Source organism: Salminus brasiliensis, chromosome 3 (assembly GCF_030463535.1).
Source record: "Salminus brasiliensis chromosome 3, fSalBra1.hap2, whole genome shotgun sequence".
Classification (NCBI taxonomy): domain Eukaryota; kingdom Metazoa; phylum Chordata; class Actinopteri; order Characiformes; family Bryconidae; genus Salminus; species Salminus brasiliensis.
In genome coordinates, this window is record NC_132880.1 from 42,262,575 (window position 1) to 42,550,932 (window position 288,358).

At 42.1% G+C, this 288,358-nt stretch overlaps 1 protein-coding gene across 10 annotated transcripts; it reads right to left on the minus strand.

Annotated features, from left to right (window-relative positions):
* Positions 1-38,588: 38,588 nt before the first annotated feature.
* Positions 38,589-194,464, minus strand: trps1 (trichorhinophalangeal syndrome I). 10 transcript variants are annotated; one of them, XM_072676268.1, is made up of 9 exons: positions 193,735-193,757; positions 193,061-193,173; positions 187,803-188,148; positions 151,574-152,436; positions 144,327-144,914; positions 143,122-143,657; positions 128,340-128,949; positions 55,257-55,379; positions 38,589-42,577 (listed from the first exon to the last, which is right to left on the minus strand). In XM_072676268.1, the coding sequence occupies exons 3-9, from the start codon at positions 187,813-187,815 to the stop codon at positions 41,411-41,413; spliced, it is 3,900 nt and encodes a 1,299-aa protein (XP_072532369.1). In that variant the 5' UTR covers positions 187,816-188,148; positions 193,061-193,173; positions 193,735-193,757; the 3' UTR covers positions 38,589-41,410. The 10 variants fall into 10 exon arrangements, with proteins under 10 accessions (XP_072532369.1, XP_072532374.1, XP_072532375.1 ...); XM_072676273.1 differs by lacking the exons at positions 193,061-193,173; positions 193,735-193,757 and adding an exon at positions 194,154-194,464; XM_072676274.1 differs by lacking the exons at positions 193,061-193,173; positions 193,735-193,757 and adding an exon at positions 194,154-194,464 and having other exon boundaries at positions 187,803-188,152.
* Between the last annotated feature and the right edge of the window lie 93,894 nt (positions 194,465-288,358).

Sequence of the window (288,358 nt, forward strand, 5' to 3'; positions counted from 1 at the left end):
TCATGCCTTCTGACTGTGAGTCTGGCTGGAGAGCAGCCCAGCACACACACCACACACACACATATGCACACTCACACATGCACCACTTGTGGTTCCCATAATAAGAGAGGGGAATTAAGTCCAATGGAAACAGGGCATTCAGATCAAATAAGGCTGAATATCATAAAACAAACCATAACTGACCATTAAATATATGAATAAATGTAAAGATATGAACGTATTGTCAACACAGTTCATATTTCCTATCCATTGATCAGCCATTTCATTAATACCACCTCCTTGTTTCTACACTAATTGTGCATTTTATCAGCTTAACTGACTGCAGTTCATCTGTTTTTCTGCATACTGCATACCTCCTTTCACCCTGTTCTTCAACGGTCAGGACCCCACAGGACTGACCACCACAGAGCAGGTATTATTTAGATGGTGGGTCATTCTCAGCACTGCGGTGACACTGATATGGTGGTGGTGTGTTTTATATGGGTTTCGCTGGTACAAGTGCATCAGACACAGCAGTGCTGCTGGAGTGTTTAAACACCTCAGTGTCCCCCATAGCCACTGATGAAAAAAACAGATGATGGCCAACACAAACTGTGTGGACCAACTAGGTGTGTGTTTGTGTGTGTGGGGGGGGTCTAATAGACTGAACAGTGAGTGGACACAGTGTTTAAACACTCCAGCAGCACTGCTATGTCTGATCTACTTGTACCACCAGCGCAACACACACTAACACATCACACCATCATGTCAGTATCACTGCAGTGCTGAGAATGACCCACCACCCAAGTACTACCTAATCTGTGGTGGTCAGTCCTGTGGGATCCTGAGCATTGATGAAGAGGATGAAAGGAGGCTAACAGAGTATGCAGATGGACTACAATCTGTAATTATAGATCTGTGCAGTGCTCCTATATGGTGAGTAGAGCTGATATAATGGAGAGTGAGTGTAAAAACAAGGTGTAATGGCTGATCAGTGTGTATTGTCTCTTGTTTAACATGAATGTGTGATCATGGAACAAATGTTTAATTTCCAATGTAAAGCAGCTGCTATTTTAAAATAATCACATAAGAAAATAAAAACTGAAAAATCAATATTATATTGTGCTATATTGTGTTTCGCTCACTCTTGACATGCCGTAAACCTAAAACGTTATTTCTTTGCCTTCCAAAGAAAATCCAGCATGACCAAAACGGGGCTGGGAAAACGGCAAAACCCCAAGTCTGAAAATAGGACCTTCTGGAGCAGAGAAACATGAACCAATTGGCACCATGCCTAATGCCAGGTGTGGGCTAGAGGGGTAAAAAGAGCTGAGCTGTGGAGCAGTGGAACTGTATTCTCTGGAATGATGGTTGGTGCCCCATCTAATACTTTTAGGATGAGTTTGGGAGTTGGAGGTGAGGTGGGGTGGTGATCATTCAACATCTTTACCTTACTGACACTCTTGTCACTGAATGCAATCAAATCATGACAGCAATGCTCCTCCAAAATCTAGTAGAAAGCAGTTTCCCTGGACAGTAGAGACAGTTACTCCAACAACAGCAGGATAAACTCTTTTTTTTAATTACTTGATTTTGGAAGAAAACAATGAATGAGCAGTTGTCCCTACACTTTTGGCCATACAGTATAATTTTTTTTCTAAATAAAAGACTCTCAACCAAGTCTGCTCTCTAAAGGCCAGAGCGTCGGTGTGCTCTGACCTTGGCTAAAGTATTATATTATCATAGCTACCCCATGAGTCATGGGTGTAAAATTACCAATCTAAAGAGTTAAATAAAGTTGTCATGCTATGCCACCCGACCGCAGGCCTCCTTACGACTGCCCCTCCACGGTCATTAGTTATGCCTCTCTAGGTTTGTAGAACAGAAATTCAAAAAGCCTAAAACCCCAACCATTCATCATTCATATGCCAGCATCTGTTCTATTTGTTTTGTGAGTTTTAGCAGCTGACCGCAAAGCTTAAATATTACAGTGGAACATGTTCATGTCAGGTCCCAGGCACCTCCTTGGCTCTTCCGTGAGCTCTGCTCTCCTTGGGCCAGACCAGGTCGCCTGCAAGCGATGGCAGCACTGTAGAAAAAGGGCCGTCCTTTCCTGCAGCCCCTGCCCGCCTCCCCTCTGCATTCATAATTCAGAGCACCTCTGGGTCCAAGGCTCAAATAAGGCAATTCTTGGAGAAGGATGAGAGCAGGAGATGACTAAAGGCCACATATCTCTGCTGTGGATTAGAGGATTAGGAGAGGCTGCGACTCTCGTGGTGGATTGATGCGGAAGGAGCGCTCGGCAGGCATATTGATGAGCACATACAGGATCATAGCAGCCCTGCACAAGTGATGGCTAACCCTGATAAAGAACGAAGGCTTGTCATCTATTTACAGATGAATTTCGTCACAATCAGTCTTCGCAAGATGGAGCGATGGAAGGAGAGAGCAAAAGGGAGAGCAAGAGATTGAGAGAGAGAGAGAGAGAGAGGAATCGTCATTGTCATGTGTTATAAAAGCAACACTCTCCATGTCTTGTTTATGGTTCTTTAGATCTCTGTACACCTCCACGAGGGCCGGGCCGTTCATCACTCCCCATCAATGATGAACACATTAAGAAACTCAGCAGGGATCAGGGGCTCATTACCATACATTTACAGACATTGACCTGAGCTAAGCTGACAGTGCGTGCTGGGCATTTCATTCTAGCTCTGATCACACCCTCCCTGCAGACTGCAGCCAGCCAAAGGATGCGGTCCAAAGGCATTGGACCTTTAGCTACAGCATAGAGCGAGTCAATCATTTTTTAACAAGGCATTGTTAAGTTGGAGCCCTGCATAAAAGAAATGACATTGCTCCAGGTAAAACGTGACACGTTCAGCACTACCAACAGGAGAATTATCGCATGTTTATGGGGCAATTCTGAACTGGAGTGTACCACTGTGGGAAAGGTCATGACCTTGTGCACTGACTGGGCTACATGAGGACCTGGCGAGGTTCCAACCAAAGAAGTTTCAGTTAATAAAATGAACAGGTTTTGACGTTTTGTTCATTTTTGGAGCACACCAATCACTAATCACCTCCATTCGGCCTCGCTGCCATATTGTATCCTGGAGGACTGCTTCAGCTGGAGCTTGGCATTATCTTGCATGTGCAGTTCCATCCTTAGGCCTGGTAGACCTATTATGGCAGCCAAGACAGCCTTCTTTTACACCAGCTGGTGCTTCCCCCTCAATTCTCCTGTCCCGGATCCTGATCTGGCTGCCCTACACTGCCCCTAACCCAACATGCCCTGCTCATAAGAGCTTGCACAGTTTTGGATGCTAATTGTGAACCAACTGTTCTGTGGGAATTTCATAATGTGGAAGAACTTGACGCAAGTGGACTCATGGTGTTTACGGCAAGTCCACCCTCCACCAGCCCGTCACCTTCTTTTTACCCCATGGTCTACCATTCCTGGCTCCACCTATCAAAGCAGAAACCCCCCTTGCTTACAGTCTTCTCCCAAATCATCATAAGCTAAGGGTATGTTACAAACTTGGCATAAACATGATAGTGTGTGAGTAGGCCTATGATTGATTCATTTTTAATATAGCTCCTGTTTAGTCACAATGACAGTAGAGATAAGCAAGTAGAGTATACCCTTGAATTTTATTCATGTGATGCTTCAAGCAGGCTGATATTGGGTTTTCACCATTTTTATTGTTTTCTCTGCAGGAACTAATTGATAAAGCAGTCATTTGCATAAAAAAAGGCTTGAGCAATCCTGGCCTAAGCTGAGGTCATTTCCACACCAGGGTGATGTTGATAAGCTTTAGTTAAGTTTGTTCAAAGTCAGGTAAAAGTACTGTGCCGATGTACTAGGTTCTGCAGACAAGGAACAACTGGAAATTTAAGAAAGCATTCCATCCATCTCCTTATCCACTTTCTCCTGGTTACGCTTATGGTGGATCCAGAGTCGTTGGACTCCATCTGGTGTCCTCAAGGTGCCATAAACTGGCATTATTGCCCAGCCGGCAGCAGTGCGGATGTTCTCAGAAGGTAAATAAAGTGTATAAGAGTCTGCTGTGTGGAGCAATTTTACAGTGGAAAATGAAAACAGATCATGATATCTGACCCTTTATAAGACTCTCACTGAAACGCTCTGTTTTACCAGCGGGAGAACCGCTCAACTTTCTGTGTTTTTAAACCAGCACTAAATACACACATTCAGAACAGAGTGGAGACTAACGGTAATGCTAACATATGCAAATTTTGTGCAAATACACAAACACACACTGTAGAAACCAGTTATTTCACACCAGTAGACCAACCACAACAGATAACAGTCCAGAGTGTGTACCACTACACACACACACAGACAGGAATTGACCTGACTGCAGTGTTTTAAAGGAGCTGGGAGCTGATTGGTCAGAGAGGAGATTCAGACTAGATTATAAGATATTAAACACAGTACAAACCAGTCATTTTAAGAAAAGTATTTACTGAACTAAATAAATCAGTATATAATGTCTCATTATAGAAACTAATTCTAACATTTACTTCAATATTAATCAGCAGCTCATCTTATATAAACTGTGTGGCTGTATTATTTATACAAACACAAAGACTGGATCGGTATTGGCTGATATTCAGCATTAAGAGACTCGGATTGGATCATTTCCATCATTAGATCAAGTGTCTACTCTAATTTACATGCTGCAAAGTTACATGTATGAGACATTTGATGGGTAGAAAACTTCATGTAACAGGTTTTAATGGTCAGTATTATATACAGGAGGTAGGCCAAGACTCGTCATCTCCATTTGAGATGTAGAGAACAGAAGTAATGCAAATTCTATCCTGAGATATTCACCAACAATAAGTATTGAACTGATACAATCAGGAGTCATTTCAACATTTATTTTGACAAAAGGTTAGAACCCTCATATTTTTCAGACAAGAGGGAGTGCAGTTCCTGACATAACAGATTCAGACAGGAATAAAATCACAGAATTACTTAAGTGATAATTACATTACCATACCTCCCCATGTAGGACTGATCTCTGAATGGTGCTTTTGTCAATCTTGATTATTCAGATACTTAGTGTTAAAAATAAATAGATATTGCTGTCTTCACGCTAGCATTAGCCAAAGTGTTTGAGTCCTTAAAGGTTCATTTGTTACCAAGGATATGCCTAGGCATGCTTGTCATTTGCATTCTTGCATTCAGTGAAAGATGCTGCTTCTAGCCACTGGATAAAAACCCTTTATTCGTGTTGACATTGTCTTATTATCAGGTTGTCTGCATCTGCTCTGCTTTGCTATGTGCTGTAAATAAAGCTTATTAGTGTTTGTTATTAGTTTGTTTAGCTTAGTTTGTCTCAAACAACTGTTTATTCCAGGATGTGCCTTTTGCCCTACAGAGAAACCCAGCAGTATGGTATGAAACCAACATACAGGAACATTGGTCAATGTCTTGACATAGATGAGTAAGCTCATTTTGAATAAATTAACGCCATGATAATTCCTCATTGTTGTTGTTCAGTGTCGTCCCTGCTGCGGTGTTTGATTATCTATCTTGAGTTTAGACATCAAGGTCTATCGATCAAGATCTGCAAAATGATTCCTATGTAAATAGGCTCAAAAACAGCACTCAGAGATTAGAAAGATGGGATGAAGCAAAATTGATGTCTTATTATAACAATTGCATAAACTAGTCTACAGTATGATTATGAAATGTTGAATGTGTGAGGTGGGTAACTGGGCACAGGCCCATGTGAGATTTTAAAAAGCACAGTTATAAAACATTCATATTCTTCTTGTCTAATTCAACAATTTGACTAATTTAGTCACAGCTCGTGAAAACGTAATTCTCTTGTAGTTTTGTTTTTGCCTTTTCCTTCTTTTCTGATGTTCAGTTCCATAGAGTCTTTCCTTTTCTCTTGTGTATAAGAATATAAGAAAATGTACCCACCACAATAGAGTTCTGAGTGAAATTCATACCTCTCTCAGCAGCCCGCAGAGTCCTACATAAAAAACACACACAGAACAGAACAGAATGCTTTTCATTGCACAGGGGCTCAATCAGTCAGACTGCAGGCAAAGAAAGCAGCTTTGAAGAAAGAGGAAGGGTAAAATAAAGGCAAAAGAGCTACAAACTAGGAGTTCATTTAATGTGGTGCCTAATCACAGTGAAGGAAAATCAAGTCGGCAAGTGATGGCAGTGTTTCGTGATGAATGAACCAATAGAAAATCTCAGAAATGACTCAGACTAAAATCTTTTACATTGACTTCCACTGCATTTTAAGGTTTTATTCCACCATTTTTTTCTGTCATATACTGTATAACCAGTGCCGTCCATAATCCTTGGGTTTCACTCATCTGTGAAACATGGTGGTGGGAGTGTCATGGCTTGGGCATGCATAGCTGCCACAGGTACTGGCACACTTGTCTTCATTGATGGTGTAACTGTTGAAGGTAGTAGCACAGTGGATTCTGGGGTGTATAGAAACATCTAATCTGTTCCAGTAAATGCCTGCAAGCTTATTGGGAGGTGCTTCATCCTAGAGCATGAAAATGATCCCAAATGATGATCCCAAACATACCGCCAAGGCAACACAGGTGTTTTGTAAAGGAAAAACAAACAATGGAAAGTTGTTGCCAGGCGCTAGATTTGAACTGAATTGAACATGTGTTCCATAGACTGAAGAGAAAACGTGTGGGAAAACAAAGACCCCCAAACAGGCAAGAGCTGAAGATGGCTGCATTAGAGGCTTGGCAAAGCATCACCAGTGAAGATGCACAGTACTCTACATAACGCACTTGGTGATGTTTATGAATCAAAGCCTTCAAGCTGTCAGTAAGCTTCAGAAGTACTCCACACAACTGCTTTAACATACCTGCCATTGTCTCAAACATTACGCTGTCCTGAAATGAGGGGGACTGTCTAAAAAGAGGGTCGTAATTTCAACAAGGTGAAAGCAAAGTCTGGAAGTCTGGAATGTGTACTTTAATTACATCTGATTGGTGTGATTTGAAAATCTAAACTCAGAAGCATTCATTAATTATTATTAGTGATTATAATTATTAGTGATTGTGCACAGAAATATATGGTTTAAGAACATATAAAGAGTATAATCCATCAGTCAGTCATAACATTGGCACCACATGCCGAATCGACCTATCTGGCACCAAGATGTCAGCAGCAGATCCTATAAGTCCTGTAAGTTGCGAGGTGGGCTTTCCCTAAATCGCATCAATGAGCCTAAGGTTCACAGTTCACAGGCTTTCATTTCTTGGACCACTCTCTGAGTTAAGCCATGCCGTGCCCTCTTTTATGCCATAACCTTAGCACCACTTGCAAAATACTGAGTAGGCCCCTCTTGTGCTGCCACAACAGATCTGACCATTCGAGGCATGGAATCCACAAGACCTCTGAAGGTGTCCTGTGGTATCTGGCACCAAGACTTTTTTTAGCAGATTCTGCGAGGTGTGGCCTCCGTGGATAACAACAATAATGTAGGGGTCCATGACCCTGTTGCCGATTCTCAGGTTGTCCTTTCTTGGGTCACTTTTTGTAGACACAGACCACTGCATACCAGAGACCCATACCCATAAGACCTGCCAAATGTTTTGAAGACGTTCTGACCCAGTTGTCTAGCCATCACAATTTGCTTCTTGTCAAAGTGGCTTAGATTCTTACGCTTGTCAATTTGTCCTGCTTTTAACACCAACATCACCTTCAAGAACTGTCTGTTCACTTGCTGCCTTATATACCCACCCCTTGACAGATGCCACTGTAGATGAAGTTAATGAATGTTTTTCATGTCCTTTTTCGGTAGTGCTAATGTTATGGCTGATTGTGGTATCTTTTCTGTAACAAATGTAAATTGTAAGATCAACTTATGCAAACGTAAAAAACGGGCGTTTTGTTCAGACAAATGGAGAATTATGAAATCTTTGATGATATACCACCACACAAATACCAGCACTTTTCTGTTCCCTCTATACCACATACCGAAATGTGTTGAATTCAGTAAGTGATAAAGACATAATTAGCTCCAGTGTGTTTATCTGCTACTTTTGATTCCCTAAACCCATTATCATAATGTAATTGCTAAATCTGGATCAGAACTCTAGCGCCCACATCTCATTTGAATATAAACCAATGTTGTTCGCTAAAAATAAACTTCATGATTGTAGTTGTGAGCATTACTGATTCAGACTTGTTCAGGCTTCAGGGCATAAATATGACACTTGTGTGGTAATTTGACCTATCTCAACCCACAAATGCTTTCTTCTGCTGCTGTGAGGTTGGAAAACTGTTGAAATAGGCGGGATATTTTTTGTTGCTATTGAGGAAAATTAGTAAGCTAATGTTAATGTGATGTCAGATATTCTGGCATTTCTTCTAGTTTTGATTAACATAGCACCAATGCTCCTCAAACTGTAAAATCAATCTTATGTAAAAATATTAAGCTTGTGGGCCTAATATGGAAATCACCATTGATTATTCAGTTTTAGAAACACTCAGAGAAGTTCACAAGTTATGTAATGCAAGTCTGTGTGGCATGTCGAGTCACTTGGCTCCATGTCTTCAGTAGATTGTTTTTGTCATTACACTGTACAAAAGCAGTTGGATACAGGTTCAAATAATGAGATTCATTATTAAAACACATGCCCGGAGCGGTGGGCAGCCACCGCTGTGGTGCCTGGGGAGCAAGGAGGGTGAAGTGTCTTCAAAGGCCCAACAGTGGCAGCTTGCCAAGCCTAGGTTTTGAACCCACAACCCTGTCATCAATAGCCCGCTGATCTAACCAGCTCTATCAGCTAGCTATCCAATCAATAGACTAACCAAGCATTTCAAGTTGTTCTGTCTCTGTCTCTGTCTTCAAACACCAAATCGGCCTGTCCATTAGATTTACACCCATTATCTGTAACATTAGCACCACTGACAGATGATGGGGGGGCATTGATTATCTTCATCTACAGTAGAGTGGACAGGCAGGAAGAGAACAGTCATTTCTTGAAGGCAATGTGATAAAAGCAGGGAAAGTGGTGAAGTATAAAGATCTAAACCACTTGACAAGGGCCAGATTTTGATGGCTAGATGGCTGGGTCAGAACATCTCAGGAATGTCTTGTGGTGTATTTCTGGTAAGCAGTGGTCAGTACCTACAAAAAGTGGTCAAAGAAATGAAAGCCTGTGAAGTGGGGACAGCATCACAGGCACCTAATTTCATTCATGCTCCACAACTTACAGAACTTACAGGATCTGCTGCTTATATCTTGGTGCCAGATACCAAAGAACACCTTTGGAGGTTTCGTGGAGTCTGTCTCTTGTCAGGTCAGCAGTCCATGTATTTACTGAATACTATGCCTTACAATGTGTGTAATATGTCTTGGCTTATTTATATGATGAATTTAAGCACACATTCCCTTGGTCAGGTGGGAAATGCAGTACAATAATTCTGAACTCTAAAATCTCTTAAACCAGTGCACCAAGCTTCTGTATGGCTTTCTGGCTCTAGAGCTTTTCTCTAAGTCAAAGACTTGCATCAGACAAACTCTGCTGTTATGAGGGAATGGAGCCTCCATCAAAACTAACAGCCCCCAGTGGGAGAAATACTGGAGAGACCCCCACTGCACTGTCCCCTAAACGTTCATGGCATTTCACTTACACAGCAGTGGCAATACTCAAGGCCAGCGCAGTGACTTTGAAGCTTATGGTCTGACCTTGTCCACTATCAGAATCTGTCAGTGTGTCTCATGTTATATGTGCCAGCATCCTGGGTGGCTGATAGTAAAGCTGAAAGGTCAGAGTGGAGGGTTCGCTCTGTGTGAGAGAAGACGAATGTTCCCAGGCCAGTTACTTCAACACATCCCTGTATTTCCACCCCTTGGCAGCTTTAGGCTGATATAATTAATGTTTCAGCATCTGATGATCCAATTGCATCCTCAGCTATGTTTACAGACTCCCACGGAGCGAGCAAGCCCTAATTCACGCTTTCCAATTCTCATCAGGCCCGGCTTCTCTCTATGATCCCGTATCGAGGAGCGAGACCATCTCTGTGTGTGTATCCCACACATGTCAAAACAAAGAGCATATGTCGGAGCTGATGCTTACATTTGCGGTTGGAGAGGGAGAGCGTGCTGCACGGACGCGCAGGCCTAATTATGCCAGCCTGCTGAGAGGATGAGGACGAGGAATGAAGGCCAACACGGTGAGTGTGTAAAGGTGAGAGCCAGCATGTAGCTCACTGTAGGCACTCACCGCTTGAGCCAGTCAACATCTGACCCTAGAACTGACAGTAATTACAAGGATAATGCACTTATTAGACATTAAAACTCTCCCAAATCCCTCTCCTTTCCCAATCATGCCATTGAGTAATGGGGCAAGTGTATTTTAATAAGTTCATGAAATCCTTCATTTGCTGTTTAATTTGCATAGACATCCTCTAAAACTGACAAGTGTTGGCTGCTTTAGGTACTGTAAAACCTTGGTCACTAGTCATATCTGTAAGTTGTCTGGAAAAAAACTGGGTTTCCCAGCTGGCCATCAACACCGATGTTGTTATCTGGTTGAATGTGGGTGGTGACGTTGGGTGACCAAAATTCAGCTTACAGACAAATCCAGCATCCAGTGATGGCAGTAAATACTAAGAAGTTGTTGAGTTGTGATGTTAAGTAACCAAAATCCAACGTCTTCCAAACGTCACATGAACTCTGACATGCACACATTAATAAAAGCCCACTAAATATATCACTGCTACCGTTTTACACTACTGTTTACTTTTGTACTTGTACAAATAAACATGCACTTTACACATCCATACTCTTTTGTAAAAACAACAGTTTTTACAAAATAAAGAAACAAAATAAATGAATGGTCACACTTTTGTCCTGTTTGTGTCCTTTGTGTCACTTTGTTTTGTGTCCCCCTGTGTGCTCCTTAGCACACGGCTCCGTTTGTGTTTGTTCCTTGCCTCCGCCTTGTCATTAGTGTTCCCACCTGTGCCTCCTTTGTAGCCCCGCCCCCTTGTTAGTCTCAGGTCTCTCTTGTTTGTCTCTGTATATGAGTAGTCCCTTTGTTTAGTGTTCCTGGTCTGGTCTTGTATATGTTCATTCATGTTCAGGTTTTCATGACAGGTCATGGTTGTTAGCTTGGTTTGAGTTATCCTGTCTGTTTGTTTCTACTTTAGTTTGGTTCTGTGGTTATGTTTTTCTTTTTAATTGTGCATTCTGTTTTGCTCTGTTTTATTATTTTTATGATATTCCTGTTTTGATTTTTATTCTGATCCAGTGTTGACCTGAGGAGAAAGGGTTCCTCTTTTGAGTCTTGGTTCCTCTCAAGGTTTCTTCCTCTCGACCTGAGGGAGTTTTTCCTTGCCACTGTTGCCACTAGCTTGCTCAAAAGAGGCTTTGACCCAGATCTCTGTAAAGCTGCTTTATGACATTTGTTGTAAATTGTATGAATAAAATTTATTTGAAAATTAAAATCTTACTTGGATTTATGTCTGCCTCGGGCCTCCGCCTTGTGACTTCAAGAATATCAGCACAGTTAGAATGCTTTACTGCTTCATCAGATTGAGAGGTCTTTAATTAATAATGCCATTTATTTTGCTAGTTTGACCCCTCAAAACATCTGTAGTGCTCTCATACTGGTGTTGGATGCTGGTGTAAGATCAGTGTTGACTGGATGTCCCTGCTGCCTTCCCTCAATTATAAAACCCTTTGGCCGAGCCAGAAAATCTTAGCAGCAAGTTCTACTATCCCAGATAATAACATTAACATGGCCTTTACTAAAACCACTTTTACTAACATAATCATTCTGACTTCCTGCTTTTGCTGTTTTTTTTTTGTTGTTGTTGTTGTGCTATTCAGTGTTTACCAGAGGGTAGGGTAGGCTCCCTTTGGAGTCTTGGTTCCTCTCAAGATTTCCTCCTCTCGTTCTGAGGGAGTTTTTCTTTTTAAGCTGTCACCATTGGCTTGCTCACTTGATGCTCGGACTTGGATCTCTGTAAAGCTGCTTTATAATAATCCCTGTTGTTGAAAGAGCTGTATAAATAAACCTGAAGTCGAACTACTGCGTGTAGGTACTTGTGTAAGGCAGATGTGATGCGCTTCGAGGTGTTGAGTCGAAGTTGGTAAGGGCATGTTAAAAAAGCAGTACTGAAACAGGCAAGAGACTGTAGTTCTCTCATTCATATACAGCTTCCAAATAGCTACTGAGACTCCTTTGATTAAACCAAAGTTATTTCTAACTGCTGTCATGCTGTGAATCGTGCCGTGCCCACAGGAGACCTATGGATAAATCTACAAACAGTAAACTAACAAGAGCAGAAGGAAATTGAAGCCCCAGTTCCTCTTGAGAGCTTCCAAGAATCCATGAGATTACTTGTTCTAGAAGGTTACAATCATGGAGATGCTGGAACTACTATTGATTATATATATAGTTTATATATATATATATATATATATATATAGAGAGAGAGAGAGAGAGAGATGTCAACCCCTGGTTTGAAACTTGTCCCATTATATCATCACTTACCATATAGGAGTCATATTATAACCATATTATTTGGGTGGTGGCTCATTTTTAGCTCTGTCAAGGTAGTGACGAGTGTGTGGATTAGTGGATTAGAGTGAAGTTTTTAAACACCTCAGTGTCAGTGTTGGACTGAGAATAGTCCACCAACCACAAATATTCAGCCGAAAGCATCCTATGGGCAGCACCCTGAGACCACTGATGAAGATATGCTACTGTCTCTGACTTTACATCTACAAGGTGGATTAACTAAGAAGGAGTGTCTAATAGAGTGGGCAGTAAGTGGACACTGCAACACACACTTACATGCCACCACCATGTCAGTGTCACTGCAGTGCAGAGAATGACCCACCACCCAAATAATACCTGCTCTGTGGTGGTCAGTCCTGTGCAACAGTTACTTATGCTTCTTATGGTCTAGTTACTTTCAAATGTAATACAGTTAGAGACGATATGATCCGATCCAGTGGATTGTGATCAGGGCTACAATGGGTATCAGCTAGTTTACACACAATCCAGTTCCCAGTGCGCCATCTGGTGTCCTCAAGGTGCCATAAATGGACATTATTACCCAGCCAGCAGCAGTGTGGATGTTCTCAGAAGGTAAATAAAGGAGTGTAGAGTCTGCAGTGTGGACCTGCAGTGGATCATGAAATCAGCCCAGAATACCAGCACTGAAGAACCCATTCAGAACCAAGTGGAGGCTAATGCTAATGCTAATACATACATGCACGCTATAGAAACCCAAATCGCACACAGCACATTCACCCACTATAAATTAGTTATTACACAGGAAGTGACCTGACTGCAGTGTTTTAGAGGAGCTGGGAGCTGATTGGTCAGGGAGGAGAGTCAGACCACACAACCCTGTGATCAATTATCCAGCACCCTAACCACAGAGCCACCATAAATAACTGATTCAGTCCCATATTTACTGACAATTATTGTTTTCAATTATTTCTCGGATAGATCGGAGTCTGCTGTGTTGGAGAATGTCTAAGCAGTCCATTTCCAAAACAGAATTAGACTACATCTTCAAAAGGAAACTCATAGAATGAAAGAGAATGCGAGAATAACACTGCCAGCTTTGACGGACAGCAAAAGGCAGGTCTTGAAAGGCCAAGAAAAAGAAAGAGAATGAACAACAGCATCTAATGGCACTGAATCAGATCACTCATTTGATGAAAAATACAAATTACTCTCACTCATCTCTGCTCAAATTTTCCCCATTCTTTTCTCATTTTCTCCAGAGGAGAAGCTGATATGCAGTGGCTACACGTTAACTCATCTCTCTCTTTCTCTCTCTCTCGCTTGCGGATGTTGGTATTCCTCTGCTATTACTGAATCTTGATAAAACACTTGAAACACTCGGCAGAGGAGATGTTTGCATACGGTTTTGTAATATGTTGGCGCACGTACGGCAGTGCCGAACCAAAACTCCTGAGGACTGGATCAAATATTCTGCTCCTTCTTTTTCCTATCTGCTGGTGTTTGACAGCAGTGTGATTTATTTCAGGCTGCTGTCCCTGAGTTTCCTACTGAGAAGCAAAGTCTGATTATAACCATCCAGTCCTGTAATGTTGTTTCACCTGTGCTAAATCCTGTTGATGCAGTTACATGTCCGCGGATGGACCTTTAAAACAAAAGTGCCATACAGGGTCTTTGGAGCAATGGTGTGGTGTGGTGATAAGTGTGGATGGTCAGATTCCTGTACAGTTTGGCTGTTTAAGCACACCTGTTTCAACTCTTCAGCTAGTTGGCCAGTTTTGCTGGTGTTTATGTATCAGTAAACTGTGCAGAGAAACTCATCAGTGGCCTCCAGACCTCAGTTAACCAGCCCTTTTTGTAGTCACTTTAAGAACCTTTAAGTGCTTTCTTTAAAGAACTGTTTAAAGGCCTGGATGTGGATCCATACGTTACATGGTTACATAGTTTTAGTGAAGCATTTCCTGAACCAACATATTACTTGGTTACTTCAGTTGCACAGATTTATGGAATCGAATATCAGACATGCACTCACTATTGCACATTCTGCACTTTATACATCCAGGTTCATACTGTACCTTATCTATAATTCTGTATTTTATATATATATATATATATATGTGTGTGTGTGTGTGTGTGTGTGTGTGTGTGTAATGACTGAATCTTAAAAAAAAAGAAATGTCAAGGTACAAAGGGTTAGCAGACACATACACATTCTGTACCAGTGCATGTATGATTTACTGAACCCATGTATCCAACCCAAGAACCATTAAGGAACTTTTATTTTTTAAACATTCCAATTGTTCTCATTTTGAACAGCAAAATGATTTACACCATCTTTTAAATTCTCAATCTCTACCTGCAAATGTCTGTAGACAGTTCTCAATAAAACACAGAGTAATCATTTTAAAATGAGCCCTCCTCCTGATTTGTATTAATGGTGACAGGAGATATGAGGCTCTATCGATGTGTATGACTGAAAGACACCTTCAATCAAATCTCTGTTGGTGTTATCACAGAACATGCTGACCCTCTATTCTACCTGTAGGTCTGTAAAAAGCATTGTGCATGGGGGTTGTAAGAAAATATCTTAAAGATGTTCTGTTGAGGCTTTACTGACATTAAGTAGATGTACTGTTATGTTGCATGATTTCCCAGACATGTATTATATATAGCCTCTAGTCTTGGACTAGAGAGCATTCTGAATGGTGATTCTCCTTTGAAAGTAACATTTAGTCTAGGACTAGGCTTAAAACCAGCCCATAATGCTACTTCCATTAGGTAAAACGTAACTCAACCTTAACTAAAACCTGGCACTTACCCTGGTCCTAAACCTAACCTAAACAAAACCCAATCATAACTTTCACACTGGTCCTAAACCTAACCTAAGCAAAACCCAATCATAAATCTCACACTGGTCCTAATCCTAACCTTAACTTCAACCCAAAACCTAATCCTAACTGTCATCCTTGTTTTAATTCTAACCTAATCCTAACCTTCACTCTGGCCCCAATCCTAACCTTAACCTCAACCCAAAACCTCATCCTAACTGTCATCCTGGATCTAATTCTAACCTCAACCTAATCCTAACCATCATTCTGGCCCTAATCCTAACCTTAACCTCAATTTACTAACTAACCTCAATCTAACCCCAACCTCAACCAGAAACCTAATCCTAACTGTCATCCTGGCCCTAATCTTAACCTCAACTTTTCCTTGGGTCTTACCAATAAAAAAAATAGGCTGCACTGGTTGGTTCAGTTGAGGTAGTCCAGTTTGTTTGTTTGTTTCAGTTTAGTGAACATGGGAAAGAAAAAATAGTCAGATCTAGCATTGGCCTTTTTTAGCTTTTAGCCTAGTCCAGCTTTCAGTTCATTGCATGCCTTGTGTGAACTCCCCTTCTGGGGACACTGTCAAAAAAAAATCATGGTAACAAGGCCTGGTTCACATAGCAACACATATTTCCATAATTAGCTGAGTCTGGAGGTGATGCGATTTTGCCAGATCTGACAAGGGCTTTTGCAAGTGGGCTGGGCTTATATATGTTTTGGAGGCGTATTTGGTAAATTTCATGGTATGTCATGGTGTTACTTTCATTATTTAACTACGTCAAGGAAAATACAGTATGACAAGTTAGGGACCTTTTAAGGGTTTAAAAAGAACATGAACTATTATCGCATCAACCAATGAGACCAGTCTTTACATAATTCTGAGACGAGCACAACAGCAAAACCGAACAATGTGTAAGGAAGCAGCCATACAACATTTTATGCCTAATCAACTGGTTGTAAGGTTGTCAGTGTAGTGTAGTCATCTCACTGCGGCCTCTAGACCACACTTACTCATTTAGAGCAAAAGCTCAGATCAGGAGAGTAATTATCTTCAGCAGAAACAGAAACTTCCTTTTAGCAAGTCAAATTACACAGTCTCTCCGCACCAATTTATTTGTTGTGAAAATCCAATTCCTCTCCAGCTTTTTGCCTGCTTAACTTGCATGAGCACATTCTTATAAATGTTTAAAATGGTGTCTGCTATGGATATACAAAGCTGAAAAAAGCATGCTGGAATGGGACCTTGACAAGACAAATGAGTGAGTATCAAAGATGAACAAATTACTACCTGCAGCCCAAAAACTCTGCAGATTTGCAGCGTTCCTATTTCGCTGTGTTGATGGTCGTATTGATAGCTCAGCTTTGTTGGTAGCTGACAGTCTATTTGGTTTAAAACTGCCTTTTCATACAGATTTGAGGTTAGACTCCTGTATCCAGATTCTCTTCCTAAGATAAACTGCACCACTGGCTGAACTGGATCAGCGGAAAAGGGCAATTTTTCCAAATGTTCCTGGCAATCTCTCAGCGGGTGAGGAGGTGCTGTGGAGCACACAGGGCCCCGTGTAAAGTGTTTAATTAAGCTCCAGTCTGGTGACATCCTGCATTAGTCAGACTGCAGAGATGCCAGGGAGATAAATGAGGTGTGGATTTTTGAAACTTTGTCCATGATAACCTCTCATTAATACTCTGTGGGATTAATGCTGGCATTCAGCATACAGCAGCTACTAATTACACCGCTGCCTATTTACTCAGGCCTGGTGAAAAATGTTTAGGCATGGCAAACTGAGGAGTAAACTGCATCTTGCACTTTGTGATGAAGCTTGCATGATCATTTCTCATAACTCATGAATGCATGGTAAAGACTTGAGTAATGCACGAGTGCTCCTTATTCAACTAAAAGGGAAAAAGAATTATGTTCAAAAGCAGTGTGCAGAATTTTAAGATGATGCACAATATGGCCTATGGTACCATTTTTTTTTTTACCATTTTCTGTGGAAACCACCGTCAATCATTAAGACCAGGTATCTGGTTTTCATGATCAAGGTCTCATGATTCACAAAATGCACAATTAAGTTCAATACATTAGTGCTTGTAGCAAACCTTTATTGTAGGTTTTTATCGTGTCAAACCTGAAATTGGCTAGCATTTTACCCCTACAGCAGAGTCATAATTTTGTGGCAGCTGTTTACCTGTTGAACCCTAAGTTTATTATTCTGATATTAAGAATAATCCAAAAACTACTATGAATTACTTGGTAACAGTTTAGCATCAATTTTAGGGTCTATGAAACTGATGTTAATTATGGGAGTACTGCAGTTATGAAGCTGAAGAACTGAAGTGTGGGCCTACATACAGGGTTTACGTTAAATAAGGTTGTAGTTTCATGGAGTTACATCATCTGTATCTGCATTAAGGCTCAAAATATCTGTACCTTTGTTTGGTCCCAAACTGGGATGATTTCAACAAAAAGAGAATTGGATAGAAATTAAAAATATGTACACTATATGGACAAAGGTACTGGGACATATACACATTACACTTACAGGAGATTTTATGACATCCCATTTTAGATCCATAAGCATAAATATATAGTTATGCAGCTCTAATAGCAGGTTTGGATCTCTGCAGTTATTGAGTCAGCAGAGCGTTGGAGACTTTGGTGCACTATGCTCCTCAGCACTTGGCGTCTCTGCTTTGTACCTTTACGTTGTTTGCTACTTTGCTGTGGTTCCTCAATACGTCCACTATTCAGCATCTTCATTGCCCAGTGTTAACATGTAATCAATAATGTATATAATATATGTCCTAAACTTTTCAATTTCAGTACATCTGTCTGTTCAGCTAAAGCACCTTAATAAATACGATATGCGCTGGATATTCTGCCGAGCACAAGATTTAGAAATGAGAGAAAGAGGGAAACACTCTTTCTTAGCTTAAGCTTAAGCTAAATAAAACATTAAAGAATTAATGAAATATGAATGTTTCATTTATTCATTATGGTAGAATATTAATAACTTGATGTGGCCACTAAAAAGTCATTGTATGCGCAGAGATCTAGGACTGTGATTGATATTTTTGCAGAGACATTGTTAGCCCAGTAAAACATCTTCAATGGCGGGCCTGGGGAACATTTAAGCCATGATGCAGAGTCACTTGGGTGGTGAGCCTGGGAAAAATCACCCAAGCATTGTGGCTTGACTCGAAATCGTGGCTCTGATGTTTTTTCTTGGGCCTGCCACTGAAATGACTCCAAATCGTGGCTGTGGAGTTTTTCCTAGGCCTGCCGCCGGACTGACTCTGAAACATAGCTTGGACAATATTCCCAGACTCGCTGCCAAAGTGGCTCTGAAATGTGGTTTGGATGTTATTCCCAGACTCAACACTGGACTGGACTCTAAATCATGGTTCTGAAGTTTTCAGGTCTACCCCGCAATGACTCATCATTATAATATTTTTCCTTAACCTGCTGCTATAGTGACTTGCGGCTTGGGCGATTTTTCCCAGGCTTGCCACCCAAAGGCTTGAATGTTCCCCAGGTCCGCCATTGGAGATCCTGTGCTATCAATGTCTCTGCATCTGGGTTTGGTGTAAAGTGACTGTAGTACTTTGCAGCTCTATGGCCTCTTGGATTGAGCGGAACTTTCCCCCACTCATGAGAATGGTAGCTGTAATGTTACACCTTTGTCTGGTTTATTTGTTGGTAATGTATTGTAAGAAAAGTGCTATATACATTAAATGTATTATTATTATTAATATTATTGGAACAACTTCTTGAAACAGAGTGACAGGAGTACCTACAGAGCTAAGGAAGACTGAAGCCTATAAAAGATCCATTAAGTTGATGTGGGAACTGAATATGTAATGGATTTGAAGAGATCTGTAATTTTTAGGAGCTGTTTTTTGATATGCAACTTTATAATATCCACCTATTTAGTGTCCCTATTATCCTTTAAGCCATAAATTAGAATGTCCATCCACTTCAACCTGCGCCGTCCTCCCGCCATGTCCTTCTGAAACGATGCTGTTGACATGTCAGCTCCCTGTGAACGTATTCTAGCGCTAAAACTATGCTCTTAATTGGATCACGCAGAGCACAGCCTCTCTCCGGTGCCATCAGAGCTGTGTAATTATACCTGTTAACAAAGAAGCTTGTTTGCATGCACCCCAGTGGGCCATATGGCAGAGAACAGCTCCTGGAGTGGAGACTGCCACTTCTGCTATTGTTCCCTTAGAGCAAAAACACCACAGCCAGCTGTTGTGATGTGTGCTAGTCAGCGCCCGCACGGATGGGCCTGAATAATTGACCACTGGTTACCCAAGCTGCAGGTTTGCTCTGCTGTATGTCTTTCACGTACAGCAGCAGACGCAGGCTCAAAACCCACAGCAGAAGGATTTTCCGCACCATGTAAAGTTTACTGTCTTGAAAGAAGTTTCTTTTAAGTTAATTTAGGGGCATTTGAAATGAGATTTGTGATCTCTATCTGTCGGTTTTCATGCATTTCAAAATCAAGCAAGAGTATATTTTTTATTTATTTGGTCAGAAATGTTTTTTTGTAAATCTGATTGACTACTGAATTTTAAAATCCTTGTTCCATTGAACTTATTTCTTTTTTCAGAAAAATGTAAAAAGAAATGTACCACACAATTCAGATTTAATAATGGCGAATTAGGTGATTTCTTTTAATGGATTGTTTGCTTTCACACAGAAGAATTCCATACGAACAGCGCTTTTCTTCAGTCATGGCATTTCACTGTGCAGGAACACCTGCAAACGAGGAGCCGTTCTCGTATTAGAAGTTGAAGCAATTGCATAAAAAAATAATAACCAATTACACAATCCCACATGCAATGCGGGGAGTGGATAGCTTCCACACCTGCAGAGGACTGGACCACCAGAGTCCACTTGAAGTGAAACCCGTTTGAGTGAGACCACCGTTTTCAGGAGGACCAGAGATTGAATGGGATTCAAAGAAAAATTAAAAGTGTGTTAGAGTGTGTTTATACTTGTAGTTTGGCTCCTTTGGTTCGGACCAAGCAAGAAAATGATACCCGGTCACAAATTAGTCCTGGTTTGCTTTGTGTTCATTTGCAATCGAACAAAAAATGATGACGCAGATATGCCAGAAGGTGCATTCAAATAGTTGCCTTAAACTATTAAGTATAATAACTCACATTATTTCCGAACTTTACAGCAATTTACAGGTAAGTTGAATCAGGTGAAGCATAAAACTGAGCAGGAATCCAGCCAAATGCTGACGGCATAATTCTGCATTAGTGCATAAGAGGACACTATCCACTTTATGTTGGCATCTAGCCAACATAAAGTCATTCTCAGCAGCAGAGAAACTGGTAACTTGCTCTTACAGCCTTCACTGAGGCCAAGCAGCTGCACCACAACACAGTTCACATCTGACCTCATAGCGGAAGGTAATCTGAGGGAAAGGAACACACACTGATGGTGAGTGAGGAGAGGAAATACAGGCAAATAGATGGTTCCAGGAGTCAATGGGAGAGATGTGAGATTTACTCACCAAGGATGTACTACACAATCATGAGGCACACTCTAACAACAAACTATAGTTCCCATCACTTTTCTTCTCATCAAACTATTCATCGTCAGCAAAATACCTTCCTACATCATTACAGAGACTCTCACTGCAGGGGTCAAGCATTCAGGCCTGTTGTAGTCCCTTTGTGTACACCACACATGCTCTTGCCACTTGTGGAGAATCTGGTGACAATTGATTGATCTTTTCCACATTTCTGTGAACCAGTACCTGTGTTTCTGTAATGATGGGCTGCAGATATACTACAGTATCCCTCTCTATGTAGATGTGTTCTTGCAGACATTGCAAAGACGGGCATCATAAATCTAAATACACTTTAGTCCCTGATCCAAAATAAAGGCCATATATACCATAACAGAGGCAGAATATATGGTAATGTAAAACAGCTTGTGTGTAAGATAACTGCAGTACTAGGCAGGGGAAATGACATTTCACCAATATTATTCACTAAATACTCCTGATCATGTTTAATATTCAAGCTGAGGTACACTGCATTTTTGGTTGTTTTTTATGATTTACACTGTATTTGACACACCTCCCTCTATATTAGAACCAACACAGGCAAAACACTCTAGACAAAGCTCAAAAGCCAGTGAATGAATGTCCCATCAGTTTCTTTTGCAGCCAGAACTTCAGCATAGTCAGGCTGCAATTTATTGTCTCCCTGCTCACAAATGTCAAGTCCACACACTGCACGCAGCAGAGCTTCCCACTCATTTTTCACTAGCATCCTTATGGCCTCTGGAGTTGAAGATAAACAGGTGATCAACTCTCTATGCCTTGCCCCTTCATCTCTCAGGCCCAAGAACGTATTGCCACTCTGAGGGGACTGTAAATGACTGCTTCAATAAAGCTGGATTTCAATATCATTGTAATTACTTCTGAGGGGGGGCTCCAGACATGGAAAATATTCACATATCCCTGGACTATTGTTTCAGGCTCGAGACCGATGTGTGAGGTAGAAGTGCCTGGCAAGCATCACCCAGCAATCCCTGGGTGTGTGTTACGCTGGTTATTGCATATATTGTGAGGAGCTGGCCATTAATATTTTCTCAGCACTGACTGTAGAAAACATGGGCAGTGCAATGTCTCCCAGAGCTCCCTATATGTTTCAGTGACAAAACTTTAATTAAGTGAATTGACAGCCATGTTCTGGAACAGATCGTCTGTAGGACCTTTCTGTTCATTACATGGAGTAGTTAGTTGAGTTATAGACGAGCTGTCAGGCAACTAGCTAGTTAATCACACTGGTTTTATTATGTATTGTGCTGTTGGCCGCATTTACAGATGCTCTGTAGAAAGTTCTTAGCAGCTTGGATGTTGGTGTAAAATGGCCAATTTAGTTGTTAGCCAATCAGCTAACATTAGTATAGTAAGGCGTGCTGGGCTAGTATTTTTTCTCAGTCTTAGACAGGGCTATAACTAAATGTATTGTCTGCTCTGGACAGAGTATGATAATGTTTATTTCTTCTTCTTTTAATCAGCACCAGTGCATCCTGACTCTGGGCCGCAGCAACTTTTCATGATACTGAACTGCACTGCTGAAATATTCCACTTACTAGACAAACTGGGTATCTCAGTATTTTAAATCCTGTGTATCATGCATTTTACCACTGGACAAATCTAAATGAGCCATTTGAACCCAGACTACCTGGGGATTTCTGCACCATTATGCTACATGATTTTGACTACATTGATTTTAGCCTCGTTTGTCAGTCTGTGCTGGTTGGCTCCGGTCTGCAAATTTTTTTGTCAGTTTTTGTCAGGAGTCGACAGTTGGAAAGATAATCGAGTGGTGTGTGAGGGGCACAGACTCCAATTTCTGGCCTCTCGACAGCGTTTCAGCGACCAGTCAAAGTAAAAATATCAAATGTTTGATTTCTTTGACCCAACTCTGAGTGTAATCTAGTAATCTAGCTGGTCAGTGACTCAATCTTGAAGGTTTCCATATATAGCCAATGAAAATTGAGCACAAGTAGCGCAGTTTTCAGGCAGTTTCTTATATTAGTTTTACGTTCCACCTTAAATGATGCAGCAGCTACGTTCTGCTTTTAGTACATGTCTGGTACTGCAGCACCAGACAGCACCATAGGGTAGCCTCCGATATGTGCTGTGTTTCTTACCTCCAACTGTCTGTACAGACCATGCTGACCCAATCTTCCCACCCTCATCCTCACCTAAGCGTTTTTCACATTTTGTTCGTTTTGGGACAGCGCAGATAGTGGGCCAAATCTGCATCTCTTTTTAAGGTAACGTGAAGCACGTGTTCGGTTCGGTTCAGTTCAGTAACAGGTGGAAGTCATTTAGTGTGCGATCCCTAGTTGTTCAGTGAGTAATTTCTTCATTCGTCATAAAAATCTGCAAAACCTAATGGTGAAATGTGAGATACCCAGTCTTTTCATAATCTGCTGCAACTTCAAAAGTCATGCAGTGTTCCCAAGTCTTTAGGCACAAACCAAACATACTGTGTTGTTACAATGTTAGACTTAGTCTTCATAGACTTGTGGTCACCTTGTCCCTGCACCTGAAAATCTACTTTCCTGCAACCTGTAGCCCTACATCTAATGACTCCACATGCTCCATCCAATTAGTGCCTTCTTGATTAGCTGGATCAAGTGTAGTTTTGGGTTGGAGATAAGGGTGCACAATATGGTAAAAAAAAATATATGTCACAGTGTCGAAAGACATTTATACATTAGACATTTATATTCACATTAATTACAGGATACATGATTACACACAAAATGCATCAGTAGTCACAGATTCTCAAAAACTACTATTGAAATACTGTCCTGTCCTGAGTACAGTGATTTTCATTCAAAATGTGCTGCCTGTCAACCACTTAAACCAGTCTAATTACACTATTTGTAATGAAACATTTGAACAACTGATCAGTGTTTTGTCTGATGATATCCTCAATATGCTTAGAAAAGCTTATTGTGTATGATAAAATATCGCCATATTGCCCAGCTCTAGTTGGATTTGAAATCTGCAGAGAGGTAGATCTCCAGGAGAATGATTGTTGACCACTTTTCTGTTATAGACTAATGTCCAACCTTCCTCTTTTCCCACAGGTGTCTTCACTGGATGCTTTTATAATGGACTACTGAAGTGAATTCAAACATAGGACATCATAGAATGCCAACCTTTATTGCCTGTGTACTATTCCCTGTCTGTTTCCTTTATTGCTGGTTCTGGTGTTGCTGTTGTGTTGTTGTGCTGTTTGGCACCTGTTTTCTCCTCTAAGAAGTGTCTTGGCTGCCGTTCTAATGAGCTTTTTTGCTGAGAGCAGCTGTTTAACTGTACAGGACGAGTAATCTGATTGGCTGGGAAGATTCATGATTAACCTCAATACTTATATCTATGGCCTACAATGTTCACATTTAAGTTTTTGTGTACATGTGTGTGCCTTTTGCCTGTAGTGTGCATGTACATGGAAATTGTCAGCAGCTTTTGAGTGGGAAGCACATGCGATAGGTGCAGGTTAATGCCTTCAAAAAATAGGGTGCTTTATTTACTATGACATGACTAAATAAAGCATTAGGTAAAAATGAGTGCTCTGCTGTAGTAACAGCATGATGATCTAACCAATTCAGAGCAAATTGTTTCTGTTCAAATAATGCAATATGCATTTGAATATTACACTGAAAAAAAGTGATGCTCAGGAATGTTCATGGATAAATAAAAAGTCTATGTTGGCACAACATAAGCTGTGAAAATAGTCCCACTAACCTTTAAAAAAATAAATAAATGAATGAATAAATAAAATCTGTGTTTGCTGAGCAAAACATGTGGAATCTATTGAGCTCGGGCAAAAGAAGGAAGAGCTAAGCTTCAAAGCATTCATTGTGGTCTGGTTAGTTTCTGTTAATTAGCTGCTATTTCTTATCATATCTTAGCAATCTTTTAACCTTTTTATTTTAGCTCAGAATTCTCACTCTAAGGATAAGTCTGAACGCATATGGCATGTTTTGATATTGCAATCATGACCATATTTAATGTTCCAGGTTGCTGTGATTCACTCTTATTCACAGGGAGCTGCACCGGTTGCTGGAAACAGCATGCATTAAGTAGAAAATACAACTCACTGCCTTTAAAACCCCTGCAAAGTCTGGCCTCTGTATATCTTGGGGAGCTCCTCCACACCTACAGCATCTCCCCTCATGCCCTCAGGGCCTCAGACAATGGCCTAATCACTGTCCGCTACACCAGCAGTTCCCAACCTTGGTTCCGGAGGCTCTTAAACTCTACCTTCAACTCAGGAGGTGTTTGTTAAATAGCTGATTATCTGAACCAGGTGTGTTGGGAGAAGGGAAACATTAAAATATGTAACGCAGGGGTTAACACCACCTGACATTACACTCTCCTATATGGGTGGCAGATATTTCAGTGCTGCATCTCCTAAACTGTGGAATTTCCTACCCTTATTTCTCCAAGGCTGTACCTATGTATCTTCCTTCAAGTCAGTTCTGAAGGCTTTTTTTTTTTTGAAAAAACAATACTTCTGTCCTCCCTTTCTTCCCTCTCCCTCCCTGTCTGTGTTGTATTATTAACTGCATTTGTAAAGTGACCTTGGGATTGTGAGAGGAGCTATATAAATAAAACCTTTTCCATCATCGAGCAAAACCATTTGACCAGGCAAAAAGACCATTTAGGACCATTTAAACATGCAAATGGTTTGTTGAGTTGTAATAGTTCTGTATAGAAGCACTGTCTTTGCTGAAGAACTCTTGATGAGTATCCTATGCATGGAGTTCAAGCCATATGGCTCATTCTAAAGCTGCAGGTACATTTAAAGGAAAGATCTGACTTATCATAAACTCTGGTATTGCTAAGCCAGTTTCAGTTTTGTTCGTTTTGGGACAGCGTAAATAGTGGAGCAAATCTGCATCTCTTTTTAAGGTAACATGAAGCATGTGTGTTTTGGCATATGTTCGGTTCGGTTCAGTAACAGGGGGAAGTTGTTTAATGTGCGATCCCTAGTTGTTTAGTGGGTGATTTCTTCATTTGTCATAAAAATTAACACAACTTAATGGTGAAATGTGAGATACCCAGTCTTTTCATAATCTGCTGCGACTTCAAAAGTCGTGCAGTGTACCCAAGGCTTTAGGCACAAACCAAACATCATACTGTGTTGTTACAATGTTAGACTTAGTCTTCATAGACTTGTGGTCACCTTGTCCCTGCACCTGAAAATCTACTTTCCTGCAAACTGTAGCCCTACATCTACTGACTCCACAAGCTCCATCCAATTACTGTCTTCTTGATTAGCTGGATCAAGTGTAGTTTTGGGTTGGACTTAGGGGTGCACAATAAAAATAATTATGTCACAATATTCAAAGAGATTTATACATTAGACATTTTTATTCACAATATTAGTTAGTTCACATTTTCCACCATGTTGTGCCTTAACTCCTTATGCTAACCTCAAACGATATACTACACGGCATGTCCCAACACATTAACATTCCATATAAAATAATGAGATCAATGACATATCTTACTGGCTTTAGGTTTCCTGACAGAGGAAGTGACATCACTGGGTGCAGGTCACATGTTTTTGTTATTATTTAATAACATGTTTTTTAATAATAAAACACCCATCCAGTACCTTTTTATAAATAATGTAAAGTTTCATATTATATCAAACCTGTATTTAAACTGCTTTAAACCAGTTCAGTATTGTAAATAGAGAGGATGTATAATGTGTGTATGTATAGTATAAGCTAATGTGTAAATATTCAGTATTTCTATTTTGTAAATATGTGTTCTTCATATTGTACTACTGTGAGGGACGATGCACCCAAGTTTTTCACTCACCTCTACACCTGTGTAATGTGACGTGGCAATAAAAGTATTTGAAATTATACATTACTATAGATATTCTATGCAGTTGACTGCTAATATAGTTAGCACATTCAGGTAAAACATTCAAGTTGAATGTAAGCATCTGGAAGCAGGGCGGTCAATAATGTAACATATTTAGTTAATATTTGATTATTTATTATAATTCAAAACTAAATTAATAAAGTTACTAACCATTTACTGTGCATTCCTCACTATATGTACTATATTTCGTTTATTTACCTGGACATTATGTACTCTTCATATCACAGTCAACTTACCTAAAGCAGCCTTATTAGAAAATTGGTATTTCTTGCTTCTGTACTCCTTCTACAGTCTGGAAGTTGAATTTGAGCCCCCTTAAGGAGGACATGCTTACATGCATTTCTGGACAAGCTGAGAATTACACTGAGGTGGTACAGTAATATTACAGGATTTTACACAGATATGACTTGGGTGATGTAGTGTTTCGCAGTTCTCGCAAGCATAGTCCTGCCTGCTTCATCAGAGTTACATGCTGCAGTAATGCGACAGTTTTATTTAAGTTTTAATTAATCAACCATTATAGGGTTGTGATCATACCTACTCACTAAAGTTTAATTAAGGCAATTACATTTTTAAGTTGGTAAGGCTTGAATTCCTTCTTTGATTTTCTACAGTGTTTCTGGTACTGGAGGTTTCTAACCAGTTCTCAAGGGCATCCTGCCTGCTCCCAGTACAACTTAGCCGGGCAATTAAGTACTGATTTCATGGCTCAGGTGTGCTGGGAATTGAAATAGAACAAAACTGTGGACTGGCTCCAAGATCTCGGGGGTCGGTCTGGGAATCACAAGGATATGAAGGGCTGCTTTTTCAGTGGAGTAACCTCATTCCTCTGACCCACTGGCAATTCAGAGCCAAGATAGATTCTAGAAAACATCCAATAATCATTCAGGATTATAACAAACCAGTAACACACTAAAATTGTGTTCTCCAGGTTACTTCAGGAAGAGGGTTGAGAACCTGTGATTAGTGAATTACAGTATGCTACGCCATTGTTAACAACAAAGACAACTCGTCTGCTTCTCCTAAAACAACTGATGTGAAAGTAAAGGCCTGTAACAACCAGACTCGCCATCAGCAGTGTCTATCAGCTGGTTTGCAGGGACCAAGGCAAGTGGTGGTCATCCATAAATCATTAATGTAGTGGCTGTGAGGCTCTTTCACCATGTGGAACTGCTGCTGCCTCCAGGGACGGTGGGGGAGCCTGTGACTCAGGTCATCGGTCCAGGCTACAGCTTTGGATTCCTTTCTTCTGCCTGTATCACAGTCAGCCGTTAGGGCCAGGGCTGGCAGACACTGTGACCTGAGCGCAGCTACCTCACGTTAATGAGGTGCTAATTAGGAAAAAGAGGATGGAAGCCTTGGGCGGCTGAAAAAAGAGATTGTGCCACTGAGCCAGTACTGAAGGGTCAATTGCTGCTCAAAAGCACTCTTTGATAAGTTATCATGCTGTATAAAGAATAGCCTTATATGATTAGGAAATGTAGTGTTCATAAGGACAGGCACGGTTGCTCTGATGTAGAGCAAGCTAGTTATGCTCTGAATTATTTACACAGTTACCCTCTAATTGTATAATCAGCCAAGACATGTTGGACATCCAAAGTTTGTTTCTGTAGTAACAGAAGTAATCACCCAAACCCATTTTGTGCCTTAATTTAAAGTCCCTCGTGTTCCAGCTAAGTATGAGGCACAAGATCTAAATCACTTGGTAATTATTTTGGGCAATATGATGGTGGTGTCCCAGACATAATTACATTGAAATGGTCAACAGGTTCTAGGTATTAACTGGACAAGTGAATATGTTAAGTGTGTTGTGCTGCAGCCAAAGTATAAGAACATTTCATTAGTAATGTAGGGTAACCATACAGCCTCTTTTTCCATCTTATTTGGAACTAAAATGTATACAATGTGTGGACTTGTACACAGCCTGATTTACTGTCAAATAAATAAAATGTATCTGCTTAAAAATGAGAGATTACAGTGGATTTTAATGTTGATATAGCTCACCTTATAAGTCTAAATAATATCAAAGTATTATATATTTTAATTGTTTTGTGAATGTTTTTTCAAATGAATAGCTAGAATCTGCTGGGTAATGTAAAGTAATGTAGTTGTGTGGCTGTGTAGTTCTTCCTTTTTATACTAAGAGTATTTCTGGGTAACGCCCAATGACTCCAGACCCAACATGATCCTGCCCAGAAAGAAGCAGATAAGAAAACGGTGACTGTTATTTTTTTAGTCTAAATAATTTTACAGTACTTTGTAATCTGTACCTCACACTTACATGGTTAATAGCTGGAACCAAGGACTGAAGAAAACATGGACGCCGTGGTTCCATTCCCTTCCGTTCTATTGCAATTAACCACCATGTTGTCAAATTTGCAACCAGAGTCTGCACAGTAAAGACAAGAGGCGGAGCCAGATTCGCCTTCTCATTTGGTAGACCCGCCCCCTTCTCCCAGACAAAATGTCTCAGACCACCTTTATTAGGCTTACAGCGCAGATGCATAGCTTTCTCTTGGATATCCTGTTTGTTCGGTACATTAAATATTTCAACAGTTAAACAGCTACTTCATGAACAAAAAGGGCGCCGTGCAGGTCCTGCAAATGACCTCTGTCTCTTCCAGCCAAGTCTGTCAATCACTTAATTGACTCCATCTTTTTACAATATAGCAGAATAAGGTTTTAAAAACTGATTTAAAATAGATTGAAAATAAATATATGTAAATATTACTACAGGAAAAACTGTTAGAATTAGTCAGGTGGAAGATGGAAAGATTAGAGATGGAAAATAGGTTTTGGATTTTGAGGATGGGCAGAGCTACGCATCATACTGAAAGCAGCCAGCAGAGGCCCTAAGCCTGTGGTTGCCTCAGTTTTGTGAAACGTTGTGCTGTCTATGTTTTTACAGACACTGGCCAGAACTTAAGGGACTGTAACTGACTATACGTCTTGGCATATTACCTACATTTGTGGTAAGGGGTGTGAGTTTGAAGTGGACTGGCTGAATGCTCTCCAGTGCACAAATGACTAGCGATATCCAACTGCAACTGGTGATCTACAATAGGACAAAAATTACTGTCATACATAGTCTTAATTGAGTTTTCTGTAAACTGAAGGCCAAGGGCAGTGTACTTGAAACAGTACTCTAATTGGAGAAGCAGCTTGGGCCTCTTCATGGTGTGACAGGGACCTTCACCAATGTATTTGAAACTCTGTAATAATTGGTTCCTTTCATTTTCACGTTTTCACTCGTTTTCACTGCAGTTACCAAGTAAGGTTTTTTTTTTACTTTAATTTTAAAACAGGTTAAGAGTTTAACAAGGTTTTCCTTTTCATCCTCATCAGAAATCCCTTTGAAGCAAATGAACGAAGTTCTCTGCGATTCACTGTGGGAACAGCCCAGGTGAAATCAGTTTGTTCCTGGCGAATAATGAGATCGGACTGGTGAGGGGAAAAAAAGCTGCAATCTGAAGGGCATGGAACAAGGTGTTTTGTATATCAATGAGCGATGGTGCTTATCCTTCTTGCGCACTGGCCCAAAGGCCAGTTCTAGAACCAAGGAATAAAATCCTTGCTCATAGAGCGCACAATCACTCCGTGTGATAAAGACCATTGTCTGCAGATGTCCATTGTGTCTCTTTAATTATCAAGAGGCAGGAGATAACAATATTTACGCTTGCCCACAATGAAACCAGACAGTTGGGGCTTTGAAAGTTAGTTCTTCTTATCAGTGTGCAGGACAGTGTCCTGCTTGTCCTGCTAATTGACAGGTGACTTCAAAGGTGAAGATTTTTCATATGAAGAGCTGTCAGAAAACTTTAGAAAATCAATCTCAGTCTGAGAAAGCATGGATCTATACACATGGCACACTTTAACCTCTAGAGACTCTGCGCCCTCACATGGGGACATTACATTACATTGCTTCTCTCCACCATAATACTTCATTTTTTCAAACTTTGGCCTTCCTCCAGGACCACGATGCAACATAGGCTGTGCATACAAAACACAAGTTCAACACAAACAAGTGCGGACAGACAACACAACACAGTACAGACAGAGAATAATAAATAATTAGGGGTAGTGTGCAAATTATGTAGTGTGTAATAAATATTGAGTCCAGTGAGGTAGTAATGCTATTAATGCAAATGCTTGTGCAAAAAAATGCTTCCCATTTAACTGGGGTAAATGGTTGGAGAGAGAGAGAGAGAGTGTGCATGTAACAGAAAAGACATCAGTTCAGAAGTTGAGTTGTGTTGAGGAGTCTGATGGCTTGGGGGAAGAAGCTACTGCAGAGTCTGGTGTTGGACCGGATGCTGCGGTACCTTCTTCCTGATGGCAGGAGGGAAAACAGTCTGTGTGAGGGTGGGTGGAGTCATCCACAATGCTGGTTGCTTTGCGGATGCAGCGGGTGGTGTAAATGTCCATGACAGAGGGGAGAGAGACTCCGATGATCCTCTCAGCTGTCCTCACAATGCATTGGAGGGTCTTGCGGTCAGAGGCTGTGCAGGTCTCAAACCAGGCAGTGATGCAGCTGCTTAGGATGCTCTCTATGCTCCCTCTATAGAAGAGGGTGAGGATGGGTGGAGGGAGACGGGCCTTTCTCAGCTTCCGGAGGAAGTAGAGACGCTGCTGGGCTCTTACTAATACCAAATAGGAAAAATAAAGATGCAAACCAAGCAAATGTCCGGGTCCCAGAAGGTTTTAAAGGGCCCATATCCTACCTTCACCTTGTGTGACCTTTGTGTGGTCTTACAGAGGCATGTAAAAGTTTGGTTGTAATTTCTGTTACTGTGCAAAGCTAAGCGAATAACAGATGACCTGACTTCCTAAAGGCATGAAGTTAAAGATGATTTAAAAATTCTTTATTCTATTCTTTAAAAGTTTAAGTTTCAAAATGCTAAAAATGGAAACCATGCATTGTCAGTACTTAGTAACACCTGCTTCGGCAGTTTCACAGCTCGTAAATGCTTTTTATAGCCAGCTTCTTTCACTTCTTGTTTGGGGGATTGTATTTCCTTAGTGACTTAGTAGTAATCAGGACTCTAGGTTTGTGAGATTCTTTGGCTGTCTTGCTGCACTGGTCTTTCGAGGTCTATCTAGAGTTTTCGCAGGACTGTGAGGGCCATGGCACAATTCTTTGTTTGTGCCTCTTGAGGTAGTCCATTGTGGGTTTTTTAAGGTATGTTTAAGATCTTTGTCCTGCTGTAGGAGCCATCGATCTTCTGCTTTTTTTAGCAGATGATGTTATGTTTAATTCCAGAATTTGATTTGATTTTTTAGAATTTAACTGACATTTAATTACCAGTGAAATATTCTCCATGCCACTGGCTGCAACACAAGCCCAACGCTTGGTAGCATGACCTCCCAGCCTATTAGGAAAGCACCCCTTTTTCTCCGAACGTACACAACATGGACAAGAATGGACACCTGCCCATTCTTTGTTTCTTGTGAAGCCAAAGGTATTAAAAAGAGTTTATCCTAGTGTCTAAAGAAGGATTTCTACTAGATTAGCAACATAAGTGTTTGTAAGGCCAGAATGTAGGTTGATCACCATCCCACTTCATCTCGAACTCTGCAAGTCATCATAAAAGTGTTGGATGGAGCACCGACCATCATTCCAGGAAACTCAGCTCAAAGCTGGGGGCTTTATACCTCTCTAGCCCATGCCTGGCATTATGACATGGTACAGATAGGTTTATCTGCTCCAGAGAGTCCTAATATTTGTACAAGGACTAGACAAGCAGTGTGTGCATTTGCACATCTGTGTCAGCACTGGGTGCAACTGGGTGCAAGTTTCCAGTATTCTTCAGATCTGTTTAGACATTCAGTGAAAAATAAATAACCTTCAAAAAACGCCCAGAACTCCCGACCATATTCATAGATATCTGTTTTCCTACAGCCCTCTCATCACATACTGCAATCATATGTTGATGCTAATGCTTACAAAAGGACTGACATGCAAATTATCTCTGCTCTGATTGTCCGTTCTGATATTGTGCCTCATTCAGAAAGCAGACTAGACTGAAATGCTAAAATTACATTTAATATTTTGGTTTTTTTATTCTGTTTACCTCAAAGGGGTCTGTATTTGTTGCTCAATATGTATGGATGTATGGATGGTAAAATTAGTACCAATGCTAGCATGTTATGGCCTAGGCATCATGGTTTGATTTGAACCATGCCGCTTTGCCATCAGCCGACGGAGTCTGAGAGAGCACAATTGGCCATGCTATCTCCAGGTGGGTAGGTGGCGCTCTCTCTGCTCATCACTCTTTAAGTGATGTTGGCCGGTACAGTCATCTGTTAGCTGGTGCAGTGGAGCTGGGTCCTGGTGCTTTCCTCCAAGCATGACAACTGCCTGGCAATACTGTTTTGGTGGCAGGTAGGAAAGAGGCTGTGGGTGGGTTTGCATGTATTGTAGGTGATATGTTAAGCCCTTACCCTCCTAGTGTTGGCAGCATTGCTAGTGCTAGGGGAAGTTATGAAGTTAAAAAAGCTAGCATACTACATCAAACTTAAACTTCAAAAAGCCAGGAATCTGTCCATAATATTAGCCTTTAACTGAAGAGCCCCTTCCTCATCCTTAAACACTGACCTTGTGAATGTGGGTGAAGCTGGATAATTGGACACAAACAGAAATGTTTTTGCAGTCAGAGAGTCAAAGTGTTTTGCATGGCCTTTAGCCAACCAAGCATATCTCCCCACACAAATTAATAGTTTTTAACAACTTAAGAGAACTTCTTTATCTCACATGAAGCATATTTATTTTAGTAAATTTCACCCAAGCAGTACAGCTTTTACACTGTAGCAGTATGTCTATATCACTGCTGTCCAATGAAAAACCTGTATCTAGTTTTCTCTGCTCTGTTTTTAGTCATAGCTGCTCTGTACACTGTGTAAATGACCCTGAATGTATAGGCCAATAGAAATGCTCTAAATTACCTGGACTGAACTCTTATTTTACATTGATTCCATTCAAAGTTCACTCCATTCACTCTCCGCTTAACATCAATGGCTCCTCTGTGGAGATCGTTAAGAGCACCAAGTTCCTTGGTGTCCACCTAGCGGAGAACCTCACCTGGTCCCTGAACACCAGCTCTACAGCCAAGAAAGCCCAGCAGCGTCTCTACTTCCTCCGGAAGCTGAGAAAGGCCCGTCTCCCTCCACCCATCCTCACCCTCTTCTATAGGGGAACCATAGAGAGCATCCTAAGCAGCTGCATCACTGCCTGGTTTGGGACCTGCACAGCCTCTGACCGCAAGTCCCTCCAACGCATTGTGAGGACAGCTGAGAGGATCATCAGAGTCTCTCTCCCCTCCGTCATGGACATTTACACCACCCGCTGCATCCGCAAAGCAACCAGCATTGTGGATGACTCCACCCACCCTTCACACAGACTGTTCTCCCTCCTGCCATCAGGAAGAAGGTACCGCAGCATCCGGTTCAACACGACCAGACTCTGCAACAGCTTCTTCCCCCAAGCCATCAGACTCCTCAACACAACTCAACTTCTGAACTGATGTCTTTTCTGTTACATGCACACTCTCTCTCTCTCTCTCTCTCTCCCTCCCTCTCTCTCTCTCTCTCTATCTCTCCAACCATTTACCCCAGGAAAAAAGGGGAAGCATTTTTGCACAAAGCATTGCACTAATAACTTTACTACCTCACTGGACTCTATTTATTACACATTGCACAATTTGCACACTACCGTCATTATTTATTATTCTCTGGTCTGTACTGTGTTGTGTTGTCTGTCCGCACTTGTTTGTTTGTGTTGCACTTGTGTCTTGTATGCACTGTCTATGTTGCACCATGGTCCTGGAGGAACGTTGTTTCGTTTCACTGTGTACTCTGTATGTAGTTGAAATGACAATAAAACCCACTTGACGTGACTTGACTTGAAGTTCAGAACATTTTTGCCTTCTCCTGTAAAGTCACCATTTTGGAGATACCTGATTTTCATTGGACAGCGCTGATATACAGTTTAAACCTACATTAACTGGTATATTGAGGTCTGAGCACCTCTGCGGGTTCAAGTTGTCCTATGACTTTGATTTTATTTTAAAACAAATCATATCACCACCTTACATGATACCAAGGCTTTTGTATACCCCAGCTGGATATTTAATATTCACAAAGCCTCCTCTGGCTTTGGCAGAATATTGTTTACATGCAAAGCAACTCCCTTATGGCTGATAGATAATCGAACTGCTCATCAAGGGCACAACACTAATGAAAACCAAGCTAAGAACAACAACAAAAATCAACCTCAGCCTTGGGTGGCACCCTTTCAACTTCAGCCGATCGCCTTGTGTCCTGAACCACACAGAGCATAGAAATGAGGAAGGGGCTGTCCAATCAATGACAATGCGGGGAGTGGCAGAGAGGGTAGGGGGTCTCGTTGATCCCTCAGGAATCTCTTAAAGTGCAAAGTGAATAGGGTGTTGATTAATTTGATGGGTGGGATAGGGAGGGTACAGTGAGTGGCTGGGGTTCGCCAGCATACTGGATTGAAGCTGTTCACTGAAGTGCTGCTGGAGATGCTCTCATCTACAAAATTTGCTCTGATGTGGAGATGGAAATCTATGAAGGGCTGGCTGGAGTGATTGGTCCAGCACCTCCTGATTGGTCTTTACTGCCAAGAACACTGAAGGAACAAAAGAGGATTGATAACTGCACATATGTAGAACCTTTTGGATATTAGGATAACATGGGAAATAAATGGTAGGTCAATTTGGTTGCACCACAAGCTTATAGATTAAGTATGTCACAAGACATGGGTCTGTCAATAGGTTCAAATTATACCTTTCAAGATTAAGCATTATTATTATAAGCCATAACATTAGCACTGACATTGTGTAGCCCCTCTTGGGGCACCACATCAGATCTGATCATTGGAGGCATGTACTCCACAAGACCTTTGAAGGTGTTCTGTGGTATCTGGCACAGAGATGTTGGCAGCAGATCCTTCATTTGGGGCCTCCATGGACGAGCCTTAGGTGCCCATGATGCTGTTGCTGATTCATCGGTTGTCCTTTCCTGGGTCACTTTTGCTAGGTACTGACAAGACCTGCCTGATGTTTTGGTAATGTTCTGACACAGTCGCCTAGCTATCACTTTTTGCTTCTTGTCAAACTGGCTCAGATTCTTATGCTTGTCTATTTGTCCTGCTTTTCAACACCATCATCACCTTGAATAACTGACTGGCCACTTGCTGCCTAATATATCCCCCTCTTGACAGATGCCACTGATATGGCTGATATGGCTGAATATCCGTATAATGCTTTATAGTGCCACTTATGACCTAACCTGCAAGCTGTGTCAACACTGAACTGGCTTCAGCTTTACAGACCTTAACGTTCAACTCCAGATGATAGACATCCTTACCAGCCTCAAAAGGGCAACAGTTGTATAATCCAAGTCCCAACTGCCAAGCCCCCTCATCATTCAGGATGAGCTGGGACCCTGCAGAGTGTGGAGCCGCCCAGGTGTCAGTACAAGAGAGGAACCCCATGAGGAGTCTTCAAAGACACCCTGGAGAAAGTCCTTCTATCTCCACAGGATTCATCCTCTTCCCCTTAAGGCAGCTAGCAGAAGTCACAAAGGTCCAAAGCTTTACCTTCAGACTGCAGGACTGCACTTCTGAGAAAGTGAACAGAAATTCTTAAGACCCCCCAAAAAAAGAAAAAAAGGATAGAGCGAGGTGAAAAGAGGGCACCCATTAAAACCTCCATTTGTGGCCACCAGTAGAAGAGATTCTTTTCAGAAAAGGTTATGCTAGGTGTGGATATTATCCATCTTGGGCTTTTATCTCAAAGGCATGGTTTGAAATTGAATCTACTGGCACTGAACGGATCAAATCAAAAGAGAGAAGTCATCGCTTATGTTGGTTTGGCTTTTTCTGACTGCTGGTTGGTGTCATAAAACGTTCTCCGAAATCTCTCGGAAAATAGGAAAGAGATATTGGAACGGCCTCATTTTGCATCAGTAGATTGTGAGGAAATAAAGCTGAATAAAAAAGCAATCAGTCAAAATAAAGGAAATGCCAAAGGAAACGAGGTTCACATTTGGTAGAAACACTGTTAACAACAATCCATACAACTCTTGTTAATCTTAATACAAATCTCCAATATGCTTCAGCCTTGACTGACATTTCACATCTGGGATTTAACATGTGACTGTCTAAACAGAGGCATGCATGTAAATAGAAAATCGTAGAAAAGGTCAAATAATTGGTACCTAAATATCAGCTGTCTCGGATGCAGCAGTGCTGAAATTATAACAGTGCACACTGAGCAAGAAAAAACCTAGTGGACATCATATGCGAGTTTGCAGCAAGCTGTTGCTAACCAGGAGCAGAGTCTCTTTACCTTCTACGAGTAATTGGTCACCCAGCCCGACCTGCTGGAAGACTGCCCGCTGAGGTCCCCTCTACCTATGTCAGACCAGCTGCCAACTACCAGTCCGACCAGCAGCACCCTTGACTTAAGGGTTAAAGGTTCTATGTAGAACATCACCTCAAATAATTATTCTTCTCTATGATGGAGAACTACTTATATATGGTTAGATACAAGCATTCTTGTAGCTCAATGGATTGAAGTGCTCACAGCAATGCTCTGAAATAAGGTAAAATGTCTTCCTGGACAGTAGAGACAGTTACTCCAACAAAAGCAGGATCAACTCTCAAAAAAGAAATTGATATCAGAGAGTGCAAAAGCAGAAGCAAAACAATTGATACAGCAATCAATACATCTCTCACATAGCAGTGTGAGAGGTCACCTCTGAATTGCATCACATGACTGAAAAGACAGGGATACTCCAATCCTCTGAGTTTAGCTCATCAGTGACTCAAGCTCTGTTGTTGCAAGCTCTCCACACTGTATGGGAGTAATCAATAAAGCTGAGGGTATCTGGGCAGCACTGACCACTGACTGGGGCCAAGAGCTCTGCCCTGGTCTTTGTTGGTTTGTTCCAAGAAAAATGAATATAGGAAATGGTTGTGGTGGTCTTAAATGTTTGTTCATGGAATGGTCATATACCCACCTGTTCATAGCTCCCCCTAGCACTAGCAATGCTCCTGACACCAGGAGGGTAAAGACTTAACACGTGTCCTCCAATACATGCAAAGTCCACTCTATTAGACAGTCCTATCTAGTTGGTCCACCTTGTAGATGTAAAGCCAGAGACAGAAGCTCTGACAGTTTGTGTTGGTCATCCTCTAGTCCTTTATCAGTGCTCACAGGACGCTGTTCGCTGAATATTTCTGATTGGTGGACTATCCTCAGTATAGCAGTAATGCTGAGGTGTTTAAGAACTCCAGCACCACTGCTGTGTCTGATCCACTCGTACTAGTGCAACACACCAACACGCCACCATCATGTCAGTCGGTGTCACTGCAGTGCTGAGAATGACCCATTACCGAAATAATACTCCTGTCTTATGGGTTCCTGAGCATTGTAGAACAGGGTGAAAGGAGGCTAGGGGAGTATGCAGAGAAACAGAAGGACTACAGTGCGGAATTACAGAACTACAGAAGTTCTCCTATATGGTGAGTAGGGCTGATATAACGGGGTGGAGGTGGTCAATAGCACTGAATCATAATGTATGTCATGATGTCCTGGATCTTGGCCTGAGGAAATGTTCTCTAACTGGACCTTACGGAATTGAATTAAATACCATGTCCTATGGCATCCCTCAAAGAACCATTCGCAGCACCTTTCTGTTTAAGAGTGTAGGGATGGTAACCACTGCAGTGCACGGCAGGATTCGAATGAGACAAACGCAACAGCACGTGCAAAAGTTGCCGAAATGTTTTGTTATTACTTTATTAATTATTATTATCATTATTATTATCATCATCATCATCGTCATCATCATTATTCAAGTTTAGATGTAACAGACATCTTTGCCATCTTTGTTGAATCTTTTTGCATGTAAAAACCTACAACACAAAGAAACCGTTAAGGTGGCAGTTGAAGGAAAAAAAAACAAAATAAAGAAATTCTAAACCATCATCTATGCACTTTAAATGCTGTAAAGTGTAAAACAATAACATTCTAAAAATAATAGTTAAAACATTTACATAGTTTTGCCTTCTGCCTTGACCAGGGCGAGACTGGCTCCCAGGCACGAACAAATACTCCTTTGTGTTTCAATGTTGGTAAAGCCTTACAACACAAGGCCTTCGAGAGAGGAAAGAAAAAAGGCACAATCTTGTTCACTTATTACAATGCAGTACCTGTTCATAGTCATAGCATGCTAATAAAACAACTCATCTTTCTTCCTTGGCAATAAACAGAGTAACTGAAGTGCAAGCATTAACATAATTACAAATTAAACTGAAAGGTTTGCCAAAAAACCCAAAAAATAAAACAAAAACCAAAACAACAAATCCTTACGTTATGTAATACCCAACTGTATAAATGCTCTAATGAAAAGCGACAGTTTATAATTATTTCAGTTATTTTCCAAGAGGCTTTGCAGTTAAGCAGCATCGTAAGGCTATAAGTGAGGATCTGTGAAATGCAGAGATGTCCTTAAGACATCCAGAGCATCTTTCTCTCTCTCTTTCTCTCTCTCTCACCTCCTCAGTTCATATAAATAATGTCTGTGTGTAGCCAGGCAAAACCCAGCTGATTTGCTGATTCCATGACCAAGAAAGGAGAACTGTAGGTAGAAGAAACAGTGGAACAGAACAGAGGGTACAAACATCTTGAAGCTGCTAGCAAACAAAACAAAACAAACAAACAAAATAATAACACATGAGCTTTCGGGTAGACCTAGAGCTTCCATCAGTAAAAAGAAACCCATGGAAAACTGAACAGAAAAAGCGTATGCAAAAATGCGTGCAAGCCTGATAATCATGCCTAACACCATTGATCATGTAATATCATCATGTTTTGGTATTGGAGGTAATTCCCAAATGCATAATTGAGACATTTCAGGGCAAAAGTCATTCACTTCATCTGTAACAGACTATTACGTATTCAGTATAATACAAGAACAAAGAGTTGCAAAGTGAGAGTGAACCAAAGAGTAGCTCAGTACAGCTTTACAATGTTGTACTTCTCTAAGAAAAGCTTTATCAAAAGGCACCTAAAACACCTGCATTTACTAAGTATCGACAAAACTCTATGTCTGAACATAATGCAGAGTAATTGGCAGGTTAGTTTTCCTATAGGAAACCGCAAAAAAAGGTCTCTTCAGTACTCTGTACTTTCCTAAGACGTGGAATTCAATAGAATTCACGGTGGGTGAAATAGCTGGACAGGGGGGCTAAAGAGGTTTATTCAAAGCTCTAGCAAAAAAAAAAGAGCACATAAAGCTTTATCAGCTTCCCTTGAATTTGTTCAATGTCCGCAGACAAAAACAGGGAGATTGAAGACTTTAATACAATATGTTATTCAGCTATAAAGCACAAGTACATGAATAAGGTGGCAAAACAAAGTCATGATGAACAACGCCTGGAATGGATAGTGCCTTTGGTGGCCAAAGAAGAAAACATATATCTTTGCTTAAAATCCACCTTTGAAAAAAAGAAAAAGAAAAAAAGTGATCGTATCTCTCCCGTTTGTGTAAAAAACAAACAAACAAAAAAAGAATGAATAATATTAGCAGGTGTTTGCTTCATTACCTTGTTTGCTACATTTGCAAATGTAAACTTTTTCAGAGCCAAGCTCAAGGCCCTTATTCAGATGCAAGTTCAATGTTGCATATTAACATATCAGGTAGAAAATACTTTGTACATTATATCAGGCACTGATAATATGATTATTTCTATTAACAACTTAGAAAAAAATATCTTTTTTTTTCATTCCTTCCCAAATTTCTGGAGTGATAATTAGCTTTGCATCCCAGCAACTAAGGCAGCAGCTAATATGTCTTTATGAAATTCTGCAACAATAGTAACCCGACCCTACGCACCGGAGGGGGAAACAATACATCAACGAAAAGCAACACTAAACTCCAAGATATTTAGTACAATGTTAACCAGAGACAGAAAGGCCTATGCTAATGTGTCTTGCCTATTTCAGCCATATACATTCCCTGAGGATGTTTGTTTTGAGGACAAAAATCACGTATGCTGTTGCCATAGTGACAGAGGACTGGCACGTTTTTTGCGCACTCTTTGCCACGCATTCAGAGTCCCACATCCTCGATTTGTTCAAAACCAGGTAAGAGAACTTTCCAGAAGGCCACGTACAGCCCAAACTTAACGACAACAACAGAAATAGATGAACCCAGCTCGATAAACTACTTTGTCAAAGTGACATGTCTGGGTTAAAGTACGTTTATAAAAAAAACCTAAATTAATAAACTACTTGTACCATTTTCCTCAAAAGCAGTTCTGTAAAAAAGTGAAAACAGCCAAGAGCTCATTTCGTCTGAACTCTGATAGAAACGCTATGCTGACTGAAGCTCACTACATTGGCAGCAGAGGCACCAGGAACCATGTTGGCAAGTTTTGAGTGAAAAAACAAACAAACAAACAAAACAAAACAAAAGAAAATTATTCTACAGTCATTCGTACATTGTTTTTGTTATTTTTGTTGTTTTTTTTTTAATCGTGCAGAGTGTTTTAATGGGTTCCTAATATACTGTTCAATTTGTGCTAAGAGGTCTGGTCAGGCTTCACTCGTCCGTGGCCGTCGCACTGGCGTCTGGAGCAGGCCGGTGAAGGCCTCGCTGGATGTGGGTGGTGAAGTCGTACTTGTCGGTGCAAGCATGCAAGCAGATGCTGCACTGGAAAGGCCCGCCGTCACCATGGCAACTCATGTGCAGGGCATACATGACCTCGTCCAGGAAGACGATGCCGCAATGGGCGCACTTGCTGGACAGGTCGTCCTGGGTGCTCTGATCCATTCTCTCTGGTTTGGCGGGCTGTGGCAGGTCAGCGTCCTTCTCTTTGGCCTCTACTGGCCTGTCCGGCTCACTCTCCCTGTCTGCTAATGGCGAGGCCCGTTTCTCCAGCTGGGCCTTCTCCTTGACCATATTGGCGCCATTGGGCACAGGGCTGGATTTGGAATGCTTCATGGCCAGGTCGAGAGGGGTGTCGCTGTCTAGTCCAGAAGAAGAAGGGGGTGGCGGGGGGAAGTGAGGAGGCAGGCCGAAGGCGGGGTAAGGCACGAAGCTTTGGCATGGGTTGGGCAGGCTGGCCACGTGGCCAAGGTACTGGCCCGGGTTGCCTGGCACGGACATCTTGTACTTAGTCCAGAAGCGCAGCCAGTCGGCCTCACTCTGCAGGTCGCTGTGGATGAAAGGCAGGCTGAAGATGGGGTACTGGTACTTCTCGATGGGGCTTCCCGGGGGCGAGTAGCTGGCCTGCTTGGACGGGCGCATGTACTTCTCGATGGGGCTGCCCCGTTCGGAGCCACCCTTGCTGTCCGGACCACCCTGAGAGCCCCCGCTCAGCCCGTTGCCCTCAATTCCGCCATCTGCAGGGCTCTTGTGCATGTGCAGCGGTGGCATGCGCTTGTGGATCTCCAGCGTCTGGCTGAGCAGGAAGGCATGGGTGGAACGGGGGCTGGGATGGCCCTTCGGCCCAGAGGGGCCATAACCCTCGTACTTGGCAAGCTGGGCCTGGGCTGGGTCAGCGCGCGGCAGCTGCCCATCTGCGCCTGGCTCGTCTGGCCTGCGTTCCAGTGGACTGCCATTGAGTCGCTCCTCGCTGTTCACACGCTGCTGCTTGGAGCCCACCTGCTCAGATGGGAGGCTGTCTGGATTCAGGCGCTTCCGTGTGCGTCGCCGGATGATCTGCTCCCCGTTATTCTGCTTGATGATGTTTAGAGGCCGGGGAGTCTGAGAGAGATCAAGAAAGGGAGAGATAGGGAGAGAGAGAGGGAGAGAGAGAAAAAGTATTAAAGATGGACTCCTTTTTGATAGATTTAACAGCTATTAAACCTGTTACAACGCAGTGATTGCCAACTCTGATTCTGAAAAATCTGTCCTGCACATGTTTTTTCTTTCTTTTCTAACACAACTACACAGCTAATGAGCCAATTCACTAGACTGCTAGTCTATAATAAGAGTTGTGGAGCATAAATAACACAAAATTGTGCAGGACAGGGATAATCCAGTACCATGAGGAACACTGTATCTTCCAAGCCTTGTTCCTGACTGCTAGCTCCAACAACTGTTGAGAACAATTTTTTTTTTTTGTACATCTGTGGATACAGACGAGAAACACCATGTGCTACAATTGTGAAATGATGCCAAATGACCACAATGGTGCAGTTTGGAGCCACATAACAATATTCCGCAATAGATGAAGTTATGAAAACTAAAGCTTGGGAGAAGGACCATGCCTGAACTCCTCCTCTCTATTACTACACATCCTACAAAACTGCTTCTCTCCCCTCACCTTCTACTGATATAAACTCCTGCTCAGTCTTTGTTAAGAAAGAGGGTCTGGTTTCGCATCCCATCAGCTAAAGCCACCCAGAACTCCAGCCCAAGTTTCTCAGAGATTCCTTTTCTTGCCTCAGCCCACAATGAGTGTGATGCACACTTCACAAATAGGATTTCATGTTAATAAAGTTTATTTAGTTTTATTTATTTGCGTTGCTAAGCAATGTTATATTTTAAGCAAGAAATCAGATATCTGAGTCACTCATGTAGACCCCCAGTTTTTTTTCATTATCAGATTTAAAAAAAAAAAAATGCTTGTAAATTTGTTGAGTGGATTATTGCTGAAATCTGATTTGATTTTCGGCAGTTATCAGATTATTATGTGCATGTAAACACACTCATTGATTCAAATAGCAGATAGTAATAAACTAAGGAAGTAAGAAACCATACAAAATAAAGAAAACTCATCCATTACACTTGACACTGTAGTTTAACGGCATTCCTTGGAAGATCGGCATCAAAATCAGGCTTTATTGACCAAGTTTGTTGCATGTACAAGGAATTAATCAGCTCACAGTTACCATAACAGACTATAAACGTTTAACTTGGACAACTTGTGTTCAACCACTCACGCCCACACCTAACTGTAAACCTGCATACATGCATACTTTCGTAAATAAAAGCTATTTAACGGTGGTGCTGAGAGCAGCAGCAACGTAGCTGGTAGCAACACAATAGAACAGATAAATAAGGAGTATAAGACAATAACATCTATACAATAGCATATGAATGGTTAAGTATAGGAATGCTTATGTGCAGCAGTTGTTAATGAGTGTGATGCCTGAGGTATGAAACTTTTCTGCAGTCTGGCTGTTTAACCTTCATTTGTCTGAAGATCCTCCCTGAGGCCGAAGTAGCTGATGACCGGAGTGCTTTGGGTCATTGATAACTTTCACAATATGCTTCCTGGTTCTGGAGATGTGCAGTTTGAGCAGGGTGGGACTAAAACCTTCTCTGCTCTGATAATGTAAAAGTCCTGGGGCAGTCCGAAATTCTTCAGCTGGTACAGGAAGTACTAGTTTATCTTTATCTGGATGTTTATCTTTATTAGATGTTAATATCCCACTTCAGATCCCTGGTGTTCGCCGTCCCCAGGAACCTGAAGGACTCCACAGCCATCACAGTCTTGTCAAGCAGTGAGAAGGCTGTGGGGATGCCTGTGGTGACAGGGGTGGGCGGCTTATTCTGAAGTCCATCATCATCTCCTGTAAGCATTGTAAGCATGTTCAGCCCCAGGTTGTTGTGACTGCTCCAGAGGACCAGCTGTTCAAGCATCCATCTGAAAGCAGACCCGTCACCGTCTCAGATGAGACCAATAACTATGGTGCAAACTATGGTCGGCAAACTTCAGTTTTTTGTGCACAGCGAGAAGAGCAGTGGGAAGAGCATGCATCCTTGCAGGGCACCAGTACTGATTTCTCAAATATCTGAAGAGAGCTTTCCCAGACCCACCTTCTGCACGCTGCATGTAAGGAAGCTGGACGCTAAGCTGGTATAGTTTATTGTAGAGTAATTCTTGTGTGATAATGCTAACTGCTGAGCAGAAATCGAGGAAAATTATTCCGGCATATGTCCTTGACTGGTAGAGATGATAAGGGAAGGTGAAGTCCCATGTTCACCACATCATCCACAGAACTGCTGGCCCAGTATGCCAACTGCAGGGGGTCCAATAGAGGGTTTGTGGTGTGTTAAAAATTGTCTCTCCAAAGGATTCATAACCACAGAGGTCAGAGCTTTGGGTCTGTAGTGTTTAGTCCAGCAATTGTTGTTTTCTACGAATTAGGTAAGATTATGGAGTGCTTGAAGCAGAAAGGTACTTCGAACACCTCCAGTGGTTTGTTAAAGACCTGTGTGAAGACAAAGGTGTAAGGTGGTCAGCGCAGACCTTTAGACAGGAGGATGAAACACCATCAGGGCTTTCTGCTTCTTGAAGAGTTGACGCACATCCTGTTTACAGAACCTCAGGGCAGGCTGGATAGGGTAAGAGGAACTGATGTTTGTGCTGTGGTGTGAATGAGGTGTGCATCAGAGCCGGAGAGCTGTGTGATGCTGGGCTTTTTAAACTTGCAGGAGTAAGAATTTCAGCTTGACTGCCAGATGATCCTCCATTGTCCCTGGGGATGGCTTCTAGTAGCTGATGACGTCTTGCAGGCTTTTTCACACAGCTAATGGGTCGCTGGGTGACATCACACTACTCAGCTTTCTGGAGTACCTTTTTTTTCTTCTTTTCTTAGCGTGTTCCTTGTCTTGTTATACAGCATCATATCCCTACTTCTTTATGCCGCTTTAGACCAACACAGCTGTCTTAGTTTGGCATTGAACCAAGGCTTGTCATTGCCGTATTTTATTTGTGCTACATTTCCATTGACTTTCAGCACAATTCACAAGCGTGAAAATGAAAATCCATGAAAAACAAACGATTTCCGCTGCCCAGCTGCCAGTTATGTGATAGAAATGCTTTACATTATGAGGTCATTTCCTGTAAAAGGGCACAAGTCTTAGTGTAGCGTTAGTAATGAATGCCATACAAATTCCATACTGCTGGCTTCAATGACATCTCTGTAATCTAATGACCAGTGTGTTCTGTTCGTTTTGGTTTATTTTGTTGTTCGGCGAGAGATCCTGTCTCTCAGAGCTGCTTGAGAACTTTCTATTTAGGGAAGCTGCAGCCTTTTCTGGACATCTCTCTCTGTAAGAGCTGAGAAGTCACAGCATTCCTGTTAAAAACACTCTCGTCTCCTTCTTGCTCCAAGAAACCTCTCCATTCTGCTGGCTGTGTTTGTTTTCTGCACCCCAAGCTGAACACTTCTACACTCACAACACTAGCGAATGCACTTCTGGCAATTATTCGGCACTAATGAATGCATTCGGAACTTTAAGTTGCACCCATTGCTGACGCAGATGTGCAAATGCACACATACAGCTTGTCTAGTCCTTGTAGAAATGTTTTGCAAAAAGGACTCTCTGGAGTAGATAAACATGAAGCTATTGGCACCATGACTAATGCCAGGCGTTGGCTAGAGTGGTATAAAGCCCCCTGCATTGAGATGTGCGGCAGTGGAGCTGTGCTCTCTGGAATGAAGGCTGCTGCTCTATCCAATACTTTAGGGATGAGTTGGGGGCTTCCCTGAACAGTACAGACAGTTACTCCAACAAAAGCAGAATAAAAACTTTTTTAATACCTTAATTAAAAAATATATATATCAAAAAACAACAATAAAGGAGCTGGTGTCTCATTACTTTTGTCCATATAGCTTTTGTCCATATAGCTTGTTCATAAAGCTAGTGGTTGGTGTGGCCAATAAGACCAATAAGACACCTAACACTACACTGACCCGTCTCTGTAATACAAGTAACCTTGTAAGTCGCTCTGGATAAGACCGTCTGCTAAATGCCATAAATGTAAATGTAGAGTAGCTAAAAGTGACAGCATGTTCATCCAGGTCATTAACTACATGCTTAAACACAGTCTGGACAATCCTGTTAGTCTGCTCTTTGTCTTGTTTGTCCACTTCTTCACAGAGCTGACCACAGGTTTAGTACATTTCTAAGGCTTTTGCCTGTAGGTTGGGTAAAGATGAACTAGGAAGTGATCAGAGAGGCCTATGACTTGTTATTGTTCGTAACCTCCACAAAGCTTTGAGAATCCAGCCCTAAGGATAGCCTAAGTGAGGATAGAGTGGAGGATAAAAGCTGGACTTTACAGCATTCATGCTTTCACTGAAGCCCGAGATCTCACAGCTGGACATAGTGTACGGACAGGTTTAAGTGGACATCTAACCATCTATTACTGGCTGAGAGGGGTCAATGCCCTACTCAGCAGTACAGATCCCCCACCGGAATGCTTCATGCTTCAAACATTACTCAAATGTCAGGATAAACATATATTCTCAAAATGACCCTGAAATTACTATGATTTATCGCATGGTCATAATGCTACCTTTGCTCAGCTCCAAAGCATCAATGGCAGAGTTCAGAAAGTATGAGATTTTCTTAGCCTATGAATTTCCTACTGTAGTTCTGCTGTGAGGTTTCAGGACTTTCAGTGTGTCTATTTTCATAAAGCACTGATTCACCATGATGCTCAGGTGACACTACAGAACCCCAAGAACCCCTTATATGAAGAGTGCCTGAAGCTTGACTTGCATGTATCTGTACTGCAAATGGGCCCTGTACTAATGAGATTTCATCACAATGATTCATCTCTTCTGGGACTCCAAGGACACACTCCACTAATGAGGCTGGTTAGCGTAATAATCGGTCATCAAAAGACTATTAATTATTACTGCTTTGTTTCTGTTAGTTCTGCTAAGCTACGCAGGCTCTCTTACACAGACATCTGTAATACATCGTCTCTGCAAATAAACAAATGTTCATTTTAGGACTGAGTGCTCGGTTAGGTGACTTGTTAGGCATTGTCAGCATGAGAATGGACAGCTTGAAAAAGGATAAAGGATGTATGGTCCTTTGTATACAACTATTATTTTATGTGGAGGTCCTTTACAGCTCATAACGTGCCTTAATTATGCAGGGTAAGAGTGCTGGGTCACAGGGATGTGGACTTGAAACCCAGGTTTGCTGAGCTGCCACTGGTTGTACTTGAGCAAGTGCCCCACAATTCTGCACATTTAAATGACTTAAGAGTGTTATTTAAAGAACCTGGGACATTGAATGTCAGGATCACAGGGTTGTGGGTTCAATACTCTTCGAAACTTGAGCAAGTGCCCCAGGTTTTTTAAAGAACCATCTGCACATTAAAGTTACATAAGAGTGTAATCCTCACAGTAATGCTCCACAATCTACTAGAAAGCCTTCTTCCCTGGACAGCAGAGACAGTTACTCCAACAAAAGCAGGATAAACTCATTTAATACCTATGATTTCAGAAGGAACATTGAATGAGCAAGTGTCCCAATACTTTTGCCCATATAGCGTGAATCTCATTGCATGAAGAGTTCCCTTTCATCTTCGTCTATGCTGTGGCTGGGAAGATGTAAAGAAACCCGGATTTCTCTCAGGGACAGGAACGGCCTGTGCTTTCATTCATCACCATGGACACAATATCATGACTTGTCTGCAATCTGTTCGTCTGCTCTCGAATCCCATCATGCCTCTGGTTGACTCTGGCATGTGGGCAGCAAACTTCAGTCAGGTGACGTGGCTCATCTTCTGCTCTGCTCTGCCGTTAGACACACACTTCTACATCCTCCCTCTCCCTCTCTTCATAGAAATCTCATACAATCCACCGGGAGCCACAGCTAATTGGGAGGGCAGAGGCAGGAGAAGAAGGTGAAGCCATTTCTTCCTCCTTTTTATTTTTTTCTTCCCTCCTCTCGCTCTCACTGTGTCTCCGGGGCTGAGGAGAGCGAATTTGCCACTAGAAGCAAAGAGAATGCAAATAAAAGTGCTGTAATTTCCTCCTGCCTGGGCCGCTGGATGGCTGTGAGGAGCAAAAGCCGGCAGGGGACATTAAACTCACATGGCAGCTGGTTGCCTTTATTGCACCATGATCCGCCGACATGCTCCCGGGGCAAGCGCATGGACGAGAAAGGGGAGAGAGGGGGAGGAATGAAAAATAGAAAAAAAGGGGGGGAAAGGCTCAACATGTGAAGATGATAGAGAGGAAGAACATATTCTCTTGCCCCTCTTATTCCTCCTCACCACCCCTAAAAGTGCAGGAACTAGGATTTATGCAGCAACACACTTCCACCGGAGCCTTTTCCATGCAAGCCTCCATATTTGACTCTGAACCATATGGCAATGTCTGGTCACTGGGGAATAAAGTCGAATCAGTTATACAAATTTCATGCTGTTGCTTAAGTTAGCTCAACGCCAGGCGCTGGATGGTGTGAAAACGAAAGCTCCGGCTCTTTGGGAGCTGTCAGGCTGTCTGTCTGTAGAGAAGAGCTGCATGAGAAGTCAGAGAAAAAGAAAGAGTGCCCTCTACTGCCGGACCATTTCTGGTCCTCAGTGCACGTGTGCACGTCCACACACACATACACACACACACACACACACACACACACACACACACACACACACACACATACATACATACAAGCATGCACGTCACACTCTGCCTGCCTCTCTTTCTTCCCCTCTTACAGTCTCACAGTCTAGCTCAATCCAGGCTAAATTACATTTAGCTTTTCAATAATTTCCCACTATGAGATTTCTCTACAGCAAAATGAAGGGTTAGTTCATAGCGTTGTGATAAACTACAAATGTTGCTTTTATTGGAAATTGGATGTTAAGCAGAGCACCTCTCTCTTTGCACTTCACTACAATATTGGCTCTTAAAACTACAGTCTGAAAAGCATTTGGGTAAAATTAATTTTTAATATGTTAGAATTTGATGAGACCTAGATTTTCTGCCTGCAAGGCAAAACTCCTGCCTCAGATTTAAAGACACAGTCTAAAATGCCTCAAATAAAAAAAAAAAAGTTTATTATTATTTTTTTTTTTAACAATTTACTTGATTTAAATGGGTTTATTCTAAGGAAGCCAACAACAGAGTCATGCCACATATGAATCAGAATCGGACTTTATTGGCCAAGTGTGTGTGTAAGCATACTTGGCCAATAAAGTCTGATTCTGATACATATTTTAAAAGGATATATTTATTTTTCTTTAAAAATCCTTTATACTTCACTGTCAGCTCACAATCAATGATTTAAATAGTCATTAAATAATTACTGGTCCTACGTAATTTTTGCTCATATGTAAAGGTTATGACTTCTGGAGCTGGTTACACATTATTTTGAGGGGGCTTTACAGATTATCTACAGATCAAATTGTCAACAAACTATTAGTTGAATGTTACTCTGAGCAGGGCAGAGTTCAGGACTAGTGTTCAGTTACATTTACAGCATTTAGCCGATACTCTGCACCACAGCGATTTCTATTTGTATCATGTTACACAGGTAGGTGAATGTAGCCTTAGGAGTCTTAGCCAAGGACTCTAACTGGTGTAGTGTGGTGTGCTCACTCAGCTGGGGAATCGATTAAGATATTTAGATATTAATATTGATTATGTATGTAGCTCAATGTTTGTTCAGATACGCTAGTAAAGATAAGCACAGATGATCATGCCCAAAGAAGCTACCAGAAAATAAAAGTTCTGTGGTTTTCTAAAATGAATGTACATTATGGCATATAATATTAAATATTAAATGAGCCAAGAAATGATGAACCGTTAGAAAAATGGAATAGGTAAAGGTAATACACAGAAAACTATGACAAATAAAAGGGACAATTCACCTTCAGTGCCATCATTTTAAAGAGTTTCTGCTGTTTATTCAGTTTATGAAGTGTGATAAAAGAGAAACGATAAATAATTATAAGTACAACAATAAAATCTAAAATGTAAACATAGAATAATATTGACGGGTCTACTTTTTTTAATATCAAAAAGTGTATGTATATTATTCTGCAACTCTAAAAGGAAAAAAAAACGTAACTTTTTAATTTCCAAGTGATTTTAGATAATTTATATTGGCAAAAAACATTGGCCAGATTTACATTATGTCAAAAATTGTAAACTGGCAAAAATTGAGAAACAAGGTTTTTGCATGACAGCAACATTATATCTTTTCAGATTTGTCAGATACTGATACCGCAACCTTGTGTATCTGCCAATACCAATAGCAATCCGATACCATCTTTGTCCCTCTCTTAACCCTAAGACTCCTAGGCCAATTTTGCATGATTTGTTGATAGTTTGACATAACTTTATTTGTTTTACTTTCAGGAGATTCTAGACTACTTAAATACGTCTGACTGAGATGTAAATATTAACAGAATTTAGATATTTGTACAAATTTGATGAAGTTTTGATGATAAATTACAAGCCTAGAATACCGGCCTGTATGCTTGAACCATGTAATTACGTAATAGTTTATGGTGCTGGATGGAATTATCGGAGTATATATAGTATATATATATACACACACACACACACACACACACACACACATTCTATTTTTTCTTAGATTCTTATTCTCAAACGTTTTCATAGCTGTAAGCTTCCACTGGTCCTGCATGCCTTGAGGCGATGGACCACAGCGCCCAACTTTGCTGACAACAGATAAAACAAAGCCCACCTCAGCCTCATGTTTCTCCTTCCTCTACAACCTTGAGTACCTCACTGTGCTCCTCACGTCGTAATTCTTTTCAGCGCACCTCCTGCACGTGCTTGTTTTCTACATTTCAAAACCAGCCCTGTTTCCCTGCCTCGTGCAGTTTAAAGCCTCCTCACCGCTGCAGCGCAGCTCTGAAGGAGCTCGGGGAGGCTTTTACATACGCGGCTAAATGTGAAAGCGTGTGTGAGGTCACTTCTTTGAATGTGCGGTGCATGATAAAAGCAAACCAAGAAAACAGCTAACTGCTATTCCAGAATTATCAGCCTTTTACGTTTCAGCTTTCGAGGGGGTTTTCTTCCCCTCCCCTCCCCTACCCGTCCCCTTTCCCCTTTTTTTCAGAGGTTCACAGAGTTCAGGAGGAGAGCCGAAACTTTTCAAGCAATATTCTGCTGCTCAGGTCTGTGTCCCACATTATAAAAAGGCTGTGTCAATGAGTCCTGTGTGAAAAATGAGACACAGGCTTTTACACTGAGTTTTATATTGGGCAGTGACACAGCACAGCACTGTGCGCATGTTGAGTCCTATTATTAGAAGATAAAATCTGAAAGACATTTATTGTTGCAATGTGTTCTAGCACTAGGAGCCCAGACCTTCATTTAGAGCCCACTATGGCGCGGGTTTATGAGGTGCTATTATGAAATGATTTCTGTAAGGCGTATAAAAGTTTTTATTCAAAAGTATAAAAATACTACTGGAAGCCCGCTGCCAAGTCCGAGTGAAGGACAGAGGCTTCTAGTCCACACTAGTGTGCCGTCAATGAAACAGTCGAGCTGATTAATTAGCTGTCCAAGCACCTTGTGACGGGACGTGTTGTCAAAAAACCTCTGTCGTTTGCTTGCTCACCCTCCCTCGCTCTCTTTCTCTCAGCTCCAAAAGTAAACATGACTCAGCATCCACTGGCTGGCCGGGGGGGCACTGCTGAAAATGATCTACTATCAAGACACAAGACATGTCTTGGAACAATACGAGAATCAGTGCATTAGCTAAAGATCAGCCTACACCTTTTCCATTAATAAGGTCCCACCTCACAACTTACGGGACTTACAGGATCTGCTTCTACGGTATTGGTGCCAGAAACAACATTTACATTTACAGCATTTAGCAGATGCTCTTATCCAGAGTGACTTACACAAGTGCTTCACTGTTTACTCAAGAATAACCTCAGCTAGTTTGAATAGACAAAATATTCAAAGATATCTCTAAGTTTTGACACTACTAAACACCAGTCAATATGGAGACCATAGTACTCTACTATTTACTCTATAAGTATTCTCCGAAGAGGAGGGTCTTCAGTCTGGGTTTGAAGACAGCGAGCGTTTTTTGCTGCAGGACAGAAAAAAGCCTGGACGTTCGTCTTCCGTGAATTTTGAAGGATGGCGGGTCGAGCTGAGCCGTACTTGAAGCTCGCAGGGCTCTTGGTGCGGATCGGCTTTTGACCATTGCTTTCAAGTATGGAGGGGCTGGTCCGTTCTTGGCTTTGTAGGCCAGCTTCAGGGTTTTTGATGCGGGCAGCAGCTACAGAAAGCCAGTGAGGAGAACACAGCAGAGGAGTGACATGGCTGAACTTAGAAACGTCTTGTGGAATGTATGCCTTGAATGGTGAGATCTGTTGTGGTGGCACAAGGGGACCTACTCAATATTAGGAATATTTAGTGCTAATGTTATGGCATGATCGGTATATCAGATTTTACATTTCTATTTTTTCCCCACGTATGATGTTTATGTGGGTTCATGTACCAAAATAGTCATAATTCATTTTTTAATAGACCATTTTCTCCATCCTTAAAACAGGCTGCTTTTACTAGTGTACCTTTAAGGCTGTTATGTGTAGTATATGTATATATGACCCATGTTCTGATTGGCTGCGTATTGAATGGGACAGTGTTTATATTCTATATTAAAACCATCATACTACATTATCTTTTAAGTAAAGTGAAGAAAAGTAGTTTTTTGGGATATAGTCCTTTTAGGAAGACAGGCCAATATGGTGGGTTAGAGATAATCCGGGTTTTGCTGCTCTTTCTATAGATCTGGATGATAACAGTATTTTGTAATTGAATGAAAAATTGTTTATTGTTCAACATAGTTTAACAGAGTAGAGTTTAACATAACCTGATCATCAAAAATGTCCAGTTTAGGTAAATACTGTACTGTGCACAAGTCTTAGACGGTCACAAAAATGTCTCAATACAATTTCCTTAGTAATTTTGCAGGGTTTTGGCCTGTTAAACAAAATGTACCGTAAACACAAATACACGTCACTAAAGTAACATAAATGTCTTGTTTTCAGTAACGTTACTGATCTGAACACAGATTTAGATGCTGACTTCTCTGTGAAAAATGAGGTGCCAGCTCATTTGATTTACTTTAATGAAAGACTGATTAAATAAACTAGGTACTGGATGGTAACTGTAAATACTGGTCTTCCACAAGGGGAGCTTTGGAAGTGATTAAGCTAACACACACACAAACCTGAGGTGTACTTTGTTGGTAATTTTTTTAAATTTTTGAGTGTTTAACAAATAAAATTGCCCAAATAAGTAACTTCACACACATTCTCAGACGCCTACACTTTGCACAGCATGGCATAAAGGACAGAACTCTTAAGACACAGCAGACACACCACAAGGCATCTCATTTCTACATTGCATGTGGCAAGGCAAACCGTGAATATGGTATTTCCTAAACCTGGCCATGAAGCGATCATTGAGTGTAAGTGGTGCAGACAGACAGTCAGATTTGAGCGTCTGTGGTGGGCCGTTTCAACGGGCCCCGAGCCCATTTAAACCACCAGGTGGCACGGTCTTTGAAAGAACGCCTTGTGGCCCGGGCCATGCTGTGCCGTGCTGCTTCACCCTAGCCGACCACACTGATTCAGACAGACCCCTGTATCTCGGCCCCTGCCACCCAGGCTCTGGGGCTGATAGCCCAGGGCCAACTCGAAGAACTCGGAGAGCCTCCCAGATCAAATGCGTCTCATATTAAGAAAGAGGGGGGGAGTTGGGGGTCTGGCTCGACCCAGTTCCAAAAGCTAAAAATGTATGAATGTATAAGCAGAGTAAATTCTAGCAATGGGCTGTGGGCCCGCACACAATGCTCGCCCTGTGTCGGCTGTGTAATTCCTCACATGTTGACAAATTTGTTTACCCGCTGTGTTTATCCAGGCGCTGTTTCAAAGGACGCATGAGTACGTTTAAGATTCCAGGCAAGTATGAGTGGGGGGGGGTACTGTAAAAGCTATAAACTCAATCCAATTGTAAAGCCTTTCCATGATTGAGCCCAGATACAAGCTGTGTCCATACTGAGGGGGGACTTTCTGGAACTGCATGGGCTCCACAGTTTCTCATATAAACCAATAAGCGAAATAAAAAGAAGACGGCCCTGTGCGTCAACAAATGTGTATCAATTTGATTGGGGCCAAAATGAGGTTTTATCTATCCTTCAGAGTGTTGACATCAGAGCTGTGGCGTGATAAGGAATGCCATCATTTCTCTCAGTGAGCTAGAAAAACCTCATGGAGTGGAACCTCTTCGGGCGGAGGGAACGCGTGTGAGAGAGCGTCACGAGAGACGTGTGCAGGAGGTTAAGAGCATGCAGGTTTGTGTGTGTGAGAAGGTGTGAACCTGACATGCTTTCAGACAAGCAAAGGCTATTATACCTAGCCTAGGAGGGTCGAGGCTGAGGTTCTGGTTGGATGCAGGGTTCCTTCTAGAAGACCATTATCTACCCCACAGGCCAAAAGGCCAGCCGACAGGCCTCAGCCTAACATCACGGGAAAGCAGCGGTCAGTCAAGAGCCACCTCTCTGTTTGCTTTGGCTTCTCCACCCCCACCCACCCCCCTCCATAATTCGTAGGTGGGCTGGTGAGACATCCGGCCCTCCTCCCCACCCCTTCTCTCACTGGGCTGTTTTTCTAAGGTCCCCCTCTTACCGAGTGGAGCTTCTGATAGAGGCCACACGCGTTGCACACGTAGCCCCCGTTGGCATTCTTCCTCCACAGAGAGGTCTTGGTGGTCAGACAGTTGGCGCAGAAGACCCCTGATCCCCGCCGTCTCTGAAATCATGAAAAAAAAAAGAGAGAGAGAATTAGAGCGAGTGAGTAAGGCTGTGGGCTGCTAAAAAGGTTGAATAGAAGGATAAGGAAAAGGGGAAAAAAAGTCAAAGAGGGAGACTCTGTGATGGATAATCTGAGAGATAAATCGAGAAAGTGGAAGAGAGACCAAGAAAGGGAACGAGGTAGACAGATAGAGAGACAGAGACAGATCATGTGGTTTTTCCTAGCTAAGCATTCTAGTCTGATGGGGAGAGACATGCTCTGTCCAATCTGAAGGTCAAGCTGTAGCATGATTAGCAGAACCCAACTGTTTCTCACTCTAATTAACCTTCTGCTGATTTATGAGAACTGTAAGATACCACTGAGTTCCGAGCGACAATGCCGTCTTCCCCCAGTCACCGCAGCCTGGGTCAGCCGTGCTTGCACTGACTGACTCGCCTCAGGCGCCTCAAGAACCAAAACACTCTCATTCCCGCAGCGGGAGCCCGTCTTCAAAAACCGATCTACCACTTACCAACCCAAAGTCTCTCTCTCTCTCTCTCTCTCTCTCTCTCTCTCTGTCTCTTTCTCAGAGAGTGACAAATCTATAGCCTCTTCTGCAGAAGATCTAACGTGTTTAGATACTGTTTATCACGACGTTACTATATATGCCTTCACTATATATGCACTCTTCTTCTCCTACACAAAGCCCAACACAAGAAATCCACTGACCCATAAAAAGAAAAAGATGGGCACATGAATCATGTGCAGAGTTCTGGTTTTATCAGTGAGCGAATCCCACGAGACGGTGGGGGGGGTGGTGAGTCAGCCGGGGCAGCATGGGAGAATTATCCAGATTATGGCCCCTGTAAAACTCATTTGGCCTTATAGAATGTGTGCGATTTATTTAACTTCAGACGGCTTGTGTAGGGAGTACGGTCCCCCTGCCAGAAAAATACAATGCTCCTAATTGTGCTCTGATACATTTCGAATGGAAAGCTTTCTGCAGACATAATTTTGGCGCGGAGGCCGGAGAGCTTTCTTGGCAGGAAAAGGGCACTTGATTCATCGGGTGTTTCACAATGTATCAGTAAAAAGTTCTGGGGAGCAGCCAGTTCCCTATAGGGTAATTTTTCCATCCAGATGCGAGCGCTATCGGAGGGCCCCCGCGTCAGCTAAACTAATTATGATCTTGCATTCGCTGATGCCTGCTCACTCTAACACTCGACATCCGCCATTAATCACAGATACACGCAAAGTGAAAAGAAATGAAAGGGAATGAGGGATGGTAGCCCGCGTGGCCATAAAGCCTCCAAATGACGGCAATAATTTAATGGGATGGAGAAATGTTTTTGGTGGAGCTATCAGCAAGTGCAAAGCCGCCGCGACAATCGCCCTTTTCAAACGAGGCGCTGAAGTCTGGACGGTCATTCTTTGGGGCCGGAGGCTGTTCTAAACACCCTGCCTGCTCCGCGGGGGCTCGTCTCTGAAGTCTAAAAGCAGACGCACACATTCTGCTTTGCGGGATTTTTAGCTCGACGATTCTGAAAACGGAATAATCAGTGTATTTTTTGTTGTTAGTTTGATATTGAGGTCTAAAAGTAATGTCTGACATTAGAATGAAAGAATCTGTCTCCTGTAATAACCAAGAACAGAATGCACATGACCGTCTCATGGTGCAAGTGTCAACAGTCTAAAGTGTGACTTTCACTTGATGCATAGATTCTTTACCAATTCACACACTCATCCATATCCAAGTCAAAACACGGTCCTTTATGGAACCAGAAGTGTTTCTTCCATGGCATCCCTCAAAGATCCATCTGAAGCATCTTTATTTTTAGAGCAAATTTCTAAAAAGATAAATAATACAGATTAACCACAGAAAACAGTGCTCCAGTGTCCAATATGTCCAATGTCCAAGTGTTCACTCTCAAACCCACAAGACTCCACAAGCGAATTAGATTAAAATCAACTTACGGCTAATTTACGTCCACTCCCATGCTTTCGTACAACCCTAAAGCGAGAACGTATATATTTTCCCTTCTCTGTGGGGTTTTTAGAGGGCCACATGCTAGGCCTGACAGGCGTGCCATGATTGATTGATTTATTCTTTCCTATCCTGTTCTAGCATTACAAGGCAAACAGAGTGTCCGTCATCAGCTCAGCAGAGTTTTCTCTCTGGCCCTCTGGCCTGCCGAGCCAAATCACTCACATGTGTTTCCCTGTGCCCTGCCTCGCCTGCCTGCATTAGCACAGCTACTGAGAGTGCCGCTGATGCATTCGGCCGCATTTGTCTCGCCGCTCTCGCCTTTCATTTGTCAAGGCACCCTAAACCAGGCGCTGTTCAGCTGCTGCAGAAACCCAGGCCCAAAAGTGCCAAGGCAAACAAAATCAAAAACAAACTCGCCCCTCCTAAAGGAAATCCATACTCCGTGCCAAACAGTCACTGGACGCTGCGCATGGCTGCATTGTAATCGACCCGCGTTTCCTCACAAAGGTGTTTCCTTACTCTAGATATAGACCATGCACAGGTACATGCGAGATTTGTGCATCTGGTCAGCTCAGAGGAGGAACGGTATTCCAGTTAAAGACGGACTTGCATTCAAATGTTCGCATAGAAATACACTATAAGGACAAAAGTATTGGGACACCTGCTCAAAATCAAGGATATTCAAAAAAAACAAGTTTGAGAGAATGCGTTTGTTGGAGTAACTATCTCGACTGCCCAAAGGGGCTTTCTACTAGATTTTGGAGGAGAATTGCTGTGAGGATTTGACTGCATTCAGCAACAAGAGAACGTTAGTGAGGTCAGGATGTTGGAAGATCATCATCTCACCTCATCTCAAACTCCCCAACTCATCCCAAAGGTACTGGATGGAGTACCAACCATCATTCCAGAAAAGACAGCCCCTCAACTGCTTCACAGCTCAATGCTGAGGGGGCTTTATACCCCTCTAGCCTAGGCATTAGGTATGAGGCCAATAGTTTGACATTTATCTAATCCAGAGTCCCCTATTCTATTGGCAATAGTTCTCTACAGGGACTAGACAAGCTGTGAGTTTGTGTTCTTTCGCACATCTGTTTTAGCAATGGGTGCAACTTAAAGTAGCTTAAAGCATCATCACTCATTAGAAGGGTGTCCACAAACATTTGGACACATAGTGTATTACAGACAAGACAACAAGAGGGCAGCTGCACAGGAGTACAACACAATCCAACCTCCGTATTTATCCCATCCGTGGCAGTGAGAACACACACCCAGGAGAAAGCTCTGTTCCTTCGCTCCCCAACCCTAAATCCTGCTGGTCCAGGGGATCAAACCGGCAACCTTCCGGTGCCAAACCCACTCCTCTAACCTTTAGGGCTTTAAGACTGTGTACGTGTCATGCATTACCAAAGGACATAGAGAATAAGTGGTCAGAAGTTGCTGTACATTAGAAGTTGAAATGTATCACTTTGGAAGGGAATATGACCCATAACTTGTTTGATTGGACATTTAGCCGTTCAACTTATTTAGTCAATAACTTATAACTGACTTAGACACTGCTGAGCACTCCGGGAGCACGCTGGGAGAACCCCGAAGAGCAAATTAAGGCAGGCCCTGACATAGGTCATGACTGTTTTCTAAATATTAATACATGCTTACAAGTTTTATAACATGTTTTTGGCTGCAGAGCAGCAGACTACATCTGTTACTGCTGAGTAAGTACTGTGTACAACTACACATCAACTAGCTGCGTGCAGGTGTTAGTCAAATATATGCACACAGCAATAGTTTCCCAAAACAGACCTGATTAATATGCCTCTGCACTCCAGAGCTCTGTGCATGTGTATATGTGTACATGTGCGTGTGGGGGAGAGAAATCGGGACCTCAAGCAGTTAGAGGGCAGTACGAGCTGAGAACATGATGGGAGGTGTGTGTGTGTGTGTGTGTGTGTGTGTGTGTGTGTACGTGTGTACTGGGGAAAAGGTGTTGGGGAGGGGGAGGGGGGGGGGGGTGTTTGGACGGGGTTTTCAATCCAGCAAGTTCAAGTGTCAATTACACAGGAAAGCACAGAAATAGCCTCCCTCCTGTCCAATGGCTCATAATCCCAGACTTCCTTTTCAATTATCAACTAGTCTGCTCTGCCATCTGTAAAAACGAACGTGCGCTCGGCCTTGCCAGGTTTAACTCGCCGCTCTCCTGGCTAGCCACAGCTGCTCTCTGAAGGAAAAAGAGGGGAGGTGGAGAGAGAGAGAAAGCCCTGATTGTCTTTGTTTTCCCTAAGTGCTCGGCCATTTTTCTCGCCTGCCACGTCGGCCGCTCGGCGGGGTGATGTATTGTTTTTTCGCGCGGGGAGAGAGGGGGCCGCCGAGCGCCTGGGCCATGTTCCTTTCCTGACCTGCTGCACTTCATCACTGCATCTGCTCCCATGCTGCTGCTGCTGCCGCCGCCGCCGCGAGGGATCCGTCATGGGCTTCCCCCGGTGCCATGCATTATGCTGCATGCTATACACCCAGCGAGGCCCACACAGGGGTCTGTCTGTCCATACACATAAGGGATGGAAGTGTGCCTGACAGAAAATCGATCATAACTGATGATGATTGAATGAAGTGGGTGACTATTTTTTGGTCAACTTTAAATTGAGCATTTACTGATTATATTTAGCATGTGAATTTAGTTGGAGAAAAATGTCAGATCTCAGATGTCGTTTACCACCCTGTTATTTTCCTCCTAAATGAAGGTTATACACTGGTTATACTTTAACAGAGGGTTTAAAAAAAAACCTATATATATATATATATATATATATATATATATATATATATATATATATATGTTTTTTTTTTAAACCCTCTGTTAAAGTATAACCAGTGTCTTTCTGTTTTTCTTTCTTTTTTTATTGGCTGGTTTACAGCATCAGAACCCGTATATTATAGCATACTATTAACACTGTCCTCTCATTGTGTCCTCTCAGCGCAATATGTGGTTAAGAAGCTAGGGATTTTAGCCCTCGGTTTGGTTTTCTCGAGTCTTACTGGTAAAAATAAACACATAAATAAAAAGCTGGGGATTTCCTTTCTGATGTGTGTGATGTGCTTAAGTCCAGTTTGGTTAAGCAGATGTAGTCCAGTTTGTTTCTGAACGCTGTGGACATTGTTTGCTCCCCTCAGCTTTTGTCTTGTAACATGCTGAATTTGAGCTGGCGAAAGAAAAGCCAGGGCCTGGTTCCCGTCGCAACCCACATTCCCATCACTAGCAGCATCTAAAGGCGATGAGCTGCTCTCCAGTATCACCAGCTCTGACTACGGCTTTTGCTAATGGGCTGGGTGTATGTAAATGTGTGTCCTGTAAAATATATATATAATATTTTTATATAATAAAAATATTATAATTAAACTTGAGACTGTACCAAACTCTCATATTCAATTATGTATTTATTAAGATAAATACAGTGTTTGATTGTAGAGCACTGTTAAAGACTGAATAAATCATACCAAAACTCAAATCAAATCAAATCATCAACATCAAATCAAAGGGGGGTGACCTATGAAGTCCCATACTGGGTTAAATCATCAAATAAAGAATCGTAATCGAAGCGTTGAGAGGTGCGAGGTTTACCCCCCTAATACCAGCAGAAACCTTGAGCCACTCTTCTCCTGCTGCCTTTCATAAAGCATCCTGCCACCGCCAAGGCTGACTTGTGTGAAACTTGTGTGAAATGTTTGGGGGTGTAATTACAGGCCACATTCTGTATTTTCAGGGGCAATTTGCTTGTGCGCAGCGAGCACCAGGGCAGTGCACAGGTAGAGTGGGTGTTAAAGGCACTTATTCCAGGCAAATATCAAGCAGACTCCCTGTGTTTGCACCGCGACCCTTGATGAATGGCCTTGCTGCTTTTCTGGCACTTTCTGTGGGCGTAGCCCGGCGCATTCTGTTTGTACGTGATTGATTATTAATGCCTTGCTCCAGGTGCTCCAGGGAGCCTGGCTGATTTGGCCCACGTGAAAGGAATCTGGAGTAATTAGATCCAGGACCTAATTACATCTATTTATTTATCGAACATGTTCCCACGTTCCGGTGAAATCCCTTCACCACTCCCAGGTGAGAGAGGTGAAGGCTGCCATCACACCTCAGTCAAGACATTTGAGCACTTGTGAGACGAGCAAATAGAGGACCTTTATCTACTGGTGGAGGTGAAGCTGATAAATGCCCTCAGTGCTGCTGAACTGCATTAACGGTGCAGAGGAGAAGAGGAGGATGTGTGTGTTTTTAACTTTGAGGATGTTCTGTTCGTGGCACTGGACAACATCCTGACATTGATCTGGCAGGCTTTTCTCATGGTCAGCTGCAAAGGAACCGAACTGAATGATTGCATGTCTAAGTTAATGCACATTCTTAATGATAACAGGGAGCCAGGATTCGCCGCGAGGATGCTCTTGGGCCGACACTAATCAAGAATGGAGGATTTGAAAATAAATAAATCACAACCCTATCAACATGCTCTCCATGGATAGGAGTAATAGCAAGGTTTGTAAGGAGTGCTTCGTACACACAAAGCCACCAAAATTAAATTACATTTAATTCACTTAGGCAATCCGCAGGCCCTCTTACATTAAATAAACAATTATTTAATCAGCTGCAGGGAAATTAGGCGAACCCCTACTGACAATTTCAATCTCCGAAAATCAGCATCAACATTTTGTGGCTCAGGCAGCACTATCTCAATGCCGGTGGCGAACATCTGGTTACAATTCTAGACATATCGAACCATCAAGTCCTACTTCATGAGGAGGTTATCCTGGGTTTACACAAATCTGATGTCTCCCGCTAAATTGCAGAGCTAATTGTATAATTCAGGCAGAGTTTAATAAATAATTTTTAATTTATTCCTCAAGGATTTATTCCATCTAGAATCTTGGGAGGTCGTATCTCTGAGGAATAAGCGCCTGAATATTTCAAACCCACTTCCGCTGCTCTCCAATTTACTCCTGACACACTTCATGGCAGAACGAGCCTGCGCTATTAAAAAGGGAAGCAAGTAGAGCCGCTCTTCTGGTGAATTAGGTGGAACGACGTCAAAGTATTGATATCAAGAGCACGAGAGCAAACGCATTTAATCTTTAGAATAAAACCAGGCCATCCTTATCTAGGTCTTCTTATGGATTGAAGACTGTTTTATTGTATGTTTTATCGGTGTTCTGGAGTGGGTCTTTGGCACTGAGAATCCTAGTGACTCAACTGGTATTGAGCTTCAGTACTGATCCAAGGAAAGAAACACAAGGAGCTCTTTCCACTGTGATTTGGCCCAGCTGGCCATTTCTCTGGGCCACAGGTCGACCATCCTGACTGTGAATCTCAGAGGGAACAGACCTCCAGATGAGAGCATTTTTTACTGAGGTCATCTCTAACCTCTCCTACTCTGACATGAGAATATCAGTGAAATTTGAGGATTAGATCAGCAGAGATAAGCTGTATACCTTCATGCACGGAGAAGCATTCATAGATCAAGGCAAATTGAGAGTAAAAGAACAAGAAAAAAAAGACAGGGAGAGCCAGGCATGGCCATAATAAGTAAACCTACAGAATAAGTAGAGTCCTACAGGACTGACATTTTCCCAGTCAAAATTAAGTGGGTGAAGAAAATCCTTCTTCTCCTCTTGTTACCAATTACTATTCCCAGTCCAAAATGGGGAAATCAAGAACTGCTAAAAATATATATCAAAAGGTGTCTTTCTTTCTTCCCCCACTATTAGATAAAGACTTTATGTATTCCGGAGGAAAATCCATTCCAGCTTCCGAACAATGCTCCACTCTCTCCTTATCCATGTGAAGGCACAACGCCCTCAGAAAGTATCAATGAACTCAGTGTCCCCTATCTAAGGCTTCCTGAGATATATAGTATCCTCTTACATTCAGTTGCTCCGAGGGCACATCCTGTCTGAGTGACAAGGAAAGGAAGTCCGCTTGCACAACAGCCGGTTTCTAAACGTGTCATCTGTCGCCTCGCTAACCGATAACCAGTCCCTCCCAGCCCCGCATCAGCCCCCTGCTGTTTGTGGCAAACTGGCACGGATGTCAGGACGTGAGAGAAAGCGACCTGAGACAATAGCTGCAGAGAGTGACAAGGGCCATCACGATCCTGGCCATGACATCACCGCCTCCACTACACCTTCTCGTGTGTCGGAGAGGACAGTGATGGGCTGGGACAACTAGGAGGAGAGCTGAGAGGGGGGGTGGGACAATGTACTGTACTGGATGGTAATAAGAGCATCTATTAAAAGAGCCTTACGTAACCAAATCCACAAGACACATTTAGATATAATAAACCATTAAACATCTGGACATTCGATCTTGACATGAACAAGACAGAGATGGAGGTAATACGACTAAATTCATATAACAGAAGAAATGTTTTTAAAAATAATTTTACATAAAATGTAATTTATTGAGGAAAGGTTAGAACCCCCCCCCCCCCCACACGCACACACACACACACACATTTATTCCTGCTTAAAATACCTCAAATTAGCAACAGGTGCAGAACATCAGCTGCAGATGGTCAGAACATGGTTAGAGAGGATTCTGGAGGAGCCTGTCTCATTTAAACCTCAGAAATTTTGTCTGGTTTGCTCTTGATTCTTGAAGAAGTGAGTGGTGAGGATCACCATGGTCAGATCCAAAGAGCTCTCTGAGGCCTTCAGAAAGAAGGTTGGAGATGAGTCTGGAAAGAGGTTTAAAAAGATCTTAGATGCTCCACTGTCTGCTAAATCATTTACAAAAGAAACAGCTTCCAACATGGCCAGGTCTGACCATAATACCAAGTTCAGCCCAAGAGCATGACCGAAAGATGCCAAACGTGGTCTCCAACAATCCGAAAAAGGCACCACAGCACCTGTATACACCAGATATATCTTGCCACAGCTGATGTCAAAGTACAGCATCTACCATTACCATTTTATAGAGGTGTACATGGAGGATACCCTAGTTATATGAACTAATAGACCCTACACATTTAACTTGCTGTTCTGTGGACTGTCTGTTGTTGCTGCATCCTATTTACAACAAGGCTCTGAGCTAAGCTACGCTGAAGTAAGGTGGAGTATAACCCAAACTTTCTGCTCCACCTTGCCGCCTGTTGCTGTACTACTCTAAACTACCCTAAACAGACATCTTCTAATCCTAACTCTTCATTCTACCTTAAATAGTGGAATGGAAGGTTTGAGAAAGAGAGCTTTATTGTGACTGCTAACTGATAATGTCAGCGCACTCATCAGTGATAATTAGGGTAGGTTTCACTGTTGAAATCAGGTCTGTTAGTGGTACCTAGAGTACGCCAGAGGCCAATCTACTACAACAAAACCAAGGATCGGAAGCGGATCGGGCTTTAAAAGCCTAGATCGTATCGAGCCATCCCTACATACATACATATCATATATAAATCAGGGCCAGACTAAAGTTTGCCAGACAAGCAGCAAGACTTCTGGAACAATGTGCTTCAGAGAGACACATCGAATCCTGAGTCGTGTCCTGATTTTTTTTATTATTATTATATTTTTGTCACACTGTCCACTTTTACCACAGCCCTAGGTTAAACACAGCCAATTGCTTTCCTTGTAAAATGGGATATGACTCCCACTGCACCCCAGCACTGCTGTCTCGCCCTGGTACAGAAGCACAATTCCCTTTTCTTTTTTTTATTTAATCTAGGCTTATAACCACAAGATCTGTTTCTCAGGATAGTGAGCTAAAGAAGTGCAGAATAGCACGGGAACACACACTGCCACTGGCCCCTGTAATTCATGCTTTAATTGTTTAATATTAGTGACCTCCTAACCTGTGGCAAACAGCGTAGTTCTGTTAAATGCTTCTGTAAAATCTATGAGGATACAGACCCTGGGAACTGCCATGAGGTAAACTCTGGCACACTTTGCCTTAATAGCCTGTGTTGTAACGCGGTGTGGAAAGGAGGACATGGAAACCTCAATTCACCTTGCCCTGGAGGACAAACACAAAGGCCACGGCACACAAACATCAGTATGAGACTGTGCGTGTGTGTGTGTTCATGTGTAAGGAGCGGTGTAGTATCAGTGTATATTATACAGCACTTCAGTCCCCGAACATGAGGGCCTCCGTACACCAACAAAGGCGGCCCCTCTTTCCTCATCAGAGAACTCCACTGTAAACCTCTCAGCACTGTGCAGAAGCAGGCTGAACACAAACGTCCAGAATGCACCGCAGTGATTTTGGGGACGACTAAATGTGAAATAAAATTAAATTACAATTAAATTAAACTGTAAATTGTAATTAAATTACATTTCTTTGTACATATTTGAGCGTCTTCACAGGGTCATACTTTTATGCATATTCAACAACAACAACAGACTCAATGTCTACAAAAACATACTGTACATATATCCAGACACTCCTTCTAAGGAGTGTATTCAGCTACTTTCAGTAACCCATTGCTGACGCGGGCATTCAATTGTGCAAACCCCGCTGGATTAATCTTCATAGAATAGCTCTGCCGATAGAATGGGACGCTCCCAGCAGCCGCACAGGAGCCTGAGGTCACCATTCCCAGTGCCAAGCATCGTCTAGAGTGGTATAAAGAAACTCGCTATCTGCCTATTATTATTTATTTATACATTCTACTAATTCTGTAAAGCGAAGCCCAGGTAAATCCCTTTAAAGCGGCAAAATAATCCACACGAGTAAAGGGATGTTTTTACAGGAAATTTGAAGGATTTGACAAGAATTTGATCTGACTTCAAATTTTCAGGTTTAGGGTCACAGTATCTATTCACACAGTGAGTGAGATGGTTCTGAACAGTTTGATATAAAACATGTGGGTATTCTCTAATGTGCAAATGACTTTAAAGGCGAATTTAAGAAGATATGCTAATAGACTCCAGAGGGTTTCAATGGGGTAATTTCATTAGGGCATTTCTATATGTCTATACATTTATCATGAGATTTTGACACAATGTGAAAAAACACATCCAAAAAACAGATACAAGGTTTTGCTGACAGACACTGGATGTATTCAACAATTTAAAAAAAGGTTCCACTACGGTTCTCCACAAAACTTAAAGTGTAAACGCTTTCATCTGTACACGAGTCGTCACTGATTTCACTAACCTAACAACGCCTAATTCAGTACGAGGTTAGACCACTGCACCCATCTGTGAACAGAAAAGCCAGTGCTTTGGTGAGAAAGCCACTAGCTGCCGAGGTCTTAAATGGAAAAATATCTTGTTTACTGCTCGGGCGGCCTGCTCTGTAAGCAGAAGGGAGGCGAGCTTTGCGTGGGATCACAGATGGCAGTGACACCATTTTGCCCCCATCAGCATGGCCCCATCTTGCAGTGACAGCACACTGGTCCGGATCAGGGGCTACGAGTAGGTGGCAGGAGGCCCAGATAACAAAAAATAAAAAAATAAAGAAATAAAAAACACACTCAGATGTGTAGGCCCACACAAACGGAGTTCACAGGCCAAGGCCGCGATCCCAGGCTGATAAAGAGCATTCTGAAACACCAAACACGGCTCAGGTCCTGAGGGCGAACAGTCACGTCCTGATGAAATCTATACCTGTTCCTTGACCGCTTCAACAATATGACCAGACATGGCCATGCTGATGCACACACTGATAGCTGAAAAAGCAGAGAGAGTGCTACCTCAGCAGTCAGGGAAAGTTGGGTCAGGTGAAATGAATAGCACTGGACTTCCAGATGCAAGCAAGATTTGTTGACCGTTAGCTAGAGTTGCATAAGAGAGCAAAGGTATGAGGGATGTGCTTGGGGAACCGAAATGCATGGTTGACTGTTCCAGGTGCCAGTGTTTAAACAATATGTAATGTAATATTTGGGTGCTTGGTATGTGCATTATATGGACAAAAGTATTGGGACACCTGCTTATTTATTGTTGCTTCTGAAATCAATGCTATAAAAGACTTTATCCTGCTTCTGTTGGAGTAACTGTCTTTACTGTCCAGGGAAAAAGGCTTTCTGCTAGATTTTGAAGCACTGCTGTGAGGACTGCAAGAAAGTGTGTTAGTGATCATCATCCCACCTCATCCCTAACTCCCCAACTCATCTCAAAAGTATTGGATGGAGCACCAACCATCATTCCACAGCTCAATGCTGGGGGCCTTTATACCCCTCTAAAGATATTAGCCATGGTGGCAATAGAGAGTCCAATTCTAGTAGCAGTACTTCTGTACAGGGACTAGACGAGATGTGTGTGTGAGTGTGTATTTTGCACATCTGTGTCAGCAATGGGTGCAATTTAGAGTAGCTGAATGCATTCATTTAAAGTGGCTGTCCACAAACATTTGGCCATATAGTGCATGGTGCATGTCATTGTAAATGGAATGCAAGAATACTTTATTGCAGGGCAAAGTATTTGGTTCCAGTACACTAATACCTAATTGTGTAATTAAACAGTAACTGTCACTAGTAACAGTGTAACTACTGGTGACGCATTCACTCTTGCAGCTGAATTACAGCAGAACTGCCAGTGTAATTACACAGCTGCTTCAACTTTGTTGTGACTCACGTAATTATTAATATTAATCATGCATCTCAATAGCTTTTACAGCATATTCTCTCATATATACATACATGGTTGGTGTGGCGCAACAGATAACACCACTACCTGCCATTGAGCTACCACACCATGTTGGAGACTGGGGTTCGACACTAATAAGAGTCCTTGGGCAAGACTCCTAACACTACATTGGCCCACCTCTATAAAACGAAAAACCTTGTACGTCATAAGCCATAAATGTAAATGTAAACAGGATGAGGGTAAACATGTGTTTATATGCAGTTTGGGGATGATGCTATTGCTGCCCGTCAGTCTGTCATTACCTTTAAAGTATCCAGGCCTCCAATAAGGAGTTTATTTTATCCTGACGTTCCTGAGAGTTCAGCTTGAGAACGTTTCACCAAGACAGTTTTACGACCGGGCACGATACACACTATATGTCCAAATGTTTGAGGACACCCCTTCTAATGAAGGCATGTAGCTACTTTACTTGTCTTGGGCAAGACTCCTAACAACACTACATTGGCCCACCTCTGTAATACGAGTAACCTTGTAACCTAGTCTTAAGCCATAAATCTAAATGTAAATGTAAACAGGATGAGTGTAAACGTGTGTTTATATGAGGTGCTGCTTTTCTTGCTACTTGTTACTGTGTGTAATTGCACCCAAGTCCAAATTGATCCAAATTGAAGCTGTACTGCTGTAATGCACCTGTGAGAGTAACTGCATCCCAGTAGTAACGCTGTTAGTTCATGGATTGTAAATGTGTAACTACACAGTTACTGGAGACACTTAACGTGACGTAAAAAAAAAAACTAACTTTACTTAAAGACTTATCTCTCAAAAAATTCCCAAACTATCCATTCAGTAACTTACAGATAATCAAATATCACAACATCAGAACACAACATCCCAAAAGGGTTTTCTCGGCTAATCAGTCAAGTGCGGCAGCGTCTGCGAGTATTTGCTCCAGTTACCTTACGCTACATAACCTGATTCCCCTAATGAGCACCTAATTAGTGGGATCAGATGTTGTGCTACATGACTGGAACAAATACCTGAAAACACTGGGGCTGCTGACGGATCGAGCCCAGCACCCAGACCTTTCAGACTCGGCGCTCCTGCTCAGAGAACGCTTCAGGCAGATAAAGAAGAAAATGATTTTTAAACTGTGCGACTGTCTGAAAAAGGGGCGAAAAAGCACTAATTAAAAGCCCACACCGACTCCTGAAGCGTATCTCAGAAAACTGACAGCCGGCATTCGTGTGATATTGCCGTTTCCATTAAAATCGCACAAAAGCCCACCAGAGTGGAGTGTCACGTTCAGAGTGAAATGTCACTCGCTGAAATGTGACCTGATTCAAACTGGCCTGTGTGTTGTGGATGGAGCCAAACACTCCATTCATACAAGCAGAAGATCAAGAATAATCGAAGATCTCATCTGTAGACAAAGAAACGGGTCACTGTGTTCCACTACACTTGTAAAAATCTAGGTGCCATAAAGGGTTCTCTGAGAGATGGCATAGAAGAACCACATTTGGTTCCATAAAAGTATAAAGAACCATTTTTGTAAAATTAGATAAGAGGCTTTGATTGTCATTGCACAATATACAACGAAATTGAATAGCAATCCAATGGTGCTTCCACATACAATAAAAAAAAGAATAAATAATAATAATTAGAAAAATGCATGAAATGTATGTGTGAAGAACCTTTTGTTTAAAGATTTAAAGAACATAACATAACATAAAGGTTATTCAGACTTATAGATAGTTAGATAACTGTATTAATCCCAGAGGGAAAGTCAGGTAATTCCAGCAGTAAGTACAATAAAAAGCAAACAAGAGTGAAGCAAAGTTAAGAGCAAAGTAGCCTCCCATATTTCATGAAAGCAAAACGATTCTTTTACAACATCACTCAAAAAACCTTTTTGTAGCACCTTTATCTTTATGCAAAATAGTGGTTCAAAATCAGATGAATACACAAAAAAAACAACTCAAATGGATGCTCATCTGGATGATGAGAGGTGTTACTGTAGCCGTTATTGGAGTGGCAGAGGTTTGGGGATGATGCTATTGCTGCCCGTCAGTCTGTCATTACCTTTAAAGTATCCAGGCCTCCAATAAGAAGAGGATGGAGTTTATTTTATCCTGACGTTCCTGAGAGTTCTGCTTGAGAATGTTTCATCAATACAGTTTTACAACAAGGCACAATATACACTATATGTCTAAATGCCCCTTCTGATGAATGCATGTAGCTACTTTAAGCTGCACCCACCGCTGACACAGATGTGCAAATGCACACATACACAGCTTGTCTGGGGTCCCTGTGGAGAAATACTGCCAAAAGAAAAAAAAAAAAATCTCCGGAACAGATAAACATGAACCTATTGGCACCGTGCTGCCCAATACCAGACGTGTGCTAGAGGGGTCTCCAGCCTTTCAGTATTGAGCTGTGGAGCAATGGAAGAACTGTGTTTCTGGTATGATAGATGGTGCTTCATCCAATACTTTTAGGATGAGTTGATCCTGACCTTACTAACGTTTTTGTCGCTGAATGCAATCAAATCCTTATAGCAATTCTCCAAAATTCAAACAAAAGCCTCATCTGGACAGTAGAGACAGCAAGATGGACTCTTTTTTAAAACCTTTGATTGTCTTATGTGTCCCAATACTTTTGTCCACATAGTTTTGGTTAAATACATCTATACACCTATACACATGGATGAAGATAAGCTGGGCCAAACTCTTTACTTGAAGGTGCAACATAGGGTTGTTTGAGTGAGCCCATAGAAAAGGACCATTTTTGGTTCCATTGTTGGTTTAAAGAAGCCGGTGTAAACGTTCTGTACCAATTTAAAGCTTCACCAAATTTTTTTTTTTTTTAATATTATTTATATTTATTTTATTATTTATTATTTGTATAAATATGGCATTGCTCAACTCAACTCTTTGTAGCACCTGTATTTTTGAGTGTTGGCCTAGTAAGGTCCAAAATGAGGTCCAGATGACTATACTAAAGGAAAAACAACCCAAATGGATGTATATCTGCTCAGACCTGCTTAGAACCCCCAAACTGTCCTTCTACGAGATGGATGACAAATGGTCAAGTAAATAAACATGTCCAGAATTCCTTTCTTCTTTACTTTACATGTCTCCGGATCTTGATCCAGGATCAGTTGTAATGTCATGTATGTTGTCTCTTTCCCACTACCATGTTTGCCAATGATATGGTTAGAAGACAGTGCAGCATATATGCATTTTGGCCAGCAGGGGGTAAAATGCTCAACTTTGCAAACCTACTGGATGCCAAAGTAACACTAACACTCCAACTCACACATTGAAATGACCACACGCTGAATGCTTGATCATTATCTGCCAAGAACATAAAAGGTATAAATCAGCAGTTGTTTGAACACCATGACACTCCTGCACTCAGCTGCAAAATAACAAATGACAATTTTACAGGAAACATTCTTCCAAGGCCACCTTTCATTCCTCTTACACTCGACTCGGCTTCCATTAGCCACAATCCACAGGGAATTCCACTGAGGAACAAAAAAAAAAAAAAAAAAAAGCACCACAGTAATCAAAACAAATAGCTGGAGGATAGGGAGAGATGCTCTATAATGCAGAGGGTGATGCAGGAGGAGAGATGGAGAGAGATATAGTCACAAGCAAGTCACCCGATTTCCTCTCTTCTGCAGGAGATAAAGACTCTTTCCCTTTCAGCTGGCGCACTAACCAAAATTGCAAATTTGACCAGTCTATTTCTCCCCTCTCCAGCACTGGTGATTTCACCAGTCTTATGAAAGCAGAGCCTAAAGAGATGGCCTCCATCATTTATGCCTGATTGGCGCAGAGCAGGGCATACAGAAGGAGCGGCTGCCACTAATGATGCCTCCACGGAGCTCAGGGCCCGTGGCCCAAATGGCCGAGCACCGAGCTGCGATCAAACACTCCGGGCAGGCGTGCAGAAGTGCAATGCTGGGCATATGGAAGCATGCTTTAAAAAGTGATGCAAAGAGGTGACTTTTGGCCTGTTTGGCCAATGTTTCAAACTGTAAAAGCATGGACTGTTAAAAATAAATAAATAAATAAATAAATAAATAAATAATAAGAATAATAACAATAATAATAAAAATAATACAGCAAGTAGAGGGATGCAACAAGGGAGCCTTAAAGGGCTGGTCTCACGGAAAACCACCATTTTCTAAATATAACAGATTGTACAACCATGTGAACAATATAAAGGTCTAATGTCCCAGATTATATAATGTATATATAAGTTAAGCTGCAAAAAAGCTTGCTTTAGAGCCACTGTGGTTGTGATGTCACTACTACAAACTGTTCATTCTTACTTAAGCACTTTTTGGAGTAGATGAAGTGTAGGGATTATGCCATTCCCAGCTGTCAGTCCAGCATTAGCTTCTTAAGCATCCAGACATCTAATAAGGACTGGATACCTCAGAATTTCAGCTTGGGAACCCTTAACCTGGACAGTTTTCCACCAGGACGACATACAGGGTTCATATATACACGGTATGTACAGTAGTGGGCAGAGCTTTTAGGCACATTAAGCACATTTATAAAAAGCATGTTTATAAGGAATGAGAGAGTTTCCACTGCAGAAGCTCCAGATCCCATTAGTACTGCAAAAACACAGTAAAAAGGACCAAGAGCTTCTCATTCTGAAGAAAGTAGTGAGATCTTGTCGGTGAGCTAGTCTGAAGAAAAGAGCTTGGTTCCTCCAGGTTTCTCCTGGAAGCCCCCCAGTCCAGCCAGAACAGTGTGGAGGTGTTCAATTCCAGCAGCAGCAGCAGCTCACCTGATTTACCATCATTAAGCCCTGATTTAGAAGCAGAAAACCGTTGTACAGTACTGTCAGTACTATCAATGTAAACACACATTAACAAAAACAGCCTGCCTAATCCTGATGGATAAAGAGAGGTGTGAGTAAAAATGATCAGTGTTTGTAAGCAAAACCACAAATGTACTTTACTTCAGGGAAAATGAAAACCCAGAAACACTGCTGAATTTGGGCTCTTTAAGCAGAATGGCAAAATATCCCAGCCAAGAGTAAGAATACAGCATAATTGTGCACTACTACATCAGCGACCTGCTTAGCAACCAAACCCACTGCTGTAGGTCTTAATTGCCTAGCAACCTTGGTCAAGTAAGCCCTCCAAATCAGTGGCTGAGGAGGCGGAGAGGTTTGAGCGACATGAGGAGCAAATTTCATTGTGTTTAATTTGGATAATTATGGGAGTTTACAGGGAGAAGGGTAATGAATGGTATTTTATTGTATTAACTTCTAGGCTAAATTGCAGGAATATGGAAAAAAAACTAAACCAACATCTCAGTTAAGGGGGGCAACACCTCCATCGGTCTGCAGATGAGGACTCCGAGCACCTCTGAGAGAATCAAATGAAGGTAATGAGTTTCAATAAAACTCACAGGCTTGATTTAGTGGCTGGCTGTTGGGTTTGGATAGACTAGCTTGGAGGGAGGGAGGGAGGGAGAAAGGTTGCGTCATGGGACGTTGCAGCAGAATTTTAAAGGATGCAAATCCAAAGGAAACTGCACCAACAGTTGTGTTCAATTGTTAGGATTTTTTTTTCATAATAATATTCATTTTACATATACTAAAACATTAGAAGCAAGATATCAAGACCTACATTTAGATGTTTTACTCCAATAAAAAGACACAAAGATGCTGTAACTAAACAATCACAACCATTTTCCCAGCTCACCTAACTTGTGAATTTAATAACTTACAAATCATGAGTCTATTATTGAATTTATTATAAATTAATTCTTGATGTCAACAGCTTTCTCAGCTTCCTATTATAATCATCTAAAGGTCTGCTCTGCATTGTAGAAGCCTACAATTTCTTCATTTCATCTATTTACAGCATCCTAAATATTGGAAACGTATTAAGATTGCTTAATTGCCATTGCTCAGCAGTACACAGTTAACCCATCTGTAGCAGGGAACACACACAAAAAACAGTGGGCAGCCACCTCAGCACCCAGGGATTACGTGGGGATTATGTGCCTTGGCTGGTCCTGGAGACTGAACCTCGGGATTGAACTGGCAACCTTCCGCGTCCCAAGCCCACTTCTCGAACCTTTAGGCTAAGACTACCCTCATGTATCCCGACTTCAGACGAAGAGTCAGCCATGCTATGACATGCTATGACACCCCTGCAGCAGAGAGGGTCTTGTTTAAGGGCCCAACAGTAGCTGCTTAGTGAACCTGGGTGTCGAACCCACAACCCTGCAATGAGTAACGCAGTGCTCTAACCACTGAGCCACCGCTGGCCACTGACACACTGTAGTCATCCTTTATCTTTTACTGTATTTATCCACAAATAACTGGTTTTACAGTAAGTTTTACACTGAAAACACTGATTTAGATTTTTTTAAAGAGTAGAGTATGGTGGACTCGGTCATCAAGAACCAAAACTTGGCTGCTGTGACTTTCTGAAAGGACACTGCCACACAGTGAACTGAAGCCTAAGAAAAAAAAATGCTTCGTGCTTTTCTAAAAGCTCCAGGGCAACTGGAAGGACGAAGACGCGAGGGAGGAATGTGCCGGGCGCTTGGACTGTCTTCCTGCTTGTGTTCCATGTTCACCTTGACCCTGCTGGTCTAGCCGGCTTCGCTCACCCCCAAAGCTCCACACCCCTTTCCCCACTGCTGAGCTAATCAGAGCAGGCAGGTCACACAGCCATGCCACCCTCACCCGCCCACTGGGCAGCAGAGCACCAGGACAAGATAACCTATTTCAGGACACAACACTGGGGGCGCAAAACACACACACACACACACACACACACACACACACACACACACACACACACACACACACACACACACACATAGAGAGACAACAACAGGACGTGCCGCTCCGCTCATCTCTTCGGTTTAGTCATGTGTTCGCGGCGTAAACTTCATCCTTTCAATAACTGCTAAGAGAGGCATAAAGCAGGATGAGTAGAAGCGGTAGCATGCAATCTATCGTTTAGCTCCCAGTGCAGTCAAAGCTGACCTGGCCCTGCTTTACACCAGCATTCTCCATTCGGCTCGCATTTTCTCCGTCTTCTGAAATTGTACGCTTAAATATGCAAATGAGGCAATGACGAGTTAAACATGTGCTAATTTGCATCCCGAAATGTGAAAAGTGGATAATGCCAGCTTTAAAATTCTTCACATATTGGCAGCATATTTAGGCATATAATATTATATAACTCTATAAATGATATACTGAACGGACAAAAGTATTGGGACACCTGGTCATTCACTGTTTTTCCCACAAGCAAGTGTATCAAAGAAAGAGCTTATAACTGGAGTAACCTTCTCAACCTTCCAGGAAAGAAAGCTTTCTACTAGATTTTGGAGGATCACTGCTGTGAGGATTTGATTGCATTCAGCAATAAGAGCAGCGTCAGTGAAGTCAGGACGTTGGATAATGAGTACCACCCCACCTCATCACCTCATCCCCAGCTTTACCCAAAAGTACAAAATGGAGCACCAGACATTATTTTAGAGAACACAGTTGCTCCACTGCTTCACAGCTCAATGCTGGGGGGCTGTGTACCCCTCTAGCTCACACCTGGCATTAGGCAAGGTGCCAATAGGTTAATCAGTTTATCTGCTGCAGAAAGTTCTATTCTACTGACAATCAATCATCCTCTACAGGGACAAGGCAAGCTATGTGTGCCACATCTGTGTCTGCAATTAGATGGGGTGTCCACATACATTTGGACATATAAGTGTATATGAACGATCGCCTCTGTAAAAACCTTCAAAGTACAGACAGGGATAAAACTGGAGGATCTGGTGAAAGTAAGTGTGAGGGACGTGAAAATATCAGGCTGCAATTTTGAAAAAAATGTATATGTATTTAAAAATTTCACACATTTGTGTTTGGAAATGTTTTCTTTCCTGATTGATTTGCTGGTTGCATCAGAATAACAACTTTTTGGTAAATTTAGAAGAAATACAGACACAAGAAAAGTAAACACCTACATGTGTATTTTGGACATTTTCCTTCCAGTAGCCTGAAAAAAAGTCATGCTATTAAAGCGAAATGGCCCAACATTTTAAAATTGACCAGTGCATGATAAAGCAATGTCTTTGCCTGCAGTGTGTGGTCATAATTTGTGACAGTCCTACTTTTTCAAAGCGCCAGATGCAGTGTAGTGTGTGTACATTGGCTAGTGTCCGCGCACAGGCTGTGCATTAGTGACCAGACGCTGCTGTGCATTAATGGGTGCAAGCAGAGCCGGGGCCTATTACTAATTCCATCTGGAGGAGCGCTGAACTGCAGGGCCACCCTCTGCCCTGTGGCAAATTGAACAACTCGCCTGTTTCCAATTTTCTCTAACTCCAGTATCTAAAGATACATACATCCACTCTCCTACTTGCTTAGCGCAATTTTAGCCTTGACCCCGTTAATGGCGAAACAACCCGGCGCCTGCTTTTTTTTCTCCCCCAAATCCTTTTTCTAGACAAAATCACTCTGTCTTCCCTGACCTCTGCCATTGGCTAGCACAAGCACAGGCCACCGTTAATTATAGCTTCAATCCCTTAAATAAAGCAGCACTGGTCATTTCATTAAGGTTGCTACTGTAAATCTCATCTGAGAGCACAGAAAGGGGGTGTGGGGGGGGGGACCATCGGCAGCTCACGACTTTTACTTTCTTTTTAATGAGGTGAGTGAAAGTCACGCACACACGTATATGTAATCCTGTAAGGTAGAACTGGGCTTTTTTATTATTATTTTTTTTTATATAAATTTAATAAATAAAAGCTTATCCTCAATTATGGCATAGCCATGCATGGCTAGAAGTCTAGCTCTGCCCTCTGGCTGGGGAGATTTGCTTAGCTCCTCTACCCAGTCAGTGCACAGCGGCATTGGCCGACTGTAGTTTTCTGCTGGTCAGTTTGCTGATTGGCTCACATGATGCTTTACAATTCTTTAATTACTATGGTAAACAATTCTGTTGTAAGAAAAATGTAAGTGAATTCTTTGGACGGATCTGGACTTCTGTACTGATTACTAATTAATATCTAAGGACGAAAGACAGATTTAATCAAATAATAATTATGATAATGATTAGAAATAAAATGGACGCTGATCTGTTTATGACCGACGTGTCCTTACGCTAAACTTTCATATATGAACGGCTACAGGAAATGAGCATGAGCTACTGAGCGCTCCACACCCACTGACACCCTTCCACACAAAGCCTGTTTTTCAGCACTGATTGCATTGTTGCTCTGCTACTTTTGCAGAAACTTATTTAGCAATGCAGCTGCATTCCGACATACCGCCGCGTGGCTGTCAATATCTAAACAAGCCTGCAAATAAGAGGAGAAGAAAAAAAAAGAACACCAGGTGGGAAGTAACTAGCATCTTATGAGGCATGATAATTAGAATGGAACTTAATGGTTAGAGAGCTGGAGCTTGATGGATATCGCGTGTATTAATGAGCCCATACACAGAGTGCTCCGAATGTGCTGGAAATCTATACACAAGTGGGAACAGAAAATGACTAGCAGATAATCCATTATACAAGACCAAGTCTAATTATATCTACTCAATTAAATCACAGTTGGATTGCAGTTAGTTAGCGGGTTGACACTGACCTTGTACCATCGCTTACACATCACAACTGGCTTGCTGTGCTTAATGAACGCAGTGAATAGTGTGAACACAAAACTCTTAACAGGAAGTTTCATTTCAGTTGTTCAGTTTTTTTTTTTTTTCATTAAATACGCCCTTTGTAGTACAACAGCCTGGAGCATTAGTGATTAAAGTGGTTTTTAATGGTGGTCTCAGTGGTTGAGAGATTAAGAGAGCCAGTGAATCTTACAGGGGAGGCAAATTCTGACCGCAGGCTCTTTCCCCCTTATTTGTTCAGATGCATCAGATTCTGCTACAGAGCGCCACCCTGTCACGCGTCCCTGTGCGCTGTAATGCTCGTACGTAGTGTAGGAGGTGGCCACGCTCTGCTCTCCAAGCTAAAGGAAGAGATGAGAGGAGCTGCCACAGAAATCAATAAACGAATTACAGTTTTTCTCTATTTTCCACGTTCTCCCTCACACTCTTGGTCCCTGGGGAGTGTGTACTCATCACGCACATGGGGAGAGGGGCTCCTCTGGAGGGCTGACAGGAGCAGCAGCGCTTTGGGCACAGTAAAGGCGGATTAAATCGAAGCGCATTCAGCATGCGTGACGATCAAAACCAACGTGAGCAGAATTCCTGCAAGATCATGAGTCTATCTGTGTGGACGGCCCTATTAGCAGCAGTTCAGACTTGCTCAAGTCCTACAATGGACATTTTATAGTGATTATGCAGACAGTGGCCTTGCCCAGAGGAACCGCTGGCTCTAAACTGGTGATGCTGCACTGCATTCAATGGTTCAATTTGAGATCAGAATGACAACAGAGTGCAGAATGAATCCTAGTGTAATAAATCTCAGCAGCATACACTATATGTCCAAATGATTGTGGACACCCCTTCTGATGAATGCATTCAGCTACCTTAAGCTGCTGACACAGATGTGCAAATGCACACACACAGGCGTGGGCTGGAGGGGTATAACACACCTAGCATTGAGCTGTGGAGCAGTGGAAGAACTGTGCTCTCTGGAATGATAATTGGTGCTCCAGCCAGTATTTTCTGCGATGGGTTGGGAAGTTGGGGAGAAATGAGGTGGGGTGGTGATGATCGTCCAACATCCTGACCTTAGTAACGCTCTTGTTGCTGAATACAATCAAATACTCACAGCAATGCTCCAAAATCTAGTAGAAGCCTTTTTCCCTGGACAGTAAAGACAGTTACTCCAACAAAAAGTCTTTTTTTAATACCCCTGATTTCAGAAAAAATATGAATGAGTAGGCGTCCCAATACTTTGTATTATAGTGAACAGAAAGGCAAAACCAGTGCTTTATCTAAAATAATAATAATAATAAAAATAATAATAATAAGATAATGAATCTTGCCCATGCTACTTTAAACATCATATCAAATATTAAATAGTGTTTAAATTCCAAACATATCATGCAGCACCGCCCAGTAATACCCCCTGCATGTAGATCTGGCTGCCTCATCTCGATGCTACATTCTTACACCCATATTAGTTGCAGTATCATTCATAAATGACATGTTCTAGGTCACGATATCATGTCTTTTGACAGTGCACTTTCCATCTAGGCACATGGGATATGAACAGAAAAAGGATCTGACTCCTATTGTTCTGGGCCTGTCACATCACAGATTACTCATCTCCATCTCCAGTACAAAGCGATGTAGGCCTCTATGAAGGTTCCTCACTCCGGATTTTTCTCCCTATTGAAAGACTGCACAGGAATTTGGAGTAAGAAAAAAAAGAATAAAGAAAAAAAAAAGCTGCTCATCACTTCTGAGCACTTTCCCTCTGTCTGCAAACATGCCTGCAGGACATGTTCTGCTGAGCAATTCTACGTGAAGTCAACAGTCTAAATGCATTAACTGCGAAGGACGTATCCAGAACGCTCTCGTCTCTCAAATCAATACGCGTGCTAATAGCATTATCCTGTTTAAAGCTTCCATAACCTGGCATTTGGCCAGATATGTCTGTATTATCGTTGCTCTGCTTTACTTACTGTAAAAGACAGTGTGTTGGAGGGGGTGGGGTGGGGGTGGGGGTCCTATCCGTTACGAACGTGGCAGACCGGCGAGCACGCAGGCCCAGGTCAATGTGGGCATCAATGCAGCCAGTGTCACCGCTTAGACACTCAGTGACATCACGGTGCCCTGAGGGACCTGAATCACCTTTGGAGCGGCCGACTGCCAAAATGTCAAACCGGATCAATAAAGAAGCGAAAGGTCACTGCTGCTCCTGTGAGTAAGATTCAATACTTCATTAAGAGGGCTGAGGAGCAGGAGGAATCTGAATGGGTATTTAAAAGTTAGAGGAGCTACAGCACGGGTCATCAGCAGCACCGAGAGATGAAGCTCTTAAAGATAAACTAAATAATGTAGTGCTGAAACTGGGACAGCATTGTGGATAAAAAAAAGGATCATTTTTTGACCTTAGTGAAAAAATAAAATGTGTAGTCTACTACAAATTCTCACAAATCAACTGCAAACTCGTCAGTGGTTTTAATTCCTATAATACTCATTAAAGAGCTCATTAAGGAGCTCTTTCAGAGTGAGTTGCAGGGCGTGTGTTAAAGCAGGGAGTCCACTAAAATGTGCAGAGCAGGGTGCCTCCAGGACCAGGGTTGAGGAACACTGATCAATTTGAATAAGTCACTCTGGATAAGACCTTCAGCCAAATGTCATTCATTTAAATGCAAAAAAATATTAAAATGATGAAAAGTTCTGAAGATTTTATGTAAATATATTTTCCAATTCTATCATGAAACTGGGACCTTCTAAAAATGCTCATAATATTAAATGGTACTTTTGTTGTGGTAAAAAAATAAATGATCAGCACCACCCATAAATCAAATATAATTTTTTATTAAATATTTATTTTTGGCCCTTTTTTAGGAATGCAGGTAGAAAACTCATTCTTGTTTAAACACATGATGTATCATAAAATAATCCTATTACCTAAATTAACGATCGAAGGCTGTTCCTTTGTGTCCTGCTCTCCAGTACACAATTTTCTTCCAACAGAGGTGACAAAGACGTGTGAGAGTATTCACAGATCTACCACTACTGCTGTTAACCTGTACTGAGCCTCTGACATTGCTTGCTGATGTCTGATCCATAGTACAACCCAAAATCTGCCTAATAACACTCATCATTTAGCTACAGGATGATTACACTGGAAGCCAAATTAAAAACGTTAAGCTCCTCTAATATCCCCTCCTTCTCTGTACGTCTGAATAAAGCAGCTGTAACCACCCACAGAGACAGGGCTCCATAGGATTCGCTAATATGACGCATGAACACTCATTAAGCAAATGCACCTCTGGTACTATTTGTGGGACCAAATCAAGCAGGCAAAACCAGGAAGTGTCTGATAGACCTCTTTAAAGGCTCACACCCACTTGGCTCCCAGCATGGGCCCTCCTTAGCCTCTGTTACAGGCACTTCTTCGGAGGAGGCAAAAATATACACGCCACCCAAAGCTGCATTTGCCAGCAGCGCTCATCCTTTATTTCCTGAGCTGTACTACACTGGAAGAGTGCAGAGATGATGTTCTTGACACAACCACAGAGGACAGGAGACTGAATTACTTCTGCGACTGGCCAAGGCCTCTTTAGGTGTAGCTGGAGTAGCTGAAAGGGTATTTTCTGGCCAGGTCACTGCCTCGACACTCAGAGGCACAAGATAAAAACACCTGGTAAAAATGAACTACTTCTGGAAGGTCTGTGAGTCTGGAAACAACTTGTCACTTCAAATCGGGAGACAAATGAAGGGGTTAATGATTTCAACACAATATTGGAAAAATGACATTGCTACAGTGCTAAAACACCCCTCAGGATTTCCAGAGTGTCTCCCATTCACCATCTTTTGTGAAAATCATTGTCAGATCAAAACAAGGCATCTGAGAGCATCCTATCAGAGTAGGCCTGCTATAATGGGCATTGGGAAGTCCTGTTTATGTACTAATATACAAAACTAACTAAATCAAACTCAATCAAGTCCAAACATCTAAATCGTGTTTTCAAGCTAACTAACACATACATTCACATTCTGCAGTTCTAAAAAAAGGATTATAATACACTGGACTCTACACTTACATAATTAATTGATTTATTATTATTAATAGTAATAATAATAAACATGAAATTACTTGAATTAATTAAATAATCTTAAAGTGATGTTCATTACCTAATGCTCAAATCACTTTTTGCACATACATCCGTAAAACCATATACCAATCTCTTACATGAATTTCTATTTTTATATATTGTATTTTTTATATATTAATAGTATCTATCTAGCCAGCCATCTATTAATATATACGTCTATCCATCTATCTGTCTATCTATCTATATATATTGTCTTTATACATATATATCATTAAACATCAGGCACTCTTGTGTGTGTGTGTGTGTGTGTATGTATATGTATGTATATATATATATATATATATATATATATATATATATATATATATATATATATATATATATATATATATATATATACACACACACATACATATACAGACAACATATATAGATAGACAGATAAATGGATGGTTGTATAGATTAATAGATGGATAGATGGCTGGCTAGATAGATACTACTAATATATAAATAATACATAAAAATACAATATACAAAAAATAGAAATGTGTGATTACAGTGAGCAGCAAGTGTGCAATGTAAGAGATGAGTATATGGTTATACGGAAGTATGTGCATCTGTCTATCAATCCATCTATTCTAATCTGATCTAATCTGTCTATTTATTTGTATCTTTATATTTTATGCATTCGTGTATGTGACCAGACTGTCTTTAAAGCATTTCACTGCAATGTGTACTAAGCATGATTATGTACATGACAAAAAAAATGATATTATTTAAAATACATTACTGAAAATCAAGTATTGATCTCTGTCTAAAACAAACAATGAAACTGTTTTACATACAAATCTAGTATGTAATCAATACTGATACTAAATCCACCTGCATCATAGAGGCATCTTAGCCCTAACATTTGTAGGGCTAAACAGAAACAGAAAAAAAAAAATCTCAGTGTCCCTAAACAGTTTGATCTTCTGTAGAACTAAGAACTAAAATCATCACCACATACTGGTTTGATAAAGCAATCGAAACAGAAGTCTGCAGATAACGATGCTGAATCTGATGTCAAACACTGTCCTGAACCTGGAGCAGCGGGCTGTTACGCCCCTGTGAAAGAGCAGTGGCTGTGAGGAGCAGGAGTGGCCTGAGACAGAGAGAATAACAGAGAGAAACATGGTGGGAAACAGACAGAGCAGAGGATGAGGGAGTAGGGGTATAGCTGGCTCAGGTCCAGAGTCTCTCGTTCAATTCCTCTGTTTTATCCCCTGCAATATATTCGTCATGTGGAAGGGAAAAAAAAGATGGCATTCGAGGATGAAGAGACAGTGGAACACGGGGGGGGGGGGAGCTCTTTGACAAGGAAAGCTGGGAAGGTGCAGCTGCAGCAGGACTATTTAGAAGGCACTGCGTCACTACGAGCAGGGGGCTTACCAGTATCAGACAGAGTAAGCCCCTCCGATATTAATGTTCGCTTCATAACTGTCCAGCAGTTGGGGAAAAAAATGAAAGGGCCAGCGAGCACAGCATATGCATTCTCTCACCCACTATCACTCACTCACAAAATGTCAGGGCGAGATCACAGCACGCACACACACACACGTGTGCCTGATGCTTGATGAGTAATGTGTATGCCTACACCTACACACTGACACATATAGACTGCGCTACTGTACGTGCCGCGCAGGGCTGGAGGAGATGCAGGATGAGCGCTACCTTCACCTCTATCATAATGAATCAGCACTTCTGAAACAAAGTCAGCCCGCTTATATTTCCAATTCTGTACGAGCTGCATGATTCATTTGTGGAAGTAAGCATGCATGCCTGCACACACACACACACACACACAGCATCAGACGTGTGTTTGAGAGAATTTCATTGAAATGACTGTCTTTCTCATCCTCAATCTGATTCTAGTAGAAAAGACTTGAACTAGACGCTGCATTGAGCATATTTTACTGGGCATCAGCCATCATGCTAAAATGATTATATGTGTATGTATGTCTGTCTGCCTGCCTGCCTGTCTGCCTGCCTGCCTGTCTATATATCTTGGGTGAATTAGCCTCATATGTGACATTTTTACATTAGGGGGGCTTCGAGCTTGAAGACTGCTCCACCCTCATCTAATTAGTTGGATATTTGAGATGCCATGTGATTGTGATGATGTCATCACCGATCGTTAACCCATAGTTTTACTGACTTGTATTTATTTGGGGAGGACCTACACTGGTCTACTTACCCACCTACACTTAAGCAGTGTCCCACTTCAGGGCAATTCACTTAATTAATAATCAACTTGCAAATAATCAACTAACTAACATTTATTATTTTTACTGGACTGAGTACATATACAAATTAAGAATTTCAATCCTAATTAATATGTCTGACTGTTCTAATGTCTTTCTTTCCAAAATAAGCAAGACCCAACGTCAACATGGCGCTAGCTCAATTAACCTCCTGAACTCCTCCTGAATTTTACTACAGCTTACAGATCACAAGGAAAACAATAGTGGCATTCAAGTCTGGGACCACTGGCAGTTCTGCGCCGTTCTTGAAGGTTGAATGAAGAATTGAAAGTTAGAGCACTGAAAAGTTGGTCAGCTGCAGAACTGGGAAAATAAGTTGACTGCAATGTGGAATGGGTTTGATATTCAGATGTAGCACTAAGAAACCCCTTCTCTTCAAATTACTACGCAAAACTACTCTATACTAACTGAAGACAATTTAAAGTGTGTGTTAAATAAGATTTCACTCTGATTTGTTTCAATTAGGTCATATTTTACATTGTAATGTGTAAAAATGAGCATGAGCAAATTAATATGACAGTGTGGGATAATCAATAATAAATATGCAAATGTTTTGGCACCACTGGTCAAATGACACATTTTATGTAATAAGTTTTATATGTATAAATAAGTGAACAAATATTAAACACATTTAATGAATGAGTTTAACCTTCTGGGAAAAACTGAAACTTATTTTAAATGTGCCAGTACTTTTGCACAGCCCTTTTTTGTAAGAGTGTTGCAGCTGTATACTGTTGTACGAATTACTCTGGTATGAAATCTGATTTTTATCATACCATGTACAGTGGCTTAATACCAGTATTGGGGAGAAAATGCAAGCAAACAGAGAATCCCACCAGTTTCTTACTGTCTTGAGAGTTTTAAATACCAAACAGTCAATTGATCAATATAGAAAGTACTCAGCAGACTAATCCATAACAAAAATATTCATATCATTAACTGGAAAGAAAATAGCTCTGAAGAGCTTTTTACATCTACTTCCATTAATAAACTGTTTTATGGTTTAACTATAGTAAATCTTTTGCTCAACCACAAAAATACCATGTTTTTATTCATATAAGGGTCAGTGTATTATAATACTACTACTACTACTACTAATAATAATAATAATACATTTGTATTATTATTATCATTATTGTTGTACCAAAAAGAAGAAGAAGGACAATAACAAGAGGAGGAATTGTTAAATACTGTACAGTAAAACCGTGATATTTTCTGTGACAGTTATCATACAGTGATACCATTGCAACCCTATTCTGTAACAGATTACAATAAGCAAATAAGCAGTAATTATGCCTCAGATATCAACAACTGGTCATTTGACCAGGGATGTCCAAACTTTTGCTGAAGACTTTTGCTGGTCATATCATTCAGCCCCACATTGAAGGGTAATGCCTTCCATCACTACAACGCTTTCCATCAGATATTAGCCGCTGCGCACAGTGAACGGTCACTGCTTACCAAGAGTGTGTTTATTAAATCATCTTATCAGATGAGGCTGTAGACCAGTCAAAACAAAGAACACTGTCCCCACGCAGCGAAACAGAACACAGGGATGCATGAACCTTGAATTTTAATGGAGATTGGTTCCGAGCCACGCCAAGGTTGAATTCTTTTTTTTCCAATCTGAGAGTGTTGCAAATCATATTTGCTGGCATGAGGCTTGACTGACAGCCCAAGAGGCACGGCTACATAGTGCCAGTTAAGAATAACGTCTGAGATGATCATCAATCTACGCATGAAACTCGAGGATTATCATGCTTATCACTCAGAATGTCCACAGCAGATGTTCAGGGGCTGAACTTTATATCTGCCAGAAATCAAGAGCGGAAAGGGGGGAGAAAATCCTCCTAGTCTCTTCCTTCTGCAAGTATCTGGCCCTGTGTACCTGCAGGGTACAGTGGGGGCCTGGGGGCATGTAGTGAGGAGGTCTAGCGGATATGGTCCTGTTTAAAGGCATGTTATTGAAAGACTATCTCCTCTTTATCAGGGGATAAAGTCCAGAGAGAGAAAGAAGTTGTATATACTGTGCCTGTGTGTGGTGTGGGCTTCACTTTGTACGTTTGACTTTCAGAGAGGAAAAAGAGGGCAGCACTAGAGGTGGTGAAGGAGTGTAGCGCTGCACAGATATCACAGATCGGTACAACTATAAAACAAATATAAAAGGCTGTTTTTTTTTTTTTTTTAACAAAATTGAAAAGCATGTCGTTATAAAAGGTGTCGTTCTAAACAGAAAAGACACATCCCGATTTGCTGGCTTGACAGAAGCAGGCAGATCTTCAAGCTCCTGTCTGTCATTTGTACTCGCCGTAGTCAGGCGCCAACCAGTCTGAGCTCAGCTTAGCATGGCACTTCACTTAGCTGACTTAGCTGTAGTGTTAGGAGTCTTGCCCAAGGACTCTTATTGATGTAGCGCAGCATAGCCACCCAGACCGAAAATCGAACCCCAGTCTGGTGCGGTAGCTCAGTGGCAGGTTATTTATTAGGGTAACTTGCTTATGGCTCATAGTTTACGGTTTGCGGGTGGAACTCACGCTTGTGAAAAATGGCTCTACACTACAGTCATCATCAACTTCCCACATTGATTTTTTTTGTTACATTTTGACACCATAGGCTAGTTGGGCCAAATATTCAAAAGTTTGTCTATCTAAAACTCTTAAATTTGCTTCACTACATGGGCCTTAATATCAACACTGAGCAGGAGTTCCCTAATATCATAATGTACAGCTTGTGTCACATTATTGCTTTTCTCACTATTTTATCCAGTTATTCTTGTCTCTTATATGGGTTGTGCTATCCGAGTTAACCAGAGGAGGATGGGTTCCTCTATTTGAGTTTTTCCTTGCCACTGTCACCCCCGGCTTGCTCAAAAGAGGCTCGGGCCCGGATCTCTGTGAGGCTGCTTTGTGACTTTTGTGGGGAAAAAAATAGTCATATATATATATATATATATATATATATATATATATATATATATATATATGAGATTACATTTGAGTGGTACAGAACTGAACACAAAGCGGACTGGATGTCGGCCTATTATACCACTACCCTGTATGATTACATCACTATACACCATATTACATATTACTATATACACCATTTGTATCATTTTATTATTTACTTTTGCAAATACAAACTACAGTTGAACTGTTTGTCTGATGCTCATCATCAGTTCACACGAAATACGAAATGATCTACATCACATATCGCAACTATGTCTCCAAGAATTGCTTTTTTATACTTGTGTAAAGCTTTATGTTAGTGTGTGTGTGTGTGTGTGTGTGTAAGAGAGAGTATATCAGACAGTTCTCTGCTGGGGGAAGAGAGCGAGCAAGAGGGAGAGAGAGTTCAGCATGAGTCCAGAGAGAAAGAAAGGCCCTTTTCTCTCCTTGTCTGCAGACGGCATCTTCCACAGGAAATGAACACAAGCCCTGCCTGAATCAGCTGGAGATCACACCCGTACTCTCTGCCTTTCTGTTCCCACAGAGAGAGAGAGCGCGAGAGGGAGTGCGTGCGCATGTAAGAGACAGAGAGAAAGAGAGAGAGTGAGTGAGAATATCCCATCCTTCCTTTCACCAGATCATTTTCTGTGGACCTCTTTGCTCCTCTCCCCACCCTTCATCTATCTCCATCAGTCTCTCTCTCTCTCTCTCTCTCTCTCTCTCTCTTTGACTCTGTCTCTCCCCCACTGTGCATCACTCCGCTACTGGGTCTCTCGGCTCCTCCGATGCCGTTTAACCAGCGACTTGCAGCGTTATCAAAAGAAGATGAGGAAGTAAAACTGAACACCAGCACGGCCAACAAAAGGAGTCTGAAACCTCTCTTGCTCCCGCTCTCTGTCTCTGTCTCTGTCTCTCTTCCTCCCTCCCTCCCTCCCTCGTCCCCCCTGCTCTCGGAGCGTTCCTGAGCTGGAGACCGTCCAGAATCAGTAATAAAGTGCTAAGCAGAAGACAGGAAATACTGGAGAAGTCGAACAATGTTATGACAATACTTATAACTTTTACAGTCGGGGCCCAGCTGCACATCTGCACAGCATCAGACGCTCGCTGGCCCGCACCAGAGGAAACCATTTTCACTCCTGGCATACAATGCCTCCAAACAGATGTTATCACTTTGCCAAAAGGCCCTTTTTGTTGTTGCCCCCCCGCCCAACACCCCAATTCCCACTTTTCTTCCCTCCCCAGCCCACCACCCTCCCATCCCAAAGCAACACAAAAGAACAAACAAACAAGATGCACTATTCTTCAAAAGCGAGGGACGAGACCCGCTGTCATCCTGATGCGAGTCGGGGCTGAAGGGAGAACACTGCATAATAAATGAATAATGGTGGCTGTAATTGATTTAGCATGAAGGAATCTGCGCCGGGGTGCCTCACAGGAAGACGAGGCTGTCGCGGGGTTGCAACGCAACATGCAGAGGGGCGTGTAGAGCACGGTGACGCGCTCACATGCCTGAGAGACACTCAACCGCCTGTGAAATTAGCGCAGCCGGGACGAGCGCCGAAAAACTATAAGCCTGCTCAATTAGGTCGAGCAGCCCCAGCGTCGGAGGGAAGCCACTCGAGCACAAGCTGAAGCGCTCCGGCGAGATGCGTCTCGAGCGCGATTGAAAAAATGTACAGAAACATTCAAACATTCATTCATTTAAAATCTGTAAGTTTGTATGTTTTTCTGGTCATCAGAGCTGTTGTGCTACTGGAATGCACAAGCCGGTTATGCACTGTATGTCCAAATGTTTGTGGACACCCCTTCAAATATTACTTTAGTCCTCCGTCTCTTTAAGTTAAACCCACTGCTGACACAGATGTGCAAATGCATACACACATCCACAGCTTGTCTAGTCCCTCTAGCGAAGTACTGCCAATAGAATAGGACTCTGAAGCAGATAAGCATGAACATACTGGCACCATGTCTAGGGCCTGGTGTGATTTAGAGGGGTATAAAGCCCCCCAGCTTTGAGCTGTGGAGCAGTGGAAGAACTGTGTTCTCTGGAATGATGGTGCAGTACTTTTGGGAGGAGGGGTGGTGATTATCCAACATCCTGACCTAACTAAGGTTAATGCTGCTGAATACAATCAAATCCTCACATGAATTGCTCTGAGGATTTGATGGCATTAAGTGACGTAGGCAGCGTTAGTGAGGTCAGGATGTTGGATGATCACCGCCCCACCTCCCAAAAGTACTGGATGGAGCACCATCATTCCAGAGAACACAGTTGCACAGCTGAATGCTGGAGGGCTTTATACCCCTCTAATTCACACCTGGCATTAAACATGGTGCCCATGTCCGAATGTCCATGCTTATCTGCCTATTCTATTGGCAATACTGCTTCAGAGGGACTAGACAAGCTGTGGATGTGGATACACATATACTGCTAACAGCTAATTTGATGGAGCTGATGGACACCCAAGCCAATCATGCTCTCTTTCAGCTCTTTTTTTTTTAGGTACTTTTGGCCACAGGTCATCCGATCTCTCGACGATAAGGCCAGCGCTTAGACAGTTGCGCCACTTTAACGGTATTGCTTTTCGTCTGTTCCAACCACCAATCACCTAATTTCACAACAAAGAAAGCACTGAACATTTACAAAGACTTCCTTAAACATTTCTTAAAAGGTTCTTCATAAATGGATCAAAAACAGTTCTTCTATGGAATCTCCTTTAAAAAGAACCCAAAGCTGGTTACCTTAATTTACAGTGTATAGATAAAGCTGACATCACACTCCATCCTATGTGACTGCAGGGAAAGACGCTAGAAAGAAAATAGCTGAATGAATCCATGTGTACGTGAGAGGGTTAGTGGAAGCACAGGCCTCCAAGCTTTCACAGGTGCTAAGCTGTACTCAACAGTTTATTTACATCCCATGTGAAAAATGCAGCCCTCCAACATTTTGCACCTTTTTGGATACAAAGTTAATTACACACAATTAACCACAAGGCACTGAGGTATGTTTCCAGCTGAGCTTTGGCGATGCGGGGCTTTTTTCTTTTTTTGGGGGGGGTGCTGGAGAAAAGAAAGGACTTGCTCATTGCAGCTCTGTGATAATGAGCTTTTATTAGCAAAGCATGTCTAATCGCAGCTGACATAGCGAGGCTGTTTAAGGACCTGCTTTTCATCCCCCCCCCCTCCCCATACCCCTCTTTCTTCTTCACCTTAACTCCCCATGCTGCGTTGGGTTTCACCGAGTTCTAGTCTAATCACAGCAATCCCACCCTGCTGATCTTTCCTCCTCCCTTCTTTTTGTTTATCATTAAATACAGCCCAAGCCAGCGTTCAGCAGGGATTTAAGCGCTGTTCAGAGCTGGCTGGGAAGACCTTTCCATCCAATCTCTGCCGCTTTTGGAGGACAAACAAAGGGGGGAAAATGAATCATTCATTTTATAAATAAACAGCACTTATTTCTCTGACGTCTGGGGGCTAACAGAGGGTGCGCTAGCCATGCTCTGGCATTTCTTCGGAGCTCGTGGATATAGCTTGGCGTGGTATAGCTCGAGCCCCTTCTCCGACTTTAAATGATGTCAGCTTTGACAAGACGAGGTTAATGATGAACGTGCCCTCGCTCCGTCACCAACACATAGCTCAGCCGCTGAGGGGCGGGGCTATGAGACGCAGGGAAAAGGACGACAAAAGGAAGGAAATCCCGGGAGAATCAACCTCATGCTGACAGCTCTATGATATAAGCGAGAGTGAGTGCTGGTAGGCAGCAGCTGCTCAACTGGTAGTAGTCTTCACAGCGCTTTGTCATTGGAAACAAGACTGTCCAACCCCTCACCTCCCACTTCCATCGCCCTCCTTTTCTTCAAATCCATCATTTCTACAAAGCAAAGGCCTCCAGGGTCGAGCCCGTGTGGCAACAGCTGTCAGTTACTGAGTTATTAGGCATAAACTGAGTCGGAAGACGTCTGCCACCGGCTGCCGCTGGCTGCCTCCGCACACGTGCGAGATGCCTTGGCTTGATGCAGATTGTTGCACGTTGGGAACAAGTGTTTCATTAGCAGGCAGTACAAAGCAGACTGCAAGAGGAGAGCCAGCCAAAGCCTGAAGTGGGGTCAAGCGAGCAATGACGGGAGGCAGAGAGAGAGAAGCTGAGCAGTACTTCTACCCACCACTGGCTCAACCACTCTGGAAAAACTCTAATTCAACCTACACACTGTTTACATTCGAGGTCCGCGTTCAGTACAACACGATTTACAACGAACAAATGCAGGTGTCACTTCCATAGCGACTACAGATAAGGGATGAGACGTGCTGATTAAAAAGCCCGAATGCTATGCAACTACAGTGCTTAACAGAGGCAGAACAGATCCATAACAGGCCGTAATCCACTGAAATGTCAGCGTCTGCCTCACGTGCAGCTCACCCAAACGGTCCGCTGGGGGATTAATATTACCGAGAGCGTGAATACCACACTTAACACGAATCCAAGAACAGAGGGGTAACGGTAAGTACACACAACAGTGATAGCCACCTCTATTTGACAAAGCACAGCTGCCCCTTTCTTTCTGGCTCTCTCTCTCTCTCTCTCACACACACACACACACACACACACACACACACACACACACACGTACTAGTGTCCCAAAAACAACACTTTCAGCCCCTGCAACCACAGATGCTAAACAAAACTGCTGACACAAAGGGGAAAGCAGAGTTTCACACATTTCCCAATAAATGCCATTACTGTGACCTTATTTTAATACAAAGATAAGTTTATTAATATTAATATTAATTGCCTCTAATGACTGTAGTTACTAGGGGTGTACCGGTACGTGCACTCACTTAGACATTTTATGTGTTATTAGGGTAAATACAGCAATCAGACAAGCACATTTCACAACCTTGAGCTGTAAAGTGTTGGATTTGCATGGTATTGTGGGAGCTGTTTTAGGTTTACCAGTCTGGGGTTACTGTAGTCTTGTTTGCCCCCACCCCAACTCTGAGAGAGTTCTTCTTTTTTTTTTATTTGGCTTTAACATCTGATTTAAACATAGAAAATGTTAAGGGAGCATTGAACATGCTGATGTTTGCACTGTACTGCTTAATTAACACATCACAGGCTGTCTTGACTACCTCAGGGGAGCGCAATACAGCTCTAGAGGAAACAAAAGTGTAACTCGCAGCACCACTTTCTGTTTAAATGAAAAGAAAAGAAACCTGGGTTAGTCTAATGTTGAGTCGCTAAATGTCTTTCCCAAGGGTTCAACAAGAAGTTCCTAGTCAGTCCTGGGATTTGAACCCACAACTTTCCAGTATTTGGCTCACCTCTTTCACTACTAGCCTATCGACCGCCTGAATTACGCTGGAATCCGGGAAACCCACAGTAGAAAGAATGGGAAATTTGTCTAATGGATTATTATTGCCCTTTGACAAGCGGCTCTTTTAACTACCCTTGGTTAGATGTTGAACAGCCAAGCAAATAAACACTGTTTTATTTGAGAAGCTGTCCAAAACTAAACCCGTCTATTTAGCTCTCTATCCACTTTTTTTCCCAACACTAGGTTTTACAGCCACTGAAGAACTGGCACTGGGTTACCTGTCAATCATCTCTGATAACTGACTACATTATCCCATAGCTGTCCTTTATATCCTTTATATTCCATTAAACCAACCCACTGCTCCTACCCAAGAAATCTACTCACAAAAAGATCCTATCCTTAGTAACCAGCCCTGACCATTATCCAGCAGCCCTCGCTGCATGAAGGCCATGAAATCCCTGGAAAACCTTGTTATATCACACAAAAACTCGATCACACATTCGCCAGAACCCTCTACGGTTTCTTCAACAAGTTTACAGGTCAGCAGATGACTCAGCCTACCTGCAGCTCCACACTTTGACTCTCAAAACACCTACTCTGTATCAGAACTATATTATAGTTGTGTTTTGTATTTTACAGCTGTGTTCAATAACACACTGCTCTGAAAACTTTTTTTAAAAAGCTCATTAAAGAGTCATGCAAGTCCACCTGGAACTAGATGTGAAACTCTGCTCTTTTTGTTGGTTTGCAAAAACCTATTAAACAGAAAGATTTACAATTTTTAGATTTGTTATTGATTTAGATAACTTATTAAAATAAATACTTATAAATCTTATAAATAAATAAATAATAAATAATTCTGCAATGTAATTTACATTTCTAAAAACTGCAACACAGAAGAAATGAATTGTCAAGAATTTTATGAATATTATTACTAAGTGTTAATAATTTGCTATTAAATGTTAATAAAGCCCTATAAATGTGAACAAGTGTTAATAAAATACATCAAAACTCTCACTTTGAATTGACTGTTATCTCACATGAATACAAGTAAATTACAGATAAATAAAATGTGCCTTATGTTAATTTCTTTTTTAATATTGTAAGATGTATACTTCTATAATCTACAATTTTTTGCATATGCAGTACTTAATTGCAAAGTATCCTGTAGTGAATTACAGTAACTATCAGAAATTATTTAAGAATAAAATTCTTAAATGAATGTTCCTGAAATTCCTGTAATTTTACTATCAATTTCTTTGAGGTATGTTAATGTGTTATGTGTTCATGTGTTAATGTTTCCATTTTCAGTGTATTTGTACATTTAACTTTACAATCTTAATAGATACTTCATATCAGTGATCTACAGTGAGCACAGCCCATTCCAGCATAGAAACACTGAACAAAACTGCTATAAAAAGTAAGAAATAAAATACAAACCAATTGACATGTGGTTCAGTGTGAGAAAAATTAATACAGGACACATTATATCAGATTAACAACATATAATAAGGCGTGAGCCAACATGCTAACACTACACGAATGTGCTAACCACAAACCCACAAGCTAACAATCAACTAGTGAACACAATAACACCAGCCTCCTGAAAACACTGTCCAATGCTCAGGTGTATCAACCTAGACTATTATCTATAATTATATGATTATAAAAAGTTGCATCTCCAATATGGCAACGTTACATAGGTTTTTATTTCAGGTCATTTTGGAGCATTTCTATTGGTCTAAGGGAATTTTTCCCTTTTTTCTCCCAATTTTGGTACTGCCAATTAACTCACCCATTCGTAGCTCCTCCTAGCACTAGCAATGCTTAACACACGTCTCCTCCAATACCTGCCAAGTCAGCCACCAGTTTTTTACACAGCAGAAATACTTGTAGAAAAGCGCAGACTCCGTAACCGCCACACCAGCCAAAAGATGGGAGAGGGGAGAGAGAGCGCCATCTACCCACTCCCCACTCAGAGAGAGCATCGCCAATTGTGCTCTCTCAGACTCCAGCTGCTGATGACGAAGCGGCATTTGGCTTGAGATCTGGACTCGAGACCCTCGGGCCAATGAATGAAAATAACAACTGTCAGATTCAAACTGTCAGACGTCGGGACAGCGGCAATATCTAATCCTTCGTTAGCTTCATTACAAAGAACCTGGGAGAATCACGCATTACCTAGAAAAGTTCACAAAAAAGACAAAAGGGCAATTCCAGCCTGAAAACCAACTATATCCAACCTAGCCGCATGGCAAAGCGCTCACCCTCTGCCTTCCCACATTCCACAACTGCACCTTTGCTCCTCAGCGGGCATGTATTATTAACAAGCCATCTTGATCCTGACATATCAGCGCAAGTGCGTACAGTCAGACTGCGTCAAATAAACGAATCTGAAGTGAGCGAATGGATTATGAATCGACGGAGTGGGTGAGTGAGTTACATGAGAAACACTTGAAAGGAGTTTGCTTTCCTCCCTTCTCTGACGGAGAAGAACCGCTGTTTTGAAAGCTCCCTTCTTACGGCTCTGCTGCGTGCCTCCCGACCTTTATTTTGACAGACTGAAACAGGGAGGGAGGAAAAAGACTGAAGAGGATGAAGAATAGTAGGGAGAAGAGACACAGAGAGAGAGAGAGAGAGAGAGAGAGAGAGAGAGAGAGAGAGAGAAGACAACGTTGTTGTGTATAAACCTATTAGCCCCCCTTCTCAATCTGGGGGCTGTACATAACCTCCTACCGGCCTGTAGGCCCAGTACCCACACACACACAGGAGCTTAAGAGCTACACAGGGAGGTAAAAAGGAGGGCAGAGTGTATAGTCTTTCCATTCATCCGCGGCTTTGTGAGGTTCCAGTCGGAGTGCGTGCGCACATGTATCATTTCTGCGCTGATTAAAGAAGAGCGATGGGTTCACAGTGAAGACTTTAAGCAGAGCGGACCTCCAGCTGGAACGAGATAAGGAGCGATAAAAAAAAAGAAAAAAAAAGAAAGAAAGAAAAGGAGGAGGAAAAAAAAAAATGTTGAAACATGTTTTTCTCTGTTTTAATCTTCTCCTTCTTGTAATGTAACACTGGCTATGGGGCTTTTGCCTTGAAGCACTTATTCAAAACACATGTTCGCTCTCGTCTCGTCTTTAAAAAACGCTGCTTTATCGCTCCATCAATCTGGAGACGCTGCCTGATTCATTTTCGGCATGGCAAGGGCTTCACATGTTTGTGAGAGCATATGTGTGTTTAGTTCTTCACTGTAGGCACTGTATTACATTACAGTATGTTTACATACACCGAACGAGATCCTGCGCAGTATGTAACCAGCTCTGAAGCAGAAGCCGCGCTCAAGAAATGCGTCGTTTAATGTAATTGAGGACCTTAAGAAAGTCGCATTTCATCACTGGGAGGCTGCAAAGAAGTTCAGTGAAACTGGAGCGCAATGAGCGTCGGCGCGCGATGAGCGGAGCAATGCAACGTGACCGTCTGAAATAAATCAGTGTAGTATGTAGGAACACCTGAGTTGCTGAGCGCACCGTACCGTACGCAGATGGCGAACACATGTGCGGCTGTTGACATAAGCACTTCTCAAAATACTCATGTTTTACTTATGAACGCCCAGAGCTTGGGAAATCTGCAATATGTGTCATTAAGGAGGCGCATGAGAGTGCATTAGCCGAGGCATTCGTCTTAAACGGTTCGAAGAAAGATGGCAAGATACGAGATACCAGACAGTATAACCAAGTTACAAATGACTGGAGTGCACGGAGGCAAGCTACGCCTTGTGTGTGTGTGTGTGTGTGTGTGTGTGTGTGTGTGTGTGTGCTTCTAACCACTCAAAGTCAATACGGACATTGATAAGACGCGGAAAATGCGCTGCGACATTACATATGGACCGCATTCAGAAAGGGTTGAGTATGTTAACGCAACCTCTGGAGAGAGAAGGCAGAAGGAGTGAGCCTCAAGGCAAGGGGAGTAATTTCTGCTCTCTCTTCAATTATTCATCCATTCATTTTCTCAAACGTGCGGGTCTGCAGCACTGGAGGCGCGTGGACCCATAGAAGCCACATTCCTTTAATGTGCAGCCCAGTTGTCGTGTGGTCTAATTAATAGGAGCGATTGTAATTAGTCATTTAAAGATGACAGAGATTGATACTAAGGGCCTAATTATGATGCAAGAGAAGTCGTAAGCTAGCCTAGCTTGGTTCGTTTGACCGGGCCCGGACGGAAAACGAACAGGACATCACTTTCAAAGGGATTCGAAGGCCGTTTGATTGCTCCGAGCTGCACATGTTAAGTTTCTGTTACCAGGCAAAGTCAAGCGAAACGATGTTTAACCCACCCGACTTCAGCCAAAGCGACTGGCCAAGGTAAACTCGGAAATGTTGGCTGGTCGTTACTGGGGATGTCTTTGCAAAGCACTCGACGCCATAGCAACGGTGCAAACTCATGGGTCATTTGCAACAATCATTGAAGGTCCTGTGTTCTCAGAGTTGTACTTCATCATCAGTATAAATGTATTTAAGAAGCAGCGAATGAATTGGAGACCAGACGATGATGGAGGCCATGAGTGGAATTCAAAAGGAGGAGGAAAGAGGGTCTTAAAGGGGCTCTAGAGAGTCAAACTGTGCTTTCATTGGCTTAGTTGAACAACTAACTGACATACCGTGAAGCTCAAACACAAATCCGGCATAACCAAGAACAGAAGAAACTAAAGAAAGCCCAAGTCATGGTAAAAAAACAACAGCGACATCAAGAGAACGTGGGTGTGTTGATACTGGAGAGCAGCTCATCACCTCCAGACTCCAGCTTTTCCTGTGTCAGTGTCCACAGAAGTGGAGCCCAAACTCGCCTCACCACGACGCGAAAGCCAGGGGGAGCAAACAGGGGTTCGCACTAGCCTTAAAGCCAACACCAGCAGATGCTAGCTTTTACCATCTCTTCTCTACATCAGCCGACTACCTGGCAACCTGGGGCTAAAAACACATATAAAATTTTTTATTTAATATTATAGCCAAACCTGGGGAAGTAGGAGGGATCTAGGCTACAAAATTTGTGTTTTGGTTACAGTGGTAAAACTATGCACTATATAATGTGGGTTCTGTGAGCCGTAGAAAGCAGAGCTTATCAGGTTATTTTCCCCATAAAAGGAAAATCAGTGTTTTATTCCGAAGCAAAATAACAGGGTTGTAAACAGGCTTGTTAAGCGACATCTGAGCCGTTTTCACCACAACCAAAGTCCCGCACTTACTATTTATACACCAAAACCAACTTAAAACGCTCAGTAAATTCCATGCATTCTGTGGGACTTTTAATGGGTTACATTAGATGTATATAAAGGCTTCTAAATAACACAAGCTTTAGGGTGTTAAGGGTCTTATATGCCAACTCAACTCTCTAACATGAATCGTAATTTAAAAAAAAAAAAAAAAAACGTGGTAATAAATGTCAGCTCTGAGTCGGGGAAAAACTAGTATGAAATATGAAGGTGAATCAGGGCTGAGAGGACATTAGCTGTGGGTCCTGGCATGTTAAATGCATGAACAGAATAATAAATAAATCAAGTTATAAAGCATAAGCAGTATACGTTCAGTTTTGCCCCGGCCCATTACGAGTTCCTCCGCAAGTGAAGATAACGAAATAGGAAAGAAAATATAGTTAATATAACATGCGATACGTACTAATGCACGCTTCAAGCAAAGTGTGACCGACTTTTGGGCAAAAGGCTGCCAAAAAAGACCTTTTTTTTAGAGGCTTAAGCCTGAATGCCATTTTGCCAACTTTACGGGCATCTCCGAAGCCCACGAGGCCCCAGTGCTGGGAGAATTTTTTAGGGAAATATAAACATTGCTTTCAACAGCAGGGCTTGTCTGGTATCAATCAGCTGTAGTTTTTAGACCACCGGGCTTTTTTCTGCACTGATAAAATATGGCCGCAAGTTAATGTCATGTGCGAGACAGTGTGGTTAGTTTGAGAAGAGAAAAGAGGGAAAAATAAACAGGATATATAAAGGAGACAGAGAGAGAGAGAGAGAGAGAGAGAGAGAGAGAGAGAGAGAGAGATAAACAAATACAGAGCACAGAATATAAAGCTAAGAGAATAAGATGTTCCTCAGGCTCACTGGATGCAGGTAGGTAGGTAGGAAAGAGTTCATGCCACTGAACTGAACAGGGAACGAGATAGACACAGAGCACGAGTGTGTGTGAGAGCGCGGGAGAGCGTGCACTAGAGAAAGGAGGAGTGTAATGAAGGCAGTGTGAGTATTTCTGTGACCAATCTGAGCCCAACACCCCAGCCTGATAATCTGCCCTGTTTCCATGGCATTGGCCTTGAGGGCTGCCTGAAGAATTTACTGCTTCACACACACATGCACACACACACACACACACACACACTTATCATAATGAATTCAAACCCAGCAGCGGAGATGTAAAACAACACCAGGAAGCGCAGTTCCTTGTCAGCGACGCTATATGCCATTGTCCGAGCACCTGACTGGAAACATCTTTTGTGTGGGTTATAAAGGGCTCTGTGTCCAAAGCAGAGAGAGGGAGACAATGTCCGAGTTTAGGGAAGTGCAACTCTTGCAGTCTAGGGCTTATCACAGTATCACCGCTGTCGTACCTAAAACTTCTCCATGAACTGTGTGATAATTTCATCAACAAAGGACCAGAAGAAATGGTCCAAATTGACATGGAATTAAATATTACATTAAAGCAACAATATGTAGAAATTTGTCCTTCAAAATCATGTTGATGCTCCACTGACTGTAACAGGGAAAAAGGCATCGCTGTTATCCTCACACCAGACTAGAGCGCTGCTTTTGCACTAGGGGACTTTGGTGGAGCTGTACGAGTCCGCTCTTCAGAACTGCGTAGAGTCATATTAGTGTAAACTCCTGTAGTACTACTCTACCGCCTCCACAGTCCACAAGCTTCGGTACTGTATCTTTCTGCCTGTCAACAAATGCATGTGTACAGCTGTCCATGAGAGGCAGCTCTCAGTGTAATCTGTATTTTCAGCAGTGGTGTAAAAATTTATGACACTCCCCAACTGTAGGGGGAGTCCAATAACACCAAATACCAGTTCTTGCTTAAAGCTGCTTTAATATATATTCTAGAAAACGGCCATATTGGAAATACAAATTATTGCCAATTATTATGCTACATATACATAATTATGTGTATTTTCTGTTTTTAGGCATATAGCATTTTTATTGTCAATATAATGGCAAGAAATTTGCTCTTTCCACTTTATTTTTATAATTTTTATATATTTTTTCTCTTTATTTATATTTATTATTTTTATTCTACCTGAAGAAAAAACAGTAAGTTAACCAAGTGACAAAGTGAGACAGTAAGTTAGCTAGGTGACAAGGTAAGATAGTAAGCTAGTTAGGTAACTAAGTTTATATTTTTAATTTTTATTCTACCAGACAAAAACAGTAAACTAGCGATTTTTTTATTGGCACATTCTTCTCTTACACCAAGAAATTTCCCTTTTTTCCCCATTTTTCTCTACTTATTTATTCTTTTTATTCTGCCCGACAAACTTAGCTAGCATGTCATAGCTGTCATAGTGCTTGTGCTGTTGTGAGTGAATGGCTTGACTTCTTCCTGTGTCTAGCAGACGAAAAGCTAACATCACCCCCTAGAGTTTCAAAGTACCAACTGTTGCAGCTCAAACCAGACTGAGTGAAGACGGTTCAAATGTGGACCAAAAATTATAAATACATTATTATTAGTATTATTATTATTATTATTATTATTATCATCCTTCAATTACTGTTTTATCAGCTAGGTTTACTTTAGTCTGATTACCTAATCAGCGGACAGTGACTCACTTGCTACACATCTCCCAGCACCAACACATCTGCACCACGGTGGCTAAAGAGGCGGAAACGGCCTTGACTCTGACCAGACGAGGACCGAACCCAAAGCCAAAGTAGCCTGGCTATATTCTGTTCCGGAACAGAACCATGCTCCATTACCTTCTAAATCTGGACACAGCCGGGATGACTCTGTGACTCTCCAATTCCTGGCAAACACCTCATTAGAAATCCTGCGGGCTTTCTCCCTTCATCTTAGCCTAATCCAGACACCTCCTCTCTCGCCCTCTACGCCCCTTCCTCCTCCTGCTCGCTACCCTGCTTCAGTGAGCCTGAGCTGGCCTGGAGGTGCAGGCCCTGTCTCAGCCAGCCAGCGCTATCTCAGCAGACAGTGCGGAAAAGCAGAGACCGTTAGTGGCTCTCGGAGAACAGGCCGAGGTGGAAAAGCCTGCCATTTTTGGAAAAGCGAGTAATGAGTGGACAAATGGACATCCATATTCATACAAAGAGCCTTGCACTTGAGAGAGTACACTCGCAGTACACACAGGAAAACCAGCCAGCGTTTCACTATGTGCACAAATGTTAAGGAGGCAGTACACGGTATATGTTATTAGGCATATTAGGTATTCATCACATTTATTAAACACACATGACTAAATTATTACACTCGACCAGATGTTGCCCATAAATGTCTTTACATTATAATATCTGACGTTTCTGAAGATTAGCCAGGTCACTGCCTTGCTACGTACCCTTCACTGGCTTCCTGTAGCAGCCTGTACAAGATCTGTACAGACCTACGAGCTTCAAGTATGGCCAGGCTTGACCCACCATCTCTAAGGCCGCATGAAACACAAGTCCAGACTTTACTCTGTCCTGGCACCAAGGTGTTGGCGCGAACTCCTCCAGAATGTCCGAACAGCAGAATCACTTTCTACCCTCAGAGCTCAACTGAAGATCCTCCCCCCTTTTTTTTTTTTAAGAGTATTTAAACCTTTAAAGTGTATCATATTTGATACAAATTTAAGTGAATATGTTTTTAAGGCCTATGCGGTATCAATTAAAGAATAAAATTGACAGTTATTAGATAATAATAATAATAATAATAATAATACATTAAATAAATAATAATGAATTATGTAACCGATCAACTGGTTCTGTATTTCTCAGCCTGTCAACAAATGCATGTGTACAGCAGTCCATGGGGGGGCGGACTGTCGGCACAATTTGTATTTTCAGCAGTGGTGTAAAAGTACCTGAAAAAAAAGCTAGCTAGATGGCTGGGGGATTTTCCATGCACCAACATGCACCAATGCACTGACCATAGCAACAGTGCTTTTAACGAATCCACAAATTGGCTTTTTTGTGCACATGTATGCAAATTGGTGAGCGTTACGCAACCTTTGGGGGTATACAATTGTATGCACTGCACCAGTAAAGCAGAGATTCTTGCAGATACTTTGTCTCTATGTAAATTCCTCCATCTAAGCCCAAGGGGTTTACATTGCTAATACAACTGCCAAACCTGCCAAACTCCAGTTCATCATGTGAGCCATTCGTCTGTAATCATTTTCCATCCTCCTCCAGGAACCCATCTTTATCATCTGCTCAATCAAACTGAGCAATCAAAACATATGCATCAAACCCCTCAAGTGAAAACTCTTATTACTGCTGTTGTCCAGTTTAACTGGACTGATTTCAGGATCACCTTGTAATTAAACAAGAGAAATGCAATCAGTGAAAAGAGGAAAAACAATCAGGGCTGAAATGAAACCAATTTGCTTAAAACACACTTAACCTTTCTTTCCGACGGGACAGAGTTAAGAGGAGCAAACTCTTAACTCCATCCAAAAACTGTTATTTTTAAGCTTGATCCACCTGACATCATCCTCTCCACAGCCAAATAGGAGCCAGTCATAACCTTTTCTATACTTCTCCCTTAGCTCAAGTGTGCAGACTAATTGCAGGCTACCCCTGAGTAGCCCCCATTAGCAGCACTGATGCTAAGTACCAAGAATTAGCAGGGGTTATTCCTGTGACGCAGTCGGAAACAAAGAACAGCAGTGCTGCAGTTAATCAATGGCGCTAGTTGATTTAAAAGGCTTCCAGGCTACACAGTCAGTCTGAGCAGCGGGTTCGGCTAAAACAGAGCCTTTTGTTTGAGATTCAGCAGACGCAGAAGACGTCCTCGGCTCACAGCGCCTCTCCCACATGGCCGAGTGGCAAGAGGGACATCTGTGGGGAGTTCGCCTTGGAGTGGGCGAAATGTGGATTAAGCCAAATACCATCGCAACACAAGCAGCTTACCAAGAGAGGGTCGCCTGTCTAGGGGGAAAGGCATGAAGAGAGGGAGGTAAACAGCATGAAATTAAAGCGCTGCTTAGGACAGAAATCAAACTCTAAGATTTCAGTCCAGACAGGTTCGATGGCCAAAATGGATGCGTTGTTAGCTTTGCACCTGGGCTACAAGGCTAACACAGGTATTACCTATTAGATCATTACACACCTGCCTCAAAAATCTGAAATTGACTTGCGTATGTGTTTTCTGGCCCAATGTGACAGCGCTATTTCTTAAGAATGTCCAGTAGCAGCAGCTGCCCTAAAGCCTGAAATCTGCCTATATTTTTGTGTTCACATCAAAACACCACAAACCACATTAGACAGTCCATTTGGGATGACTTAACACAGTTGGTCTAAAGCAGCATTATGTAAGAATTAGTACTTGTTGCTCCTGAGCTCCCCCTACAGCTGGGGAGCGTAATTCACACTTACACCACCGCAGTAAATACAAATTGTGCTATGAGTGCATCTTCATCGACAGTTCTTAATGTGCATTCGCTGACAAGCTGAGAGATACAGAACATCAACATGATTTGATGGGTTAATAATTTGCTGTATACACTATGGACAAAAGTATTGGGACATCTGCTTATTCATTGTTTCTTCTGAAATCAAGGTTATTAAAAAAAAGAGGATTTTTATTGCAGGGTCAGGATGTTGGATGATCACCGCCCCACCTCATCCCAATAGTGTTGGAGGGACCATCGTCATTCCAGAGAACACTGCTCCACAGCTCAGTGTTGGAGGGGTTATACCCCTCTAGCTCACACCACGCTTTAGGCAAGGTGCCAATAGCTTCTTGTAACCTTCTCCAGAGAGTCCATTTCTATTGGCAATACTTCTTTGCAGAGCCTAGACAAGCTGTGTGTGTGTGTGTGTGTGTGTTTGCAAAGTAGATGAATGTATTCATTAGAAGGGTGTTCACAAACGTTTGGACATACAGTATAATGCTGCTTTAAGGCAAGTGTGTGATGATTTAGGCCCGCAGTGGTTGTTATTAGGATGTTAATCTGTCTATGTTAGCAACATTAGCATCCTAGCTGTTGCACCTGGCTAAAGAAACACACCTCAACTAACATTTGGGGGAAGAAGAATCTTGTGCAAACTTGATTTTAGCAAAACCGACGCTTGAAAAGTTCTATTCCCCTGCGCTGGACGTTTCCAGGAACGTGAACAAGGAGTGATGTTAAACACACAAGGACAGGCTGTGCTTCAGCATCCGTACAGCACCGGTTGTTTTGTAAGCCTGGTAGACATGTTTTTCCCCCAAAAGAATCTCAGCAGATACAAGAGCGGCTGGCAGGAGGGCAGCCAGCACTGATCCCCCCCCTCTCCACAACAATGAGGTTAAAAATAAGAGCTGCGGCTCAGGAGGGGCCCGACGCAGCCGGACTTATTTTTTCCTGCAGGATCTTCCAGGGGTCCCATTAAAGGCAGAACCCCGTACACACACACACACACACACACACACACACACACACACACACACACACACACACACACACACACAGCTGTGCCCAGAATACTTCAATGCTAGCACACCACACCACACCCGAATGGGACAACCATGCGAGGTCAGCTCTCGCTGCAAGGCCACTCTTTACATTCGACCAGACAAGACCAGCATAAAAGCCGCACTGAGTTTCAAATAGTTTCTTTAGATCAACAAGCCCCTCGCAAAAGACGGCATTCCTGCATCGCACGCACAAATAAGACCAAAAAAAAAAGAGGGGGCCGAAGCGACGAGGCAGCAGTTTGTTAGCCGAGCAGGAAACGGTGCCTTGTGCAAACACGGCTGCAGTCTGCGGTAGTCCAAGCCCATGGGCCAAGCTTAGCAAACATGGAGGAAGCTCAACATCTGTATCCATGAACAACCTGTTTGTAAAAACACACAAGTCCCTAATGAGGCCCTCTATAAAAGTGAAAATGAACACCATGTTTTCAGAGCCTCGCACTTTCCAAAGCCGGCGCGCTCCAGCAGGGTGGAATGCCGAGAATTGTGCTCACATTTGTTCAGGAATGGCTTTTACAAGCTTCTCGATAACTTCTGTTAGAGGGTCAGAGTCTGGCTCGCTGCAAGTGTGGGATTCTGGCTCTGCAGACCTGCCGACGGAACGCCAGAGAGAAACATGCACAGCATTTCCTGCCACCGCACGCTGAAGAAAAGAGCCGCTACTCTGACCGTACTTCTGACAGCATTTGTAAAAGCTAATTGCTAACGTGAACCTCAAGCTATTTCACAACATCTCGTGGACATGGCTCCTCGAATAGGAACGGGATAAGAATCGGAAGGGGAATTTCATCCCTTTTTCAGGGTAGAAAATGACCTTTCATAACTCTGAAAACATCTGCAGAAGTGCTACAGTCTTCCCTGCAGCTGGAATCAAGAACGTGAGCTAGGAATAATCAGATGATATCATCCTGATGCACGTCTGGCACATCCTCCGAAAGAAGGTCCTCAGAGGAATCTTGCTCTTTCTCGCTCTGCTCAGCAGGTGAAGCAATGAAACATCCCGTACACTAGTCGCTCTTAAATTTTCATGCTGTGACCTCGTTTCCTAGTTTAAGAAAAATGGCTTCCCCTCTGTCTGATATGTTCTGCCACTCAGAAACGGCTTCTCGAACCATAAATATAAACAAAGCATGGCACCCAACAACCCTTTAAATGGAGTCATCACCACTGTATATGAGCTGGACGTGGATTTGTGTTCATTAATGTAATAGATAAGGTGCCAGCCGCTCTATCAATGGCCTACCACGGCATCTCACAGCGTGATTAGGTTTGGATTGAGGATGTCAAGACGTGACTATCAAATGCTTCTACGTGAATCTTGATTGCTGATTTCTACCGTCTAGACCCCCCACCCCCTCCCCTCCCCTTAAATAATGTTAGCTTAGTGGAATTTGAATGCAGTCAACTTGTTAAAGCAGTATAATGCAGGAATTAGTATTTTTTGCTTCTGGGCTCCCCCTACAGGTGGGGAGTGTAGTACTTTTGTAGTCCACTGGCTTAAATAGCTTTACACATACATTTGTTGACAACTGAGAGATACTTAACTGACATCTAAAGGTAAAGAAGCATGATGACTGAGGTGCTAGAGAAATATTACAGGATTTCTAGAACGGTCAGTGTACCATCATCGTTATTTTTTCCATTAAAAACGATTTTAACAATTTTCTGTCCCCCATCACAAGCAATGCTCCCGACACTGAGAGGGTGAAGACTGGCACACGCCTCCCCCAACATGTGCGCAGCCATCCACCGGCTCTTTTTCCATTAAAAACGATTTTAACAATTTTCTGTCCCCCATCACAAGCAATGCTCCCGACACTGAGAGGGTGAAGACTGGCACACGCCTCCCCCAACATGTGCGCAGCCATCCACCGGCTCTTTTTCCACTGATGCAACAAGCAACAAGCAACAAGTGTACCCGGCCACCAGAAGCCAGTGCTAGCCAGCATTGCACTGGCGTGATGTGGGGAGAAAGTGCCATCTACCCACCCTGGGGAGAGCAAGGCCAACTGTGCTCTCTCAGGGCCCCGGCTGCCGGTGGCTAGCAGCCTGACCGGGATTCGAACCAGCGACCCTCTGGTCATAGCCTTATTCCACTGGACCACTCAGCATTTCTGTTGGAGCATCCTCGTTCTCGTTCTTTGGAGACTTAAACCTATGAGCAGACATCTTTAATAGGAAGCCGCTGGTCGTTCTGGGATAGAACTACATTAATACGTAGCGGGGAGCGCTCTCGTGTGATGTGGGTCACTCGTCTGGCAAACCTCAACTTGGCTTTCAGTTCCCCTCAGATTTCTTCCAACTTTCTTTTTCTGTTTAGTGTCCTCTAGTCTCTCAAAGGAGCTTCTTACAAGACAGGCCACAGGTGCATCAGTGTGATCTCATTTGTGAAAACGGCCCTCCCGCCCCTCAGTCTCTTCTGCCATATCCAGATATGGAACACAACCACAGACATGTTCACAGGCGCCCTCTAAACAAGCCAAAGTCCAGCACACGTCCTGTAAGAGACGTCAAATTCTGTCATGACCCTTTAATTAAGGCGTACAGAGGTGTAAAGATTTCAGATGGATGAGGTCGAATACAAAAACAACAACAAAAAAAGGTGAGCACTCGAGCTCTGCTTGGTTAGCCACCATCAGTGCCACATCACAAATTAAGCTGCCAGCACCACTGACTAGCACGGTTTCTATGGCAGCGTGTGTACGTTCCCAAGGGCTCGAGGCTCTACATGTGGCCTGCCTTGTGCTCTCGCTCAGCCCCCCCCACCCATCCCTCTCTCTCCTGTTACCTAGGCCAGGCCCTTGAGCCAAAAGCCTGGGAGATAAGCTGCTAATAGGAAACAATCTACAGCTAATGCACACATTCCTCAGTGAAAGCATCTTTTAATAACAAAAACAGAGCGCCCCCCCCCCCCCCCCCCTCTCTCTCTCTCTCTCTCTCCTTCTCTTTCGCTCTTTCTCTCTCGCGCCCCGTCTCCATGGCCCCTCTGTAAACAAAGCCAAGGAGCGAGATAGGAGGTAGACAGAGAGAAAATAGAGGGAGAACACCATGGGACCAAGCATAAGGTTTTTTTTCCGGTTATTAGACAGAAAGAAAAGTGTGTGCGAGAGAAATAGAGAGAGTAAAAGAAAGAGAGAGAGAGAGAAAGAGAGAGAAAGTGAGAGGAACAAGGAGAGGAAAAAAGTGAAAACAGTATTAAGCAAAGAGCAGGGGCATGCTACTACCTGAGCAGGACTCAGAATACAAAAGCTCAGTTAAAGGTGTGGCCCTCTGGCCCAGAGGCTGTGCAGGATTAAATGATTAGAGAGGGAAGAGAGAGCGAGAGAGCACGCGAGAGAGAGCGAGAGAGCACGAGAGAGAGAGAGAGAGAGAGAGAGAGAGAGAGAGAGAGAGAGAGAGAGAGAGAGAGAGAGAGAAACAGGCAGTACGCGAGCAGCCTGCTGGAGGTGGTTACGATAGTGCAGCACATGGGCACACAGCCATGCACACACACACACACACACAGACACACTTGTTTTTGTACAATATCAGGATGCAAGATCATACAAACAATATATGGACAAAAGTATTGGGACAGCTGCTTGTTCATTGTTTCTTCCTAAATTATGGGTATCAAAAAAAAAGTTGATCCTGCTTTTGTTGGAGTGAGTAACTGTCTCCACTGTCCAGGGAAGAAGGCTTTCTGCTACCGATGATTTGATTGCATTCAGCAACAATAGCGTTAGTGAAGTCAGAATGCTGGATTATCACCATCCCACCTCACCCCCAACTCATCCCCAACGGAGCACCAAGCACCATTCCAGAGAATACACTTCCACTGCTCCACAGCTCAATGTTGGGGGGGGGCTTTATACCTCTCTAGCCCACACCTGGCATTAGTCATGGTGCCGATGAGTCCATATTTATCTGCTCCAGAGAGTCCTATTCTATTGGCAGTGCTTCTCTACCGAGGCTAGACAAACTGTGTGTGTATGTGTGTGTATGTGTGTGTGTGTGTGTGTGTGCGTGTGCACGTTTGTACATCTGTGTCAGCAATGGGTGCAACTTAAAGTAGCTGAATGCATTCATTAGAAGGGTGTCCACAAACATTTGGACCTGTAGCATATGTCCAACATTTATTATATATTCAGTTTATGTTTAGGTTTGGAACCAATGTTTCAATGAGTCCATAAATACAGTCTTGTGCAAAAGTTTGGACACACCCAATGAAATGACGTTCTGTGGATTTTTGAAGTGAAGTGAATAAATCTTTTACAGGAAACAAACATCCTGCATATTTACATATTTACAAACCAAAATAATAAAAACTAATATATTAAATTGGAAAAATGAATAAACTGAACCTGTGTATAAACAAATGAACAACGTGTGTTCTCTGTAGTAAACAGAGAACATGTATAATACATTGTGACCAGGGGCGCACAAACATGTTCTTAGTTATATATCAACATTAAAATGATATTTTAATAGACTAGTCCTGTGTAATAATTTATATGAAACCAAATAAAATAAAATAGTAAAAATAAAATAATAAATCAAATCATATCCATCAATCAAACCAGCAACCATCTGATCCTAAGCTTGCGTTCTCCAACACGACTGTTACATCAAATCAAAGTAAATCAAATTTATTATCATTATTATTTTTTTTTTTACTTGTTTTCTTTACATTGTGTCGAAATTTCATGATGAATGCATCAATAGAAATGTTCCAAAATGACCTTGAATAAAATCTTTAAACACTGATTTCTATTAAAAGTTGAGAAGTTTTTTTTTTCCTCCTCCTGTAAAGTTGCCATTTTGGAGATACAAGGTTTTTTGAGAGACAGTGACAACATGTCAGTTGTAAAAAAAATGAAATATGCAATATGATATCATGCCTTTCACTGCTTCTCCTACACAACTGTGACATTCGTGTCCTGCAAACTCCCAAAAACAAGTACACACACAAACCCAGCCGAGATCATGTGGTTTTACGCCCGACTTTGTGCAACTCCTCCACACTCTACAATCACTCTCCATGTCTTAAGCTCCGTAAATGTCAGGATTCATCAAACGCCAATTATCATTAGTGACTGAATTCCCAGATGTGCTGACACGAAGTGAGAGGTGGGAAGCCACTCGGAGACAGTTTTGCTGTGGGTCCATCTTGTTGCGATTACGCTCGTACTCATGTCGGTAATTGTAACTTGTAGCTGCCTGCAAGCTGTTTACAGACATGTACAATCACACACATGGACCTGCCTGCTGCATTTCGGGCAGGCCGTGCTACATGTGGGAGGCAGAAGCGGAATGCGGGCTTTTCTTGCCTTTCGCTCTGTTATTCGCACCGTCGGCGTTTCCAAGCAACCCCTGTAAACAATCGGACATATCCCACTTTATTCCGTACACTTATCCCCTCCTGAAAATTGCCTCGTTCCTATTGAGCCGGATTTTTTTCACCGCATAATCCCCACACCTCGGCCGCTCACACATTTGGGTGTGCCGCCAAATGGCGATAACAGGCAAACCGTCAATCCTATCATCGGCCCACTATTTAGATTCTGCTGCCAAATAGTAGAAGGTACTTTTTCCCCCCTCTCTCTTCACAAGAGGAGCAGTTATAGGAACTAATGAAGCGTAGCTGCTAGCGTCAGCGCCCGTGCTAATATTATGCCACGCACACCTCAAACGCCACCTGCATCAAAAAATATGAAAAATGGCATTTCTGAAAATACGCGGCTCCAAAATACTAAGCAAAACAGGAACACACACAATGAGCAGAACTGAGGGCCCTGTGATTCTCCTCTGTGCTCCTGACCAAAGTTCCACCGCTAAAGCTAACTGCTCTAGGGGCGTCTTTCCTCTCTCCAGTGTGAAGTGGCCGGTTTGGAGCCTGGAACAGTCTCTGCACTGTCTGTGGATAAATCTCTTTGGTAAATAGCTCCAAGGCCCTGCTAAGGAATATTGTATGGATCAAAGAAGGCATGTCTTCCTGTGTAAAAAGCCTAGGCCACAAGCTTGCTTGTTTGTCTAAAACAATTAAGGCTTGTATTGGGGTGGGGGGTTATGTGTGTGTGTGTGTGTGTGTGTGTGTTGGTGGAGGGGGTGGTGGTTGTCCCTGACAAATAGTTACCAGCTGATAGCGCTTTGGCAAATGTTATAAGGGGCCATCAGGGTATAGCAAAGGGGGGGGGGTGGTTGGGGGGGGTGTTGAGGCGAGGGAGAGCGCGGCCTGGAGACAGGGGTCCAAATTAACGATTGGTCAGGGTCCGAAGCCCATCTAATCTCAGCCAATTGCTCCCTAATTATGCAAGGTGCTGCCAATTTGGGCTGTCGAGCAAATCAGGGCCAGTGTGCATTCGTCTTTCTCCAGAGCCTGGTCATTATTCGAGCTGATCTCATTTTCACACATGGAACCAATATGCCGTCCAGATGTTCATTTGCAGCCGGGCACACAGCACAACGACTCATCTACACGCAAAGGCACCTCTCCCTCTCTTCTGGAGCTGCTGTCTGACACCACGGCCTGAGAGCGCCACAGCAGTACACATGGACGAGGAGAAGAAAGAAAGAAAAGAGGTGTGGGGGGGGGTTGGTCTGGGCTGTTAATATCGCTGTCAGGTCAATGACTTGTACGGTATATAGTTAAAACAGAAGACTTACTGCAGTCGAGTGAAGCAGGAGAGTTTGGACCGCTGTGGTCAAACAAGCAAGCGACGGCGCTTTGGTCACCAAATCAAATGCGTAATTCATGTAAACGTTCAAATTACACTGCCAAGGGAGGTTTTCTCTCTCCCCCTCCCCACCTCTCTTTTCTTTTCCAGGTCATAAATAACTCAGTTTGGGTTCTGGTTTCAGCCCCCGCTTGGATTATTAGGGCCACCTGGCTGATTCTGGCAGGACTTGTGGGGCGGGAACCCCGTTTTGAGTGACATGCCGCATAGGCAATCGTTTCCTTATTACCCCGAGGTACGATCTTCCGTGACACGCCGTCAATCCACATTTAGACCAGAATGCTGAGTATTTTAAAGGTCTGAATACCAACGGTGGAGAAGGAGGGGGGTTTGGGGGGGGCGCAGAGGAGAAAAGACAAAAAGTGTTTCATTTTGCTTTTGTGATTCTGTTGCAGCCGTACATAATCTCTTCAGCCCAGATTGACCATATTAGAGGGGGAACGCGATTATTGTGGCTTCCGTAAGCAGAATAGAGGCTTTGTGAGAGGAAACATATGATAACCCTTCCCTCCACCAAACACCCACCCCCTGTAATCCCGCAGACTCTGTGTTATGCCACTTTAAAAAGGGCTGTGTCGTGAATAATAGATCTCACTGCACAGGATCAGATGAAATCTGCGCGGTGATGAGATATGGTTACAGTTGTCTTATCTACGGTTTGGTGGAACGGAGCTGGATTATCTTTAAAACATGAGGCATCTTCATATTACTGTGGAATGAGATGGGAAATGGGGCAGCACAAAGGGCTTCCGCTGAGGGAAAGTAAAAAAAAAAAAAAAAAAAATCCACCCCAGCTAAATCAGGACAGACAGTGTGCAGATCAAACACACATCAGAACCTACAGGTCTGTTTACGTCACCCCCGCCCCCCCAACACAGCTCTAGCACGCCACGACACCGACCGACCACAGCGCAGCAAAAGTGATGTCTGCACCAATTGAATTTAATGAGCGATTCACATTAAACACAACGCATTATACAATTAGGGCATAAAAATAACTCCAGATTTCCATCCAGTCGTAGATTGAATTATGCCAGCCAGACGTCGCGTTGGGGCGCCCGTATTTTGCATGGCACATCCCGGCCTAGATCATGTTTCTCTGTTTTATTTTATATTTTGCTTGGGTTCGAATGTAAACAACTCTGAACGCGGGGGCCTGGGTAGGCATGCTTTATTATCATTACAAAGCGTACGTGGGTGGTAAGGAGGAAGGTTGCCAGCACGCCATCCGTGTATTTAACACACTGGCTGTGTCTGAAATGTAAGAAACGCTGCCTACTCAGGCAGTATTCGAAGGCAGGAAGGCACCCGGTCATGTCTGAATCCAAGGTTTGTATAAAAGGCTGCCTGCTAAAGTTATTTACGAAATTATTTACGAAATTTAAGTTGCTTACGTACTTTATTTCTGAGGAGAAATCGGTAGAGCAGTAGCCGTATTGTAACGCCAAAGTTATGCCATCACGATGCTGGCTTCTTAGGTACTGACTTATGAGACAGCATAGGCAGCAAGGCACCGTGGCAGCAGCCTTTAGTTTCAGACACAGCCATTGACTCGACCAAGCATCTGCTGCTATCAGAAGGGGAAGGTAAATTGGGCGCCACTGGGTTTGGGATTTCAGTTTTACTACGGTTTCTTTTTACTTATGGAGGAGTCCTGCCAACCCGAGACCATGTGAATCTGCATTTATAGATGGTACAAGATGAATGTGAGGCCTCCCTGATAAATAATCCACCTTTCTGCAAGTTATTCATGACGAGAATTGGAATACGCTGGAAAATAGTGTTGCTTGGACTTTTATACGTAGCTTTTCTGCAGATTTCTGAAGCCAAATAATGAAGATTTGTGTTTACCGAGATCCAGATTACCGAGATTAGCATTTCCCTTTTCCTTTTAATGCCACAAGTTTTAAATCAATACTGTATTAAATGCTCTTGCCTTTACCAGAAAATCCTGATTTCAACTGGAGCAGGATGTGATCGTGGCACACGCACACACACATGCACACACACACAAACACACGCATGAATTACCTCCGATTCCACCTCGCTTAACTTTAAACACAGTTTGACCATTATGGCCGATGGAACAGCAAAGTTTGCACATGACCTCGCCATCCTTTCCATTATACTTCCAGTACCGGACAGCCAAACCCCAGAAACACAGCACGCACACACTCTCTCTCTCTCTCTCACACACACACACACACAAACCCCACACACCCACCCCCCTCCCAGCCTGGTCTGGTCTGGCCTGGCCTGGCTAGGCTGACTGCACAGGGGTGTCAGTTTGTTTCTGCAGCAGTCAAATTTCCCATCATCCCATAGACAAAAATAAACAGGGGCGTCCTGGAAGGCGGTTGAAACGGCTCACTGTATTCCACCCCCTCAGACGGTGAGGTCATGCACAGCACTCCTCTGGCCTGCAGACCGGGGCAGGTACATGGCTCTCATACTCAACCACCACCGCACCCCCCTTCCCCCCCTTCCCCACAACCCCTGCTGCCCGTAAAATGTGGCACTCTGTTCCAGAATTCGGCGGCGAGTGGCGCTGGGAGCTGTTCCGCTTCCTGTCTGAGCTGTATTAGCACTAGCGAGGAGCGTGCTTGAGCACACAAACGAAGCAGGACACTGCATGGCAGAAATGTACACACACGCAAGAAGAAGGCGGAGAACAAAACAAGCAAAGGCAGACACGAGCGGAGGAAAAACCAATACAGCACTGAAGAGGCTTTCTAGAACCTGGAGGAAAAAGTATAAAATGAAATAATACAGCCAAAAGGTTAAGGACTGTTTACACTGACAACTCAGCAGGCTAACAATACACAGAGCCAAACACGGGAGCGCACACACACACACACACACACACACACACACACACACACACACACACTCTCGCACACAGAGGGTGGTACAGAGTGAGCGGCTGTGCCAGGCTAATTCCTACAGTGTTATAACCCTGATAAGCTGCAGTTGTGGTGTGCTGTTCTTTACCCTAGCTCTAATCTCAGAGCACCACAGTAGTGTTCGCTGCCCTAAGGGCAGAGGAGGGCCACGGTGACCATGCCAGGAATGTGCACTGCCCATCAAAAGTTTGGGGGCACCTTGCCTCAAGTAATCATTGGCTGATCAGTGGTGGTCTGAGTGGTGCACAAAAGTTCAACTACCTAGAACTAGGTCTTCTCCAATAACGATACTGGAAATATGTAAATATCTTCTCTCTCACACACACACACACACCTATATAATGGTGAACATTTATATATTGGATGAATCAACCAATAGAAAATTGTCAGGTTTCAGGGTATGACATACACCAATCAGCCATAACATTATCACCACCTAACCAAGTATTGAGTATGTCCCCCCTTGTGCCACCTCAAAACCATCAGAGGCATGGACTCTACAAGACCGTCCAAAAGGTGTCCTGTGGTATCGGGCATCAAGGTATTTGCAGTAGATCCTGTAAGCTGGATCAAATCAATGTTGCCGGTTCACCGGTCTTCCTTTCTCTGACCACTTTTGGCAGGAAAAACCCCACAAAACCTGCCTGATGTTTTGGAGATACCCTGAACCTAGCCCTCGTCTAGCCATCAGAATCTGGTTCTTGTCACAGTGTCTCAGATTCTTATGATTGCCTGCTTTTCCTGCCTTTAACACATCACCTTCAAGAACATCACACAGTGTTTCAGGCTAGATTTTTTCCACCAATATGCGATTCAGCTTTATCACCTCAATATCAATGCCTGCATGGGGTTAAAAACGAAGAGCGGAGCCAGTCTAAAGCAAACAAGTTAGTTAGCTACTCTCAGTATTTCACTAACCCACTACATTCCCTCACGGTCACATCACTCCAGGACTGCTCATAACTGGCTGATGACAGCAAGGCGAAGGACAGGAAGGAGGCAAAGGGGTGAGTTCATAATGGAAAGACCCGATCACCCCACCTTAACCATATCAAGGCACCCAACGAGTTCCACAAGTGTGTTAATCTGAAGAGCAGGAGTCAAAACTACTCCGGATACTTAACACTATATGGACAAAAGTATTGAGACACTTGCTTGTTCATTGTGTCTTCCAAAATCAAGGGTATTATCCTGCTTTTGTTGGAGTAACTGTCTCTACTGTATAAAGAAGAAGGCTTTCTACTATGTTTTGGAGCACTGCTGTGATTTGATTATATTCGGCGACAATAGCATTAGCGAGGTCTGGATGTTGAATGATCACCTTACCAGCTCATCCCAAAAGTACTGAATGGAGCACCATCCTTCATTCCAGAGATCACAGTTCTTCCACTGCTCCACAGCTCAATGCTGGGGGGCTTTATACCCCTCTAGCCCACGTCTGGTGTTAGACATGGTGTCATTAGGTTCCAAAGAGTCGTACTGTATAGGCTGCACTTCTCTACAGGTACTAGAAAAGCATTTCCACCTCATGCATTTATTAGAAGGGGTGTCCACAAACTTTTAGACATGTGGTTCTCCTTAAAATAACAGGGTTCTAATTACATTAGTCCTTAATGTTATGTTTTTGCAACAATGGATAACAAAGGAAACTTTTCTGTAAAAATGAAAAAACAAAAAGTGAAACACTAAAGTGCTTCCAAAGCCGTGATGGGCAGAGTAGAAACAGGGCAAAGGTTCAGGCAATATCTGTTATTTCCCCTACTGTGAGAGATGAGGGTACTCTGCTTACTCTGCAATAGGTCAGTCCTGATTCCCGAAATGCCACCTGGATGCAGTGCAATTTCACTGTGTAACTGAGTGAAGTGGATTTGATTGCTAGCATGAACCGCACACGACGGACGAGTGGCTGACTCACGGTAGGTAGTTAGGCTTCGTCTCACTGTGATTTCATTCAATAAAGGAAAATGGCTGGCTTGCGTCTAAAACATGCTTCCCTTCTCCAAAATGACAGGGCTGGTTCCACTTTGGTAGTGAAACGTCCAAGCGACGCCGTTGCTAGGAAATTGTGGACCGTGCTTGGTTCAAAAGAGTGGTTCCAAATGACCACTACCAGTGCTTGTTTCAGCTGTGGTGTGTTGTGTATTACCATGTGCAGGGATGGTCAGGGAACACGCTATGAAATGCTGTAGGGACGCTAACAAGAAAGTGTTCTCAGCAAAACAACATACACGTTGCTAATAGTCTAATGGTCTAATATGACCGTGCTTGGAGCGAGATGGAGGAGAGGGTTGGGGTGGAAGAGGGAGGGTGGGGGTGTTAAATTATTCTACCTTCAAGAAAAGTAAGACACACTAGCCTGTGTCCAGGTTTTTTTCCTCCATGTGTTTGGGTACAGCGTGTTCTCGGATTGAGCTCTCTGCTGGTGGAAGGCTGGCTATTTCCACTGGGCCCTCACTAAACACCGCCCAGCCCCGTGGTCTTCCAAGCACTGACCACAGAGCAAATCAGTGCCTAACTGCCCCCTCCTTGCTGATCCAGCTAAAAAATAAGTCAAAGTAATGGGTTCCAGACTGAGATATGCGATTACTGCTTACTGATCTATAGAAGTGCTCACTTATGACCACCCAAGAAAACAACCCAGCTATCTTTCTGCCAATCAAGCCCACTCCCTCAAAGGGCAGGCCAGTGATATACCTGCTAAGCACCCAGCACTCTCTAAAGGCCAACTACGCACTGCTGGAAGGACTCAAAACAAAAGCTACTTGTGCAAAGCAAAGTAATAAAATCTTTGCAAAAAGATCTGGAAAATAAGGCATGGCCTGCCAGACAAGTAGACAACACTGGGCTGATCAATGAATGGAGGCTGCAGTAATGTACTTCAGGAGCATACAGCCTATTTTAAGAAAATACATATGCAATAAATATGGCATATACAGGCCATGAGAGGTCAATCAATTTATGAAAAACGTTCTATTTCATGTCTCTCCCGGTCAGTGACCCACAACACAGCGCTATAATAAAACACCAGTGTTACAAACCCCTGTGTGCCAAGTCAGCTTGGAGATCCACCCTGTATCCTGTGGCTTTGCTTTAAATGGACAGACCTTGAACAAAGCCTACAAACATCTGCTATGACTTCCTGCTCCAGAGCTGGTCTGTACACAGGCCAATCCAGGGAGTGGGGTGGGAGGGGGGTTGAGTTGGGGGGGGGGTTGGGGCAAGTAAAGCTTCCAGTGGACACTCCTGGCCGGGGAGAGGGATTATAAGCTCCAAAGCGTCTGTAAATGTCATCAGTAACTACAGATGAAGAACTTCGATGGTCAGCAAAAAAAGAGGACTCGTCGTGTTATTTTTACGGCTCAGCAAGAAGTAGCCCTCTCTCCTGTTCTTCTCTGATTCGGTAGGGTGGAGGCCCTTTTGTGTGAAATTCCTCCTCCGGCAGAAGTAGGGTAGAGACGGAGAAGAGGTGGGATGAAGAGAGGGCCAAAGTTCTCATGACATTTAAAGACAAGAAGTTCCAAAGTTCCACAGGTTGCCGAATAACTTCAGAGACACAGTGTAGCCTAGCCAAGCTGTGTCGAAATATAATTAGCAGCGGTGTATGGAAATGTACACAATGGCAGAACTACTGCCTCTGATTTCAGGTTTGCCTAAAAGTGGGCGTCTGGTTTATTATGGCTCCTTTTTTTTTTTCCTAGCAAAGATTTAGGTGCTTGCTTTGATTACTTACATTAAAGATCAAGACCTTTTCCAATCACGAGTTTGACATTTGGAATTAGATTTCCAACATAACAAATAAACCAATAAGAAGAATAAACTGTTCGATTCAGCTCAGCTGAAAAAGTTCTTCCTCTCAGCCAACCACAGTTTTCACCGATTCAACATATCTGGCTTTGCTTCTGGTCCACCTCCTAACAGCACATGGTGACATACCTGACTATTGAGTGCACTGCATACAGCAGCAGTCAAAAGTCTGGACACACCTGGTTGAATGTGTGCAGAAAAAAAAAAAAAAAAAAAAAAAAAAAAAAAAAAAAAGAGGACGCTGGGGACACATGGGTATCCAGTGCAGGTAGTGTGTTGAGCCTGGGGGGATAAAAATAGGCCTAAGTTGTAGGCTGAACTGAACGGAGATGGTTTGGTAATTTAGGCTATTGAGGCTATTTATTGGTCTGTTGCTAAATGAGTAAATGTGTATGTAGCTGCATGGTTTCAGAGGTATTTCCACTATCACACATTGCCACGGTCCTACAACCTACACACCAAATGTACTCTGCAAGTATTCACTGCCTTGAACTCCCCCACTGAAGAACTGTCTCTTTCTTGGATAGAGAAGACTGCTGTGGAAAAAAAACAAGCCACCACAAACCTAATAAACATCCGAATTGTCCTGCAGGACGGGTTTCCAACCTCCCTCTTTCAATAAACCCTTCGCAGGTGAATAAAAGCCCAAACAGAAAAAGGCTTTTTGAAAGATGGTACAATACCATCAGAACAGCCTCCTTTATCGCACCCTAGCATCTTGGTTTGCTGCTTCCTGACTCTCTGTTATGCTGTGGATAATCGTGCATGCAGAGGCCCGCGGGCGTGTTTAAGGGCTGAATCACTGATTTCTTCACTCCGGTGCAGAAGTTTAGAGTTGCCGCTGGTTTCTGGGCAGAAGCCCAGGTGCTCGGAGGCCAGACTGAGGAAAATTAATTGGTGGTGTGGGGATCAGCAGGAGGAGAGGACACCAGTAGGGCTGGTCCCACTCACCTGGAGGGGGGAGGTGGGTTAGAAGCGCTCCATGCCTGAGGTCTATGGTGGTCAGAATGGACCCCTTTCCTTCAGGCAAGCGTCTGCAATGTCAGCGAGATGTTGGAGAGCCTGAGCTTGCAGAAACAGCAGAACGAGGTGAGGGAGGTTGGGAGCGCTGGCTCGCCTGGGTCTGCACCCTCTGGGAGAAAGGAGGACCATCTGTCTGTAGAAGAACAGCTGGGCACACTCACCTGGGCCACCTCGCTCACTGGGGCTCCATCTCTCAGCCGTCAGCCAGTGCCAGCTACACCAGCCCACACTGCCACTCATTCACAATCTCCTGCATTCACCTGTGCTGCAGACTCCAGGGCCTTTGCTTTGCCAGTGCCTGAGGGCATGCAACCAGGAACAGCATCACAAGGCCAAGCAGCAAGCTCCTCACCAGCAGAACCTGATATGGATACCAGATCAAAAGCCAATGCTAAATTGGCTAACCCAGGCTGGTGGAGGACTATGGGTGCATCCCAATTATGTACTAACTAGTCATACTAACTAGTTTTGAAGTAAGTAGTATGTAATATAGATAAAACGCACAATATATTGGCATAGGAACGCTTCATCACTTCTCATTATTACAAAACTGGTTAATACATTGAGATTTTGGGTACTAATGTGTCAAGCCCAAACCATTAACACTAGTATTTAGTATAACAATTATAGCAATAGGGAAAAGTACACAATTGGGACGCAGCCCATGTGTTGTAACACGGGCGCTTACTTTATTTAAGAATCATTTTGGCTCTTTTTCCACGGTTCCTTTCACTACGCTGCCACCACCATCATTCAAAATCCTGTCTGTAGAACAAACAGATTTTCTTGAAAGAACAGAAGCCGTATGCTCCAATTTAGCAATCTACTAGTATGAAAGCACGCCTTATGCTAGATGTGGGCATTATATGGAAATACAGGTCGTCCATGAATGATGTTTTTAATAATTTGTTGATTTCTCTGCCTGATCTTTGCAAGAGATTTATCTTCGCTTTTTTGAGTTAAATCAGCTTTATGTGAGAATCTGAACATTTTGCTCACGTAGATTTGCCCTTTGAGTCACTACTAAAGGACACACTTTACACATGCATTTTTGGACAAGTTGAGCAACACAGAACTGCCACTAAAAGTGAAAGAAGCATGCAGACGGAGTTGGTTGAGTGACATTAGAGGATTTTACACAAATACGACTCGGTTTATACAGTGTTATTCAGTTCCTGTGATCATTGCCCTGCCCACTTTACCAGAGTTGTATCGTGCAGTAGCAGTGTTTCGACCTGGAGTAGCAATGACCGATATGCTGCTCTCCCTATTATCATCAGTGGAGCCTTGCAATGATTCTGAAGCTGCTATTTTGAGGTGAAACTGCTACGTAACATTGCTTTAACAGTACTTGGAGAATGTGATATTGCATGTAATATTGTAAAAATATGGCTATTAGAATATAAGGTTATTAGAATATCGCTCATGGAGCTAAATTTGCATGTTGTGTACTCAAGATTAAAATGAACTGGATTATATAAAAAAAAGAAAATTACTGGAGAAGGAAAAAGCCTTCTTAACTTTCAATGGAAGACAAGGCAAAAATATATATATATATATATATATGTGTTTCTATTGGTCCATTTATCAATAAATTTTCACACAATGTAACATTTCAGATCTAAATTATATCAAAAAGTAAAATATTTTTGGATGACAGCGTTGATATATATAATAATATAATATAAAATAATATATAATACCTTTATCAATGACTTTCTATAAAAACATTATTGGAAATACTAAGACTGCTTTAATATCAGTGTATTTATATAACCACACCCATCTTTGGGCTTGGATATTATATTCGAAACCTTATTTGACAGTTCTCAAGAACCATAGTATGACAGCACTGAACCTGGCCCCGGGGGCAGCACTGCAGCTGGTCTGCCCCACATACCCGTGTCGCCTGGCATCAAGGGTAGGCCACATTCCGTCAGGCAACCAGGCATTCGCCTTCTGCCAGCCACAGCTGCTGCTTGTCTATGTATTTGTTGAAAAGCCTCTACTCCTGCTCTTCCTCTTCGCCGACACCAGAGAAAAAGCTCACCCCCCAACAACCTTCCTCTGTTTTGCCGCTTAGTCCCCCCCACACACACACACACTCCAATCGCACCTCAAACGGCTGGCATCAGTGGCTCTCATTACAGTGCTGTGGAAGGCCATTAGGCTGGGAGGAGACGTCTCTCAGCTCTTCGTTCCCTCTCTCTCTATCTCTCTCTTTTGCTCTCTCGCTCGCTCTCCATGTGTGTGTTTGTGCCACTGCCCAAATCCTCAGGCCCCGCCACTCGTCATTCTCCCATTTTCCAGACTAATAAGCCAGCCGCTTCTTCATTAGGCTGCACAGAGCTGCTCATCAGCCGCCCCCTCCCTCTCTCTTTCCCTCCATCCGTCCCCCTCTCGCCGTCTATCTCAGCAGCATACTAAACGCAAACTAAACATCGGACTGAACTCAGCTGAACCGCTGCAGAGAGCTCGTGAAAAAGCGGTGGAGTAAGTGAGACGCTGTGGGTGGGTGGGCGGTGTCACCTTCCTCAAAGACCTGGATAATTGAACACAGCACAAATTAAACAACAGATTGTGTCCATTGAGGTGCATTGTGTCTCTTTTGATGTGGGCCGGGAGGTGGGGTACGGGTGATGGAATCGGCAGCCAGGCCCGGGCCTACATTGGGATCAAAAGCAGGCCGGGCAGGCGCCCATCTAAATGGATATGAGGGGCCGCAGAATGCAAAGCAAAGACGGGACTGCACTGCTGGAGGTCACCACACATGGAGACGAACACCCTCAATATGCCAGAAGGGACAAACCCCAGAGTAGGTACTCAGCCAGATCGTCCACGTCTGCGTACTCACTCTCAGTCAATATGACTCAAGCAGATTGTAACTGGGCCTTGCTCAAGGTTTTCAAGGCCAAAGCTCCTGCTGCAACACAGGGGACGTCTTGCAGCCCAGAATCCAAAAAAATAATAATAATAAAAATCATGAGAAGCCTGAGAAGTCCAAGAGAAGGACCGGATAGAGTAGCATATCAGTTATCATCGGACAGCCTGATGCTTATTGCCACAGACGGCAAAATCACTCTTGCTGCAGCACCTGCAATGCTTGTACTTGATTGCATTGACTGAGCAGAGTTGCTGCTGAGGCAAAAATGGCTTTGAATGTCGGAAAGCTGAATGCGTTTCCTCAACACAGCGCTGCCTAGCTGTCAGCTCATCCTCTTTCCTTTAGTCTTTCTGCCTCTCTGTCATTTTCGAAGCCTGCTACCTCTTAGGACAGGGCAAGAAATTATTGATCACAAGAACCTTTACTTGAACATTTTTACTCATGCTTCGGGAAAACAGACGAACTCAAGCCGAATAAACGAATCCAGCAACATATGAGACGGTATGGCCTTGGGCAGGACTCAGATGGCACATCACACCAGAAACAAGAACCCACCTTGAAGGCCTTTGCGAAGGATCAGGACCTCTCTCTGTTCTCGCTGACAGTTTACAGGTAAAGCAGGGAAAGTCTATTCAAGTTCCTCTCCAAGCCGCAGAGAGAGAGCTCAGATAAGCTTTCAGCTAGTTTTTCTGGGAACAAGTTCAGCATTGTCTACCAAGCTGTAGCGGGAGCTTTTAATGAGCTAAATAACAATAGCACTATCTTTAGAGCTGCTTAAGTGCACTAAGAGGCAACATAAAAGGCAAAGCGAGTGATTAGTCATCCTGGATGCAAAAACACATATCTTTTTGTTCTGAGGGCTGTCTGAGACCGGGGCTCCTGAGTTCAGTGGGAACATCCATCCAGGGCAATTACCGTGACCCGCGACTAGCCGGAGTTCAAGCGCGAAGCGGAGGGATTCTTTTGAACACTGCCTCGGACACAGGCTGTGAAGCAAAAGGGGGGCTCTCGCCATGCCCCAAGGGGGTTAATTTGCTAATCACTGGTTGGTGAGGAAAAAGTGCCGGCGGGCAAAAAGGGCTAGAAGTAACAAGCTCTGACACAGACCCGTGCCCGTAACCCACACGAGGGCTTTGGAAGCTGTGGTAGCAGCCGAGCTCTCCTCACTGGACTGCCCACGCTAGCCTGAAACACTTGTCCAAACCCGGGAGGACCCAACTGTTTACGTCCAGCTTTCGGTCAGGTTCAGATGTCAGTTCTCGAATCATCACAGTCGTAACCAAATCTCTGGAACTGTAACTTCATACCAACAAAATGCTACACAATTCAGCATCGTTTGACATTTCAATAACAAGCATTAGCATTCTCGGGAATGTGGACATCAATTCAGTCTCTGATTGGTGGAGGTTGGCTACAGATTGCAATAAATCTGCAGTTGGGGTCAGTTTCCAAATGTCTTGCTCTGGACTGAACCAAACTTGAGCAGAATTTCCTCAGGTTGAGTTCTAAATGCTTAAGCTCCAGACTGTACTGAACTCCAGAGCAACGTAGCAGCACAGTGGATTTTATGGACACAGTGATCTGCACATAGGATGTACATCATGCAGTTGTACCACAGAAGGATGTCAGAGGAAAACGTTCAGACTGCAGACGTCAGATGGAAATGGGAACAACGTTGCTTAAGGGGTTTCGCTGGAAGAGGGGGGGAAAAAAAAAGCCAGCTCCACAGGCAGGCAGTAGGCAAAGCGCTTCATCATGCACACTGTGATTGGGAGAGTGATCAAATCACATGACAGCAGCAGCAGCTTAGCTGGCACAAACAATAAGCCTGGCTGCCTGGTTGCCATGACAAATCGCTCAGTGATTCATCATTTACAGGAAACTCTGCCGCGTAATCAAAGTCAAATATACTGGTCTACCCTGGCGAACGTTCGGATATTGCCACATGCCGATGAGCCACAATCTGAAGACTAGTTCTTTAATCCTCTTTTGCAACTGTGAGAAATGAAGAGTTAAGGAATGTGCTAGTCGTTAGCTGTTTTAACGGAGGCTGGATGCAAGTGGGGGCAAAGACAAAAGCCATGAAATGAGCCTTTATCTTTGCCACTGTAAGTAACAGCAGGGAGGGTTCGACAAGACGAGAGAAGATCCAAATCCATCACCTTCCTCGGAGACCCAATAACTCTGGCGGCCAGGGAAGAGCGAGAGAGGGGAGAGAGAAGAGGAGAGGACATCTGGAGGAGTAATGGAATCATTGATGTGCAATACGGATACAATAACTTCATTTTATCATGGAGAAACAGATTATAAAACGTTTCAATAGAACACACACGGCCACTGAGAGAGAGAGAGAGAGAGAGAGAGAGAGAGAGAGAGAGAGAGAGAGAGAATGAGCAAATGGTAATGAGCAAGAACACTGGCATTACAAAACATAATTAAAAGCCAATAGCCTGTTTTCTAATGAAGAGTCCTTTGGGGATGAATAACTAAATTAGGTCCTCTTTCTTCTGTTTAGTTCTGTAATACAGAAGCCAGCTTGAAGGTTTTGGCTACTCGCTGTTTCTTTTTTGCGAGAGCCTGACAGAATATCCAGTAGGAAAGACACTTTGATTTGGGGAAAAAAAGAAAAGGAAAAATGATCCTAAATAAGTTTTTTTTTATATATAAATGTGGGACAAAAATGTCCAATGTGGAAAGTCAGATCTTGAGGGCGGTCCGTCTGGAAAAACCCAAAAGGCTTCTTGTTATCTTAATATCTGAATTCCACTAGCCATGATCCAAAATTCCAGAATAGGATCCAAATCTCTTCCACAAACTACAGTGCATCGCTGCTTTCAAAGGGTGGCTAATATTAAATTTCTGACCAAAAGAACGCCTATCTGGAATGCAGGACAAAAAAAAGCACAGAGAAGAGGGGGGGAAGGAAAAAGACAGCTATGTGGTTTTGTGAGGCGCCTCCCAGGCCAAGCCTCATCACACAGCCTCTTATCTGGTTGTTCCTACTATGAGTTTAATCCCTCGATGAGTTCAGCACAGCCGTTCTCGTCTCACACCCGTAAAGCTTCCAGGAGCCTTGGCTCCAGACGGGGTTCTTCAGGTCTTTCAGTGAGGAACTCCTCCCTGGTTGAGCCTGGTTTTATAACGTGTGCGGTGACTCATGCGCTAAGTCATGGTAACTTCTAAAAAACATCGTGATGGACCTCTGAGCCCTTCTGAGTCCTATTACAGGAACAGCCCAATGGAAAAAAAAATGATTTTGACAATTTGCCCGCTGCGTGGTGTTGGAAGCTTGCTGCAAACGTTTGGTGGTGTTGGCCAAAGTAGCTAAGACATACTGAAAGTTAGTACCCTACCAGGACCATCTAGAATCCATAACTGTGGTGAACAATTAAAGTAGGTCTGAAGAAGGGAGGGGTTCCTCACCCCTTCCAAACACTATCACCGTTTCGCTACTGCAATTGCTTCAGAAGATTATATGGACTATATGGACAAAAGTTTAGGGACACCTGCTCATTTTGGCTTCATTTTTCTTCCAAAATCCAGGCACTTAATAATATCTCTAATATCTGTAGTAGGCTTCGTACTAGATTTTGCAGTGGCACTGCTGTGAGGATTTGATTGTATTCAGCAGCAAAAGCAGTCATTTGAATGTGAATGATCGCGACCACACCTCACCCTAAATGCCCAACTCAAAACCCAAAAGTACTGGATGGAACACCAAGCATCCAGAGTCCCACTGCTCCACAGCTCAATGCTGGGGGACTTTATACTCCTATATACTCCACACCTGAAATTAAGCATGGTGTAAAAAATATGTCCACCATATTGTCCACCAACATCGACACACAGTGCATCACTATCATAATGATTATCTCTGGAGAACAGCGTCTTCTGATGCTTCCAGGACTCCACTCCACTAATGTACCCAGAAGCATTAGTGGTTGTGCTTCCTTATAGACAGCGGACACACGAAGGCTTCTTCTCCCAGGGGCTGGAGCTGGAGTTTGGTTTGATGTGTGAAACCTAATGCCCTGTTCTGAAAACGGCCGATGCGCTGTTCCTCAGCATCACAGCTGCAGAGCTAACTTTAGACACCACACATGTCCTGGTCGATTGTCTACATTTGCGACAGAATTGTGCAAATCAGATTTTTGCGGGACTATTCCTTTAAACCCATCCGGCCCGTCCCCGTCCCCCTCGAAAATAAATCTGATTCAACATTTCCTGAAGGCTGGAGCAGGGCCTCCGCCCCCGCTCCGATCCGTTCACACACTCGCCGACACGCCTCAGCTAATGACTTAACCACCGAGAGCACCACACCCCGGCCTGCCAGCCAGCTTCCAGAAGCATCCGCGGAGACCGGCAGCGAAGTGCCAAAGACAGACGGCACGCAAAAAAACAACAAAAAAAGAAAAGAGAGTGACTCCAAAAAGGCGATTATTCATCTGTCCTTTTCCAGTCAAAGTCCAAACGGCCTTTTCTCAACACCCCCCCTCCCTCTCTCTCTCTCTCTCTCTCTCTCTCTCTTTTCAGGAAAAAAAGAAAAAAGAAATCTCTCTTCATTTAGAGCCAATTCGTTACATCAGACAGTGAGCGGTTCTGGAAGGGAAGAAGGCCAGAAATGGCGAGTCCCAGCGGGGACCCCCGTTACTTACTCACAGGCTCTGTGTTAGCAGGGCTGATTGAAACGTGGGTAAAGCTCCGAGTCTGGACAGGGAGAAATGATGTCAGCGTTTTTTGCGGGAGAGCCCAGCCTTAGTCCTGTCAATCGAGGGCCAGATCAAAGGTGGAGTGCAGCACTTCAAGCACACATAAATACTAATAACATGTAACTACGGTGTTGAATCTACACACACACACACACACACACACACACACACACACACACACACACACACTAAAGACTGCTTTAAAAAAAAACAAAGGCTTTTCAACGGAGGCCAATTCTGCTCCAAATGTCAGGCAAGTGAATGGGTTACATAAAAGCATTTGTGCAGCGCTTGTCTTCACTAACTGCTGCTTCTTAAGGTAGTGTGTGCCTGCCATCCTCTGACTGCTCTTTTCTCGACAACCGAGGGGGCTCCGACAGTACTTTCGCTGACAGAGCCGGGATTATTTATAAAACTCACCAAACCTGACTTAATGAGGCCGTAAGAGCCGTGGCAGGGCCATAATATCAGCCCATTCATGCAGCAGCCGCTAAGCCTGCTAGATGACTCACAACAGAAGACGGTCATACACACATACATACATACATACATACATAAATACAGATATATAAAAACACACTCTAGCTTACATTAATACGATGACAGCCGAGACACAGTCACACATATGGATTATGTCTATAAATATGTGTGCTTTCTTATATCCAATCACTCCTTATTCACCTTCAAGCTGGTCCACAAAGCAAACATCTGCACCAGGTCTGCAGCTCACAGCAGTTCAGTCTTTCATTTATGTGCTGAGCGCCCGTACGCTAGGCCCGAAGCACAGACAAGGGCAGACATTTGTTTGTTTCACTGCAGTGGCGGTGGCTTTACTGGCGTGTTTACTGCTCTCTGGGCACCTGTCTCAATTAGGAGCACTCGGCTTTGAGGGCGACACAGAGCAGCCGAGGGCCTCCGCAAACACTGGCCTCAAGCAGAGAGAGCGAGAAATGAAAAAGATAAAGAGAGAAAGAGAGAGAGAGAGAGACAGAGAGAGAGAGAGAGAGAGAGAGAGAGAGAGAGAGAGAAACAGGACATCTAGGCCTAAGACACAAAACCTCCCTGAACCAGCAGCTGAGGGTGAGAGGCACACAGAAATAATTGATGACCCCCTCGCTGTTGTGAAGTGTTGTGTGTTGTGGACGATGTTTCTTTGTCTTACCCAAAATCCCAGTCGTGTAGTGCGTGTACGATCAGACACAGAAGGGACAGGAAAAGATTTACAGTGCCTGTCAAAAGTTTGGGGACACCTTGAGTTCTTTATTACTATCTTTCATTATTTTTTACTTTTACCCACTTTCCCTGCACAGTTTTAGATTTCCCCACCCACTCGGGAGTACTCTCCCCCTATCACATGTGATGCTTCCGACACAGGCATGGTGCACAATCAGCCACTGCCTCTTTTCGAACTGCCGCCAACACGCCACGTCACCGGGCAACCAATGCGCTTGGAGGAAAGCACTGGGTACCCAGCTCTGATGCATCGGCTGGCAGAACCCTGTGCCAGCCAGCATTACACTGACGTAGGAAGAGAGAGAGAGAGAGAGAGAGAGAGAGAGAGAGAGAGAGAGAGAGAGAGAGAGAGAGAGAGAAAGAGAGAGACCTCTACCCATTTGGAGAGAGCATGGCCAATTGTGCTCTCTCAGGTTCCGGCTGCTGATGGCAGCCAGCATGACACAGGATTCGAACCAGCTATCTTCTAATAATAAAAAAATGTCGTTTCCTTGGTATCAAGAGGATTTATTTTTGACACAATGTCACAATGTCTACAACATATACACTATAAGTCCAAATGTTTGTGGACACCCCTTCTAATGAGCGCATGTAGCTACTTTAAGTTGCACCTATTGCTGATACAGATGTGCAAACGCACACACACAGCTTGTCTAGTCCCTGTAGAGAAGTACTGCCAGTAGAATAGGACTAAATAAAATACAGGAATAACATTAAAAAAACATTCCTAATGCCAGGCGCGGGCTAGTGGGATGAGGTGGCATGGGGATGAGGTGGGGTGGGGTGGTGCTCCACCCTACTCAACATCCTGACCGACATCCAAACACTCCTGATCCTTACAGCAAAGCTGCAAAGTCTATTAAAAAAAGCCTTCCCTGGACAGTAGAGACAGTTAGTCCAAGAAAATGAGGATAAACAAGGGTTTTAATACCCTTGATTTCGGAAGAAATAATGAATGAGCGGGTGTCCCAATACTTTTGTCCATATAGTGCACATTTTGGGGACTATATTTAAACATTTCACATAAAATCACTTCAAATGCCTTTGTTTTTACATTAATGGAGTTATGTGAACTGTATAAATGAGATTTTTGGCTGAGCCATCGCTTCAGGCTCTTTTGAGCTCTATTGAGCAGGCAGGCACTGCATGCGTAGGAACAGAGGCGACTGACGAGACGCAGTCCCTTACCCGTAAAAGTGACTGAGACTCTTCCTTGGCACTCTTGCTTTCTGTAGAGCTGGGGTACTGCTGCCCTGGCTTCTCAGCTGCGCTTGTTGGCGTCCCCTGCAGGTAGCCTTTAGCGTCTGTGCTAAGGCTAAACACTATGTTCGGTGATTCTCGAAGCACCTTCTGCTGCTGCTGCTCCTGAACAGCATTCAGCAGGCTTAGAGCCCCCTGGCTCTGGAACTGGGCCGGGCTGCCCCTCAGGACCTCAGCTGCTCTCTCCTTAGGCACCCACACCAGTCCCGGGACTGTCTGTTCCGCGCCTCTTCCCGCTCCTCGCCCACCGGGCCCCGGGGCCTCGGGCCAGGACCTCTCCTTCTCCTTTTCATCGGGGGCCTCGCTCTTCACGGCCTCGGCCGGCTTGGCCTCCGGAGGTGCCAGGCTGTACAGCTTTAGGTCCCCTTTGCTCTCCTCTTTGATGCGCAGAGTCGAGGGGGCGGAGCAACCGTTGGCAGGGGCTGAGCCTGGGTCACCAGAGTCCTGGCAGTGGGCGGAGTTGAAGTGGTCCAGCAGGGCCGTGGTGTCGGCCGCTGTGAAGCTGCAGTGGCGACAGCGGCAGCAGCCGTGAACCCTCCTGCAGAGAGAGAATGAAGTTTTAATTAGTATTGTTTTAGATTATTATTATTGATTATTAATTAAACGACTGACATTATTTTAGTTTTGTGCCGGACGAAAGAGGGTGAACAACTGAAAGAAGAGAGAAGAAACCAGCTTCTGGACAGAGGTTCTGGCACCCTGCATTTTAGCCAAAAGCTTGTGGACAGAGCTGTATAGGCCAAATGTATAGAATGAGCTTTTAGACCAACTGTGCCAAAGGTTTTGGCACACCTATGTCATAGCAACACCTTGGCAACCACATAGCAATGGCTCAGCAAACAACAGCCATACCATAGCAACACCTTGGCAACCACCTAGTTATTTTTAGTTCTTTAGTGAAGCTTTGATGTTTCTCTGATCGGCTAATTAGAGAAATTTCGTCCGGTCGCAGATCACTAATTGGGCTCAAAATAGCCTGATAAATCCGATATATAGTGGATATATATAATACATTGGTTTTTCCATCTCTACAGGGTGCCAGTCCATTGCTGGGTACCACACACAACCATCAACTCAAACACTCCAAACGCACCATGGGGCAGTTTAGTGCAGCCAATTCACCTATTGTGCGTTTTTGGGAGGCAGGAGGAAACCAAAAAACCCGGGGAGAACACATCAAAATCCCCCCAGACAATGAATGCCTAATAAACTGTCTTGAGAAATCGGGTAATTTTCTTTTAATATCTCAGTGTAGCTTTGAGAACGTTAGCCTCGAACACGCTGAAGCTCAGACACAGAAGCTTTAATAAAGAAACTGCCTCAACAAATGGATGATCAGTCATTGGGCTGGATTAAGCTCAGGGCTAAGAGAAGAGCAGCTGTGTATGTGTGTGTGAGTGTGTGTGTGTGTGTGTGAGAGAGAGAGAGAGATGAGGGAGATGAGGAATGAGAATGAGCGTTAGTTATGAGATGTAATCCATATTTCAGCATAAATAAAGTGTAATCTACCCTCTGAGCTCAACAGTAGCGAAACAGTGTTTACATTGCTAAATTAAACCGCCAAAACGTCACTGGGCTCTGTAAAGAGAGTGACCTACAGGGCCAAACTTAAGATGTATTATGATTAATTTACATAAAAAAAAGGTCAACATGTTAAAATGTGCAGATTCAGCATGTACGTTAACGCACACACATATATATATATATATATATATATAAAGAGAGAGAAAGACAGAGAGAGAGAGAGCGAGCAGGATGGAAAGAGAGAAAGAGATGGAAGACATCTGTCCCAGAAAACAGAGCAACACTCCGAACAGAATACAGATTTGCAGTCATTTTCACACTTTACATTCCAGTAAGCAAAAAGTGAGCGTGAACATTAGTCACTCTCGCACCTTGCGAGTATTTATTCTGCCCAGTACGCCACCAGGGACACCGAGTAAATGATTTGTCTGTTGTTGAATATGTCTAGCGCCGCTTTCGCAGAGAGCCCTGCCCCTCTAACTGAGGGCTGGCTTTCTGTAATGCAGTATAATTACAGCTTAGTCAGCTCTTTTCACCTATGTAATGACTCTTTGTTCTATTTCTTTCTGATAGAGAGAGAGAGACCCAAATTCCTCACAAACCTGCAGTAAACGAACAAATGAACAGTCTGCTGAACTTTAAGTAAATGAGTGTAATATTCCCCCTAGAAACCCAAACGATTTCCTATGAGCCTTGGCCTTCCTGTCTGCCATCGACCAGCGCGAGACAATGCAACTAAATTCTCATATACATTCAGCAAACAAACAAGAGAAAAAAACCGCCGCGCTCGGCTTGCATCTAGCCTCTGTTTATTTTACGAGCGTCAATAGGTACACTTGGAGCTGTGCCATCGATCAATATCTTTAACTTGTGAACCTGAAAGCACAGCAGTGGAGACCCTTCATGGCATGATTTCAAGGAACGGCAACCCAAAGGGAAAGGGTGGCCTGAAGTTATCACAATTCCCTGTGAAGATACAGAGGCTCTTAAACTCATCTGAGCAGGAGAGAGAGAGAGCGAGAGAGAGAGAGAGAGCTGCATACTTGTAAGAAGTTCCAATGAAAGTCAATGTAAACATATTTATATATATAATAAAGTCATTTTGGAGCATTTCTATTGGTCCATTCATCATGAAGCGTTGAAACAATGTAAAAAAAAAAAAAGCAAAACTGGACATACAAGGTTTTTGCATTATAGCAACCGTGTGCATACTAAATGAATACTGACCTCAGAATTTAAAACTTTAAGACCCTAAAACTGCATCACTGTCTTCTTTATTTAATGAAGTTTTTTATCCTCCTTAGGGGTGTTACCATTATTAGTGTTACTAAGTTTATTATTATTATTATTAATAATAATAATAATAATAATAATAATAACTTTAAAGTCACTCTGCATAGTTAACACTGCATCTCCTAAACAGAGAGCAGAGAAACAGGGTGAAAGAGACACGATTCCACCGTCTGTCTTGGAAAGGACACCACTAGCTCAAGAGAACAGGAATAAGTGACAACCGAGATCTGTTATCCAGCAATAGGCTTCCCCCGGTCACTCTCACACACTCTGTGCAGGACTGAAAGGGAGGGGGGAGAAAGGAGAGAGGGAGCGCGCGCGAGAGAGAGAGAGAGCGAGAGAGAGAGAGAGAGAGAGAGAGAGAGAAAGAGAGCGAGCGCCAGCTGAACAGCCAGACGCCATCTCCGCTCTGCTCAGCACCAAATGAGGGACAGGGAGGAAAACTGCTTTTCATCAGTGCTGCCGCCCACCCTTCCCAGCACACACTGCGCTCATTTGTTCTGCTTAGGCACACAGCGACAGGGCCAGATCAAACGCCCCGGCACCCAGCGCCATGCAGCAAAGGTGTACACACAGCCACTGCAAACAGTCACACACACACACACACACACACACACAATTTACAACTCCGAGCAGACAGACAAAACATACACACACATGCACACACAGGTCTGCTAATGTGTGTTCTATACAGTCACCAACACACCAAGGCTAAAGGCCCCTCTGCCTGTAAATCACTTACACACATTCACACACGAGATGAGCAATATGAAGTGTCATTTTTCTCTAGTTTGAGAATAATAACAATTATTAATACAAACAATTAAAGAACTAAATAAATAACTACATTTGTGTTTGTGAGATTTAGTTCAGTCTATCATAATAATCATTTTTCATCAATAATCATTCAGATGTAAACAATTAAAAATCATCATTATTAATAAGAACAAGAATATAGATCTGTATATATAATGTAATATACACCTATAATCATAATCAGAATAAAATAAATAAAATAATGACTAAATAGATCATTTAAAACGTATTACTACAATTATTATTATTCAATCTTTTGTAACAACCATACTACTACTACTACTACAATAATAATAATAATAATAATAATAATAATGACAATAATAATAATAATAATAATAATAAAATATATAAAATAAAGAATAAAACAGTACTGGTAGTTACGAAATACAAACTACTACTAAAAGTACTACTACTAGTAGAAGTAGTACTACTGCTTCTAAAAATAACTAAATAAATAAAATAATAATAGTTCTACTACTACTACTACTAATAATAATAATAATAATAATATACACTAAATAAAATATGCAATAAAAATGATAATATGAAAATATCTAAATAACAATCTTCTTGCCTTTACTGAGAAAATTCCCTCAATCATGTTCTTCATATTTCTGCACATGCATGTCTTCATGTTTTTCAAGAGCTAAACAAGACCGCTGGTGTTTCCACCTGTAACTTTCACACCACGGCCACACAGAGGTATCTATGATATGCTGAAACCTCCTGACATAAAACACTGACATTTACACCAGTAACGCCTCCTAAACCCAACTCAAATGACACAGATGTTCAACATGTGGCTTGCCTCAAGCCTGGGCAATATTTTACTAAAAAAACAAAGAAGTTATTTAGCCCCCGCATCCACACACACACACACACACACACACACACACACACACACACACACACAGCCCCCCCCCCCACCCCCCACCCATATCAACCCATATATGAGCAGAGATCACTCACAGATTCAATTACAGCCTTTATGAACATTACCGCAAATCCTGCAGTCCTCCAGTCCTCTGAAAGACTTTATAAGGTCTTACTACAGTGAGCGGAGTACGGCCACTGCTTTCAGATGTGAGCTTGTCATTACTCTTTAAAAAGCACACAGCAGCTACTCCCGTGCCCCTGCTTTTCTCTTTCTCTCCATCTTCTCCAAACATTCGGCAGCAATAGGCAACCCGCACAAAGCACGGCCTGCGTCCAATACAAATCTCCGGCCTCGCTCAACCCCACTGACGAGAAACACAAATATTTTCGCTGACCCCCAAACTGGGAATCGATCGCCGGCCTGTCTGGAGTCGCGGCTCGCGTGGGTCAGCTGCCTCAAACACACCTTGAAGGCAATGCTTTGGTCAAAGTCACTTAAAACACGAAACACGATTGAGGTAGCAGAGAAGTTTTGGATCTTAAGTAAGTTTTGAAAACTCTGTCCACATTCCCAGCAACCGTTCACTGCATTAGCCATGCAAACAATGCTAATGTCACCAAGCTAAAAGCTAGAAATCGAACATTAGCACATTATCCAGATATAATTATCCTGTTTATTCTGCAATTATTGATAATAAAGGTCTTCTAGGACTTTTGAGAAGTTCACAGCCAAAGAAAAAAGTCCTGCACTTCCAGCTTAATTCGGGTCTGGCCTGATCTATAGCCCTCATTATAACAAGAGTTATAGCACTGACCAGCCATAACATTAAAACCACTTAATACTGTGTGCCACCAAAACAGCTCTGACCCTTTGGAGCATGGATTCTCCATTATAGAGAACCAACAGTGAACCATTTAAAGCTTTAAATGGTTCTTTGAGATCTTTAGGCCATGGTTCTAGATCATCACTGACGGCCAAAACTTGCATCACCAAAATGTCAACGTAAAAAGATTTTGGAGCATTTCTATTGGTCCATTCATCATTAAATTTACATTATGTCACAAACAAAGGACAATTCAGAATTCAGAATACATTATATGGACAAAAGTATTGGGACAGTATTTGCTCATTCATTTTTTTTCTCCAAAATTAAGGGTATTAAAAATTGGTTCTCCTGCTGGAGTAACTGTCTCTACAGTCCATGTAGGAGTGGGTGATGCAAGAAAGGGGCAAAAATTCATATATAATGTTTTTGCCTGACTGCAATGATCGTCATGTTGCCTAACTTTTGAGGAACGCCTCTTTTTAAGGGTGTGCGCTAACATTTCTCTGTTGCGAGTTCTGTAACTGTGGGCATCACATCACAGATCCCGTCATGCCATGCATCCTTTGGCATTTTTTACTGCTCCACTGACACTGGGGGCGTCACTCTACCAGTCTTCATCCTCCTCTTTAACTCACTCCTTCACGCCTTCTTTTTTCCCCCTCTGTTATCCAGCGCCAGGATGTTATCTGAGCTGAGAACCACGGCTGGAGCATCAAGATCACGAACAGCATCTCAGCCCTCGCCGTCCTACCGGTCTAATTCACCTGCCGGGCTCACAGCAAAAAAAAAAAAGAAAAGGTCGTGAGCAGGAGTGAGTGCATGAGTGGGTGGGTGGGTGCGAGCAAAAGTGTGTGTACTGAAGCAAATCTGATGTTAACTGCCTCTCAACACTATAATTACTTGGTGCATGCAATCAAAAACACTGGGCTGTAGATTCCTACTGTATACGGCGCGCTTGCACATTGCATCAGAAACGCTTGCATCGATTCAGTGGGCAACAACACGAAGAAGAAGAAGTGGAAGAAGGCAAAAAGTCCCTGAACCAATATCTATGCCAATAGCAGTATTGAGTGGCAGTAATTTGGGCTTTTGAAAACGAAAACCCCTTTAGCCATGCACCACTGCAGCCGCTCAATACTGCCATTTAACAGGACAGGAGTGGAGCTGCCCTGCAGAGGCACAGCAGCGTGACGCGCCCCAGCCCCTATGACATCACGCAGGAAATGGAAAGCTGGGCACAGCACATGCCCATCTGATGGTCCCGTTGAGAAGAGTGGTGAGGGAACTACTCAGAGGTGGTGGGTGAAAGCTGCTCCTATTCCAAAGGCAGTAGAGACGTACAAGCTTCAAAAACATTGGGGGGGAAACAACTCTTGCCTCCTTTGTAATTTAACAGCTTTAACGGTTATGTTTCAGTTAAAGCAGCTCTATGTAGCATTTTTACCTTAAAGTAACAGCTTTACAGTCACGGTGATGCCTCACTGACTGTAACAGGGAGCCTCCGTCATTCCCACTTCAGGCTTGGCACGCGACTACCTGGTGAAGTGGGCAGGGCAACGCTCGCCAGATCTGCATAACGCTGCGAGTCATATTTGTGAAAAATCCTGTAGTACTACTCTACCCAGTGCTGGGTGAAGTGACCGCAAATCAAGGCCATGATTAATTAGATATTGTACCACGATTATGATTAATGAACGATTATGTGAGCTGCTCAAGTTGCTTAGTTGGCTCTGTGTTGGACTCCGGGTGGAGTCACGTGACCATAAGGGACAGTACATGGAAATACACAGTGGGAAAAGTGGGGAAACAGTATGTATTTGTTCAGTTCCAATAATTAAAGCAGCAGTATGTAGTATTTTTACCTTAAAATAACCCCCTTTAGAATCATGCTGATGCTCCACTGACTGGTAATAGGAAGAGAAGTACAGCTACTATTGCTACTCAGGGCTTGTCACGCTGCTAACTGCACTGTGTAACTCTGTGCTTGTGAGAAAACGGAAAACAGTTACAAATCCAGTGGCTAGTTTAAAGCGCTCTCTGGTGCGGTGTGTGATATATTGGCCATGCTGAGGGTCAGATGGGTGCGGGCCGGAGGAGGCTGCAGCATCAGTATCAGGTTCACGTTCGTGGTGGGTGGCTGGCTGGATGGAGAGCAGGGGTCAGTTCTCTGCTCATAAATCTCCACTAAACCCGCAGCATGCAGAGGAACATGCTCACCACAAACATGAATACACATAAAGGTTTCGCAGATTCCTGGATGAGCACCTGCACACAAGACCGACATTAGACATCGGAGTGACATAAGCAGCTCTATGTTCCACAATATGAAGTACTGTTCAAAAGTCATCTGAGAAAATGACAAGTAAAGCTGTTCAGAAGTATAAGATAAGATAAATGGATACAAATAAAGAACCAAAGCCTACTCTAGAATGGGTAAACCAGGCATAAAGGGTGTTTTCAGATGAGGTAAAAAACGTCAAAATCAGAGATACAAGGTTTTATTTATACAGAAACAGAAAAAAATGCTTGTTTTGATTTTTCAATTCCAGCACTTTATTTAAGTATTTACAGTATTTACACCCAATATCTATTATCCTATCAATTCTTCATTAAAGCAGCATGCGGGGCAGTGGTGGCTCAGCGGTTAGAGCGCCGGGATATCGATAACAGGGTTGTGGGTTCGATTCCCGGGCTCGGCAAGCTGCCACTGTTGGGTCCTTGAGCAAGGCCCTTTACCCTCTCTGCTCCCCGGGCGCTGGAGTTGGCTGCCCACCGCTCTGGGTGTGTGTGTGTACTCACTGCCCCTAACACATGTGTGTGTGTGAGTGTGTGTTCACTACCAGATGGGTTAAATGCGGAGGACACATTTCGCTGTACAGTGCACACTGTACAGTGACAAATACGTGCACCTTTTCCTTTTTACCTTTATTATGCAAATATGTAAATTTCTTGCTCCTGGGCTCCCCCTACAGTCGGGAAGTGGAAATCACATTCTGAGGCATTCCTATAGGACAAGCTTTCCACATGCATTTTACAAGCTGAGAGATAAAGAACCGCCACTGAAAGTGAAAGAAGCATGTGGACGGATGCGGTAGAAAAAAATTACAGTATTTCACACCAGTGTTACACATCATTATGCAATTCTGTCAAGTGCAATAAATTACATAGTGCAGTTAGCAGCATGCCAAGCCTGGAGTAGCAATAATAGCAGCAGTATTCTCCCTATTACCAGTCTGTGAAGCATCAACATGGTTCTGAGGGGGTTATTTTAAGGTACAAATACTACATACTGCTGCTTTAATTATTGGAACTGAACAAATACATAATGGTGAATGAAGTCAACATCCAAACCTATATTCTCCTAACCAACATCAATAACTCTACATCTCTACTTTATAGACAACACAGCATTCTTCTTACTTTTACTGGACTTACTCTGTAAAACAAGTAAAACCACACTTCCTGCAGATAATAGAGTTTAAAAAGTGTAAACAATGTTCACGGATGCCCAAGACATCCTATGCTGTTTGTTCATGCACTCCTATATTATTGCAGTACTGACCTTTGCAATACTGATATCACAGAAGGCTTCAGTATGCAAACTAGCCTTCAATCAATTCATGAGGCTCTTTATTGTGTCTTCAGAGCATCCTGTCCAACCTCAGACTTCCAGATGAGCTTGTGTGGGAGTTCTGATGAATCAAAGCCTCCGTTTGATGCAACAAATGTAAATAATCTTGGTCAAAATAAAAGAACTCTTTCCAGGCCAATCTTTAATCAGCTCATATCAAGGCCTCACCAATGTGTTTTAAATCTATTGAAAGAAAGGCGCATCGCAACTGCAGTATGAAGCAACATAGCTGCAGTATGGTGTTTCGTCCTTGTTGTGCAGGCCCCAAGTACTCACGCACACACAGACGCTCTCTGCCACGGTCACTTGTGCTCACTACGTTACATTAGACACATGTAATTGGGGCTAAAGCAAAAACAAAGCCAAAAGCCCACGGGACCATGTGCATACATGACTATGCTCAGGCGCTGTATAGTGTGAGGTGAAGAGGGCGGAGCCTCCTGGGAGGCCGCGCAGGTCGCATTTCTGCTCTCCGCTCGCCGGGCTCCAGGCTACGGGCTCCGAATACAAACAGGGCCTTATTCAGAGTGCTGCACGCACCGCCGGCAAACAGAGCCAATCCACTCGGCATAGCCTGCCTCTAGAGCCACCTGAAACAACCAGCTCTGAACACACACACACACACACACACCTCATACACATACTCTGGGACTAGTATGTATTACCTGGCCGCAATCTGCCTTAATTTACGGCATGATTGCAGTTCCTGTCCATTGATATTAAACTGTGGGTAACTTTTCACAGAGTTATTACTGTGGTTTTATTATACAGTCTATTTACATTACATATTTATCTATACGCCATTCTATAACTACTGATGTTGAACTAAATTACAGTTTCATTTAAATTCTGTATGGTTTTGCTTTACGGTCAAAAAACATAAACAATGTCATAGAGATTCCACAGACAATAATACAATTGTTTGAATAAATTAGGACACCCTCATGAAAATCTTTTTTTTTTGTGACTAATTTAAACTTTATATTTATGAATATTATATCTTCATTTCAACAATATGTAGAGATGGAGGTCATGTAACTTAACATACAGCTGAGGAAAGGCTGGACAGTGGAACTGCTGATTTCTAACTGTTCTGAGATCTTTTTAAACCTCTTTCCAGACTCATCTGCATCTCCAACCTTCTTTCTGAAGGCCTCAGAAAGCTCTTTGGATCTGGCCATGGTGATCTTCACCACTCACTTCTTCAACAATCAAGAGCAAACCAGACTAAATGTCTGAGGTTTAAATAAGACAGACTCCTCCGGAATCCTCTCTAACCATGTTCTTATTATCTGAAGATGCACATGATTCTAATGTAAGGCAAAGTAAGAATAAATTCATAACTGTGTTTAAGACATTGCCTCCATTATTTTTTTACATCCATCTATCAGTATCGTCCAAATGAAGATGAAATGTCCAGATTTGTCAATATGTTTAAAAGGCTAAGGGCTAAGGGTTTTCGTGAGGTGCCCTAATCCTAATCTTTTTTCATACATACAAACACAGACAAAGGGACTGATTAAAGGTTCAGAATCCACATAATTAAAGGTGCATTAGTTCATTTTCTGTGTAGAAACACGCAGAACACTAAATAAAAAAGAATTATTTAAGCAACAGCTTTAGCTCCTCTGTTTTAGGTGCCGGCACCTTGGGCTGCCTCCTTATCTGTGTTTACACTGACCTCCTGTCAGTCTGTATAAGGCACTCTTCAGCACCCCATTACTCCACCCTCATCTCCTCAACGGCACATTACTCCACTCTCATCACTGTCTGTTTAGCTAGAAAAACACTGTCATATCCAGTGAATGGCATGCTTCTGGCAGTGCTTTTCTAAAATGGAGAGAATTATTGTGCACAAAAGGGGTTAAAGCTGGACGCAGAATTAGCGATGTTATAGGTATGTAAAGGCTTCAACTCTATATAATGGGCTGAACTGTTGGAGTGGCAGCTTTTACACAACTAATCATGTTGAGAAATCTTTATCATTTACAGAGCTGAGTAAAACTGTGTGAAAATATGTGATACTGATCAGCTGCAGCTAACACAGGTAGTGACTGATAAACTCAAAGGAGCTCAGTACAAACAGTGACTGATAAGACAGTAAATACACTGTCAACTCTTCTCACAGCAGGAAAACACTGCAACTCGAATTCTAGGTGTTTACAGGTTTATAATTTCCCAATTAAGAAGCTGAATGCAGAAGTGGGCAGAGCCACATATCAGGGTGAAATGCTAACGCAATCACGCCCCTCAGACCCAGCAGTTGGATGCCTGCTCTGGACAAACGTAAACGCTTTACCAAGGAGAGTTTGTAGAGCAAGCGGGTAGCATGATCAGACGATGCGTCTCTCTGAATTAGAGACATTTTACAGGCGTGTTTTGTTTTCATAGCCAGGAATGGAAGGCAGATCTAAAGGGGAAAATGGAAGAAAAGGCTCCAGTGTTGTGTTTATTGCCTCTTAACTGTTTGAAAGAAAAAAAAGGACTTGCATAATTTGCTATTTTGTAATTATTCAGTGTAAAAATAGGTTATATATATAAAATGGTCTTGTATTTAATTTTGCATATTCCTATTAGACCTAGATTAGACCTCCTCTTCTAATGTCCTATTAGACTCAGGCTGTATATGCATGCTAAACCTCACTCCAAAATGTCCTGAATCTTGTCTAACGCTCCTTTAACAGAACCGCTTCTCTCATTTCAAAAAGCCACAAAAATACTCAAATGACACGTAAGAACATGCATGGCATGGGAAACCTGAAGGTGGACAAATAAGTGATAGACAGAAATCTAGCTATGAGGCACATCTATCTTGCTGGAATGACATAAACTACTTGCATAAAAGTGCATCATTTAGGATGGTTCGGGTGCAGCCACTCTCCAACAACAGATGGTAAGAAATCTAGAAGTAACACACACTCTAAAACATAAAGGTGCTTCAAATGATTGCTTGAGGGATGGTAGTATAAGGAACCATGCTTTCCTGAGGGTCTAAACAACCTTGACCTAAAAAAGTAAAAGGTTCTAGACTATTTTAAAAGGTTCTATGCACTTGTATATCCCACCTCATCATCTCACAATCATGGTCTTTATCAAATCAAATGTATTTGCACGGTGCTTTTTACAACTGGTGTTGTTACAAAGCAGCTTTACACAGTAAAGTAATCAGTAAAAAGACAAGAAATCAACAACATAAGAGGACATAAAAACCTAAGGGAGAAACCAAGACCCATCTATCCTCCTCTGGTCACAACCATTTATAAATTATTGATAAAAGTCATCGAACCATGGAACCAAAAGTGGCTCAAGCACAGGAAAACACTTAATACACCTTATTTATGAATGCAGTAACTGAAGTACCAACACAAACATCATAAATGTTTTAAAGTGGGCATGCTGAAAACGCATGCATGTACTGCTGCAAGGTAAATAACATACAGAGCAATAAATAAAACAAGATGTCAGTCTGGGCAGAGGAGAGAAATAAGCGCTGTACGAGTGGTGTGCTTTAGTATCAAACACACAGGGCATTGAGGTGGTTTGCTGTGTTTACGCAACACGTACGTTTGATTTAGCAAAGTGCATTTCTCTTCCTGCCGCTTCTGCTACGAACTAGAGCAGACAAGCACGGCACTGCTGCACTTAGCTCATTTCTATCAATAAATCAAACCACCGCACGCCTGTGAAGTATGGCAGAAAATACCCAATAATTGAGATCTTATGCTGAGGTAATGCAGTGCGATGCCTGTCCTCAGCGGCAGCGTTCACCACACAGCTAGCACAGGGAAGAGGATTTCTTTATAACAGCTTAAGTGTTTGCATAACATACGTATTCACACACACACACACACACACACACACACACACACACACACACACACACACACACATAGACACACACACAGACACACACACACTTGGCTTAAAGGCAAGCTAAATCAGAACTACGGATGGGAACGTCTTAAAACGTAGGGTGATAGGATTACCTGATTAACGTTGTGACTGTTTACTCCACAGTGTTTCTCAACGCAAGTCATGATGCAACAGAGGGGAAATCGTGCTGCTTATTTATCGGAATGCAACTCTGGAGCATCAGAACAGACAGTCTAATCACATAAAGCATGATTTAATTATACTTAATTTCACAAGCCTTGACTTCCATGATAGGAAGCATCTAAATGGACACTGCTGAGGGCTTCCTTTTACAGCACTCACTGAGAGAGAAGATAACTAAATATAAAAGGAATGTAAGGGAATGTTAGTGCTGAAATATTAAAAGATTTAATGTATATATATATATATATATGAATGTCTACATTGTTCTTGCATTTCTTCCTTATACTTAAAAAGCAATGCACTTAAATATTGCAATAAGCAAAAAATGGGCAAAGGGTCATTTGAAGCTTCTTGAAAACAAGGCTGTCATGCAAAAATGGCAACTTCAAAGTAGACCAAAAAAAAAAACCCTCAATGGAAGTGAATGCAAAAAGATTTAAACTCCTAATAGACTTGGGTCTTCCTCTGCTAATGTCATATTAGACTTAGGCCTTCAGTTCAGACCATACACGAATGTTAAACCTCACTCCAAAAGTACCCTGAATCTCTCATTTCAACAAGCCACAAAAAAATGCAGGTACATGCAAACATGCATGCCATGGGAAACCTGGAGGAGGCATTTTCAGAAAACATCCTAATGGATTACTTTTTGTCCAAGGACAAATAAAAGACAAAGACGGACATCTATCTTGGTGGTCTGGAATAAATGACTTGCAAAAAAGTGCATCATATGTACTTGAGGGATGCCACAGAAAAACTATGAACTCAATGGAAGTCAATGTAAAAAGATTTTGGAGAATTTCTATTGGTCAGTTCATCATGATTTTTGACACAATGTGAAGACCAACTGTCAGATTAAAAAAGAAAGGAGTGAAAATTAAGATACCAGGTTTTGCATTACAGTTACGACGTGCAGCAGAGCTGCCGCCACTGCTTAACATTTCCAACAATGGACTGAACCTGGTTTGACGCTTATATCCATAGCACAGTGACTTATCTAGGACTTCCAGAAAGCCTAAAGTGAGTCCACACAGCCACTTCAAATTCATGCTGGGTAGTTTATCAAATGTGTTAGGCCTTCTGTCCATCTCCTGAAGGCCCACCCAATCAAAGATCTTGCCACAAAAATATCACATACTGCAGTTTCTAATTTAAGCCTTGTTTCCAAAGAACATTTAATAATGAAATAAGACTGGTTCTGCAGTATAAACACTAGCATTGTTCTATTAAATACACAAAAGCAAAAACTACAGTATTTTCGGCTTTCTCTGCAGGCCCAGAGGCTCTCAGGGTTCACCACCACTCGCTCTTAAATTTAGGAGACTATTAATGTGGTCTGAAGGCATAAAGGGGGGGGTTACCAGAAGAAGTAACATTCAGCCACTCCTTTCAAATGTCTGACTACACAGTGATGCATCACATTCAGGCTGGCTTAATAATCGGCCGTCTGCAGTAATGGTTCTTAAATCCCTTCAACTCGAATGGACAGGCCAAATCTCTGAGGCTTAATAGGTGATATTAACAAAGTTGTGACATCACACCTATGATGAATTCTGAGTGAGCTGTGGTGTTAGCTTATTATCCATACATGAACTAGTACAGTGCATCAAACTCCTATTCCCAAAATGCTAGGCAAATTCACATTTCCACAACATGACCGAACTGCTTAATTACAGCATGTTACCTGTAGTGACGAAAAATCTCCTCCTCCACGTCGGTGTAGAAATGGCACTTGGTGCAGGCGTACTCCCCCTGCTGGCCTCGTCCCTCCCCCACTGCCTCCTCCTCAGCTTTCACGTCCAGCAGGGTGTGGGTGGCATGAGCACTGTCGTAGTGCAGCAGCAGTAGGTCTATGTCAGCCGAGGCGAAGGGGCACTGGTCGCACAGGTGAGTCACTGAGGACCTCGGGGTGGGCGGAGGGGTACTGCTGCTCCCGGCGGCGGTCAGCTGCAGCAGGAGCAGAGCGCAGTGCGAGCATGAGCTCTTACGGCAGGCAAAGGGGTAGGAGATATCACCTAGGTGCTTCTCCGGGCTGCAGAGGCCACGTGGGCAGAAGGGGCAATGCTTGATGGTGCACTTGTGGATGCTGTGAGCACGCTGGTAGTGGCGCAAGAGCGGCGCCACCACAATGACGTCCGGCCCATGATTCATGGAGTAGCGGAAGTCGCAGAACTGGCAATTGTAGCTGGTGACCACGGTGTCCGGCTCGCCCTTCCCACCCTGGATGAGAGAATGGTGTGAGCGTGCAAATTTGTAACAAAGGCAACAAGGGGACGGGGGGGGGGGGTGGGGGGGGTGGGTGATGAAGGCCTACTTTACAGAACAGGGGTGCAAAAATGAATGAATCAGTCTGAAGGTCTTCATTTAAATACTTCATTAATTTTTGGAATGTTTTTCATTTGAATCTATATTTTCTACATATCTACATATTTTAAAAGGTGCTCATTTTTGAGAGACAAATACAATTCAAAAAATAAAATAATTAATTAATTAAAATTATTATATATATAATATATATATATATTATTTATATATATATAAATAAATAAAATGTGTGTATATATATATATATATATATATATATATATATATATATATATACACACAAAAAATAAATTATATATATATATATATATATATATATATATCTCAACTTAATTCATAACTAATATTTTTATTATAGTTTTTTTATAGTTTATAGTTATAAGATCTCACTATTATTATTCTAAACAAGTATAACAGGCCTAATAACTACTAATAGGAGGCCTGATAGGATATATGAGCCTGTGTTTCACATGATCCTGCATATCTGTAAAAAAAAAATAAGTAAATAAATGAATAATAAAATAGCATTCTCATAAAAAAAAAATAATACAAAAAATAATCGACCTGGCAGTTGTAGCTAGTGACCATGGTGTCTGAGTCACCCTTCCCGCGCTGGTGCTCCTTCCTCCTGGAATTGAGGTCTCCTCTGTCTTGAGGTTTGCGTTCCCGTTCCCCGGGGCTGCCCTCCCGTGAGGCAGCCTGGCCGTGCCTCTTCTCGTAGTGCTCCAGCAGCCTGGAGGAGCCGGAGGCCTCACAGCTGAAGCTGCAGTATTTGCACCAGTAATACGCTGCTGTGACATCACCGGCTGGACGGCCCTGGGAGTCCGGAGGCCGGATGGGTACAGAGTAACCTGCTACAGAGTCATCCTCTGCCCGGACCGCCACCCGGTCAGCCCAGGTCCCCTGCTCCTCTGACCCCGGCATGGACAGGCAGTTACCCTTCCGCTCGCTTACCTTTTCGTCGGGATTGGCCGAGACGGGGGGCGGGTTTTTCATCTTGTTTGGGTGGGCAGCCAGGAAGTGCTGCTCCAGCTCGACCGAGGAACTGCCCATGTAGGTGAAGTTGCAGAACTTGCAGCGGAAGTATTTGGTGTTGCCCTGGCAGTCCGGAGTCTTTCGACCAATGCCTATGAAGGTGCCTGCTAACGTCACCTGAGAGAAGGTGAGGAGGGAGGAGGAGGAGGAGGAGAAAGAGAAAGAGGGAGAACAGAGACAGAAAAAGAGAAGAAATGATCCTCGAGTTTAAGAGTGCAGAGAAATAAGGGGAAATATGATGGCTCTGACATTATGCGACAGACAACAGATGGATAGTTTTCAATAACTTTCCCAATCTGGCAGCGGAAGGCGGCGGTTATCTCCACACAAAGGCAAATCACGCTTCTTTTAATGTTTTTATTACTTTTCAGCGCTGAGAATTTGAAAAGCGTTCAGCAAGCAGGCTGGAGAAATGGGAAGGCGGCAGAACACAGCTTCAGAATAGAGCAACAGTGCATGAAAAGGCAAAATGGCAGCGTTCAGTTGTATTATACGCAGCCACTGAAAGAATGGGATGAATAAATTGGGGAGTGCTGAAGTGATCATCAGAAGATAATGGCTTCGTACGATATGGGTACGCTCGACAGCTTACTGCTGACCTCTTAATTAAAACCCAAGACTAAATATAGGATGGGGGAAACCAGTGATGCTAATTTTAACTGGACAGAATATAGAAAATACACAAGCATACGTTCACTTGATAGGTTACCAATACCTTTTCTTACTATTATTATTATTATTATTATATAATTATTACAATTATTATTATTATTATTATTATTATTATTACTACTATTATTATAATAATTGTTATTATTATTACAGAATATAAATTCTATTGTTAAGAAAATAAATGTGTCAATGTAGTAACTGAATTTTAAAGGTGAGTTTCAGGAATATTTTAAACTTTAATTTGAATAAAACTTGTAAATGTAAACAATGTTATTCTGAGCAGCTTTGAGTGAAATGCTCTGTTCTAGAAAAACATACAGTTTCAGGATTGTCGACAGCGGTGGTGATGAGAACCAGACATCTGAAGAGGGTAATGCCTTTAAAAGGACACTAAACATGTTCCAGTAAAGAGAGGGAAATTCAAAGCCACAAGAAACCAACTCATTTACATTTATCCATGTATTCTGTATGCTTTTTGAAAAAGGCAAAATGAGAACAAATCAGTTTATTTTCACTAATTTATCTTATATTCTTCTATTATATGGAAAAGTGTAGTAATATAGACTGTGTGTTTAATTCTGAGGGATAACAGAAGTTGTGTAAACATTAATTAACACTATTTTTGGAACATAATCATCAAGCGTCAAGCAGCACAAGCGTCCACGTACGTGGACCTATAAAAAAATTAAAAAAATAAAAACAGAAAATACAAGCCAAAACGTATTATATGGGCCCTTTAAAACAAGAGTAAGTCATTACACTAAATTATTACAGATATATGGCATGATGCACATTATATTGCACACACTATTTCACAATATCTTCATATTAAGATTTGTGACCTAAAACATATATATATATTTTTTTATTAAATTAATACTTTTATAAATTATACATCCATTGCTTTCCCAGGCAAAACGCCCCCAAAAACACTATATATTTTGTTGCTGTCATAAAAAGGCCTCATATCTCCAAAACGGCAACTTTACAGGAGAAGCAAAAACCTTCTTAACTTCTTAGCATTTCTATTGGATCATTCATCATGAAATTTGAGAAACAATGTAAAGAACAGCCAGATTCACACTGTCAAAAAGTGAAAAATGCCAAAAATTGAGATACATGGCTTTTACATTACAGTGACTGTATGTTAGACACCTGTGGTTCCAATCACCACCACTAAGTCTGTAAACTGCATCATTTCACAGCAAACTACTGAGGAACTGATTACATCTTAAAGATTAAAATTAAAATGTTATTTCCCATTTTTCACAGTTAAATTCCCACTTAATAAACATACCTGGACTAATTTCAGCTTGAGAACAGTGGGTCTAAAAATAGCTGCAGTAACTTACTTACTGCAGGACATTTATTTATACCAAAGCCACACAGACAACTTCTCCTGCTCCATATATGCCGTGCAATACGGAGGCATGCGATGCATATATGGAACTTTCTCCCAGCGGTGACAGACTGATGAAGCCTAAAGCATGAGCCCTTCATCCTCATATGCACCCAGAAAAAATCCACTGTCAAGATCTAGACAAAACACTCCTGGTATGTCTCCCCCACCAGCAGCCCTACAGCTATATGCTCAGTAGCCGATTAAACAAATCGCCCCCACTTGTACTCTGCTACAGCCTCTTAATTCCAAACATCCACGTTAACAGAGCTAATTTGATGTCTGGACCGAGGCCACTAGCAAATGCACTGCAGTTCTTCATTTACTAAAGGTTTAATTGAGATAAAGCAGATTCACTTTTTCCAGAACTAGAACCAACTGTGGTCTCTTCCTTTGTTCTGCTCGATAACCACGAGATTCGTTCAGATTCCTGGCACCGCTGACAGCAGTCAGGATCTCACAGATACAAAGCAACACAGATCCAAAAGCAACGTAAACAACAGAAATGTCCAGTGGTTTAGACGCTGCGTTTGAGGAGAGAACGCTTCTTGTCTCCAAATAGCAACTTTGCACTCTTTCTCTAATTATTACCAAGCTTCAGGGCATTAAGCGATGACTTCTAGCTTACTCAGATGCTCAACATTCCTTCAGGTCGTAAAGGGCACAGTTATCTCTCAATTTAACCGAGAAAAATAACAGTCAAAAAAGAGAGACTCAACATAATGAGTCACAAATTTAAAATATCTGCAAAAGATCTCCAAATATAAAAGCAAAAACTCAATAAAATTATATATTTATCGTTCAAATTAATTCACAGTTCCGATAAACTGTTAAAAAATATAAATACATAAAAAAGTGCGTATGCAAAGTCTCACTGCCTTCAGGAGGAGAACAACATTAAAGTCATTATGGCCTGTTGGTCCCAGCCGCTGCCAAATGTGCCCAGCATGGTGAAAGCCAAACGCCTCCAAAAGCAGCTCATTCTGAAGGAACACTGGAGTTAAATACGCCGGCTGAATTGTAAACACGACATTGTTGAAGCCCAGAGTGAAACCACAGTGAAAGCTAGGCAGATAAATAGCTATGACATCTGCTCATTACCCATCATTTAAAATAAATCGACTCCCCTGTTTTTACTGGCTCCCCTCGCCCAACGCCCCAACACCCCCTCACCCCCCACTCCCCCACACTCCCCTTTTTTCATGAGCTAAATGAGAAATCGCAGTCTTCGATATTACTGCATGGAAAATTCCACTCGGAATGAATACTGAATAAAGATTCATTATTCCCATTTTTTTTAAGGTTTGCACAGTATAATGACAATTTGTGGGTCTGGATGTTGAATTGAAAAAGATGGAGGGCGCAGTAGTTTGGGGGGGGGTAGAAAGACGCTTTAGGAGTTTTCTGCAAAAAAATACTATACATAGGTTGTCAGTGTGTTCAACCTGCTTGTTAAAACATACATAAAAGTGAACTAACGCTTTGGCAGGCGTTCAAAACTGCTTCTTAAAAATCGCCCTCATTCATATTTGTTGCTGCAATAAATTTTGAGCAATTACTTTGGCTAGACGAGACTATAAAAATCCTACATCACTGCTGTTAAAAAATAAAATACTGTATTTCCAATCTTTTTGATTTTCGATGCAGGATTCTGAACATAGCGACTTTTTTTTTTACATTGAGTGAACATTTCAGAATGCAGGAACTGATGAAAACAGCTTAAAATGACATGTAATAAAATCTTATCACATTAAAATGATGCATTAAAAATTTTTGCTTTCTCTTGTAAAGTTTTATTTACGACCATAAAAAAAAATCAAACCATTCAAACAGTTGGAGTCCTGATTAAATGCTGTTTTTTCCTTTTTTTGCTTAAAGTATATATATTAAACTTAAAATGTGTCTGGCTGTCACAAAATTCCCAAACAATTTAAAGAACTTCCAGATTCAAAAAGTCAAAAAAGGGTCAAAAAGTGAAAAAAAAAGGCATGAAGAAAAATAAAACAACTATCTATAAAGTAGTGCTGGGCGATATGATAAAAATACTGTATCATGATATTTAAAGGCTTCTTTCTCAATAAATGATATTTATGACGATACATCACAGGAATCACAACAGACTAAAAACATCAGTAGCGACAGATTCTTATAAACTACTATTCAGATCCTCTCCTGTACTGAATACAGTGCTGCTGCTCTTCATCTAACCAGTCTAATTACACTGTTAGTAATGAAACCTGCAGCTGATCAGTGTTTATTAAGCACTAACAGTCTCCTCCATATGCTTAGAAAAGCATATTATCTATCACGAAAAAAAATGTATCCCGATATGATAAAATACCATCATATTGCCCAGCTCTACTGTGAAGACGACATTTATGTCTAAATTTATTTCTAAATAAATATATAATTAATTAAATGCCTTTATGTGAAAACAAAAATGTAAGCTCCTAAATGTCAGCTGTCAACATGCCCAGCTACATAGCAAACGATAGAAAAGCAGCCCAGGTGGCTTCTGATGAACCTGCTTGGGACTCTGCAGACTGTGTATTATATAAAGTCTTATATAAGTTACACAGCGTTCCACAAAACTCTGTTACTCCCTAGTCTGATGTGTTAAAAATCCATCTATTATTAAATGAGGCCAAACAAATGACTTGCACTGTAAATCAGATCAACAGAAGAAACAGCAGAGATAACACACAGCTTCATAAAAGCCCTTCACATGAGAAAGCAAATTATCCATATGAGAAATGGGTAGCGTTTATAAACTGACTGAAGCAATATGTTATGTATCCTTGCTCATATGTAAGCTGTGTGCATCACGTCATTCGTTTTTTTCCGGGGCAGGCTTTACTTATTATGTCCGATCAGTCAGGAACATACGCTACAGGCTGAAACTTTATAGCTGACAGAAATGTGGCTGCTGTAACAAAACCTGGCATCTCTGAAACAGTAGGTTTAACAGGAGAAGGGAGAACTGCTTTAATACACTTTGATATCGGGAGATTTTATTTCCCACAACTTTGGACCATTTCTATTGGCCTATTCATCATGAAATGTTCACACAATGCAAAACAGCAGAGAGTTTCCAAATGATGTAAAAACATTATAATAAAACAAGGAGTTAGGAGGTTTTAAACTTACAACAAAGGGTTTAACTAAATATCTGCAGCAATATTGTCCCAAGTTATTATTTGGGATGCACCGATCTGATACCAGAATCGGATATCTGTCCCGATACTAACAAAATTATTTGGTTTGGGTATGGAATAATTAGTCTGATCCAAAGGACTGATCTATTCACGGATCTGACTCTCACACTGCCGGTGTTCTAGGCTTTATAACCCAGGATCAGAGTGACCTACAGACATCATACACATATCATAGCAAACAGTAGGACTCCTCCTATCTAACCAACATGGTGCCTTTGACTGGCTGCTGGCTCCTCTTTAGTCTCACAGACTTCCAATTTCAGAATACACAGTGCTGTGCCATGGCCCAGCACAGTTATTCAGTGTTCATTTGTTATACTTTGTTTTACAAAGTTAGTAAATTATGATTTTGTCAATCCTGATGCCTTAAGGCTCTCCCAGATGGCCAGGTATATGGTTTATTCATTCAACAGCGGTATCAAATCGGTATCGGGTATCGACCGATACGCAAAGTTCATGTAATGATATCTGTATCAGAACAAAAAAAGATGAATTGTGCATCCCTAGTTATTATCCCACGTTAATTATATGTAACAGATTCTGGTATTCAGATGCTCTTGGAGGGTTAAATTGGGAGCTGTTTAGGAGGCATTAATCAATAAAAAAGGCATCCATCACTGCAAACCAATGAAATATTTCAGATAAACTCTTTTTGGCTAAAAGGGAATGTCACCAAGCATCAGGCTGACGACAATATTATGCATTTCTGATAGCATCCGTCACGATTGCCAAACAATCAGTCACAAACTAAGCTGTCAGCAACTTTATTTACTTTAATTTAATATGTAGGTCATGTCCATATCATGTCCGTATCAGCTGTACTTGTTTTGAACTGTGGTGGTGCTGGTTAAACAGAAAGTCGTGCTGCAGGTTTCCGTGCATGGAAACTTATGAAACTTATGAAACAGAAACGAGGGCTTAAATGATTTTGATTTTATGGCTAAAAGCTAAAGGTCATGAAAACAAATAAGCAAAAAAAAAAAAGAAAAAAAAATAATAATATTAATAATCCCCTAATCCCCAATACCCCATATCAGCAGACCAAAGCAGTCTCATATGCTCTCCTCAATGGGCAACAGCTTGAAGGCATATGGCCAACTTCTATTATAAGCTCAGGGTTTACTTATACTCAGTCCACAATTTGATTCAATCACAATTAATGATTCGATAGTCTCACAATATTTTGTACATTTAAAAGAAGAAAAATGAACACTGTATCCATGTTGCTACTAAAATTACTAAAATCTAATCTAATGACACTACAGCTGGAAGGCAAAAGGAGTGTGGCACATGACATGAACACCCATGATCCACAGCAATGTTACATTTCCTAGATGGATATTATTTAGCATAACTGTGATTCAATTTAAATGGTTCTTTTACCGAGTACAGCTATACACACATAATTACTAATATACAACTACATCCCTTATTGTTTCCATCCTTCTGACCTGGTGTGTTGATTATGCATGGTACTGAGTGGTCCTTACCTGTACGTCATAGGTGCCGTTGAGCAGGGAGGCTCTAGGCGAGCCTGCCTCGGTCCCAGCTCCGCCTCCAGCACTGAGGCCCACGGCTCTGGAGCCGTCTTTGGCCTGCGTCTGCGTCTGGGTCTGGCCCATGAACTGCACCATGTTATGCAGGGCCAAGATCTTGCTGTCCAGCTCTGCGTCTTGCCGCGTCCGGTTGTGCAGGCCCAGGTGGTACTTGCGGAAGTGTTTGATCAGGTCGGTGGGGTCATTGCCGTAGTAGCCATAGCCACAAATGTTGCACTTGAAGTCCTGCAGCTTGGGAGACGAGGGCGGAGGGGCTCCGGTTTCGGCTCCCAGCGGGCTGGACGCTTCCTCGGGCACGTCGCTGGACCTCCGCGGGTGGAGCGGGAGCGGGGGAAGTTTGGAGCCGTCCACTTCGTCTCCACGTAAGCCGTCAGAACCCAGCAGCACTAGAGGGCTGTGGGTGGGGTCCCTTTCGTCCCCGTTGCTGGTGGCGCAGCCCGGAACAATGATGCAGCCTGGCCGCTGGCCCTCCACCCCAGCCTTGGTGACCTCACCCTCTCCAGCTGGACTACGGGCTGGGTGTCCCGTCTCTCCAGGGTCAGACTGTCCGGGAGAAGTGGCCGTACCCAGAGCCACGGCGTCCGGCGGCCCGGCGTAATGAAAGCCAGGCTTGTCTGCGTTGATTGGGCCAGGGGACCCTGGCTCCCCCTGCTCATCTGCCATCGGCCTGTCCGGCTCTGAGGCCTCTCTGCCCACTTCGCCGCTCTCTGCACCGGTGGCTTCTGCTGCCACCACCTCACCCTCCTCTTCTTCACCGCCGAAGCTTCTCAAAGGGGGATTCTTTTTCCGCACCATCTCTGAAAGCCAGGAAGAGGGAGAGAACAGAAACGCTTTGTTAGATTAAAAATGACATTATATAACAAGCAATGCATTGACCTGACTGTATATTGTGTAGATTAAACAACTAAAAATGTTTTATAGTTAGTATTCATAATTGGAATTTATTAATACTCATAATCGACCCATCCCTAATGCCTGCACTGAACTCCCTGAAAAGGCTGTATAACTCCTCTCTAACCGGCAAATGTATACAAGTGAATTCCACATGCAGATGTGGGTCAGCATATCAATGTACAGGCTAGTATGCTACTTAACATACACTGTTACAACCCATAGGCATGTATCATGTATCAAGTCAAGTCAAAGGTATCAGAAGAGCACTAGAGCAAGCCAAAACAAAGCTGGAGGAAAAAACCTCGGGAGGAACCAAGAGGAGGGACCCATCCTCCTCTGGTCAAAACCACTTACAAATTACTAATAAATGATATGAGGTCATCTTAACACTACATCAGTCCAATGTTATGCACTGTTATGCAGGGTACTGATATAATCATTCATATTAAGCTTAAACAGAACATATATTATATTAATAATAACCACTGTACTTACACACACACACACAACCGAAACCTACAGAAACAAATAGCACAGATATACAGCACTGTGCAGAGGTTTTAGACACATAAGCACATTATTGCAACTCATGTCTCTCAGCAATAAGGAGATCTTGTCAGTGAGCTAGTCTGAAGAACAGAGCTTCCAGGTTTCTCCTGGACGCCCCCCAGTCCACCCAGCACAGCTTGGATGTGTTCAATTCCATCATCATCACCAGCAGCAGCAGCAGCTCACCTGATTTACCATCATTAAGCCCTGATTTACCAAACCAGGTGTTGATATGAGGAGAACTCTAAATAATACTAGACTCCATGAGGAGAACTTTGGAGATGTTCTAATGATGAACACAGTGATGGAGAACCACCACCACTTTCTGTATGTATGATATTAGTATTTATTGTAATATTAGTGGTTTACTAAGCAGATAAACACCTACTGCCCAGATGTGGAGCTCTCTCGTTCTACTCTTCACAGGTATGTAACTATGTAAGATGTGTAAATGTGTGCAGTTGCCTGTATATGAGTCATATATTACAAACTGATACGCTAAACAAACACATGATCATCATATTTATACACTTTGGCAACACTATGACTTAATAGGGCCATGCCAATAAAACTACTTCTTTGAGAGCCGAGCCCAGAGCTAGCGACATGGGCTCAAGGCAAAAACATTCAGCGTGTGGCTTCATCTGCTCAGATATTCAGTTTTCAGAGTCAATGGCGCCTGTTGTCCTCGCACAATAGACTCCATAAAAGCTCCTCGATTGTTCTTTGATTCCCAAACCCCATTCTCAAAAGAAGCAATTTGCTTACAACAGGCCTTCCAGTCCGTCTTTCCAGCTCGATCCATAAACAGCTCCGCCGTCCTAATATCAGTGACTATGGCAGGCGCCGGGCTTTGTTGATGATATTTTAATGAATAAAATGTGTTCATTCATGTCACGGATGTGGCTTATGGACACGCATTTCGCCCAGTGTACCAAATCAAAGTCAAGACGGAGGGGGAAAAAAATGAGAATTTATAACCTGACTCATGACAAGGAATTACCATCAGCTTTCAGCGAGGTCATGTACGCTGGTTTGTTCCAAGCAGACAATGAAGATTACCTACATTAAAAAAAAACGTCATCATATAGACGTAGCTTTGACTCGAAGAGCACGGAAACAAATCCGGACCGCAGATTTAGGGCCGACACAACCGAACACCACTCTGCGTTCAGCTGCTGTTAGACCGTGGGTGTTTTTAGCCTAGTCTTTGGCAATCACCATTTCTCATAATTTAACAAAATTGGGGCCAGTCTCATTTCTACTGCAAGCGATCGAGAGCAATTTCCTAATTTAGGCTGTAAAGCAAATGGGTATTAAATAAAGCAATTTATGTTTGCTAGGGGGACAACGCCTTAACCAGGGCTGAGTTAATAAAAGCCTTAGGAAAATCTAATCTGAACCAACAGCTCACAAATCTCACCACACCCCCTTCCATCATTACGACATCTCCAGCACTTCCACAGCCCTCCTTCTGCCACGTCTGGGATGTGATAGTCAAAAAACACCCAAAAAAGACTTTTCGCTCTTTACACGATCCCACAGAGGAACCACTTAGTGGAGAAAGAACCGTGTTTGTGAAAGAGATACATGTTAATCTTCATGTCAAGGTTCTTCAAACCTTTTAAAGGTCCTTTATTCTTACACACTCTTTTACAAACACAGTTCTGCAGGAAATAGAAAGTGGTTCTTCTAAAGCACTACTCAAAGAACCCCCTGAGGCATCATTCGTTTTGGAGTGTTGCTTACACTGATAAAAAACATTAATTTAGGTATTTCATACGGGGATTCTTCAAGTTATTTAAAGACTCTTCACGAAAAAACACGGGTTCTTTAGAGAACCAAAAGTGGTTCTTTCGGTATGACATGGCAACGCTTTATATTCTTTAAAACGGCTCTTCAGAAAGACCCATTAAAAAAATTCTTAAGGAAATGAAAAGAGATTCTTCTATGGTGCTCAAAGCACCTTCAAAACACCATTATTTTTAAGACACTCTTAAAGAAAATACTTTTGGTACTTCAAACTTTAAAAAGACTCATCACAAAAAAAAAACATCCATTGAAAGATTCTTTGAGGAACACAAAGTAACTTTTAAATGGCAATAATTTAAATGTACCTTATAGAAAACCTTTATTTTTTATATGTGTTGCATTTTTACACTGATAAAAAAATTAATTTAGGTATTTCATATTGGGAATATTTAAAGACTCACAAAAAAACACATCCATGGACGGGTTCTTTATGGAAACCAAAAGTGGTGTTTTTTGATATCGCATAGCAACACTTAAACATAAACATTTACTTCAGCTTCTTCATATGAGGATTCTTCAAACTTTAAAACGACTCATCAGAAAGACCCATTTAAGAGGTTCTTAAGGAAATCAAAAGAGATTTTTTTATGGTATTGCTCAAAGCACCTTTAAAGCATCATTATTTTTAAAACACTCTTATTCTACAGTTTCTTTGAGGAACAAGAAGTAGCTTTAATATGACAATAATTTATTGTACCTTATGAAAAAACAATTTTTGAAGTGATAAAAAACTGATAAAAACATTGATTTAGGTATTTCATACTGGGAATAGAGTTCTTTAGGGAATCAAAAGTGGTTCTTTTGGTATCGCATGGCAACCCTTTTAATCAAACATTTACTTCAGCTTCTTCATATGGGAATTCTTCAAACTTTACAGAAGCTCATCACGAAGAAACATTCATTGAAAGGTTCCTTAGAGAACAAAAAGTGCCTCTTCTATAGAAACTTCTATGGCTTTCAAAGAACCTTTAAGGAACAATATTTAACAAAACATTTACTTCAGATACTTCATAGTTCAGGGGACTCTTTTAAATCTAACAAGGCTCGTCACAAAGAACCATCCAGTGAAAGATTATTTAAGGGACATAAAGTAGCTTTTCAATATAATCACAAAAGATCAATTCAATGTTCTCTTTGAGGAACCTTCATTTTAATAAAAAATAAAGATTTACTTTAGGCAGTTCATGTGTGGATTCTTTAAACTTTAAACCAACTCTTCAGAAAGAACCATTTAAAAGATTCTTAAGGAAATTAACACACCTTTAAAACACCATTATTTTAAAGACACTTTTAAACAAAATACTTCTTTGAGGAACAAAAATTAGGTTTTATGTGCATCAATTCAAAGAACTCTTTGAAGAACTTTAATTTTTAGGAGTGTTGCTTATACTCATAAAAATGAAAAATTTACTTTAGGTATTTCATAAAGAAACTCCTGAAATGTCCGGAAAAAGGTTGGTCACAAGGAAAAAGTCCATTGAAAGGTTCTTCGGAAAACGAAAAGTAGCTTTCATATGGCAATAATTTAATGTACCGTGTGAAGAACCTCATTTGTTTAAAGTGTTTCTTACACTCAAAAAAATGAAAGATTTACTTTCAGCACTTCATATGGGGATTCTTGAAACTTTAAAACGACTCATCAGAAAGAACCATTTAAAAGATTCTTAAGGAAATCAAAAAAGGTTCTTCTATGGTTGTGCTCAAAGCAGCTTTAAAGCATCATTATTTTTAATACACTTTTACATTTTTACATTCATAAAAATTAAATATTTCCTTTTGTATTTCATAAGAAATACCTGAAATGTCCTGAAAAAGGCTGGTCACAAAGAACTGTCCACTGAACGATTCTTTGAGAACCAAAAGTGTATTTTCTGTGTATAGCAATGGTTCAGAGTAATGTTTAAAAGCGTAGCCTGACTCAGTAGTTGTTGTCTGCTTCGCAAAAAAGGCAAACATTTCCAATCTAAAGTTGATGGTACGGTTTATTAAAAGGAAAGACTTCTGAGAGATGTCTGACTGAAAGCTAAAGCATTCCTCCCTCCTGTTGTAAGCTCGCATTCCTAAACCATCATAAAGGCCTAAAACTGCACATCATTAGTGGCATCGCCACAGACTATCGTATTAAAGCACTATCTGCAGGGCAAGATAAACCCACATTAGTGCCATGATGACTGATTTAAAATGGCTGGCAATGATGAGAACGCTGAGCATAAACACAGCGTTCATTCCGGCTCCGCCTGGGAACAACAAAAAAAAAAAAAAACGGCCAGCCAGGATTTTGATTTCAATAAACTGTGGATCAGCGTAACCCCATCAAAAATTTGTATACCAACTTTAATCACATTTCAGACAGAGTAATCTTTTAAAGCACTGTTCATTACCTGAAGCAGAAGCACTGTCTCTTTCTCATTACTTCAGTCTCTCGCTCGCTCTTTTCATTTCGGAAAAGAACTATGGCGATGTACAAGTTCGCCCAAGCAGTGCACTTCACGGGGGAAGGCGATTTAGCATGAAATGTAAAAAAAAAAAAAAAAAAAAGTTTTTAATCCTTGATATGCCACACAATTACATTAAAACTTCAGGGGGGAAGAAGTAAGACATTACCATTCCAATCCCCCATCAAAAGACAGAATAATCTACTTTTATAGCCCCCAGGCACTCACAGCGTTCCTGTACCAGTCAATTCAAATCACCGGTTCACTTTCCGCCCCCCCATCTCTCCCCATCCAGCACCCACCCCTACATTATACTGCTCCTCATCTGTTATTGTGCCTGCTCAAGAACTTACTTAATAAAGTATAATATGCCTTTTGAAGAGGACGGGACAATCAATTTTCTTAATTAAAAAAGTGAGGGGGGGCCGGGGACGAATCGACAGTGGCCTCTGCCTACATACGTTAGTAGCAGAGACGAGCTCAGGTCTGTCCCTGCAGAGAACTGTTGTACAACTCCGCTAATGCAGCTCGATGACATGAGTCACAGCTCAATCAGAGGGCAGCCTGGCACAGCTCTTTCTGTCACAACCCACCACAGAGGCCGTAAAGCAAACACAGTCACCTTGCATTAAGGGTAGGGGCGTCCAGGAGGGCTTCAACTAACAGTTATTGTTACAGTTACACTGTGACCTGTAAATCTATTGACTGTTAAATTCAATTGATCAACTGATCAAACCATTAGGCTACGTCTCCTGTGATTTTTCACTACTAATCATTCAGGGGCCCATCAATGCAACAGCCAACTGCTTCTTTTATGGTGCAGCGAATCGATCGGATCGATCTCATGCAGGAATGCACATTTCTTGCTCCTGGGCTCCCCCTACAGTCAGGTAGTGTAACGCACAGTTTGAGCCAACCTTAAAGGACACGCATTTCCGGACAAGCTGAGACACAGAACCGTCACTGAAAGGGAAAGAAGCATGTGGACTGAGGTGGTAGGGTAATATTACCAGATTTTACACAAACTCTAGGTTGTCCTGCTTGCTTCACTCCAGAGAGTCCAGAGCGGCAATGATAGAGAAGCTAGCTACTTTCCCAAATACAGTCACTGGAGCATCAACATGACTGTTAAAGCTGCTATATTAAGGAGAAAATGCTATCATACCACCAACAATGCTTCCTGTACACTTCCTGTACAAAATAAAGGAGCTTCAAAGACAGGTTCTGCAGGTTCTTTGTGCAAGGCTATAGAGGAACCACTTTCGGTCCCATAAAGAATTGACAATTAAGGGATGTGAGAATGTGAAGAACCTTTTAAAGGCTTAAGAACCTTCACGTGCACATCACTATTACAAAAACAGTTCTATAGGGAACCAAGAGTGGTTCTTCCCCAGTGCAGTGTATTACAATCCATCCAAATGTTCATGTTCAAGATCCATTTTTCACTTTTTGACATAATGTGAATCTGGCAGTTGTTTTTTACATTGTGTCAGAATTTCATGATGAATGGACCCATAAAAACGCTCCAAAATGACTTGGAATTGAATCCTTTTTTTTGTCCTCGGACTTCCAAGTTAAGAAGGTCTTCTCCTTATCCTGTAAAGTTGCCATTTAGAGAGCACTTTTGCTTTTAGGCAAACACGCTGACTGCCATCCCCCATAATCAATGCTCTTAAGGTTTAATTGAATTTGTTGACTAAAAGACCTCAATCATTCGAACTCGAAAGGCCAGCTCTGGTCTAGACATCCCAAGAATCCGGCACAGTTGATGATTCTTTTGGACCAACGAGGTGCTGGAATTCTAATCTTTCTATTAGGGGAAGATTTGATTGGATATTCTCATAATATTTTGAGGGAAATCTGAAGAAATATTACTGTATCCCGTTGTTGGTCAAGCTATTAATACGGCTAGAGCTGGGAAGAGGGGGGAAAGTAGCTCAAGGAATGACTATGCTGGAGTAGGGTGCTGGTTAGTGCTGGATTAATAGAATGCCCGTTCACTGTGATGCACATCTTCAAGGGTTTGCATTGCGATCGCTCAATGTTTCTACACCCTCATTGCACCCCTACATTCCACATATTTCCACTGCAAAAATCTAAAATAGTTTTCCACTGGCTGAACTGTGCCATCCTGGCTCGAGGAAGCCAAAAACACAAGGGGTTGTGGTGATGGGTGAGGTCACCACACAGAGTTGTTTACAGGGTAATGCTGATGTACCATTTTCCATAAAGAGCAGAAGCCCAAAGACAAACTGCTATCCACTTTGCTTGTTGGAAACATGGATGACAACAGTGGAGAAACCATGGCTTCTGTAGACAAGCAGACAAGAAGCACATGGAAATACGGAAGAAGCAGCTAAAAGCTGAGTCTACCAGAACAACAGAGCACAGAAGAAGCTCTGAAAATGTGTGTGGAGCCAATACAAAAAAGACCTCCTCAAAAATGAGGCTGATTCTAGGAATCAATGGGCAAATACAGTTCTTCACTACCCATCAGCGTGGGCTATGTGATTCACCACAGGTGTTAAGATAGCAGGAGCAAAAGTAAGGAGTGATTGAGCAGAGAAATCAGCAACATGACCTGGTTCTGGCTCCTCTTGGTCACCTTGAGTTCAGCAAAATGCCAAGTAGGCTGGCGTCACGTTCAGAGCAGTCCATTAATAAGATAAGGGAGGTTGGCGTGCCAACCTTTGCAGAGGCAGCATGAGATTTAAAGCCAACACGTGAGCCTGTGACACACTTTATCAGGGGGAAAATCCGTCTGCTGACAGGCTTTTCATCATGGCAGAAGTGACAGGGTGAAAAGAGAGGCACTCGGCAGATTACTTTTGCGTACAAAAAGCGTGCACGCCCATCAAACCTGACGATGAGGCGGCTCGAAGGTCACACGGGCCGAAAACCTCAGCAGTCAAGATCAACAAGCCTGAAAATATTCTTGGACTCCGATCCCTTCTTTTGTGCTCTGTCAGAAGAACAAAAGAAGGCAGGATGGCTTTTGTCTGATGTAACGTACGAGTCCTTTTCGTTCTCTTTTATGAAGAATGAACATGTTCAACACAGGTTCCAAGGTTTCTGGATGGTTCCTGTCCATAGGCCATGATCTCACATGGTGACACACCTTCTTAAACTGAATTGTGCACACACAGACAACATACAAGACAAACAAAACAAAAGGCAAGCACAGATTCTGACCAAAAGACAGACATACTAGATGGACAAAAGTATTGGGACAATACAATAACTCATAGGCATTGGTGTTTATTCCCCCTTTGCAGCTCTAACAGATTCCACAACTTGCAGAGAAAGGAAGACTTTCTACAAGAAAGTTTTGCCTTGGACCTTGAGGTCAGGGCTCTGTGTGGGCCAGTCAGGTTCTTCCCAACCAAATTGACCAGCCATATCTTTATGGACCATGCTGGAACAGAAAAGGGCCTTCCCCAAACGGTTTCCAAAAAGTTGGACATTGTCCAAAATGTCTTGGTCTACTGAATCCATACTTCCCTACACTGGAACTAAGAGCCCTATAGGCTAATCCCTGAAAAACAACCCCATGGCATTATCCTCCCCCACCAAACGTTACAGTTGGCACAGTGCAGTCAGCCAGGTAAGGTTATCCTGGTGTTTGCCAAGCCCATTTGCCAAACTCGTCTGCCAGATAAAGAAGCACGATTCGCCGCGTCACAGAACCAGTTTGCGCTGCTCCAGAGTCCAGTGGTGGTGTGCTTTACACTACTCCATCCGACGCTAGGCATTGTGCTTGGCGATGTAAAGCTCTTATGTAGCTGCTCGGCAGTGGAAACCCATGCCATGAAGCTCCTCGTGAACAGTTGATGAGAGGAGGTTTGGAACGCGTCAGAGACTTTTATGCACTATGCTTATGCACTCGGCGACCCCACTCTGTAACTTTACATGGTCTGACATCTGGTGGCTGAGTTGCTCTCTGTGGTTCCTCCTAAACGCTTCCACTGTTCAATAACACCACTCACAGCTGATGGTGGAAGATCTGAGAGGAAAGAAATTTCACCAGTTGACTTGTTGTTGCAGTGGTGGCTCCTATTACAAAACCACGCTGGAGTTTAGGGAGCTCTTTAGAACCACCACTCTTTCACTAACGTGTGGAAAGGCAGACTACTTCCTTGAGGCTAGATTGTATACATTTGTGGCAATGGAACTGAATAAAACCCCTGAATTTAATGATTAAGAGGTGTGTCCCATTACTTTTGTCCGTACAGTGCATCTAACTACGCCTGCCAGTAACCGGAGGAACAGGTACGAGTGCCACGGCCTAAAAATCATGTCGTGAGGGCAATAAATCATGTTTAAATGTAGCAGGCCTGCTAAAGTCCCCTGTTCTTTCTCCCCAAGCTCGCAGTCCTGAGCTGAGCCACAGACAGGCTCATTTGCAAAGAGGCAGCTCAATTCCAAATATGTCATCTTAAATGTCAAACTCATTTAGGAGCTCCCGTTTCACTGCCTCTCTTCCCACACGACAACAAATGGAGGGGATCTCCTCAGTGGGCCAGGCCCAGTCCGCCAAGCTCCTTACGTGCTGGCTTTAATTCGTGTCAGGAAGGGTCCCGGGCCTCGTTGCCAGCCTATGGCTCTGACTGCGTCCCAGACAAAGGCCAGGTGCTCTGAATTAGCCTGTGGGCCATTAGGAGCCCTCAGGAGTGCGAGTAAATCAAGACGTTTACTGCACGATTCTCCATCCAGCAGCCGTTTCAGAACAGATTGAGAGTTACTGCCTGATAGTAAAGCTATGATGATGAAAGTTGCAAGAGATTTACTTTAAGTTGCACCCATTGCCGACACAGATGTACAAAAGCACACATACTGCTAAACATGAACCTACTGGCACTGTGCCTAATGCTAGACATGGGCTAGAAGTGTATAAAGCCTCCAGCATTGAGCTGTGGAGGAGTGGAATGATGCTTGGTGCTCCATCCAAAACTTCTGGGATGAGTTGGGGAGTTGGGGATGAGGTGGGGTGGGATGGTGATCATCCAACATTTTAACCTCACTCTAGACTCTAGTCACTGAATGCAATCAAATCCTCACAGAAATGCTCCAAAACTGTAGTAGTAAAAAGCCTAAAACAGTAACTATAACAAAAGCAAGAGAAACTCTTTTTAATATCCTTGGTTTCACAAAGAACAATGAATGTGTCCCAATACTTTTGTCCATATAGTGCAGCAAGACACCAAACATGCATCCAAGTGCTAATCCGCTGCATGTTACTTTTTGAATAAACACAGACCCTACATACAGAGCACACAGCCTGAGACCGGAGATCATCATCATCATCATCGTCGTCGTCATCATCTCAGATTCAGGCTTAGGTAGTTCAAAAGTTTGTAAGCCTCAAGGGGAGCAAGCAAAGGTCCCATCCCCAGCTGGAGGACCCCCACCGAGCGGCCCCGGGACTCTCAGCACTCAGGCCACAAGAGACTTTATTAAAACTACATTACCACAAGCAGACCCTCATAATTCAGCCCTGTTCTTTAAGTCCACTGAGGGGGTAGAGGGGGCGGGATCTCAATAAAGTCCTCCATAACAACCCTGTACACACACACACACACACACTCACACACACACACACACACACACACATAGCCATACAGCACTGTCCTGATCAGTCAGGCAGAGAATTGAGTTTCCAGACTCCTTAGATGATGGGACTCATTTTGCATCCTTTATTTACTGGCCTCCTAAATTGAAGTGATAAAGAAATAAAACATGATTGCCTTCTGTCGCGGCAGGCGGACGGCACAGCACACAGCGCCGCTCGGCTAAATGAATAAGTCCTGGTATCATAGCACCAGCACTAAAACGTAAAAGAAGTGAAGAACCGAAGCAGCAATCAGGCGAACCATATCCGTGTCCGCGCCCTGCCTCCTAAATTGCTTACGCTTTGATGTCGTGTCAACATGTGACTCCATAAGGTTGCTATCTGACCCGTGCTGCGAGCGAGACACACTCCTGAGCTACGAATAATGAACACAAGACTTTCTGACCCTATTGATTGATGCTCTGCTCTGCAGAGATCACCTGACGGGGGTAGCAGCAAGCACGTAGCAAAACCATTAGACCTCTGGGAACTACAGATTCAAGACTTAGCACTTCGGCAAAGCGTTCCGAGCTGTTTTATAGAGAGAGGTATTTTATACAGTGTTGGAAATCCAGACAGCAAGTCTATTTCATGTTGCTTAACAGCTCACACTGCAAAAATGAGACCCTAATAGTCTAAATTAGTCAAAATATCTGATATTTCTCATTTTATTCAGCTTATTTTTTACTTGTTTTATGTGACTGCTGATAATTGTGCACATTTCAATCGACGTTTCTTAATCAAAAATGGTTACGAAACATTTCTGTTTTTTCGGAATTAAGCAAAATGATCTATTAAAGGAATAAGACCCTTTAGTAGATAAACTTGCTAAGTTAAAATACACTATATGGCCAAAAGACTTATTTATCCAGCACCTGGCATCTAATGCTCTAGCCCACGCACTACAGAGAGTCCTATTCTATTGGCAGTCCTTGGACTCTACAGGGACTAGACAATTAATTAATTCTTCCAAAATCAAGCGAATTAAAAAAAAGTTTATCCTGCTTTTATTGGACTTACTGTCTCTACTGTTCAGGGACGTCTTTCTGCTACATTTTGGAGCATTACTGTGAGGATTTGATTGCACTGAGCAACAAGAGCATCAGTGAGGACAGGATGCTGGATGATCACCATCCCACCTCATCCCCTCCTCCTGAACTCATCCCAAATGTATTGGATGGAGCACCAACCATCATTCCAGAGATGCCACTACTTCACAGCTCAACTGGCATCTAATGCTCTAGCCCACGACTGGCATAAGGTGCCAGTGGTCCCAACGGCTTCATGTTTATCTACTGTAGAGAGAGTCCTGTGCTACTGGCAGTACTTCTCTACAGGGAGTAGACAAGCTGGGTGTAGCTTAAAGTGGCTGAAGGCATTTGTTAGAAGGGGAATCGGGGTATGATCCATTAAAAGGTCAACTCTGGTGATCTTTAATGGGCAACAGAGCAGAATGTTGACGCATTAACATTGACGCCATTAGCTGGTGTTCGCTGTCCGTCAGTGCATCATTCTCATTGTAATCAATGGTAAACTGTGAATTTCTGATGCGTTCAAAGGTGCCCGTGCCATCATTTTAGCCTTGTAGCGCCAATCCAGTTTTTTGGTTTTGCCAAACCGTTGCTTTAAAGGTCTAAGGCCATGGAAAATGTTTGTGATGTCACAAAAACTCACACACTTCTATACACCCACCCTCAGCCGGCAGCACTTCAGTCTCAACTATTCACAATAAAGGAGTCAGGAGTGGTTGCAGGCCAGCCAATCAGAATAGGCCATTCACATACATTAGTCTTAAAGGCACGGTCACAGAAACTGCTATTAATTTGACTAAACTGTAAAAGACTTTTGTAAAAGACTAATGGAAAACTAAAAATGCCAGGAAGGTCACAACTGCACATCAGCACGTAAAAAAGAATGAGTGAAATATAGGATATGGGCCCTTTCATTTTCGGGAATGTGAATGAGACGACACCAAAGAACGCTCCTCCTGCTTTCCTTACAAAGGTACACTGAGCAGCACACATGGCGAGCGACCCCCTCTCTAGTCTAGCATACCATGTGTGTGCGGTCACGTCTACGTGTTTCCCCCCCGCCAAGCCCACAATTCCACCTTGCAGCATCTCCCTCACTGTTCCTTCAGCCCTGTATGATGTCACTGCCGCGGATCCTGCGGCGGAACGGCACTCCGAGCGCCCCAGTGTGTCTCCCTCTGGTGTTTAATCTCATTTGGACCATTAAGAATAAATCACATTAGTGTCTGAGCGCTAACGCGGCGAGCATGTGTAGGGTCTATGGAAAACACACAGGCGAGATGCGAGATAGACGGGCTGCAATTAATTATCATTAAGCCAAATGTCAAGAGGAGGAATCGGGCTATGACTCAGCTTCCCCTCCCTACACCTCTCGCGCTGAAAGAAAGACACACTCGTGCGCACTCGCCACACGGCCCCTCGTTACGTCTGTGTGACCCTGGGCTGAAATCGGCCTGTGCTGATGAAAAAAACAGGCCCTTCAAAAACAGGATAGCCATGCTTTAGCTGCGCGTCAGGGTAATGTATGTGCTCGGTTTGTCTCAGCACATTACTGCTGATTGTTTAGTCCCATAAGGAGAAAAAGACCTTTCTCCTCCCACTTACACACTCTATTAATCATCCTGACGAAGTGACTTGGTTAGATTTAAAAGGCTAACAGCACACGGACAATCTCACATGTTGATTATTTTCATTTTTTAGACGGCGCAGATTAAACGATGGCCCTTAACGAAGAAAAGAAAAATCGGAACCAGAATGAGGAGCTGCAGATTCTCCCACTGCAAGTCAGAGCCCACTTTCTTCCATCATCAACAGCTCAGATGTCCTCTGTCGTCTTATCCCATCATAAAACACACACACACACACACACACACACACACACACACACACACACACACACACTTTCAGAGAAACAAAAAGGGAAGCATTCTCACTTCCCAAAATGAAAGACTGAAGCGATGCCAGATCAGAACTACTTTGGGTTTTCCACAGAACTTATCAGTAAACACTTGCGAGTGTGAAGAACATCTAAAAAATAAATAAATAAATAAATAAATAAATAAATAAATAAAGTTTAAAAGGACCTCCCCATACTAAAGAGCACTGGTAACCAATCCTGCCTTGGCTCTGGGGATTTTGGCTCTGACCTACATCAACCTCACCTGGTCCCCTAATTACTGTCTATGAGCCATGTTCTTTTGAGGACGGAGGTGAAGATCTCCAGGAGGAAGGAGGGTTTGGTGACCACTGCTGTAAAGGTCCTACTCCAATTAAAGATTACCCCTAGAACTTTTTAGGAAACCTTTTATCATCATCTGCAGAATCTGCAAATTTAGCTGTGAAGAACCACTCAACACTACATGGACAAAAGTATTGGGACACTTGTTCATTCACTGTTTCTTCTGAAATCGACAGCATATAAAAAGAGTGTATCTGACTTTTATTGGAGCAACTGTCTCTACTGTCCAGGGAAGCCTTTCTACTAGAACGGAACACCATCATTCCAAAGAACATGGTTTTACTGCTGGGGGGGGCTTTATACCCCTGTCGCCTACGCCTGGCCTCACACTTTTGACCTGGCAATACTTCCCTACAGGGATTAGACAACCTGTATGTGTGCACGCATTTGCATATCTGTATAGTACCAATGCATTCAACAGACATATATGTATACACACACACACACACACACACACACACAGGAGTTCTTCAAGTGTATTCACATAAATAAACTGGCACAACCATATCTACAACCCAAAGAACCATCGGTCTGCTTTTGTAGACATTTCTTTATAGAACAGGGCTTTACATTACAGCACCAGAAACGTTCCTTGAGCCAAGTTTTATTCCAAGTACTGAATGAACAATGATCACCTGCGTGTTTAATCACAGAGAGCATCAGCAGTCCTGTTAAACTGGACGTTATAATATTAGGTACTAAAAACTAAGTTCTCAGTTCTTGTCTGCAGTTTTTAACATCGGGCCCTACTCGCACATTCTGCCTGTGTCAAAAGGTCAGGAGAAAAATGTATTATGATATACTAGATTTTTGCCAGATCTCACACTTATGAAACAATGATATAATGATTGTATAATTTCAGCACCTTAAAATCAGCAATTTCAATTATTTTAATTATTTAAAATTGTTCAGCTAAATCAGCCTAATACTGCACAAGATTCCAATAAAATTACAGAATAAAAGATTCAACTAGAATAAAAGGACTAATTTTTAGCAAACAATTAACAAAGACTTATTTAACCAGATACAAAGTATCTAAAATTAAGTCATCCAACTTTGTTTTATATGTAAAATCAGTTTAATCAGCAATAATTTCCCCAATCAGAACAGTTTCAAGAGACTGCCAGTGGTATTAAAACCAGACACCCCTCCTCAGCACAAACACAGAAAGCTCACAACAGACTTCCTTCAGATTACTGACCCATAAATTCAATAAATTACAGCTAAACAAACTTCAGACTCATGACTGGGAGCTACTCCTGCTCCTTCTGTCTGACTACTGTAAGGTTCGATCTCTCCTCATTGTTTTTTGGGGCTTTTTTTTTGAAGCACTGTTGCTGAATCACTTCTATCCAGGCCTTCCACAAAGTAGAGTGCAACAAAGTCATCTCCGCAGTGTCTCCTCTGATTATCCTGTATGTTCAGTGCTGCGGCAGCTCCAAAGCGAGCCAATCCTGCACTGGAGCGTCGGAAATCAAATAAGGAACGGAGAGAGGGAGCTATAGGCAGGCACTCAGAGAAGCTTCAGCCTCTAATGTAAACAAGCGCTGAGAAGATATCTTCTCACTTCAGAGCCTCTTTGGAGACCAAAATAACTCCCAGGACTTTTACTTGACAGGGCTGCAAGGAGACAGCTTTCTTCACACATGAGATCGCACACATGAGAGAGAGTGCCAGAGTGAGAGAGTGAGAGAGAGACACAGACAGAGTGTAGAACAGCATGCTAATCTCCTCCCATCCACAGAGGGAGAAAGAGAGAGAGAGAGAGAGAGAGAGAGAGACACTGAGATTGTGTGTGTGTGTGTGTGTGGAAGAATAAATCCAACACTGCCACTGCAACACTGAGGCCTTTGAAGGAGGCCCAGATTGCCAAGATCTGTCTCCGTGCAGACGCCCCGACACACACAGCTCTGCTCTACGCCCCAACGTTCCACACACTCGGAAATCTCGGAGCACGAGAGCGGAGGAGAAAAAAAGAGAGAGAAGAGACTCATAGAAAAGACTGGCTTTCCGAACACGTTAAAAAGAATCCGGAGTAAACGACTCGACTTTATCAGGACTGAGTCACGAGCTGAGACGGAAACCACACAGGACTACACACACACACACCCCGCACCAGTCCGCCTGGACTTCAAAAAAAAAAAGGTGCTAACGCGTGTCAAAGGTGAGGGATGAAATTTAGGGAATTGCGGCGGAGAGCCAGGGGTGATACTTACTTCACACAGCTCAGAGTGAGGCGTGAAATGGAAGCGTGGAGCGAGACGGAGCGCGGGTCAAGCCAGAAACTTTCAGAAGTGCGCGCTTCCAGCGCGAGGCAATATCTGCTCGCTCTGACACACTCGCCACTACCTGCCCACACGCTCGGCTCTGCTCAGCTCCTCTACGGCTTTTAAACCACCACACACCCTTTGAAGCCGAGAGAGAGAGAGCACTGGAGGCCTGCGGGGCATGATTGGGATTTCATTCCTGTGTGTTTGTGTTGGAGAGGTCCAGAACTGAATCTCCCTCTCTCTCTCTCTCTCTCTCTCTCTCTCTCTCTCTCTCTCTCTCAGACACACTCACACACACACACACACACAAGAGGTAGCAGGTTGATGCTAAGCCCACACAGTCTGATAATAAAGTCAGTGACAGTGGAAGGCCCGTCACCTTAAGCTGTGTGTAATATGATAGGGGAGAGAAAGGCGAGAGAGAAGGGGGGGGGGCCAAAGAAAGTGATTCAAGACAGACGGACAGACGGACTAACATGGTTCTCTTTAGTACTGATAAAGGGTTCTTAACGTTAGAGGACCACTTCTTTTAAAGGTTCTATAGCTTTTCCAACAAACTGAAGAGCAGTTCATTGAGCAGTCGGGGTTGTGAGTGAAACCATTGCCTTTAGTAAAGACATTTTTCGAGAGTGTAGAGACAGACGTAGAAGAGTGAGAAGGGGATAGAAAAAGAGAGAGTGGGTGAGACAGACAGAGAGAGACAGAGAGACACATAGGGGGACAGAGAAACATACATATATATATATATATATATATATATATATATATATATATATATATATATATATATATATATATATATATAGAGAGAGAGAGAGAGAGAGAGAGACACGGGGAGAGAAGAAGGGAAACGAGAGAGAGAGAGAGGAGAAAAGAGAGAGAAGGGGGAGAAAAAGAGACAGAGAAAAGATAGAGAGAAAAGGAGAGAGAGAAAGAGAGGAGAAAAGAAAGAGAAAAGATGAGAAAAGAGAGAGGGGATGAAGTGAGAGAGAGAAAGAAAGAGAGAGAGAGGAGAAAAGAGAGAGAAGGGTAAGAAAAAGAGACAGAGAAAAGAAGAGAGAGAGAGAGAGGAGAAAGAGAGAGATGAGAAAAGCGAGAGAGGGATAAATAGAGTGGAGAGAAAGAGAGAAAAGAAGAGTGTAAGTGAGAGAGGGGGTAGAGAGAGAAACAGATAGAGGTGGGGAGAGTAAACAAAAAGAAGAAGGAGGAGGAAGAGGAGGAGGAGAAGGAGGGGATGACATGTCAAAAATAAAGAGCTTTTCCCATAATTCTTCATAGCACTGTTTTCCTCTCTTCTTGCTGCACGAGGGTGAAAAGATGGCGTGCTCAATAAGAAGGTCCGTGACTAACTGCCTCTCTGTGACTTTTTTTATGTAGCATGTCATCAAGCACAATGCAAAAAACACAGCTCTCTCTCTCTCCCTCTCTCTCTGCTCTTCACACAAGCGAGACGAGTCATGTTTATTCATGAGCACACATTCAGATCAAAGAGCGGCTGCTAAGAACCGTGCTTTCAGCGGCAGCATGGGCAAGAGCTCCTCGCCGCTCCAGAACCTCAGCATTCAGCATTTCACTGACAGTCCCACACACTCCCTCACACAGACGAATACATGCGGTAACCAGTCCTACGTTTAGACGCACCTACCCATAGACTCGCAGGCCTCTCCTTCGTCCAGTAATCATTCACGAGACCAGAACCATGAAGTATATGGATCACTGGATTATACAGAGATCAAACAAGTCGCCAACAAATCAACTGAAGTTCCTTTCTTCCCTGCAGCTCATGAGGAGAAACCCGGGATGCTTTTCCTACACTGCACTGTTAAACTCTTGGAGGTGAAGCTGTGGAGGAACCTCTTGAGGGATCCTTCAGTAAAAGGCTTTTTTAGAAGACAATGGTTCCTGGAAGGTTCCTCAAAGCACCTTAAAGGAGGTTCCCCCACAGTTTCAAACTGAAGAACCCCTCAAAGTTCCTCAAGGGTCCTAACTTTTAACAGTGTAGAAGACAGGTCGAGGAATAGCTGCTGTCAACTTGTAGGTACTTGTACTTGCAGGACTGCATGATATTGGAAAAAATATATATTGCTATATATTAGAGAGAGAGAGAGAGAGTTAGTTTTTACATCATTTATACATATTTTTTATACATATATATACATTATTTCATATGTTAATCTGCGATCATGTGTGTATATGTGTCATGTCCAAATGTTCTAATGAATGCAGTCAAAGTTGCACCCATCACTGACACAGATGTGCAAATACACACACATACAGATTGTCTACTCCCTGTAGAGAAGTACTGGTACTGCCAACAGAATAGGACTCAATCAACATGAACCTATTGGCACCATGCTGCCTCATGCCAGGCGTGGGCTAGAGGGGTATAAAGCCCCTGAGCAGTATTACGCTGTGGAGCAGTGGAGCAGTGTTCTCTGGAATGATGCTTGGAGCTCCATCCAATACTTTTGGGACGAGCTGGTGATCATTTCAACATCCTGACTTCACTAAAGCTTGTGTTGCTGAATGCAACCGAACCCTCACAGCAAAGCACCTCCAAAATCTAGTAGAAAGCCTTCTTCCCTGGACAGTAGAGACAGTTAGTCCAACAGGAGCAGGAGAAAGTCCTGTTTAAAGTCCTGCTAATATCTTTGATTTAAACCTATTTCCACCTTCAGAAGAAATAATGAATGAGTGTCTCAATGTGTCCCAATACTTTTGTCCGTATAGTGTATATACTATATATGCCAGGTCAAGGAGATCAATCAGATGTGTGGAAATGTCTGATAGATTTGTTTGTATTTAATTTTACAATTTATAATAATACTACTACTACTAATAATAATAATAATTAGTATTATTATCATCATCTATTTAATTTTAGTGCATGTGTGTGTGTGAGAGAGAGAGAGAGAGAGATGACATTAGGCTACACGGAAGAGAACAGAAACAGCTCTGGTAATAAGTTTCACAAGTCCAACGTGAGAAATAAAACCACAGTGTGCGCAGCTTGAATGTAGATAAGGGACGGTTGGGGGTAGTGGTGCCTGGTGGTGGGGGTGTTAGTTGGGGGTTGTATCAGTGTGATTTGTGCAAAGCTTCACCTTCTTTTAGCGAGCCGCTGAATTCAGAGGCGCGACTGAAAAGCCTTGTAAAGGCCTGCATGGAAATCGCTTCACATTCAGGGGAGAAACTTTTCCTCCCCAGTTTGCACACACCAGTAACAATGCGGCCCTTTCATTCAGCACGTGACGTCAGCCTGCTCCATACTGGAGTCACCCCTGTCCTCGCACCGCTTCACAACTACCTGCCTAATTCACACACTTCAAAGCCTGTCCAGCGCCGAGCGGTAATTAAGGGCAAGAAAGAAAAGAAGAAGAAAAAAAATAAATGGGAACGACGGGCCTTTCTGGAGGTTCCTTTTCTCTCACTCCCGCGCCCCACCCCCCAAGCTCCCACCCCCCTGCCTGTCTCGGTGACCTGGCCTCCATGCACTCAATCAGCGCAGGCTGGAACCGGAGACAACACACAACAACTGCTTCCCTTCCACTTCCTCTGATCAGAGCACTGGAGCTGCCAGCCAGGCCAGAGATCACGCGCTGAGAGAGAGAGAGAGAGAGGGAGAGAGAGAGAGAGATAAAAGTAGTGAAAGGAAAAGGGAGAGCAGATGATAACAGAAGAGGGAGAGAGTTCCACAGTGAGAGCGTAAGACAGCGAGAGAAAGAAAGAAAGAAAAAGAGAGGCAGCAGATAACAGAGGAAGGAAAGAAAGAGAGTAAGAGAGCAAGAGAAAGAAAGAAAAGGAGAGAGCAGAGACAAAGTGTGAGAGAATGAGCATGAGAGCGAGAGAAAAGGCGAAAGAAAGAATAAGAGAGAGCAGATAACAGAGGAGGGAGAAAATGCGAGAGGAAGAGCAAAGAGCGCGAAAGAAAGAAAGAGTGTATGTGAGAGAGAGAGAGAGAGAGAGAGAGAGAGCGAAAGAGAGAAAGAAAGAAAGAAAGAAAGAAAAAGTGAGAAAGAGAGAGCGAAAGAGAGAAAGAAAGAAAGAAAAGTGAGAGAGAGCGAAAGAGAGTAAGAAAGAAAGAAAGAAAGAAAGAAAGAAAAAGTGAGAGAGAGCAAAAGAGAGAGAGAAAGAGAGAAAGTGAGAGAGAGAGAGCGAAAGAGAGAAAGAAAGAAAGAAAGAAAGAAAGAAAGAAAGAAAGAAAAAGTGAGAGAGAGAGAGCGAAAGAGAGAAAGAAAGAAAGAGAGAGCGAAAGAGACAAAGAAAAAGAAAGTGTGAGAGAGAGAGAGCGAAAGAGAGAAAGAAAGAAAGAAAGAAAAAGAAAGTGTGAGAGAGAGAGAGCGAAAGAGAGAAAGAAAGAAAGAAAGAAAAAGTGTGAGAGAGAGAGAGAGAAAGAAAGAAAGAAAAAGTGAGAGAGAGAGCGAAAGAGAGGAAGAAAGAAAGAGTGAGAGAGAGAGAGAGAGAAAGAAAGAAAGAGTGAGAGAGAGAGAGAGAGAAAGAGAGAAAGAAAGAAAGAAAAAGTGAGAGAGCGAAAGAGAGTAAGAAAGAAAGAAAGAAAGAAAAAGTGAGAGAGAGCGAAAGAGAGAAAGAAAGAAAGAAAGAAAGAAAAGTGAGAGAGAGCGAAAGAGAGAAAGAAAGAAAGAAAAAGAGAGAGAGAGAAAGAGAGAAAAAGAGAGAGAGAGTGCGAAAGAGACAAAGAAAGAAAGAAAGAAAGAAAGAAAGAAAAAGTGAGAGAGAGAGAGAGCGAAAGAGAGAAAGAAAGAAAGAGAGAGCAAAAGAGAGAAAGAAAGAAAGACAGAAAAAGTGAGAGAGAGCAAAAGAAAGAAAGAAAGAAAAAAAGAGTGTGTGTGAGAGCGAAAGAGTGTGTGTGTGTGTGTGTGTGTGTGTGTGTGTGTGTGTGAGAAAGAGAGAGAGCGAAAGAGAGAAAAAAGGAGACAGACTGTGTTTGTAAGAGAAATAGACAGAGAAAGAAAGAATAACAGGAAACAGAAAGAAAGAAAGAAAGAAAGAGAGAGAGAGAAAGAGAGAGAGAGAGAGAGAGAGAGAGAGAGAGAGAGAGAGAGAGAGAGAGAGAGAGATGCAAGTTAACAGTGAGCGTCAGTGAGAGAGCCAGAGCCAGAGAGAGCATATAATATGTGTAAGAGTGAAGGAAAGCTGAACCCCAGGGGTCCGGAGTCGGCCTGTTGTTTTTCTGAGGAGGTGCTGCTGTACAGTTCTAACACTTCATCAACATTCACTAAGTCTGATAACTGAAGCCATATCACTTCATCATCAAATAACTGGCGAGTCTTCTCTCATTACATACAGTATCAGCAAGAGACTCTCTTTCAGAAGCTGACTTTTTTAAAGCCAGCTCAACTCTGTGTTTTTCCTGCACACAAACACTCAGCCACTTTAAGTTGCACCCATCGGTGACACAGATGTGCACACTCAAAAAACACACAGCAAGTGAGCTAACGAGGTACAAAGCTCCACAGCATTCTCTGGAAAGATGGTTTGTGCTCCATCCAACGGTTTTGGGATGAGTTGGGGAAGAGGTGACCTCTGATCACTGAATGCAATCAAATCCTCACAGTAGTGCTTCAAAATCTAGTAGAAAGCCTTCTTCCCTGAACAGTAGAGACAGGTACTCCAACAAAAGCAGGAGAAACTTGTTTTCAAATACGTTTGAACAATGAACAAACAGATGTCCCAATACTTTTGTCCATTTAGTTTATATGTGTGTGATGACAATATGGCCTTTGCGGTGAAACTCTACTCAAGGAAATTTAAATAAAGGTCAATCTGTCTGATTAAAGACCCCCTCTTATTCAAGTGCCATTGATTAGACAGTGAATCTAAATGGATGCTGTGGAAATGAAGACCTAAAGACAGTAGAGGTAAAGTTACAAACCCCTACAAGATAGAAAAAGCAACCTCCAAAATAACACCCAACTGTTTATGCCTCAGTGAGCTCTGTTGGATCAATTATGAGGAAATGAAAGCTGCATCATACCACCCAAGCTGCTCAGACCACGCCAACCCAAAAGTTTCCAACATTAGAGCACAATGGAGAACTGTGAGAACTGTGAGAACCGTGAGGGAAGCCACAAAGGGTCCAACAATCATTCTGAAGGAGCTACAGAGTTCAGTAGCTGGGTGAAGGTGCAGCAGTCAATAATATCAAGAGCATGTCTAGACTTTTAAACAGAGCCTGTTTACACCTGAGGTTAACATACGATTTCGGGCATCGGCTCAGGTTTCAATTTCACTAGACCGAATGAAAAGCAGGGTGTAAACACTAGAGATGCACCGATTTGAAATTAGGATCGGATATCAGTGTCGATATTAACATAATTAGCTGGATCAGGTATTGGATAATCAGGCAGATCCATGGAACCGGTCCCTTCACTTTAATTTGTTGGTGTGAGACTGGACTAAATGTTTACATGTTTGCAGTTTTTGGCTGCTGCCTTTGACCAAGTTAATATTTATTCTCAAGTTCAGCTGCTAGATTTTATATTCAATTACTGTTTACGCTAAATGTTTAAACATAAGATTAATTACTGTTTGTGTGTTTGATAAAGGGAAGCTACTTATTTTCAGTTTTGAATGATACATTTTAGATATTTTAACATATTTTACGAAGTTTGACGAATTTGAATGCTGTGGCAAGGTCCTGCACAATTGTTTATTTTAGTGACAAATAAACAGCAATTAAGTACATTTATATCTATGTGTTAATTTGTCATATTTTGTTTTAAAAAGTTAGTAAAGGAATGCTGAAGTCAATCATGATGCCTTAAGTCTCTCTCACATGGTGAGGTGTACAGATAATTAATTTAATGGTATCGGATCTGTATCAGGTATCGACCGATATGCAACGTTTATGTATCAGTACCGGTATCGGAACTGAAAAAGCCAGATTGGTGCATCCCTGGTAAACACCCCCCAGACGCATTGTGATTGGATTACGATCAGATCACTCAAACCACATTGAGAGGGATCTTGACCACATTTAATACAAGTTTAAACGGAATGTTTCCTGTGACCTCAGATCAAGCGGAAACACGTCTGGACAAAAAAAACTAAAAAAAAAAAGTTAATCCAAGTAATAATTACTGTGGATATGGACTTCTCTCTCCCTTGTGCTCTTTTGATCCCCCTCGCTCGCCATGTGTGTGCGCGCTCTCGTGCTAACTTACCGGTAGTTTTAATGAGTTTTTTCTATTGCACCTTAAATTGTCACACATTTTCTGATAGAGCCGTTTCGGGAATGCGAGAACCATCTGCTGTTCCACTGCGCTGTAGAAGAACCCCTACCGGTTCTCTGAACTGTTCACAGGACAGTTTGGATGAGGGGAGTAAAAACGGGTCTCATCTGGACGCACTGGGTGGCGCATTAGAATGACAAGTGTAAACAGAATCCGGTCACAGTAGATCCAGAATCTATCCGGATACAAAACGCATGTTAATGCCAGGTCTAAACAGGCCCAGAGTGACCCGACTACAACTGGATCAGGACACCCCTACTGGAGGTTAAAAGATGATGGCTTCTAGAGCCTTGTGCACCAATGACCCACCAATCACTGGTTCACCAGTGGTCTTGCCTTGGATCACTTCTGGTAGGTACCGACCATGGCCTGCGTACCAGAAACATCCCACAAACCCTGCCTGATGCTTGGGAGATGGTCTGACCCTAGTCGTCTAGCCATCGCAATTCGCCTCCTGTCAAAGAGGTTCTGATCCTTGACCATTTTTAGGATAATGATCCCAAACACTCATCAAATTCCATACTGGACTAATCTCGCAAGATTTGCACTGGCCCTCACAGACCTCAGACCTGACCACTGAAAATACTGTGTGTGCCGTCTGCTAGCTGGTGCTTTCCTCCGAGCAGGCGGCTGCCTGACTTTGCCTGCATGAGAGAACACATGTGAACACAACCCTCCTAGTGTCGGGAGCATTGCTGGTGCTAGGGGGGAGCGATAAACGGGTGGGTTTGGCAGAACCAAATTGGGAGAAAAAGGGAGAAAACTTGCCAAACAAACTCTTGGCTGCCACAAACACATTCACAAGCTCGGATTCTTGTGCCAAACAGGTGTTAACCAAGCACTCTCCAATGCTGGGTGTCCAAACTTTTGTTTGGGGTCCTTTTCCTGTTTTATTATTGCTCAAATATTAGAGAAACGGGTCATCTTTAATCGTATGCCTTTTGGAAATGAGCTCCTATTTTAGTTATTACATAGCAGATGGCTTAAATATATAAATGACTGTTTCTGTTGTTTGTTCCTGAGTGCTGCGAGCACCTTCACTCCAGATTTCTTGGGGTTTCTTTGGGCGTCTTGATGAATCGAGATCAACGACTTGCATTAGTGAACCACTCCAAACAGAGCTGCTGTCTCCACCTAAAAACATGCCCATTTAGCAACAGGAAAGAGAAAGAGCCAGGCGTGATGGCAGGGTTACACTCTTGTTGCTCAATGCGCTGCCATGTGCCGCTGATGGGAAATCACTTCTGCTAGGGCACCTCTGGCTTCAACTCCCGGTTCAACACTGCTGAGGACAGACCTTAGCATCGCTCGCTCCTCGAAATCTTGTTCTGTGAAGGACCTTCAAAACACTTACGATGGCCCTCCAGGCCGGACAATAGACTTCATTTCCTTCTTTGGACCTGCCGATTGAAATGGCTATAAGGGGTTTTTTTTTCCCCTCCCTCGCTCACCCTCCCTCGCTCTCTCTCTCTCTTTTACGAGCTGCCACCCCCCCCCCTCCTGGCCAGGAGGAAACGGCTAATTGCGAGCAGCAAACGTGCCGTCATTTCAGCACGCCTTCACAGATAAGAAGCTGCTGAGACTTTGAGGTCCCGAGGTGTTTTTTGGGGTGGGGGTGGGTGTTTTGGGGCGAGACTAAAATCTGAGGCGTGGAAATGACAATGCGGCATTTACCAAAACACAAAAGGAGAGGAAAAGAAAAAAATAAAGGGCAAAAGCTCGAAATCACGTTGATTCCCCTGCTGTGGTGCAACAATTTTCCTACGATTCATAGCGAACCGTTGCTGCTACAGTGTGAAACCGACGGCAAACCGCAGCCTCAGATGCATTTCCCCTCTGAGTAAAAATCACACAATGTTGCGACATGGCTCTATAGCTTCTCTAAAGAAGGCACAGTCACCTCAGTTCTCAGGCTCAGGCCATTTAATGCAGCTCTTCAACAAGACAAAGACAACAAGCCACAAATGGAGCCTACAGAGCCTGGGCTGACTGTGTGCTACTTGCTTAGGGGGTGTAAAAAAAACAAAAACACACATGTAAGCAAGTTCTTAAACATCTGGAAGTGATGATGCCGCCGAGGACTACGACTTGTGTACATGTGCTTAAAGAAGTTGTCAAGGTGCAGCATTACAGCAGCCGGTCTCCAGCATAGGCCGGCCTTCAAGTCTGGGGTAGTTTCCAGACCACCTTCAAATTCCTGAGCTGAGTAAAACTAATAAGACAATTACATGAATCTGAAAAGCTACTTTACATCACATCTTGTACAGATTACGCATCCAAGACGCAGACCTCCAGTGTGTCAGAGAGTGTGTCCACAGTCAACGAGAAGCTCAGGTGCTCTGCTGAGAAACAGAGAAAGTTCTTGACGAGACAAATCTCAAAGCTAGGCCACTCCCCAGCATTCACATACACCCTCACACACACCCAGACAGAACACTATTCTTCCCCTCACCTTTCTCCTGACAGCTAACCGTGCAGAGCAAGGACAAAAACACAGAGGCATTACATGCCTGATTGTCTGAATGAATATTTCATGGCCAGATGCAGCACAATAGCGGGAGATGGGAGGTGAGGGTGCAGAGGGAGGGGGAAAACCTCACCTAGCCGCAGCAGGAAAAAAGTAATTTGTTTTTAAAGCAACGTTCTTCACCACTTAACCCGGAGGAGCAGAACTGGAGGGGGACGCGAGTGAAGGGGATGCTGTGTGTGTGTGTGTGTGTGTGTGTGTGTGTGTGAGATGTGATAAGGCCTGGTATCAGTGCGGGGGTAATGTGCTGCCTCTTTTTTCGCCTCTGCGCTCTCAACCTTCCTCTGATGTGATTAGATCTTACACACAGCAACGTGCTAGTCAAGGAAATTAGGCCTGCCACCACCCACCCAGCACCTTAGGCAAAGATTTGCATAGTATCATGCAAGAGCAGAGTGCAGCTCCACATACCAGTAAGCTCAATGACTTCACAGCCTGTGATTTTTCTTTTTTTTTGCTACTTTTAGAGACTTGTTAAAGAAACTTCACAGGGCAAAAAAAAAAACGGTATACACACCATATCTCTCTACTTTCATACCATTTAATATAACCACCCTTCACCTTCATTTTAGGTCATTTCTTTCAGTCCATTAGCCATCAAATGCTTGTGGATAGGCCAGAACAGTAAAACTACCTGCCTAATATTTTACCACCAAAAAAAGCCCTGACCCTTTGAGCCCGTCTGGCCTCGACACGACCTCTGAAGGTGTCCTGTGGTCTCTTCCACCAAGATGTTAGCAAGAGATCCTTCAAGTTCTGCAAGTTGTCAGGTGGGGCCTCTATGGATCACATCAATGAGCCTTGGGCACCAATGACTCACCAATCACTGGTTCACCAGTTGTCTTGCCTTGGATCACTTTTGGTAGGTACTGACCATAGCCTGCATACCAGGAACACCCCACAAGCCCTGCCTGATGCTTTGGATATGGTCTGTCCCAAGTCGTCCAGACGTCACAATTCCGCTCCTGTCTAAGAGGTTGTGATCCTTACGCTTGACCATTTTTCCACAGTTTATCAAGAACGGACTGTTCACTTGCTGCCCTACATATCCATCTACACAACCATCTTTACAGGTGCCATTGTAACCAGATAATTAAAATGTTATTCACGTCACCTGTCGGTGGTTTTAATGTTATGGCCAATCAGATAAAGCATGTATACATGCACACGTACTTCATTTAAGGACAGGTAATAGGCAGATTACATTTCATCCAGCATTCTTCTCCAGCCTAACAGGCATGTGATATTCCTTGTCTGATTTACCAGACACCATTCAAATACCCAAGAAGACACTCCGCAAATATCAGCTTGCAGATTTTGACAAAGATAGGACGAGATAAAGACTAGAGAGAAGACACTTGCCTGGTTATCGGATACGGGCGTGATAAACATCCAGTCCGCCCAGCCCGTATCTCCTCTCCGGTGTGTAAGGTCCTGCCTTCCCCTGCGCTACTGCGTAACGCCGCACTTCCCCGCACCTCAGAAACCCTCCTTATCAAGGCTTTATCAAAGCGAAGGCACCATTCTTTAAGAATTGAAGTGTAGCATTTACAGCAGTCGCACAGCACTTTTCGAAGCACAAAGGGCTTCCCACTGGTTTTACAAGATTCCTGTATTGGCTTTGTGCAAAGATTCTCCTTTCATATGCCATATAGCCTTAGGACTGATTAGTCATCCCAGCATGTTTGATAAAACAACCACACCCGGACCTATACCATCTGTAACAGCTAAAACAGCAGAGCGTACCACAACTGCCTCACTTATCATGGGAACAACCTGAGTCACTTTCCTGACCCGTCCCAGGTGAGCATGTTGCATGTTCTTCGGCAGTGTTCGGATACGCTCTTCAATAATAGCTCACTTGTTCTGTAATCACATGTCATCGCTCATCGGTATTCGGATAAGCCCAAGGTGTGACCACAATACTCTGCAAACTGTTGTTGCCTCCTGCTTCTCAAACTCTGTGAGCTGAAGGTGAAAACAGAAAAGGACACAAAGAATGACTTCCTCCCTTTAAATAAACAAACAAAATTGGACCTGAACCATTATTTGTTCTGCTGCAAATCATTGTAAGTGATGAGTGAAAAGGCCAAACATGGGGTCAGGGCGTCTGGGCTACTGAACTAGTCAGTCAGCCAGTCAGACACGCTAAGTATCCCTCAAACACACAGCCAAGACCTGAAAGTGCCTTATTTCGTTGGTATTTTAAAAAACCCAAAAAGTATTGGGACACTCATTTACTGATTTTGCAGAAATGAAGGGTATTTAAAAAAAAGGGTTTTCCTGCTTTCGTTGGAGTGACTATCTTTACTGTCCAGGGCAGTCTTCCTACTAGATTCTAAAGCAGCATTGCTGTGAGGATTTAAATGCATTCAGCGATAAGAGCTTTAAAGCTGTGTGTGTGCCCAGTGTGTGGTGTCCACAAACATTTGGACATATAGTATATCTGTTACTTCTTAAATTACAGACAATTCTGCCGATAGAATAAGACCCATTTAGTGGACATAATCACATAAACACTACACCTGCCAAGATAACATTTTTTGGATTGTACCTAAGTGTACAATATAGATATCTACTTTTATTTGAGATCACGGTCTACATGTTTACATACATGTTCAAATGTTCGTGGACACTCCTTCTACCAAATGCATTCAGCTACTTTAAGTTGCACCCACTGTGCACATACACACACACAGCTTGTCTAGTCACTGTAGAGAAGTACTACCAATAAAATAGGACTCTCTAGAGTAGACAAACATGAACCTATTGGCTTCGTGCCAGCTGCCAGACGTGAGCTAGAGGGCCCCCAGCATTGAGCTGTGGAGCAGTGGAACTGTGCTCTCTGGATTGATGGTTGGTGCTACATTCAGTACTTTTGGGTTGAGTTGGGGAGTTGGGGATCATTCAACAGCCTGACCTCACTAACACTCCTGTCGTTAACTGCAAACAAATCCTCACAGCAATGCTAAGAAATCGAAGAATCCAAGAATCGTGGAAAGCCTTTCCGGGACAGTAGGTACTATAGAGTAGAGACTTACTCCAACAAAAGAAGGACAGTTTTTAATACCCTTGATTTCAGAAGACACAATGAATGAGCAGGTGTCCCAATACTTTTCTCCATTGCATATTTGTAAAGTCTAGCTTTCATTTAGATAACTCAAACTATAACAGGACCTTTTTAACCACTTTTGGGTCATAAATCCTTATAGAATCTTTGTGCGTCATATCGATTTGGCTACAAGTCAGTCTGGATAAAAGTATCACCTAAATGAATGACTGGTTGTAAAGGTGGATGGATCGTACATCTGTACTTGTTTTAATATTCATATAATGGCTTCTTTATTTATAGTTACTATTTAATTTCAGTGAATATGTGGCATCAGGAGCTATGCATTATGCAATATCTAGGAAAGACTGGGACTTTTTGTCTGGAAATAACATGAGGTGTGTAAGTGTGTGTGTGCATCTTTTCGCATAAAATTCCATTCAGATCTGCACCCTGCCTCTCAGTGTGAGCGGGGCTCTCTAGGCTCGGGGCATGCACTGACTCATCAATAGGAGAGCGACGGACGGTAGCATTACGAGTGTGATCCTTCCACCTACGTCAACGCTGCGCTCTCCACACAACTGCCTCCCACCCAGCCACTCTCCATGCTGAACCACGGCTGCACAGCACTGATTTACTGCATGCCTGAGCTCTCTGGGAAATTGGTGCGGCTTTGAGTGCTGTTCACAACCACGAGGGGGTCAAATCTGGCCCAAAGGAGCCCAGACTGAAGTAGCCGGGATTGTGGTCTGATGTGGCCAATCTCAATAATGACTGAACAGAAACTGAAAAGGCCCTTCATGACTTTTTCCCCCAGGTTGTCTGATTGGGGGGGAAAAAAGGGAGCAAAAAAAAAAACGGCAGAAGTTCGCTCACCATGTCCCATGCAGCCTTTAAGCCACAGGTATCGGCCTTCACAACACCGATGGTTTGGCAGCCGGGAAGGATAGCGGAGTTGAATCAGCGCTGTATTGTCTATGCATTCTTTCCAGCCTGGTGTCACAGGCTAGCTCCTCCGCCGTCCAACTGTCCACTTAAATCTCCCCCCGCCTCGCACCACCCCTACCCCGCAGCCATTGGCAAAGCTGCGATGAGGCAGCACTTAAAGCCATTTGGCTCCGATTCGGCCGGTCCCGTCTGCCTCCAAATCAACCGGCCCTGACGTATAAATAAGAACAATATCAGATAAGTCTCGCAGGAAGCCTATAAACATTTACATTCTCTTTCAAGTGCTGTTTATGGATATTTTATCTCCTATCTGGAAGTTGAGGACACGGCGAAAGAGGGGGGGAAAAAATGCGGGGCGGAATCCGAGGCTAGCGGTGAATCAAAAAGGCAGCAGGGCCTGACAGAGCCCCGGGCCCGATGACCATAATAGGTGCTGAGAGTGGCGAGCGGCGCGGACCAGGGGGGAACCGGCTCTGGCCTCAGCTCCCCTGGCCCAGCTGAAGAGTTATGGGCCGCAGCGGAGAAGAGGAGGGGAGGGAGGCCCGCTAAACCTCTCCTTCTACATCTCCCCTCATTGACAGAGACGAAGTGCAGCCAGCCAAGGTTTCTGGTCGGGGGAGACGGGGATGGGCTTGTTCAACACCCCGGCACTACGTTTTACACAGCAAGACCATCTCCTGCCTTCCTGTCCTCCAGGCCTGATGCCTATCTGAGGCTACGAGAGAGCAGATGGCCCAGACCATAGACTGCTAGTGGCCAGCAGCAGGCTTGTCTGAGCTTAGTGAAAAGAAGTCAAAATATTATGAGAACTATCTACCCCCCCCCCCTTTGCTAAAGATATGCAGGATGTTCTATTTATTTAACCCCCCCCGCGTCCAGTCCGTCCCCGCCGGCCAATCCGTGGCCTAATTAAGAACCGTGACCTGACGTTTATAGCAGTTGCTCCCTAAAAACTAATACAAATCAGAAAGAAAGCATTTACGGAGATTTGTGTTTACTGAAATGGTAAACTAACAGAAACCCCTCTACTCCATCAGCTAGGACAGATTGCGCAATTGCATAGCTCGCGTTAAGCTGCTTGTGACCACAGGCACATATGGTAACTGAGCAGTGCCCTTTCAAAGTCAGCGTAGGCAGAGAAACAGTACCTCAGGCCTAGCAGGGACTTCGCTCTTGTTACACACTATGCCTTTATCCTGATCAATCCCTCAATTAGCTGAAAAATCCAGGCTTTACAGCAAGCTACACCACTGTTTGACACCCTGCCTGTTGTCTCATCCGTGCTGTAACAACACCTACATTCGTGAATTGCCCTCCTTGTTGAAGGGAAACATCCGATAGCCTCGGGAGGAGGGGGCTGGGGACTGGGACAAGCCTTTGGGACTTAGTCTAAATAAATGAGGAGATCTTTGAAGGTCCTTGTTTGTGTCTGCCAAAGACACGGCCTGGATACACGAAGCTACTCTCAATGGCCTCGGGCTGCTATTCAAGGAGGTTGAATTCACCCACCGGGGCTTACAGCACAGGGTCTCAAACCACAGCCCAAAAGAAGGAGATGTAAATGACCCAACCAGCGACTGTCTCGTCAAGGTGGCAGGCACGGTCATGTAGTTCAAAGAAGGCCTTCACGCCTAGCAACACAATCTGCATCTTTTCAGAAACCCCCCCGAGAGTCCAAGACTCCAAATTGCCCGTTACGCAGCGCAGTGAGTACACTGGGTTGGGAGCTGGGCCCTGAACCGGCAGTGTGTTGATGGTGATGCTGTGCAGACATCACTCAAAGTGTGAGGAGCGTGGCTGGGACCACTTTGTCAAAGCTACTCTTTGGATTGGCAATTGTCAAAAAAAAAAAAAAAAAAAAAAAAAAACACACACACACACACACACACACACACACACACACACACACACAACAGGGGGAAAAACAGCTCATTATTCAATCTGCCCAAGAAGATGAGGAAGACGTTGATTAATGCTGCTTGGCTTTTGTAAATAAACAGCTCCTGAGCGTGTGGTGCTCACCATTACCCTTCCATTTCGCCAACCCGAGACGTTTTGTTTGCAGCTTCACTGCTGTGTCCAGCCCCTTTTCTTTAGCCCCTTTCAGGGCCCTTTTTTCCACCACCATATGCTGCAGGCCTCACGGAAACAATCTGCTAAAAACAACAGGCCTGCACTCAACCATTGCCTTTCTTTCTTTTCTTTTTCTTTTTTTTTTTTTTTTTAACACCACGGGAGAATGAATCGCTCCCTTATTTTGCATTCTGCCAGTGGCCAAGGATTTCTGCTCTCGATCTAATTATATTGGTTGGATGGTGGGTTTGGGGTTAGTACAAGAAGGTGCCGTGTAAGAAGGGAAAGATGGGCCTAATTGGTTGGCAGATGCAGCCCTCTTCTCCTCGCCTCTCCAGCAGGTTCACCCCACCCACCGGCTCCAACCAGCACTCATTACAGCAGTCATTTTGCAACCGTCTCCCAATTTCATATTTACTTAGCTTGTTGCCGCATTCTTGGCGAGTTAAGTGGACGCAGTCATAGAGGAGGTAAGCTGGAGATACCTGCAGCACCTGGGCTGGGCGTCTCATTAGGCATGTTCGAGACTGACAACTCTCACTCCTGGAGCCTGAGCGAGTTAATTAAGGCCTGTGTTCGGACCTGAAATAGGCCTGCAGACCATGATAATTTCACATGTAAACCATATCTGAAAGGAAGCGACTCCACAGCTTTCCAGCTGATTAGCTACACATACATTCTGACATTCAGCTGTTGCTATTGGCTGGCTTTTCCAACGGCGTGGCAATTCAGTGAAACTGAAAGTGTGACCTATACAGAACTCCAAAAGGTCTAAACACCATGTCCTTCTACCTGGGTTTAGAGGGCGTATGAAAAAGCAAGCCCACAAAAACTTCCAGAGCTGGGAGAGTTTTGGCTTTAGGCTTCAGCTCTAGCAGTACACGGAATCATTCAGCCCTGATCGTTTCTCGGCCCGCTGGCACGCCATAGATCACACAGGCACCTACTGAGGAACTATGCAGACCACTTGCATTTACCTCCTCATAACTCACAGAGACTGCCTCGCGCAAGGTTACAGATAATAAGCACAGCAATAACGCAAGGCATAAAATGTTGTTTAGACTTCAACAAACAAAAAAAAAAAAGAATGGATGTTAAGGGGACGTCTCTGCACACGAGACAAACCTTAAAGGGTGAAGGCCCATACTTTGGCCCAGCTCTGTTTACGCATAACTCCCAAAAAAAAAAAGACACTCAGACCCTGAATGAACCATTTAAATGGCGACATAAAATCTCCATAAATATGACTCACCGTACTAAAAGGCGAGCTTTAGCCTGCACATGCATCTCTCAGACTCACTGTACACCTTCACAGGCGAACGGAAAGTGCAGATCTGTGTGGATATCTGGGCGTTTTTGCACCCAAGGCAAGAGCTGGGCAAGCTGATATTCAGATGATTTTAATTTAGGCCTTGCGCATGATGGTGCCATGCCGAGTACAGTGCTTCTACTAACACAGAACGGAGCGCTTGTCAAAAGTGCACAGCCTGTTCTGGCCAGTGCTGCACATCAAAACAGACATTAGCGCACCTTCTGTTTCTTATTTCCACAATTAAAGGTTCCAGTAAAGCGATGAAATGAGCACTGTAACATCTGTAACTATGGCTGTGGAGTTTGGGATAAAAGCAGACCAAACAAAACTGAAAACTTAACTTTTTTTAAACAAAAAAAGAAAAAGGAAAAAAAAAAAAAAAAAGCAGTACACCAGTCTTGCCTGGGAACGTGCTAATTGGAAACAATATAAGCGAAGGCTGGGAGAAATAGCAATTTCATGCAGTCTAAAATCTGAATTACTTTTTAATCATCTATCCAGGCTCGTGAAAATGCATTACAATTTGGAGAAAACACCCTGAGAAACAACAGAGGGGGAAAAAAAGCCCAAAAATGAACAAACACAAAGCTGCTCAACAGGAGACACCAGGGGCCTCTAGGCTCTCGTCTTGGTAGTTAGGGAGATGTCAGGCGACCTTTGACCTAGGAGCCTTTGTAGGACTGTGTGAGCGAGGGATCCACGGAGGTTAATCCCTACATCCCCTCTCAGTCTCCCTGCATAAGTCATCAGATCTGAAAACGCAGGCAGCTAAAGCACATTACCCCGACGTGAGCAGAGAAGGTAATTGCAAGTGCAAAAAAAAAAAAAGGCACCGGCAGATTTTCCTACCCAGTCTGGAACAGATAGCATATGTTTAACATTACGCTAATCTGCTGAAATCGCATGGCACATCAGAGAAGCCTCCATTTCTGCAGCGTTAACAAAGTGAGTATCTCGTAATCGCCGCTCGTTACAGGGCGTTTAATATGCACGTCGGCGGGCGCAGGAGAAAGCGCAGTCAGCTATGACATTCCTTCACATTACTTTATTTAGGACCAACTACTGTTGGAAGCCTAGGCCGCAAAACTATGCGGTCATTTTCAGAACTTAATAAGATTATTGGATTTCTACGCTCGTTGCGTTCGCATTATTAGTTCAAGGCTAAGGCCGGGAACACATGCACGAAAGTACAACAGGGAACATTGTGTTGGGCTGAAAACAATGTCCAGGGTTTCAGGACGGCAAATCGCATAAAATGACCTCAACAAGCGGTTGACTGTTGGAGACCTTCCCTAATAGCGCTTCACGTTTATATGTATTACATGGCAATAACTTTCATTGGTAACGCAGCCCAGTAATGTAAAATGACAAGCTCAGAGGCCTGAATCCAAGCGCTGCAAAAGTTTAAGCCACTTTTGCAGTGGAAAAAAGGCTTGATCTCTGTGGCACTTCATTACTGACTGTATTAAAAACACAGAGATGCGTTATTGCCAGATCACTGAAGAGCTAACATGCTCAAATGAAGGCATGAGAACTCATTAGGCTATTACATGCATATTACCGTTATGATGCTACAGTGGATGAAAACATGCTGCACGTATTATTGGGTGCTGGAGGGTGTAGTGTACTTCAGGAGCTTCTAGATGACCGTAATTGATGTACAAGTCTATAGGTATCCATACGCTGAAAGTAGCATGATCACGAGGCACAGGCTAGGACCTTCTACAGCTTGTTTAAAATGAGAAGAGCAACAGAAAGTGAAGAAAAGCTGCTCGGCCCCACAAACCCTAAAGCGTGGAACGACGGCCTCGCTCAGGATCAAAGCACTTTTAACAGCTAAGTTGTCCAATGGTGAAGATGTCTGAGAGGAAGCAAAGAACAGGAAGGCTGGGTTAGAAGTGACCATAAAGGAGTTTAGAAAACCTTGTGAACCTCACATAGCCCTAATTAGCGGCCCACGGTAACAATGTGGGAATTTAGCAACGCTCAAGAACTTCTCGCTTTTAGTGGCGTCCGCTACACTGTCGGTCACTCTGGTAGACCTCTCGCAATCGACATGCAATTGAGAGAAACCCAGTTCCACCTCATTCTCTTTTTCTCTCACACATCCACTCACACGCTGCAGTTCCCTAGCACGTAGCACGATGCACATACGGTACGTACCTCTGCTGAGCATTGGGTTATAGCATTATCGGTGCCACTTCCACAGGGAGGCAGATATCAGAGTTGGCCGAAAAATCCAAAGCCCTCGTCCTGCCTCTGAGGTATCCCTTATTCCACGTCCATGCTGACTTCCAATTTATTCCATTGTTTCCACCAGCGTGAGCCGGGTTCACATGCGACGGGGTGGTTTCCGCGTTGGCTTGGTTGGTGGGTTTGTTTGTTTGCTTGCTTTCCTCCTCCAAAACGCCGACCTCCTTCTTCCTCTCTTCCTCAAAGGTGCTCACAAGTGATCCTGGATGAGACCCGGGGCCGCATCACACTGCTCTCTTGTCCTTGGCGGCAGAACCTGGCTCCAAACGCACACAGACACAGCCACAGATTAGATACGACGGCCTAGAACAGCCAACACACACACGCACAGTCTTCTAGCGCGTTCGGTCTTAGTCTGTCTGACACGTGCATTTCTCACATCAACAGACGTGATGCAGAGTCAACAGCGATATCGCTGCTGGCTGCAGGACTTCGGAACAATCCCGACGGCCTACCGTAGAGCCCGGAACCATACAATCAGCGACTGAGAACAACAATTTTGGCTGAACTCGAAAGGCATCGTCGTGATAACTACAACACAGAGACCACAATAAACATCCAGGGAGAAAAGCGCAGCTCTGTATGGCGGAGCCCATGAATGGGAGCTCTGACAGAACAGGCCCTCTGGCCGACCAAATTGGAAACAGGAAAACAAACATTCTGAAGGAATACTCCTCCACCACCTCCCTCCCTCCCTCCTTCCCTCCTTCCCTCCTTCCCTCACTCCCTCCCTCCCTCAAACCCCTCCAACCTTCTCTCCGACTCATTCTGTCCGACCTGTCTCCAACAATGTAGGAGTCTATGTTATAGCCATGACACAAGCCTCCAAGACCACACAGATGGAGAAGGAACAGCCAGCCACAATGAGGGGGAGACACAGACACACAGACAGAGAGAGAGAGAGAGAGAGAGAGAGAGAGAGAGAGAGAGAGAGACAGAGAGAGCTAAGAGAGCACACGCCACGGCTCAGAGGAAAGGGAGAAGGCTAAACTGACTCATCGCCGCTCCAGAGGAGCTCAGGCCGTAAGCAGCGATCGGACGGGTGCACACACACACACACACATATATATATATATATACACATACACATATGTTCACATGAAACTCACCACACTCACACAGAGAGGAAGAAGCGGGCACTGCCGGAGAATCACAAAAGTTTCCAAAACTTTTAGCAAAAGTTTCCACAGCTAAGAGCAGAAGTCTGCTGCAGGAGAACCTCGCAAAGAGCTTCTCAAAAGAACCCAGGTTCTGAAAATGAGTGGGTTATGAACGTACGCCTTTAGCCCCGGGTAGAGGTACTGCTCTGCTGCTGCCGCAGCCTGATTTGCCAGGTTAGCCCATTAGAGGTTCACACTGCCCATTTTGCAACTGATAGAATTAACATGTAAGAAGGCTGTGATATTTGTCTGGAGAATATCTGAAAATGTATCTATTTAATATCTTACAAGCCAAATCTTTCCAAAATTACTCAAATACTAGTCCAGGTTTACTCTAAGCTAATGATAAGCATTTAGGGCCCAATATAGACTCAACATCAACCAAAAAAGGCATAAAATAAAGTATTTAAAGACAACATCAGCTCGCTGAGACGACTCCAGAGAAAGAAAGTGAGCACGCAGCGAGAACCGTGATTTCATCAAAACCACCCTGAGCTACAAACACCCCACGGGTGACCAGTCTAAAACACAGCAGATGATCCGTTCACTGGCTTTACTGGATCATCACAGCTTCAGTCAGTTCTGGAAATTAAACTGGTTTTGCTAAACTCCAGATATTCACATCAATAATCTACATAAAAATTTTCTACATAAAAATTCTACAAAAACTAAAAAAAACGACATAAAAATATTATCCTTAATAAAAACAGGTAAAATTGAAAAATTAATATCGGCACCAAACTTCTCACATTCATCTGTGGAGAGATAAAGAGTCCTTAGCTACACCAGGCCAAACTGATAGCACCTTCTGCCTCACAGTCTGACTTACAACACACGCACACACACACACACACACAAACACATGCAGAGAGAGAGAGAGAGATGACAAAAACAGACACCTCAACAAACCTTGCATTCATACAGCACCTCACTTCAGGAAACTGTCCTCGCACCCCAGCACAAACTTTTCACACTCCTACAAAGCGGTCTTCACTGCTGAAGACACCAGCAGCAGCAGCAGCAGCGGTCAGTTTATATAACCAGCTAACAACTCAAAACAGTACAGATACAGAGATCTCAGCCACAGTACTATTAAAAAAAGGGGGGGGGATAAAAGAATAATCAAACGAGAAGGAAAAGCCTGTTCTAAACTCTGACTCACTTTGTTGCAATACTAAAACACAAAAAAAGAGAAAAGCAGGATGACTCAGATGTGCTATTCTAAATGCTTTAGGACCAACCAGCCATCTGTGGACACTTCAGTAACTCAGTATCTGAACAGAAACTTACTGAACACTTTTAGACGTTAGGTAGAGTTAACTACAGAGCTGCTCATCTGAACAGGTCTCACCGCTGTGGCTTAAATAACCAAGGCAATATCACAAGTCCAGTATAAAAATCAAGGTCAAATTTTATATTTTTGAAAAATATTTTGTTGAGAATTTTCTTACTGCTTTTTTTTCTTACTTTTACTTTTTTAACATTTTTTAAAACACAAAATAAAAAAAAAATCAAGTCATGTTTTATAAAGGTTCACAGTTTAAAGGATGCAGGAAAATTCTAAAGGTTTACAGAAATGTACGTATATATATATAAATATATAATATATAAAAAACACACATCTCCAAAATGTCAACTTTAAAGAAGACGAAAAAAATGTAACTGACAAAAAAAGCCAATGTACAAAAAAATTATATAAATATATAATAACTAATAAATATATTATTTTTTATTATCCCCCCAGTGAATGTTGAGTATTTCTATTGGTTCATTCATCACGAAATTTAAACAACTAATAACTAACAACTAATATTAAATAAATACATAATACATTACAACTGCAAGACATCAAAGTGAAAAATTGCAGCAAATGTATACAAAAAAAAATCAAGGTATATATGATTTTATAGATAGATAGATATACTTCTTGATAATGCCTTTAATGCAAAAGTTCGCACAAACCTCTACGAGCACTTCGTCCGTAACAACTTCTGGCACCGCATGAGTGTAAATCAACTTTTGTTAGAGCACGTGGAAAATTTATAAATCGCCAAACAAACAATATACACAATAGCCACTTACGGGTCCTTTCAAGCTGAGCAAAACAGACTGGAGGAAAGGAACTTCCTTTGTATTTCCTCTAGAACAGTCCAGGCAGAGACTTAATATGCCAATTGTACCTCTGTAATAAAAAAACAAAAAAAAAAAGAAAAGAAAGAAAGGCAGAAAGAAAAATCTCAAAGATCTCTTTCTCAACAGCCTCCTCATTCAACAGCAAGCACATGAATCTGCAGGGAAGAGACAAAGTGTGGGGCTCATCTTGCTGTGATAAGAAGCGAGTCCAAAAAAAGAAAGTTGTGCAAACTCAAAAGCCATGTAGAACAAATGCAAGCCCCCCCACTGCTGCTTTCTCTGAGCGCCCAGGCCCAAATTCATCTGTCAGCCGTAAAGTTCCTGACTATACAACGCTGATCTATTGCATCCCGCCCAAAGGGCTCACAGATGCAGACCCATTTACATTTCAAATCTACCTCAGCCGTTTCAATCACTTCAAACGGCCCTTATCAGACAACCCGTGCAGATCTCATTCTTCTCTTTAAAAAGAGAACCGAAAGCGGTAATGGGAATCTCAACACACACACACACACACACACACACACACACACACACACACACACAGACCAACATTAAGACTCATATGTGAAAAAGCATAAACGCTTTGCCGTTTTGGGGTAAAAAGGAGGATTAAAAAAAGTTGAGAAGTTGTCTGTAAGGGAGTAAGACCACGCTGCTTTAACTGTTATCATGTCTTAAAGACTAAGACAACAAGAAAAGCCTGGCTGGACAGACAAGGCCAAGATCCACATCGCACACTGAAAACACAGAAGTCTGAGGCTGGCATGGCGGTGAGTGCGGAACAATACCCATGACACAGTGGAGGTTCCTTGTTGACGCTATTTGAAACTCTGTTTACAGCTGTGAGCCTCTCTTCTTCTCTCCAAATGATGAGCGGCGTTTGTTTGCACAGGCCTTGTCATTAAGAAACTTTCACTGACAAGAAAGCAGCCCTTTCAGCAGCGCTGCGTGCATCATTTCCAGACTGCCTTGAGTGTGGCTTGCTTTCACAGTTTACAGGAAACAGTGCAAGCCATCTACTGGAACCAACTTGGGAATTTTGTGTCATAACAATCAGATACGGGTTGCGCTTCAGTGGGTGATTTTTATCTCAGGTTTAACTACAATACTTTTTTTTCCACCCACTTAAACCCAGCAGCAGGGCACGGCTGGCTGGTTAAAGGCCGTAAAAGCCGGTCGACTGGCGCTGCAAGCACAGTTACACACAAGTAAGTCAAAGACTGAGCTCAAACTAGACACAGGGTACCACCTAGTTTGGGTTCTAGAGGTAAAGGGCCTTAGTTGTGCCTCCGAGACCAATCCGAGCAGATCACAGGCCGAAGCTTGACTGTTTTCACAGTCATTTCGGGCATATTTTCCTGTCATAGAAGTTTACAAGAAACGTAGCAGGCTACACAGCCCCTGAACAAGCAACACTGCAAGGGTGTGAATGAATGCCCTTCGAGCTCTAACGCGTCCTCAGAAGGACCGCATTAGAAACGCACTGCGCGTAATTTTACGCATAGACGTCTGCAAGTGCATTTCTCCTGGTCTCCTTTTTTTATTATTTTAGCTTTTTAAAGAATTGAGACATTAAAGAATTAAATCACAAACTGTCTTCCCACACTTTCACGCTTACTTCCATACGTTTCCATCGCCCTCACTCACTCAAGAAGGTCTTGAAGAAACTCCAGCAGCACCAACAACACCAACAACACCAACAGCCCCAACAACACCAACAGCCCCAACGACGACTTCCAGCAACCTCGAGCAGAGCCAGAAATCCCAGGAAAAGAAACGCAAACTTCTGTGTAGTTTCTCCATTAGAAGACAGCCAGGGCTCTCTCTCTCTCTCTCTCTCTCTCTCTCTCGTTAGCTCTCTCACTCACTCACTTTCAGCTCAGCCTTCAGCATGCTGCTGCTGCTGCTGCTGCTGCCGTCCTACGCGCTTTATCACCATCATCATCACCATCATCATCTTCATCTTCACCACCATAACTTCATCACTTACGGAAAGTTTGGAAAAAGGAAAAAAAAAAAAGTTGGGGTAAAACTCTTTAACTCCAGCATTAACAGGGATTATTTACAAGAAAATAAAAATAATCATCGCGTCCCAAAAGCAAACCCAGCCCCCCGGTCGGACTTTACTTTTGATATGGACGTTAGAGCTCGTCTCTCCTTCTCCCACCATGCATTTCCTTCCAAACAATAAGGGAGCAGAAGGGTTTCCACGCTGCGGCACAAAGCCACCCCATCCCGCTCACTCCCATCTCCCACAACACACACACACACACACACACACGTACACTCACTCACTCACTCACTCTCACTCTCTCTCTCTCTCACACACACACACTCACACACACACCACGCACACTACAGCGCATTGCACACAGCAAAGTACCTGCTAGCATCCATGCTAATCGCGCACGACAACAATAATAGAAAGCCAACCCGCGCGGCGCTGCGTAAACGCGTAAAGACCCCAGCGACGCGCCGTCGTTTTTGTCCCCAAACAAACGCCAGTTATTTTCTTCGTTTTTAGAAAAGGAGTTATAAAGACCTACTGGAAGTCATGTTTTCTTCCCCCGTGTGTGAACGTGACCCCACTACCGGGAGGAGGAGGAGAAGGAGGAGGTGGTGAAGGAGGAGGAGGAGGAGGAGGAGGAGAAGGAGGGGGCACCGAGCAGAAGCAGCCGATTTCAATTTCTCACGCGTTTGACCCACCAAAACCTAAATGCCATGCCATGGGGAATCCGAGCCCCCTTCTCACTCCCAAAAGTGACTCGCGAAAATCCCTCGACCTCCACCAGCATTACATAACGCTCGCCTGGACGAGAAGGAGCGGAAAAACCTGAAATTACTGCAAACAACCGAACATCTCGTCTCGTCCTGCTGCTCCTGCTCCTGCTCCTGCTCCTGCTGCTGCTCCTGCTGCTGCTGCTGTGCGTCCTCGCCATGCTCATTCATCTCGCCTTCTCCTTACCTGTTGATTAAACTGCGTTTGGCATTGCGCTCTGAAAGATGCCAGAGGCCACTGAGAGCGTCTTTGTGTTGTTGTGTTTGTTGATCTCGGGATTTCTCTCTCTCTCTCTCTCTGTCTCTCTCTGTCTCTGTCTCTCTCTCTCTCTTTCTGTTAGTGGGTATATAAGATAAGCTCCTGTGCGAGAGGAGCCAGAGGGACTTGTTGTGTTGGGGGTTGTAAAAACGCTGGTTGGAGGGAGAAATAAGCTGAAGTTTGCAGAGATCTCAGCTCTTTCTGATCAGATGTGTTATCGCTTGTCAGGACCTCAGACTCTAAGCATTACGTCAGATTCAAGACACCAACACTATTAATATCAAGAAGCCCTGGCGGAGGGAAGCGCCACCCTAGAGCGGGCGCTCTTAAAGGGACAGGCGCCTCCAGATTTCATCACTGATTTCCTCACACCGACACACTGCTGGAGAGCCCAGACTAACTGCTTAAACAGCTTGGGGGTCGTGTGTTTACTGTTTTTAAAGAAGGGGAGTCAAGCACAAAACACATGCAAGACATTTCGCTTGGAGCTTGCTTATACTACTACTACTACTCCTACTAAATATAATAATGATAATAATAATAATGTTATTATAGGATCATTCTTTAGGATCATTCTCATAGTATACAACCTTATAATGCTAACATACTATTGCATTTTAATAGTTATATGTGTGTGTGTGTGTGTGTGTGTGTGTGTGTGTGTGTGTGTACAAAGCTTTGCTTTGAACTTACTTATAATAATAATAATACAGTTATTATTGACAGATGGGTAGACAGAGAGGCGTATAGATATATAGATAAATAGACATAGACAGATAGATAGATAGACAGACAGACAGACAGACAGATAGATAGACAGACAGACAGACAGACAGACAGATAGATAGATAGATAGACAGACAGACAGATAGACACAGACAGACAGATAGACATAGACAGATAGATAGATAGATAGATAGATAGATAGACAGACAGACAGACAGACAGATAGATAGATAGATAGATAGATAGATAGATAGATAGATAGACAGACAGACAGACAGACAGATAGATAGATAGATAGATAGATAGATAGATAGATAGATAGACAGACAGACAGATAGACACAGACAGACAGATAGAGAGTGAGATAAACTAATAGACAGATAGATACAAAGACAGAAAGACAGACAGATAGATACAAAGACCGAGAGGCAGATATATACAACAGATAGATAGATTAATAGATAAATAGACGGGTTGATAGACAGATAGATACAGACATAGATAGATAGATAGACAGTTATCAGTTAAATGGTATAAATATTATTCCAGTTGTATTATAAGGTTTTTATGTGCCTGTGATCTGGTCTGTCAGAATTTTGAAGGTCCTCACTCCCCAATCTGAATAATAATAATAATAATAATAATAATAATAATAATAATAATAATAATAATAATAAACTGATGCCTACAGGTGACAATTAGTGTAATTATGTAATTAAGTGTAATACTGTAATTAAGTTATGATATTATCATCATTGCTATAACAAAGTAGGTGACGTTAAAATGCCACTATACTATTTCATTTGAATGTGGTATGATATAGCAGTCTCATATTCTGCTAATACATTTAAAATATAAACTGCAGAAATTCAGTCAGTGTAAAAAGATTTTACTAAGTCAGTTTGGAACTTTTCTATTGGTCCACTCATAATGACAATTGGACACGATAACAACTGGCTGATGGAAATATGTAAAAAGTAAAACAAATAGGCAAAAAGGGAGATACACAGTTTTTGCAGTAAGGAGTAGCAGTGAATAAAATGCAGGCAATTCTAAAAATAGTATAGTGTATATAAGAACCACATAGACATTTAGTGCATATACTATGTATATATAATAACCTGTGTTTATTATGTAGTAATATGGTAATATGCAACAGATTGCAGATTAATTTACCATCATAATCCACACTAAGATAGAGGTATTTTTATAGTAATGACTATGATACAAAATGTATATTAGAAACAAATAAAACACAAATAAAGGAATAAACAGCAAATATAGAAGCATTTCTTATTTTTAAACAAAACAACACTATGTTTGTCTATGTGTTGTTTATTGAAGAAGAGAATAATCAGGAGATTAATCACTGATGTGATTTCTTAGTAAAAGTTATTAAAATATATATTTTAAAAAAGATAGTAGTAAAAACAAATGACAGACAGGACAAAACACCAGTAACTGAAAACTGTTAAAAGAAAGGCTGTTTTTGATTATTCTCTTTTCTTTATTGGCTTTTTGGGGAAAACCCCTCTCAGCAGTGAGCAGCGAGTAATAGGAGAAGTACTGAAATTAATGTTTCATGTAAAACTTATTCTACAAATAGTAATGGAGTTCATCCTTTACAATCTCTATTCACATTAAATGACTAAAATCAGTTTATTAAGGCTATAGATTAAAGATGTAAGCCTGGGGGTAAAAAAAAAAAAAAAAAAAAGAATTTTCTGCCTCCTCTAATGACTCGTTCTTTGTCTTAAGGAAATTTGAAATAATTTCTCAGCGAGAGGAAAAAGTAAATGGAGCGTGGGGCAGCAGTTTTCTCTTTTTCCAGCCACTCCAGTGAGAATATAGAGGCTTTCTCATTTTGGAATAAATGGCAGTGAAACAGTGGAGGCAGAACATCAGTTACACGTGTGTATATTTTTTTACGCTTGCACGTAAAAGTTTTAAGGTCTTTTTTCCCCCTTTCATTCTCCTGAGCTCTTTGTCTGTGTTCAGTCCAGCTGACTCTTTTTATATAGAGAATGAATTGCGTTCAATTTCTTCACATTGGCTGGCTTTGATTGATGACGTTCAAGCACACAATTTGTTTCCTGGGACTTTAAATGATGGGAAAGTTACACTGCGCAGAGCGAGGAGGGGAACTGCGCTCATCTTTTCCAGCAATTCATATAATATGCCTCTGTTCTCTTCAGTCCAGGCTGGTGGTGGTGGTAGTGGTGGTGGTGGCAGTGCTGCTGGGCTTAAGACATGAGAAGGAAAACTCTCAGCCACTTCTGCCAACTGATTATAGTGCAAAAAACGGCTTTGGGAAACCTAAGGAAAAATGATGCCTCTGTGAAGTCGATATGTATTCCAGAAATGTGATTATATGTTTCCATGGATATATATTCCGAAGCACACCGAGAAAGTGTATCCAAACCCAAAGTCCCAAATGTTATTTTTTCAAGGCTATGCCTTTTCCCTTGATAACCTCCCAACACTATGACCTATATGGGCTTGCAGCTCTGGCCAGAGGAAACCCAAAGAGTGAAATCAAAGCTGTTTATCTCACTTTGAGATATCATGCCACGAGGTGGCCGTCACTATAATATTTTTAGTGCGGATAGCATTACACACTCTGATAGCTGGCTCGGCACTGTCACCTATCTCAGCTCGGTACTGTTTCAGTATTGCCTTTCGTCTGTCTATGTTAACAGCCAGACACATCATGCGGTCATATTTAGAACTCCCCATGGGTAGGTGACTGCCCTCAATTGAGCTTTTCGCTGCCTCCCACTGCACGCTTCAGTCTGATCGAACATACCGCATGCTCTCTCAGCTCAAGCACTAATTAACCACTCTAAAGGTGGTAACAGTTAGCATATTCTACGCCGTGGTGAATCTGAGCATCGGAATGACTAACTTGCCATTCGGATCGTCGTCTAGAGGACCGTTCTCTGCCTGTATTTACTGCCTTTTACAAACACTGCTGTTAGAACTCTATGAAAAGGCCTTCACTTCCACTTGAACCTATTAGTACCTCTTAACAGGACAAATGAGTTGAACGTAAAACATACTGTAGCTGCCAGATCCAAAGCTCATAACTCTATGTTTTTCAAATTTACACCATTTGACGAGGGCAGCTGTTCTTCACATCGTGTGAACTTTCCATGATGAGTGGAGCAGTAGAAATGGTCCGAAATGACTTGGAATAAGACTTTGTTACATTAAATTCTATTAAAAGTGTGTTGTTGTTGTTGTTTTAATAAAAATTAACCTATAAAGCTAACTTTAAAGTGAAGTCAAAGTAAAAAAAATATATAATAAATAATTATAAAAAAAATTAAAATAAATATTTATAGCGATTATTCTAATCTAGCCTGAGTGGACACTGAAGCCTACCTGGACACAAATCTCATTTCTTTTATTTATTCACTTATGCAACAGCAAGAATGGTCATTGGGTCTCATTCACCAACCAAATTTCGCCTTACTTACGCAGTTTTACAAGGATTCTGACATTCACTAATGTTTTCTTTCTTGGAATTTATTCATTTCACAAGCACATTTGGGTCCATCATTATTAAAGCTGAGCCATTAAACATGAATTCAGCTGTTTAAAAGCAAACCCTGAATCTGACATACCCTAATGACTTCAGTTTCCTTATTCATTTTAGGTCATTCGTCAGATTCAATTAATCCATCTTCTCTAACCTTATTCAGTCATTTGTAATGCTGTTTTGGGGTTAAACAAACACATATCTTCAACAGACAAAAGTTGGTCCAAGGTTTAACGTGCTACCACTATGCCCCAGAGGTCACGAGGTCAAATGCTGCTTTGCCATCAGCAGCCGGAGTCTGAGAGAGCACAACTGGCTATGCTCTCTCTCCCCTCATCACACTTAGGCGATGTTGGCCGGCACAGACGTCTGTTAGCTGGTGCAGTGGATTTCTCGGAGTGTGTCGGCTGCTCGGCAATGCTGCATCAGCTGCAGTTGGAAATTAGGCGGAGACTGGATTTGCATTTATTGGAGGAGACAGGTGTTAAGTCCTTAGCATCCTAGGGTTTGGGAGCATTGCTAGTGCTAGGGGGAGCTACAAACAGGTGGGTTAATTAGCAGTTCCAAAAAGGGAAAAACAAATCGACAAACAAAATAAAATAAAATATTGCAAAAAAAAAGCAAATGTAAGTCAATTGTTAGGAAGATTTTGGTGAATGAGGTCCAATAATCGACAGAAAATTTACTGTGAATGGTCCAGAGTTAGCACTATAAGATAATCTTAATCTGTATTTCCTGGCCAGCTCTTAAAACAGCGTCCTAAAAAGATCTCTCTTCATCAAATCACTCTTTAACCTCAGGAATCTCGTCTCCATACTTCCTGCTGGAACATCAATCACCAACAGTTCTAATAGTGTACTGAAATGAGTGGATATAGAGAATCAAAGCTCCAGCCTTAAGAACTGACACACTGGTGAATATCAGAGGGACCCAGCCCAAACCCACACCTCGGGCATGGCTCCACCCTGAAAGCTATTTCCTTCTGTGAAGAAATACAGGCGTGAAAGGCTTTTTTAAAAAAGCTTGGGAGGGTGGGGAGGTTGGCGTGGGGTCATTTTGACATTTATGAACTCAGTGTAGACTAGAATATCGAAAATAATGAAACACATTGAGGCTGAGATGAAAATGACTTGCTGAAATTAGTGAAGGGTGTGACAAAACAAGAATCAGGGATAATGATGACCTTTACAAAAGGTTTGATTAAAGCGCAGTGCAAATTGAATCGGAGTCCGTGAAGAATCTCTAATTCAGTTCGGAATTCTGAGCCACTTGATAAAAGGCTCCCAGCAGGGAGGTTAACCCATGATCAAAATGGGAAAATCTGGGATCTTGGCACGAATATGTCCAAACAAATGCGGACCTAATTCCAAGGAGCGCCGTGTACAGCAAAATAGCCCATGGGCGAAAGAGAGAAAGAGAGACAGAGACTTGGGGGAAGAAGCCAGACGCGTTCTCTCTGCGGATCTCGTTCCGAGCGCTTCTCCTATGGAAGCGTATATGCGGAACAAATCCGATTCGTAAATGAGCAGTTTTCAATTTTAATGTTTGTCTCCATCCATGCAGTTTAAATGGAATTCGCAGACTGTAGCGCTGGAATAAAAGGAAGAGTTGAGATGGGAGATTGCTCACTGCGGCCTCACTCTGCGGAGCAAGGTGAGTGATTTCGGAGAAGAGGCCTGAATTTATTTTACATCACAGACACAGTTCTGTAAGACAAGACACTGATGTCCTTTCATCCGGAAAAACAAATGAGTTTATGTGTAATATGAATTACTGGTGTGGACTCGATTGGTCGATTCAGCAGCTTTGCCGTTTCTCTTCATAACCACCAGGGCTGGAGCAGACACGAAGTAAGTGTGAGTGTGGAGGTAAAGTCAGTGAGTACAGTGACCAAACAATAGGAGCTAGAGAGAGCATTTTCACTGCTTCTTTCATCTAGGAGATCAGAGCGTTATCCGAAAATCTACCCCTTTTTAAATGTCAGAAGTCACAGAGAGAATGGGAATTGTTGAAATTATGAGTATGCATGGAACTGTAACCATGTCAAATAATGCCTTTTCCACCCAAGGAGGGAAGGCCGAAATATTCAAAGATGATTTCTCCAGACCTCCAAGAAGAAAAAAGGTCAAAAACATTCAAAGACTCTGAATTATTCAAATTGATCCTGGAGCAATTTACAGTTACTGTTAGGATGTGAACATAAAGTGCTGCCAAACTGCTTTCCGAACTGCTCGGCGAGACCCGGCACCCCCGCGACGTTCCTCACCTTGTGACTGAAAGAAAGTATTAAAATAGGCCTAAAAAGCAATATCTCCTCTGTATTCCCCCTTTGTCACTTGACAAAATGCCCCCCAAGGTCATCTCTCTCTTCCTAATGAGAGGCGGAGTAGAAGTAGAGTCTCATTCGGCCCGTATGGAATATAACAAGCCAGTCTTTGTGCCAGAGCTTCTTCTCTGAAAAGTTGTCCGCATATAAACCCAAGTGACTAGAACTGAGGGATGGGCACTTAAAGTGCTCTTGCAGCGCTTAATCACAGCGCGAACTAACTCCTGGACTTCTGCTCTGCCTCTTTCTTTTCCTCTCTCTCTCTCTCTCTATCCCCATTTCTCTCTCTGCCAAACATACACACACCATTCAAGAGGTCAAGAAATTCCATGTACTTTGGAGCTACTATCCAGATATGTTCATAACAGCAGTGGGAGAGGGCACGGAGGAGAGAGACAGAGACAGAGACAGAGGCAGAGGCATTGCCCTTAATGTGACACAGATTTCTCAAGGCCATGTGAACACAGAAATAGCATTGTTTTAAATCAGATCTGAGCCACGTCCATACTTTCTGAAGTTGCCGTAGACGAGGGAGGAAAATCCCTAAGCATTATTTTGGAAGATCTGTATCTGCGTCTTCATTGGAAATTACAGGACTGCTTTTACTCCTCACAGTTTCAGACCTTCAAAGTTTAAAAGTGTTCAAAGCCCTTACTCGTTTCTCTCTTGCCATTCAGTCAGGTTGCATGAAAACATCCAGCTGAATTCAGAGCTGAACAGTGTAAACTGTCACTGCCCACAGCTACATTCATTCAGCTATTGTTAATTCACCACTTCAATGGATTAGTCACTGTATGACCCAGCACCAAACCAAGACAATTAAAGACTTTATACTTCCACTTAAGTAAAACGTCAATACAGCACTAACATTTTCACCTACACTCAAAGAACCATTCTTCTGATGAACTCAGGTTAGTAATAGACGTCACTTCCACACTAACAGAACTCAGATTTCTCTGGTTTTTAACAGGAAAAATGTCTTTTTTGGAACAATACACAACTCTTGTTTTTTTAAATGTCTACTTGACGTTGAGATTGTTGTGTACCTGTAAATTCAAACCCAAGGTCTTCTGCGCTACCATGATGGTCCGGAGAAGGCTTTCATCGGCATTGCAACCAAGCGCTACAGCACTCACATCTCCGGAGGGTGGAAATGGAGGTGAAGGTGACTAGATGCAGATTAAAAGATGTTCAGGTGAACGTGATGCAAATTCAAGTAGGCCTAAGTTGTCTCTTAATAGCCTAAAGGACCAAATCATCACCTTTCAGTTCAACATGCAACTTAGGCCTGCTTGTACCCCCCCAGCCACGACATCTTCCCAGTGTCCCCATGTGTCCCCAGTGTCCTCTTTTCTGAAAAACAAAAATGTGGTCACCCCTACCAATTGGATCAGTCTTTACATTTTCTCCATTATGCAAATTAGATGTTTAATGTTGAACTACAGTTACATAAGACACACCGTTTGTGTCAGACACAGATGGAATTTGGCCATCAGCCTTAAAACCCATCTGTACAGTGCCCAACGGCACCCAGGAAGCAGGGAGGGTGAAGGGCCTTGCTCAAGGGCCCAACAGTGGCAGCTTGCTGAGCCCGGGTATTGAACCCACTACTCTGTCATTGATAGCCTGGTGCTCTGCTGAACTGCTGAGCACCCACTGCCCCACTGAAGTTGCTGGATGTTTGAACACTTTCGTGTTTGTTGGGTTTATGTTATTAGTAGCTTGTTCGGTAAAGTCATAGCATAGTCTCTAGCATAGCACTAACTTATCAGTAAAGCTTTAAGTAAATCTTGGGTAAAGCTTTTTAAATTTTTTTACAGCTCATTTATTAGACACACTTAAAATTTAGTGGGACCACAAGATGTTCAGACCAAACAGCCTTTCCTGTGATAGCTTGTCCTGCTAGACATTTCCTTTTTTATGTTGTATCGTTTAGGTCGTACACAAATCATTACTGATTCTATTACTGGGCATGCAGGAGTGTGATCACACGAACAGCAGATAACCATCCCAAATGCACACCATCATGATAATCCGAGCAAAATATCAAAACTGAGCAATAAGGCCTGCAACATGGACCTAACATCTAACACAAGAGCAACACCGCAAACAGAGCTCAGTGAGCGCTCGCTCTCTGTGTAGATAACGCAAGCGGGATTGGTCAAATGTAAACGATTCCCTGACTTCCTCCAGCGCTGACATCGTCTGGAGTCTCCGGCACATTTCCTCTCTGTATCTCTCACTCTTCTCTCCCATCAAACCCTGAACGCTGAGATAGCCACAAGGACCAGCATGAAGGGAAGAAACACACCAAGCAATTTCATACCATCTCGCTCTGCAATACGGGACTTTGACTCAAGAAGCAGAGGCACCTCACAAACAGAATTACATCCCAGCATTTATCTAACAAAAATAGAGCTGGAAGAGGGGAGTGACTTCAGAATAGATTGAAATCAATAAGGAGTTTGCTCTCCTCTGCTCTGTCCACTGCTGGTCATACTGAGCAGATGCTGAATACTTTCCATCTGGATTTCTCTTTGGTCTGGTATCTCCTTCTCATTGTGTCGTTTAGTGAGACTGGGCCACTACATTACTGTCCTTCATCTGCAGTGTGCCAAACTGCCCTGCTCAGTCGGTTACATGAAGTCAGCCATGGTTACATTCTTATTTTATCTATGTAACTAAGCTGAATGGTCTTCAATGGTGTCTGTATTCATATCATTATGTCATCATTTTGACATTTATTTTGTAAATAAATGTTTTTTAGAATAAAAACATAAAATATTTTCGGCGTATTTTGTACATATGTGTTCTTTTTTGTACTACTGAGAGGGACAATGCACCCAAGTTTTTCACTCACCTCATACCTGTGTAATGTAAACGTGTACAATAAAAAAAATAAAAGTGATTTGATTTGATCTGATTTGATTTGATTTCAACATCACAAATTTACGTCATAATTGGAACTATTTAACTATTTAAAGTTGAATGATTTTGTATTCCCAATGTTGCATGGTTATTTTCAAGATGTGAGACATGGAAATACTTTTTTCTTTTATCCCAATTATTGCATAATAATTTTAAACATGTAACTAATGTTAATGATTTCAATGTGTTTTCGGTCTCTCTATTGCCCCACTGTTACATCATAATGTCACTATGTTGAATGGTGATCATGGAACAGGATTTTTTTTTCTGTCCCCATTGTTCCATTATTTTACATATGCAACTATTATTAATGATTTCCAGTGTTTTCTTTGATCCCAATTGTTACATCATAATGTAACCATGTGACTAATGTTGAACTTTAACTAAATGTAACTACGTTGGATCATTTCCAGTGGGTTCCAGTCCTATGTTTTTAATTAAGTTACAAATTGATCAGTTACAAACGAATGAGTGTGTAAATAAAACAAAAACACGTCAAATTTACCCGTTAATTACAGTAATTATCTGGCAGCAGTCCAACCTGTATTTAGTCGATTACTGCATTTCATACACACAGCAGTATTTTTAATGTACAGAGGTTAACTGTACTATTACAGTAGATATTTTATTGGACCATTGCACTGTTCAGTTCATCATATTTTCAGAATAAAACTATAATTACATTATGCAGCAGTTTACAGCAGACAATTTCCTAGAAGTGTTAGATAGTGGGTGAGTATTGGCAAGAATGAAATTGGGAAAAAAAAAATGAATGACAGCAATGAGAAATATTCATGAATAATTAATGAATAATGAATACATATACATACCTATATACATATATATATATATATATGTGTGTGTGTGTGTGTGTGTGTGTGTGGACACTGGTTTTTTAATGTGTGCTGATAATCTTAAAAACATCCAATCCAAATGCTTTGTTTAAAAAAACTCATGGGTATTCACCATAGATAGCTAGGATGTCGTGGCTGGGGGGTTAAAATAGGTTGAAGGGAAAGGAGATTTGGTTTGGTCATTTAGGCTATTGAGGCTGTTTATTGGTCTGTTGCTGAATGAGGGAGTGTGTATGTTTTAATGTACAGTAACATACTGTAGCTGCATGGTTTCAGAGGTATTTCCACCCTCACACATACACACACTGCCACAATCCTACATTTTAAGCCTACTTACCAGGCCAGGCGAACCCTGGTTCTGGTTCTCGGTCTATTTGTAGCTGGTCGGGAAGATCTTCAGTTTTAACTGTGTGTTTATATGTGTGTGTGTGTGTGTGTGTGTGTGAGAGAGAGAGAGAGAGAGAGAGAGAGAGAGAAAGAGATCCAACTGAACTAAAGGAAGCCGAGACAGTAAGATCTGCAGGTGAATGTTGATATTTCTGCATGCTAATGATGGAGGCGTACTGATTTGAAAGATGGTCACACACACACTCATGGCCCTTCCACTCACATCCCCTTCATCATGTGCATGCAAAGAGAGCGTCATCAATTATGAGATAATACAGCAGCATTAGATTAAGGAAAACATAGTAGCTGAAGAATTCTCTAAGATGAATTAATCATAAAGTATCTCTCTCTCTCTCTCTCTCTCTCTCTCTCTCTCTCTCTCTCTCACACACACACACACATGCAGACTTTTTTTCCTTCTATCTTTCCATGTAATCTAGATCCCGGTCATACACAGATCATCCTGTATTTGAAAACTAATCCAACAGAGAGAGAGAGACAGAAAGAAAGAAATTGCTGCTGAGGCACTATATGGAGCAGTTCAGTCAGGGACAGTGATGGTTGCTTAGCATTTGGCCAGTTCCCAAGGATAATAAAGCAACACTGCTGAATTTGTTGTACTATTAAATCACCCTGCTTGGCTGCACTGCTAACATATGGGGCAAAGCAGCACAATAAATACCATCCAATTAAGCCTTCTGACGTGTGGAATACACATCCATTTCATAGTTTGCATTCAGTTTCAGTCAGTGGCATTCAACATTATCAGTAGTCAACAGACACCAAGTGGCGGATAAATGGAATCACATCTCTGCTTTTATTTAGTCTGTGTAAAAATAGCACACATAGAGTTTCACAAAATGCCGCAGAATGTCAGCCCATGGAAATGGTATAACGGTGTGTTCTTGTAATTGATGAGAATCTACAATTCAGCGGTCAATTGAGAGTCTGACTCACATCCTTCAAGATATTATTGTTTTCTTTGCACTTGGGTGCTAATCTCTGCCTGTAATCACTTTCCATTCATGCATTTATCTAGAGAGAGTGAGAGAGAGAGAGAGAGCGAGAGAGAGAGAGAGCGAGAGAGAGAGAGCGAGAAAGAGAGAGAGAGCGAGAGAGCAAGAGACCTAGCATTGATTGAACACACATACAGTACACTAAAGTCTATACCCATACATCTATCATTACTGCTAGACACTATAACCAATTTTGTTAAATAAAAAAATTAACTATACAAACAATTTAAATGATTTTTTTACTAGGTGTAACATCTAGTAATGAAATGCCAGTGTTGTTCAATGACTGTTTTGCATACCTATTGTTACATTATAATTGTTACTAGGTAACTAATACCAGTGTTGTTCAATAACTGTTTTGCATACCTGTTGTTATATCATAATTGTAACTAGATAACTAAGTTGGATTGTTTTTACTGTTTTTTATTTCCCATTGGTACATCAAAATTCGAGCACTACTTAACAAAGTTGAATATTGTGTTGTGTATCCCTATTGTTACATAACAATTGTAACTATGAAAAGTATTTTTAACAGTATTTTTGATATGTCTAACAATTATAACAATATTGTATATATTGTAACTATGTAAACAAATGCTATGGTTTTTATTGCTTTTTTATTTCCCCATTGGTACACCACAGCTTTAACTAGGAAATGTCAAAATTGTTTTTTGTTTTAGATCTCCATTGTTAAATCATAATTTTAACTAGTTGAATTAATATACATAATTAATAAACTATATAATGATGATTTGTAATTGTAATTTGAATCCATTGTTGCATCATAATTTTAACTTTGTAACTAATGCCAGTGTTTTTCAATGATTATTTTGTGTCTCCATTCCATCACAGTTTTAACTAGTTGAAGTTAAGATTAATGGGTTTTAATAGTATTTTTTTTATTTTATTGTTGCATTCTAATTTTAACTATGCAACCAATGTCAATAATTTCATTGTTGTTTTAACATCCCCATTGTTATTTTAACTATATAACTAAGTTGAATAATTGTCAAGGTTTTCTACATCTTACTTGTAATTTTGTTACTATGTTGATTTTTTTGTTGTTGTTGTTGTTGTATCCCCATCGTTACAACATATTTTTAACTATGTAATGTTAATGGTTTTCAATGTGTTTTGGCATCCCTACTGTTTTATTTTCAATTACACAGTGTAAAAATACTTGTGAAATTACTGTTATTATCTGGCAGCATTATAGTTCTGTTTATTTACAGTACTGATGCTGTAATCCATGCATATAGCAGATTACTGTATTTTTAATGCACCAGAGGTAACTGTGCTGTTACAGTAAGGAATTATACAGGACAATTGCACTACTGTAATTGCTAATTGCTTGTTAGAACAAACCTATAATTACATAATGCAACCTTTCTTAGATACATTTGTGCTAACAAATGTTATTTACATGACATATATGACATGTTATGCTACAGCAAACAACACATGTTATATAAAAATGTATGCTAATCTGTAAGGGTGCAAAGCTCGCTATAACCCCATATTTTAATAGCCTACTGCACAATGGGAATTAATGTAATAGCATAAAATATCTGAAAAAAAACATCTTCAGGGTATGAATAATATTTAGAACATGAACTGTAGGTGAACAAATAAAAGTAAATTGTCAGAATTATGATCAAACACAACATACAATATTCAGAGACAGGCTGTTCAAGACTCCACAAAGTCGAGGTCATCATCCCTATATGCCCTGTAGATCACAGCTATTTTACTGTAAAATCCACCAATTTAACAAGAAGCTTAATGTCTGCATTCTTTACAGCTATCTGTTTACAGCAGGATTTCTCCTGTACATTTACAGCAGTTTTTACAGAGTAAGTAATGTCTGTCTATGACTGTCACAGAGATATAAATCATAGGAGAAATCGGAGGAAAAAGAGTCGGAGGACGGACAGGCACCATGCAGACAGCGGCTGATTCCCAGTATATTCGCACTGGGAGAAAATTCAGCAGAAAGTCTCTCTCTCTCTCTCTCTCTCTCTCTCTCTCTCTCTCATGCTCAAAAAAGGCCAGTGCCATTAACATCAGCAGCTCATGTGCGGCAAATACTTTTGGGTGTAGGTCATCCCGAAGCATCAGGCGGTAGAATCCTGACCGGTGGCGGAGGCACACGTCCGTGCTAATGCAGAAAATATGCTCTTAGCTGCCTGCAGAACGGCGGCGGGGACTGGGAGGGGGGCTTAAGTAGCTGCCAGGCCAACTCTCCAGGCCCTCCAGACAGTAACTGAGTTATGGAGGGGCTCCAGGATAACTGATACGCCCCCTGATAATTCTGTGCATCATGGGCCTCTTCTCACTCCAAGTGTTCTCCAGCACAGACAAAGAAAAGAAATCCCACCTTAAACAAACTATAAAGATGTGCAACTGTGATCCATATAAGATAGAGTAAAGAGGCTTTACTGGCCTCAACAGTCAAATATGAAGTTTTAGAATAAAAAACTGATGACATTTACTTTGCACAGCTAAAGTTTGGGGACACGTCAGAATCAGAATAATGTCGTAACTGATTGCCTTTTTTCTTAGATGTATACACACACACACACACACACACACACACACACATATATATATATATATATATATATATATATATATATATATATATATATATATATATATATATTGATAGCCAATTACTCATTTGTTAGAACTCTCTATCTATTACATATAATGTGGTGATAGGGTGGGGACTGACACGTCTCCTCCGTCACAAACAGCAACCAGCCACTGCCTTTTTTCGAGCAATACAACGTCAACAGTCAGCCAGTACTTTTAAGGGAAAGTCCTGCATACCCTGCTCTGATGCATCAGTTAGCAGATGCCCATGTCAGCCAGCAGCACACTGAAGTGATGTGGAGAGATGGAGCGAGTCATATACCCACCCAGAGAGAGCAATGCCAATCGTGCTCTTTGAGGCTCTGGCTGCTGATGGCAGGCAGCATGACCGGCGATTCTCAGGGATAAATCCTCTTTTTACACCATTTGTTTTTTAGAGGAAGACTAACAGAAGTGGTCCAAAGGGACCATGTAAGTGTCTTCTTATAACTATTGTATGGCTATTGTTGAGAGCAATCAAAAAGTTTGAGGGGTTTTCAATATTATTAAATAATAAATAAAAGTTGTAATAAACTGTTAGTCTGAAAAAAGTAATAAGACTGTCTTGGGGAACAACAAAATGATGATTTATCTTCACACTGAAAATTTAACTGACTATGGGAATAAAATTCTCATAGTCAGGCACAGGCACTAAAACAGCATTAAAAGTTTATGCTATAGGTGTGCAACCGGGGGAAAGGTTAGGATGATTCTTATGCCGTGTGACTAAGGGGGCAATGAAAAATGATTAATTAAGTATTTTGGCAGAATTGTTAGATTTGATCTTTTCATGGGGCCCAAAATCTCTGGCAGCTCCTCTTTCTGTAGGAGAACATCATGAAAAATCAAACATCTAGCAGTCCCCTAAATGTACAACAATCAACCATGAAATCACATTTATGGCATATAGCTGATGCTCCTACCCAGAGCTCCTACAAGTTTACATGTGTTACAGAGGTGGGCCAATGCAGTGTTAGGAGTCTTGCCTATTGGTGCACCGCAGCATAGTCACTCAGACCGGGAATCAAACCCCAGTCTTCCACATGGTGTGGTGGCTCACTGGCAGGTAGCGGTCTTAACTGTTGCACCACACTAACCACAGCAAAACCACTGACAGGTGAAGTGAGGTGAATACCATTGATTATATGGTTTCAATGGCACCTCTCAAGACTGGAGCATACATTACGCAGTCAGTTCTTAGAGGTGATGCATTAAAAGCAGGAAACATGGACAAGCATAAGGATCTGAGCCACTTTTTAAAGAGATTGATGGCTAGACGACTGGCTCAGAACATCATCAAGCAGGTCTTAAGGGCTGTTGCTGGTATGCAGTGGTCAGTACCTACCAGAAGTGATCCGCGAAAGGACAACCAATGAACTAGCAACAGGGTCTTTGGTGCCCATGGCTCAATGCTGCATGTGGGGAGCGAAGGCTTGGCTGTCTGGTCTGATCCCAGAGAAGAGCTACTCTAGCACAAACTGCTGAAAAAGTAATGCTGGCTCTGTCTTGTGGAGTCCATGCCTCAATGGGGTGAGAAGGACCTACTTTATGCAATATTAGCCAGGAAGTTTTAATGTTATAGCTAAGCCATGTGTGTGTGTGTGATATCAGTGACAGGACCTGCTCTGAAGGACATGTCATCATCCTGGGCCTCTTCCCCTCTGATAGCAAATAGCATCTGCTGTTTCCTGTCACCTGTAGGAACTTCCCATCTTTCTCTCATCCTTTCCGGAGGAAGGAAGAGCTTTACCTCACCCTTAGCTTGGGACAAGAGTCATTTTGCCAGAAACCAGTCATCAGCCTGACTTCTGCAAGCTAAACATTTGTTTCCAGATGAATGTGCTCCAGTGCAAGATGAAGATTTACAGCATAGGCCCACACTTCAGTGATTCCTAGCTGATGTTACACTGCGGAAACATGACATCTGGCCAAGTGAAATCATTTTAAATCAAATATTTTTTATCTTATAATAAGATGATTATTATTTCTCAATATCACATAGAAACCAACTATTAGCATTGGCTGATTTTTAGCTTTTAGTTGTTTTTTAAGATTTATGCATGACAGATACAATAGTCACCAAGTCCACATCCAACCACCGTGTGACATCTCCAAAACCCCAAAACTGTTATGTAATGGCTTGACCCTCTATCTTTACATCCCCAAAATATTCATAAACCCAGCCCACTAGTCAAAACCTTTTACAGCTAAATGAAATGTCTACTTCAGGAGAATTTCGTGAGGCTATAAGGGATAAAAGCTAACCCTAGGTCAATCAGGTAGAGCACTGCTCGGAGAGGATCTACCTGTCGCTTGAATACAGATTAAGCTGCTGGCTAGAGAGCGAACCAGGGAAGCCGATGAAACTAGCTGGTTGCAGCCCAGTACTAGGCTATAGGCTAACCTCACCAGACCCTACTACCATCACTTCAGCTTGCTAACCCCACACAATGCCAGCTGGACACTGAGATGCATTCAATTGGTGACCTGGAAGAATTGCTCGGGAACGAACGTGACCAAGTTTGTATTGAACTAGTTTGGAAGAGGTACGATAAAATTAGACCATCACAGGAAAATCAAGGAAGTTTAGGATCAGTCTGAAATTTGGACAAGTGTGCAATTGTCAGGAAAGGCAAATCACCATCAAAATCAGCTTGATTATTTTGCAGCGTCGTCCAGGCATGAGATTGGGGTATGAGCCATTTCACAAATCAGCCCGAAACAAGCCACCTGCTTTGCTGTGTGTAAATAAATACCTTCGCTATATCCTTTTCCTTTCCGTCCTTTACCGTCCTTCCCCCTCGTTTAAATTAATAGCAGTGACTGGCCATTTAGCTGCTGATGGCCAGACATGATTAACTACTCACTTCTCACCCCATTGCGTTTTTTATGTCACCTGCTATTGGTCGAGCCCCATTGGCTGGATGATTGATCTGTGCGATAGCCTATCCGGCCAGCACCCTTAGCACTCGCTCTCCTCTCAATGGTTGGCTAGTTCCCTGGGGCCAGTTTCGCAGCCTCTGTCCAGCTGCTGGAATCTCCCTGCTTGTGGTAATTGAAACAGGTTTTCTTGGTCTGCTTCCATTCAATCATGTCTGAGTGGATTCCTTTGTTCTTTGACCCGCACAATTAGCTCTGAGACTTTTGCATTCCTGTTGAAAGGTGGAAAGAACGATTTGATATCTCTTTTTTCTGCCTCCCCTTCTATCTGTCTCGCTGATTTTTTTTTTACTTGCCCGCATACTCTTTCTCTCTCTCTCTCTGTCCCCGCTTTCTACACTATTCTGCTGGTGGTTTGGATAGTAATTGGAAAGAAAAGAAACACAGCCCTATTTTCCAGCCATGCAGACTGAGAGAAATATCAGCTTCACGCTGTAAGCGCCAGTGACTGAGCATGAAATGGATGCTTTCCAGTATCAATCACGGGCCACGTCCGAAGGGGGAGAGATTGCCATCATCGATGTTATATAATGCACCACCAGGGCAGGCCTGCAAAGTGATGGGGGCAATTCATTTTCTGGACATGGTGTACTGCAGTACTGGGACCATGATAGGAGCATGGAGTATGTGCCATATATCTGCTGGCAGACATCAAAAAGACAATGTAATCTCCCACAGAAAGAGAAGGAGGAGGAAAGAAAGAAAGAAAAGGGGGGGAAAAAAGATCTTTAGGAAATGTCTCCTGCACAGCTGTAGCAGGCAGGCGTGGAGCCAAGCGAAATATGCAGGCCTGCCAAAGTGAATTACGCCCACCAAACAGGGGGATTGTCTTTGCTAGTGCCGTTAGTTACTTTGTCAAGTCGTAATTGATTTGAGGGGGAAAAAACCTGAATGTTTTGAAAAACACTCAGCCGCAAGTAATTCGACGAATCAAAAACGCTGCATTTCACGCAGTAATACGTCCCTGCTTTTCCCTCGTTCAGCAGAAGAGGAGGCGCAGTTTTGGCGATAAGGAATATGATTGAAACACTGCAAGGTGTAAAGAGCTGACAGGTTTCATAATGAGAGTTATCTTGACGAATGGTTGTGTGATTGGTCTTCGGAGTTGTGAGATGTTCAGCGTATGCAGAGACATCTGTTCTGATGTATGGGGCCCTCTTCTTTCTGGGACCAGACACCGCATTTTGGCAGACGGGCCCGATCTCTCAGAGGAAGCGGCGTGACTTTATCTCTGCCGTGGTTCTTCCCCTCCCTTCCCTTGCATTTTCTGTTTTAGGAGTCGTTGTGGTCAGGGGTAAGGCGATACACCCAGGCACGCAGAGCCTGACCGCCAGAGCCGCATCTAAGAGGGGCAAAGTGGCCCTGCTCTCGCTCTGCTCTGTGTCTTCAGCCTCCTGCTGGAAAAAAACTTAAACAGGACCAATTAAATGGCCCAGAGAATAGGGCGACAGAGAAACCTCAACAAATAAGGAAACCTCAACAAATAAGGCGCGTTCAAAGGCACGAGGCATTCGTAAAAATGCCAGAGAGCAGAGGGAGGCATGGACGACCTCGCACGAAAAAATGAAGCAGGAAATAACACCAGCGAGAGAGGGGGAGAGTATTTGTTCCCCTGAATGCCAACTCTTCCTCGCACGTCCCGCTCAGAGCAGCTGGTTGGCAGCCGCGGCTATTCCCAGCTAATGTCTTTTACAGCGCGAGTATCGCTGGCCCGTTTGAACCTGTATTGTTAAGGACTGGCAGGCCACAGGCCTTCATGAGAAGGCAGGGAAACCCTGGGCCGACTGATGTCTCTGTGGTCGGCCTGTCTGCCCAAGAAGTCCCCTTTTTTTAGATTTAGGACTGGGCTGACTCAAACTTGGCACGCAGCAGGAACCCACAACTTTCCAGCCCCAGGCGACAGAGCTGACCGCTACATCATTTGGTCAGTCGCTGCAGCAGCGATGGTAGCCATTTGGTAACCGACTGGCCTGCTCAACGCACTGTCCCTGTTGTAATAATTACAGTCCGGCAGATTGTTCATGGCGGGAAGATGATAAAGTTATAAAATTTACAATATGAAATTTTGATCCCTTTGTTGTTGTTGTTGTTGTTGCTCTTTGCTCTGCGGCACACACTGAACCCAGTCAACTTGTCACGCGATGAGGAGAGGCCACTTCCAGACGGAGGGGACAGCACGGCCCGGGAAAACAATTCACCACAGGACACACCACAATAAGACACTGCAGAGGAGGCAGCAGACAAATGCTGAGACTTTGATATTATAAACCTAAACTGAGAGTGAAGGATATCTTGTTGTTGATACCATGGCTGACCTTCTGCCGTAGCAACCAGATTGTTGTGTCCACAAATCCCTTCTCAATGTGCCCTCAGTCTATTTAGCAGCTTCGACAACAGTCAGCAACTGGGCACTTGAAAAGCAGAGAACCTTGAAAACAGCATGTTTACAAACCTTTAATAAATTGCTGGTTTACGCAGCTTTTTGATAGACTGATGAAGGAAATAAAAAAAGATACCTGCATGTATTTAACAAGATGACATTGGTGACAGACCAAGTCACCAGGCCACAGCCAGTGTTTGTTAGCAACATTAACCTAGCATATTTATTTATAAACTAAAGAACAGCACACATCCAGACATATCCTGAATGAGCAACTAGGGGAATTGCTAAATCATGTTCATTATTTTTTTACCTAAGTAGTTCTTAAGCTAATATTAAATCAATATTCTCAATAACAATTAACAGAAATTCAAAGTTTATGATGCTATTGAAAGGGAAGAACGTTTTTCAATCCTCGGTGAGTAAAAATGCCAATAAATAATATCTTCTGATGCAGTGAGTCATCTGGGGAATTTTTACAGGATGATTAGTGATAGTGCAAGAGTGAACACTGCAGTACTCGGCTAGCATAGTCACACTCAGCTTTCAGTAAATGGTAACTTGACTAGACTACAACTGGATAACTAACAGAATGTAGCCTGTGGGGAACGACTATGCGCTGCAGGTAAGTGGAGATGAGTGCCATGATGATGCCAGGAGCCAGTGGGAAAGTTTCAGAAACTGCATGTAGGAGTGCTGTTTAAAGCGTAGCTGCCTTATTATTGGTGGTTCACCACTGACTGAAAGTGGTTCTTAAATTTCTTGAGTGTTTCTACATTGCAGATACAAGGCTTCCAGACACCTAACACCGGAGTGACTCTACATCACGGCCTGGATGTTTTCCCAGGTCCACTGCCGGAGTGACTCCACATCACGGCCTGGATGTTTTCCCAGGTCCACTGCCGGAGTGACTCTACATCACAGCCTGGATGTTTTCCCAGGTCCACAGCCAGAGTTACTTTAAATCACGGCACGGATGTTTTACAGGTCTGCCGCCCAAGTGACTGTACATCGCAGCTTGGCAGTTTCAGAGGCCTACCCTGGAGTTCCTTTACATTGTGGCTGGGATGTTTTCAGGGCTGGTGATATCTCTACATCGTGGCTTGAAGCCTCCCATGATGGCTGCCAGATTGACCATACTTTGCAGATCTGAGGCCTCTTGGGCAGAGCGGGACTTTCCCCTGCTAACAAAGACTCTGTCTGGACCATCTTTAGTTTTTAAGTTTTTAATGCCTTGGTCTGGTCAAGTTTTCCCCCTGGCTGCTGAGGAACTGTGTGTAAAGCATCCATGATTTTGGGAACGGCACGATTTAAATGAAACTTATTATTATTGCATATCATGAGTATCCCTCACGTGTCACTGGAAACCAAATTCCCTGTACATGTCCCAGTGTGAGAGTCCTCTTTCTGTGCACATCTCTAAACCTCAAGGCCAGAATGTGGCTTTGCAGAGACACACAGGGTAACTAATGACTCTGTTCTCCATTCATGTATGTAAAGAATGAGTTTTCAACTCCAGTCATAGGCTAGTGATGGACTATGCATGGCAGTGGAGCGGGAGCCTCCTCCCATGGCTGTTTACTCGCACAGCAAGAGGTTGGCAAAATAGCTGATGACAGCGTTTCGCTGTGAGAATGCTTTTGTTGATTGCAGAATAATCCGGAGAAGATGAAGCGGCAAATTTCAGAAGCGGTAAACATCCATCAAAAGTACGACTATCTGTCCTGTGCCCCTTCTTCTCCCTGCCACACCCTCCATTCCTCCAAGAGAAATCACCTGCAGTCAGCTAAGGACTCGACTAAGCATGTGCTACAAATTATTTGGACATTCAGTATCTGACATCAATAGCTTTGTTTCCATCGACTTTAAGAGCATGTTGCAAAAAAATAAATGTTTGCAGATTTTGCTGCAGCAGCTCATTTATATCAAACTGAGTTACAGTGGTGAAAAGGGTTTACACAGTAAAACCATTTCCTGCAGAATAAATGAATAAGGATGATCATTTCTGGAGAGCTGATTAATATTGAGGGGTATTCTTATTCTCAAGTGCAATAATAAGTGCAACACTTCCTTTCCAAAGATGCAGAAATCAGAACAGCTTCTACCCAAGGGCCATCCGGTAACTGAACACTGCCAAACACTAAGCACTAACTGTTTGGGACCTGTGTATCAGCACACCACAGCCACACCATATGTGCAATATCCCCAATGATATATCCCCAATTTCTCTGTGTAATACCTCAGATTTTATTTAATACATTTCACCCAACTAATATCCATATTATATATACCATAATTTATATTCAGTCATATTTTACTTTAGTTTCACACTCTTATCTAACTGTCTCTACTGTCCAAAGAAAGAATTCTACTACATTTTGGAGCACTGCTATGAGGATTGCTTTCACCTAAGGCAGATGGGTTCCTGAGACTGAGTCTTGGTTTCTTCCTCTTAGTACGAGAGAGTTTTTCCTTGCCGCTGTCGCTGCCACCTCCATTGTGGTGCTTGCTCATAAGAGGCGTGGACCTGGATCTCTATAAAGAGATTTGTTGTGAAAGGTGCTATATAAATAAACATTGAATTGAATTCAGGGACAAGAGCATTAGTGAGGTCATGATGTTGGATGATCACCACTTCACCTCATCTCCAACTTCCCAAACATATTGGATGGAGCACCAACCATCATTACAGAGAACATAGTTCTTCCACTGCTCCACAGCTCAATCCTGGGGGGCTTTTCACCCCTCTAGCCTACACCTGACATTAGGCAGCATGGTTCCAATAAGTTCATGTTTATCTGCTCCAGAGAGTCCTATTCTATTGGCAGTATTTCTCTACAAGCAGTGTGTAGGTGAGCATTTACACCTTATCTGTGTGGGTGCAAGCTGAAGTAAACGTTGCACCCACCTTAAGCCAAATGCATTCAAAAGAGTGTCCAAAAAGATTTGGACATATAGTGTATCTGTTTATTAAAAAATAAAATCTCATCACATGACAAACTTTAGTATGTGTGGTAAAGTACTGAAATCATCCAACTGTGCAGGACAAGACCAGAGCTGGGGACTTGACACTGGAAGGAATATAATCTAATCCAAGCAATCCAATGCAATTTTTGAAACGTGTAGCACTGTATAGTAAGTGCATCTAATAACTGCATAATTACACTTTAATGATCCATGAAATAAGAAGTCAACTATTAATGAAGTATTACAGTATTACAGGGATTACAGTAGTACAGCTTCTTTAAACCAGTTTTGACTATTGTATTTACACGAGTGTTCTCACGTACGTGGTTATGCATGTGTAATAGGATCAATGTGAGTAAATTTATATGGAATATTGCTTTTCCTTACAGCTATTGAGATACTAACTACAGTTGATTTACATGTGTATCTTCTCTGAAGCTATTCTGATACTGTAATGCAGCTGTTACACATGTCAACTAAGTCACCAATAGTTCCATCGTTATTACATAGACTATTATTGTGTAACTATACAGGTTATTACACAGGCTATTAGCTGTTATTATAATGTTATTAGATAGATATTAAATAGTCCCCTTTTTCTCAGGGACATGGCAGCACTATGTAAAGCATTTTGTTGCTTTGAGTCAATTAAACCAATTGAACCAAATCCCAATTATATTTTATGGTTTTTTATTAATGAATAAAAGGGAATTAGCATTTCTGACTTTTTAATCAGGCCATGTGTAGCATATACAGGGAAGAATCTCTCCTTACCTCACTTCAATAAATGTAGTGTAGTTGGTTTTTACACCACCCTTCTCATGGTAGACCGGGGTTCAGTTGCCTAGGTGGGCAAAACCATGCCATGGCACAGGTTCTCTCACTCTGAGCAATGCCATTGAAAAAACACTTTTGGTTCTTTGAAGAAACATTTAAAAGAAATGCCTTTACCAGGTCTTGAAGAACCTTTTCTTGGTCTATTTTTTACATTCACATTTATGTCGTTTAGCAGATGCTCTCATCCAGAGCAATTTACAAAGGTGCTTAATCATTCCCTCATCATTTCCAAAGCGAGTGCCGACAGACCCTGAATTTACGATACTTTAAGCCATGACCCTGCCATAAATGAGCACCCAGTTATCCTAATGCAGTAATTTGCATGCAATACACAATTCTTAGGACCTGAGTGTAGAGACAAGTTTTATAGATATGAGTGCTTCATTAAGGACTCTTCAAAGAGGTGGCTCTTCAGTTGACTTTGATTCTGCAGTTCAGACACTCAGGGTCAGTTCCTTCCACCTCCTCGGTGCCAGGACAGAGAATAATCTGTATGCTTCTCTACCACGCGTCCTGAGAGAGGATGGGTCAAGCTGATCTGTAATTGAAGCACGAAAGGCTCTTGGTACGGAACAGCTTTTGACCATTGCCTTCAGGTAGGGAGAAGCTAGACCTTGTAGGCTTTGTAGGTCAGCGTCAGAGTTTTATATCTGATGCAGGCTGCTACAGGAAGCCAGTGAAGGGTACATAGCAAGGGAGTCAAGAGGGGAAACTTCTGAAGGTTGAAGATGAGTTAAGCTGCAGCGTTCTGGATCAGCTGCCGCATAGAAAAAACAGCTAGGGATGAGTTTTACTTAGTTTTACCTAATTGTTTACCTATTCATGCATAACAGCACCAGTCAGATGCTGTACATGTAAATAAATAAATAAACACATGAAAGTAGAGCCCTAAAAGATGATGTCTTCAGATATACTTCAGATAGCCTGCCAGTATCACGACTGACACAAGCTTTTAAAAAACCTAACAAACCTACTCGCAAGACCTCTGGTTTGCTCAGGGTCTCTAAGCAACTGCTTATAAGACTTGCAGCAAGTAGTGGTCCTGCACTTACTGAAGCTGCTTAATTAAATAATGAGGTGAATCAGGTGTGAAAGAGCAGTGCAATCCATCAAGCTGTTGCTGGGCATGCCTGATGTAAACCATATAATCCATAAACAAGAAAAGCCCTGATCGACAATGCCCTCCCAGAACATACTGCATTCAAATATTCCACTCATATAAGCAACTCATCAGTGCCTGAGGCCTGAAACATGACATTCCTAATGATCGTTGCTCTCACCAGTTCCGTATCGTCCTTAAGCAATTCAAGGTCCCATGAACTGTGCCTCTGGCTGAATATTCCATAAACCATGTGGCATGTGGGCATGAAGGAATGCCTAATGAATCAACACCAAATGAGACATTGATTTACTCAACAGAATATGACTTCCCCAGCACTGCCGAGGACTGCAGAGGGCCGCAGCAACTGACATATGAATCAGCAGTCCTGACTGCTGCTCCATCCTGACTAAGCATTCTGAATCATTCGAAATTAGAAAGGTAGAGTGCCAGAATACACTTTCTGCTTCTGGACTTTTATGACTTGGTTGGGAAGTCTATGGGAAATAAAAAGTCAGAGGCACTGTTTATTGTTGAAGTAAAATTAGCACAGTGCTGTGCGATGGTTGGTATAGTACACTGTAAAATAAGCCAGGCCAGCTTAAACTGATAAAGTAAATGATTACGGAGAGTTTCTGGAGTTTACAGAGAGGTAAATCAACTAAAGTTTAATCAGAAATTCTCCTGACTCATCTTTTCAGTTCTGCATCTCAGTTTGGTTAACAATGTATATTAAATGTCTCAAAAACATGCAGCTGAAACTAAGCAAATATTGTGTAAGATGTTTAGTCTGTGGCTCCTCCCACCTCAGACTGTTTACTGTTTACTATTACATGACATCCCCAGACTGGGAGTTTTTTGATGCTGAGCTCTTGCTGTGAACCAAACTGATGATGCCCTTACACTTAACGAGCTGGCAGTTAGATTGTAGGGCCGGTCTAAAGCTGTGAAAATACACTATGGTGGTGTGAGTGGTGTGACAGTCTAACCGCCTGCTTGACACATGACTGGAGATCAAATCCCATCCCATCCACATCACAGCACTCCATGACTCCATGGCCTCCTGTGTGTAATAAAAGTCCTAACCTGCAGATAGGAATTAGATAGAAGATAGGAAAGTCAATTTAATCAGTTTCAGCTACAGATCATTTACTAATGTATTTGAGGCTCAACTCATTATGTATTGCTGAACTAAACAAATGTAACTTAGGAGAACTTTTAAATAAACTAAGTTGAGTTTACAAAAAATGCTCTGTAATCAGTTACTTTATACTTTACTATCATTTTGTTGGTTACAAAGTTAAAGTTGGTTTAAGTTTTTATTCAAATTTTCTATAATTTTCTTTATGACTATTAAATACTTCTACTTTTTTCATATTTAAAAACAAAACGTTGTTTTTAAAAACAAAACATGTCTACCTTATGAATTATATAAAAATGACTTTTAATTTAAAGATTGTCCAATTCATACATACACAACTAAAGTGTACCCCAATATAATCATTAAATTTGCAGGATTTACATATTTTCATATTTTGCAATTCACAAGGAGCTACTGTCTGCTGGCGGCGCCATTTTGCCAAATTCACAAAACCCAACCTGTTGTGTATTCGAAGAAGAAGTGAGAAAACAGCATTACTGCATTGTTCAGCTTTTTTTCTGTTATGGAGCTTCTAAAAAGGGATTAATGGACGAAAACTCCTGCAGAAACGGTTAGAACTTCACATTCTACTCTGGTTATGTTTAGGTTATAGTGAAGGTCAAGATTAAGTTTAGGGTAGTTAATGGTTAGGGTAAATGTAGGTCCAGGTGAGGGTTAGTGTTAGGTTAAGATGATCCTACATTTAGGTTAGAATTAGGTTCAGGTGTAGTATTTAGATTTGGTTTAACCCTTTAAACAGGCTATGAACCACTGACAGGCCGAAAGTGTTATTACAAACGTCAGTCACTAAAGAACAGCCCCACCATTCTGTACAGAAGCCCCTGTAGTTACTGAGTATTACACTTTAGTGTGTAATAAGTCTTGGAGTGTGAAGTTGAGGTGTGGGTTAAGTTTAGGTTGAGATGTTTGGGTAATAAAACCTCATTGGTTGCTTTGTAACATTCTGCATTGTCCATTGTGGTAGTATTTCTCTTTTAGAGTAGAACAATTATCATACTACATCTTTATTATCTCCGGCCTGCCTCATTCGAATAAGAAAATGAATGCCTAGTACTAAATGTTCTTAGGATTATGTTAATGGAGATGTAGGACCCATTAAAGAGAATGTATATCTTAATATATACCCATATAATAGATGACAGCAACTCTTCTTAAAATGTGAAGTCTCACCGTTTATCCTAAAGGTCTGAAGATGTTACACTTCCACACAAAGGAAGTGATGCCAAGTCCAGGAAATGAAGCTACGTGCCTTCAGATAAGGATGCTACCTTATTCAATGTAGTTTTAAAGCTGCTTGTTTTACGACCCCTTGTTGTCAGTAATTTTGTGAGCTCTCTTCAGGGCAATCAGTACTGTTCCCTTCTTTTTTCATTTAAATAAGCCATTACTTTTTTACAGATTGTCTGCTATCAGTCTGCATAACATGCGTGTTCATGGCTCATAAATGCTCTCTCTGAAAGGAGCCAGTGTGTGGACGCATGTGGTGTGTATTATAAATATGCTGGTCTCCACTACTGAGCCTGCTTCGTTTTACATTATGTATAAATGAGGTTGGCAGCCGAACTGAAAATTGTAAAATACATTTCTATGTTCACGACACAGTAATTTATTCTTGCACCACCTTCACCACTGCAGCAATGGAAAACTCGCAGAATGACTTGATTCAGAGGTCCTTGTGGGACCTGAAACTGCTACATGAAACTCAAAGCTTAAGCTTAATGGTGCTCTGTTCTGTTTCGAGCAAATGCCATTTTTAAAAACCTTGCTCATCATTGCTTTCACGCAAAAAAAACTTTGCATCCAAAATTACAACTTTACAGAAGAAGGCTGAAACCTTCCTACCTTGGAATGGAAGTCAATGTAAAATGATTTTATTCCAAACCATGTTGGAGCATTTCTGTTGGTCCATTCCTCATAGAAGTTTGGCAGAACACAAAGGACAGATGTAGGCATGTTTAAACTATGTCACAAAGTGAAAAACAACAAAAATGTAGACATAAGGTTTTTGCTAGAGTGTTGTTACAATGCTGGTGATAAACATAATAATGATGATTAGTCTTACACACTGTAAAAAATGATGTAAAATAATGCTGTGTGAGCTTAGAGACGGGCATAACAGCAAGTAAAATGTTTATCAGAAATAACTAAACAAAAAGCAAACCAGATACCCAAGAAACAGAAACTGGATAGCAAAACAAACACAGGAGAAATGACAGAACTAACAGACAGCGTACAAACAGACCAAGCTTACAAACCGTGAACTGACATGAAACACACACACAAAACCATACGAGGTGCACTGAAACAACGGGCCTACTTATACCTACACAGACACTGACAAGGTACACCTGGGGAAGATAATGAGAGGGCAGGGCTACAAAGGAGGCACAGGTGGGAACACTAATGACTAGGAGGGGCTAGGGTGGCGACAAGGGTGGAGACACAAACAAAGCCATGTGCTCAGGAGTACATGAGGATAACCAGAACAAACCGATAGAAGAAAAAGTGAGAGAAACAAGTCAGAAGGGCACAAACAGACCAATTTTGCCACAGTATCACCCTCTTTAATTAAAACAACAACAACATCATTAACTTTGGCTGTAAATTAACAGACAGTTGTAACAGCAGCAAGCAGACTCTGGGGAGGAGGGTCTACCTACTGTAAGGCTAGTTATGCTAGTTTACCAGCATTTCCTGACAATCACCCTTCATACGCCATGTGATGTGAGGAAAACACTTTACAGAGGGTGGGCATTACTCTAAAGCTCAGGTTGTTGTAGGATATATTGACTACTTCAGTTCTTTACTTGACTTAACCCCTTTACACTCCAAGGCTTATTACACAAAAGGTGTATTACTCAGTAACTACAGGGACTTCTATACAAACTGGTGGGGGTAATATTCTCTGGTAATGGAAGTTTGTAATAACACTTTTGGTCTGCTGGCGGGCCATAGGCTTTTTTAGGGGGGGTAAGGAGCTCCTGATTGGAACATTCGTCTAATGTGTTCTTCATTTGTGAATGAATGAATTCTACAATTCTAAAGTATTTTATTGAATTATTAAGTGTAATTGTGGAGGTGATACCTGCAGAGTTGTACTTGGAAATATGCTAATAATTAAAACTACACACCAGTATTGAAAACAAATGTAATTTAACAGCATAATACTGTAAAAATACTAAATTACATTTCTATTCTATATGTCTATACATTTCTGTTATTATTATTATTATTATTATTATTATTATTATTATTTTTACAGTACATGGCTCTATATTTAACAATATATTTCAGCTGGACTGCAATTAAATTAAAGTATAAACATAAAATGATTCATTCAGTTGAACTGAAGTATAAATTAATACGTGTTACTCGTGAATAGTAAACAAATCTTTTAAAGCTGTTAGTGATAATTAAATAATTCTACAAAGTTAATGAATTGCACATGTGTAATAGACTGCTTATAGCTACATTCCTCTTTGTAAGCATGTTTCTGGTTCTACTAAAAGACATAAAAAAGCTAAATGTTAGCCTCAAATCTTCTGCTACATTCTAATGCCATCTACGTTCTGACATGACAAATGCATTGGAATTGGCACTGTTGGCATTGTTCTCCCTCAGAAGAAACTATGCAGCCTTTTCATCTTCCTTCCTTTCTTCCCTCCATGCCTGAAGATCAAAACACAGCAGTTGCTTTTTTTTACTCTCTGGAGCCAAAGAGTTTTTTCATCCATAAAACTTTCCAACCACTAACACCATGATTGGATTTTATCTGTGGGTATGCTGCCTCTCTTAAGAGGCCATTCTCAGATTCTCAAAAGCAACATACAATCAGAGCTTACAAAGAAAGTATTGGGCGGTGACCCTCTTGACGAGAGGGGAGGACAGGGTTGGCTGGTGATCTTCTGTACGACTGCAGAATTTGATCAACCTTCGGTGTAGTCAATGGTGCAGATTGAGAGACGTTGTGGTAGCAGTAACATCGACCATTGTTGAAAGTTGAGTTCAACCATGGTTTGTTAGTGGATATTTATCCTTATATATATATATATATATATATATATATATATGTGTGTGTGTGCGTTGATTGGTTAAGAGGAACAAAGTGATTTAGCTACCGTGACCACTTAAAAATACATCTGTCCAAATGTTTTTGGATACCTCTTATAACAAATGCATTCAGCTATTTGCTATGCTGACACAAATGTGCAAATGTAGGCACACAGCTTATTCAGTTCATGTGAAGAAGTGCTGCCAATAGAATAGGACTCTCTGGAGCAGATAAACGTGAACCTAATAGCACCATGCCTAATGCCAGACGTGGGCTAGAGGCTAGAGGGGTATAAAGCTGAATTGAGCTGTGGAGCAGTGGAACTGTGTTCTCTGGAATGATGGATGGTGCTCCATCCAATACTTTTGGGATGAGTTGGGGAGTTGGGGATGAGGTAGGGTGATGATCATCCAACATCCTGAACTCACCAACTCTCTTGTCTTTTTGCTGAATACTAACACTCTAGTTGAAGGCCTGGTTGCAGTCTGATTTTTACAGGTAGCAGTGTGAATGTAGAGTGTTCAGAGATAATTCATCTATCAATCACAACTCTTCCCCCGAGTCTCTTTGAATTGTGAGCCCTGTTTGTTACATTTTCCAACAAACATATTTTTGCCCACTTCTTTTCATCATCTGATCTGATGCACTCGAATGTTTCAGAAGTGACATTGATGAATGGATTAACAAGTCGTTTGTAACTCACAGGAGCACATGGCTTGGTGATTCAGAGCGATTGGGGCCTCTTCAGAGGAAATTCCACAAATGTTCACAAACTGTCATTAAGTTCATCCATCTTTGCCCAGGCACTCTGACCCAGCATCGCAAACAGTCACAACAACAATGCCAATGTGGCTTTCACATAAAACGAGGGGAGAGCGAGAAACGAGGGACGTAGAGAAGCAAAGGGGGAGAAAGGACTCGAATTACAGTCCCAGAGCAATACTGATTGTACTGAGATCTGAAGGGAGCTAGAGGCCAAACTTCATCTTTAACTTATTATATATCCATGAAGAAAACCACATCTCTCGGAGCCAATGTTTCGCTCTGACATTCGCTTCTGTCTTTATTTACATTCGAGTTTGGAGAAAAGGGCTGTTACAGGCACTCCTACATGATGTTAAAACAGAAGAAGCAGAAGACACGCAGTCGACTCCAACACAACATCCAATGAATTTTACTAAAGATCTCTTTGTGCAGTATCATAACCCGTTAGACTTCTCACGTCATCCATCTAGCTTCTAGCTGAGCAGTAGGCAGGCTTCAAACACGATTTAGCAAAAGGACCGCAAATATTCTGCAGAATGAAGGTGCCAGGAAAGGGTTCTTTGGGGTGGTGCCACAGTGGTTCCCAAACCAGTCCTCAAGGACCCCAGATGGCCCACAATTTTTGCTTTATTAGTATGTGTTGCGAGTGGGGTTGGACGAAAAATCTGGACCTTCTGGGAGGGAGGTTCTGAGGACTACTATGAGAACCACTCCCATAGAAGAACCATTTTTGGTTCCCTAAAGAAGAAAATATGGTTCTATAACCCATGTCCATCCCTGTCTATTTTATACGATCTATATTTTATGTTCAACCTGTTGCTGGACCAAACTGAACACATCCCAAAACATGCATGCCTTGTGTTATCTAGGAGATGCAGACCACTACTGAAAACACCCTCAGATGAAAGCAGCGTAAACATGGTCTGTACAGACTACAGAGTGCGTATTAAAGCCCACCTTATATACAAGGAAGATGTCAGCTTCTTCGTTCCATCTTAAATGGTGCTGTAGTATTGGACATGTAGCTACTAGCACCAGAATGTAGCTGTTGCATCATTTAAGGTGGAGCTAAAATGAAAATAAAAACTTTTCATGTTGTTAACGTTTCATTGGCTATAGACAATCTCATAAAAATCTGTAAAATCATGTAGAAATGTGTAGTGTAACTCCAGCTTCAGCAGATTTGGGTATAGAACTCACAACCCTGTAATTAATATCCCAGCACTTACCAACCAAAACCAAAACTACCCACTTATATTGCTCTGTATGTTTTTCAGCTTGGAAAGCCAATGTGAATGCTGGGTCAGTCATGCTAAGAGAAGGTTAAGGGCCTTGTTCAAGGGCCCAATAGCCCCCCACAAGTGTGTGATCAATATCCCAGCTCTCAAAACACAGATCCAGCACTGAATAGGTTAAAGAAGCATTACTGCCCATTATGAGATGCAGAAGTTTATTATTGCATTGAACAATAGTGTGCCATCCCGCAACAGAATTCAAATGTCATAATGCTTCCTCATAATATTTCCTCATAATATTTCCTCGAGTATCAATGGTAAAAAAAAATACAAGATGACTGGGACCCTTGGAGGCATGTTTTCTTAGTGAGTTTTCCCATGCTAATCACATAATGGGATATAAAGGTTAACATAAAGGTTCTACACCAACTCAATAGTTTCTTAGAACCACGGAACCATAGCCAGGAACCACTAAGGAACCTTCATTTTTAAGAGTTTTAAGGTTGGTAACTGTGCCATAAAAAACAACAAGTAACAAGTAAAAACTACACAATATGTCCAAATGTTTGTGGACACCCTTCTAATGAATCAAACCTAATGAATTGCTGACACAGATGTGCAAATGCACACACACAGCTTGTCGAATCTCTCTAGATAAGTACTGCCAATAGAATAGGACTCCCTGGAGCAGATATGAACATGATGTTAATGTTAGAAGTGGTCTAGAGCAGTATAAAGCCCCCCAGCATTGATCTGTGGAGCTGTGGAGTGTTCTCTGGAATGATAGTGCTCCATCCAATACTTTTGTCCACATAGTGAACGTGTCCACTGTTTGCTAACCTCCTATGAGGGTAATCAGAGCCAGCGTGGACATAATTGCAAAGCCAATTTTTAAAGAAGCCATTTTTTTGAGAAGTCATACTGACTGTGTGGTCCGAAGTGATGCATACACAGAACAGTAATGACATTCTGAGTATGGGAAAAACTTGCTGAGAAAACATGCCCCCAAGGGTGCCAGTCATTTTGCACTATTTTCAACCATTGATATTTGAGGAAATTGAGTATTATGTAGCCATTTCATGATATTTGGAAAATTCTGTTGCAGGATGAAACTCTATGGTTGGGCACAATAATAAATCATTAGGCTGGCTAAATCTGAGACTTGCTGGATGTGGAGCGCATAGCTGCTGCTGCCACTATTGCACCACAACTATTTCAGTCACTAATGAAGTAGTCTAATGGCCAGTGATATATGGCAAGGGAGCTCCTACTGTACGATAAATGAGGTAATGCTAACTCATGGGCAGCAATAAGAGGAGATGTATTCGTCCCCTCATTTCGCTGGTCACAAACTCTCCAGCGTAGAGTAGAGGAGCATTAACCGCCGCGTCTAAAAGCGTGAAGTCATTAGGAAATGCCTGTTTTTCCCGCTAATGGCAGCGGGAGTAGCAGGGAGTGGGCTTGGGGCAAGTGAGCACAAGGCTTCACTTACTCTCCCTCTCACGCTTGCCGTGCCAAACACAACAGGCTCTGCTCACCAAGACACCACACACACCGGAGAGGCCCCTGCTCCTTTAAGTTCTCTCGCCCACGCTCGTTTTGGAGAGGAGACTCTAATTGTGTCAGAATTTTGGGCCTTGCATTATGCAAATTGTGCTGGTGAGGTCATGCTGTGTCAAGGAGAACTGCCATTCTGACCACAGAATAAGCTTGTGGAACACGCTCCCTATGGCCGCTGTTTCCATAGAGACCCGAGTCCACAAAACTGTTTTATTTCTGAGCTATCGTGCCAAGTTTGCACTTATGACTGAGCATGAATTATACGAACAACGCAATCAGTGTTGGATACCTTAGAAACTGCTCTGGTTTGTGAGAATACGTCTTACTGAGGCTCAGCACTGACTAATTGCATTACATTGAGCTTTTGGTAGGAGGCACTGGTGTGCCCATTTCTGAGAACGGACAATGTGTTTAATTAGGGAACATTTTACTAAGTGTATGAAAGTAACCATGAGTGTGTGTGTGAGAGAGATAATGCTGCTAAGAGGTCTTCATGTCGGGCCGAGTTACATGGTGACACTTCAATCCGCTTCATTCCCCAGCTAAAAAAAACAGCATGGACCAGAAGCTAAACCCAGAATATTGTCGCTCACACAAAAACCTTGTATCTCCAAAATGGCAACTTTCAAGGAGAAGTAAAAAACCTAATTTCTCATTGAGGAAATACAAGGTTTTTTTGTGACAGCTTTTCACACGAGCATGCCGGTCAACCAGCAACGCACCAGCCTTAACAAGCAATTGTTGTGTTTTGAATCTTGACATGCTGGTCAACCAGCACCAAACCAGTTTAAACCAGCGTTTGCTGTGTTTCGAACCCTGGTATGCTAAACATCCAGCTAAACACCTACTTATACCACCCTGTGTTGCATTTTGAACACTAGTATGCCGGTCAACCAGCACCACACCAGCACCAGACCAATATAAAACCAGCACTGGTCGTGTTCTGAACACTGGCACCTTGGTCAAATAGCACCAGCCCAGCTTAAACCAGCATTAGTTGTATTTTGAACACTGGTATGCTGGTCAACCAGCAGCAAGCCAACCCAAACCAGCATTTGCTGTGTTTTGAACATTGATATGCTGGTCAACCAGCACCAGATCTGCATAAACCTATATTGGTTGCATTTTGAACTCTGGTATGCTGGTCACCCAGCACCACACCAGCACCAGACCGACGTAAACCAGCACTGGTTGTGTTCTGAACACTGGCATGTTGGTCAGCCAGCACCAGCCCAGCTTAAACCAGCATTGGTTGTATTTTGAACACTGCTATGCTGGTCAACCAGCAGCACACCAGCACCTCACCAGCATAAACCAGCGAATACCAGCATGGAACATCATTCCACGCTGTTTCTTCAGCAGGGTCTTCTATTCCATTACCACATTGCAGTGGTGCAGAGTTCACATGATCATTAGGAGGGTCACACACATCCTGCTGAGAGAAACATCTGGACCTGTGTTGTGCAGAAAATCATTTTTCGAGCTTATCCTTAATGTTTCCTTAAAGTCCTCCCACCAAGCCTAATGGAACCCTGAGTGAAAGCTTTCTCTTCAACTGAACTGCATCATGAGTGTAATCTATTATGTACTTCCAAAGACTAGGACATCTACAGTCAGGGCAGTGAGACTGTGGATATCGCTTAATCTGTAAAGCTGGGTGCTAAATCAGATGTGTAATGAAATCTTTGTCCAGGGAGGCAGTTTAGGTTGAATGTGCTGTTTGTATGGCATGTTCAGAGTGGTATACACTGTACATGGCATTCTGGTCAAACTTCATGCAAATGAGCTTCCTTGGCTCCTGGGAGACAGAGCGACTAGAAGAGACAAGGCGATGGCTAAACGCTTACAGTGTACAAAAGGAATTACAGAGTGCGGATGAAAATATAAAGGGCAAATCGTAGCTTACATAGCTAGATATTGACTTTTAACCTTGCTGCCTCCTTGGTTTGCTTCTTAGCTTGCTAGCTTTGTATATGCTAAATTGACAAAAGTATTAGGACACCTGCTCATTCATGGTTTCTTCAAAAATCAAAGAAAGAAAAAAGAAATTTATCCTGCTTTCATTGCAGTAACTGTCTGTACTGTCCATAGAGGGCTTCCTACTACGTTTCAAAGCAGTGTTGTGAGAATTTGATTGTATTCAGCGACAAGAGCCTTAGTGAGGTCAGAATGTTGAACGATAACCACCCCACCCATCATCGCCAACTCCCCAACTCATCCCAAAAGTGTCTGATGGAGCCCCAACCATCATTCCAGAGAATACAATTCCACTGCTCCACAGCTCAATAATGGGGGGGGGGGGGTATAGATGCCTATAGGTTCATGTGTATCTGCTCCAGAGTCCTTTTCTATTGGTGATATGGACTAGACAAGCCATGTGTGTGTGCATGTGCACATCTGTGTCAGCAGTCGGTCCAACTGAAAGAAACTGAATGCATTCATTAAAAGGGGTGTCCACAAACAATATAGTGTACAATATAGTGTATAGTGACATATAGTGTAGATATGCTAGCTTTACACTAATCACCCATAACATTAATAACACCTGCCTAATGTTGGGTAGGTCCCCCTTGTGCCACCACAACAGATCTGACCATTCGAGGCAAGGACTCCACAAGACCTCTGAAGGTGTCCTGTGGTATCTGGCACCGAAACCGAGTTAGGTGGCCATGGTGCCTTAGGTGCCATGACACTGTGGTCAGTTCAGTTGTCCAGTTGTCCTTCTTTGGACCTTATGTGGTACGTACTGAAACACTCAACAAGACCTGCCTGATGTTCTGGAGATGTTCTGCCCCAGTCTTCTAACCATCACAATTAGGCTCTTGTCAAGTAGCTCAGATTTTTATGCTTGCCCATATTTCCTGTTTCCAACACACATACCAGATCCAACTGTACCATCGTAAACAGATAATCAATATTATTCAACTGAGTTTTTTCATGTCAGTGGTTTTAATGTTATGCCTGATCGCTGCCCATGCTTTTACTCAAGTGTATACATCAAAACTGTGTGCTTTTTAGGCTATATAATTCATTCAAAGTCATACTTTGACTTAAGTAACAATGTTCTTAGTGTAGTTTTAGGCTCATCCATATTCGCCTCTAGATTCCAGAAAAAGAATCTGTCGGTTTCCCTGGATGTGGAAAAGCTGCACTGATGCAAATCTGATTTTCCATCCGTCTAACAGAGATGCATTTGTGTGTCCCTAAGTGTAAACAGGCTGTAAGAAAGAGCTGTGGGCACACATTAAACAGCAACGGAGGCACAGACATGCAGTATTGATGGCAGCGCTGGCTTTGGTCACAGGTAGAGGTGGCTGGAGGCTGCGTGCCACTCATTACTCAAATCGCAGTGTCATTTCTGCGTGCTGAATGTGACTGATCGCTGCTGTTTCTCCCGCTCTGATCTGCCGTGAGCAGAACGAGGAGGAGAGACAGCACTCTGATGATTGAGTGGCTCAAGTCTCCCGGCTCTTGCTGGAAATTCAGGGGGGTTTGTCTTTTTTTCCTGAAAACACACACACACAGGGGCATCTTACAAATGTCTGGACGTAAGCAGTCTCTGTGAGCCCTCTTCCCACAAGTAGAATTCTATACCAAAGCGAAATTTTCAGTCCAGGCCCTTTGAGGACCTCCCTTCATCTAGCAGCCCTGTCAGTTCCACTTCTACGCTTTGGAAAACTTGTCACAGACGAATTGCTCATGTTTCAGATTTTGTTTTTTGAGAAACGCTTCATCGTCTGAATGCAGCACTAAGTTTTACACGATTCAGTCAATGCACACACAGCAGAAGCTCTATTCTCCTTTGGAGGGGAAATACTACAGACGCACCACCTCTCCTGGAAGCTGCAGGAGTCTCCCATATACTGATGGTGGCTCCCTGATGCCTGCTATATAAATTCTATACAGAATCCCAGAACGTTTTCTGGACAAAAGTATTGGGACTGGGCCTGCTCATTCATATGACATCTTGCTTTTGTTGGAGTTACTATTTCTAGGTCCAGGGAAGGTGTGTGTGCATTTACTTCTACTTTAAGCTAGAAGGCCAGCCCCACATCTGATAAGTGAAGCTAGGACTGATAGAGATATGACTGAGTTAAAGGGAGGAGACAGGGTGGTCATGAGACACAGAAGGAGCGGCAAAAGACATGTTTGTCCACCCAAAATTCAGTTAATTATCACTCAACTTGTCAATTTGGTGTTTTTTTTATTTATGTACAATGACTCGCTGCTTCCTGCTGCTGCACTGCTGCTCATTCAATATTAATTTTCGATTCAAGTTTCAATTTAGAATTTTATTTTCAATTTTATGTCTGTAAACCCACAATTACTTAAGATAAGATAAGATAAGATAAGATAAGATAACGCTTTATTAGTCCCACAGTGGGGAAAACTTTCCCCACTTTAAAACTTTAAACTCAAGTGTCATTTTTTCCATTCAAATAGGGTCTTTGAGTTGAGTCAACTTGTAATGATTAAGTCTGTTGCCTTTGGGAACTCTGTTTCAATAATACACAGTGCCCCATAGTGTTTGTTAGTACAATAAAACAACACTGAGTAAAACAACTTTCCCACTGGCTCCTGGCACTATCCGTTTATCTATTGAGAATCACGGTTCTGCCATTTAATGTTCTGGTAGCTATTTTATTTACACATGAATTCGGTCGTGTTAAATAGCTTAATTTCATATAAAAACATTAGTACATTATATATGTTTTCCTAACTGAATAATTTTTTCATTTTGTCAAATAAAGATTATGTCAGGGATTAGTCTACTCTTTTTTTAGTTTCTTAAAGTTTGAAAGTTATCTCTTGTTGGATATATTGAGTTTTATCCAGAAATTTCATCTGGACGTGGAAATATCCAAGATGGCCGCACCATACAGCAACTTCTATCTGTGGACGTGTTTCCGTGATGTTTGGATGTGCAAAGTCATGAGTTGTTATGAACTGGTATCGCTAACAATGCTAACCTGGGACAATGCTAACAATACTAACCTGGGACATAAGAAGTGGGGCATATTTTGGTTAGATTTGTCATAAAGATTTGTCACACCAGTCGTTGTGAACTCTGAAGTCTTTACTTAATTGACTTTTGGAAATGTTTTAAACTAATTCAAATAGTGTACAGTTGTCAGAGTGTTTAACTGGAGTTAAACTCGAGTGTGACGTCATTCCCAGTGTCGAAATCCAAGATAAATGGATGGCAGCATTATACTTCTTTTATTCAGTGATAAAAATCACAGTAGCAGAGTAGTATTAATCATTTATTAGCTCCAATTCCATATGCTGATACATTTTTCCACACCCAATGTTCAATGTGGACTTCTCTTGAAGCAGATCAGGGTAAAAAGGACATGACCAAAGTCTGTGAATGTATCACTGGCGAGATGCCAACTAATATAGGTTCAAAAAGGCCTGTTGAACTGATATTTCTCCATGTTGGTATTTCCTGTGAATTAGAAGTACGTGTTGGAATGGTTTGTTGGGGTGATATTGCTTGTTAAGACATTTAGGTAAACCTGTGCACTCTGTGTCTTGCGGGTTCATCTTCCTTCCAAGACCTGAGAAATGTCATCCACCAGCTCAGTATTCAGAGCTATGCTTCCTGCATTGAGATATTAATTTCCCTAGCCCCAAGATGTGGCCTTATCGGCTGGCTGCACATCCCTGCTCTGAGCCACACACACTGCATCTGCTCATCCAACAGTCCGTGTCACACAGCTCCTCTCCCCCTAGCAGTGGCGAGAAGGACAGGGCAGTGAAGTCTCTTTCATCCGGCGCCCCGTGTGAGGATGGGCCGAGGTATCTATATCCGGGTAGCGGGGCTGCTCTTCACACACACTCTCATCTTCAACAGTCAGCTACATTCTGAGTGTGCCAGAGCTCTGTCACACAGAGTTCTTCGGGCCCCCATCGAGAGCGGGGTACAGATGTTCACGGTACACATTTCTAATCAGTGGGATAAGAGTACTTTTGACATCAGCCCGCGCTGTGAGCAGGAAGTTTTTTGGTAAGCCGAGGCATAAAATTAGAAATTACAAAAAGTACCTCCTCAGAGACACAGCTTTCCTGTCCTGGCTCGGCTCTCTCCGGTCTCCATCACCGCCGTCATATCTCCGTTCCAATCAGTGTCTTCACCTGTAGACCGTTAGTCTTTGTCTTTGAGCAGTCGCGTTTCATTGTTCCTTTGTTCCTTGAATGTTTCCATGTGTTCTGTGCTATTCTGTGTTTCTAGTAAATGTGCTTCAAGTGGTTCTTTGAGCAGTGCCATAGAAGAACCACTTTCAGTTCTATTAAGAACCATGTTTGTAATGTTTGTAGAGATAAACTACATGGAAAAAAAGTATTGGGACACCTGCTCATTAATGGTTTCTTCTAAAATCAAGGGTATTAAAAAGTTGGAGTAACTGTTTCTACTGTCCAGAGAAGGCTTTCTACTGTATTTTGGAGCATTGCTGTGAGAGTTTGATTGAATTCAGCACCGATCTGGCTTTTTCAGTTCCGATACTGATACTGATGCATAAACTTTAACTAAACCTGATACAGATCCAAAACCATTGAATTAATAAACTATATATCTCACCATGTGAGAGAGACTTAAGGCATCAGGATTGACTTAAACATTCCTTTACTAACTTTGTAAAGCAAAATATAACAAATTAACATATAGATATAAATGTACTTAATTGCTATTTATTTGTCACTAAAATAAACAGTTGTGCAGGACCTCACAGCATTCAAATTCAAAATGAAAAAAGAAGTCAAACTTTGTAAAATATATTAAAATAAATAAAATATATCAGCCAAAACTGAAAATAAGTAGCTTCACTTTGTCAAACACACAAACAGTAATCAATCTCATTTTTAAACATTTAGCGTAAACAGTAATTGAAAATAAAATCTAGCAGCGGAACCTGAGAATAAATAAGTAACTTAATCAAACATACCAGCAGCAAAAAACTGCAAACATGTAAACATTTAGTGCAGTCTCTCACCAACAAATTAAAGTGAAAGGATCAGTTTCATGGATCGGCCTGATTATCCGATACCTGATCCAGCTAATTATGTTAATATTGGGACCAATATTTGATCCTAATATCGAATCGGTACATCTCTAGTTCGGATGTTGGCTGATCTGTACACAATTAAAAGTATAAGATCCTTGAGAAACCTTTGGAGGTTCTTTCGTTTGAAACAGTGGAGAAACCTCTTAAGATGCTTTGAGGAACCTTTAAGAAAAGGTGCATAGAAGAAAAAGGTTCCTTGAAATTTCTTCAAAGCACATTACGAGGTTCCTCCTAAGTTTCAAACTAAAGAACTTTAAAAATTTTGACAAGGATCTTATACTTTTAACAGTGTACCCCAACTCATCCCAAAAGAACTGTCTGGAGCACCAACCATCATTCCAGAGAACACCGTTCCACAGCTCCACAGCTCAATGCTTAGGGTTAAGGTCAGAGTAAGGGATAATTTAAATGTAGGTGTAGGTTGAGGTGGGAGATCAGGTAATATAATTTCACTGGATCATTTGTATCATTCTCTGTTTAAATCGTTTGATATCTGCATGTCTGGGTTGTGTCAGTAATTTGGGCACATACATGAGGGCCGAACTATGTTTAGTACACATTAACAAATCCTGAACGGACTGGTTCTGAGGGGGTTTGTTCATACTTTGTTACTGAGACCCAGTTGGGCTTCCCAAATGGGTCCTATTGTTACAGCCCACCTTCATCTCACATGGGTCCCATCTAGACCCTATGTGTAGTGTACAACCCAGATGGGCCCATGCTTAACCCCTCCTGGTCCCATCACTGATCCTGCTGGGCATTCATATGTGGGGCCAACTTGGAACACGAGGACAAAACTTTATGGTTTCCATTAGGGCTACCCATACAGGCCCCATGTGGGAAATAGGGTAAGCTACTATGATGCGATGCAAAGGATGTAGAACTAGATTTAGGTCGTCTCAGAGATTGTTGTGATGATTTTTATAATGCTGTGCACAGTGTAGGTTCTGGCATTGACAATCACCAGCAATATTTGGCAAATTTTAAATAAGACAAAACATACATAAAGCAAAACATACAGTGTGTATCAGCATTTGTTTTGAAAGCAATAACACTGTTACATCAACCATGTTCTATCAATATAGGCCAAGTTGATGGAAATGAGCTGCCAGCAGCAAAATCCACTAACATTTCTTTTACTGCGCTTTTATTGTATTGATTAAGTCCTTGAACACCTACATAACATGTATCTCTCCCTAACGTAGATGATATACTATAGGAGGTTATTTCTTCACTCATGGTGCTACATGCCTGTAGGCCTGTAACATACAGAAATTGGATTTATTATTCCCACTGGACAACTTTCAATACCCCACCACACTACAATGTGTTGCAATGTCCTCAGAAAGGAATAAACACAGACTTGTATGGAAAAAACCCATCAGCAAGAAATGAGGCTAAACCTGTTTCAATCCTCCAGTCCACTCACAGTTAGTGTGTTCTTTTGTCCCCAAAATCAGAGATGTTGCTCTCCCAGGTCTAAATGGGCACAGTGCTATCATAAACCTTCCCTGAGCATAATTAAATTGACTCATTAGATCATTAAGGAAATCAATGGCCTTTAATCATAATTTCCATTAGAGCTGAACGGATTCATCAAAATGTTCTAGACACAAAAAGCACAGTAATTACTGCAAATCACCTGCCTCATTTTCGTGTGTGTGTGAGTGTGTGTGCGCCTTGTTATCTTTGTCAATTAATGTCATGGGATGATAATTAAAGCGCTAACTTAACATCCATTACAAAGGGAAATGTTGCATTTGAACTCGGGGTTGTACAGTTGCATTAGCTCTGCAGGGAACACTGAGTCAAAACCCTCCATCCTCTACCCTCTATCACACTTCCGCCGTACCCCAAGCCAGCAGCATGACGAATGGGCAAAAGGCCGCTAGTCCTCGCAGCTGCGCTTTGTTTTCTGTTTGCGTTTCCTTTAGCACTTACAATTTGTGCGCTGTAAGCGTGCCTAACGAGCTAATAACCATCTTCCAAAATATTTACACTGTGTACCTACTCTAGTTCAACTACAGTGGTAAACACAATTTCGACGAGATAGACTGTTTATGCTTCCTGATAACTGCTTACCGACTGATCGGACACTTTCCAAATGGGTTTCTATTGATTTCAATAACATTTATGACAGAGCAGTGACTCTGCACTCTGAACTCTTAGGTGACGCAGGTTTATAAAACACTCCCAATCTAATTCAAAACTGTATTATTGTTTTGCCGCTTATAAACATGATAGTCTTATATGATTATTTCTTTCCCAAAAAATAGCTTTCATGAAACATTCGTGTTCAGTATTTGCAAACATCAAATTACAGTTCTTTAATCTGTGGCTTGCTGTAGGAAAACCAGCTTCTTTTTAAGGCTCTGAAAAGTGGTCTGAAATGCTTTCAAGCGCTAAGAAAGAGCAGGCGGTTTCTGGTGCGCTGGCGTCCGACTGCGGACTTCCTCTTCAAATAATCGTGCCCAAGGAAGCATCTGGAAGATAGTCCAAAACAGTTTTCAGCATTTTAATGGAAAATTAGGAAGAAAAGCATGAGAAATTGATTTTGAATGTGGCTCACATGAAATCCTTTGACATGTTCCTGTCTGGTGGGCTAATTTGCACATCCACATGCGCATCCCTTCTTCATTTAGACTCTGCTCAATTATGGTATGCTGCAAAGGAACGCTCCTCTTCCACAGCATTATTCCACAGCATCCACAGGGTCATTATTGAATATGGTTGGTAATTACTTTACATGATCAAAAGCCTTTGTGCATCTCTTTGGTACACTGTAGTGATATATGCATCAATAAGTAATACAGACGAATAGATGAATAATGAATGCTGACATATAATATGTAAAGACTCGATTGCACTGCTGAAACATCCTGGCTTTGAAACAAAGTTCAGGAGAAGCTCTGTTTCCATGGCTTGTTAATGAAAGTGGATAGAGTATAGAGTACATTAACTCTATAATCATATAGAGGAAGATCATTTTCAGCTGAAATCTGAACACAGTCGGAAGAGTGTAATAGTGTAATGCATGGCAGACTGGGATTTGACTCTGTGTTTGGGAAACAACACCATGCTATACTAACACGACTTCTCAGCATGTCTCGCTGACATTTTGCCTGGGATGACAGCTCATCACCTTAAACTCAACCTCAGCAAGACCGAGCTTGACCCTGGAACTACTTCAGCATGCTCTTGCCATCTTCTTTGAGAACTCACTAGGCTTCGTGTAGAGGTGTATGACCAGTTATGCATGCAGTCATGCAGATTTCTCCTTTACAACATCCACAGATTTCAACCTTCCCCCTCTAGAGAGACCACCCAGGTGCTTGTCCAGTCTCTTGTCATTTCAAGACTTGATTACTGCAGCTCCCTTCTGGCTGGTCTTCCTATGCATACCATCAGGCCCTTGCATTTGATCCAGAACACAAAGGCACAGGTTGTCTTTAATATTTTTAGCCATGTTACTCTCTCACTGGCTTTCTGTAGCTTCTGCCTGCATCAGATTCAAAACCTGACGCTGGCCTACAAAGCCAAGAATGGACCAGCCCCTCCGTACTTGATGGCAATGGCCAAAAGCCGAACTGCACCAAGATCCCTTCAAGCTTCAAGTACGGCTCTGCTTGACCCACCGTCCTTTAAGATCCACGGAAGATGAGCATCCAGGCTTTTTTCTGTCCATAAACCGAAGTGGTGGAACGAACTTCCCCTGGGTGTCAGAACGGCAGAGTCGCTTGCTGTCTTCAAACGCTGACTGAAGACCCACCTCTTTCATCTCATCCAAAAGTACTTGTGTATGCAAAGTGGTGTATGTTGAGTATCGCGGTCTCCACATTGACTTGGTATTTGGTAGCATCTAGCTTGAGGTATCTTTTGCAAATAGTGACCCTGTGAAATTCTCAGTCTTTGCAAACAAACTAGCTAAGGTTATTTTCTGAGTGAACAGTGAAGCATTTTTGTCGCTCTGCATAAGAGCTTCTGCTAAATGCCTTAAATGTACATGTAAATGTACAACTTCTTAGACATGACTCAATAAGACTACTTTTGCCTCCCTCTGTAACACAATCCAACTGTACTTTGTTCTGAGAAATGAGAAAGAGAATGGGAAGAACGCTGAAAACACTGATCGCCTTGTTTGTTTTACGCACCTTTTGTCCAAATGCTGCTTCTTTAGTCTGGCTCTAGAGTGTTAGTCTACAAAGCTAATACTGCTAACAAACACTTCTGCATAAATACATGCCCACACACGTCTCTCAACCCACTCAAACCAGATACAGGCAGCACTCGAAGTGGGCCAGTACTCATCCGTACGCAGTACTGGCACTACATTTCACTCTTGGCTGTCTCGGGACTTCTCACAAGCTGCCAGTACTCTCTTCTGCCCATTCTGTGTGCAGATTTTTACAGCTTTAAACACATCTGTCTAAGTCCCACCTTCCCACCACCACTAGTGGTCTAAGAGCCTTACATCTTGCATTAGCAGCGATTTTACTTGTTTTTTACTTGTCCGCATGAAAAAAAACAGGTGTTAACACGCACAAGATGCATCGTGATCGGATTACAATCGGATCACTTGAACTCACACATTCGGTGGTCAGAGACGGACCTCGTCCACATTTAATACACAGTTACACAGAATGTGTTTTCTGTGATCAGATTTCATCAGGCTAGCGGGAATAGCTCTGAAAATACAAATGAAAAGTCGGACCCTCTCTCACATCGAGCTTTTACTCACAGAGCTAGGTTTTGCAAAGACTGAGAATTTCACAGGGTCACTATTTGCAAGACCCCACCTAGATTCCTTTTGAGATTAATTCCCATCATGCTCCTGGTGGACGTTTACAAGAAGAGAAAATTTCATAATTATTTCACTGGAGCTTGAAATCATTTGAAAAGGCATTTGGTGTAAGACCAGCATAAAAAGAGTACCTGCATTTTTTCTGCATACAGGTCTTCATTAAGATCTCATAGACCTGACAATGTGGGACATTCGGTTGCAAGAAAAAAGTAAGCCAACCCTCTGGAAGTACCTGGATTGTTGATGTCTTTAATTAAGCACATTGAGTAAACATCCACAGTGCAGGCCTTTCCTGCTTCTTACATCTCTATAGCATGTCTTCTGAGGTCTTCTAAAAGTTATGTGCATCGAGGCATGGCTCTCACTCAGCAGTCTCTCTTGAGAAAAACACATTTGTCAGTAATCAGGCTTTGTGTATCTTTATTTAATGGGCAAAGCACCTGTGAAACCCATACTTCCAATCACATCTCCTTAATTGAAACACATTTTGCCAGTTAGCCGTTGGAGAAGTCATTAACACCAGTTTACTTACTTTTTCTAGCCTGCAATGTGGCTGTTTACTCAATCTTCTGAATAAAAGACATGAATATGACAAGCATTTGTGTCTCGTTAGTGTAGTCTCAGGCAGGGGGTATCCATGCCTTGCGCACAATGCAGTTCTGGCCAGCAGGATGATTCAACTGTAAAGGATCTTCCTATTATTGCTTGTACTGTTGTTTATCACACCACATGCCCCAACAAGTCACATATGCATGTTTCTGGAATGGAACCAACCCCACCCACATTCACACACACACACACACACACACACACATAAATACTGGCTACTTTACAAGCAATCCCTTGCCACTTCACAAATTGAGGAAGAAACCTCACTTTGTAAGACTTTAGCTCTCTGAGGATCAGTATGCTAATGGAGCCAATATCACATTATGACAGCAGAGTGACAATAAGACTTCCATCAGCAGCTCATTTAAACAACACAGGCAGCCACTAAGCAGGCCCTGCTTTCTCCCGGCCTCTCTGCGAGCCTCATGTCAGCCAGTTGAAACAAATTATGTTCATTTTATCGTTTGCCTCAGTCCTCTGACACAGGGAACGAAGCCCCCCCTGCCCTAAATGTGTTCCATTTACTCATTACTTAATAGCTTTTCCTGCACGCATGTTAAAAGCTTGATCTTTTGCACATAATGAGCTTTCTAACCTTTGCCAGTTTTCTCTATCTGAGGTCCTACCACATTAAATTAATGCAGTTAGAGCACAGTGGCCCAATCCGCTGCTAGCAGCACAGCTGCCCATTCAAGACCACTGAAAACACGCCGTTATTGTGCTGCTGACTTCTGAGCACACCTTAGATGGTAATATAGAATTTTATTTTGATCACTGAGCTCCAAGACAAACAACAGTACACAGCAATTGTACATGATATAGTTCCTTGCCTGAATGTTTGATGTACCCTATTAAAATAAGTGTTTGGTAAAAAAAAAAAAAAAAAAAAAAAAAAAAAAATATATATATATATATATATATATATATATATATATATATATATATATATATATATATAATAAAATTCGCCAATTAAACTAAATGGAAAAGATGCATAAAGTAGTCAAATGAGAAATGAATGGTATTAAGTTAGATGTTTAAGTTTTGTAGTGGAGCTACAAGGCTACTTCTGCTAACAAGCAATGGTATCTTATGGCAACCTACTTGCATGGGAACTGAAAACTCTAGTGAACGGTCTACCATGACACTCTAATGCAGCGTCACCTCTCTTCAGCCAATCACCAGCCTCCACCTGTGTAAAAAGACTTCTAATCACATGCTTTTTAAAAAATTATTATTCTGTCTTCAGAAGTAACGTCACATCTCTCCCTCCTTCCTCCCCACCGCCACCTGTTTGGTCCCGATGGCAGCCTGGGGGTAGCCCCCAGGGCCTACGCCAAAGACAATTAACAGTTTTAACTTATTAACATTATCCCCATCTCATTATTTGACAGTATCCAGAGTTTTCTAGGAGAACTAAAAATCATCACACAGATGAATAGAAGACCCAAGGTGCCAAGATCTAATTCATACATACACAACTGAAGTGCATCCCAATTGTAAGAAATTGACAACATTTACACATATTTTACAATTCACAATGAGCTCCTGTCCACAAGGTATTTATAGATGAAAACTCCTGCAGAAACCATAGGTTCATATTGTACTATGGTTAAGTTTAGGATTAGAGTTGGGTTAAGGGTTTGGTAAAGTTTAAGTTATGGTTATGGTAATAGTTAGCGTTAGGATTTAGGTTAGGGTTAGGTTAGGTTTAGCCTACATATAGGTTACTAATAGATTTAGGTGTTGTAGGTTAAGTTTAAGTTTAGGTGTAGGTTAGGTAGATCTTTATGTTAGGTTAGAATTAGGATTAGGTGTAGTAGGTTAAGTTTAGATGTAGGTTTAGGTGCAGTATGTTAGGTATAGGTTAGGGTAAAGGTAAGGTTAGATTTTGGTTAAGTTAAGGATAATTAGGTTTAGGTGTAGTAGGTTAAGTTTAGGTTTAGGTTGAGGTGTAGGTTATGTTAAATTTATGCTAGGTTAGAATTAGGTTCAGGTGAAGTAGGTTAAGTTTAGATTAGGTTATGATTAGATTTAGGGTTAGCTGTAGTTGGTTAAGTTTAGGTTAGGTTTAGTTGTAGGTTCAGGTGTAGAAGGTTACATTTAGATTAAGGTGTAGGTAATGTTATGTTTATGCTAGGTTATGGTTAGAATTAGGTTTAGGTTAGGTTAGGTTTACATTAATTTAAGTATAAAATTAGGTTTAGATGTTGCAGGTTAAGTTTAGGTTTAGGTTGATGTTTGGGTAATAACATTTTATTGGTTGCTTTGTTCAACTGTTGTCAACAGTATGCCTGGGTTGCGTCAGTAATTTGTGCACATGCACAATGTTCAAATTATAATTACTACACACTGTACAGATCCTGAATTGTACAGATTGCCTTTTAGTCACAAATATATGAATTCCTATTGAGACCAGGCTGTGCTGACAGCACATCACGCTGAGAGGACACTACGAGAGGACAGCAACTGTCCTGTGTTTTTGTATGCATCTCCTGCAAGCTGTGTCCCCTCAGCACAACGTTCTGTTAGTTTGCTAAAGAGATTACAAACCAGCCAATAAAATCAATGACCATCATTCTGATATATTCTGAGACAAAATAACAGGGCTGTAAATAGATTTGTGAAATGCCATTTTTGGTCCCAACCAAAGGCACACACTCACTTTTTATACATCAAAGAACAAATTAAAATACTGAATACTGCTCTTATGTTTGGGCAGTTCCCAAGTTATAAGTGCTATATAGGACCCTTTTTGCTTAGAGGGTTGATCTGAGTTTCCAAACTTTTTTTTTTATTTATTTATTTTTTTTACATGATTCTAGTATCGTGTGGCTTTGGCAAGCAGCATTAAGTGTCTCACAGTATTGAGCACACTGGCCAAGACTCCCTTTGGTTGTTTATGCAACACTCAGTAACTGCACTTTTTACATGTGTGATTGTGCTTGTTCTTTGTGGGCGTGTTAAAAGGCCACACTGATAAAACAGGAGCGCTTAGTGAGAATCAGTGTGGCTACATAAGCCCTGCATCTGCAGTGCAGTGAGGACACAAAGTGAGGAGAATAAACCTGTCTTGGCTAACTGACTAGAGTGAAAATACTCATTTTTGCTGAATTCTCCCTTCAATATTCCCACACAGACACCGGAGACAACATCTGCTTGCTGACTCACAATTGATTAGTCAGACGTGCTTGAGAGGAGCCCATTCATTGCTCACTTACTCATCCTCATTTGTTGATAAACAGAAAAATGCTCAGAGTAGAGTGCACAGTGTCCTCCAGTAAATCTCACATAAATGCACACATTGCACACAATGAAACAGAGCCTCCATCTTCACACAGAATTAGACATGAGCCATCAGGCAGAAAACTCCCTCCATGAAGAGAGAGCATCAGAGAGGAGAGAACTCTCCCTGAGCCATGCGTTCGCTTTCATCCCCGACACACCGAATGAAATATGGAACTGCTGAATGTCTAGGAGATGGAGGTGGCAGGGGGGAGAGGGAGGCATAGAGCATCTCAGGCCTCTTTTAAAAGCTCCTTCTCACGGTTTTTCACGGCTTTCTTTCCCCTTCCCCCTTTCCCCCCTCTCTCTTTTTGATTGTGCATTTAACATGGCGCCCAAACAAAAGCCATAGAGAAAGTGGAGCGGCTTTGATCTCCTCAGACGGCCAGGACTTTGGCTGTTTTGCCCATGCGTCTCTTACTCCTGCAGACCCGGGATACGCGCGGACTTGGCTGGTCTGCCAGGCACGGGCCACAGTTCAAATGGAAACGCCCGCAGCTGCTGAGCTGAATTACCCAGAGTTCCGCTTCCTTTACTGGCCTCCTATATTGGATTAGAGAGAGCTCTCCAGTCCCTCAGCAAGCCAAGACCCAGCTCCTCTCCCGACTGCGAGCTGTGGGTCCAATCAGAACCATGACCGGCGGCTGATTAAGCCTGAGTGTGGAGGCATAGCAGGCCTTTCCATTAATATTTCAACGGCAGGAATCAGTGTAGGCTCAGAGGTCAGTAAAAGAGCATTCTGTGTTATTCCGTAACAAAGCCGGCCTGCCTCCACTCACGGGCTCAGCAAGAGAGACAGGGAAAGTGAAAAAGTGGAAGAAAAAGAATGTAAAATATTATATATTTGAATGATGGAGTGGATTTAAGATATAGGGCATGCAATTAAACTTATTCTTAAAGGGGACGTATCATAAAACGCTCACTTCTTCATTGTTGTCTACATACATTTAGGTATCTGGAATGCCTACGAACCTACAAGCCAACCTAAAAGCAACCTAGTTTTTTGTTAACTGCCTATGTCTAGAAACATGGAATTCCACACGCCATTCAGATTTTACTCCCTTTCTAATGCACCACAGAGGGACACATTCAAATTATACTGCCCCCTATCTCCTAACTGTACCCACGCCTTGAGAAGATCCTTTTTCACAGTTTTTTCCAGTTGCTACGTCGCCCCTCAGCTTCTGTGGACAGAAGAGTTGAGTGAATACAGGTTATTTTTGATGGCAGCGTCTCAGCCACAGCCGTACCTATTCTGTGCTATAAGGACTGACTGCAGCTGGCTCATTGCACTGAATGGTGCTGGTGCTATGACTCTTTTAAGCATTAGCTTAAGCTGTCTGAGCTAATAGTGTGGTGGACGTCAACAGGTGCAAGCTGTTGCCTTCATCTTTTCAGCTTTGCATCAAGCCACTGGTTTTTACTCTTTTGTGGTTCAGTTCTGTTTACCAGTTTAGATTTTTATCACCGTGATGCTACCACCGCCATGCTTAACAGTAGATAAAGTGTTCTTGGGGTTTTTACTCTTCCAAAGATGCCTCTGGTCACTGTGGCTGATTTATTCAATTACTTGCTCTTAAATTATCATAAACAAATGCTCTAAATGTTTCTTTGTCCATGTGGTTCCGCTGCACACTCTAGTCAAGCTTGAAGGTTTTGATTTTAGAGCAGGGGCTCTTTTCTTGGATGGAAGCATCTCAATCTATGGTGATTTCCCGGGTTGTTCTTGATCATCTGAACCAATTTCCTCCCAGCTGAAAGTGACAGACCTTGAAAGCCATGTGGCTACACCTTCCAATAACTTACACTTAAGTACAAGTATATAAACCAGTTGTTTAGAAACGTCTCCAAGGCATTCCTGACTCTTACAGTCTAAATCTACAGTCGACCTTCTCAGATCTGCACTAGATATACCAAAGTGTACACCAAGAAATATACATAACATTTACATATATCTTATATGATGAATAAGAAGCTCCAGTCCATTGGTGCTGCTGTTTTGCCAAACACACAAGACCCAGGCCTTTATGTACTCAAAGAAGAATAGAGAAAACAGTGGTACCACAGCTTTTCTCTGTTATGGAGCTTCTAAAAAGAAATGAATGGACGGAAACTCTTGCAGAAACAGTAAGACCTTCACATTCTACTGTGATTGTGTTTAAGTGTTTAAGGTTAGAGTTAGGGTAAGTTTAGGTTAGGGTAAGATTAGGTTAAAGCTAGGGTTAGGGTAAGATTAGGTTCAGGTTAGTGTAGGATTAGGTTAGGGTAAGTTTAGGTTGAAGTTAGGGTTAGGGTAAGTTTAGGTTGAGGTAAGGGTTAGGGAAAGATTAGGTTTAGGTTGAGTTTGGGTTAGGGTAAGTTAGGTTTAGGTTGAGTTTGGGTTAGGGTAAGTTTAGGTTGAGGTTAGGGTTAGGGTAAGTTTAGGTTGAGGTTGAGGTTAGGGTAAGTTTAGGTGTAGATTATGGTTAGGGTAAGTTTAGGTTGAGGTTGAGGTTAGGGTAAGTTTAGGTTGAGGCTGAGGTTAGGGTAAGTTTAGGTGTAGATTATGGTTAGGGTAAGTTTAGGTTGACGTTGAGGTTAGGGTAAGTTTAGGTGTAGATTATGGTAAGTTTAGGTTAGGGTTAGAGTAAATTTAGGTTTGTTTGAGGTTAGGTTTAGGTTAGGGTTAGGGTTAGGGTATGTTTATGTGTAGGTTGAGGTTAGGGTTAGGGCAAAGGTAAGTTTACATTTAGGTTGAGGTTAGGTTTAGGGTAAGTTTAGGTGTAGATTATGGTTTGAGTAAGTTTAGGTTTAGATTATGGTTTGAGTAAGTTTGGGTTTAGATTATGGTTTGACTAAGTTTAGGTTAGGGTAAGGGTAAGTTTAGGGTGAGGTTGAGGTTAGGGTAAATGTAGGTGTCGATTATGGTTTGAGTAAGTTTAGGTTTAGATTATGGTTTGAGTAAGTTTGGGTTTAGATTATGGTTAGAGTAAGTTTAGGTAAGGGTAAATTTAGGTTTGTTTGAGGTAAGGTTTAGGTTAGGGTTAGGGTACATTTAGGTTGAGGTTAAGGTTATGGTTAGGTTAAATTAAGTTAAGATTTAAGATTAGGTTGAGGTTAAGGTTAGGGTAAGTTTAGATTAAGGTTAGGGTAAGTTTAGGTTGTGTTTAGTGTTAGGGTAAGTTTAGGTTGAGGTTAAGGTTAGGGTAAGTTTAGGTTAGGGTTAGGATAAGTTTAGGTTGTGTTTAGTGTTAGGGTGAGTTTAGGTTGAGGTTAAGGTTAGGGTAAGTTTAGGTTAAGGTTAGGATAAGTTTAGGTTAAGGTTAGGATAAGTTTAGGTTAAGGTAAGTTTAGGTTGTGTTTAGTGTTAGGGTAAGTTTAGGTTGAGGTTAGGGTTAGGATAAAGTTACGTTTAGATTTAGGTTGAGGTTAAGGTTATGGTAAGTTTAGGTTAGGGTAAGGGTAAGTTTAGGTTGAGGTTAGGGTTAGGGTAAGTTTAGGGTGACGTTAAGGTTAGGGTAAATTGAGGTTAGGGTTAGGGTAAGTTTAGGTTAAGGTTATGGTTAGGGTAAGTTTAGGGTGATGTTAAGGTTAGGGTAAATTGAGGTTAGGGTTAGGGTAAGTTTAGGTTAAGGTTAGGATAAGTTTAGGTTAAGGTTAGGGTAAGTTTAGGTTGTGTTTAGTGTTAGGGTAAGTTTAGGTTGAGGTTAGGGTTAGGGTAAAGTTAAGTTTAGATTTAGGTTGAGGTTAAGGTTATGGTAAGTTTAGGTTAGGGTTAGGGTAAGTTTAGGTTAAGGTTAGGGTTAGGGTATGTTTAGGGTGAGGTTAAGGTTAGGGTAAATTGAGGTTAGGGTTAGGGTAAGTTTAGGTTTAAATTATGGTTAGGGTAAGTTTAGATTTAGGTTATGGTTAGGTTTAGGGTAAGTGTAGGTTTAGATTAAGATGTAGGGTCAGGTAATAAAATTACACTGATTGCTTTGTAAGTCTGTATTTCATGCGAATGGGTGGAACTATCTGGTTCACAATGTACACATGCTGAGATAGTCCTTTAGTCACATGTATGAATTCCCCTTCAGACCAGGCTGCAGTAACATGCATTTGTTGTATAACATCAATGCGAGAAAAAAAGAAAATTAACAACAGTGCAACTTCCTTTTCTTTTCTTTTTTTTTTGAGTGTACAGACCTGATGCGGTATGTTGTTATGCAGCCCTGCACACAAAAAAAACATAGCGATGGAAACTTAATGGTGTGATGACAGCAATATCAGATGAGGCAAACCTGAAAACCCTGAATCAGATAACACCACGCAGCATCCTGTAACATTTGCAAAGCAGCAAAGCACTGCAGCAGTATTTCACACAGGCTTGTACAGTACGGAAACTAGCAAGCATGCACTGCTTTCCACCAGTACAGTCTTCAGGTCACTTGCATTGCCCTTGTTTAAGCCTTGTGTATTTGAGGTCAGTCGGATCTACCTTTCAGCATCTCCTAATGGGGAGCTGTGACTTGTGCGAATGTGAAACTGACACCCTCCATGTAAAACTTGCCCCCTATGTAGACCAGTGTGGTTATAGTGGTCTCCAGAGATACAGGAGCTGATAATATAACACTCGTGATTTTACTCAGCTCCCGCAAGGCAGAGGGCCAGATTCATTAAACTCAGTGGTAAACACTATGCCATGCAAAGTAAATAAATAAGGCACGGTACATAAGTTCTATTCATAAACTCAGCATGGTGGTATGCTCAGTGCATCACTGTCTTGTTATGGCTGCTGTGGTTTTATACGTGTCCTCGAATCAAAATACACATGCTAATAAGGTAATAAATATTAACGACCAATGCTTAGTGCTCGTCAAGATGCCAAAATGAACATTTCATATCAAAGAAAACACATGAAGACTTTAGGAACAGAAACAGCTCTGGAAGTTGCAGTGCTTGAAGCAAACTGCCTGGAGTCAATGACCTTAATTCTTTTAAATAACGATGAAGCATTAAAGTTCTACGCTTAATCATTCATTTATATTCTTATCACCTTCCTCCTGGTGAGTGTTGTGGTAGGTCCAGAGCCTACCTGGTGTCACAAACCTAGAGGGCAATTTAGCATAGCCAGATCACCTACTATGTGTTTTGGGGAGATGGGAGGGAAACAAAGTACCTGGTGGAACCCTACAGAACACACCAAACTTCTCACAGACAGAGCCTGGAACAAAGATCTAACCCACAACACCAGGAGCTGTGTGGTACACACACTACCTTTTTTTTAAAAAAACAATTTTCACCCCAAAATTCTTCATTTCCAACCCCACCCAGAAGCTAGGACTCTCCAGAAAGTTACATATGATTACTCCAGACACATGAAATGAAAACATTAGTATGAACTTTGTGTGCAAAGGCAGGTAAAACATGTCTATTCCTCTGCCTATTCTTCTGGAATATTCTTTATGAGAGTGTCAGCTGAGACATGTATGTACAATGTGTAGAATATGTACTTTGCCATTGAATGAAGTTCTATGGGAATAGTGTTTTATTGGAATTAGTTTTAACAAATTAATTAATTAATATAAAAATGTTTTGCCCAGAAATCATCAAGTAAGTAGTCTACTAGGAATGGCCCAAATCAATTAATCTCCTTTAAGGACTAGTATTACATTAAACTTCTCCTTTAAGGACTAGTATTACATTAAACTTCTCTTTTAAGGACTAGTATTACATTATTACCATAATGAAGATGAAACCCAATTTTCATTGGCTTTAAGTGAAGTTCCATATACTGGGGAAATTGTCTTTTTGCCGCCTAACTCAACCCAATGTGGAAGCAGCACATCTTCGCCAGCTAAACAGCACTACCTGGGGCACTGGGGGGGCTAAGTGCCTTGCCCTAGAGCAGCCACCTTCCAGTTGGTGGCCACACTACATCTAAACATCTGTGCCTCTGTATATGTACACACAGTAGCTCGCTTTACCTTGTTCAGTGGCAGCTCAGTGGTTTAATGATGACAGGGCTGTGGGTTCGATACCCAGGCTCGGTAAGCTGCCACTGTTGGGGCCCTTGAGCAAGGCCCTTCACCTTCCCTGCTCCCTGGGCACTGCAGCAATGGCTGCCCACTGCTCCGGACATGTGTGCTCACTGACCACTGTGAGTGTGTTTGGTCATTAGTGTGTATGTGTGCGTTCACTGCATGCATGGGTTAAAGTCGGAGGGCTAATTCCATCTGTTTCCCACACTAATGGTGAATATGGCTGTCTTGACTTGTTTGAATGTTGTTTATCACTGTATCCTATTGTCTTAATAGGAATTTGACACTACACTGAATATGTAGTCCCTGCAATACAAATGTGGTTCTGGCAGAGATGTTTCTCACAGCTTGTCCAGCTGAGGGGGAGCTCATTTTTGTGCATGATTTGTATTTACTGCAATGAAGTAAAAGTGAATTACACGCTCCACCTGTGGGGGGGGGGGGGGGGGCATGAACGTGCTGTTATGAAATAACTTCATTTTGGTCGGCGAAACATACCTGAAGCCCCTCCTCCCTAATCTAACATCCTATAAATTACATCTCTGGCTTGTTCACGTGTCTACGGCAAGTCTTCACAACCGTCACCTTCCTTTCAACCCTGTCAGAATAACCACTGTACCTGACAGGCAAAATAAAGATCAATTTAAAATGAATAATGGATTTTTGCTATTATTCTGTAAAGCTTGGCCCTCCTCACAAAGTAACAAATGCATTAGGTTGGTTGTATTTGAATATTAGAACTTTTGTAGATGTTTTGACAGGAATTTCAAACTAAATGCTGAGCTTGAATAAGCTGTAGTGTAAAGTAACCCGTCAACCCCTGAAGAATTATGTAAAGATTCACTTTTACAGTAGGACACGTTGGCTAACAATGGTGTAATTTATTGCACCACTGCGTCCTTACCCTTTCAGTTTCGACCAAAATTCTTTCCCCAGTTCTACAATTAATCTCAATCAATTCTCTGAGCCTGGAGAAAGGTTTACGGGAGCCAGAAGCACAGGTCAGCTAATGCATGGACCTAACAGACACTTCATAATCACAGCAAATCTCTGTCCATTCAGATTCAGCATTTTAGCCATTCAGTTGCGTGTCTGCAGCTCAGTCTGGGTTATCAGCATTGTGAATTTAATTATGGTTTGGAAGTAAAAGGGACTTTATAAATGTCAACCGGGGGAAGCTGCTGCGCCTGCTGAGCCTCTCCTCTAATGGTAAATTTCCACAAATCAGTCAAGTTGCCAAAATATCATTTGGTCTCCAGTTCACACTGTATCACGTAACTGGCGGATTACGCATTGCAGTCGGATGACTTTCTGCTGCGAGATACTAAATTGAACTCATATGCATCTGAAATCACAGGGAAAATGATTGATGATCTTGGCCGTTGCACAAAAAGAGCTTTTTCAGCCTGCTTCTCAAATTAAACCAATCCTGTTGGGCTCTTTTGCGATGCCGGCGAGACACTCTTGCTCTGTCATCTGAACAGCGAAGGGTGAAAGGCATCTGTCTGAGCCGTATTCCTGCAGTAGGCCCTATACAGGTGCAGGCCCCAGCAGTTGCCAAGACCGCCAAAGTGTGTGAAGCCAAAGCAGTCGGGAGCAACACATTAAGAGGGTTGGAGAGAAAATGGAAGCTGTCTGCTTTCAGCAGTCATCCCAGAGGCATTTTTGTTATTGTCATTCTCGTGCTCAAAGTACCTATGAAAGCATTATCCTCGGGGCTAAGTTATTAGCATGCTATTAACGTGTGTCTACTTTATGGCTTGACTTTGAGGAGATGAAGCAGAAGAGGTCCTCAGATGAACTTCTCTTCCTCAGTGGAAGAAAAATACGCAGCCCGTTGCTCCACAACGACACATAAATCAGAGAAATGAATAAGTGCGAATGGAGGGCTCTTTAATCGGAGTGGCGGAGAGGCACAGGCCCCAGCCGAGCCCCGGGACATTTATGGACCTGTGCTCTGTGGCCATGCTGACAGCTACACTCCTCCAGGCTGTAATAGCGTTTGTGAAGAGGAGTGAGAAGAGGAGCTGAGGACACCCGCAGAGTGAAAAGAGGCGAAAAACAAAGACCCGTGGGGACGCTTCAGGGACGCAGTCCTAGCATCTATAGCCTGAGATCAAAGTGCATGAAAATATATCCAGCATCAAGAGGGAGAGCATTATTCTTCTTTTAATGGAATAAACAAAAAGAAAAAAACTGGCTTTCATTTCGTATGAAGTGGAGATTAGGACGTGGCCTGATTGAGGAATATTCCTTTTCTTCTGCCACATCTGTAGATAAATATGTCATTTTGTCTTTCCATGCACTTTAGAAAAAAATGAAAACGTGACATGCAACAACGCTTGTTACAGAAGTCCCTGGTAAGTTGCTGGATTCCTTTGATGCTAAAATTACAACCGATACACCGTATTAACACAGGTTTAGGAGGAGACCCACATCTCATGCATATCTCATCCAGCTAAGGATTGCTGCTACCTGAGTAGCATAACACAATAGTCTGTAAAAAAAAACTCCACCCACACCACTATACCAGTAAATCTGTCAAGTTTTATCTCTTTTATCCATCCATCTATCTTCTTATCCACTTCTTTCTGGTCAAGGTCATGGCAGGTTCGGAGCCTACCCAGAATCACTGGGTGCAAGGCAGGAATACCCCCTGGACTTAGGGGTTCAGTCCATCACAGGGTACCATACACACCCAAGGTCGCACCCAAGGACAATTTCGCACAGCCAGTTCACCCACCATGTGGTTTTGGAAGGCAGGAGGAAACCGGAGTACCCAGAGCAAACCTGCACAGACATGGGGGGAACACACCACAACTGCTCACAGACAGTGACAGAGCGCGGATCGAACCCACGACTGGAGGCCCTGGAGCTGTGCGGCACATACACTACCAGTAGTGCCATGGTGATGCCCTAGTTCTTTTAAATTATATATAACTTACATTACATATATTCCATATTTTTAAATGTACAAAAAAAGTGTTCTACATAGGTATGAGTTTTGCATAAACGGTTACTGACAAAATTCAGAAACTGCCCAGTGGCTTCTATTACAGGCGAGCACTGCAGTCTTAGCAATAAGTGGTTCTCTAAAAATATATAGAACCGTTTTTTACAGTTCTTTCTATTAACCGTATTGTTGCTGTAATGTGAAACCCTTGTATCTCAGAAACTCTAAACTTTCAATGGAAATGAATGTAAATGCTTTTTTTTTTTATTAGAAAAAAATAATACAATTTTATTAGTGGTTGGTGTGGCGCAACAGATAACACCACTACCTGCCACTGAGTTACAACACCATGTGGGAAGCTGGGGTTCGATTCCCGGTCTGGGTAACTATGCTGTGCTACACCAATAAGAGTCCTTGGGCAAGACCCCTAACACTACATTGTCCCACCTCTGTAATACGAGTAACCTTGTAAGTCGCTCTGGATAAGAGCGTCAGCTAAATGCCATAAATATAATATATATAAATATAGAAGACATTTAACATTTTGGAGCATTTCTATGGATCCATTCATCATGTAATTTAGACACAGTGTAAGGAGTAACTGCCAGATTCACATTATATTAAGGTTCAAACTATCATGCTGGTTGATCAGCTGAACTATGGACTTCAGCTGGTCATGCTGAGCATCCACCTAGGTCATAAAGGTTTTGCTTTTACCAGTTTGCTTTTACTGCTTGCTGGTCAAACTGGCCATACTGGTTGACCAGTTTGATGGAGCTGGTCTTATTAGCATGGTTATACTTGTTGATTAGCTTAGTCAGGTTGGTGATGCTGGGAGACCAACCAAACCATCAAATGAACTCAAATGAACACATATCTTATGCTGGTCAAGAGCTATGCTGGTCAGTCAGCTTAACCAGCTTGACCAGATTAAACCAACCAGGCTGACTTTCAGCAGGGCAGGTCACTTTTATAGCAAATGCTAGGCCTATGAAGTGACTAGTGAGTGAGTTATCAAGTGAGGGATTCCAAGTGCAGCTATAGAGGAGAGAAATTGAATAATGCAAATAATCATTTATGCATTAAAGGTTCACTAAGGAATCCTCAAAGGACCTTTGATATATATGGTATAAGTGAGTGTATAAATGAGTTTTAGAAACACAAAGAAGTCGCTGTCTCTGGTAATCAACTGTATGCTATAGATCAGGGGTACTCAAGTATGCATCTTACAGTATATCATGTAAAATTTCAAGATCAATAGAGGACAAATGAGCAATATTAATCCCATACATACTGCCAGATTCACATTATATCAAGGCTTTTGCGTTGCAGTGGCGACATGCGACTGATTTGTCATCGTACGCAGTAGTTGATATCACCCCTATTACACAATAGTGCACTATGTAGGGCAGCAGTCTTTCTGTAGTGTTGATCAAATCCTGGTAGATTTCACTGCCTATATGAGACCTATTATGCACTGCAAATTGTATATACAACATACGCTAGGATGCATGGTGCTTGCATGGTGAAGAAGCCAGGGCAGGAGAAGTCTGGAGTGAACGTGCAGAAGTTTCCCTGAACGAGAGGCCTCTCACTAGATTTACAAGATACACACACACACATACACATACACACACAGACATACAAAGTGCTCTACAGAACAAATGTTTGGAAGCATAAATGGTTGAATTTTGACAGATTGCCAGTTTTGCTCGTCCACCATGAAGTCTTACCCCATTTGACCAAATGTTTACCAAAGTACAGTCACATCACTGCATTCAAGAATGTAAATCCTGTATGGTTATCTGACCGTAATGGTAGTTTATCTTCCTTCATTTTACCTGCTTAACACAGACACCTCTGTTTTCAGAGCAGTCATTTTCAGCTGCCTCATGTATCTGGATGCAGTCATTTTAGTAACTATGCTATGCACACAGTTGACTGTTATGCTATTAGCTGCTTGTCTAGATTAGTTACAGTATATTAGGTGACAGTTCAGCTCTTCTCCGAGATGCAGTACACTTGAACGGTGAGTAGCAAAACAGACACATGCATTTCATCCTCATAAGAGTATGAAAAGAAGCAGGTGTGTAGCAGATTGCTGAATTAAGCTTTTGAGAAATCTGTTAGAATGTCAACAACTACCTGACAGGAAACAAGACTGCCCTTGGTGTTCAAGCATCTTAATTACAACCTCTACAGTTCATTTCACACTTCATCAGGTGTCTCAAAATCTGCTCTTCTATAGAGTTCTAAGGCTCAGCGGTTGGAGCTCCAGGCTATTGATGACAGGGTTGTAGGTTCGATACCCGGGCTCGGCAAGCTGCCGCTGTTGGGCGCTTGAGCAAGGCCCTTCCCCCTTTCTCTGCTCCCCCGGCGCTATAGTTGGCCTTCTATCCTTTTCTGGTAGCTGGTTTGAGGTAGTCTAAGGTGGTTTTTCATGGTCAGGTGGTCGAAAAGCTGGTTGTAGCCTATGCTAGCCTATAGCTCTTGACCACCAGCTGCAGGTCATGAATGTCAACCAGCTTGGTTATGATGATCATGCTGGTTGATCAGCTTAACTATCATGCTGGTCATGCCGTCACCCAGTGATACCAAGTGCAGCTATAGAGGAGAACCATTTAATAATGCAAATAATAATTTATGCATTAAAGGTTCACTAAGGAACCCTCAAAGGACCTTTGATATATATAGTATAAGTGAGTGTATAAATGAGTTTTAGAAACACAAAGAAATCATTGTCTGTGGTAATCAACTGTATGCTATAGATCACTGGGCTTTTATCTGCTTTAGAGAGTATTATTCTATTGGCAATGCTTCTCTACAAGGACTCAAGCTGTGTATGTGCATTTGCAGATCTTTGTTAGAAATTAGTGCAACCCAAAATAGCTGAATGTGTTCTGTAGAAGGGGTGTCCACAAACATTTAGATATATATTGTACGTTTAAAACACTGCAATTTAGTGCAAGAAATTACCCCATGTTTTTGTCACCAGTGTTCATTTGTGAGGGTGCTGTGGTGCTGCCATGGCCTTAGTGATTTAAGCTGGTTTTTTTACCTTCATGTACTGTGGGTAATTTTAGTTGCATGTTTGATCACATAGTGACGCCTCATGTTAACACTTTGCACGATGGCCACGGTTTCATTAGGCATTAAGCACATTGGCTTTGTGCTTCTCTCAGACAGAATGGCCATATTTCTTAGTCCACTCTGAAAAAAAAAAAGTATATCACGCAAAGTTTAGACAGATTCTGAAAGGTTCTGAAGACCTAATCCTCACCTATGGAGTACCCCTGCTATAGATGCATCAGATTGAGATAAGGTTGAAAAACACCCAACTGTTCATTTAACAGAATCTCAGCATGAAGTTCTAATGAATGTGATAAAGTGTTAGGAAGGTCAGGAGTTAGGTTAGTGCTCATTGTTTCTCTTACATCCTTATTTATATGGTCAAATGAATGAAATGAAATTGCTCTTCTTTGCTGTCAACATTGATAAACATTGAGATGGTGTTGGATATATAACAGATGACCACATACATACCACACCTGCTATAGTAGAATATGTGCAGGCTTTAGATGGCAGCTGTCACACACCACTCTATGGAATATCAAATGAATTGCCTACAGCTGACTGAATTCACATGCGAAGGACAAATACCATAAGCGCCTCATTTGCCATTCGTCTTTTCTGATGATGGGAATTGCAAGCCAGGCCAGGCGTTTCTCGAATCACATTCTTTTCCAGTCTCAGCTCTGGAAGTATGAGGAACTGAAGGGACTTCAAATTTCATAACGGCCCCTGTCGCTCTCTCTTGTCATGCCCTGCCGTGGGAAGGGCAGACGAGAAAATGTCTCTGTCAATACGTCAGGCCGCAATCTGAGCCGATCATTCAAGCATGTAAGTCTCCATGCTTTCACGTTTAATTTATTTCGCCTCTATTTATTCCCTCCACTCATGCCAGACCAAATCATAGGCTGGATCAGATTCACATGTGAGGCTTTTTTTTCCTTTTGGATTATCATATTGATGGCAACACAATACTTGCCTGCAGATATTTGGGTGACATTTTACCACAAGACAAGACCTTCTGAATCAAGTGAACATGTTGGTTATGAAGAGGCATTAGTAATAGGTACCTGCAGCCTGAGAAGAAGTTTATTGCTTGTGAGGACTACTACTAACAAATGTGAAGGAGAAACCTGTGGGTATAGACGATGTCCACCACAATATCTAACGCATTCCAGGAGGTGATGTGATGGTGTCTTTACTAAAGAAGTAGAAGATGAAGCTATGGCAGTAGTGAGACACACACCTCTTAAAGTGAGAAGAAGTCATATCTGGGGGGGGGGGGTGCATCTCAGAATGAGAAGAAGAAGTCATAGCAGGAGTGAGACGTTACTTGGAATGAGAAGACGAAGCCATAGCAGGAGTGAGATGGATCTCAGAATGAGAAGAAGAAGCCATAGCAGAAGTGAGATGCCTCCTGAAGTGAGAGAAAGAAGCCATAGCAGGTGTGAGACGCCTCCAAGAGTGAGAAAAGAAGTAAGACACAGTAGTAAGACACCTCTGAGAAAAAGAAGAGAGCAGCCATAGCAGGAGTGAGACGCCTTCTAGAGTCAGGTGAAGATGAAGAAGAAGAAGAAGAAGAAGAAGAAGAAGCCATAACAGGAGTGAGATGCCTCCCAAAGCGGTAAGAAGAAGTCATAGCAGGAGTGAGACGCCTTCTAGAGTGAGGTGAAGAAGAAGAAGCTATAACGGGAGTAAGATGCCTCCTAAAGCGGTAAGAAGAAGTCATAGCAGGAGTGAGATGCCTCATAGAATAAATAGAAGAAGCAAAAGCCGGAGTGAAACTCCTCCAAGAATGAGAAAAAGAAAAAGAAGTCATAGCCTGAGTGAGATGCCTCATAGAGTAAATAGAAGAAGCAGAAGCCGGAGTGAAACTCCTCCGAGAATAAGAAGAAGAAAAAGAAGCCATAGCAGGAGTGAGACGCATCCTAGAATGAGAAGAAGAAGAAGCCATAGCAAGAGTGAGATGCCTCCTAGAGTAAGAAGAGGCTATAAGCAGCAGTAAGACGCCTCCCAGAATAAGAAGAGAGCAGCCATGGCAGGAGTGAGACACCTCCTAGAGTGAGAAGAAGAAGAAGAAGAAGGCTGAGCAGGAGTGAGATACCTCCTAAAGTGAAAAGAAGAGGCCAAAGCAGGAGAGATGCCTCCTAGAGTGAGCAGAAGAAGAAAAAGTCATAGCAGGGTGAGATACCTCCCAAAACAAGAGGCAAAGTCTTCCACTTTTAAGCCATCTCTGGACGCGAGCATGTTGGTGAATAGCGGCAGTAAGAACACTCACCCAGAGTGGGGGGTCGACACCTCAGGGCTCAGGAAGCAACTAGGAAGTTTGGTGCCTTGCTCAAGGGCACCTCAGCCATAAACATCTCCCAGCGACCTTTTGGCCCCAAGCCTGCTTCTCTGACCTTTAGGCCATGTCTGCTCACAGGGTAACATGGTTATAGGTAACACATGTACACACAAGCAGAGAACGGATGGCACAGGACAGCGGTTTTGACCAAATGTAAGTAGACGCTGCTTGAATGAAATGACGGAAGGTATCATATTAGTGATTTGGCAACGGCTACTTAATGTTACATTGCTCCACAGACAGATTTCAATGTTTGGAGGCATAAATGTTAGATTTGTGACAGATTGCCAGTTTTGCTCACCCACCCCATTAGTACCAGGTATCTTTAGTCTGCTAGGAAGTTTATTTCTTGTGAGGACTTCTCGGCAAGCTTGTGGATGGGCTTCTGAAGGTGCTCTCTGGCTTATCAAAAGTGAGAAGGCAAATATTTGCAGCATCTGAAAGGCATTCACAGTTTGTTTACAAAAGAGAAAGTGAGATAAAGTGTAAGTGTAAGGTTGTATACTGATGAATTTTTCATATCATTTGCAGAGACTGCGTCCACACTGCCAGTCAATGAGTCAATGTGTGGGTCACAGCAAATAGAGAAAAGCACAGCTAATTGTTTATACTCCACTTCACAGGTCAATTCACAGCACCAGCCTTAGTGTGAGAGGACACCTGAATGCTATCTCTCTGCCTCTAGTGGCCAAATTAGTGAGTGCTCCGACATAAAACCAGTGCTCAGCACATTTACCTGTTAATCAGACAGGTATGTGTTTCAGGTATTTGTAAGACCTGAAGATCCTCTGTTTTCACTGCTCTTCTGTAGTTTTACATACCAGAGAAACTGCAGAGAGTAAGCTGTGGAATACAGTGAGCCCCGTCTTCACTGCACTGGTAACCAGTGTTGTGAAGAATACTTAAGAAATGGAACCTAGTACTGATTACAAAAACATGTAAACACCCAATCAGGAACATAATCTCATAGATCTAGATGTAATCACTGCTGGATTACTTTTGAAGCTGTCTCTGATCTTATATTCTATCCTCTCTGCTTCCTTCCTGCTCTGCCAATATATCCGGTGACCAAATACTGACCACTCCATCTTGTTTGTTTGTACGTTTGAACCACCTGAAGATACAACATCTGTATATGCCTTCTTCCTTCCCTCTTTCCTTCCTTCGCCCAAAACCACATACACATATCTATTATAAGCACTCCTAGTGACACAGCTATTGTGTGTTATATGGACATGCTTCAAATAATCAACCAACAAATTAGTTTAAATTGTGTAAATAGCATGTCCAAATGTTTGTAGACACCCCTTTTAAATAATGAATTCAGTTACATTTACCCCTTAAACAGTGTTATTACAAGCTTCTACTACCAAACTAAATAGCCCCACCAGTTTGTACAGAAGTCCCTGTTGTCAAGGGGTTAAGTTGCAAATGCACACACACACACAGCTTGTTTAGTTTTTGCAAAGAAGTATTGCCAATAGTTCATTGCTTGTGAGGACTTGTGAGACTTATCAGCAAGCTTGTGGATGGTATTATTCAGAGCTGTCTGAAGTGGATGAAAAACACAAATGCCAGGCGTGGGCTAGAGGGGTATAAAGCCTCCCAGCATTGATCTGTGGAGCAGTGGAACTGTGTTCATTAGAATGATGGTTGGTGCTCCATTCAATATATTTGGGATGAGTTGAGGAGTTGATGAGCATATGTTCATATGTTCAAAGGAATCCTGTCCTGATTGGAAGCTATAATCTGCAATCACATAAAAAATAAGAGCCCTATGAGAGAATTTTGGCAAACACATATATTATTATTTCATATTTTATATTTGTATTTTATTTAACTACAAGATATTAAGTTTTGTTTTTTTTTGAAGTTTGGGAAAACAGTCAAATTACATTTTCAGGGAGATCAGATTTTCTGCTATTTTGATGTATATTTTTTGCTTAATTTAACATATGGGGAAAAAACAACTTAAATATTCTATGTGCAAAAGTTATGGCAGTTTCAAAGAAACTGTGCTTTCCTATGCCCATGTTTGTTTGCATTTTTAAAGGATTATACTTATAACTTATGTCTCACATTCACTTACATTAATAAAGTTAGTAAGGTTTCTCTCCTCCCCTGTAAAGGTTAATAGAGAAACTTATTTTTGTTTGGACAGTGACAATAGAGTGAAAAATGCCTTAAAAATACAAAATGAATGTACAGCTGGGGTTAGACGTGCTGTTAGACGTCATCGTAGACGGCAATGTTGGTTTTTCAGTGATTTATTTAAATGTTTCTTTTTGGGGGGTAGAATGACTTACAGCACACATCAGGATGACTACCTCAAAATTTGTTCCCACATAACCTCAGACCATTAGATAAACGGTTGAAATTTGGACACAATTGGGTGTTTCGACAGAACACTGACCCCAAACACACATCAAAGGTGGTTGTGGAATGTATGAAGGAGGCATTAAGACATTAAGCTTTTCAACTGGCTTTCCCAGGCTTTCCCAAGCCCTGACCTCAACCCTATCAAAAATATGTGGGCTGTGCTTAAAAGTCAAGTCTGTTCCAGGAAACCAATACATTTCATTGAACTCAACCAATTCTGCCATGGAGAGTTTTCAGATGTCCAACTAGAATTCTGCCAGACACATGTTGATGGCTACCAAAATCAAGGAATCTTCGTCGACTAAGAGCCGTTATAAATGAGGAGACCAGCCACTGATTCAAATATATATTGAAGTTTTATAATCTGGGAGAAATGGATTATGGCTGAATGGATTATGGTTAAGTCCCGCCCCTTTAGCCAAAAGAACAAATCAGCTTGTTGGTAATGAAGCCAGTCCCACCTTTTTTAACTGTCTTACTCTTTTAACTGTCGTTTCTCTTTTTCATCATTATTGTCTTCATTTATTAGCTAGCAATGCATAAATAATATATAATAATAAATAAATAATCTCAAAAGCTGATAGAGTGGTATTTGGTAATTGAGGGATTCCTAGTTTGAATAACAGATTATTCGTTTCAACGATCAATAGATTATTTAACTCTCAAAATAGTTTGTTTGTTGAAGCCCTATTGAATAGTAACTTTCACAAACTCAAAATTTGATATTCTAATAACTTTATGTGTGATGAATATAAAATACAAGACATTTTACCTTTTTGAATTAAATTATGAACAAATATTTTCATTATTCTAATTTAAAAGACAAAGGGAGGGCTCTGACTGGCTCAGCGATCTAATGCACAAGTTTGAATCCTGAGCCATGCCACTTTGCCATCAGCAGCAGAAATCAGAGAGAGCACAATTGGCAGTGCTCTCCCTAGGTGGGTAGATGGCACTCTCTTCCCGCATCACTGTTTGATTTTGGATGGCACAGGCACTTAGGTAAGATGGTGTGGTAGAGCTGGGGACCCGGTACTTTCCTCTAGGTGTGTTGATGCAGCATCAGTGGCTGTAGTTGGCTTTGCATGTATCAGAGGAGACATGTGTTAAGTCCTTACCCTCGTAGTATCTGGAACATTGCCAGTGCTGGGGGGGCCATGAACGGATGTGTCAATTGGCAGTACCAAATTGAGAGAAAAGCGAGAAACAATTCGACACATTGCACACATTTAGTCACAGAGGCTTGCTGCTCTATCGTAGCACCATATGCTTTAAGCTTTTCAGCTATAGGGACATCTCTAAACCATCAATCAGAGAACCTATTACAACTTATACAGAGACTGGCAGTGTGAAGTCATCATACAGCATTCAGCACATAGTGATCTGATTATGGACTTCATTAAGGTACCTGATTCTGATCTGCCTATGTGGGAGATCTGCCTACTCCTTGATGTCTGGTTATTCCAGCGTTTGGACCACTGATGCATATCCTGCTCTTGTAGTATGCGACCTCAATCAGCGTACAATTGATGAGATAATGCTATAGCTGTTTCCGGGCTCTGTGCAGCTGGCTAACCAGAGCCATGGACAGTTCCAGACAATCCATGCCCAGCTACGTTGTATTCTCGTAACGAAGTTATTTATCGGATTCAATCTACCACATGAAGCGGACCAAATATAGACGCTGTGCTTTTGGAAGACGATTGAACCTTTCCACCAAAACAATGCTTTGAAATGCTGTTTTTTTACGAGCACTTGAAAGTCACAATGAAACTCCATGTCCCCTAGATGTTTGGATATATTTTTTTTTTTGGTAGCAAACCAGATTTAATTAGACAATAAAGCATTTTATGAAGCAGTTGTGAAAGACCAGAACAGAAACACTGACTTGCTGACTCATGGCTGAAGATCATACAGCAGCTCCACTGACCTGCTGCAGCACTGGCAGTAAAACAAGGCTTATGTGTAAGAATTTAAGGCATCAGAATGCCGTCTCCGAACCGATTATTGATTTGCAATGCGGACCCAGCAACCAGTGTTTTTCACAATCAAGGCTGAAATGATGGCCAAACATCGCTCACTGTCAACCCCCCACTCTCTCAGGGGGTTATGGCCTGCATGTGAGATGTTCTTAGAGGCTCCACAGATTGAAAGCCATCAGCACAAAGTCCCTGCCATTCTCTTTTTCACAACTGTGGCATGATTTGTAAGTTAAAAGGCTGCTTTGCAGGTTAATGATTCACGTCATCCCAGTTGCTAGAGACAGCAGTCTGGACTGGGAGAGAGGGAATGGGAAAGAGACAGTGAGAGAAACAGAGAAAGAGGGAGAGTCAGGGGGTGGGGGGAGACAGACAGCGACTCAGGGACAGATTAATCACGCTGGGGGATGTTCCTTTTCTTTATCAGCCCAGGCCTGCATGGGGAGTTAATTTGTGGAGGGCTCGGGCGTCTTTGTGTGAATACAGAGCGCTGCAGTCAGTTGGAGGCTTCAGCAGAGATATATGTTGAGCTCATCTGTCCACCAGTGAAAAATAAACATGTACAGGCTTAAACAGCCCATTATACTTAAACTTCATCAAAGATCCCGGAAATCAACGGCATTTCAATTAGAGACTGGTTAACATATTAGTTTACATCCAAAGTTTAAGTGTCTTAATTCTGTCACTCAAAAAACTACTGGCACCATTCCTAACACCAGCTGTGGGATATAGGAGTATAAAGTCCCACCCTCGCATTGAGCTGTGGAGCAGTGGAGTTTCGTGGAATGGTAGTTGGTGCTCCATTCAATACCTTTGGGATGAGTTGGGGAGTTGGGGATGAGGTGGGGTGGTGATCATACAACATCCTGAACTCACCAACGCTTTTGACTCTGAATGCAATCAAATCCTCACAGCAGTGCTCCTCCAAAATGTAATAGGAAGCTTTCCCTGGACAGTAGAGACAGTTACACCAACAAAAGCAGGATAAACTCTTTTTAATACCCTTGGTTTCATAAGCAACAATAAATGAGCAGGTGTCCCAATACTTTTGTCCATACATGATATATACATTCTTAAAGGAATAGTCCTGTGATGACTGTTGTATACAACGAGTGTGATTTGAATCCAGAGCATTTAGTAATCATACTACCTGACCCTACTTATTTATATAAATGCCTTCTTTGGCATTATACTATATGTACATAAAAATGGTTCTCTTCATGTATCCCAGCTTAGAAATATCGCTTGAAAGCTGGGGTCAGAGTGCAGGGTCAGACAATGCTATAGCACTGCGATGACCTGTCCAGCGGTGGCAGTTCATTAGACATGGATATCAAGACCACAACACTGTGATCAATAACCCAGTGTTCTAAACATCAACCCACCACTGCCCCCACTGAGCCACCACTGCCCCCACTGAGCCACCACTGCCTCACTGCCCCAAACAAGCCACCACTGCCCCAAACAACTGCACCACACAAAAAAGATTTTGTTCTAAAAAAGACAATATGATACAGATTAATATAGCAAAAGGAATTTTCATATAAGTAGTAGTAGCTGTAGTAGTAGTAGCAGTAGTAGTAGTAATAGTAGTAGTAGTAGTAGCAGTAGTAGTAGTAATAGTAGTAGTAGCAGTAGTAGTAGTAATAGTAGTAGTAGTAGTAGTAGTAGTATTAGCAATAGTAGCAGTAGTAGTAGCAGTAGGAGTAGTAGCAATAGTAGCAGTAGTTGTAGTAGAAGCAGCTGTAGTATTATTAGCAGTAGCAGTAGTAATAGTAGTAGTAGTAGTAGTAGCAATAGTAGCAGTAGTTGTAGTAGTAGAAGCTGTAGTATTATTATTAGTAGCAGTAGTAGTAGCAGCTGTAATATTATTAGCAGTAGTATTTAGTAGTTGTAGTAGTAGTAGGGGCAGTAGTAGCAGTAATAGTAGAAGTTGTAGTATTATTAGTAGTAGCAGTAGTAATAGCAGTAGTAGTAGCAGCTGTAGTATTATTAGTAGTAGCAGCAGTAGTAGTAGCTGTAGTATTATTAGCAGTAGGAGTAGTAGTTAGTAGTTGTTGTAGTAGTAGTAGAAGCAATAATAGCAGTAGTTGTAGTAGTAGCAGCTGTAGTATTATTAGCAGTAGCAGTAGTAGTAGTTGTAGTAGTAGTAGTAGCAATAGTAGCAGTAGTTGTAGTAGTAGCAGCTGTAGTATTATTAGCAGTAGCAGTAGTAGTAGTTGTAGTAGTAGTAGTAGCAATAGTAGCAGTAGTTGTAGTAGTAGCAGCTGTAGTATTCTTAGCAGTAGCAGTAGTAGTTAGTAGTTGTAGTAGTAGTAGTAGGGGCAGTAGTAGCAATACTTGTAGTAGTAGTAGTAGTAGTAGGGGCAGTAGTAGCAATACTTGTAGTAGTAGTAGTAGTAGTAGTAGGGGCAGTAGTAGTTGTAGAATTTGTAGTAGTATGTTGTTTCAGTCCCTACCAACAAACTCTAATGACTATAAGTTATTTATTATTAGGAAACAAAAAATCAACAAAACCTTTTTTACTTAACAGATTCTAGTTGACAGCCTTTAACCCCTTAAAAAGCTAAATGGTCCATCGGTGGGTCAAAGATGTTATTACAAACTTCTATTACCAAAGAATGGCCCCACAAGTTTGTACAGAAGTCCCTGTAGTAAAGTTGTATGTAATAAGCCTTGCTGTGTTAAGATGCTAACTACTAGGTTAAGACCAACCAGATATACCAGATATTCCAAACACTTCATATTGATCATATCCCTGTTTAAACAGGGTTTAAACTTGCTAAAGGAACTTCACATTCTTAGTTGTTTGTCACATCTGCTTCACAAATGTACATTTTTACAGATACACATCTACTTATTATGTTTGTTCTTACCCTAGATTTTTTAACATACCTATTAATATTGGCTTACTCTAATTTCAAAGAGCTGGATAATTCTTTTAGGACGTGATGTGAGAGATTGGGATCAAAACAGTAAAGATCCAGGCATTTACAACAACATACTCTGCCCCCAAAACAAACTAGGCTTGTTTTTTCAGTGAAAGTGTGTACTAGGTTTTTTTCTCATCATATCAGAGAAACACAGTAGAGGCATTTCAGATACATTATCTATGAGGAGACTGGGTCACTGGTTGAAATATAAATAGGAGTGCAATGCACAACATGCCATCTGTTTAAAGTCCTGCTCTTCAACAAAAAGAGCCAATCAGCTTGCTAGTTACACCGTGAGTGGAGGAGGGTCGATGAAGTTGTGGCACTAGTGGGGAACGATCCATTTCATGTGGACTCAAGCCTTGCACTCAGAGCCTTCAGGTGTAGCCCTCATATTTACTAGTTTTTAGATGTGAAGACTCCAAGACCAACAAGGCTTGTGGCTAACACTGCAGTAGTGATGCTGGGCGAGGCCGGCAGTCACCTTGGTTGCGATGCTAATGCTGCGATAGCAATGCTTATCGTGCAATAACAAAGCTAACATTGTGTTAACGATACTAAGGCTCTGGTAGCAATGCTAATTACGCAGTAGCGATGCTGAGCGAGGCAGGCTGCTGGCGCAGTAGCGATGCTAATGATGCAATGCTAACTAATATTAATGCCAACTGTTTTCGAAAGAGCAACTGGACCTTTAGTTACTGTATTTTGGTCGTTCCCCATTCAGACCATAGGACTCAAAGGGGCCTGGTCATATGCGACTGAAAACAACTGCCTGGTGGCATTGCAAATATGGCTGCTGAGTGAACAGATTTGCCTATAAGGACTTTGGGCATATGCAAAAACAAGAATGCTTCTTTGTGACTTTTATTTTATTGCAAGCTAGTCAGTCCTTTTAACTCCCATTACAGCTTTGTGGGGAAATGTTCTTGGTCAATGCAAAAGCAAAAGCATGGCACTGTTGTGGAAACTTGCAGAGCCATCAGTTAGTGCTGGCTGAATTAGAGGCGATTTGGAGAAATCAGCACACAGCAACACAGTGCAGAAAATTACACTGAATGAAATTGGGTTTTCTTAAGCAATGAGGCTGTCAAGGTTGTGAATGTTGATGAGGCACCATCCACTGCAGTGGAGAGAGAGAGAATACATTCACCTCACTCACTCAGAGAGTGTGTGTGTGAGAGAGAGAGAGAGAGAGAGAGAGAAACATGTTTTAGATGTTCTTTGAGGTTTCTTGGAAACGCGATAGGGCTGGCAAACATGCTCCCTGGAAGCCACCCCCCTACCCACCCACCCAGCACACCAAACACACACACATGCACCCCCCAAAACCGGGCTGAACAAAGCGGAAGCCTCACACAGAAGAAGATGGAGTGTGTCTGCTGCATGCAGAGTGCCACAACTCTGCTCCGTTTTAGCAGAGAGAAACAACTTCACTCCGACAAACCCAGACAAAAATGCTGATGCTGTTTATTCTGGTTTCATGTAGTTTGAGTAACTTGAGTTAAGCACTAGAGAGGAGTTGAGTTACTACTTGAGAAGACCTGAAGTTCAAATCCAAGCTCTGTGTGTATTTACACTGTTGTGCCAGTGTGCAATATCTGTGTTTAATTGCTGCTCTGGAAAAGAACAGTCTGTATTATTAAATACTAAATACCTTCATAATGTTTAGAAATAGCTAAGCTATTCTTTCTTCTTAACCCTTTCTTGTCTACTTTAATGCAAAGTCATCTATTATTTCACCCCGCCCCTTCAACCATTTACTTCCCTAAAGTAGATTTGAAAATATTCTCCCAGTTGGCTGATCATGTGAGGTCCAGTCTTTATTGCATGTGACGATGAGAACATCCCGCCCCGGCTTTCCATTTTTTTTTGGGGGGGGGGGGTCAGTTTTCCCATGCCGCCCCTGGCAAGATGCCATCCTGGGCCGCTGCCCACGCCCTACCTACACTGTAGCCCACTGTCTCCAACCCTCCTTTTTGAGAGCTATACTAAATGGACAAAAAAGTATTGGGACACCTGCTTGTTCAATGCTTCTTCCAAAATTAAGGCTGTTAAAAAGAGTTTATCCAGCTTTTGTTGGTGTAACTACTACTACTACCTACTGTCCAGGAAAGTCTTTCTACTACATTATTATTTTTATTAGAGCATTACTGTGAAGATTTGATTGCATTCAGCCACAAGAGCATTAACAAGTGTCAGAATGTTAGATAATCACCACCTCACCTCATGCTCATCCCCAACTCTCCAACTCATCCTAAAAGTACTGGATGGAGCACCGAGCATCAATCCAAAGAACACTGCTACACTGCTCCACAGCTCAATGCTGGGGGGGGGGGGGGTTACACTCCTCAATCCCACACCTGGCATTAGGTATAGTGCCAATAGGTTGATGTTTATCTGCTGCAGACAGTCCTGTTCTATTGGCAGTACTTCTCTACAGGGGGTAGATAAGCTGTGTATTCTGTGTCAGTGATATGTGCAACCTGAAGGAGCTGAATGCATTCATTAGGGGTGTCCACAACAAACAAGGACTTGTGATGGGTCCATAGCTGGATCAGAAGCAGGAGGGTAGCTCTCTGTAAACTTTACACAAATCATACACACAGTGATCAAACACACACAGTGACAGTGAGCACACGTGCCTGGAGTGATGGGCAGCCATTGCTGCAGCGCCCCGGGGAGCAGAGAGGGTGAAGGGCCTGGCTCAAGGACCCATCTGTGGCAGCTTGCTGAGCCCGCGAATCAAACCCTCAACCCACAACACAGTCATCAATAGCTTGGTGCTCTAATAGCCCGGTGCCGAGCCACCACAGCCCCTAATTACATAAATAAACTACATGATTTATAAGAGTAATGATATAGATTATTTCAGTTCAAAGCCATTTTTAATGTTGAGGTTGAGATTTCCATAACCCCCCCCCCACACACACACACACACACACACACACACCACCACCACCACCCTGCCCTCAACCCCCCACTTTAACCTGGTAGAATGCACCCAGATGTTTAATTTGATCATTGACAGTGGTTTCCATGAACACAAGAGATCCTCAGACGAGACTAAGATTAGATTTACTATTTTAATACACTATTTCCTAAAAACCTTGACAGTTAGTGATGATTTCAGTGGTTATTAAATAATCCTTAGGATTAATAACTGAATAGTAGACCTGGAGCGTTAGAAAAGAACATAAACCAAAAGCCACCCATGTTCTATGATCTCTCCACTTCATGTCTGGTGGGATCGTAATTGAAAGTGACATTTATTAATCACTATACATCAATCACAGTACATTCCATTGTAATACTGTCAGACTGCAGGCAGGAAAGGTGGGATTGATCAGTTTCATCCCCACCAACAACCCCCCCCCCCCTCCCACTTTGCAGATCAGTCACGGTTTTATTGTCCTTGATTAAAAGACATCAGAAGTGTCAGTGAGTCAAACGCTTGCTTAACTTCTGCTGTCCCGAAATGTCTTGAAAGACGAACTGAAAAGGAACATAAAAAAAGACCATTCCAACTACAGTACAATCAAGAAATCCACAATTTCAGTCAAGATGGGCAGATCTTTTGCCAGACAACGTTTGAATGCTTGAGGCAAACCGTTTAACTATATGCTGGACAGCATTTGGTAACTCAATCTCTCCATTGTTGTGAAATTCTCCTTTTTCTACCAAGGGAAATTCTCACTACTGCAGTCAGACTGAGCTGCACTGACTGACAGCAAGGCTCCTGGGTTCTTGCCTGGCTATTGCATTTCCAGAAGAAACCATGATATGTCCAAACTTTCCGTTGTATAACTCCATGACATTGAGACTATCTTTCCGAAGTCGACCGATAAAGATCATAATGCTTTATTGATCCTGTTCTGCTGAGACATTGCACTTACTGATCCAGTCACTCTGAAAAAGGCCCTTTGAGAAGCTTCAGTCATCATCTTCCTGCCATTTCCCTCTTGTTTTCCTCATTCATTCACACATTCAAATGCCTTCACGCAAAGAGTTATAATTTCAACCTCTTCACTGTTCACTTCGTTGCTGCACACTATGAAGTTCTTCAGTATCATTGTCTTGAAAGTGCTTAGCAAAGGCACTTATTGTAGACATTTGCTTCCTCCACACTTTCTCGGATTTCAGAAGCCACTGCAAACATCTCAATCTCCAGTTTCCTGCTCCACAAAGGACCTTACAATATATTTCGAAAGATGTGGCCCTTTGTTTAAACACTGTAATTACTTTTCTTATTTCAAAGCTCACAAGCAACGGACAGTTTTTTTTTTGTGAGCTTTCAATGGACTGGATGCCATAATTACACACATTGTCAGTGCTGGTTGTGGCTATGTATTCTGAAGCAGGCACTGACAGATGAGAGGCAGTATATGAAAAGACCCTGAGAACGGCTTGGGTGAATGACCTCTGCTTGGATAACAAGCGTGACATTTCTCACCTCATACTAAAATGCCTTCCTTGTGTTTGGATGTCTGACACTACCATATGCAACTCAGCTCTCTCTGTGTTCACTTTCAGAAGACAGCTGCTGTCTCTCCATACAGTTATGTGATAAAATGAGGACACCCCATGAAAACCAAACATATTTAAATATTTGGACATTTGATCTTCATTTGCACAGCACTGACAGATGGAGGTAATATAACTAAACACTTACAACTGACAACTGAAAATGGCTTTACAATCATTTGTAAAATGTAATTAATAGAAATGCAAATTCTTCTTGAACATACATGCCCGGAAAGGTGGGCGGCCATTGCTGCGGCACCCAGGGAGCAGAGAGAGCCAAGGGCCCAACCGTGGCAGCTTGCAGAGCCCGGTATCAAACCCACAACCCTGTCATTAACAGCCGGAGCTGTAACCGCTAAGCCACCACTGCCCCAGATCCAAAGAGCTCTTTACCACCTTTAGAAAGATGGTTGTAGATGCCGATGAGTCTGGAAAGAGATTTAAAAGGCCAGACCTTCTGTGCAAGTTCAACCCAAGAGCAGATCACAAAATGCGTATAGAAGTTTCCAACATGTCCTTGGGTAAGACTCCTAACTCTTCAGGGGAGGTCAAAATAGCTTTTACTTTTAAGACCAGGAGGACGGGTAGCTTTGAGGTAGCTTTGGCAAAGCTTTTATTTTATAGATCATTACATATACAGAGCAATTGCATGTGTACACAGCCATTAAGCATCCAGAAATACACTACATGGTCAGAAGTATTGAGACACCTGCTCATTCATGGTTTCTTCCAAAATCGAGGGTATTAAAAAGCGTTTATCCTGGTGTTGTCTGTACTGCCCAGGGAAGAAGACTTTCTACTAGAGTTGCATTGCTGTCAATATTTGATATTTTGCCTTTAGCAAACAGAGCGTTTGTGAGGTCAGGCAGTTGGATGATTACCACCCCACCTTATATCCAACTCCCTAACTAATCCCAAATTCCTCCCAAAAGTACTGGACAGAGCACCATTGATCATTCCAGAGAATACCTGCTGCACCACAGCTCAATGCTGGAGGGCTTTTTACTCCTCTAGCCCACACCTGGCATTAGGCAGCATAGTGCCAATAGGTTGATTTTTATCTGCTCTTGCAGAGAGTCCTATTCTATTGGTAGTACTTCTTTACAGGGACTTGATAAGCTGTGTGTCTGTGTGTATTTAGTTGAATGCCTTCATTCATTTGGACATATAGTGTACATTAAACCTCTACGACAATAGTGATCCTCTGCCTGAACTACGGTAACATCTGCAGAAGTTGGTGAAAGCGTATCCGGCCTAGCATGACCTTTTAACAAGTTAATAAACAATTATAGCGAGCCCGACCTTTTCAACATTACTTACTGTGAATCTGACTCCTATTGATGGTCTCTGATGCTGCTGATAGAGCACACACAGCTGCATTTCCAATTCAGCTGAAATGCCAGAGAGAAGAAGAAGAAAAAGAAGAAGAAGAAGAAAACCTCACATGATTCCTGTTGTTTTGAGACACAAACCACATATAAAAGATAAGGAATTGTTTCAAAAGCACATCATTAGTGCATTTGGCTTCAATTTGCCGATCTATACATCAAAGTGAGCCGTGCATGTTGATAGCCCTGCCTGGATCCCTCAGCCAGAGCGTGTGATGTTCCTCCCCAGTATTAATCACACAATTACAAGCCCAAATACAGATGGCATGTTACTGTACAGGCCAAATAGAACCCACATGCTGTCGGACGCTTACTGAGCAGGCAGGCGGAGGCCCTGCAAAGGCCCATATTTGCGTGTAAAGACATAAAAGTGTTTCATTTCTGGGATGAATCGAGTGGTATTGAATGAAGACAGATTTTGATATTTTCTTTTCTTTTCTGTTTTTTTTTTTTGCCTTTTTTCCATGCTTGCGTATTCTTTGTTTGTTCCAACAAAATGTGTTTCTGAGTGGACGGACCCACACACCCACTGATCTGAAGCGCTTAGACGGTGTAATTTGTAGACATTTTATATATTTGTATTTATATATTCGTTCTCCCCTCTTCTGATGGTTTGACACATTTGAAAGATAATCAGCTTTTCAGATGCAGCTTCTAATAGATTTATAACAATATTCATTTTGGGAAGTGCAACATCACAGCAGAGACTTACTGAATAAAAAAAGGAAAAACAAAAACAATCAGAGGAGCTTGGAAAATCTTACTAAACAGATAATCACATACAGAGACGCCTTTTGTGCTCTCTGTTTTCTGTCAACATTTTGGAGATAGCATCTTCTGCAAATCAGGCTCATTTTCCCCCTGTCACCCTAATGCCACGCTGGATTATTAAGCAGATTTGTTTTTACATTTTAGTTCATCTGATATTATAACAGTTGCATGGTCTGGAAACTTTGCAAGTTTCGTATATCTTACTTCCTTTCTAAAATCAGCCTACCTTGGGGATTTGGGGAATTATTTCATTCTTTAAGGTTTAAAGAAAATTCCTAGGCTTTAATCTGTGCATAACATACTAACTATTTTATGAAATGCTATACAGGAAAATAAATAAAAATTAAATAAAGATAAAAACCTTCTTATCTTTTATTGGAAGTCGATGTAAAAGGATTTGATTAAGTCATTTAAGATCTATTTGTCCATTAATCAGGAAATTTCGACACAATGTAAAGGACAAAGGTGAAGGACATAAGGACATATGTACATACAATATTATATACGGTACATGTCTTTATGTATTTCTTTAATATATATATATATATATATATATATATATATATATATATATATAGACATACATAAAGACATGTGTAAAGTACTGGAGCCCCAGACTTGACTAAAAGTACAAGTGCTCTATCCACAAAGTGACTTGAGTAGAAGTAGACGTGTCTTTAAGCTCCACACTTAAGTGGAAGTACTAAAGTATTCAACATTTCTAAACTGTACTACTTAAGTACTGCAAGTAAAAGTACAGTACTGTGTTCTGTAGTTCTTACAGAAAGCAGTCAAAAGTTTGAGTATCACTGTTTATATTATTTTAAATCTTAGACTTAAGGACTGTCTCAGTTCCTCTGGCTGTAGTAGAAGGACAGGACTGTAGGAGACAGAGTTCATGAACACGAGTCTTCAGTTAACTCTCTAAACAAACTCGCCCAGAGGAGACTGACCTGACTCAACCCGCCACATACAAGAGTTTCATCTGTAAAACCAGAGAGGAGAGCAGCTCAAACCCCTGAGCTTCACTCTCTGTAAACTCAACTACAGCTGAAAGATCTCAGGCCATTCGGACGCATATGAGTATTTGCAGGAGGTGAAGATGGAGGAGTTTCTTCTGGTGGTTCTTCTTCTTCAGAGCTCTAGCATTGGTGTCCTCACTGCAGCAGCGGAGTGAGAGGAAGAACAGCAGCATGCTCGCTCACGGCTCGATTGCCTGTTCTGCTCAACATTGAGGCGGCTTCATCAAACCCGGTGACAGCGCCATCTAGTGCTCTGGAGGTGATAATGTGGGTTTGAAATTATTCGTACCGTTTTTATAATTGTAGCGAGTAACGATGCAGCTCATAAAATAATGTAACAGAGTAAAAGTATTAAACTCCAGAATATGCAGTGAAGTTAAAGTGGAGGTAGGAAAAAATAATACTGCAGAAACAGATACAGTATTTTAGTACTTAAGTACTTCTACTTCCTTACTATACATCTCTGATGATGATGATGATGTATGTGTGTGTTTGTGTCTGTATGTATTGTATGTATGTTAGTACATATAATACATTATGAACAGTATGTATGTACAGTACATACATTAGCCTTGCTAATGCTAGGGGGAGCTACAAACAGGTGGGTTTATTGGCAGTACCAAATTGGGAGACAAAAAAGGGAAAAAATGATTTAAAAATATATAAAATTATATAAAGATAATATAATAATATAATAATATAATATAAATAATATAATAATTATTCCTTATGTGACCAAAATGGTTCTTCTATTGTATTTTTGAAAGATCCCTTTGTAGCACTTTTTTGGCAATAAGAGATTTTACTGTAGAAGCTCCAGATCCTTTTAGAACAGATACAGGTAAACATAAATCCAGTAAAAAACAGAGCAAGAGCTTCTCATTCTGAAGAAAGTAGTGAGATTTTGTCAGTGAGCTAGTCTGAAGAACAGAGCTCGGTTCCTCCAGGTTTCTCCAGGACATTCCCCCTAGTCCAGCCAGCACAGTGTGGAGGTGTTCAACTCCATCAGCAGCAGCAGTTCACCTGATTTACCATCATTAAGCCCTGATTTACCACCAAACCAGGTGTTGATATGAGGAGAACTCTAAATAATACTAGACTCCATGAGGAGAACTTTGGAGATGTCATGGAAAACCATGACTTTTTGTATGAATGTTAATATTGTTTATTATATTAGTGTTTTGCTGAGGAAACAAACACTTACTGCTCAGATAATGAGCTTTACTCATAGTTCTCGCAGTTGTTATACAGTACTACTCATGCAGAATCCAACTATTTTTATTATATATTTAAACATTGAACTGTATAGCCAGATAATATAAAAATGCTTTCCAACAGGCATGCAAGATTGCATTTTATTATGGTACAGTCACTGCATACTGAAAACAGGCCCTTCAAGGGCTAAGAGGTCTGTAATATTATGACAGGGACAGTTAGCAGAAAGAGTAATTATTTTCTTTGTATTAATAATTGCACGGAACCAGACGACTCCATGACGTGTTATTCAATATTTTCCTTAAGGAAATTTAAGAGCAACTGATATGCTTTTTGCAGGGCAATTGATTGTGACAGGTTTACAGTAGAGTCACATGGCTCTCACTGAGTGTGTGTTTCATGAGCTTGTAAAAGCAGTGGAGTAACAAAGCTTTAAAGGAGACCAGATGGACAAGCATATGAGCTCTCTCACCTGCGTCGCTTCAACCTGCTGTTGTTTGAGTGGCATTGCACACACACACACACACACACACACACACACACACACACATTCACAGATGCACACACATACACTGATGTGTTTTTATACTGTCTGAATAAGGAGTCATACACATGGAAGACTTGAATGTTGTGAATCATACATTGAAGATGTGAATCATACATAGGTTGTTACAAATTTAGAAAACATATGGGACATAGAAATGATGTGTATATACACTATATGTCCAAATGTGTATAAACACTCCTTCTAATAAATGCATTCAGCTACTTTGAGTTGAACCTATTGCTGACACAGTTGAGCAAATGCTCTCTGGAGCAGATAAACATGAATCTGTTGGCACCATGCTGCCTAATGCCAGGCATCAGCTAAAGGGGTATAAAGCCCCCCAGCATTAAGCTGGGGAGCAGTGTTCTCTAAAGGTGCACGTATTTGTCACTGTACAGTGTACAGCGAAATGTGTCCTCCGCATTTAACCCATCTGGTAATGAACACACACTCACATGTGTTAGGGGCAGTAAGTACACACACACACCCAGAGCGGTGGGCAGCCAACTCCAGCGCCCGGGGAGCAGAGAGGGTAAAGGGCCTTTCATTTCTGTCTAAAATCTAATCATCAAATTTTGTATTAACATCCATTTGAAGTTAAGAAAGTTTCCTATCCTCCAGTAAAGTTTTCTATCCTATCTGGCATTTTGGAGATACAATGTTTACGCATAACAGCGATATTAAATGTTACTTATATATAAAGACTTTCTGCACATTTTGGAGCAAAATTCTTATTTATTTGCTGAATTTAACACACTTCCACACACTATGTTGTTAAAATAATAAAATGTATAAATATATTATTAAAATATTAAAACATTAAAATGTTAAGAAACAATAACACCATTGTGTTTTACAATGTACAAAATTGTGTAGTTTGACATGAGGTATAACACATTTGCATAACACTGTTCATACAATGAATGAAAACATGTTTATTTGTGCCATCAGAACAGCTTCAGTGTGCCTTAAGCATAGATACCACAAAGCCTCAGTAAATGTAGCCAAAACATATTGCCCCAGTAGTTGACTGAGCACACATTCAGTGAGCGGGATATTCGTGCATTAGTGCGATACTGAAGCAAAAGCAGAAGAACAGCTGTTCCTCAGGTGACTGAGAATATCAGAGCAGGATGTGATCAGACTGAGTCAGCGAGAACAGTCCTTCCAAATCCACACAGAGAGGGATATTATGGTTGGGTCGCAGGAGATAAACCTCTCAATAGAAAGATTAATGCTCCTTTGAGAGCTCAGTATACCATAATATATACCATATATATTATGGTCACAACTAGGAAAATGTGTATCACCTGAGTGCAGTGAATGTTTCTCAAGTGATTGTAGAATAAAAACACCTGTGTGGAAGGTTGATCAGTGGTTGATCAGTACTTCTGGCTACAAATACACCATGAAGACAAAATAACACTTCACACAAGTCAGGGATGGATACAAACAAATATCCAAGCCACTGAACATCCCCTGGAGTTCAGTTAAATCCATCATTAAGAAATAGAAGGAATATGGAACAAGTGTAAATCTGCCAAGAGGAGGCTGACCGCACAAACTGTGTGACTGTGCAAGAGGGAGACTGGTGAGAGATTTACTATATATATATATATGTATATATATATATATATATATATATATTCATTATTAATATTAGAATAAATCTGAATAACATTCATACAGAAAGTCGTGGTTTCACATCACTGTTCATTAATTCATCTCCAAAGTTCTCCTCATGGAGTCTAGTATTATTTAGAGTTCTGGTTTGAACACCTGGTTTGATGGTAAATCAGGGCTTAACGATGGTAAATCAGGTGAGCTGCTGCTGCTGCTGCTGCGGATGATGGAGTTGAACACATCCACGCTGGACTGGCTGGACTGGGGGGCGTCCAGGAAAAACCTGGAACCAAGCTCTGTTCTTCAGACTAGCTCACAGACAAGATCTCATCTACATTCTTCAGAATTAGACATTATCGTTCTTTTTTTTAACTGGATTTATGTTTACCTGCATCTGTTCTATAGGAATTTCTACAGTAAAATCTCCCTCATTGCTGAGAGACATGTTTCGAATACAGGGCTTGGGTACCTAAACCCTCACAGTACTCACAAAAACCCCATATCTTCCTTTTTTGCAGTTTATCTTGCACTCGTATGTAATAAGAATATTCTGTGTCTAACATTAAACCTTATTAACAAAGACACTGTTCTTCCCTTTCAGTGGAAAAATTAAAGATGTAGAAGTACTTTACAAAGAAGTCAGGATCATTTTATTTATACTCTGTGTTTTTCTCTAGTTTTTCTACAAAAGCAGGACTTTTTTTTTCTTGAAAATGTAACAGCAACAAGCACAAACACACACTCACACAAACACACACTAAAAAACATCCGTGAATAATAAATACCCCACCATAAAACAGTCATTGTACACTGACAGACGGCCAGGCTCACAGTTGCCCGGTACACTTAGGTGCACATAAATTATGCACACTCACTGATATATGCAGGTAGAGAAATTTCACACATAATAAACCCACCATCGCCACTCAGAGGAAAGGTGCAGAGAGAGCTAGGAGCCCCCAGGAACACAAAGGCAAACCCTTTCAATCAGAAAGGTATGGGAAGATACGGATCAATGGAAAGGACACGTCTCTATTGTCCTACAGCCAGAGAGAGGCCTCTATTAGAAATGTGCGGCGTTCACTAGTAGTAATGGCAGAGCATTATCACTTAAAGTTCAGCTATTTCAAACCCTATTTATTTGTTTCAAAGTCCTGCCTCCAATGCATTTCAGGCTGGGCTTAGAGCGGAGGATCAATCTGTCACAGGCCTTTGAAGCAGACATGGGGCTTAATGAGTTACAGCAGAGCATATGGTGTAATGCATTTCGCTTTCCAAAGCGCACCAGACAACGCGCCACATGAAAGCTTCACGTCCAAACTGAAAGCAGAGTGAACCTCAGACACACAGGCATATAGATTAAGTCTAGGCCGAATACTAAATGAAGTGGCAGATTACGTTTGTGTGGTGTGTAAAAGCCAATGCAGGCTGTGATTCTGAATGAATCTGGATTGAGGGGCTTTGTGTGTTGCAGGCCTGTTTGAAGAGGAGCTGTAGTGAAACCGTTAGAAACCTAAGAATCATCTGACAATACTTCTGTAACAGCCCTGTGCAAACAGAAGCAAAATGAAAGCAATATAATATAATATAATATAATATAATGTAATATAATATAATATAATATAATATAATATAATATAATATAATATAATATAATATAATATAATAAAGAGTGAATTGCTGTAATGTGGAAGATGGCCAAATATGGGGCGCCTTGGCTTTATTTAGTGTGGGTCTTCCTCGAATAAATAAATAAAAAACAATAAAACTATGGGTTATCACAAGCTGTGATGGCATGTGATTATTTTCACATGACTTTTTTTTCAATCTTAGATTACAGTGGAGATCTATTCATCTTTGAGGAGTGGACTTTAAACTATGAAGACCACCCAAAGTTTAGTGATAAGAACAATGAATGTTAATTAATGTTAATTAATGTTAATTAAATACATTTCATATAAATAAAATAAGCCAGGATGTTTGTGATATGTATATTTATTTTAAAAAGTGTCATATGATGAATAATATGATATTTATTGTAAGTAGTGTATACGCTATTAATACTCTATTGCTGTACAATAAGCTAATTTTCTAAGGTATGAATAGCCTAATGTGGAACTGTTCCAAAAGTATTTCAGTCAGGGAAGACGTGTCAAGGGGTACGGGCTGTGCTAAAACAAGGGTTTTCTTCTGATTAATTATTAATGTGTTTCTATTAAAATGCAACAAAAACATGTCTCAAAAACTGCAACTTTAGAGGATAAGTTAAAAATATGTTGTAACTTTGAATGGAAGTCAATGTAAAGTCACATTGGAGCATTTCTATTAGTCCATTCATAAGAAATGTTTATATATTATTTAATATTTGATATTTTTTAATATTTATATAAAATCTAATATAATATTTTCTTATGTTTGAATGAAAGCAACAAAATTAAGCATTAACCTGTAAAATCCACACCTAAAAGCCTGGGTTTTGTTAAAGTAATAGCATTGTAAGGGGTGACATTTCTGAACATGGGATTGCACTTTTAGCTTTGAGTGTTTCTGACTAGACACCATTACCTGAAGTTTTTGAATTACTTTAACCTGAATTAATGTGATTTAGACCTTCTGACTTTTCAGAGTCCCACATTTCAAACTGTGTTCCACAATAGGAAACGCATGTGGTCTGAGAAAGCTTGGCTGTACTGATTGATCTTCCATTTCTTTTACGTGTGATATCTAAATGTGCTGAAGATTTCGTGCTTGATTAGGACACATCCTGAGGACTACAGAATGCTTCTTTGTGTGGATTTAATGAATTGACTTCATAACACAATATATTCCAGATGTCTGAAAATCTAAAGATGCCCCACATTAGGCTAATTCTCCCTAGCATTATAAAAACGGGCATTTCCACATTAGCCTGTGATAGGTTAGTAATCAATTAGACAATTATTAATCAAAAAGACTGGGCTTAAGTCGTTTGGCGAACTATGACTATGTTTCTGTGTGAGATGAGGGGGTGACTGCATTGTGTGTGAGACGACCGTTGTGAAGAAAGCCAGTGAAATATCTTAAGCTGCATACATCAGCCAGTGTGCATAATTTATGCGCACTTACGTCGACCAGGCGACCGCGAGTGTGGCCGACTGTCAGAGTGCAACTTCTGCTTTATGCTAGGTTGTTTAGTGAGCATGCATGTGCGTGCATGTGTGCATATGTGTGTGAGTGTGTTTGTTTTCATACATTTTCAGGACATGTTATCTAATCTATAACTGTGTAAAGTTTATTTGTATTACAGAAGTAACGTTTTGCACCAAACAGATGAAATCTAAAATATGGATCAACACTGAGCTAAAGTAGCATCTCATTCATTTTGCAGTTGAAGTCTAAACCTCAACATGCATCCTTTATAATTCCAGTGTGTGTGTATGTCTACATGTGTGTGTGTGTGTGTTCTCACTCATTTTCAGGACAGATTTACACTCCTAAAAATAAAGGTGCTTCAAAGGTTTCTTAGAGTGATGCCATATAAGAACCGCTTTTGGATATATGGAATAGAGATGTGAAAGATGAGTGTGAAAAACATTGAATAAAGGTTCTTCAGATCTTTAAAGGTTCTTCATCTTCTCACATCTCTTTTACAAACATGTTTTTTTATGGAACCAATAATGGGTCCTCTGTGCTTCACTTTTATGTTTATGTTTATTATAATATACTAAATACAGCCTCTAGTGTAATATACTTACCTAGTCTAGTCTTATCTAATTGAACCTAATCTAATCTTGTAAAGGTATCTATTTATTCATCTATTTATTTATCCATGTATTTATTTATTATTATAAAGTTAAATAATATCTGGAATATTCTACATTTACTACTTCTACCCTTGTAATGCTATATTTCCAGCATCACTGGAATTTTGCAGCTTGGTGTCACATGGTCTTTAAGGACTTTCCAGACATTAAAGCAGTAGGATATTTTAGTGTTCCTTGACACTTTTCTTGTTCCCTGTAATAACTGTAGCAATTATCCCAATCCGATTTTTATAGGAAGACCTGTAGGAAATTTCTGCAGTGTATTTCTGTGGTATTACTATAGATCTGTTTCACAACGGGGATTTCGAAACTTGCATAGTGCACACACTTTACACACAATGCACTTTACACATGCACATGCAATCGTACTGTACTCTTTAGCTTTCATATATATATATATATATATATATATATATATATATATATATATATACTATATATATATACTATATATATATATATATATATATATATATATATATTATACTTATTCTGAGGAACTGCAAAGTAAGAATTGCAGAGTGTAACTGCTTGTTTCTGCTGTGCATACAACAATAAACTCTTGAATCTTGAATACAGGTATATTTTAATATCTGTAACCTGTTGTACACGCTGCCAGTCTATGGTATTCCCTCACATGGGATCATGCTTCCTCGCATGTGATTTTACAGACTTTTCTCTCATATATCGAAGAGAAAATTACCTTAAGGCACCCAGAACACTGAACATAACACACCTTTTTTTTAAGAGTGTAATCTAACTATCAGACATATTCAATCAACTGCTCGAGATTCATTTTTTCACTGGTCTTATTAAACCCATGAAAAGCAAACAAGAACAAAAATGGGTTTATTTGCTGAGGCTGGCTCTCATTTCTCATTTCCATGCGTACCATTTTTAGCTCGTAAGATAATGTGAATAACTGTTTTGATTAAAAGCACAAGTTCTCCAATCTAGTTTCCCCAGCAAATTACAGCCCAAAATAACCATTAATGTCCCCCTCCTAAAATGAGGCAAAGCGGCAAGCCTGTTTTTACAGTGCAGAAAGACAAACCGGCATGTTAATAGCCTTGTTCTTGCCTTTTTAACTGTTCTGCACAGTCCTCTGCAGAAGCTGGAATACATTTAGCATGCCGGGACAGGGTATGTAAGCTACAATTCTGATTTTAGAGATTTAAAGTCATTCTGGTTTTGACGCTGTCTTTCACCAATTCCCAGATTATCCTTAAATTAAATTGTCTTCTTTATACAATTTGTTTACAAAAGGACAGAAAATCACACATTGGAGAATGTAGATAAATGTATAGTGGCGTTGATGAAAATGATTAGCAACTACATCATTAATGCTCAACTCTGGTTTTATGAGGGTTAAACCAAAAAAGAAATGAAAATAAAGATTAAAAACCCTTTAAAACTGGAAATTCAACACTGTGGGCATCTCAGTCCTCCTCTGCAGAGAAGAGTTTGAAGAGAGTATGAGGAGTATGAAGAGTTTCTGATGTGACTGTTTGGAGTTTGTAGAGAATTTCTGGCTCCTTCTCTGACATTCCTGGTGAGATGTTTGTTTTTCCCTTTGCTGAATTATCTCTGATCGTTTTACACATCTTGGACGTCTAGTAAGTGCCACCATCCACCATCAGCCGAACCACATTGAAACTTCAGCCGGCTCTCAGACTGGAGATGCAGTTTCGCCTTTAGTTCCTTTCATCATCGGCTGCCTTCAGGGTGGAGGTTCTTTACGGTAAACGGCTGCAACGGTCTACAGTATGTAAATGTGCAGTGCAACCGCTAGCTCTCCTGAGCGTGTCTCCATGTGTTTACGGGACTCTGAGCTGCTGCTTTACGGAACAGTAGTGCCCTTTGTGGTACAGAAAACTCATAGTGGATTTGTCTTTGGCAAGACGTGTCCAGCACACGCCCCATCAAGGGGAGCACTGTGGAAAATCCATCTGGCATTCTCTGCATTCGGGATGACGTTGTGCCAAGTGCAAATGATCTTGAGAAAAAAAAATGTGAAAAAAGAAAAGTGAGGAAAGGGTATTCGGTGCAAACCGTTTGACTTGGGTTGCATGGTGCATGCGATGCTCTTGTTTGAGGGTCTTTTTCTCTCTCTCTCTTTCTCTCTCTCTTTCTGTCTACCTCTCTCGCCCACTCACACCGAAGTGAAATGAAAAACAGTGAAGCAGTAAACCAAAATCTTGCGATTTTTGTGACTGCTGGAAAAAGTTCACAAATAACTGTCTTGAAAGTCTTTCTTCACACTTTGCCCAGATTGTAAAAGAGTAAATCTTTTGCCAACCCAGAACCCCCACCCCCCACCCTAACCCTCCCGACACCACCTCCACCACCACCACCACCACCCTCCTCCCTGCCTGCACTCCCCTCAGTATCACTCAGACTTGCTGGAATAGGTTAGGCATGGAAGTCATTTCCCCTCTAGGTGCTCCAGCCCCGCTGTCCAGACTCAACAAGGTCCTGAAATATCATTAACATCTGATTTTCGCCAGCGTCGCACAACTGCCTCTTTGTTCCCTTGCAGCAGACGGGGGGAGCAGCTCCACATTACCATATCAGCAATATAATTAGGCCTATTAGAGCACAGAAATATAGGATTCACCCCCCCCCCCCATTCTTCTTCTTCTCCTTCTTCGTCTTCATCTCCTTCTCTTTTCGCTTTACACTTCATTTTTGTTTTCTTTTTTTTTCTCTCGTTCCATGAAGCAGTCTGTGTGTGTGTCTGCATGTGTGTGTGTGAATATGTCTATTGTGCTCATTTCGGTTTCGGAAAAGTGGTTTGGTATAATGGTACATAAACATTACCTCACCTTAACTCGAAGCAGAGCCTATTCGAGGCAAAATAGACTAGTTAACTTAATGACCCACACAATCAGCTCTTTGTGCCTTTTCCGTCACCGGGAGAAAAATGTTCCCATCTTTCTGAAGTCGCAGGGCGATGTGATGAAATGGGTGCAGTCGTGGAAGGAGCGTACATGGCTGGTGAATATTTGCAGGCTGAGCCAAAAGTCCAGTTTACTGTCACTCTCAATTTAGCTCACTTGTTGCAGCGCTGTCACACTGCACCCTTTCTGCGTGCGCTTTGGGCTACGGATAAACAGCAGCAGTATTTATGTATCCTTTGATTTAATCTGTCACAAAAGTAATAAAGCAAGCCTCTGTGTAGGATTTCAGCTCTGTCAGAAAGCGTGCGCCTCACACAGATTTATCCCGCTGAAGTTCAGATGTCAACCGCGCACCAACCTGCAGGCTATCTCGACCAGTCTAGAACTGTTTAGAAACTCTAGAACTGTTTACCGAGCCTGTTTTATACATACGATTTACAGTTGGCATTGAGCGGCCTTTTACATCAATGTTTTTTTTTTTAAAGCCCTTTGAATTGCAGATGAAAGAATCCTATGACAATTTTCTTTTTAATGCCAACATTAGCATACTGTGGCACTGCAAGAAAAGGGGTCTGGCCAGAACAAAGAGGTTTTACTGCAGACCAGGGCTGCCACTGACATTGTTGTCATCTTGTCGAATGTGCTGTGGGTTGTGACATTAGGTGACCAAAATTCAATGCAAGGATAATGTCTAATGCCAACGTCAGTTGACGTAGAACAATGATGACAGCTGACGTCATTGATATTTCGCTGGTTCAGAGTTGAGCGATGTTAAGTAACCTAAATCCAATGTCATGTTGGCGCTGGTGCCATAACGTCTGTTAAACTTGATCATATTAACATCCACATGACAAGAAATTCTTGTTTTCTTGCTAGATGTTGCTGATTTTAAATCATTGGGTTCAGTTAAAAAAATGCAATGTCTGCCTAATGTTGGAGCTTGATGTTAACCCAATGTTGTTCTGATGGATACGTGACTTTGATTTCCAACCAAAATTCAGCGCCTCTACAACGTTAAGTTTTGACATCTAAAATTCAATGTCCTTCCGACCTTACAACCCAGCTACCCTCTGTCATCAAACTGACGTCCAGTGCCTCCAGGGCTCTCGCGCATTGGCCATGAGACTCACACACTCACACAATTAGCTCCATAGATCTCACACAACACCTGCCATTTTTTTCCACACATTTTTAAATGCCCCTCATTCCCGTCTGAAACATCCTTTGGACGAATTACACTACTGATAAAGTTTCCTTCAGCTGCCGTTCTGGATTTCAATGATTAAACACACTCTAGTCCGGCAACAGCAGCCTTCTGAAGAAGGGAAGCAGAGCTTGCTAACTAGCTAGTCAGCACAGCTGGTCCATGTGTGCATTTAGATCAGATCACAGCGCAGGGGCCAGAACCCATCGTAACGGCAAACCAATGAGGAATCTCTTGTGAACTGAACAGTGCACTCACGTGTAGCAAAGGGAAAAAAAACACTCATGAAACACAGAGGAGAACTGAGGACAAGTAAAAGGTAAATGATGAGGCTAGTCCAGTGAACTGAACATGATGAGTAACCAGAGAGAGTTTGTCAAACCATATTAAATCAAGATTAAATAAATTATTAAAGGTACACATAATAAAATAGTTTATGGTCCTAAATGAATGCGGTTCCATTGATCTAGTTCTGCAAGCTATGGTATTGTTATGTTTAACATTAAACTCACATTTAATGTGATTATGTTAAATTGATTGATGGCAAACAGTCAATGTTCAGATTTGAATATTTAAGGAGACAAATCTAACCTCAAACACCTCAAATAACACTTCAATACACCTTCTGTAAATTTAGCAAATGTTTCCTCATGGGTCACTAGCTCTCAAGTCTCTTTTTGCATGCTGTAAACAAAGTTAACACAACACTGTTCCAGCCAATCAGCAACCAGAGGCATTTGTGCTCGTGCACAGGATATCTGTACTGTATATCTGATAGGTGTTGAACTACACACACTGTAAATGAGAGATGTCTGAGAAACAGCCAAAAAGGAAAAGATCTGTTGAACAAAGGCTGAACAGGGTTTTTAGATCAGGCAAGAGCGAAGACCCATGCAAACATTGGTGAGGCGTTTGGACAGTGGACAGACCTCTGACCTCTGTTGAAAGGCATGAAAATTGATTGAGGATGTTGCTCTACTCCAGCCCCATAGATGGGGAACACTGGCTGATTGTCGCTGTTTCTCAGAAATAGCTCAGTGTTGTCTCGCGCCGCTTGTGAAAGTTGAACAGATAACCACAGCGATGTGCAGCAGCAATTGTAGCAGAAAGATAGTTAAAGCTAGTTACTTGCTATGCTGGTCCACGAGCCCAGGGTGGGAGGGTGTGTTTGTTTTGCTATTGAGTTCAAACATCAACAGTTGTTCTTATTATAAAGATCATAAAGAGCACCTTTAATAACAGCTCATTAAAATGCTTCTGTGTTAAACATTGCTGTGTGATGGAACTGATGGCTAGCAACAACATGTCTAGGACCTTATAGTAGTAGATACATGTATGAGTTTTTGTATTTTTAGTATTTTGAAGTAATAATACTAATAAAAAAGAAAAAAAGAAATAATACATTTTATTGATATAATTTTGAATTGATTGAATGATTGAATATTATTATTATTAATAATAATAATAATAATAATAATAATAACCTAAATGAACCTAAACCCACTACACCTCCCCCTCATTTAGGTCTAAACTAACCTGAACTGAAATTAATATAGAAAAAAAATAAAATACATATTATAATAATAATGTAATTAAAATACATTTAAGATGCACTCTTAATGTAGATATTTTAAACACTGACTGTCTCACAGTTTGGCATAGCATAAAAGGGTTTGCCAACATTTTGGACAACTTGTCCAACCCAGCAACAGTTTATGGGCAGTGCATAGCAGGACAGTTTACATGACATTGTTGCTTATAAATTAGAGGTAATGTAATATTCAATAAAATCAATGCATTTAGTCACGAACACTGCTGATCAGTGATGAAGTTTAACAGTTGTATTTATTGCTAAAGGCCGTCCAGTTTCACTGCAGAGTTTTCTTTTTACTACTGGCAGATTTTACAGACAGAATCTTGAAGGATGACAGAATATCTCCTAGAAAAGTCTGCCAGAGTCTGGGAAAGAGTGAGCCAGTACACAGCTCTGCCTGCAAATGTTTTAGGAAGCACCGCTGTGGCTCAGGTGGAACTACTGTCCTGAACGCACTCAAAGCTAATGAAGCATTCGAGGGATGTGTGTATAATACTAAGAAAGACTTTTGCAGTCCAAACAGTCACGACGCAGAAGGCCAACCCATAGAAGGATCTTCCACACAGACAGACAGGCAGACGCTGTCACGGTTTAAGCTGAAAAGGAGCTGACTTTCTGGTTGTATTCTTAAGGGGCTCAGTAAAGTTGCACTCATTTTAGCCCCTACTGTGCAACATATGCTGAAGAAAGCTTCTCTTTCCTCTGAGAAAAACTCCTCGCTGTTTCAGAAAGTGGAAAAAGACTGCATGTAATCTAGCAGAAGAAGAAAAGGATTTAATTCCAACCTGCTGAAATTAACAGAGGCTGTTTGATTCCAGTGTCGTATTACAGTAGTTCCCTAGCAACCCATGGTAAAGTCTCGCTGGCTGAGAGGCCCCCATGTGGAAGCAGGGCGCTACTCAGGATTTCTCATTGCGTGCTTACATGCGGCAGCGTGACAGAGTATGCTTGAGCCACTGCACTAATGGGTTTTGATAGCTCAGGCACCATAAGCCAAACTGCATCTTAATTGAATAACGGTAATACAAACTGCACTATATCATATAAACGAGCTCCACTGCACACAGAATAAAACAGTCATAAATGCAGCCTACCGTGTTATGGTACCATTTAGAAGAGCGAAATCAGACTCACTTTTTAGCCATATTAGCTGCTTTCGTTTGTATATGCGGGTGTGTTTACTTACTGATGGTTAAGATTCAAGCTCACAGACCTGGATGAGTTCAGCAGTAAAAGTAATGCAAGACATTACACTACAGCAGAACAGAGTGAACAAAGGAGTCTGGAGCAAATACGCTACAACTGAACAGTTAGAAATATCCTTTCTGTAGCCAAAATCTGCATAAAAATATATGAAATATTCATCTTAGCCGTTATTGGTCTGTACATAACTTTAAGTTCTAGATGAAAATACTTCAGGACAGAGCTTTACTGAGCTAAACTGTGTTGTCAAATTGGAGACAGCCACAATGCTTACATTAGCTTAGGTTAATTACAAAAATAAATATATTCAGTTGCATCCAAATAAGGATTATTCAATAAATGTTTAGGTACATTTATTAAATAATCCTTACTTGCTTAATTTAACAATTTAAAATGGCACTTTTGAGATATATATGCACACACACACATATATATACACATATATATAAAGTAAAAATATATATAATATATAAATTGCACATTTATTGTCAAAGTGACAAAACATATCTAATTTAAAATGTCCAAACGTTTGCAATGTATCCAAACAATATATAACAAAATAGGTGTTTAAACTTTTGCATATGACTACATCCAACTAGTAGCACCTTCCCATGCATACATTATAAATATCAATTAAATCAATAATGTTATTTAAATGTATGTTTTCTGTTTAGTTCTGTTTATTTAGCAAATCAACATAGCATGTCATTTACAAAAAGAGGTGTCCAAACTTTTGCATATGACTTTATATATCCAACCAGCATTACCTTTCACATGCATATGACATAAATATCAATTCATCCTTTGTATGTAAGCCCAGGCTTCAGCTCTTCAGTCTGACAACTACACTGCTGTCAAATTTCCCATCAGTGTCATAGGCCCTAAGATAGAACCCTATGGTACTCCACAAGAACAAGAACAAGCAGTCACCAAATAACTCACAATGGTACAATGGTTCTGCATGGGATTAAAAACGCAACACTAAATCTAGGGATTAATGGGTTAAAAATAATTGTGACAAACATTTGCACAACAATTAATCATAGCTTGCAAAAGTTGCTACGAAAGAACACGTCCATAGGCAGTGCACAGATTTGATCTTTTGGTCCTTATGTCCTCTTTCCTTACTAAAAATACTGATCACACTGATTCTTAACGGAAAGCCAAACAATCCTGAAGGTCCTCGGAAAACAAAGAAGATCAGAAACATCTTGAATTGACCAACTTTACTCTTTAATGTTGTGGAGTCAAAGAGTTCTGTCTTGTCATCATTAATGGACAATGTTGTGCTCTGTAGATGTACTGGAATTTGAAGCTGAAATCTGACCTTCACTCCGCTCTGGGCCTTTCTTTAATTCGAAAGTGGCAGAAGGAGAAGTAGGAGAAAGGAGAAGACGTGGCAGAGGTTAGGGAAGGGATCTCACTCTACACTCAATGCAAGTCTCTGGCATCAATCGACCGGCAAGTCTGCCAACTGCTAACTCCCACCTCTCTGCGATCGATGAGCTCCTCA

Excerpts from the sequence above, each read along its gene's own strand:
- trps1 (XM_072676273.1), bottom strand. Across the intron at positions 143,658-144,326 it reads TCACTAGCTACAACTGCCAG|GGTGGGAAGGGCGAGCCGGA; the intron begins GTCGATTATTTT and ends TCTCTCATCCAG. Across the intron at positions 42,578-55,256 it reads TCTATCAGAAGCTCCACTCG|ACTCCCCGGCCTCTAAACAT; the intron begins GTAAGAGGGGGA and ends GATCTCTCTCAG.